The sequence below is a fragment of the Panthera leo genome, chromosome C1 (assembly GCF_018350215.1).
Source record: "Panthera leo isolate Ple1 chromosome C1, P.leo_Ple1_pat1.1, whole genome shotgun sequence".
NCBI classification, from domain to species: domain Eukaryota; kingdom Metazoa; phylum Chordata; class Mammalia; order Carnivora; family Felidae; genus Panthera; species Panthera leo.
The window spans coordinates 95,501,872-95,781,672 of record NC_056686.1 but is presented as its reverse complement, the minus strand read 5'-3'; the positions used below and the strand labels follow the sequence as shown (position 1 = coordinate 95,781,672).

General features: G+C 43.2%; 7 protein-coding genes and 1 long non-coding RNA gene across 25 annotated transcripts; 4 read left to right on the top strand and 4 right to left on the bottom strand.

The window, feature by feature from the left end:
• Nucleotides 1–55,859: 55,859 nt before the first annotated feature.
• TAFA3 (TAFA chemokine like family member 3) lies at nt 55,860–62,036 on the bottom strand. Its single transcript, XM_042953460.1, has 6 exons — nt 61,733–62,036; nt 60,426–60,484; nt 58,990–59,105; nt 58,159–58,308; nt 57,155–57,279; nt 55,860–56,047 (listed from the first exon to the last, which is right to left on the bottom strand). Exons 2-6 carry the CDS (start codon nt 60,458–60,460, stop codon nt 56,036–56,038), a joined length of 438 nt encoding a protein of 145 aa, XP_042809394.1. The 5' UTR covers nt 60,461–60,484; nt 61,733–62,036; the 3' UTR covers nt 55,860–56,035.
• A 1,269-nt stretch (nt 62,037–63,305) lies between these two features.
• LOC122228418 lies at nt 63,306–65,217 on the top strand. The gene is made up of 2 exons (XR_006206576.1): nt 63,306–63,399; nt 64,902–65,217. It is a non-coding gene; the product is annotated as an uncharacterized LOC122228418 (long non-coding RNA).
• Nucleotides 65,218–65,481: 264 nt separating this feature from the next.
• PPM1J (protein phosphatase, Mg2+/Mn2+ dependent 1J) lies at nt 65,482–71,302 on the top strand. Of its 2 annotated transcripts, XM_042953456.1 has the most exons (11): nt 65,483–66,371; nt 67,717–67,831; nt 68,333–68,443; nt 68,543–68,620; nt 68,904–69,016; nt 69,292–69,376; nt 69,925–70,043; nt 70,248–70,311; nt 70,464–70,571; nt 70,688–70,839; nt 70,984–71,302. In XM_042953456.1, the coding sequence occupies exons 1-11, from the start codon at nt 66,046–66,048 to the stop codon at nt 71,129–71,131; spliced, it is 1,419 nt and encodes a 472-aa protein (XP_042809390.1). In that variant the 5' UTR covers nt 65,483–66,045; the 3' UTR covers nt 71,132–71,302. The 2 variants fall into 2 exon arrangements, with proteins under 2 accessions (XP_042809389.1, XP_042809390.1); XM_042953455.1 differs by having other exon boundaries at nt 65,482–66,371; nt 68,333–68,620.
• Nucleotides 71,303–73,831: 2,529 nt separating this feature from the next.
• RHOC (ras homolog family member C) lies at nt 73,832–79,950 on the top strand. 3 transcript variants are annotated; one of them, XM_042953457.1, is made up of 5 exons: nt 73,832–73,938; nt 77,201–77,364; nt 77,900–78,020; nt 78,356–78,486; nt 79,255–79,950. In XM_042953457.1, the coding sequence occupies exons 2-5, from the start codon at nt 77,209–77,211 to the stop codon at nt 79,426–79,428; spliced, it is 582 nt and encodes a 193-aa protein (XP_042809391.1). In that variant the 5' UTR covers nt 73,832–73,938; nt 77,201–77,208; the 3' UTR covers nt 79,429–79,950. The 3 variants fall into 3 exon arrangements, with proteins under 3 accessions (XP_042809391.1, XP_042809393.1, XP_042809392.1); XM_042953459.1 differs by lacking the exon at nt 73,832–73,938 and adding an exon at nt 74,545–74,566; XM_042953458.1 differs by lacking the exon at nt 73,832–73,938 and adding an exon at nt 75,901–75,922.
• Nucleotides 79,951–80,377: 427 nt separating this feature from the next.
• Nucleotides 80,378–104,495, bottom strand: MOV10 (Mov10 RISC complex RNA helicase). Of its 7 annotated transcripts, none has more exons than XM_042953447.1 (21): nt 104,166–104,487; nt 103,741–103,964; nt 90,557–90,760; nt 90,048–90,283; nt 89,620–89,878; nt 87,889–88,023; nt 87,061–87,229; nt 86,212–86,366; nt 85,778–85,954; nt 85,517–85,664; nt 84,940–85,098; nt 84,578–84,681; nt 84,312–84,409; nt 84,001–84,217; nt 83,045–83,162; nt 82,656–82,847; nt 82,346–82,420; nt 81,336–81,461; nt 81,166–81,254; nt 80,774–80,895; nt 80,378–80,699 (listed from the first exon to the last, which is right to left on the bottom strand). In XM_042953447.1, exons 1-21 carry the CDS (start codon nt 104,370–104,372, stop codon nt 80,635–80,637), a joined length of 3,279 nt encoding a protein of 1,092 aa, XP_042809381.1. In that variant the 5' UTR covers nt 104,373–104,487; the 3' UTR covers nt 80,378–80,634. The 7 variants fall into 7 exon arrangements, with proteins under 7 accessions (XP_042809381.1, XP_042809385.1, XP_042809384.1 ...); XM_042953451.1 differs by having other exon boundaries at nt 103,741–103,929; nt 104,166–104,185; XM_042953450.1 differs by lacking the exon at nt 104,166–104,487 and adding an exon at nt 104,067–104,111.
• Nucleotides 104,496–108,297: 3,802 nt separating this feature from the next.
• CAPZA1 (capping actin protein of muscle Z-line subunit alpha 1) lies at nt 108,298–157,941 on the bottom strand. Of its 2 annotated transcripts, none has more exons than XM_042953445.1 (10): nt 157,758–157,941; nt 135,129–135,192; nt 132,572–132,623; nt 129,016–129,079; nt 123,442–123,648; nt 120,700–120,779; nt 120,004–120,082; nt 112,833–112,904; nt 110,309–110,371; nt 108,298–109,925 (listed from the first exon to the last, which is right to left on the bottom strand). In XM_042953445.1, the coding sequence occupies exons 1-10, from the start codon at nt 157,794–157,796 to the stop codon at nt 109,785–109,787; spliced, it is 861 nt and encodes a 286-aa protein (XP_042809379.1). In that variant the 5' UTR covers nt 157,797–157,941; the 3' UTR covers nt 108,298–109,784. The 2 variants fall into 2 exon arrangements, with proteins under 2 accessions (XP_042809379.1, XP_042809380.1); XM_042953446.1 differs by lacking the exon at nt 157,758–157,941 and adding an exon at nt 157,039–157,747.
• Nucleotides 157,942–157,949: 8 nt separating this feature from the next.
• ST7L (suppression of tumorigenicity 7 like) lies at nt 157,950–239,261 on the top strand. Of its 7 annotated transcripts, none has more exons than XM_042953435.1 (15): nt 157,950–158,721; nt 160,934–161,016; nt 164,635–164,797; nt 166,856–166,910; nt 170,263–170,378; nt 176,346–176,424; nt 185,833–185,987; nt 187,490–187,587; nt 187,857–187,971; nt 190,364–190,436; nt 191,510–191,612; nt 206,776–206,926; nt 211,110–211,202; nt 216,873–217,012; nt 238,546–239,261. In XM_042953435.1, exons 1-15 carry the CDS (start codon nt 158,253–158,255, stop codon nt 238,654–238,656), a joined length of 2,004 nt encoding a protein of 667 aa, XP_042809369.1. In that variant the 5' UTR covers nt 157,950–158,252; the 3' UTR covers nt 238,657–239,261. The 7 variants fall into 7 exon arrangements, with proteins under 7 accessions (XP_042809369.1, XP_042809370.1, XP_042809371.1 ...); XM_042953436.1 differs by having other exon boundaries at nt 157,951–158,721; nt 238,517–238,654; XM_042953437.1 differs by lacking the exon at nt 238,546–239,261 and adding an exon at nt 222,708–222,836 and having other exon boundaries at nt 157,951–158,721.
• WNT2B (Wnt family member 2B) lies at nt 235,871–248,530 on the bottom strand. 2 transcript variants are annotated; one of them, XM_042953444.1, is made up of 5 exons: nt 248,466–248,530; nt 241,859–242,079; nt 240,536–240,813; nt 239,619–239,883; nt 235,871–236,401 (listed from the first exon to the last, which is right to left on the bottom strand). In XM_042953444.1, exons 2-5 carry the CDS (start codon nt 241,983–241,985, stop codon nt 236,172–236,174), a joined length of 900 nt encoding a protein of 299 aa, XP_042809378.1. In that variant the 5' UTR covers nt 241,986–242,079; nt 248,466–248,530; the 3' UTR covers nt 235,871–236,171. The 2 variants fall into 2 exon arrangements, with proteins under 2 accessions (XP_042809378.1, XP_042809377.1); XM_042953443.1 differs by lacking the exon at nt 248,466–248,530 and adding an exon at nt 247,802–248,299.
• Between the last annotated feature and the right edge of the window lie 31,271 nt (nt 248,531–279,801).

The window sequence follows — 279,801 nt, the reverse complement described above, 5'->3', positions numbered from 1 at the left end:
GCATTGAAGATTCTTTAGGGAGTAAAGCATAACTCTCTTTCACAGTTCTTCCTTTCTAGTAGGGGAGACAGACAGTGAAAAGTTAAGTCATAAGGAAAACAGCAGTTTAAAGAATAGAACAACTGATATAAGATCAGCCTTCATTAGCTCGTTCATCAAAATAGCATTTTTTGGAGGGGTTCCTGGCTGGCTCAGTCATTTGAGCATATAACTCTTGATCTCAGGGTTGTGGGTTCAAGTCCCATGTTGGGTATGGGAACTACTTTAAAAAAAATAATAAAAACTTAAAAACCAGCATTTTTTGGAGTTTCTTCTATGTGCTTTTTGCTGAGCAGAGGAGATAGAACAGTGAACAAAATTTGGCTTCTGGCACCCACAACTTCTCATATAGTGTGGAGGACTGTGTAGGGAGTGCTGTGGTGGGGCAGATATAGAAAGGCAGCTATTGAGGTGCCTGGGTGGCTCAGTCGATTAAGTGTCTGACTCTTGACCTCGACTCCGGTCATGATCTCACAGTTCATGAGTTAAAGCCCCACATGGGGCTCTGCGCCGATGGTGGGGAGCCTGCTTGGGATTCCCTCTCTCCCTCTGTCTCTGACCCTCCCCAGCTTGTGCTTGCTCTCTCTCTCTCTATCTCTCAAAATAAATAAATAAACTTAAAATAAAAAAAAAAAAAAGGCAGCTATCTCCATCTTGGGAGGACCTAGAAAGTCTAAAAGTGTATGTATATATTTAAGGTTTATTTATTTATTTTTTTAGTAATCTCTACACCCTACATGGGGCTTGAGCTCACAATACTGAGATCAAGAGTCACATGCTCCACCAACTGAGCCAGGTGCCCCCGTTCATTGATTCTGTTTCTTAAATTCCAAATATGAGTGAAGTCTTTCCCTGACTTATCTCACGTAGCATTATACTCTCTAGATCCATGTGTCATTGCAAATGGCAAGATTTCATTCTTTTTATGGCCAAGTAATATTCCATTGTGTTCTTTATCCATTTATCTATCAATGGACACTTGGGTTGCTTCCAAATTTGGCTTTTGTAGATAATGCTACAATAAACGCAGGAATATATCTTTTTGAATTAGTGTTTTCATATTCTTTAAGTAAATACCCATTGGTGGAATTATTGGTTCATACAATAATTCTATTTTTAATTTTGTGAAGAAACTCCATACTGTTTTCCATAGTGGCTAAACCAGTTTGCATTCTCACCAACAGTGCACAAGTGTTCCCTTTTCTCCAAATCTTCACTAACACTTCTTTCTTGTGTTTTCGATTACAGCCATTCTGATAGATGTGAGGTGACATCTCATTGTGGTTTTGATTGGCATTTGCCTGATGATTACAGTTGTTGAACATCTTTTTATGTGTCTTTTGGCCACCTGTATGTCTTCTTCGGAGAAATATCTGTTCATATCTTCTGCTTTTTAAATTGGATTATTTGGGGTTTTTTTGGTGTTGAGTGGTCTAAGTTCTTTATATATTTTGGATACTAGTCCATTATCATAAATATCATTTGCGAATATCTTCTCCCATTCGATAAGTTTGTCTTTTTGTTTTTTTGACTGTTTCTTTTGCTGTGCAGCTTTTTATTTTGATGTAGTCCCAATAGTTTATTTTTGTTTTTGTTTCTCTTGCCTCAGGAGACATATCTAGATGTCAGAGAAATTACTGCCTGTGCAGTAGGATTTTTATGATTTCAGGATTTTTATGATTTCAGGTCTTGTATTTAGGTCTTTAATCCATTTTGAGTTTACGCTTGTGTATGGTGTAAGAAAGTGCAGTTTCATTCTTTGGCATGGAGCTATCCAGTTCTCCTAACACCATTTGTTGAAGAGATGGTCTTTTTCCCATTGTATATTCTTACCTCCTTTGTCAAAGATTAATTGACCATATGATCGTGGGTTTATTTCTGGGCTCTCTATTCTGTTCCTACAAAGCCCTTTTCATACAGTTTATCATCCAGTCCATGCCAAACCCCAGGGAAGTAGGTAAATTAGAAACAGTGACCCCTCAGGGTGCCTGGGTTCCTCAGTCAGTCAAGTGTCGGACTTTGGCTCAGACCATGATCTTGAGGTTCATGAGTTTGAGCCCGTGTCAGGTTCTGTGACGACACCTCAGAGCCTGGAGCCTGCTTCAGATTCTGTGTCTCCCTCTCTCTCTGCCCCTCCCCTGCTAGTGCTCTGTCTCTCAAAAATAAATAAACATTAAGAAAAAAAAGAAAAGAAAAAAAAAGAAACAATGACCCCTCTAAGCACACCTTGATATCCTGGATTGGGTCCTGGAACTAAAAAAGGGCATTAATGGAAAAAGCGGGTCTTTGGTTTAGTTAATAGGACTGTCCAATGTTAACTTCTAAGTTTTGACAAGTATACTAAGATAATGAAAGAGGTTAACATCAGAGGAAGCTGGGTGAAGAGTATCTAGGAATCCTGTACTAATTTTTCTGTAAATCTAAAATTCCAAAATAAAAAGTAGGAAAAAAAAAAGATCACAACACTGACTCCCTAGCCTTCATCCTAGCAGTTCATCTACTATCAGAAGAGGGCAAAGCAAGAGCATTACAGCTCAGAGGCTAGAGCTGAAGGCGGTGCTGGATGGAAGCTCTGAAAACAAGCAAGAATGGAAGGGGCTGAGCCTTGGGTAGTCCTGAAGGGTGCATGATGGCCAAACCAATCATTTGGGTCCTGCACCAAAAAAGAATAAGAAAATTCCTGGTCCCCAAAGAATTCACAATCTGATTTATAATCCTTTTCCTTGGCATTGGAATTCATAATGTGATTTCTTCACTTGCAGATTTCTTTTGCTAATATTCTTTGCTGTTTCGAGAATTAAAAGAGCTTGCATTTGCTGAGCTTAACTCCAGCTGTGTCCCGGGGGGAAGTGGCAGCAGCCATTAAGAAGCCAGGAGGGGAAGTGGGCTGGGATTACCCCACTCGGTGTGCTAACAATCTGTGGGTGTATAATTAGGAGAGTTCACCCTGGGGTGTTTCTCTTGTTGCTGTGTTTTGTTCTCTGTGCCCTCCCACCCTTCCTTCCTTCCTTCCTTCCTTCCTTCCTTCCTTCCTTCCATCCTTCCTTCCTTCCTTCCTCCTTTTTTTTTTAAGAAAAAAAATTACTGACTGTAATTCTGAATGCTTTTCACATTTGCAGCTGTAGAAACATTTAGTAATACCTGTTGCTCCGTCCTAGAACTGGATAAATTCCAAGTGTTATCTGCTTTCTCAGATGCTAAGGATAAGCATAAGCAAGGAAGATGTGGGCCTGCGGGTTGGGGATAGGGAACAGAAGGGGGAGGGGAGTTTTCTGAGCCTTCTACGGATGCCCAGCCTTGGATCTCACTTGTCACTTCCAACCCAACCTCAACATCGCCACTGTCAAAGAATAACCACTGAAGGGTCAAAACATGAGAGTCATATAAATACAGACTGAGAACTCATTCGTGAAGAAACTAGAGGAATGGTAAATTGAGTTCAAAGGAAAATTCAAGAAACTAAATACATTCACTAAAAACCAGAATGCTGGAATAAGGTTAAAACTTCTAGGTACAATAAAACTGTTGCTTTTCCACACATTTAGGTTCCTCACCCAGGGCCTTCATTCCTGGGTCTTTATCTGAGGCCTTGGGCAGAGGTCCTCCTCTTGGACACATCTTCCCAGGCATTCCTAGAGGGGAGGAGGGGAAACCATGAAGACACTTTTCCCCACTCCTCAGTCCCCAGGTCTTTCCACAACTAGCCCTTCCTTCTCAACCTTCCCAAGCCCCAAAGCCCACCAAACTGCTGGAGCCTTTTGTTTGGGACTCCCTCAACAGTGACAGGGCCCCTCACGTCTGCACTGATCTACTGACACCTCCGGAGAATGGAACAGGGAGAGTGGGCGCTTCCTCTGGTTTAGCCTCTTGATTGCAGTCAGTGGTTAAAGGCTTACCTCTTAAATTGATGGCTAGTTGCTTTAATCGGCTACTCTGACACCTGACAGCTCTACTCTCTCTTCTAGCTCAGCTGAGCTCCCAACAGAGTTACATTTTTTACTGGCCAAGAGATCATTTGCATCTCTGCAAGGCCAAAATGCACGTGTGGACACATCACATGCCAGAGCCTGGGGTCTAAACAATAGTAAAAAGACAGCAAAGGTTTATTCTTCTGGATTCTAGAACCTAGAGAATTAAATAATCTGTGGGTGGGTCCATTAGACAAGGCTCCATCCAGTAGGACTTTGAAAGGATGCATAATCATCCCTTGCCCTATGTCTAAGTTTTAGATAATTTTGTGTAACACTGCCAAAATGAGGTCCTATTGCAACACTGCCGCATAACTGGGGGCTGATCTTGTAGGCATGGCGACTCACAGTCACCAGCTTCCCCCGTATCTCCTTCAAGTCCTGGGCCAGCTGCATTTGCAGCTCCATGCCAAAGGGCGCCAGCTTCCCCTGCTGGCCATCTGGCCCATCAAGAATGGAGGCTGTAAGGGATAGACATGGGTTCTCCTTTGTCCTATGGGGTGGGTGGTGGTTCTTACCCACATCTCCACTTTTTCTTCCCAACTTCCCAACTCCTGCCCCTGCAGGACTGCCGCAATTCAGACCCACATCGTGCAGACAACCACCTTCCACAAAATTCTTCACCATTCCCACCATTACATAAGGTCTGATTCCTATTTCATATCATTGCTTATTTCATATCATTCTTAGAGATTCTGTTCTTTGCACAACCCTGACTGATACACTCCCCACCATTTTTCAACAGCCCCTTTGGGTTCTTCTGTCTCCTCGTGGGCTGGAGTGCAACAGTTATAAAGAGAATGAACCTTAATGTTAAGTTCCAGATCAGGCTCTTCCCAGCTTTGTGTCTCTAGACAAGTTATTTAGTTTCTGTAAGCCTCAGTTTCTACCTCTGTAAAATGGGAACAACAACAGAACTCCCTTAGAAGGTTGCTGTGGAGGGGCGCCTGGGTGGCTCAGTAGGTTAAGCATCTGACTTCAGATCAGGTCATGATCTCACAGCTCTTGAGTTCGAGCCCCACGTTGGGCTCTGTGCTCACAGCTCAGAGCCTGGAGCCTGTTTTGGATTCTGTGTCTCCCACTCTCTCTGCCCCTCCCCCCTCGCATTCTGTCTCTCTTTCAAAAATAAATAAACATTTAAAAAAATTTAAGAAGGTTGCTGTGGGGATTCAATAAGGTTAATGGCAGTAAAATCCTTAGCACAGTCCCTGACCTAGTGTAAGTACTCAATAAGTATTCACCGTTATCATTACTTCTATCATAAATGGCACTTATCATATCGACTTGCTTTTCTGAACCACCGTTCTCACACATACCAGATTGTGAACTTTCTGAGACAATGAACATTGTTTCAGAACGTTGAAGTGAGACATCCTTTATGCCTAGAGGAGTTGGGAGAGGCTCCCTGGAAGAGGTGACATTACAGTGGGGCTCTGAATTGCTGGATTGGGATGGGTAGATAAAAAGAAAAATGGGGGCGCCTGGGTGGCTCGGTTGGTTAAGCGTCCGACTTCAGCTCAGGTCACGACCTGACGGTCCGTGAGTTCGAGCCCCGCGTCAGGCTCTGTGCTGACAGCTCAGAGCCTGGAGCCTGTTTCAGATTCTGTGTCTCCCTCTCTCTCTGCCCCTCCCTGTTCACGCTCTGTCTCTCTCTGTCACAAAAATAAATAAACGTTAAAAAAAAAATTTTTTTTTAAAAAGAGAAAAATGGCATTGCTTCCATAAAATGAAAAACAAAGATGGGATATATAGAGACCATTGATAGAACCAACCAGCCTTTGAAATTGTACAGATTATCTTTATTTTTAAGTTTTATCTATCTATTTATTTATTTATCTATCTATTTATTTATTTATTTAGAGTGCAAGCAGGGGAGGGGCAGAGAAAGAGGGAGAGAAAGAATACCAAGCAGGCTCCATATCATCAGCAGAGAGCCCTACGCAGAGCTTTGAGCAGGATCTCATGAATGATGAGATCATGACCTGAGCAGAAATCAAGAGTCAGAGGCTTAACCACCCAGGCGTTTCTGAAATTGTACAGATTATCTTATCAGAGAAAGCATGCGTAAACAGACTGTGTATCTGGCCCTGGGCTAGGCTAGGAGACTAGAATGTTGAATAGGCTTTCTCTATATTGGGGGCAATAAAAGGAAATCAATGCATACAACACAGTGTATGAGGACCCTAAAAGTCCGGGAGCCAAACATCAGGGACTTGAAAGGCAATCAAGGACAGAGTATTTACAAGCTCAGGTCTGCTGAGAGCAGAAAACCGAGGACATCCCTGTGGGTTTATGGGCTGCCTTGGAGAAGTGAACGAAGCATCTGTGTTCCACTCCACTGGCCGACTCCCCACTCCCCCATTCCCTCCTTCCCTCTCTTTAGGGTGCATGTCGGCTAGTAATGAGCGTGGAGGAAATGTCCTGAGCCCAACTCCCCAGGAATTAAGGCCCTGATTAGAGAAAAGGTAAACAGAGGCTGAAGTAGCACATCTAAAGTGACTGAGAAGAAAATAATATTACATACCTAAAGAAATGGGTTCAAAGGAGGACTAGTCAACAAAGAAAATCCAGGAAAATGTGTTCTACGCTGGAATGTGAATTCCATGAGGCAGGGATTTTGAGTATCTGAAGATTCTATCTCTCATATGCAGTCAAAGGGTGAGGTATCTGGTAGCACTCACCGATATATGTTGAATATAAATACATAATATATATAAATATAAATATATGTTGAATATAAATGAGTGGAGACTCAAGAGATGGACCTCCTGGGGGCAGGTGGTGCTCAGATGTAGTCAGCCAAAGAAGAGTCATTTAAGCATTGCAAGCATCAATCAACAACTTTGATTTACTTTTCTCCCCACCCCACAGCACTTGCCTTACCTCCCCTACCCATAGTTCTCTCAGACAAGAAAGAGAGAATGCCCAGTATGCGAGGACATTCCAGCCCAGATGGTTGATACTCTCCTGCAAGAATTCACCTCTAGGAGACCTGGTGTATAGATGATCAGCGTCCATCAGGCTCCAGGCTCCATTCAACCCTGGGATACCGACAAGACCGAACCACTGTAAGTGCACCAAGGTGGTGCCACCCACGTTAGCCTCCTGACCCACAGGCCTGGTGGCACCTCCACCGTACCATCCGCCTCTTTTGATGTTGTACCCATCACTGAAGTGTTTCTCCCAGCACTGCTGATCTGCCCCAACCACGGGAGGTGACTGACGTGGTGCCCACACAGCCCGGCTCTCCTAGCAGCCTCTGCCCCACACATCCTAGATGAGTCAGCCCCAACCTCTGGGAGGGTCCCCTGGAACTGGCCCCACTTATGCTGCCTTCTCAGGACCTGCTCAGAACCTGCCAAGGCAGTGAGCCCAACCCCCTCCGGCCTACAACCCCACCCAGCCACCTCCAGGCACACCTCAATGCATTTCCACCCAGGCAAGGGGGTGTGGTGGCCCTGGGCTCAGAGACACCTGGCTTCAGACCCTGGCTCTCACTCTCTGGCTGTGGGGCTCTGGGAAGGTCACTTCACACCTCTGTGCCTCAGTTCCCTCATCTGTAAAACAAGGGTAATAAGAATGGTTGTATCAGCTGGACTTCAGGCAGGAAATTGGAACCCTTGAGGTATTTTGAGCAGAAAGTGACTAATACAGGGGGTTGGGTGCTCATGGGATGGTTGGAGTGGATGGATGGGGGAGGGGAGGAGGGGAGGCTGAGGCTTGAGAGGATCTGCTCCCCTGGCCTGAGCAGGAAAGGCAGGTGGGTGTCTGGAGCTTGCCTCGGGCCAGGGAGCAGGCAGGGCCTCCCCCACCAGGGGTGACCGCACCCTGGACACCAGTGCAGGAAAGGATGCGCGTCTGCACGAGCCTGCCTGTCAGAAGGGAGCGGCCAAGGCACAGGAAGGCGGCCGCTGGCTCCTTCCACCTTCAAGTCCCACGTGAGGGTCTCAGCGCTGGCTCACGATAGGCACCCACCACTCTGGAAGGAGGCAGTCTGGGAAATGGAGCTTTATTTAGCTTTCTACCTGAAAAGGACAGGAAATAGGCGGGAACAGGTCCCTCAGCCCCATGAAGGTCAAGCACCTTTAAGCCTGGAGAGCGCTCACCACTCCAGGCACACAGCACTTGCTGGCTGGAGGCGGCTCTGGTGAGGCTCCGTGGTGACTGCTACATGGCTGCTGGGTGGCAGCTCAGGGCTAGGCCCCAGGAGATACACCCGCAAACAAGACAGGGCCTGACCCTGAAGATGCGATGGCCCTCCAGGGGCAGCAGAGACTGGAATCATCGAGGAAAGTGATCGGTGTAACTGTGTGTGCAAAAAGCCTGGGGTCACAGGGAGCTGAGAGCACAGGGGGCCCACCTGGGCCAGTCTGGGGGTGAAGCAGCGCACAGGGTGGAGCAGGGACACTTGTAAGTCTGGGAACCCAGCCTGGGGTGGTGTTCACAGAACAGAAACAGAGTTCATAGAAAGCCCTTTGCCTCCCATCAGCTTAAGGCCGGCATGTAATTCAAGTCTCCAGTATTTATAAGTGTTAGAGTCAGGCGTTAAGGCAGGGTAAAGATAGGAGTCAGAGGCTAAAAAATTTTAGCAGTCAAAGGCTTTATTTGGGAACTAAGATCTCGGGCGAGGTTCTGTGACTCAGGGAGAGAACGAGGAGTCAAGGAAGTCTCCCCCAGGTGTGGTGGGGTGGGGTTTTTAAGCTGCAGCGGTTCCGGGTTTAGGTCCGGGTGGGCCTTTTTCGAGTCAGGTCGTGCTGTCGCTCGGTGATTGGTTGACCTCCAATTCGTTCTGGTGTGCCGCTAGGGGCTTTTCATTGGGTTGCGCGGGCAAGATGGCCGTCCCTCTACTGTGGTTCCAAGGACATCCTAACAATAAGCATTTACAGTGTACGAGAAACCAAGGAGACTTCTCCCAGTCACACCAATGGGAGAGATGTTTTCCTGATGGCCTTTGAAGGTCTACAGCTGGGGCAGAAGGTGAGTGGGCAGGGGAAGATGGGAAAAACTGCTGACAATTTAAATGGCACCCTGGCCCCCTCTCCTCCGCAGCGTGCAGCTCTGAGACTCCCCACCAGCTTAGCCCTTTACTGGCCACACACACACACACACACACTCACACCCTCACAGCACAAACCTCCCTCCGTGCTGGCAGCTCTGATACAAATGCACAGGAATTTCCTCCTCAGGCCTGAAGGCAGGCCATACGTCCAGTTGCCAGGGGAACCTCACACTGACCTTCCTCGAGGGTGACCACACGAAGAACCCGGAGAGGGGGGCGGTCGGGGGGCAAGCAGGTCCTCCCCTCTCTACTCATCCCCCTCTCCCCCCAGAAGGCTCCCTCCCCGGCTTTCCTCCAGTCCAGAACCCCAAGCTGGATGGGGCAGCGCGGGGCGCCCTCCTGTGGGCAGGCGCGGTGCTGCAGCTCCTCCGCGACCTCCCGCTCCTGCGCTGCGCCCGCGCCCCCCCCCCCCCCCCCAGCAGAGTCCTGTGCCCGGGGGGCCTTGCTCACTGCCCCCGTGGGCCTACCCCCAAGCGACCGTCTCTTACCTTTTCCTGTTTTGAAATTCAAGATTCATGCATATCAAATAGTGTGTATTCGTTATCTAACCCCGTATAACCAATTACCTCTAAAATGTAGCAGTTTAAAATGCCAAACACTCAGGGGGCCTGGGGGGCTCAGTCCATTAAGGGTCCCACCACTTAGGCTTAGGTCATGAACTCAGGATTCCTGAGTTCGAGCCCCACATCCCGCTTTTTGCCTCTGTCCCCCTCTCTCTTGCCCTCCCCCACTCGCTCGCTCGCTCGCGCTCTCTCTCTCTCTCTCTCAAACATCATAAACATAAACATAAAAAAGTAAATAAAATACCAAACACTCAGATCCCCTTACTGAAGGAAAGGAATCCAGGAGTAGCTTACCTGGGTGGCTCTGGCCTGGGGCTCTCACACAATTGTCATGGAGATGTTGGCTAAGACTGCAGTCATCTGAAAGCTGGGTGGACCTACTTCCAAGCTCATTTGGTGTGGCTGTCTGTCAGCTGTCAACTGTCAGCTGTCTGTCATGCTCAGGAGCCCTTCCTTTCTTGCCACTGGGGCCTCCCCATAAGGCTGCTAGGAACATATTTAGTGGCTTCCCACAGGGCAAATGCTCCCAGAGAAAGAGAGCAAGAGAAACCAAAATAGAAGACAGAGTGTCCATTAGAACCTAATCCTGGCAGTGACATTCCAGCAAGTCTGCCATATTCTATTGATCTCACAGGCCAATCCTGGGACAATGTGAAAGGAAATACGAATTCCAGGAGGCAGTGATCACTGGGGTATTTTTTAGAGGCCAGCTAAATATATTTTTTATTAAAAATTTTTTCAACAAATTTTTTTAAAATTTTTATTTATTTTTGAGACAGAGAGACAGAGACAGAGTGTGAGCAGGGAAGGGGCAGAGAGAGAGACACACACAGGATCCGAAGCAGGCTCCAGGATCCAAGGTGTCAGCACAGAGCCTGATGCAGGGCTCGAACTCACAAACTGAGATCATGACCTGAGCCAAAGTTGGACGCTGAACTGACTGAGACACCCAGGCACCCCAATTTTTTATTTTTTAAAAAATATTTATTCATTTTGAGAGAGAGAGAGAGAGAGATAACATGCATGAGCAGGGGGAGAGGCAGAGAAAGGAGACAGGGAATCCCAAGCAGGCTCTGCACTCACAGGGCAGAGCCCTACATGGGGCTCAATGTGGAGCTCAGCGTGGGGCTCGATCCCACAAACTGTGAGATCATGATCTGAGCTAAAATCAAAAGTTGGACGCTGAACCAACTGAGCCACCCAGGCGCCCACAAAACATAATTTTTAAATGTTAGTTATAAAACAACATATAGTCAACCCCATGAACCCACCACTTACAGAAGAACCAGGGCATCATCACATTCCCTTTCATCTACCCTCCTTCCTGTCTGTTGTAAGAGGCAATCATCTTAAATGTTGTGTTTATCCTTCTTTGCGTTTGAAAAAGTTTGTCACAAAGGTACATATGTCTAAGCAATATGTTTGTTTCATTTTGCCTTTTTGATCTTTATAGAAATGATTGGCTGTAGGTGGTCACCTCCTTCCTCCAAGCTCCAAGCTTCTATGACACTCTTCTTTTCCCCCTCTGTTCCCCCACTCGGGAGAGGGTAGCTGCTCCCTGTCTTTTTATTCCAGGTTACCTCCATGTTCTTTATTTACCCATTCTCCTGTGATGGACATTTGGGTTGTTTCCACTCCTTCACCATTTGACTGTGAGGCTAAGTCCCTTTGGGACAGGTCTCCTGGTACACATGCACAAGTTTTGCACACGCATACCTAAGCATAGGGGCACTGGGTCCCACTATATGCAAACCCTCCATTTCACAAGATAAGGTCAAACTGTTTTCCAAAGTGATTGTGATGAGGGGCCATAAGGCAAGGCACGCACAAGCTAGCAACACCACCCCAGGTGGGATATATGTGATATTCCTCAGGCTCTCCTGGCTGCCCAAGAACAAAAGAGAGAAAACAGATGGTTAACTGATAGAGATCACAGTCCTGCAGGACATGGGTCTCCACCAGTTTACAAATGTGCTTAGTAAATTACAAGAAAAAGGCAATCTTATCAATAGCCTAATCTCCAGAAAACTATGGACTCAGTTTCCTGGAGCCCCTAACATCACCCTCCCCTCCATAGTGATGTGGGAAACAAAGGCAAGAAAGAAATGGCAGGTAAAATTCAATTTCCTTGTAACCTGCAGCCCATTGGCAAATACTTAAGGCAAATACAGAGTAGAACATCACTCCAGGGACCCCTTACTGTCCTAATGTTAATGCCTGGCTAGAGGGAAAACAACCTTAGCTTGACAAGAGCAAGGCCTCGGGTATCTTAGGGAATCCTCTTTAGTATATGAAAATCCTTCTGGAGGCCTCCCTTATGCCTTTACCTTCCCCAACTGCATAGTATATATCTAGTCATTGTTCACAGCCCCAGGGCAGCTCTTTTTGCCCATTGGTCCTGTCCTCCTCCTTTAATCAAATCACCTTTTTGCACCAAAGACGTCTTCAAGAATTCTTTCTTGGTGGTCAGCTCTGAACCCTCCCACCACTCCAAAACCTCATCAATTGTAGCAATTCACCCTGGGGCCTGCAACTTCTGCACCGGCTCTGTTGGTGCTGAGGTGTGTGTGGTGGAAAGACAGACTCAGGGGCTGGGATTGGAGGGAGGCCAAGGGGCACAGAGGCTGGCAGTGGGGGAACCCGGAAGCCCACAGACCCCAGCCTAACTCAGCCAGAGAAGTTACAGCCCTGTAACATTGTGTTTCTTCATAACAAACATACATTGCTCTTTATTCCCGTTTCTGGCACAGAGCTCCTAAAAAGCCTTGGAATTTCCTAAGCAAGGACAACAAAGGGGTCTTTGGTTATGTTAATGAGGTGACTTTTGGCCTCCACCTAAGGCTGGGAGCTGTTTGCCAGAGGAGCCAGCAGGTGATTCGAGAACTGAAACTTTGAGTCCACCCCAAGCCACCAGGGAGGAGGGGAGGGGCAATCGCCAACGGGGATGATTTAATCAGGGGATGATTTAATCAGTCGTGGCTAGGCAATGAGGCCTCCATAAAAATCCAAAGGAACTGGGTTCTGAGAGCTTCAGGGTTGGGGAGCAGGTGAAAATTCCAGCAGAGTGCAATGCCCGAGGAGGGCATGGAAGCGCCACCCCCTTTCCGCCTAGCTTACCCCACACAGCCCCTCCACCTGGCAGTTCCTGAGTTCTAGCCTTTGACACTAAACTGGTGATCTAGTAAGTAAGAGGTTTCTCTGAGCTCTGTGAGCCCCTCTAGTAAATTAATGGAGCATCAGGAGGAGGTTGCAGAAACCTCTGATTTACAGCCAGTCAGCCAGAAATACAGGTGACAGCCTGGACTTTCAACTGGTACCTGAAGGGCAGGGGGAGGTCTTGTAGGACTTGTTAAAAAACAATCAATTGAATAAATCTGAAGATCAAATTGGCTTTATTCAACCCTTCACGAATCAGGAAGCATCCCATTAACAGGTAGAAGGGACCTCTGAAGAGCTGTACAAAAATGGGAGGGCTTTTCTAGGCAGAAGGAGGGGATACCAAGGAAGTTTAAAGTGGGTTACTTCGGGGAGTGTTACTTGGCCTTTGGGGAAGGCAGGGGGTCTTATGAACAGATGACCTCCCCAGTGCTAACCAGGAAATTCCAGACTGAGTGGCTTAAAATTCCACTCCTGGGGGAGGCTGAAACTGCAATTAGGTTAGGCATTAAGGCTTGTGGGGCTTAACAAAAGTGACTCCATTTTTGGACCTGTTGTTTCTTTTTAATAGACTGAGCCCTTACGCTGTGGAATCTGATGCTATCTCTGGGTAGATAGTGACAGAAGTGAGTCAAATTGTAGACGCCCAGCTTGAGTCGGAAATTGCTTGTCCTTGTGGGGAAACCTGTGTGTGCTCATGTGCGCGCGCGCGCGCACACACACACACACACACACACACACACACACACACACACACGTGGCATTTCTCTGGCCCCTCCTAAGGAAGTCTCCCTCAGCTGCTTCTGTTGACCCAGGGAAAACTATTTATGCCCTCCTGTTGTAAGGGTTTCATGCTCTAAGGATTTCATGAAAGTCCTAACAAAGTGGACACTCACTACAGCATTTTTCCTTTCTTCCCCTTGCCTCCCCCCCCAAACATGCATTTAGAACATGGAAGTAAATAAAAGAAACAAACTCCCAGGCAAATCACATTGGTCTGAACTCCATGATCATTAACAGCATTAATTAATTGCTTACCCACAGAAAGGAAAAGTTAATTACCTATCATGGAAATTTTAAAAACAAAAAAGGAAACATGTGTTTAAATTTTAATGAGGGCCTCTGCATGGTGGGAATGAAAATGAGCTGGTTTCTCTGGGATCTAATTGTTGGCAATTGAAGTGAGGGCCCTACAGATGCAGACTGAGGCTGGTGCCTGGCTGGACTCAGCAGCGCCCTTGCCTCCAGAGCAGTGATGCTGGGGTGACAGAGGAACAGGCAGGGCAAAGCCACGGATGTGCAGCTGGAGGGGCTTTGTTTCTCAAGGTAGCTTTGAAAGGCTCTCTCGCCTCGCTCCCTCTTCCCCAGGGCCTGTAGGAGACTCAGGAAGGCTCACAGGGGCATGAGGCTGGAACCCAGGACATCAGAAACCTGTTCTCCCTCTCCCCAACCCCCACTCCCAGACAGGATGCCTGGTGGGTCTCACTTTTCACACCATTCTCTTTTCTGTCTTCTACTTTCCAGTACTTGCGACAATCCTGCAGCTACATCAGGGATCACCAAGGCTGGAGCAACCAAAAGAGACCTGGATTCTGAGCATGGCTTTGGCACAGCTAAGCTCTGTGACCTCAGGCAAGTTCCATCATCTCTCTGGGCCCCCATAGCTGTATCTTCTCTGTAGGATAAAGGTATAGGCATTGATATACCTGAGGTCACTTCTAGCCCTCACATTCTCTGTTCTAAGCCCCACATAACAGGTAAGAAAATCGAGGCTGAGTTTGTGGGTGGCATGCTTGGGAGGAAGGCACCTTCCTGTTGCCCTATGGGGACCTGCCTCCTGCCTCCCCTACCCTTAGCTCAACCCAGGAGAGCAAGAGGGTAGCACACCCCCTTCCCTGTCTGCATCCCAGAGAGTATTTAAAGGAGAATCCAGTTTTTGGCTCATTTTCTCGTCTGGACCCAGAAGCAGGAAGCTTATCAGTGCTTAATGAAGCCAGGACCAACCCAATTATCAAAGGCACTTGTGTTAATGAGCACCTTTCAGTCCACGCCGGGAGCTAACACAGTCAGAACAAAAAGGGAAGAAAAGCCATTATTTTGATATGTCTGGGCTCCTACCTGGGCTGAGCCCCATGAAGTCATTACGGGCAATTATGGGCTGTGGCCTAGCACAGCACAGTCCCACTTGGTAATGAGGGGGATCGTGTGGTCCTTGCAAGGCAGAGAGGCTGAGGTCATCAAATGGGCCACTTCCCATTTTTACTTTGTTTCCATCCCACTTCTTATGAGGGTCCCCACGCTGCTCCTTCATTTCGTAGTTCTGGGTTCATCCTCAACAGATTTGTTATCCCGAGTGTCCCTTCATTTAGGGAGAAAAGTCACTGTGCTCTGAGAGTCTATAACCCAAGACTCCAGAAGCCTTACTGAAGAAACTTTCCTAATTTTCCCCCAAGCTCCCTCTGAGCTGATGGTTGCTGAAGCGAGAGCGAAGCCGCAAAGAGGGAGCACAGTGGTCAGGTTAGGTTTGCAGATGGCTTGGAGGGAAGAAGGAAGTGTATATTGTGGGGAGAAGGTGACAGGGGGGTGTTTGGGCTAAGCAGCTGGACAGACGGTGGTAGCATTTACTGAGATGAAGAAGACCCAAAGAAAAGCTTGGTCTGAAGAGGGGAAATAAGAAATGATGTTTGGCCATGTTAAATTGAGGATCCCTATTACAGACATCTCAAATTTGGGATCTAGGGGAAGGTCAGTACTAGAGATAGAGATTTGAGAGTCACCGAATACACATAAATCCATGAACTGGCTGAAATCTTTAGGGCGAATGTGTACACAGAGAAGTGATGGGCCTTCAGGACTGGACCCTGCATCCAACATTTAGAAGCTGAGCAGAGGGGCACCTGGGTGGCTCAGGTGGTCCAACTCTCCACCTCAGCTCAGGTCCTGATCTCAGGGTTGTGAGTTCAAGCCCCACACTGAGCTTTCACACTGGAGGTGAAGCCTACTTAAAAAAAGAAAAAAGCTGAGCAGAAGAGGAAAAATTGCAAATTGGAATCAACTTCTGAAGCTGGAACGAACTGCCTTTGCTGGTGTGAGGCAGGCAGGTGGTGCTGACAGGAACAGGAAGTAAAGAGGAAAAGTATACCCACCTTCCTCCACCTTCCAGTCTACTCCTAGTGTCCTCTGTTGGCAGAATCTAGCAGGGTGCTACATAGCCCCTCAGAAATGTTTTTCAAAGTTCTTGTCTCAGCAAGAGGTTTGCCGGTGAGAGACAAGACCTAAGTAACCAGGGCACACATTAGGGCTCTTGCCTGTCGCCTAAGGCCAGTCTGCACAGGGCTTCCTCCCAGACCTACCCTGTGGCCTCTGAGAGCTAAGAGGTGGCTGAGTACAGCAAAGATTAGCGGAAGCAGGCGGCAGCTGAGAGCCGTCATATTGGGGGAAGTAGATCGGTCTATTAGCGCTGAGAATGGAACGCCTAGGAACTGGCAGTGTAAGAAACCCACAGAAAAAGCACTCGAAGGAGCTAAGCTGGCGGAGAACGGGAGGAGAGGGTAGAGTAAGGGAGGTCAGCCTTCCCTAGGAGTAAGGATGAGAAACTATTTGGGCTTTCAGCCGTGACTCAGAGAGCTAATGACATCTCTGAAGCCAACCCCCCACCCCCATATCCATCTCTGGTCAGGGCAGAGAAGGGCGGGGAAGACTTGCTGCTTCCTTCCAGATCCCTTCGGAGTAGGTTCTTAATGGACTTCACCTGGGATGGGACCGGGTGGGAGACTTCCGAGATCTGAGAAGGGGTGGGGAGCCTAGGCAATTCAGTTGTCTGTCTGGAGGGCTCCCCCAATGCCAACAAGTCTTTAACGTAATTTAATGTCCTGAAACCTAACAAGAGAGGTGGGAAGTTTTGCTGTCCTACTAGGTGCGGACTGACTCACTTCTGTCAGCTCATCCTTCAGATTCTTCCCGTGCTCACCATCTGCCAGTCAGGACCACAGCGCCAGGGATTTAGACTATCAACCGTCTCCATATGGACAGGCTCTCTGAGGTTAGCCTTCTCAGAGCTCTTGCCACTCAAGGTTTCCTGTGGAGGTCCTAGTGCTTGGTAATTTGAATCCCACTCCTAGTCTGTATGGTCATATAGACTCCTCCACTCTCCCATTTTCCCTGTATGGCCTCAAAAGACTGAAAGCATTTTTTTTCTAATTTAATTTAATTTAATTTAATTTTTAGTTAAGTGCTACACCCAGTATGGGACTTGAACTCAGGACCCCAATATCAAGACTTGCATGCTCTACTGACTGAGCCAGCCAGGTGTCCCAAGACTGAAAGCATTTAAAATGCCTGATTTAGGGACACCTGGGTGGCTCAGTTGGTTGAGAGTGTCCGACTTTGGCTCAGGTCATGATCTCACAGTTTGTGGGTTCGAGCCCCACATCAGGCTCTGTGCTGACTGCTTGCTCAGAACCTGGAGCCTGCTTCAGATTCTGTGTCTCCTTCTCTATCTGCCCCTCTCCCGCTCCTGCTTTTCTCACTCTGTTTCTCAAAAAATAAATGAATGTAAAAAAATTTTTTTAATGCCTGATTTAACATGAAGGACCAGAGAAGACATCCTAACATGCTCCCATCTGGCTTCCCATGACCATGTGAGTCTCAAGTCCTTCAGCACAGCCAGTGCCAGGCTAAGGACAGGAGTTCTGGCCCCCAAGCAAGGACTCTGGCCACTACGCCATCACATCTTGCACCATATAGCTCCCTACCTTCTGCATACTTGATGCCTTTCCTGGAACTTTCGGCCTGCACTTTCCATCTGATTTGTACAAAAACAAACCCGATAGAACCTAGGCTCACCACTGTTTTGGAAGAAAGCCCCGGTGACTATTTAAACTGAAACGCATTAATAGCTCTGAATATTTCATGCCAGGTACATTAGAACAACCAGCATTATTTATTGAAGGCTCATCACTCATCATGGGTATTAATACATTTGCTTCAGAGTGTCAGCCAAGGAAAAATCACTTTAAGGAGCAAGGTAGGAGGCTTTTGGTCTTTTAGGTACTTTTGCCTAGGGACATAAATCTTGCATGGGTAGAAGGTGTGGCCTAGGGGTGCTTTCCAACCCTACTCAGGCTTCTGTCATAACTTCTGGAAGGCTCATCAGAAAAGCTTTAAACCGCCATGTGAGTAAGAGTCCTGCCATCATATCCTGGACCAAAACCAGGCGGGGCTGTGCCACAGCTTTCTCCAGCAGATATTAATTCCCCAGCGTCTGACGTGGAGCCCAATGTCTGGTTCTTCTGGTTTTCTACAGAGGATAATAAGGAAGTAAATGGGCTTAATTGATTAGAGAGGGATTTGGTTGGTATGAGAGAGGAACTCGCAGCAAAGAGCAGTTCTGTGTTCTGCTGCTGGACTTCTGTTTCTGTCACGTTGAGTCTCTGACACTGCTACCCTTAGCCCGTGCCCTCAAACTCACCAGTCAGAGTCTGCCCAAGAAACAAATCATTCTAGCTATTTTAAACACAAAAAATTTAATACAGAGAATTAGGCACTTTTAAACGTGTTGGAAGGGCCGAAGGGGTGGGCTCTAGGCTGAGCCTCTAGGGGTAGATCACGGAATTTCACCCAGCAGAATGACCAGCCTCCCCTTATCTTTCCCTTATTTTTTGGTCAAACTGATGTTAATTTACTGCTAAAGAAATTAAACTGTAAAGGAAATATATTTAGATACTAAATCAATATAAAAAATTTTAGTTGTATTTAAAATTGGGGGGGGTGAACCTTGGCGGCACAGTAGGTTGGGTGTCCGACTTTGGCTCAGGTCATGATCTCATGGTTTGTGAGTTTGAGCCCCACGTTGGGCTCTGTGCTGATGGCTCGGAGCCTGCTTTGGATTCTATGTCTCCCTTTCTTTCTGCCCCTCCCCTGCTCGTGCTCTGTGTCTCTCTGTCTCTCCAAAATGAATAAACGTTAAAAAAAAATTTTTTTAAAGAAAGGGGGCCTTGTTATTGTATGTAGAGGGGAGCTCGAGGTCACGTGTGCGCCTTAAGGAAACATGCCTAGACATACATTGTATGTTCTGTAAATGAGACTTGTGCTCCTCCTGGGATGGAGATTTTATTAAGACAATGAGGTAAAGGTGACTGTTAGTCACTCCTTGGGTCTCTCTGCAGTCCATCCTCGCAGGTGTGAGTTGGGGGTTAAGTTGAAACTGGTCTGGGTGGTCTGGGCCACTGGAGCTCTTTGTCTGGGCAGTCGATAATACTCAAGGGGCAGTTTCTGTTTGCATCGTGGAATGTGATGCCCCTGGGTCTTTTGCCTGAGTTCAGAGATGAGCTGGAAAGAGGAGCTTAAGGGAGAATGTGGGACAAAGGTTGGTGGCTACAAGCAGGTGGGTAGTGAAGGTCAGGTCTTGGGAGTCCAGCTGGTGACAGGTCCACTCACCCAACTTCCATCCACGAGGAGCGATTTTCCTCTTAGCCCCTCTGTGAATCCTTCAGTACCCAACGCACAAACTCTCTCTCTCTCTTTCACACACACACACACACACACACACACACACACACACACACACACCCCTGTCTCAAAAGCTCCCAGCTCCACTCTTCTCACTTCCACACCTCCCTCCAGGGGCTTCTCTCCTTTTTCCTTATATGCAATGGGGGCATTGGAGTTAGGAGGAAAAAGATATAAATGGCAAGGACCCAAAGCCAATTTGTTTTAATGCTAATGAAGCGTGTGCCAAAATGTATTCTTTTTGCATATATTACTTTGAAATGCAAATTTTTACAAGTACTGTCAGCCACCATCTCCCTAATCTCCTGGGGTTAAAGGGCAAAGGGGAGAAAATTACTTGAAAACTCATTTGCCAACTCTCTTCTGAAGCAGAGAAACATCTGCCACTCCCGGAGAGGGGGGTTGTCTTCTGCTCCCCAGAGTGAAGTCCCAGAGTTCACACTAAAGTGAACATGTTACCTTCACAGCCTACGGCCCTCAGATTGCTACCAGCCTGGGGGACAGGTCTAAGAGTCCAAAGGAAAACACAGTCACCTTGTTTCAGTTTTATTTTCCTCTCTATAACCCCAGCCGGGACCCCAAAAGAAGAGGGACCAGGGGCAGTCAGTGAGGGGTGTAGGTGAACTACCAAACTGTCCTCAGCAAAGCTGATTTGAACTCCTACATTCAGAGCCCAGGCTAACTCATTCACAGCCCAGCACTTCTGTTCCTAACCTTAGATTCATGGGCCCCGCCTTGTAGGCCACAGAAACGTTGCTGGTCTGCCATTCTTTTGTCATGTACCTTCTGAGCAGTCTGACTCCTCGTTAAAAACCTTGTGTGTCTTTTCAGGCCTGACCTGAGGCGATCACAAAGTCTTTACCTAGCAGCTCCCCAGAGAAACTGTCCTCCCCACGCCAGACCTGGCTACAGTCAGTGCATTTGAGTCCCTAAGGGGAACTGCAGTCAAGGGCATGGTTTGGGGGAGGAGAGGCCCTGGACATCATGTTCTCCCCCGTATTCACATTCCTCCCCCAGTGCCTTCATTCCTACGTCACTTTACCTAAGGCCCTGAGCTGGGGTTTCTGCCCAGAAGGTGGGAGGGGAATCTGGAAGACACTTTTCCCTACTCTGACTCCGTGCTCAAAGGTTTTCCACCCCAACACTTCCTTTTCACTCCCCTCCCCAACCTGTGTCCATAAAACTGCCAACTCTTGAGTTGTTTGTTGAGTGAGACCACCCCTCATCTGTGTTGATCCATTTGACCTTCAGCTCGTGGGAAAAATGGAACAAAGAGAGTTGGTGCTTCCTCGGTTTGAGCCTCTGGTTTATACCATTACACTAAGCAGTGAGAAGCTTAACTCATTTATGGCTGGTTGCTTTCATCCACTACTCAACACCTGACAGCTCATCTCTCTCTCCCCTCCAGCTCAGCTGAGCTCTTAACACCTTCTCTTGCTGTCGTCATTTCTATTAGACTAGGAGGTCCTAAAAGTCAAAACTACGTTTTTCCTGAGAATAACCGGTAACTTGTTTTTAGCATTTGCTGTATCCCAGACACAATGCTATCCACTTTGTATGCATTAGCTTGGCCAATTCTCACCACAGTCGCCTTTATGATTGATAATTGTGTGCCAAACACACTCTTTCTTTCTTAAGATGGAAAAATTGTGGCTTAAAGACATGAAGCGACTTGCCCAACATCCCATGGCTCATAAGTGGTGGAGTGGGAATCAGAACACAGGTCTGTGTGATCTAGGGTTTGAGCCCTTTCCTACTCTGCTCCCAGGCACCTCTACGCCTGGCACTTGCCTGAACTAGCATGCAGCAGGGCACCAATAAATGCTTCTTGTATGAATAATTCTCAAGTCTCCATTTCTGCCCTAATTGCTCATTCCTATGCTTTTTAGCATTAATGCAGGACATTTCAGTTAGCTGCCCCAAGGCCACTTCTGTTTAACACGCCCAACACTGAGTTAATCATCTCCTCCGTCTAAAAGTCCCTTCTTCCCAACAGCTCCATTTCTCCTCATATGCCTCCATTTTCCAGTCCCCAGGCTCACAACTCTACTATCGCGTTATACACATTACTCCCCAACCACCCCCTAGCCCCGCCCACCCCAGCCCATACCTAATCTGATCCCAAGTTTGATCGCTTCTCCTCTTTGAGGCAACTCTTAGAGCTCCATCTTCCCACTTCTCTGAAACCACTTTGGCCTCAGCTCTCCCCACCTGGGCTGGTGATCAGTACAACTTCCAGTCTCAGCATCATTCCCCGAGGCTACTTCTCCCTTTGGCTTCTTGGATCCTTAACCTCACACGTTCCGAAGTCATAAAGCCTGAAGATGGGCCACATGGAATTGCATTTTATGATAAAATAACAGGTTCGTTTAGGCCTTGGGTTTGAATGAAGTTGGGGTCTGTGTTTTGTTGAGGAAAGGAGATTGGTAGTTTCGTGTCATCAGAAATCGATATGAATTGATGCCCTCCAGAACGTCTCATGCTATGAGGGGCATGTGCCTCCCAGATGGCAGCTGTCAGTCTGTCACCATTTGCTCCAAGAATCCAGTTCCCATTGTTATAAACAAACAAATGAACAAAAATACCTGTTTCTGAGAACAATAACATGTTTATTAGGCTTACGACACTTATTATAGTTGTAATTCATGGCGAGTTTTCTAGGCACAAAAAACTGCCTACGATAAGTGTTACCATGGCTTTACACTATAAATAGAAATAATCCTATTAGTAATTGAAAATTATGAAAAATACTGGTAAGAATCGAGTTTGCTGCTACTGGGACAACAAAACAAAGAATTTAAAAGGCAATGCCTTTGGCTGATTGAATCAGGAATTACTGGGCAATTAGATTTGGGAAGTGGGGTGTAACCACCCTGTTATCGTTAAGATATCCCGACCTCCCAACCCCGGGCCACTATCAGTCCCATCCACCAGAGGGACCCCATCAGCGTTGGAGCCAGGCCACACGGAGGGGGTGGAGGGAAGGCCTGCAAGTGGGGTCCAGGGAGGAAAGCATACCTGTGCACCTCTCTGGGCCCTAAAACCAAGGTCTCCATTAGCCCCCGGTCTTGCCTTTCCTCTCCTAAGATCGGATCTGGTATAGGCATTTTAAAGACTGTATCTGTCAAGATATATGGAGCCTGTGCAGACTATTGTGAAAGTTTGCACAAATCTGATTATGCCCCCAGTGAGCCAAATTACAGTAAATTCTTCCAACAAGATTAGCATCAGATACATTTGCTGAATTTACTGCCAGCAGCCTTGGCCAGTGTTGGAGAAAATGCAGAAAAAAGAGAACTCTCCCTTTCTTAGTCTGTTCCTTCATTCTTTCCCCACCCTACCTCTGAAATTTCTAGATCTTCAGGGGTGAGAGCTTATAAATCACACATTCCATTCATTCAATGATGAATTTCATCTGTCCCCAACCATATCCTGCCCTGTCCCTCCCACCTGCCGGCAGGTAAACAGCCCTTCATTATTTCAACACTTTTGTCTCTCTTCCCTTGCAGTTCCTGCCTGCTGGGGAGTAATAACCCAACCAAGGTTTGGAGCTAAGATGAAAGTGATTTTCATCCCGGATTTGGTTTGGGTGTGAACGGACCAATAGTTGGGTGCAGCCTGGGGACGTCTTGCTCCATTATTACATAACTCAGAAATGTAACGAAGATCTAAATCTAAAGCCATTCCCTTTGGAGTCCCAGCTTTCTCCTTGGCATTCAATGTCTTAATCTCTCTTTAATCTGCCAGGAGAGCGGGACTTGTCATTAGCCATGACTCAGTCATCATCCTCTCCACCTTACCAAGTGGTGTCACCTAATTTTATCTCCTCTAACCTCACCACAGCCCAGCTGTAGAGGTGGGTTTTTCCTTTCTTTCATAGCCGGTCTCTGCCCTTGCGTGGCCACATGCCCTTGGCATTCACCTCCACACATCTGAGGTTACCACTTAGAACATCTATGTGCCCAGCAAACCAGAACTTCCAGACATTTGAAGGCCCCAGGGGCAGCCCTTAGCCAGTAACAGGGTAGGGCGTGAGCATCTGGCTTCCTCCCCCTCAGCTGAGATGACTCTACAGCATGTTCCATAGCACCCCCTAAAGGTCCTCGGCGGGGGGGGGGGGGGGGGGGGGGGGGGGGGGGGGGGGGGGGGGGGGGGGGGGCTCCAGCGGCCCACAGTGGTGACTGGCTTTAATAATATCCTTTTATAGGCATCCTTCCTTTCCCTATCTTGCTTTCCCACCCCTACAAGTGTTTCATGGGATCACCTCCCAAAATACTTTTTGTGCTCACATGCATGTCCCCAGGTCTTGTTTCAGAAGAACCCAAACCAAGGCAAGTCACTTCAATTTATGGTGCCCTAACTTCTGGCCCTGCAATGGCAGCAGTAACAACAGTGGTTGGCAGGCTTCTCTGGAGCCCCCAGTGGGGCGCAGGTGGGTCTACAAGATGGGTTCCAGGTAGAATGGCCTGCTCTCACCAGGAGGTGCAAATCCCACTACTGGACTTCGTGAGTGGGTGATGGGCACTCATGGGAAGGCAATGAAAAGTGTATGTCACTGGAAGTTGGGGCAACTTGGCCTGAGACACTGGAAAATACTTAGCAAAAACCTGAGTTCATTGTGCATTTATTCAACTTTTTAAAAACATTTGCATTTTCGAGGCATTTGGGTGGCTCAGTCGGTTAAGCTTCTGACTCTTGATTTCCGCTCAGGTCGTGATCTCACCGGTTCTTGAGTTTGAGCCCCTCACTGTCAGCGTGGAGCCTGCTTGGGATTCTCTCTTTCTCCCTTTCTCTCTGCCCCTCCCCTGCTATTATGCACTCATGTGCTCTGTCTCTCTCTTAAAATAAATAAATAAAGTTAAAAATTTCTTTTTAAATAAAAATATTTTCAGTTTATAATCCTAGCTAGGTGACCTCAGACAAACCACTTACCCACTCTGTGCGTTGTTCATCCATCCATTCATTCAGCAGACATTTCTAAAGCTCACAAATGTAGAGATGAGGCTGCCCTCTGGAGTCCCCAGTCTAGAGGGACAGACCTCCCCTGGACATGTGCTCTGGGAGAAGTAAACTCAAGATGTATGAGGAGTGCATGGAGAGGCTTCTCGTCCAGGTTTAGGAAGCCAAGGAAGGGTCCCTGGAGGAGCTGCCACCTGAGTTGAGTCTTCAGGTAGCAGTTAACAAAGGGAACAGCATCCACAATGTGGGGCCGGGGGGGGGGGTGGGCATAGTAAGGGACAGATATAGAGGGCAGAGAAACTGGAAGGAGGCAGGGGGCCCAAAGCTGCTCTTACCTGGTATATTCCTGAACAGGTCACTTCATCGGGTTGGGTGTCGGCTTGCTCACTTGCCCTGCTTTCTTCGATATTTGGTATAAGGTTGCATACAATAATGAATGTGAAAGTATAAAGTTCTTTAGAGATCTGAAAGATGGGAGAATGAGCCTGGCAGCACTTACCCCACCCCTGTTGCTGGGAAAGGAGATGGTGGTGGGAGAGGGCATGCACAGGGTCCTATGTCCCTTCCCCCCTCTTGTCTGAAGCAGGCAGCATGGTGGGAGGGGCCATGACTCAGACTGAGGGGCAGTAAACATAATCCCGTGTAATGGCTTTTGACAGCTCAGGAGACACTGTTACAACGATTTATTCTGCATTTTTTTTATTGAGCTCCCAGGCCAGAGACTTTTCCAGGGCGTGGGAACACAATGAAGAACAGGGGAGACATGCTTTCACCCTGAGGAGCCCAGAGTGGGAGGCTCAGACAAGGAAACAGGCAGTTTCCACAATGGCACCTCACCCCCACAACAGCTGAGCTTCCGCTTCCCGATTTATAAATTGGGAAACGGGCCCAGAAGCCAGCAATGAGGTGTCCAAAGTCACAACCAGATCACAGTGGTGCCAGCAGCCACGCCGAGGTCCCTCCCCAATTCTAAGCCATCCCCTTTCTGCAGACAAACGTTATGCCATCCCAGCGCCGACCAGAATTAGGGAATAGAGAAGACCTACTAGGCCCGAGATGACGTGAGGTGGATGAGAGGGGTGGTCCCTGATGGTGGCAGTGGCGGCAAGAGTAGACAAGTCAGCTTGGAAGTCTCCAGTCCTAAATCCAGGAGGGACTTTGTTCTTCCCATTAAATCTCTTCCACTGCCTGCAGCCCCTCCAGTAAAGCTTGACTCATGCTTCCTCACACTCAATTTGGTCTGAGAGGAAACAATGCACCCTTAGAGGCCCTTTGTCATCCTGGCTTCCTCCATGGCTCCCATCGGCTTCCTTCCTGCTGGAAATAAGAGACAGAAGGGGATAAAAACAAGCCTGCAGATAGGTTGCTCCTGATCTGAATGTCCCATATTGACATCGCCCCTCCACACATGGCTCTGGGGGCTGTGGAAAAAGGTTGCCAAAGCCTCTGATAAAATACAAACAGCTGTGGAGGTGGCTTTAAATTGAACGCGCTAAATGAGAGTCATTGATAATCCAGCGTCTCATCAGGCAGAACCAGATGTTGGGGCGGTGGAGGGGGGTGCGCAGGGGAGCAGGGATGGCAGGAGATTAGCAACCTCTCTTCCAGAAGTGAGAGCTGCAAGTTCCCAGGTGCAGGGGGAAGATTCCAGGCCAGGATCAGGATCAGGAGAGTGACTTTAGGTACCCTTTGTCCAGAGAGCCGAAGCCCTTGGCTAGAGAAGCTCAGTAGCCTATTCATCCATTGGCCAAATAGTTACCTCGCACCGACCAGGAACCAGGCAGTATACTCAGTGCTAGGAAACAAGGTCAATGAGACACAGTCTTGGTAATCGAGGGACTTCTAGTTTAGGAGGGGAGACAGGTTCACTAAGAAGTGAATGGAATGTTATAAATCTCTGCACAGGGGGACACACAGAGGTAATGGCCAATTCTCCTTGGGGATGTCTGAGAAGATTTTATGGTGGGAGTATGAGTCTTGAAAGGTGAGTGAGGTTTGCAAGGCAAAGAGGGAGGCGGGTATGCCAACATTAATAACATCAATATCTCCAACAGTTAATGGATGTGTGAACATCAATGGCAACATCAGGCTTCTGCCTTGACTGACTGACAGATAGATGGTAATGCCATTCACCAAGATGGAGGACATGGGAGGAATACAGCACCTCTGAGACGGGGAGATCATGAGCTTTGTTTCAAACAGAGGAGAGGGGTAGCGTTCGCTAAGATAAGAGCCCTGGGAATGGTCATGGTAGAGACTGGGTAGTTGAGGATGATTGAGGCTTTCAAGTGTTGGCAAAGTTGTCTATGTGAATGTTGGACTCGCTTATGTCAGACAGTCTGTATCTCTCACATAAGCCACTGCAATTTACTCCTAATTTTTTTTAATGTTTATTTGTTTTTGAGAGAGAGATAGAATGTGAGTGGGGAGGGGCAGAGAGAGAAGGAGACACAGAATCGGAAGCAGACTCCAGGCTCTGAGCTGTCAGCACAGAGCCTGGCATGGGGCTTGAACCCACGAACTGTGAGATCATAACCTGAGCCGGAGTTGGACGCTTAACCGACTGAGCCACCTAGGTGACCCTACAGTTTACTTCTAGTGGGCCTCCTTGCCTGCTCCCTCTAAACTGCTGCAAAGGTGACCCTGGAAGCCAGATTCATGTGGATCTTCGAGGCACTGAAGAGTGTGAATAGTATACTACGATTTTGTGTTCAAAGAGCAATTTTGTATTATGGGTTGAAATGTGTCCCCCAAAAAGATCTGATCAAGTCATAACCCCTGGCACCTGTGAATATGACCTTGTTTGGAAATAGGTCTTTGCAGATCTAATCAACTTAAGAGAAGGTCCTACTGGATAAGGGTGGGCCCTAATCCAATGACTAGTGTCCTAATAAGAAGAAAAGAATTTAGGAATGCCTGGGTGGCTCAGTTGGTTGAGCATCCAGTTCAGTTCAGGTCATGATCTCATGGTTTGTGAGTTTGAGCCCTGTGTCAGGGGCTGTGTTGACAGTCAGGCTCTGTGCTGACAGCTCAGGGCCTGGAGCCTGCTTCGGATTCTGTGTCTCCCTCTTTCTGCCCCTCCCCTCTCCTGCTCATGCGCGCTCTCTCTCTCTCTCTCTCTATCTCTCTATCTCTCTCTCTCTCTCTGAAAAATGAACATTAAAAGATTTTTTTTAAGAAGAGGGGAATTTATACACAGAGACACAGACAAAGACCATGTGATGACAGAGGCAGGGGTTGGAGTGATACAGCTGCAACCCAAGGAGCACCAGGATCCCTGCCAGCCACCAGAAGTAAAACAGAATCAAGGAAGGATTCTTTTCCCTAGAACGATCAGAGGGAGGATGGCCCTAGATTTCAGATTTCTGGTCTCCGGAATTGTGAAAGAACACATTTCTGTTGTTTCAAGCCACCAGTCGGTGGTACCATTTGTTACAGCAATCTTAGGAAAATAATACAGAGGGGGATATGAATACATATATACTTATATAATTGCTTACATTTTCAAAACTAAATAATGAAAGCTTGACTAGCTGTTGGCTGATCTAGGTTAGCCTGGCTGAAACGACTGCAGGGGGCAGGGGCTCAGCTCTGTACCACACGTCCCTGGCAGGCTTGTCTGGGCCTGTTCTGGGCCTTTGTAAAGGCACAGTGAGTAAACAGAATAGCCAAGGAGCCTTAATGCCTGGACTTGGAACAAACACAGGTCACTTCTGCTTCATTCTGTTGGCCAAAGAGAGACCCGAGGTCAGCCCAGATTCACGGGTGGGAGGGAGCGGAAAAACAGACTTCGCTTCTTTAGAGAGAGACTGAAAAAGACACATGGCAAAGAGTATGGATGCAGATTTGAGCCATTAATAATGCAATCAGTCTACCACACAAATATGTGTGTATGTGTGTGTGTGTGTGTGTGTGTGTGTGTGTGTGTGTGTATAGTGGGATAAAGCAAATGAGTCATATATTATGCTTTTAAGGTAAAAAATTGTCAGAATAAGAGCCAAGAGATACAAATCGAATGAGATTAAAAAACAAAAAACCAAGAAGTGAAAATTCTGTCATATGTGTTTTAAATTGGAAATAATAATATGAGCTCAGGATACATATTTTATTAGAAAAAGAAAAAAATATATATGTTTAAATATTTTTAGATGTAATTTTTAAGGAAAATTATATATTTGTTTCTAAGAAATATGTATTTCTCAGCTCTGTTCACCAGAAAGACCTAGAAATAGTGACAAGTTGGTAGCAATGGGCACTGCTAGTGATGAGGGAGCATAAGGCAAGCTGAGGGGCCAAGGACAAGCTAACCCCCCAGGTGGTATATGTGTGATATTCCTCAGGCACTTCTGGCTGCCCAAGAACAAAGGAAAGGGGAAAAAAACATGGTTAACTGATAGGGCATGGGTCTCCATCAGTTTACAAATGTCTTAGTAAACTACAAGAAAAAGGCAATCTTATCACCAGCCCAATCGCCAGAAACTTATGGACTCAGTTTCCTGGAGCACCAACATCACCCTCCCCTCCATAGTGATGTGAGGAATGAAGGCAAGAAGGAAATGGCAGGTAACATTCAATTTCCTTGTAACCTGCAGCCCATTGGTAAATACTTGAGGCAAACACAGAGTAGAACTTTTCTGCAGGAACCCCCTACCGTCCTAATGTTAATGCCTGGCTAGAGGGAAAACAACCTTAGCTTGACAATAGCAAGGTTCAGGTATCTTAGGAGTCCCCTTTAGCTTATAAAAGTCTGTCTGGAGGCTTCCCTTGTGCCTTCACCTCCCCCGACTCCATAGTGTAAAACCAGTCAATATCTTCACAGCCCCAGCACAGCTCTTTCTGCCCACGGGTCCTGTCCCTGTGCTTTAATAAAACCACCTTTTTGCACCAAAAATATCTCAAGAATTCTTTCTTGGCTGTCAGCTCTGAACCCCCACCACCTCAAAACCACATCACTACTGTTCCTTTTGTGTTCCCAAATACCATTTCCCACTAAAAAGAACTGGGGATATCTGGAGAAATGGTTCGTTCCAGCTGAATTTTCTTGGGAAATTTATCATAAATGGATCAGGCTGACATTACTTGAACCCACTGATCAGTCTTCACTTCAATAAAAGTGGGACAACCGAACATCATGTTCCCTGAGGTGTGATGCAATCAATAGGAAGGGTACAGGGGCGCGTGGGTGGCTCAGTCGGTTAAGCGTCCGACCTCAGCTCAGGTGATCTCACTGTTCATGGGTTCAAGCCCCGCGTCGGGCTCTGTGCTGACAGCTCAGAGCCTGGAGCCTGCTTCAGATTTTGTGTTCCCTCTCTCTCTGCCCTCCCCCACTCATGCTTGGTCACTATCGGTTCCTCAAAACCACATAAACATTTTTTTAAAAATGTATTATAGTAGAGTAGTAACACATTCAACCGTACGTGGAGAATACAATCAGCCAAATCCAGAATGTGAAAAATGACCCGTGAGAAATGACCCGTGTTTCTTTCACAAATGAATGGCTTTAGAAAAAGACGGGGCAAGATTAATAGAGACTTAGGAGATGTATCAACCAAAAGCAATATGTAAATTTGATTCTCATTTATATAAAAGAACTGCATGGAAACCAATTTGACAATAAATTATATTAAAAATAAATGAATAAATAAATGTTCTCACCAAAAAAATTAAAAAAAAAAGAACTGTAAAAAGATGCTTCTGATATAGTGAGAAAAAAAAGTGAACATGGACCAAGTATTAGAGAATATGAAGAAATTACTGTTTATTTAGTTGAGTGTCATTATAGTATTATGGCAATGTTATTTTTTTTTAAGTCCTTACCAGAGATTTTCAAAAAAATAAACAAAGCAAATATGGCAAAATGTTAACAGCTGTTAAATCCAGATAGATGATGGGTGTCTGGGAATTTATTATACTATTCTGCCTACTTTCCTGCGTGTTTCAAACTTGATAAGAGAGGAGAAGGGGAAAGAGGAGGGGAGAAGGAAGGGAGAGGAGAGGATGCCAGATGACCTGAGTTTGAATCCTAACTCTGATCCTTTTTCTAGCTGAGTAAACTTGAACGAGTGACTTAAATTCTGCCTGTTTCTTCATCTGCAAATTAGGCTAATGACAGTGCCTAATTCGTTTAACAGACCGAGCTGCCCAGGCGCCCCATAACAGTGCCTGATTCGAAAGCTCAGGGTAGAGATGAAGTGAGTTAATATCAGTGCTCAGTAAATATGAGCTTCTTATTCACTCACCAAGAGCCAAGTCCCACGTATGACGCGTGGGGAGTGCCAGCCCCTGCACAGTCCGACCTAGCTGGGGGGTGTGGTTCTATAAGAACACAGCAGCTCTCCAAAACATGTGGCTGGGGCGCGGAGGGGAAGCAGTGCTCAGCCATGATAATCCCAAGGGAAGGAAGTAGAGTCCTGCACAGACAAAACATTTGGAGAGAAGGTGTGACTTCCTAGGTGCATTTCACGCCTGGGAAAGAGGTAGCATTAAGCTCACTTGAATGCAGTATAAGAGGAGAGTGAGGCAAAGCCCCAAGAGCTCTGAGTGTCCCTGGGACAACACCAATGGGAGCCGGGGGGGGGGGGGGGGAGCGGTTGCTGATATGTCTTTCACTCTAACTGCCACAGGGGACCCTCAGGTCTGGAACAGGAAGCATCAGGTATTGCAAACCCCCATAAATGAGGCCCTGCCCATGACAGTTGGACAGTGTGAATAAGCGTGGCTCGCCATGCTTCTTCTAATGGCTCATTCTGGAAGATGAGCGGTGTGCAAACGTCAAAGAGCTTATAGGGCCAAAGTTATATCTTCCTGCCTCAGTACAAGCCTCTGAAACCAAAGGAAGCTTTAATGCCTCAGCCTGGAAAAGAAGCTCATGTTTCTGCACTTCTCCAGCTGCCTAAATACACTTAGCCAAAGTGGGAATGAGCAGCATCTACAGATACAGAATGGCTCTAGAGTGATCAGGCTCCTCTCCTTCCCTCAGAGCTTGCCTGAGCTCTGGACAGGTGGAAATCCCTAGGTGATCACTCCATTGACTGCTGGATGGAGCACGGGGGTTGCAGGGTTCAGGGGACAAAACTAGCTAATTCTCCCTAAACAGCCTGCTGGGCCCTTGGGGAGAATTCACAGGGCTGCTGCTTCCTCCCACTTTCCACCCAAAACTGATCATTTTCGGTCTGTCCTGGACTTGAGTGCCCTCTGGTGAGCACTAGCCTTGATATACACATTCCCAGGAGCTTAGGAAACAGTAGAGAGAGCAGTGTGGTACAGTGGGGGTACAGTGGAAAGAAGTTTGAATTTGCAGTTTGTAGAACTGGTTTCAAGTCCTAGCTCTGCCTAAAACTTGCCTATTTGTTCATTTGTTTATTTCCCTTGGGAAAGTCAGTTAACCTCTCTGAGCCTCTGCTTCTTTATTTATAAAATGAGAATAATAATAAAACTTGACTACCCAGGGGCTGTTCTGAGATGAAGCAAGATAATGGGAGAGCAGAGGAACTCTTTTCAAAATTCAATTTCATGCAGAGTCCCAATACAAAACAGATTAAATGGCATTTTCTATGAAGAAATGGATTTTATAAGGTAAGATTTACGGTATTAACTTATTAAAGGCAATGCTGTAGTAAGAGGTTGCTTTGAAACTGAGATATTGGATAACGGTTGCAATCTCATGTTTATTTCTCAACCTGTTTATTTCTCAACTTTATTTTCGTTACACAGAACAAGAATCCTCATTCACACAAATAAGTAGTTGTAAATTTTAGCGGTGTTTTTAAAAAATTTATTTTAGAGGGGAGCCTGGGTGGCTCAGTCAGTTGAACATCCGACTTGGGTTCAGGTCATGATCTCCCCATTTTTGAGTTTGAGCCCCACATCAGGAGCCTTTTTCTGACAGCTCAGAGCCTGGAGCCTGCTTCGGATTCTGTCTCCCTCTCTGTCTGCACTTCCCCCACTGGCACTCTGTCTCTCTGTCTCTCTCAAAAATAAATAAACATCAAAAAAAAATTTTTTTTAATTTATTTTAGAGAGAGGGAGAGCAGGGGAGAGGGGCAGAGGGAGAGAGAGAGTATCCTAAGCAGTTTCCATGCTCAGTGCAGAGCCCGCTCTGGGATCAGGACCTGAGCCGAAATCAAGAGTCAAACACTCAACCAACACTGCCACCCAGATGCCCCTTTAGCAGTTTTTAAACCTTGTAATCTTAGGATCCTCTTTAACTCTCTTAATTCCAGAAGCTTCAAAGAAGAGTAGTGGGGATTTCCCCTCAAACAGAATCAAAACAGTTTCTTTTCTTTATATAATGATTTTATAAAGTTTATTTATTTATTTTGAAAGAGAGAGAGCACAAGCAGGGGAGGGGCAGAGAGAGAAGAGAGAGAGAGAATCCCAAGCAGTCCCCACGTTCCCGGCGTGGAGCCTGACGTGGGGCTCGAACCCATGAACCATGAGATCGTGACCTGAGCGTGAAATCAAGAGTTGGACGTCCAACCGACTGAGCCACCGAGGCACCCCTCAAATTCTTTATTTTGATATTGAAGTTAAACACAAGGAAACCCACTCTGACAATAAATGCTGTCTAGAAAGATAATATCATCATAATGTGTCAGGTGTTAACTTACTGTACATGCAACAATTACACCATGAGAAAAAGTGTGCTCCAAACACCTGCGCCTCATCTTGCATTTTACTGGGTAGTTATTCTGGTATATCATCCAGCACAGTTGTGAATAGACACAGGCAGGTGTAGATTTTTTTTAAACAACAGAGTTGCCACCTTCCTAGCCAATCATACTTAAAAGAAGTTCTAATTGAACTTGCACAACAACGGGAAGAAAAGCTTTATTTGGAGATCTGTCTTTGCACCAAAGGGAAGTTGGGAAAATGTTGCCCTTACTCCCATTCCTAGACATCCCTCACCTGGGAACCAGAAGGACGATGGGGGCAGTTAAACCTCCAAGTCCCGTGGGTCTTTCTAATCCCTTCCTAGTAGCCTACATCCTACTCAGTTGTTGGGGCTGTGGATGGCAGGAAGTCCAGGAAGCCTGCCAAGATAAGGGGGCCACCCTGGCCAAGGGTTGTCAAAAACCTGAGCAGCCTGTGTCCCAGCCACCTGACAGACTTGTTTGCTCCAGAAAAGTAGGTTGGTTAAGGTCTGTTAGAGAATCTGGCTGGGAAAAAAAAAAAAAAAAAAGCCCCAGAAGCATGCAAGTCTTCCTGAATAACCACAGTGGAGACAGAGGATTGTTCCTTGAGGGGATTTGGGGCTTTTACTCCAAAAGTAGCTGTCACTTCATTTGCTTTTCTAGGGGTGAAAGGAAAGTATCCAGTAACTTCTGCAGGGACCTGACTTTATGGGGTTGGGTACAGTCTGTTCTGAGGAAGCTGGTAGACAGATGTGGTTCAGCAAGAGGAGAGCTATACTCAGAATAAGGAGGCCTTCAGTTCAGAATTACTAGCTGAGAGACCTGGAACAAGTCACTTGACCTCTCAGAGCCTCAGTTTCCTCACCGGTAAATGGATATAATATCTAACAGGGTTGTGGTGAGGATTTTACAAAACCATGTATGTGGAGCACCCAGCACTGAAACTCAAAAATTACTACTTACATCTGAATAGAATATACCTCAATTGGATACAAATCATTTTTTTAAGAGTTTTTAAATTTATTTATTTATTTTGAGAGAGAGAGAGAGAGAGAGAGAGAGAGAGAATCCCAAGCAGGCTGAGCACTGTCAGTACAGAGCCTGAGGCGGGGCTCGAACTCCCGAACCGTGAGATCATGACCTGAGCCAAAACCAAGAGTCTGACACTTAACGGATGGAACCACCCAGGCACCCCAGGATACAAATCATTTAAAGTCTGCTAACAGATAGCAGGGAAAGGAGGAAAGTGTGAGGAAATATGTATGTAGGTTAATGTCACTAAGAAATAGTAGGCACCTGGTCAATAGAAGTATTATTACTTCACTTTTGAGAGTTGAAAGGGACCTGAGAAATTGTCTAAATAGACCCAGAACAGATTGCTGAAATGATCCACAGAACTGCTAGGAATCACAGATGCTTGTTTTCAGCCACTAAGTTTGGGGGTGATTTGTTATGCAAGAAAAGTTAACTGATACAAAATGTAATGGACATTTCTCATTCTTGCCTCCCTAGCATCCATTTTCCTTTATGTTTATAGCACCCACTTTTCTTCTACCAGTTTCCGTTTCCGTGATTGTGGGAAAGCACCGTCTGTGGTGCACAGAGGTGGGCGTGTGAACCAGGCCTGGCCCGTAAGTTGTAAACAGAAGTCTGCCAGGAGCCTCTGGGAAAGCTTTTTCCTTTTCTAATAAAGGAACAGTTGATGCTAGTGCCTTCCCTTCTCTTCCTACTGCTTCAAACTTGGCTGTGAGTTTTGGAGCTGCAGCAGCCATTTTGTAAGCATGAGGTAAAGACTAAGGGCATTTTGAGGATGTTGATGCACTGGCTGAACAACTAAATTAACAGTGGCAACTGTCTACCTCCAGACTTTGTGATATACAAAAATAATTAATCTTTGTTTTTTTTAAACACAGCTTATCTTTGTGTTGGTAGTCAAGTTGTTTCTTACAGTTGAAAGTATTCCTAACAAAGCATTTCATGAGCTATAATAATTATCAAAGCCATAAAGAAATAGAGATCACTACAACTTACAAATTATTTTTACATTCCTCTTTCTTCTTTGTAACTTCTAGTATTTAAAAAGAAATTTTTTTAAGTTTATTTATTTATTTTGAGAGAGAAAGAGAGAGGGTGAGAGAGAGAACAAGCAGGGGAGGGGCAGAAAGAAGGAGAGACAGAATCCCAAGCAGGGTCCATATCATCAGTGCAAAGCCTGATGCAGGGCTCTAACTCTGACGAGATCAAGAGGCAGACTCTTAACTGACTGTGCCACCCCAGGAACCTCTCTAGTATTTTTTAAAATGCCTTTTAATAAGCATTTTCATGGTAATGAGAGGGGAGAGTGGAGATTGAAACAATTTGATAGCAACAAACTCAAAGGATAGAAACAGCCTGTTCTACTGTCAAGGGACAGACGTGACCTTGTGATGTTCAGTTTCCTTATCTATCAAGTGGAAATAATATTTCCTAAGTATCTGCTTCATATGGATATTGTTAGAATTAAATAAGATCATGTTTAAAAATGTACCTGGTGCTAAATATCCATTTTTAATGTACTTCCTATTAAAGTGGGGGTTCAGATGTAAGTGGCTGGAAGCTAGTGGGTGCAGGGAAGAGAGCCTGGTATGAGACCCTGGACAGGGGCCCTCAGGTCACACCCCACATCCCAGTGCCAAATGCACTCCTTTCTGGGTGGTCTCTGTCCCACTTGTGCAAGGGGCAGCGGGGCCCACTCCTTCTGCCTCTTTGAAAAGGGAGATTCCCACACAAGCTCCATTTCTCATCCTACTGACTCCTCCTTGGGATCAGATCCTTCTGTTGTTAATACGGAATCTCTTAAATCTCCGTGAGCCATAAATAAGTACCCTTGAGGTTGTTTTCTAGAACTGAGCAGTAACTCCCTTCCCCCTGCTGTACCTGCAGCATTTTTCTGGCCTTCTACAGTTCTGGGTCTGTCTGTGTGTCTCTTCTGCTCTCTCTCGCGCGCTCTCTCTCTCTCAGCTAATCAGCATTCACAGACGTGTTCTTTACGGTTACATCTTCAATGTTACAACATGTGAATGGCAAGTGAGTTTCTGGTGTGAAGTTCCTCCTTTGAAGTGTCTTAACAAGACACCAGGGACTGATGAAGGCATGGAAGTGATTCCCAGAATACTGAGACGGGACCTTCCTCTTCTGCAAGGAAAGGGGTGCTGCACCCCCCAAACCCCAGACAACCCCAGATGAGTCCCCTAGCAGTTTCCTCCCACGCTGGCCTACAGACCTCTACAGAAAGTAGGGCAGCTCCGACTTCTTCTGCTACAGAGAGATCTCAGCCACACGGCTGCCAGGGCTCCCCTGACACACAAGCGCATCCCACACACTCACCGCCCCCTGTGCGGCGCCCTCACCCGTGCTCACGCACGTTACGTGTCCGCTCCATCTGCTGGCACAGGCGCCGTGGGCACTCTCAGCCCGCAACGCGGAGGCACGTGACAGCAGTGGCTCTTTCTACCACGCAGGAAGACTTTACAGAGATTTTCTCTAATCACTACACTGATTCTATACAGTAGGAGTTATTAACTACCTTTTCATGGATGAGGGAACTGGCTCAGAAATGTGAAGGCACCTTCCTGAAGCCACAGAGCGGGTAAACGGTAGAACCAGATTCTGTTCCCAAATCAGGCTGGTGGTCCCCTGGTGCCATGCTGCCTCCCGGCCTGAAGCTAGGCCCTGCTGCCATTAGAGTATAGAACACCCAACCTGATGGGTCTCCAAGGGAAGAAATTGTTTTCTTCTGTTCGGCAGCGTGACTTTAGGCGGAAAGGGAGCTTGATACTTAAGTGTGCTTCATCAATGTTTTTCTTCCCTCTCCTTCCTCCCTTTACTTTGGCTGGAATGGAGTGTTGATCAAAAAATAAACATAAACCATTCACTTCATTCATCAGCAGAAATTGGTTTCAGCCAAAGGGCAGAGGAAACATCCAAAGAGAAACGCAGAGCTGAGCCACCTCCTTCAGCTCCTTGTCCAGCCCAGGAGCATTTCCTACAGCATCCCCAGAGCAGGGACCGTCAAGACCACAGAGGAGGCGTGGCTTCCACCAGTTAGCAGCAGCTACATTAAATTTGTCTAACTAGGGCCGCCTGCCTGGCTCCGTTGGTTAAGCATCTGACTTCAGCTCAGGTCATGAACTCACGGTGGTGAGTTCGATCCCCACGTTGGGCTCTGTGCTGACAGCTCAGAGCCTGGAGCCTGCTTCCGATTCTGTGTCTCCCTCTCCCTCTCTCTCTGCCCCTCTCTCGCTCATGCTCTGTCTCTCTCTCAAAAATAAATAAAAATTTAAAAAATAGTAAATAAGTAAATAAATAAATAAATTTGTCTAAATAAAGGTTGTTTCTTCCAACTCCATGCTTAGGGAAATTCATGTTTGAGAGGTTAAGAAGCAGACATTTTATATATATATATATATATATATATATATATATATACACACACACATATATATGTGTATATAATAATTAATATATTTTATATAATTATGTATATACTAATGTGTTCATATAATATGTAATTGTAATATATTATAATATGTTTTAGAATGTATTATATAATATATAATATAATATACAATATATAATATACCATATTATAATAATTATATATTATAATAATATAATATTTATATCATAATTATTAGTATATAATATATAATAATTACAATTACTATAATAATTACAATTATTAGATATAATATATAGTAATCATAATTATTATCTAATAATTATAATTATTAGATATAATATATATAGTAATTATAATTATTATATATTTTTTAATGAGATTTTTAAATGTTTATTTATTTTTAGTTAAGAGAGAGAGAGAGAGACAGAGTGTGAGTGGGGAAAGGGCAGAGAGAGAGTGAGACACAGAATCTGAGGCAGGCTCCAGGCTCCGAACTGTCAGCACAGAGCCTGAAGCGGGGATTGAACTCATGAGTTGTGAGATCATGACCTGAGCCAAAGTTGGACGCTTAACCTACTGAGCCACCAAGGTGCCCTGCAGACATGATATTTGATTCATTTTCTACTAAAATGAAGTTTATAACTGGAAGATAGAGAAAGGAGAAGCACATCCAACATATTATTAACACCTGGACATGTTATTAACACAGCTGCCTCTCTATAAATCCCAGGATGGAAAAAATGGAAAGGCCTCCATCAATGTTACACACGGAGGAGTCAAAAAGACAGAACCTTGGGCATATGCCTCAAAATGTCTTAGTGATTCAACAAGCACTTAGAGGACTAGACTGTTTATAAGGAAGATAATGTAGAATAAAAGCAAACAAAAATTCTTTTTTTGTTGTGGAAAAAACCAAATAAATGATCAAAGAAATAATTGTTCCTGTAACAAATACGTACTGATCAATTGTTATATGCCAGGCACAGTGTTTGGTATTGCGGCTGCAACGGTGAACAATAAATGATAAATGAAGCCCAGCCCCTGGTCTTATCAGATTGACAGCCTGTTGGGAGAGAAAAACAAGTCAACAGACAACTTCCACACCCTGTGATAAGTGCTACAAGAGCAACTGGTCAGGTTCTCATTCCTACCTTCCACCCTTTGTGCCCAAATTAATCTATAGATCAAAAACTGTCCCAGTCAAAATCCCAGCAGGCTTTTTTGGGGGTAGAAATTGACAAGCTGAGTTACAAAATTCATGCGGAAAGGTAAAGGACCTGGAATTGTCAAAACAACTTTAAAAAGAAGCACTAATTGAGAAAGTAACTCTGATTTCAATACTTACTATAAAGTTCAGGCCATCAGGACACTGTGGTCTTGGCATAAAACGTGCCTGGAGGGTAGAATGTGAGTGGTCTTGGAGAGAAAAACATTGAAACAGGCAAGCCGTGGCCTATTCTGAGACTTACTGCTATCTCCCGCTAGTTGTGGTCTCTGGGCTTCAAAACAGGGGTGAATTAGATGATATGTTGGCTTTCTCACAGCTCTGAGAGGCCAAGTGCACGAGAGCACAGCTACAGCCTGCACTTGAGTTGAGAAGTCTTGAATTTCACAAATAACTCGAGAATAACACTGGGCCTAGTGTCATAAGCAGGGGAGGAGGTCTACATACTTTGCCTAGCAGATTGACATGAGAGAAGGGAGAATGACATGGGATGGATTCACAGTGTTCACTTCACATCACACACACACACACACACACACACACACACACACACACACGGAGGGAGTAGACCCTCAGACCAATAAGGATTGGCCAATTCCCTCTTCCTCCCCTGCTGCTTCTGGCCAGAATATCCAGCTGTTCAACGAGGTGATCTCCCAGAATTCTTTCCGCCTGAACTTCCTCTCCCCCATCCCTTCCCCATCAAACCACAACTTTCCCTCCCTGAAATATTGAGGGCTGCTTTGACAAGAATTGGAGTCAGCCTGGCCCCAAACCTCTGCTTCTCCTCAGATGTCCTTGGTCAAGTCCCTGAACCTCTCTGTGCCACAGTGCCCTCTCCTGGGCAGTGGGGATAATAGTCGTACCTCTCAGGGTTAGAGTGGTGGGTTAGTTACTGTAACTGCTCAGGACAGTGCCTGACCAGTCACTCTTTAAGTGTTGCCATTGTTATTATTTGATTTATTCTATTCTTCCCCACAGGCCATAGTGGATACCACTTGACTCTAAGAGCCAAGGAATCTGCTGGGAGGGATGAAAATAAGAGACAGGAGAGAGGTGGTTGTGGCCATAGCATTCACTAACCTCACTCCCATCCCATCTGCCAAATCTATCTTTCCTCTTTTCCTCTCTGCCTCGGTGTCCTGCCCCCTCCACTTTGACTTGTCTTCACCCTCCTTCTGAATCAGCAATCAGGCCTGGGAGATGGGGTCAGAAAGGGGGAGGAGGAGGTAATAAAAGAAGGGGACAAAAAAGAGAAGTGGAGATTTCTCTCTCCCTTCCCCTCCCCTCCCCTCCCCTTCCCTCCCTCCCCTCCCCTCCCCTCCCCTCCCCTCCCCTCCCCTCCCTTTCCCTTCCCTTCCCTTCTCTTCCCTTCCCTTCCCTCCCCTCTTTTCACTCCTCTCCTTTCTTTTGGGTCAGACTTCTAGAAAAGGGCCTAGATCTATTCCAGCCCTGCACTTTTGTAGAAAGAACTGTTAGCTGTGTTATAATCATACTGTATTAAGTAGGTTCCTTGTCCCCAGGGTCACATCACCAGAGGCTATCCTGGGTCAGCCTCACTCTGAAGTCCAAGCTCTTTCTAGCTCCCCATACCTGGGAAGAGCACCCCACCCAGGCAGGGTGCCCTCCCCACTTACCTCTACCCTCTGCTGACCCCACACCCAGCAGTCTGACATACCTTCCCCTCTCAACTAAAGTAGCTGGCTTGCTTCACTCCCCCCACCCCCAATTTCTGTCAAATTTTCTGCACCCACTGTTTGACATTCTCTGATGTTTTCTGATCTTAAGACAAGGATTAAATTTTAATCAGCAAAGTACAATGTTCATTGAATTCAAGTATCTGGTAAATGTCATCAGTGGCGTCCAAACCTACTCTCCCACCCCCACTCCCACCTCTGGTCCCCACCCCACATTGGTGAAGCCCATGTGGGTGGGGAGCAGAAAGCCTGGGGTAGGGCTTCTCATTAGCTTGAGAGGTTGCTTGCATCAAGTGCCCTCCTCTGAGCCCAGGGTTGGGTGCAGCCTGGGAGTGAGCAGGGGCCCTAGAGCCCTGTGGGTCCCTGTTACCTATGGTGACACAGTGATATTTTGGAGGCTGAGCCCTCCTGTTTACCTGCTTCAGCTTTGATGGTTTCTACATGTTCCTACTGGGTCTCACTTTCTCTCCTGTCCTATTCTCCCCTCTCCTCTGCCTGGGTCAGATTGCCATAATGGTTCTCCCTCCCTTGTCTGCTTGTCTGTCTGTCCATCTCTCTCTCTCTCTCTCTCTCTCTCTCTCTCTCTCTCTCACACACACACACACACACACACACACACACACACACACACACACACTCCACAACCGCAGGAAGGACTAGCACAGAGAAGCCCAGAACAGGGAGTGGACTGATGAGCTGGGAAATAATGGAGATGATTGCAGTGCTCCCAAGAGTGCTCCCATCTGCGTAAGTGAGCTTGGAGAGGGAAGAAGAAGCTGTTCTTTCTCCCAGAGTCCTCATGGTCTGCCAGGGGACAAGTCCCCACCTCCAAGCACATATGTAATGACCCAGAGGCTACACAGGAGCATGTGTGGTAGATATTGGGCCAGTGTATGAGGGAGGGCAGCACCAACCATGGACACTGGCCTGAAGGTGGGGGTGGGGGGTAGGAGAAAGAGGGGGTTTGTCTCAGAGGAGCCACTCTGTAATGCAAGAGGGCTGGGGGAAGGGGGAGGACGCTGAGGTGGAATCAGATTGACATACAATGAAATATTTGCCAGAGACTAATTTCTCCTCAAAGGAAACCCATTCTTAGGCCCTTCATCTGTGTATTTATTTCAGAGCCATTTAGTTTTCCCTGATCCAGGGACAGGAGGAAATATTGCAGAACAGGAAGCTAAATGTGGTGTTTATTCTTTGTTGGGACAACCTTCCTTCAGCCCACATCCCCAAGCCTACCTTCTCCCATCCCAGAAGACAAGAACAATAAATACTTATTTTATGTCAGTTGCTCTCCATAGACTTACATCATCAATCCCAGACTTTAGCCTCTACTACAAGGCTGTAATCATCAAGACAGTATATTATTGGCACAAAAACAGACACATAAACCAATGGAATACAATAGAGAACTTAGAATTGGACCCACAAATGTAAGGCCAACTAATCTTTGACAAAGCAGGAAAGAGTATCCAATGGAAAAAAGACAGTGTCTTTAGCAAATGGTGCTGGGAGAACTGGACAGCAACATGCAGAAGAATGACACTGGACCACTTTCTTACCTTATACAAAAAACAATAAACTCAAAATGGATGAAAGACCTAAATGTGAGACAGGAAACCATCAAAACCCTAGAGGAGGAAACAAGCAACAACCTCTTTGACCTCAGCTGCAGTAATTTCTTGCTCGACATGTCTCCAAAGGCAAGGGAATTAAAAGCAAAAATGAACTATTGGGATCTCATCAACATAAAACGCTTCTGCACTGCAAAGGAGACAATCAACAAAACTAAAAGGCAATCAACAGAATGGGAAAAGATATTTGCAAATGACATATTGGACAAAGGGCTAGAATCCAAAATCTAGAAAACACTCACCAAACTCCACACCCAAAAAACAAATAAGCCAGTGAAGAAATGGGCAGAAGACATGAATAGACACTTTTCCAAAGAAGACATCCAGATGGCCAACAGACACATGAAAAGATGCTCAACATCACTCATCATCAGGGATATACAAATCAAAACCACACTGAAATACCACCTCACACCAGTTAGAGTGGCTAAAATTAACAACTCAGGAAACAACAGATGCTGGTGAGGATGTGGAGAAATGGGAACCCTCTTGCACTGTTGGTGGGAATGCAAACTGGTGCATCTGCTCTGGAAAACTGTGTGGAGGTTCCTCAATAAATTAAAAACAGAACTACCCTACGACCCAGCAATAGCACTGCTAGGAATTTATGCAAAGGATACAGGGGTGCTGATTCAAAGGGGCACAAGTACCCCAATGTTTATAGCGGCACTTTCAACAATAGCCAAATTCTGGAAAGAGTCCAAGTGTCCATCAACTGATGAATGGATAAAGAAGATGTGGTTTATACATCCAATGGAATACTACTTGGTAGTGAGAAAGAATGAAATCTTGCCATTTGCAGCAACGTGGATGGAACTGGAGGATATTATGCTGAGTGAAATAAAGTCAGTCAGAGAAGGACAGATACCATATGTTTTCACTCATATGTGGAACTTGAGAAGCTTAACAGAAGACCATGGGAGAAGGAAGAGGAAAAAATAGTTTCAAACAGAGTGAGAGGCAAACCATAAGAGACTCTTAAATACAGAGAACAAACTGAGGGTTGATGGGTGGGAGGGGGAGAAGGGAAAATGGGTGATAGGGGCATTGAGGAGGGCACTTGTTGGGAGGAGCACTGGGTGTTGTATGTAAGCAATGAATCATGGGAATCTATCCCCCAAACCAAGAGCACACTGTACACATTGTATGTTAGCCAATTTGACAATGAATTATATTATTAAAAAAAGGAAATGTTCTGTATCTTGATCGCGGTGGTGGTGTACAAATGTGTCAAACCTCACTGAAATGTCCGTTTGAAATGGGTGCATTTTATTGCATATAAACTATCCCTCGATAACTTAGATTTTTAAAAATAAGAAAGCACGACATTCATTGGGCTTCAGTTTGAACAGCCTGCACCTTTTGTACTCCTCCATTTGCCCTGGACCATTCTGCCTGGAGGCTTTTTCTTTTTTAATTTCTTTTTTATTTTTATGCTTAATTGTTTTTTACATTTATTTATTTTTGAGAGACAGGGTGAGACAAAGAGAGTGGGGGAGGGGCAGAGAGAGAGGGAGACACAGGATCGGAAGCAGGCTCCAGGCTCTGAGTTGTCAGCACAGAGCCCAACACGGGGCTCGAACTCACCAACCGTCAGGTCATGACCTGAGTCCAAGTCGGATGCTTCAGCGAATGAGCCACCCAAGCGCCCCATCTGCCTGGAGACTTTTTCCGAGTGCCACAGGGCCCGCCCTCGAGAACAATCCAAGAGTTAACCCGCCAGCAGCTCTGGTGGACCCCTGGGCCTCCAAGCGGGAGGAGGCGACACAAGTTCGGTCACAAAGGCCAGCTGAAGGAGGCGGTGGGTGGGGACCTTTCGTGTCGCCTCCTCGCCCGGTGTGGGGGTCGGATCAAGCCAACCGCCAGGGGGTGTCGCGCGTGCAAACCCAGCAAGGCCTGACCTCAGGGAAGCGCGCCTCCGCCCACTTGCTCAGGCCACCGCGGGGAGGCCGGATGGGCGAAGCGGGACTCGGAGCGCCTGTCCCCTCCTGGTCAAGGACCCCGCCCTCGCGTCCCAGAGGCCACGGAATGGCACGGTGGCGTCCTGAGACCTGGGTGAACCCGATTCGGCGGGGCGGGCGGGAGGACGCCGTCCACTGCAGACCCCTGGCCCTGAGGCAGGCAGGAGAGTAGCCTAAAAAGGGCGGAGCTGGAAAGGACAAGCCTCCCTCCTGGGAGCACCCTGCCGAGGAGGTGCCTCCCTCTGGCTGGTCGGAGGCCCGCTAATCAGGACTCACTCGGGACGCGACCACACGGGCTCGGAATCGCCAGGAGCTTTCAGGCACACTGCGCCCCACTCATCGCCCACTGAGGTGCGTCTTACGGACACAGCCCAAATCTGCGCGCTCATGGGCTCCCGCGACCGCCTAGACCCTCCTGTCACCGCCCCCATCCCTACTCCTGGTCCGCACTGCTCATCGACCAGACCAGCCTCCCTCCCCCAACCCAGCACACATCCTCCTTCTCCGGGGCCCAACCCAACACACACACACACACACACACACACACACACACACCCCTACACCATGACCCCCCACTTCACCTCCCGCTCCTTCTCCCTCTCAGATATCTTCTAATTGACTAATGTCTACAATTGCAACCGTTTCCATGTAAACGTAAAAGATTTTCTTTTTTTTTTAATTTAATTTTTTAATGTTTATTTTTGAGAGTGAGAGAGCACACGCAGGGGAGGGATAGAGGGAGAGGGAGAGGGAGACACAGAATCCAAAGCAGACTCCAGGCTCTGAGCTGTCAGCACAGAGCTTCACTCTGGACTCTGAACTCCCAAACCGTGAGATCATGACCTGAGCTGAAGGCAGAAGCTTAACCACTGAGCCACCCAGGCACCCCTTCAAAGATTTTCCTGTAAAGATTGTTGATGTTCAGTAGGCTTACTAGCAGCTTAATGTTTAAAAATCAACAGTTGAAAGCAAACAGCGTTTGCACATCTCGTCGGCTGGTGGCTGGCTTCCCAGCTCTCACTGGGAAGGAGGCAAGGCCTTGAAGATTGTGCCAGGTATTACTCCCAAGTGAATAGGGAGAGGGTTAACATTAAGCAGGGAGAGATAAGGGACCCTTGGGGAGGCAGAGTGCACCTGCAAGTGAGAGGCTGAAGAAGCAGTGAGGTTTGGAAGGGAAAAAAAGGATAAGCATATTCCAGACCTGCCTGGGCTTAGGGCCATGCGTGGAGTCTCACAAACTTTCTGATAAGGTCCCAAAACAGTCAGAGACAAAATTCCTCAGTGGCTACCCAGTCGGGACCCCTCTCCCCCTAGAGAGCTTTATACTTTCCCTCAATAAAGTCTATCGCTTTGCTCACTCTCTGTTGTCCGTGAGATTCATTCTTCAATTCTGTGAGATGAGGACCAGCATCTCTCCCACTCTCCTGTAACACAAGGAGGAAAATTCAGCGCTCCCATCCCCACGGGCCACCCACATAGCTCCATCACGAAGAGCTCTGAGGGGCCCCAACAGCCCTCACTTAATCAGCTACCAGCACCTCTGTGTGTCCACCTCCCAACCCTCGTCAAAATATGTCAGAGCACATGCTCCATCACGTGCCTTCCGGGGCTCAACTCAGACCCTGGCTGGAACAGACCATGCTGGGTCTGGGAGTCCGTGTGCATAGAAGTTACAGAGAAACATAACCATGTGCCAGAGTGAAAGGGAAGTCCAACGTTCCAAACCTGTGGCAAGCCAAAGGGCCCACCCTAGCCTGTCCCTCCTAGACAGTGTGGCCTCTCCTCTTTGCCCACAATTCCCAGGTATCTGGTTCCCTGCAATCGCCACAGTTCATCTCCAAAATCCTCTCCTAGCCTTTCCTTGCAATTAGCCAACTTTTGAATGGTGGCCCCTTAAAACATGAGTAACCCAAAGTACCGACGCACGCTTAGTAAATATTTGCTTTTGTATGAGTACTGCCCGGAAAGGGACTCCAGTGGAGGGGTTACAGGCCCTGGGGAGGGCACTGTGTTGGGACGCTGGGCTTTCAGGTTTTTCAAGCAGTGCAGAGGCAGTCACTGGTCTTGTGCATGGGGTGGGTGCAGGCACTCACACCTCTGACTGTGGGAGAGACAAAGGCAAGCATCCATTAGGGAATGGAGAGAGAATCACAGTTTGAAAATATGCCCCATCTCCCTCCCTCCTCTCTCTGCACCCCCAGGCAACCCCTGCTTTTGGCTCAAGGCCTCATTACTTCTTTTATGGAGTATTACCACAGCTGCTAACTGGTTTCCCTGTCTGTATAGTCACCCCGTCATCTAGCCTGACAGCCCTGTCTCTAATGTGGCAACCTGCCTCTGCGCTTGCCCGCAGGCCCTTGCAAGTTTCTTCATTGTCTTGAGGTAGAATTCAGACTGTACAGCATCCAGCTTCTTTCTGAGCCCAGCCTCAATCAATTCTCAGCCTTGTCTCTCTCACCATCGCCCCTTACTCCTTATATTCCAGCCACAGCTAGCTACTTACTTGAACTTGTCTCAAGACTTCCTCCTTTGCAAATGCTTTCCCCTTGGCCTGTGTTCTCTCTTTCCTTTACACACACACACACACACACACACACACACACACACACACACACACACACTTTTACCTGGCTGATTCCCACTCACCTGTAAAGACTTGGTTCCCAGGATGCCTTCCCCATGCTGGATTTAGTTTCTTTTCTAAACAGTTTCTACTGTAGCACAGAGGACACACCTCTATCATGACATTTATTACCTAGTTCATCCCTCAGCCTCTCTCATCTTTTCTAAGCATTAATTGTAAAGCATTTGGGCTCTGGGTAGCTCAGTCCTGGAGGAGATGCCCAGAACAGAGTCCATGTGTGCTGCAAGAATATGACCTTTAGAGCTAAGCAGACCTGGGTTCAAATCCTATTCTGCTTTATTTTTTCCTGTGTGATCTTTGGCAAATTATTCAACCTCTCTGAGTTTTAGATTTCTTGTCTGTAAAATCAGAATATACCTGACCTTATGGAATTGTGGCGAGGATGAGATGACAGTGCACATCAAAAATGTCTGTACGTCAATTCTCACTTTAGCATGCACTTTTTTCTGGTCCTGAACTCTCAGCCAGTGAGACAGTTACTGAAGGGAGAAACCTGCACTATATATTGGTCATTGACTGGGGGCATATACAGCATTCTGGAGAACATTGCCCTGCCCACTGTTGGCACTCAACTTGTGTTGACATAGAGGGTCCAAAAGATTGTTCTACCATTCCTTCAGGCCGTTTACTTTAAGGTGATCATGCACATGGTAAGACCCGTGAATTCTATGATCATGAGCCCATTACCATACTTCATTTGCTGTTAAATGAGCTCCTTGGTCAGAAGCTCTACTTAGTGGAACACCAGGACAATAAATAAAATATTCTATAAGACTGTAGATGGTGCTTTTGGCAGAAGCATGTGAACAGGGAAGAAAAATCCATGTCCAGAGTAGGTATCTACTTGTGAGAAGAAGCACTACTCCTTCCATTATGGAAGTGTTCCAAGATAATCAACCTAGCACCAAGTGGCTGGCTCCTCACCCTGGAAAATGGTGCCAACATCGAGGGTTCAGTGCTGGTCTCTGCTGTTGGCAGGTTGAGCGCTCAGTAACCATATCAGACTTGATGCATAGGAGCCCATATCATATAAATCATATATACAAATCATATAAACTGATTTATATCAGTTTAGAATAGTTCAAACACATACCTCTTCCCCCTTATCCTTATCACCAATTTCCCAAATACATTCCCTCCAATACTCTGAACCTAAAAGCCAAACCTTTAGCCCCCAGCACACACATTCCCTTTCTTTAGCATCTATCTGTACCTCTGACCATCTCTCTTTTCAGGCAAAATGAGCACCTATGCGTACTGCTGTAAGTTCTGCACACTGGGAAGACTTTAGTGTCCCCTCTGAGTGGGGTAGTAATGCTGCAGCTTTCTGCCTTCAGGTAGTACCTGGAATCATTCCAATCATACAGAAGAAACTCATAGCATGAGGAACCATCAGTGAAGCGGGTCAGACTTTTTTTTGTTTCTCAGTCAACTGGTCATAGAGAACTTCTTGTGAGACCATAGGTATGGGGTGAGAAAGAGGAGGCGGTTTATTTTTGTAAAATATGTATTCATTTTTGAGAGAGAGTGTGTGAGCAGGGGAGAGACAGAGAGGGGGACAGAGGATCTGAAGCAGGCTCTGTGCTGTCAGCAGTGAGCCTGATGCAGGGCTTGAACTCACAAAACGCGAACCTGCGAAGTCAGATGCTCAACCCACAGAGCGACACAGGCACCCAAGGAGGTGGATTAGTAGGAATCAGAGCCATGGGAATCTGAGGCACATGTTCACGCAACTTCCTTTTTTGCCTTTAAAACTTGCTCAAGTCCAATCGTGTATACATACCACTCCCACTGATAATGGAACACTGCTGTGAATGCCCATTTTTATGGCTTTGTGGCCAAAACACCCTGTTTATGATGGGCGGCTCAGGTCATAGGTAACATGGTGATTCACAATCAAACATTTAATCTCTAGTAGGGTCCAATAAATGCTGGAAGCTATCCTTCAAAAGGAAAATAGTTATCTGAAGAGAATGGCATAGTTTGATCCATTATCCTAAGAGTTTACTCTGACTCGTCTTCAGAGGCTGCCAAAGGCTCTCTACAGTGTCTGTGGCTCCATACAGTGCCAGACATTTTAAGCACCATTGGATGTGACAGTTAGTATGGCCCAAGGGGCAGATAAGTTTGCACAGCAGCCTGTAGTTTTTGCAGAGCCTTCCCTTGTTCTGGATCCTACTCAAAACTGGCAGACTTTTGACTTTTCTGACAAATTAGTCAGAGCAGCATACCCAAATGAAGAATATGTTATTTTCAAAATCCAAAAGAGGTCTATGAAGCATTGTACCTCTTCCTTCCTGGGAGGAGATACCAGGGGCAGTGGCTTGTCTTTTACCACGAGAATATTTTGATAGGCAAGAATACTTTGATAGGCCTCCAATCGCCAGGATCCTTGAAAATTTACCAGAGTGGCAAGCTCCCTAATCTCTGTAGGATTTATTTTACACCATCTGGCATGCATGTGTCTTACCAAAGCGTCTAGAGCACTTACTGCTTCCTACTCAACAGGTCCATCCAACATCATGGTATCCATGTGGTTGACAGAGCCCTGAGGAAAGAGAGTGAAAGTGTATTGCTGGCCTTGTCAATTGAAAGTAAACTGTTTCTGTTGATCTTTACGAACAGGTGCAAAGAAAAGACATTTTCCAGATCAATACCTGAATAACAGGTGCAAGGGATGTCTTTGCTCCAGTAGAGAAACCATGTCTGGAACAGAAGCTGACACTGGAGTCAGCCTAATTAAGTTTATGATCATGCACTGTTATTCTCCAAAACCCATTTATTTGTATTCTACACAGAGTAAACAGGCAAGCTGAGAGGATAATCGCCACCACCACATCCTTCAAGTCCTGCTGGTGACACTCATGTCTGCAATCTCTCCGGGAATGATACCACTTACCATTTTGGTAGGTACAGGCCATTCTAGAAGCTTCTGCTTGACATTTCCCACCATAATAGCCTCATTGTATGTGTTAGTGAACCAATATGGAGTCGACATAGAAGTGGTTCTTCTCATTCCTATCCCTAACAAGTCACTAGCAAAATGCTACTTCTCATTCCTAAAACTTAGGGCACTGCTGATTTAGAGGTATTAGTTTCCAAGAGAAAGATGTCTCCCCCGGGGGAGACAAAAAATGATCTTATTAACATAGGGACTAACATATGCCACCTGGCTATGTAGAGACTGCCACCTGGCTACTTTGAGTTTGGTTTTCAGAAATCTCAATCCTGCAGCTACAGGAAATAAAGGTTTATTTTACGGCAATCACAGAACAGTTCTGCTCCCTTACGTATGTCTTGAGTTGGGAACTTACAGCCCTTTGCTTATCGTTTTCTTTCTCCAAGTTCTTGAGTGCACTCAGAAGCAACTAACTAACCTTATTGTACTCCTTATTTCCATTACATTGTTCAGTGGTAGCAACTACTTGGTCACCCAGAGCCCTGCCTACTGTAGGTATCTAATTCTAGCTGAGTTCAGGTGGTAACTAATGTACCTGTCTTGCCACCACATGCCATGGTCTACCGGTGTCTCCTTTACCATGAGCAATAGGGTCATTAATGCCTTTAAATCTAATCATATTAACTCAAGATTCCCATCCTCAAGGTTCTATTCTCTGGAACTATTTCTACTACCTATAAGGCATTTGCTATCAATTTGATAATGATACTAATGGTGTTAGTCAGGGCTCCGTCAGGAAGGGAGAAATAGTAACAGTAATTGTGTAATCAGGGATTTAGTAGAGGAACAAAGCTTTAAACATTTTTGGAGAAACTAGGGGAATAAGCATATGAATGGAAAAGTTGGAAGATCAGAGAAAAGTCACTAATCAACCTTCTCAAATCAGGCATATCCAACTGTTAGAGGAGGATCTAAAGAGCTGGTGGAGAAGTTTATGTGGGACACTGTTTCTTCTCCATCTGGGGGTTGGCTCGGGGTTGCTGTGGGTCAGAAGGGCTAGATTTGCTGAGAAAAGCTTGATGTGGAATGAGGGAAAATGAGTACAGCCTGGAACCTGCTGGTACCTCTAATCATGACAGCCTTCAGAGAGTAATTGCTATTGCTGCACTTCTCTGCCTTCCAACTTCAGCAACTCTAATCTGGAACTATGCAGGGAAGAGAATTCTGGGAAATATTGTTTCAACCTACCCAAACCACCACAGTACAAAACCGCCACATGCCATGTATTAGCTGCCTGATGTTGAGCAAGTTGTTTCATGTCTGTGAGTTTCTCTAAGTCTCTTTTCCATCTCAGGATTTGGACACTGTCTTCTGGAACATTGTCTCGGGTTTTCTGGAATATGCCCTGTTGCTGCGTATGTCCCACTTACAGGTCTCTTGACAGGGGCACTACCTCCTCTCACTGGCCACCTATGACTCCCTCTCAGCCGTAGGATTTGTGGCGGCCTTTCCCTAGCTGGGGTTACCTCGTCCTTCCAGGCAGCCTTCTTAGGCAGTCCGCATAGGCCCTCGGAAAACATACAAACATCTGTGGTCTGCTGAGCTCTGGATGTGCAGCTTGCTCCCAAGAGAGTTCTCTGGGCTTACTGTCCAGGACCGCAAGCCGACCATAGCCACTGACCTTTAGAACATTTTCAGGCCTGAGTCCCTCTGTCCCCTGCTGTCCAATTGATTTAAGTCAAGCTCTTTTGAGTTCTTTTCTGCAATCCCCCTAAGTAGGGTATAGTAAGGATCAACAGCTAAATCTTCCCCTTGGCTAGGGAAGGGAGGAAGTGGCAATCCTCTCCAGATAGATCATCACTACCACCTGCCTTTCTACTTGAACTCTTAGCCCTCTCTTATATATTCTGGGGGTGGGTAATGGACTATTGATCACTCCTTTTACAAATCTGTAGAAATACTCTACCATCTTGATTAGAATGTGGGGGTAGTTAAGAATAGCTGATACCTAGCTTTCTTTTCCAAACTTTGGAGCCTCTGTCCACATTTTGAGATGGGGAAAGTCCCATTTAACATACTGTTACCTATATAAAGAGCCTAGCATGATGCTTAACACATGGTAGACATTCACTAATAGAGGCGATGATGGATTGCCAAACACGTGGATCGATCCAGACTTCTAAACGGCTGGAACCCTCTCCCCCTAAACCAGTCTAAAAAGGAGCTTGTAGCCTCACGTAAGGCTTAAGAGGTAGTTGCCTGGTCCTCCTTATGCCCAGTCTATGTGACTATTACAAATACAATGTCTAGAGCCACCTGAGTCCAGTAGCTCCTGTACCCGTGCACACACCCAGATCCACAACCCACACTCAGGGACGAATCGCAAGCCCAAGGAAGTCAGGAAGCAGCTTAGCTGCTCACACTGGGGGAAGAGAGAAATGAGCTTTCTCCTGTTCTGAAGTCACATCTCAGCCACAGAAGGTGGAGTGGGAACATGCAGTCGTGTGCTGAGCCATGTGTAGCCAGCATGCCCTGGTCTGACATGCAGGCTGGCATCTGCCTTCATTAGTCAGTCTCTGTGCTAATCTAGTTTTTATATATTTTTGAGTAGCAGCCTTGTTTGTGGGCATGGAGATACTCCAATCCACAGATGCACAGAAACACCAGCAGCATATGTATATACACAGCACATGCAGTTACTTTCCTTAAGTTTAAAAGCAGAAGCTACATGAATTTGGAAAATATAAACTGAGCTGACTGACCTGGGGTGTGATAACATGCTAAGGAAGCATTCTTCTATTTCAAAGTCTTTCTCTTGGCCTCTTAGCCTTTGTGACTTCATTTCTTCCGTTGTTAGGTCTCGCAAGTGGCACCGGAAAGGGTTAAAGGAGACACAAGCACAGCCTCCAAGAAATCCCAAACCCAGAAATACACAACCCAGAGTTGTCATTTTCCAGATTGCAGGCACGTACTGAGAAAGATTCAATTAAAACACTAGGGCTGGGATTGGCAAAAGTTTTCTATAAAGGGTCCGACAGTAAATATTTTAGGCCTTCTGGGACATATGGTCTCTTTGCAATGTCTCAGTTCTGCTGTCCTAGCAGGAAAGTAGTCATAGACAAAACAAACAAGTGAGAGCAGTGATGTTCCAATGAAATTTTATTTGCAAAAGGAGTCAGTGGGCCAAATTCAGCCCACGGGCCTTAGTTTTGCAGTCTCCCACACTAGAATCTAAAGAAGCCAGAAGTCATCAAGACTGGCTTCACAGGTATTCCAAAGGTTGATAGGGCCTTCACACTATGTCCTCCAAAAAGGACAAAAATCAACTATTTTGGGTGTGGCATCAGTTTTCTTCTATTACGTGCTGTGCCTTGATATTTTGATGTTCGTCTGAATGAGTTATCCCAGTCCCTCCTTTTTGTCTTTACTTCTCTCTTTCTGTGTATATTTCTCTAAAGGCTTCCCATTCTTCATTCTGTCCCCTTGCACTCACAGGGTTTGGAGACTTTAGAATAAGACCCCTTCACATCCATCCTTTCTACAATCCTGGCTTCTTTTCAGGTTCCTCATCTGTACTGGAGTACAGAGGCATGTAAAGAACACTTGTCTGGATCACTGGGTAGGACATACTGTGTGACTTTGAGCCAATCACCTAACCTCTCTGAGCCTCCCTTTCCAAATCTGTCAAATGGAAAAGTTGCCTCATTGATCTCTAAAATTCCTTCTAGCTCTAAGCTTATGATTTTAGGAAGCTTCAGCCTCAACCTGAGGCAACTGTCTGGGACCATTAATTATGATGTCACTCTCAGATCTTAATGAGACTGCCAGGAGGTCACAGAAATTAGCCACATGATCTCTGGTAGTCAGCAACTTTCCTAAGGCCTCACAGCTGAGGAGGTGAGGATACCAGATAATGTGAGAGAATCTGGAGAGTCCAGCCCACCGACAAATGACTCCAGGACCCCTATGCTCCAGGAAAATTAGTTTGCATTCCTAAACTGCCTTTGAAGTTGCTACAAAACGTGCACTAATATTGACTTAGTTGGAAACATGACCCTAGGGAGCTACTGTTGGAAGTGGGAGGCTTTCTTTTCTCCACCACACCCTCTTGTGTTGTGTGGAGCTCCCCTGGCTGTGTAAGGGACACCCCTCAAAGCCCACCAAATAAATATAGGAGTAGGTCTTGAGGAAATGGAGGCAAATTCCAGCATATGCCAAAGGAAAGAGGCTTTTTCTGTAAGCAGAGATGAGGGACATCAGGGAGGGTCAGGGAACCAGGACCTTGGGTGAGGCGGGAGCAGGTGGAAGTTGGCAGTGGAGGTGGGGGCAGTGGGGGAATTTAACACAAAATCACCCCCATTCTCTTGGTTCATAGTCCAGTCGTTTGTGGATGCAGCAGATGGGCAGGGGGCTGGCGCCCTCCCTCTGCCTCCTGGACACAGTCTCAAGGGATGGGGAGGGAGTGGAGAAGCCCTCCTGGTCTCCAGGAGAGCAGGCTCTTATTGTCTGACTCTGCTAAAGCTGCCTCATTTGTAGCCTAAATAATTCACTCACCAATCTCTCAAGGAACATTAGAAGAAAAACAAAACCCAACTCAGCCCTCATGCTCAGGTTCCCACTGCAGGCAAGGCAGGCCAGGAGGCTGGCAGGCAATCCCAAGCTGCAGAGATGGCCTGCCTTCAAAGTTTCATCGAATGGGCATCCTTCCAAAAATGGCCTGGGGTCTGGTTTTGGACAGCTTTTTGAGCTAAGAATGGTTTTTACATTTTTTAAAGGCTTTTTAAAAAGACAAAACAAAACAAAAAAAACAGCAGCAAAGAAAAATAGGTCAGAGACTTCCAGTGGCCTGCAAAGCCTAAAATAATTGCTATCTGGCCCTTTCCAGAAGACTTGCCAGTTCCTTAATCCATTCCCTGGTCTTGAAGGAAGTGATGACAACCTCTGACCTATTCCTTCACTTACCCCACTCCCTGACACCACTAGGTGCAGAGATTCAAAGTTGGCAGAGTTCTGATATTTACAGTCTAGTGAGAAGCTGGCATCATTTCCCACTCCATTACCAAAAGCAGAACTAAATACAAACACGAAGATAAACCCTCGAGTAGGGTGAACAGTCTTGGTTTGGCTGCTTGGGGAAGAAGGGAAAGAAGCAGGGAGAGGCTGAGATTCAGCCTCAACCCATCCTCTGGGGGGGAGAATTCAACATTGGTCTCTGCTGACACCCCTCCCCTCGAGCTCCACTCCCTTCCACACACGCCCTGTGATCCTGGTGATCCCAGCTGATCCCAGCTCATCTTCACAGTCACTGAGCCTGTAATTCTTTTACTGATGAGATATCCAACTAGCCCGTATCTCTGAGTCTCTGAAGCCTGCGTGTCATTCTGACTCTGACAAACCTCAATCCTGGACAGAGTCTCCATCCAGCCCTGCAAGGGCTCCTCTACTGCCCAGCAGGGCCTTTGAAGGGAGAGGACTGTGACCATCTCTGGACTCCACCCAGAGCCTCTCCTGAAGCCAGAGCCTCTGGGAGTTACATACAAGCCTAACCATTCAGGGAGGGATGCGTCAGCCTAGACAATAGGGCTGCCAGCTCAGAGTGTCTCAGGTGTAACTGGGCCAAGTGACCTCTGGACTGTCATGGGGGCTGTTAGTAATTTTGGAGGCTGAAGGCAGAGTGGAGATCCGGTGGTCCCACATCCTAGCATCTAGGTATTCTGGATTACTTCAAATAACAAGGACCTGTTCTGGCGTCTCCCAAGAAAAATGGTGCTGCTCTCCTGCCAGTCCTTTGCAGGCTCCTGTTCCTGCAAACATGGAAGGCCCAGGTTGGAATCCCACATCCGGGCTAAGTGAAAGGTCTGAGAGATTTGGGAGCCCAAATTGGGAGATCTTGACCAATTCATCTTAGTCTCGGGGACTCAGCTTCCTCATCTGTTGAAATAAGCAAACAAACAAAAACCTGAGGTGCTTGGATGGTGGTAATTTTAAGGTCCTGTCCGTCCCATACCCAATGAATAGCCCAAACCAGGCCACACCTCTGCAGAAGCTTTGCTGGAAAGTTGACTGGCTTCATCTCAGCTTTCCTTCCCCAAGTCAACCAGGTCCCATGCAAATGAGATACAGCTGGTCTCTCATCAAGGGGAGGGGGTTTCCCCTCAGCATGTTGGCAGCTTGCTGGGTGTTCAGACCCATGTGAGGGAGGGAAGTGGAGGGGGGTGGATGTGACCTCTTGTCTTCATGCCTTGTGGTGAGGAGGTGGCTGAAGGGCTGTGGGAGTCTCACCCTCGCACCCCCAACAGGCCCACAGCATGTGACCCGGAAGCCGCACACAGTGTCTTAACCTAAATTAGCTCAATTGTCTTTCACAACTCTCCAATTTGACTGGACATCCCTCAAGGGCAGGGACGGTATCTTGACCTTCTTCTGGGTCCCCCAGGAGAACCCAGCACAACACTAGGTATGTGGCCGGAGATCCGTCCTTATCGTCTGAGCAACTCAGTTGAAATGTCCCTGGAAAAAGTGATCTTGCACTTGGCACAGGGCGTGTGTCCAGGTAAGTGAATCTCCATGTTTGCTGGCTGATAACGATACCATTCTTCAGTCCAGGGCTCAGTCAAGCTGTCTTGTCCAGGCCGTGACCCCAGGAGCTATCTTGTGACCTAGAGAGCGGGTGATGGGGGAAGGTTAGAGAAGGGAATGCCCAAGACTCCCCAGGAGATGTAGGTCATATAAAGGTCGTTGCTGTTGATCCCTTCTCCCTAAAGCAGTGCAGGCTGGGAGAGCATGGCTGGCGTGGCCCACACAAACATAAATCAAGCACCCCTCACCACTGCTTGCTTCGGAGTAGCTAACCAAACTGCAAACACCGCAATCTATAGGCTATAAACCCAAACCTATAAAACAGTGACAAATGTCACGAGCTCTCTGGCGGGTCTCGCCGTCTTCCGGTCTTGACTATACTCAGGGTGGCGTCTCCCTTGCCTGCTTGCAGACAGGATGCTCTGCTTTACATCTAGTCACACTTTTTCTTGCCGTAACTCCTCCTGTTCTGTGTCCTACGAATATGTTGCTCTCTTCAGAACCCTGAAGGCCACCTTCTCCTCTCTGTTTACATGTCTGCTTGTCTGCTGTGTGTGGTGGTGGGAAGGGAAGGCAGAAGGCAGGCTTCTGGCTTGCCCCAAGTGTCACTGATCTGCACAAATGCTGATGGCAGAGCCATGCAACTGATTAGTTATGACACACATGGAATTGCTAATGAGTTTGATAACATTTTAATTACCCCTTGTTCTGCGGGGCAGGCAGCAAACCATGAAAGTAATAATCCTCTTGGGTGCTGTTGCAGTAAGATGAGAGGAGGACAGGTGTGAGCTGCAGGGAGTTAATCCCGGGGGTGGGGTGGGTCTGCAGCAGGGGTGGGTGGGCAGAGATTCCCCTCAGAATTATCTGAACAATTTCCTAATTCTCTACTTCGTTCTTAAGGACCTGACATTTTCTGGGAGTCAGACTCACTCTGGGAAGAAGAGGAAACGAAGGCATATGGAGCATTAGGGATTTGCCCAGGACACATAAGATTTCAAATCCAGAGGCCCTAACTCCAGTCCCTGGAGTCGAGACAGTCCAGGGGACTGACCAGGGATGTGCCCACATGTTTCACGGATCTCCCCTTGGGATGCCGACAGCCTAGACTCCCAGGCTCCTGTGCCCCCGGTTCCAGCCCACGTGAAAGGGGAAGCGTAGGGTGGGGTGAAGTGGCCGTCGCTGGGTACCTTGGTGGTTTTGACTTTGTGTCCGCTGCTGCAGCTCCATCCCGACAGGTCCGGGAGCACTTTACACTCCTCCCCCGGCAGGCAGGGCTCCATCTGACACCACCACTTCTGCAGGACGATGGAGGCTGTGGGAGCAGGAGGCAGTGAGGGCAGCTCTAAGCTGTCCTGGAGTACAGCGTGCAGTCAAGGGTGGGGAGTCTGTGCGGAATGAAGTGCAAGTTTGCACACCGCTGGCTGTGAGCCCTGCCTTCCCCTGTCTTTCCCCTACTCCGGGCTGCTCAGAAAGGCAGTACTCAGGCTGAGGCTGGGGCACACAACCGTATCAAAGTCAATCCCACTGACCCCTACGTGTCGCCAAGACAGCACGGGGCGAAGGCAGGGGAAGTTCTCCAAGGAACCCTTCAGTTGAGTCACCATGGCATTAGCAGAGAGGCACGGTCTTCAACATACCCACTTGGTGTATGTGAGCAAGTGTGAAAGGGCTCCACAGACCAGGAGTGCAAAGCAGGCGTGCATGTGAGCACAAGTGGGCACGTTTACAACATGGTCACGTGAGTGTGAGCATACGAGCATGGGTGCAATCATGGGGGGGAGGGGTGAGTGAAACATCTGTGTCCATGTGAGGGGAAGGTCAAGGCCACAGGAGAATGGGCAGGGGTGTGTGTGTGTGTGTGTGTGTGTGTGTGTGTGTAAGAGACCTCGGAGGCGCAGGAGGAGAGGTCAAGGTCTGGGGGAGTTAAGTGTGAGTCTGGCAGGATATGTGAGAGGATTCATGTGACAGAATGCGTCTGCGTAGCGCCTGGCAGTGAATGTGGATGAGAGGGAGGGACGATGTGGGGATGGTCCGTCTGCCCTCCTCCCCCCAGAGGTACCCAGCATTTGAGACTGATTGCCAAAGCCCTGGGATGGTATGAAACCATATCCCGAGCAGATGGTGTGGCCTAGACAGACCTCCTCATCTCTGTGATCGGGCCCTCCCTGCCGGGTCCCGGCCTCTCACTCACCGTCCACGCAGGAGGGCTTTGCCCGCGTGGTGCCGGCCACCTGGCCGGGAAAGCAAGAGCATTTGACAGTCTGGGAGCGCTCCTCAATGTGGTTCCGGTTGCAGCAGCGATGAGCGGCAATCACCTCGCAGGTGCCCTGCTTCACAAGGACTGAAGTGGCCAGACAAGATGAGGTGCCCAGCCCAGGCCTGCAACCCTGCTCCCCTCCCACCTGCCCTGCACATCCTCCAGGCCCTCCTCCCCGCCGAGGGGAGGGGTGTTCAGAGATTTCCAACTGCAGGGGAGGAGGAAACACAGGAAATCCTCCTGCTGCTTCAGTGTTCCTATCCTTCCTTCTTCCCCAGTCAGGCCACACTCAGCCCTCTTTGGCAGAGCCTGGCCCTTGGGTGGAAGAGAGGTAGGATTCCCCACCAGCCCCCACTTCCTCTGGTTTTGTCCGGTTGAGGGCAAGGGCCCCGGGGGCTTACAATGCGTGGAGAGGATCGTGGAGAGGATCATCCGCTTACACAGGCTTTAGCCATCCCAGAAGGAAAACCACAGAATTAGGCCAGGAGGCAAGACTTAAGCCTCCACCCCAGGGCCTCTCTCCCTGCAGAACACCTTCTGGCCTGGAAGGAAAGGTGAGCAAGGGGTTTGCCCACACCTTCTCTGGGCTGGGATAGCAGAGGGTGGGGTGGATATTCCTGGGCGAAAACCAGAGAAGGAGTCAGAGCCCCTAGAATCTGCACCCTCAGCCTCGGAGATCTGCCTGTGTGGAATAGGGTGGGGTGGTGTCCAGCTCTCCAGGCATCCTGAGAAACCCTGTCCCAGGCTCTGCCACCTCCCCCAAACCTGTGGGAGTTGGCGGCTGCAAGGAAGCTGAGGCAAGGAGGGTCCACAGCCAGGCCAGGTAAAGTGCCAGCAGCCAGGGGCCCGTGCTCCAGTTCTGAGAGGTCCTCTCACGCATCCTGCGGAGCGAAGCACACACCCTGCTCAACTCTGGGCAGGAGCTCCCCGCAGTCCAGCCCCAGCACCTCCGTGCCACGTGCTCTGGGAGGCACAGAGGTGGGCAGGACATGCACACCTTGTCCCCAGGCAACTCCCGGCCTGGCACAAACCATACAAAGTGGTGAGCTCTACAGTAGGGAAAGGGAGCAGGGAGACTGTCCTGCTGGGAAAAGCACGGACAGCTTTGTGGGGGAGATAACATTTAAGAGGGTGTTGAAGGATGAACCAGACATGGTCCCTTGGAGGGCTGTGACACAGAAGGAACCATACTGCTGACTCCCAGTTTTTGAGCCCTTGACCCAAGCACTTCACATACATGCTTTTGCAGCCTTCACAACTGTCCTACAAAGTAGGATTATTTGTACCTATTTGACAGATGAGCAAACTGATACTCGAAAGGCTGGACGCAACCTAAACAGCCATCAATAAAGCATGGGCTAAATACATTGTGGAGCATCTGTACAAATGCAGTTACATCCAGGCAGCTATAAAATAGACTGAGGAAATGCTTTAGGTACTGAGCCATGCAATGATCTCTAACGATAATCCACCATTAAGGGGAAAAAAGCAAAGTGCAGGATGGTGTGTATTAAATGCATAAAAGGGAAAGATTATATATGTTGCTTAAATATGCATAAGCTAGCCCTGGAAAATGTACCAACGAAACATAGTAACATTGATTGCCACCAAAAAGGAGAACTGGTTGGCTGAGAGATGGAGGTAGAAGGGAGACTTATCTATTGCTTTTTTATTTTTTCGGGTTTTGAACTGTGGGAATGTGGTAGCAATTCAATTTAAACAGATTCAAATTAAAAAAAAAAAAAAAAAGAAATGAAATGAAACTAGGGCTAATAGTTAATAGAAGTCAAATGACTGTCCAAGGCCAGGCAGCATGTTGGGTGGCAGAGGCCCAGAGCGCAGAAGCCTGCCCTATTCCTCCTGCACCACTTTGCTTCTCCTCTTCCGCCATCCTTGATGGGTCCCGCCTCCCATCTATCCCAGAGGAGGAACCGGAAATGGAGGGGATCCCAAGGAAGCAGAGGCATAGAGCAGCAGGGAGCTGCCCAGGCATGGAAGGAGCCTGGACCATCCTCTCTGCTGCACTGCTGGCCCCTTGGGACATTATTGGGGTCCCTCAGGTGTCAGCACCATCCTGGGAACACCAGAGGCCAAGCCAAATGCCAGAACTTTGGACAGAGTGCTTGATTTCTGTACCACCCCCCCCCCCAACCCCCATCCCCACTTCAACTCTCTCCCATGTCAACTGTCTTCTCACTCACCTTTTTGGGGATCTTTCAGCTTCTTGTCTGTTCATCCACTGGCCTCAGGCTCACTCTACCTGAACAAGTAAGAAAGACTCTTTGGGGTCTGCAAGGGTTAGAAGGAGCCCATGGTCCTGTAGGGGTGAGGGAGGGCCCGGGTAAGGACAAGGGGTGGCACTGAAGTAGAGGCCAATTCTGATGCTTCCCCAAGGTGCAGGCAGGACACAGAGTCTCTCCTCTGCCTTAGGAATTTGCAGGGATCCTTGCAGACTGTGGGAACAGGTAGGGCAGCTAGCCTGAGCAACCTAAGGGTTCTTCTGCCCCATGGGGGGGATGGGGGTGGGGGTAAAGCGGGGTGGATGGTAGGGAGGGGTCTAGGAATCAAAGTTATCTCCGCTCTGGCCTTGGGGTGGGGGGGTGGGGGGAGCTGAAGGCCAGTGAAGGATTCCTGAGCAGGCTCTGACAGAATTCTGCTCCAAGAGACACCTGGAAAAGACCCCAAGGTCTTGAATCCTTTTGTCTCTACCCCCGACCCTCACGGCACCCCTGTCCTGGACTCACACAGAACTGGCTCAGCTCTGCCACCCTCACCCCCATTTCCCTTCCAGAGGGCTAGAATGGGGTTCCTCTCAGTCTCTAGCCTCAGGGGCCCCAGCTCAACAGCTTCTCCATTTCTCCCTATGGCCTCTCATCCCTCAGCCTCTGAGGGGAGGTGGAGCGGAGGCAGGTGGGAAGGTGGGGCCCAGAGAGGACTATGGGGACGGATGGAGGAAGTGGTGCCAATACCCCAGGAGTGTGCTCCGCAGGCAAGAGCTTCCCAGAAGGTTTATCTCTTTTCTGAGTAGGTATCTCCTCTCCCCGTCGCCCTCAGGAACCTTCATTCCCATCATTACAAATCCAGCTTTGTCTTCTCTCAGGCAGTCCTCATCCCTTTTCTCTCTGAGCTGCCACACCCTCCAAGCCAACTCTCCCATGAGCCCTAAGACCCAAAAGATGGGCAGTGTGCATTTGGGCTGAGCTCTCTGGAATTCTATTCCCTCCTTCAGAGAGACGGTGCAGGGGGCGGGGGAGGGAAGCTTCTGAGATTTTCCTGGGCTTCCACTCTCCTGCCTCAGTTTGCCAGGCTGTTTTTCCCAAACCCAAGATGCAGGCTATGGGGAGGCTGAGTTAGCAGCCCGCATACCAGCGTGGAGTCGAGGATGTGGACCACAAGAGCCTTTAAGCTTGCACTGCCTTCTCCCGGCCTCCTCCAGCGCTCGCCCACTCCTCCAAATTCTGAGCCCCCACCCTCCGGATCTATCTGCCCCACGGCGGTGCCCACTTGCCTCTGAGTCCGGCACCAAGACTCCGAAAGGCGGACTTCGGGCCGGAGCGGCCGGCTTGGGTGCGTGTCGAGTCTGGAGCCCTGTGTCCCTCACCAAGTTGCGGCGTCCGGCAGGCGACGGGGCTCCGGCCAAACTGGCATCACGGTCGTGCCCGGCGCCGCTCCGCAAGGCTCAGGCGGGGTCCTTCCGAGGCTCCCGCCGGCAGGCCAGGGCGCGCGCAGCTGCCGCCGCCTCCCGGTCGCCGGGGGCCACCCCCGCTCCGCCAGCCCCTCTGCGGGCGCCACCGCCTCCTCTCGGACAGCTCCCGGCGGGCGAGCGGGCGGGCACAGGCGGGCGCAGCGGCCCCTGGCGGCCGACGGAAGAAGAGCGAGGAGGGCCCGGCAGGCCCCCGCCGCAGCAGTCCGGGTGAACATCTCCCCGGTGCAGGCCGGGTAAGCCAGAGAGGTCCCCGAAAGCTCTCCTTCTTGTGGCTTCTGGGGGGGGGGGGGGGGGGCTGAGTATAAGGAGGGATTGCCAAGATCTCCAGGGGGGTTGAGTCTTGAAGATTCTAGAAGTGCACTATCCAGAATGATGGCCACTAACCACAAGTAGTTATTGAAATTTACATATGGAAGTGCCTGGGTGGCTCAGTCGGTTAAACCTCCAACTCTTGATTTCCGCTTAGGTCACGATCTCACAGCTGAGTTCAAGCCCTGCATCTGGCTCTGTGCTGACAGCCTGAAGACTGCTTGGGATTCTCCCCCTCTGGTTCTGTCTGCCCTTTCCCTGCTCATGCTCTGTCTCTCTCACTCTCTCTCTCTCTCTCTCAAAATAAATAAACTTGAAAAACTAAAAAAAAAAATAATAAATTTACATATAAGTTGGGGCGCTTGGGTGGCTCAGGTGGTTAAGCATGGGACTTCTGCTCAGGTCATGACCTTACCGTTTGTGAGTTCCAGCCTGCATGGGGCTCTGTGCTGACAGTTCAGAGCCTGGAGCCTGCCTCGATCCTGTGTCTCCCTCTCTCTCTGCCCCTCCCCCACTGTCACTCTGTCTCTCTCTCAAAAATAAACATCAAAAAAATTTTTAATTTAAATTTACAGATAAACTAAATAAAATCTAAACATTGTTTCTTTTTTTTAATTTATTTATTTTGAGAGAGAGAGAGAGAGAGTGCGTGTGAATGGGTACCTGCGCATGAGTGGGGGAGGGGCAGAGAGAGAGGGAGAGAGAATCCCAAGTGGGCCCTGCACTGTAAGCCCAGAGCTCTATGCCGGTTAGAACTTACAAACCGTGAGATCTTGACCTGAGCACAAATCAAGAATCAGAGGCTTAACAGACTGAGCTACCCAGGTGCCCCTAAACACTTTATTTGCACTCACCACATTTCAAGTGCTCAATAGCTACATGAAACTAGGGACTAATGTACTGAAAAGATACAGAACATCCCCAGCATTGCACCAAATTCTATTAGACAATGCACTTCTAGATTGATATGTTAGCCCTCCACTGTGAAAATGTTAAAATCCAGCTGGGAAGAGCAAATGATCTTTGCTCCACCCACCCCGTCACAATGGGAAAGTTCTAGCTGATGTCTAATCTAGAGGGTGTCCTTCCCTCTGTCCCCTTCCCACAACAGCAGACCCTTCTTCCCCAAAGAAACTGAGGCAGAGTGGAGCTAGAACCAGGTGGGAAGAGGCCGCAAGCCAGCGGGGCAGTACCGGGGGGTGGGGGAGGGCAGCCCAGAGCAGGAGGAATGGTGTGGTCAGGGGCAGGAAGGACTAGTGAGGTATGAGGTAGAGGCTGAGCAGGCAGGAGGGCTGATAATTGGTCTCTATGGTTGATGGCTGTGAACCCCAACTTGATAGCCAAACTTGAGCCGGTATGTTCATTATATAGGCTACAATATAATTGCAATTTCTAATTCTTTACAGGGTAAGATTTTAGATGTGAAAGGCTTAGACAAATGGAAGAAGGAAGTGGTCTGTGAATTTTTCTCTTAACAGGAGGAACACTCTTCTACTTTAAGAGGGCTTTGGGATTGGAGTAATGGGGTGGGGAGAGGTAAGAGGGGAAAAGCCTAGTTCTGAACTCTGAGCCATTGCACATGGCTTAGGATAAAGGGGCCTGTCTTGAGGATGCCCAGTTGCCCTCACTGGCTAGGGCCACACACATTCCTGGCAGGGCCAGGCACTGAGCAGTCTCAGCTCTCAGCAGAGAAAAATATCTCCCAAGTCTGCCTTCCTACCCCACCCACTTTTCCCTCTCACTTTCTGCTGCCTCAGGGATGAGTAGAAGTGATGACCTTCTTACCAGGTTCTGGGGCAGTCTGAGGAGGGAGGAGGTGTGATGATGCCAGGGATCAGAGGTAAGATGTTCAGAGACAGGAGAGCCTTAGGATTTAGTCGGGGGGTGGGGGGTGCTGCTCTGGAGCCCAAGAGTGCTGCTGACATCCCTGATGACCATCTGGTGCTAGAGCTAGGGGTCTCTCTGTCCTGGCTCTGTGGCCTATTTGCAGCCACACCATGATGGGTGCTGTGAAGAGCAGGGATTAGGGAGCAGGGTGACACGGAGAAGTGGTAAGCAAACTGCCCCAGAAACACTGAATAATAAAAATAGACAGGATGTTATATTTTTCCATCAGTCTTTGCTTGTGCTGTTGTTTATGCCATTTATCTGACAGCTGGTTCCTGTTTTTCTCAAACAGGAGAGAAATACCCATAGCAGCACCATGCTGTTTACCCCCCTTTGCGTTTGCTACTCTATGTGCCTTTGGGTCTGATTTTTCTTTTTTGTGTGTGTGACTTCTACTTTTCTGGCTGCCTCTGCCCAGAGTGCAGGTATAATTACAGCAAATATAAAGACCTGAATGATCATTATGAGATTTTTATTTGGAAGCTGCCAGGAAAGCCACCCCTTCTGGGGACTCACTTCAGCTCAGGAAGAGAGAGCCTTACCTTCAGGAAGCATTCCGCCCACAGAGCACAGAGATGGCATCCCAACCACAGACTTGGTGCCAGTGATTCCTGAGGGCTACTCCTGTCTTGCATTAGGGCCACAAGGGCCTTGTCCTCATTTGGACAGTGCATGGTGTAGGAGGTTCTCTGGAGGTCTACTGATTAATTCCCTGAAACCAGGTTTGGGAACAGGGCTCTTTGAACATCAAGTTAGTGCCACCTTTTCCTTTCAGATAGGTGCTTAGCCTGGCCTCTGTCTCCCCCTGGCGGTACGTACAGAACTTGTTCGGCCTGCAGGTTCGGCCTCTGTCTTGAGTTGAAGGTGGAAGAGGAAGAAGCCCCACTCTTTGCCATTCACCTCCTCCTTAACCCTTCCTCCACCATCCCGACAAATTAGCTTGGTTCATCAGACAGAATCGAGTTTGGGCGTCTGGGGACTGGCACGGGTGTGAGTCTCTCACTGACTGCGTGACCTCTTGAGGCAAGTTCTGTAAAATGACAGGCGCGTCATCGGTAAAAAGAACGTAATAAAATCTACTTTGAAGTGTTGCTGTGCAGTATAGATGGCCTACTATATAGAAAGTGCTTTGTAGCGGGCTTACTATATAGAAAGTCCGCCATAAATAGCAGTTATTGTAGTTATCCTTACTAAATATTCCTCTAGCCCTGATGTGGTCAGGGGAGGTCTAAATGGGGCTGGGGGAAGGGGGGGAACAGGGAATTGGATCCTGAGAAAGAAAGTGAAGTCGGAGTGGTAACCGCTCTCCCAGATCTAGAGGTCATGGGGAGCAGGGCCCTCTCAGGAGCCCAAGAAGTTACCCCCAGCTCCCTAATTCAGGATGGTCGACTCCAGCCCGCCTCGTTCACACCCCCACAGCACACCCAGCACCAGCTGGCTCGCCTTCACTCTCACTCCGGCAGCCCCAGCCAGAGGTGTTGTCACACCAGGTGCCTCACACCCAGCGGGTCGCCGAAGCTGCTGGTTTCGCTCTGAGGTCATCAGCTCCATCATCCTCCGGGGTAGCTGCTAGGAACGGAAGGCGAGGAGACACCACCCACCCCGTCACAATGGGGAAGTTCTAGCTGATGTCTAAGCTGGAGGGTGTCCTTCCCTCCCCTTCCCACAACAGCAGACCCTTCTTCCCCAAAGGAACTGAGGCGGAGCGTAGCCGGAACTAGGAGGGAAGAGGCCGCGAACCAGCAGGGCGGTGCAGGGGCGGCCCAGAGCAGGAGGAAGTTTTCCCGGGACCCGCCCTGCCCTCGCGGAGCCAATGGCCGTGGAGAGCCCGCAGGAGCGAGCACCGCCCACCGCGCGCCCTAGGGGGGCGGGGCCTGACTCGGGGCGGGGCCACGCCGAGGGCGGGGCAGGGAGGCAGCATGCTAAACCGGGTGCGCTCGGCCGTGGCGCACCTGGTGAGCTCCGGGGGCGCCCCGCCTCCGCGCCCCAAGTCCCCAGACCTGTCCAACGCGCCCTCCGCGCAGCCTGCCGTCCCTCCAGAAGCGCCCAGGAGCCCTCCGGCGAGGGCTGGGAGCGGGAGCTCGGCGCCCGCGAAGACAGTAGAGGCTCGAGCGAGCTTCTCCCGACCGACCTTTCTGCAGCTGAGCCCAGGGGGGCTGCGACGCGCTGACGACCACGCTGGCCGGGCTGTGCAAAGCCCCCCGGACACCGGCCGTCGCCTGCCCTGGAGCACGGGCTACGCCGAGTGAGCGTCCCCGGGAACACCCTAGCCAGGATGGGACCCCCAGCCCTTACTTAGACCCTTCCCCAGCTGGGCATCCCCGGCGCTGGGATGCGTGCCCCTGGCGGCGCTCGGCGCTGGGAACTCCCTTCTCCCAGGACCTTTGCTATCCTCTGGGCTTCGGGCTGCACCCCCTCCCAGCCGCTTCTCAAGTCGGTGCAGTCTTCCTCAGGATCTTCCAGCTCGTTGACTTCCCTCACCCGCGCCGCCTCAGGACCTTGTTCCCTTCCAGAGCCCGGAGCCCGGAGAGCGGAGGGCCCCGTGAAGGATGAGTTGGCCAGTTCTCTGTTGGAGCCCGGCAGTTTAATGGCTAGGGGAGGCGGGGCTTCAAGGAGGCCCGGGGCGCTTTTCATAGAGGAGATGACAGCCAGAAAGATTCGCTCCCGGGCTTCCCGACCCCGGCGCCCCAGTTCCCTGTCCCTCTTACCGTTCCCCTCCCCCTCCACACCCAGAAATAGCCCGCGACACCAGGCGGCCTCCGGCTTCCCCAGGGGCGGGGGAGGGGGCCGCCCGGGAAGCAGGAGGGTCCCCTTTGAACGCCCCTTGGCGGGGGGCATTGCGCTGGCCAGGCAAAGACGCGGACCCCCGGTCGGAGTGGCGGGAGCAGCCGGCTTGCTCCCAGGCCGGGTGTATTTTAATGCATCTACTGGGAAAGCAGAGCTTTGAGGGAGACGGGGGCGCTGAGGTCGCTGAGGGTGGTGGCTGGTAGACCCGTGGCCCCACCGCCAGCTCCTTTAGCTTTCTATCTGAGAAGAGTTGGTGGCTTATGTGGCTTCTGCGCAGTCCAGGTGGGCTTCCACCCCTGCCCTATTTCAATTCCTCTTTCCCTATCTGGGCTGGAGCACTGCCTCACTGCCAAAGCAGCAGAAACTTTCACTGGAAGATTTTAAGATAAAGGTGGGTGTGCCCGTGAGGGTGGGGTGCTGTGGACCAGGCACTAGAAAAGTTGACTAGGCTTCAGGGCGGGATGTAGGGTCTTGGCAAGCAGGATAGTAAGACCTCCTGCTGCCCCTGTCCAACCCTTTCCCCAGCAGCCCACAGGGGTGCCCCCTTTGCAGGGGATGGGGGAACTGAGGCAGGCAGGTGCTGCTGCTGGCTTTTCTGTGAGGTGGTGGGGCCTGACACCCAGACAGTACTCCTCGTGCCTTGCCCTGCCTCCCTTCCCCTCCTCTTTCTGGCCTGGATCCCAGGTGGCTGTGACCTTTCTCAGTTTGGCCAGCAGGCTAGAGAGGGTGTGTGTGTCTAAGGTGGGGGTTATTCCAGGACCTGGTCTGGTGTCCAACCTGATGTGGTCACTCTGGCCTGGCAGGGTCATCAATGCTGGCAAAAGCCGGCACAATGAGGACCAGGCTTGCTGTGAAGTGGTGTATGTGGAAGGTCGGAGGAGTGTTTCAGGGGTACCTAGGGAGCCTAGCCGAGGCCAGGTAAGCCCCCACCCCAGCCCCTAGCCTCCAGAAACCTGGTCACATCTCTTCCGGGGGATTCTAGGCATCTGGTTTTAAATCCGAGACATGTGGAAGACCTAACTCCTAACTCACTAGCTTTCTACCTCTGACACAGAACCTTTATGTGGCATTTGAACAGTTAGAATGTCAGTATAAATGTTCAGTTTTCCACTTAGAATATAGGTACTACTGTATTTATGGATGGTAATTAATTAATTACCAATATTTATTTTTGCATATTTTATCCTTGGAGTTTGGCTTTTTTGATGCTTTTCTTTCTGACACATAATAGGCCCTTGGTAAATGAGTGAACAAATCTAATTTGCCTTTAATGCCAAACTCTGACCTCCTCTCGGATGTTTATATGGATGCCCCAGAGTCTTACATAATACAAGCCACACACACACACACACACACACACTCTCTCTCTCTCTCTCTCTCTCTCTCTCCCTCACTCACCTCCAACTTTTCCTCCACCAGGGACTCTGCTTCTACTACTGGGGCCTGTTTGATGGGCATGCAGGGGGCGGAGCTGCCGAAATGGCCTCCAGGCTCCTTCATCGCCACATCCGGGAGCAGCTAAAAGACCTGGTAGAGATACTCCAGGACCCCTCGCCACCTCCCCTCTGCCTCCCGTCTACCCCAGGGGCCGCAGGTTCCTCTGATCCTTCTCACTTGGTTGGTCCTCAGTCCTGCTGGTCTTCGCAGAAGGAAGTGACCCATGAGAGCCTGGTAGTGGGGGCGATTGAGAATGCCTTCCAGTTTATGGTGAGTGGGTGGTCCTGGCAAGAGCCTGCTAGGCAGTCACTCTGGTCAACTCTGGATGGGGATCAAGTGGCCTAAGTGGGTGACCCTGAGAACCCACAACACCTTTGAGGGCCTGAGCAGAGCTTGGTTCAGTAGGGAGGGAAGGAGTAGTTAGCTATACCCATGTCTTCCCTCCTCTCCTCCAGTGTGGCTTGGCTGGGCCAGTTTATTTCTGCAGATGGGGGCGGTGGTTGTGTGCCTGGAACCTCTTCATTCACCCCTTTGACCCTCCTTCACGTGGCAGGATGAGCAGATGGCCCGGGAGCGGCGCGGCCACCAAGTGGAGGGGGGCTGCTGTGCACTGGTTGTAGTCTACTTGCTAGGCAAGGTGTATGTGGCCAATGCAGGTGACAGCAGGTATGGTGGGGGGGTTGCAAATGCCTACAAGGGGTCCCACTCTCTGGGATGGGGGCATAGAAGACAGTGAGGTGGTGGGTTTTAAAAATCAAAAACTGGAGGGAGGGATGGGGTCAGGAGCAGTTACAGACATAAGGAAGGACCACAAGGGGAGGAAAGATGGGGGTCTGGGTGAGGAACCCTAAGGGTCATTATGGGGAAAGCCTGGTCTTTCTGGAATTCTCCACAAGGGGGCTGAGGAGAGCCAAGCCCAAACCTTTTCTTTCTCTGGGCAGAGCCATCATTGTCCGGAATGGTGAAATCATTCCAATGTCCCGGGAGTTCACCCCGGAGACTGAGCGCCAGCGTCTTCAGCTGCTTGTAAGTAGGAACTAAACGCTCTACTCCCATTCTTTGTGGACTCTGTGGCTCTCTGTAGCCTATGTCCCCATCCCTACTGCACAGACAGCTCCTCACCTGCTCACTGGGAAGGCTATTCTGCAGACTACGGCTGACCTGGTGGAACATGTAGGAGGAAGGAATGTGGGTTACTCCAGTGCTCCCACTGTGGCCCCAGCTGAGGAAGGAAGTGGAGTCAGAAGTGGGGAATGGAAATAGCAAAGGCCCATGAGAGGCAGTGTGGCTTAGTGCTTTAAAGTCCTAACTCTGGAGCTGGACTGCCTGGGTTTGAATCCCAGTTCGAGTACTTTGCTAACTGATCATCAGACGGTTCCCTTGCAACACTAGTTCCTGCCTTAAGGGTTGTTGTGAGGGTTAAAATGAGCTCCTATACATTAGTATTAGAACAGCGCGTGGTGCATGGTAAACTCCATTTAAGGCCCTACTGTAATTAACATCTATACACCAGGGTGTGCTGTAAGCCTAATGCTCCCTGGCCTCTGCTCTTGTCCGGCCACTCCCAACCTCAGGGCTTCCTGAAACCAGAGCTGCTAGGTGGTGAATTCACCCACCTTGAGTTCCCCCGCAGAATTCAGCCCAAGGAGCTGGGGCAGAGGATGCTGTACCGGGACCAGAACATGACCGGCTGGTAACACTTCCCTCAGAGCTGGGGCACGTTCCCATGGCAACACAACCAGTCCCTCACCAGCAGCAAGGTGGAAGCTGGAGGCTGGGCCAGGCTGGGGGTTGGGGGGATGTGGTCCTTCTTAGGGGTTTGTGTGAGGGGCATGGCTCCTAGGGGAGGGGGGGCTTTGATGCCTGGGTGATGCCTCCTGTACTCCCCCCTCCCCAGGGCCTACAAAAAGATCGAGCTGGAGGATCTCAGGTTTCCTCTGGTCTGTGGGGAGGGCAAAAAGGTAAACTCCATGGTAGAGGTGGGAGAGGGCAGGAGGACCCACCACAACTTGTCTAGGGAGGTGGAGGTTCTACCTGAGGGTAGGGGTGGGAGGGCCCACAGCTTTGGAGCCTGGGAGAGGGCTGTGGCAGCACCCATACTCATTCCCTTTAGGCTCGAGTGATGGCCACCATTGGGGTGACCCGGGGCTTGGGAGACCACAACCTCAAGGTCTGCAGCTCCACTCTGCCCATCAAGCCCTTCCTCTCCTGCTTCCCTGAGGTGAGCCGAATGGGGGCTACCTCAACCATTCCTTCCCTCCTCTGGGGGCCTCAGGCTGGCTTCTTACCAGGGTCATTTTGTCCCCAAGCTCCTTCTTCACTCTCTTCTCCCACCAGGTACGAGTGTATGACCTGACACAGTATGAACACTGCCCGGATGATGTGCTAGTCCTGGGAACAGATGGGCTGTGGGATGTCACCAGTGACTGTGAGGTAGCTGCCACTGTGGACAGGGTGCTGTCGGCCTATGAGCCCAATGACCCCAGCAGGTAGGAGTTGTAGGGCAGTGGGGGGATGACAGTGGGGAAGGTAGGGGCAAAGGGAAGCAATGCTTGGGGACCCACATGAGGGCCTGTGTATCGATCTTCCCATTTACATGTTGGTACATGAATGTGCACGTGTGCTCCTGGCAGGTACACGGCTCTGGCCCAAGCTCTGGTCCTGGGGGCCCGGGGCACCCCCCGGGACCGTGGCTGGCGTCTCCCCAACAACAAGCTGGGTTCCGGGGATGACATCTCGGTCTTCGTCATCCCCCTGGGAGGGCCAGGCAGTTACTCCTGAGGGGCTCAGCCCTGACCCTGCCCCCAACATCCTAGCCTCTCCCTGCTTACCCTCTGCCAACCCAAATCAGAAGTTGTCTCCCTGACCTTCTTTAGTGCCAACTTAACTGAAGAAGGGGTGTCAGTTAGATCCAGAATTACAGCTAATGGCAAATAAACCACATGGATAAAACGTGTGTCTTTATTTACTTTGATTAGAAACTGAAAGGCCCTTTCAGGTGGTGGAAAGAACCCCCCGAAGCCGTCCTAAATATGTAGTGCTCCCAGGCTCCTTCTTCCACCCTCTGCTCTTCCCACTCCACGTGCTCTTATCCATGTCCATGGCTTCATCCACCTCCTGGCGTTTTCCAAGTCAGTATTTCCAGCCCAGGTCTTTCCTGAACTTGATGTTCATATAGCTTGTCTCCTGAACATCTCCTCGACATCCCACAGGCACTTCAACTCAACGAATGTCAGAATCCACCATTTTCCTACAAACGCGTGCCTTCTGGTTCACCATGCCAGTGGGCACCAGCTCATCGGCTCAAGTTAGAAATCTTGGAGTTGGTCACCTTTGGCGTCTGTCTTTACTCAGCAAGTGAATCAATCACTACATACTGTTGATTATATGTTACAAAATATATTTCATATTTGTCCCCACCCCTACTGTTACTAGTACATTAGCCTCCTAACTCCATGCCCCTGTATGCCCCAATGTGACCTTTCCACAGTGTGGATCTGATTGGTTATTCCCTTGAGAGAACATTTCGGTGGCTTCCTAGTGCACCTAGACCAAAATCAACACTCAACTCTTGAGTATGGCATACAAGGACATTCATAATCTAGCCACTGCTTCCTTCTCCAGCCCCATCTTTCAGCCCCACCCCCACCCTCCTGGGGGTTCCATAATTCTTTGGGCCTGTTGTGGCTCCAACTCATTTAACGTCTACACATCACCTTATCTGGAACACTTCACCTGTCCTTCGGGGCTAGGTATCCCACAGCCCATGCATGCCCCCACTACAGCCACTGCCGGCTGTAATGTAACTGTCTACACTAGGAGTGGGTATGGGGGCGCCTGGGTGGCTCAGTTGGTTAAGCGACCTACTCTTGATTTTGGCTCAGGTCATGATCTCGTGGTTCATGAGATCGAGCCCCACGTGGGGCTCTGTGCTGACAGTGAGGAGCCTGCTTGGGATTCTCTCTCTCTCTCTCTCTCTCTCTCTCTCTCTCTCTCTGTCTCTATCTCTCTGCTCCTTCCCCACTCTTTCTCTCTCTCAAAATAAATAAATATACATTAAAAAAAAAAAGTAGTGGGTATGGAGTAGCAGTTAAGGGCAGAGGCTCTAGAGTCCAGCTGTTTGGGTTCTGGTGCCAGACCTACCACGAGCTCTGCAACCTCTCTGAGCCTCAGTTTGCTTCTCAGCAAAATGGAGATAGCAGTGCTACCTTCTAGAATTGTTGTAAGACTAAAGTAGTCCATGTGTTTATGTAGACCCAGGTGCATGTAATAAGGGCTCAATAACTTGCTATCTTTAAGTTGTATGTATTCCAAATTTAGACTGTAAGTTCTTTGAAGACAGAAATCAATTTGAACTGAGCACATAGGTCTCCATTCACACACAGCGTGTTTACTGAACCAGTTAAGAGGTCTGGGGACCAAACTTCTCTGGACCTCAGTTTACTCATTTATCAAATGTGTGGGTTGCACTTCAGATCTTTAAAATCTGCGTGATTGCTGACATTCATTCATTCAGCGATTATGTCTTGAAAACCTGTTGTGTGCCAGGCAGTGTGCTAGGCAGTGGTGAGGGATGGGGGGTGGGGAGAGCATAAAGGACAGCAGGGAGAGAGCACCAACTCGGGAGCCAGACAAGCCTGTCTGAATTCTCAGGTACATACTAATAGCAAAAATTTGGGCAAGCCACTTCTCTGAGCCTCAATATCCTTACAGGCAAACGGAGATGGGTATACTTAACCCAAAGATCCATGATGAGTATTAAAAGGGCCGAGCTATGTAGCGTATAGGTCACAAGCTAACGAAATATATTGGTAGGCTTCCTCACCTTCCAACCTTCTCAGCCACTTCAACAGGAAAAGAGATACCCGTGCAGGTAAATACCCAAGGCGACATAATGGACCGGGGCAGTGTCCCTAGCGGCACCGAAATAACGCATTGGGGATGGAAGCTGACTTCCCAGCTGGGGATCAGAAAAGGTTTCAAGGAGCGCCCTTTGAGGGGTCCACAGTAATTGGACTCATGGAAACTCCAGGCTGGGGGAAGGACGGGCATTGTGAAGTGGAAAGGTGACCTGGGTCTCAAAGGATGTGAAAGGTCCTCAAGGTTGGGGCGTGATGTTGAGCGGTACTTACTCCGCAGGATTTTACGAGAGGAGGGCGGGCGTCTTCCGCAGCCCCCCTCCCGCGAGGTCCCGGGGCGTGTAGGCGCCGGTGGCCGGTTGGCCACGGGAGGGCAGCAGCGGCCCTTTCCGACCCCACCCCGAGTGCCTCGCAACTTTCCCGACGCCGGTCCACCCCCGGGGGCTGGAAGGCGGAGCAGAGACTGAGTCCTCGAGGGGGCCCACCCGCCGCCCACTCCCCAACCCGCCCGGCATCCCACCCTCGACCCCCGGCCAGCGGCGGGGGCCAGCAGCTGTGGCCCCCGGCTGGGCGGTGGGCGGGCAGAGCCAAGGGCCGCCCCCGGCCGGTCCCTCCCCCAGCCGGGTCCGCCCCTCCCCGCCGCTGCGCTGAAGGAGGGCGGGGCGGGGCCCCCCGGGTCAGTCTCAGCCTCCCGCATTGGCCGCGCAGCTGGAGGCAGCGGAGCGGAAGGTACCCGGGCCGGGGGCTAGGGTGGCGGGGCGTCCCGGGAACTCGACCCCGGGAGAGCACTTTCGCTCCCCTCCTCTGGGCCGGAGCTCCGGGCGCCGGCCGGGGAGGGGGCTTTGGACAGAGCGCGGGCCGCCCTCCTTCCCTCGGGACGCGGCGTCTGGGCTGTGCGGGGGTCGGGCCCTCTCGGCCCCTCCCTGGGCTGCAGCGAGGGCTCCTCCCCACCCCCCCACCCCCCCCTGTTCCGGGAACTGCCCCTCAGGGCCTCTCGGCTCCTGTGTCCGAGCCTGGGTCCCTGCCTTTCCCCTCCCGGCTTCCCGGAACCTGCCCCGCCGGGCGAGAAGCCAGGAGGCAACTTGGGTCTCCGCGAGGGAGCCCAATTCCAGACGCTGTAGCTCCCAAGCTGGGCGGCCCGATGTGGACCTGGGGTGGGGTGTGGGTCCGGGCACAAATCCGGGTGGAGGTGGGAATTCCCCCAGGCCAGGCCGGTGGAATGGCGGGAATAGGGGCGTGGTGTGGCCAGTGGGGGCTGCCACTGCTCGGAGAGGTCTGGACACCTCCCCAGAAGCTTCCTGGAGTGTGCCTGGGGCGGGAGGTAGGGGAGATTGGGAAGCATCCAGCTCCTTTTTGTGTAAGTAAGAATCTCCTCCCTTCCAGACCCCTCCCTTATACTCCCCAACCCAGGATTATCCTGGGGCTTTGGGCTGGGAGGATGCAAGGCTGCGTCCTGTTCTTACTTCTGGTTTTAAAGTTGAGGTGGTATCTGATTCCTTTCCTAGACCTTAGAGCTGATCCGCTTTGTACAGCCTACCTCTGGTTCCTCTGGAAGTCTAGAGAATGATTGAGGAGAGGGCGGGTTGTCTGGTCTCAGGGAAGGCTCCAGGAGCTTCAGGCTCCATTACAGCCTCTGTGTGGTGTTTGGTTGCCCATCTTAGGGTCAGCGGGGCAGTTCTTCTGGGGCTGCCTCTAATAGGGAGCTGTTGTCCTTGCCATGCTGGCCTTGGGCCTGGTGTCCTGGCTTGGCCTAGGCCAGCTGCCCTTCTTGCCCAACTGAGAGCCTGAAGGGAAAGTCTTCTAATTGAGCTGGGGGCTTCAGGGTACTTAATGCATGCCCTTGCCCCTGAGTTCTGGCCTGTGGCTCCCACCATGGGGTGTCATCTAAACTGTCCTGCTGCAGGCAGGTAGTGGCATCCTCACACCTAAACAACTGGTACTCACCCTGGTGGTGACTGTCTTTCATCAACACTGCCCATCCCAGGCGGGGCTACCCCAGCCTGTTTTGTTTTGTTTTGTTTTGTTTTTCACACAGCTGGACCAATGGAACCAGTGGGAGTGGGTGGGGGGAGTTGATCACCTGGGCAGAATTTCCGGGGAACCCCCTTTTTGAAGGTGGTTTCCAGTTTTGGAGGAGATCGGCTGGCAGGGTGAATGCCTTCTTGCCTGTCTTGGGGTATCAGAGAGAGAGCCCCTTTTGTGGTGGGGAGAGTGTGGCTGTATCCTCTGAACTCCTATAAATTCTCTCTGACTCATATCCACTTCCTCTCATCCCAGTTTTGTACGTGTGTGTGTGTGTGTGTGTGTGTGTGTGTGTGTGTGTAGGAGCGGGAGGCCACCCAGGATCCTACTGTTGAAGAGAACTAGCTTTGGGCTTGGAGAATTCGCTTTCCTAAAAGGCAGACCAAAGCCAGGCTGTGAGGTGGTGGTATGTGGGGAGTACAAGAGTTCAGCCCAGTTTGACAGGATGTGGGACGGAGAGAAAAAGCCAGGTCTGGGGCAGAGATCAGGTTACCATCCCCTTCTCTCTTAACTACTCCTTGCCTGGCTGGTGCTGGGACTGGTCCTTGTTCAGCTCTTTTTTTTGGGAGCTCCTCCCAGCTCAGGCTCTAGCCCCCTCCCCCTTCCCTACAGCCTCGACCGCCTCTCAGCTCTCAGAGCCCGCCCTCTCTTCCTCCAAGGCTGGAGGCCTGGGAACCTCAGCCGGCTGGAGGTCAGCTCCTCTCCCCAGGGAGGGAGGAAGTGAGGCTCAGCTCAGGGGCAGGGAGGCTGGGTAGGTGTGATGAACTGTGCAGATGCTTGCTCTTGTGTGTTAGGGGCCGGGGACATATGGAAACCTCGGGAAGCTGACTCCTCGCCCTGAGTCACAGGGAGGGGTGGGCAGGGCCTTGGGGTGAGCTGGACAGAGGAGAGGAAGGGGCTGGTCCGCGGGGTGGGTGGAGGTGATTCCCTAGTGGATTATTCTCAGTCACTCTGCTGTGGTGGATGTGTGGCTCCCTACAGTGTGGTCATTGTCCCCTGCCTGGGGCTGAGTGACCCAGTGTTGCTGCCAGGCCCAGAAGGAAGGGGGGAGGAAGGCAGACTGCCCGAATGTGGGCTGTGGGCACTGCCGGGACTGAGCCTTCTTTGTGTGACTCGGGCTGGCTTTAGGGACTGGGATGGGGTGGGCCAGGGAAGCCGGTTGGCCGCTGCCACTGCCCTCTGGGTTTCCTTCTCTCTGCTCTCTTTCCCATCTCTGGAGTAATACGTAGAAAAGGCTCTAACAGAGTCTCGAGTCACACAGCCCTGCTTTGAGTGCCATCCCTGCCACAGCTCTGAACACACATTATAACCTCACAGAGCCTGTTTCCTAGTTTGGCAAAATGGGAAGCACACCATCGATCTTGCAGGCTTCTGGGAACTGAAGGAGATGATTTTTGTGGAAATGCTCAGCATAGTTTCCCTTATCCACCTGCCACCTCGTAGCTGGTTCTACTAGCCTGTGGACTTGGAGAGGATGCCTCATTTGTGACTGGGCAGGCAGGACTTGTCCTGAGTGAGGGACAATGTGTTCTTGATTGGACCCTAGCGATTATTAAACTTTAGAAGTATCAGAATCCTGGTAACAAAGTCTGACTTGAAGCCCTGATATGTATAGCAGATAAAAGTTGGCCCTTCCAGACATGTCCCTGATCCCCCCTCTTAAGTGTCTAGGGTCCTACAGTTGGTGGATTAGATCAGAACTCCTGTTTTCTGGCTCCCTGATTCTTCCACCTCCCACTTCTGTATTCTAATCCGTCTAGGGAGACCTGTCCCTGACCCTCAGATTAGGAATTTCAAGCTCAGTTGACTGAACGATTGGTTCTCGGCAAGAATGTGCCTGGGCAAGCCCCTATCCCTCCCTTCCCTCTCTTTGCTGGAAGCCTTGGTTTCCAGGTCTTGGGGGGCCCCAGCGAAGTGTTTTTGGATATATTGGCTTTTCCCTACATTCTCACTGCCTCTTCCCTGCCAGCCCCAGCCATGGCTGCAATCAGAAAGAAGCTGGTGATTGTCGGAGATGGGGCCTGTGGGAAGACCTGCCTCCTCATCGTCTTCAGCAAGGACCAGTTCCCAGAGGTCTACGTCCCCACTGTCTTTGAGAACTACATCGCAGACATAGAGGTGGACGGCAAGCAGGTGAAGGCCAAGAACCTTCCCCGTCTCCCCCTGGGAACCCCGCCCCCTCCCTTTGGACCTTGGATGTCCTGCCTCACCACCCATGTCCCTGCTCCACTCTCCCTGCTGGAGCCAGTACAAGTTTAAGTGAAACTTTAGTTTTAGGAAATCTAGATACACCTCCTTCTTCTCTACGCCCTGGCTCTATAACCCAGGCCCAGTCCTTTTGCCTCTGAGCTTAAGCTCCTTTGATGGCAAAGTGGGGATAGTGGTCAGGCCTCCTTCAAAGGCTTTTGTCACTTAAATCAGATAGCGGTGCTCACGAGGGAGCTCATAAACTACAAAGAGATCAAGCACCCGTGTCTCAGGATTTCTAAGACCTCACCTTATTTACATTGTGTGATGGTGATTAGCGCTGTCCCTGGCATGTAGCAAGTGCTCAGTAAATGTTGAGTGAGCCACAAGGACCAGTGGTTTCAGAAGAGGACCTCTGGGTGGCAGGGGAGGGGTGTAACTGGGGCCCTCAGGCCAGCTACTCACTGGGCCTATGCATCAGGTGGAGCTGGCTCTGTGGGACACGGCCGGGCAGGAAGACTACGATCGCCTGCGGCCTCTCTCCTACCCGGACACTGACGTCATCCTCATGTGCTTCTCCATCGACAGCCCCGACAGCCTGGGTGAGGTGGGGGTGAGGGCGTCGGAGAAAAGGTACTGAGAACCCCTTGGAGTCAGCCAACCGGAGGTAGCTCTCACCTCAGCTCCTGTCAGCCACCATCAGAGGCCGAGGCTGGGGGGGCTTGTGACAGGGCCCTGTCAGCCTCCTGCACTGTGGTGACTCTGGCCCTGGGGAGGGCTCCAAGGGTGTACTGTGGGGGCAGAGGGGCTTTGAGCTGTGAAAGGGACTGTTGTGCTGAAGAGCCTCTAACACTGCTGGGGGGAAAGAAGGGGACCCTGGGGGGAGCTTTCTAGCCTAAGTGGAGGCACCAACATCTGTCGGGACATGTCTGTGCAGAAAACATTCCTGAGAAGTGGACCCCGGAGGTGAAGCACTTCTGCCCCAACGTGCCCATCATCCTAGTGGGGAACAAGAAGGACCTGAGGCAAGATGAGCATACGAGGAGAGAGCTGGCCAAGATGAAGCAGGTGGGCGGGGCTGCCAGGCCTGGAGCCCCCGGGACAGATGACCTCCTTAGGGTCTTCTCTCCAGTGGACTTCCCAGTGAGGCAGTGGAGGCCCACCTCCTACTCCCTGGCGAGGAAGAACCAGAAGGGCTCTTGCTCTCCGCTACCATACCTGATGAAATTGTCAGAGAATGCAGTGACTTGTCCAGGGTCACTTGGCGTTTTATTTGCTTCCATTCTTTGGGGGTTGGGGCTATTAAGAAGAGGAACATCCCTGTCTTCAGAGGCAGCTTCTTATAATAGATCTTTTGCTTGAGGTATGGGCTGACTCCAATGCCAGTGGGCCCGCATGGCCGGAAGGCCCAGAGTGAGGGAGCTGGTTTACCTGGTAGGTGGCTCTCTAGCCAGAGGCCAGGATAAAGAATATGGACTCTCCTACAAGGATAGTTATGGCAAAACTTTCAACCGGGGGGGGGGCAGATATGGTCACGTCTGTGCGTTAGAAAAATTTTAGCAGCCGTAGGGCACTTATTGGAAAAAAGCGAGAATGGGCAGGAGACTGGTTAGGAGGTGCTGGATGCTGAGGCCAGAGAAGGGTGTGTCATGGGATATAGGGCTGATGGAGACATCTGATGTAAACATTAAGAGTCTTGGGTCCTGGCCCAGAAACTGCCCAGGGTGGCTGGGGCTGGAAGATGCATTTGTCCTAGTCACTACACTCATGGCTAAAGTGGGGAGAGGTGCACTTAGCCACCAGCTTCCTTTAACCTCTCGACTTCTGTCTTCCCAGGAGCCCGTGCGATCTGAGGAGGGCCGGGACATGGCAAACCGGATCAGTGCCTTTGGCTACCTCGAGTGCTCGGCCAAGACCAAGGAGGGGGTGAGGGAGGTATTTGAGATGGCCACTCGGGCTGGCCTCCAGGTTCGCAAGAATAAGCGCCGGAGGGGTTGTCCCATTCTCTGAGACCCCCAAGGCCTCCCCTGTTCCCCCCCCTCCCTTCATAGGGTTGCAGAGCTGCCCACCTCCTGGCCCCATCCTCTTAGGGCTCCTTGCCGAAGGCTCCCTTTTCAGTTCCTCCCAGCCCAGGACTGCATCTGAATTTCTGAATTTTGCCAGCCCCCCTCCAGCAACCCCGTGGTGGTGGTGGTGGCGGCGGTGGCGGCGGCGGCGGCGGCCTGGCCCGGCCCGGCCCTCCCTCCCTATACTCTGGAACCTAGGGCAATTCCCTGCCCTTCCAAGAGCAGAGTTCCTCCTCCTGCTGCCTTGGTCCAGGGGTGGGGCTCTTGATCCCTTCAGCCTTCCCCATAAGATCATCACACACCAGCACTTTATATACTTCTGGCTCACGGGAGTGTCTGGGGTAGGGGACTTGGAGGGTGTAACCCAGAGCCCCGGGCCCCTGACGGTTCTGCTTTGGACTGGGGCCTAGACTCTGGCTCTTCTTGGTGGGGGGACATGAATAAAGGCCACAGGCTCCAACATGTGTGTGGCAGCTTCCTGTCTTTCTCTCCTGGTCCCTGCCTTGGCTGTGAGCCGAGAGTCCCATCTCTCCCAAGTTGTTTGCCAGGCTGGCCCCCGGTCTGCAAAGGCAGGACTCCCGGGCAGGCAGGGCGGAGTCTTGGAGCAAAGGATGAGGTCATGCCTGGCTCTGGGCCTCGGAGGCGGGTGAGGGGAGTGGTCTGGAGCAGGGGCTAAACTTAGAAGCCTGTGGGTGGCTTCCTTGTGGCCTCCCACTGGGTTTCCTCCCCTGGACCTGGGGGCTGGGTTCCTCTCTGGCTGGGAGGAGTAGGGCCCTGGGCAGGGTGTGATGGTCCCACCCTCCCCTCTGGGGTCGCTTTGGAGAGCTTGGGAAGGCCACAAGGCCAGAGGGGGCCAGGCTGAGGAGACAAGGAGGCTTTTGCATAGAACAATATTTTGTTTTCAGTTTTTCTTCCTCCCCCTTCCCCCAATTGTTAGCAGCTTGATGTGTCATTCTCCCCAGCAGGGGAGGGGGTGAATGGCTTGGGTTGTAAACTCTCTCCCCCAGCCTTTCTGTCCTTCTGGAGGGGCAGCTCAGCTGGGCTCTGGTTCAAGCTGGGTTCCGGTTCAGGGTCAGGTGGGCGGTTAAGGCTTGGCTGGTGTGCGAAGGCTGTCTGCTGTGTCTTCAGAGCTCATTTCTCCACTCTGGCTCTACCTGCAGGGACAGGCCGTCTTCTCCCTCCCGTTCCTGGGGAGGTAGTCGTGACTTTGGGGCCCTAGAAAGAAAAGAGGTGAGCCTGTCTTCCTTACCTCATCCCCTAGCGCTGTCCCCTGCCTGGCCCAGCCATACCTGAGGTAGAGGGCCTGAGCTTGCTCAGACCTTGGAGTAAGTTCTGTCCCTGCTGCAGATCCAGTTTGGCAGGGAAGGGGCACCCGGTATACCCCCCGTTTTCTTTACAGAACTCCAGGAATCTGTAGGGTACAGGGACATTCACACACACAGCTGCACAGGCCTGGCTGAGGAGTGCCAGCAGAGGCTCGAGGCTAAGCCTTGGTCCTACCATGTGGGCCTGCGCCTTTGGGCGAGTTGCTTATCCTCTGTCGGGTAATTTAAGTGGGGAATTATGAGGAAGAACAGACCTGTGAATTAATTGAGCCACAAGAAGGTGCTCAATAGAGCTACACCTGCCCCAGGATGGGGGTTGTGGCCACCAAGAGGGATCATGGGGTAGGAATGCTCACACTTTCCAGTCAGGGTCATGGCCCAGGAGCAGCGGGTTGCCCACCACGATGAGCAAAGCCTTGGCCCGGGTCACAGCCACGTTGAACCTCTGAAAGGAAGGAGTGGTAGGGTCACGGGAGGGAAGGGCCTTAAGGAAGGAAGCATTCCTTCCACCCGCCAGGTCTCAAACCTTGGGGTTCTTAAGGAAACCCAGGTTGAAGTCCAGATCCAGCTGCACAAAGCTCTGGCTGCTCCGCACGGTGGAGATGAGAATGACGCTGCGCTCTTGGCCTTGGAACTCTTCTACGGAGCCCACCTGGAGGGCGAGACACAGGGCCTGCAGGGCTCGGGAAGCAGACACACACCCTGCCTTATGGAGCTCCCTATCCAGCGAGCTCCAAGGCAAGGCCGATGCCGGCACCGGGCATTTGTCACAGGGGAGGGAGTGAGCGTCCTGATAGGAGAGAACGGGAGATGCCCTGGAAGCTTAAGGGTGGATCCAGTTAAAGGGGTGTGGGCTAAAATTCTTCTAAGCAAAGAAAACGCGCTTGCAAGGACACAGGAACTCCGAGCAGTGGTTCTCAAACTTCCCTAAAGACAGTCACTAAACACTTGTTAAAGATATACAACCCAGACTTCCTAAATTGGAATCTCCAAGGGAGAAGCCTTTAAATCTTAGAGCACTGGTTTTCAACCGCGGCTGCACGTTAGATCACCTGAGGAGCCATAAAAAATACCGATGCCCTGGCTCTGCCCCCAGATAGCTGTGTTCACTGGCCGGGTGGGGCTCTGGCACCGGTGGTGCTAGAAGCTTTCCAGGTGATTCTTATCTGCAGCCAGTGTTGAGAACCACCACCTGAGTCAAAGCACTGACTGACTCAGAGGGTGGGAATGGTGAGCTGTGACACTATCACATGACAGGTCAGGCAAGCAGGGAGTTTGGACTTTATCCGTAGGGCATAGGCCTCAAACCAGCCTGATCAAAAGCATCAAGAATCCGGTGTGGTGTTTCCTGGTCCCGCCCCAGATAGACAAGCCAGGATCTGCAGGAGTGAGGCCTGGGGGGAGCCCCACTGGGTCTTAGGCAGTGAAGGCAGGGCGGGGCAGTAACACAGGCTGGAGTGCCAGAAGAGCTCTCTGGAAGCAGGGGAAGTGCAGGGGCACCGAAGGCAGGGAGCAAATGTGAAACGGTGGTGTCACCTTTAAGTCTTTGATGTCATCCAGTCCCCGAAGCTCCTTGTCAAGTTTGGTGATGCAATAACGGATTTTTTCCACCTGGAAGATGAGGACAGGTGCCTTTCTCTCATGCCATTACCCCAGTGTAAGAGGGAGCCAGGCAGAAGACCGGGGAGCTGGGGGGCAGAGAGGGAGGGACAGCTGACCTCTGAGCTCGTCTGACAGGGCTAGCAGAGACCTGAGCTTCTAGAACCTCCACCTAATCGTCTGGCTATGAAGGGGGTACCTTCGGGGGGGGGGGGGTCCCACCCTTGAGAGGAACTGAGGGCCTGACCTGCTTCCGGTAGGGAGAGATGACGCCCACGCTTCGGGGGCTCAGGCGGGCTTTGCCCTTCTTCGAGGAGGGGGCCAGGAGCAGCTTCAGGTAGGAGGTCACTGTGGCAGCCTCTTCAGGGTTGAAGAATGATGGGCTGTTACCCTCACGCTCGTCCTTGCCCATTACGCCGTGAAAGATGATGGGAAAGCCCTGGATACAGGTTCGGGGGAAACCTTCAGCCAGGCCTCCCTTCCCTCCCACCCCAAACCCACCCAGGGAATGCGGGATCCCAGGCCAAGGTGAAAGCCTGTGGCTTCCACTCAGAGGCTCCTCCTACCTTGCACCTTCGGTAGGAGGGAAGCTGGGGTACAGGGGTGGCAGCCTGACCCTGCCGGGTTCAGCCTCACCTGTCGAGGCAGACCCTCCCATCGGCAGAAGCGCTCTCGGTCCACGACGTCGGCACAGGCCTGCAATTCCCCATCATAATAGAGTCGGTTGGGAATGTCCAGTATGGTGGGGTGAGACCTGGGAGGCAAGAGGAGGAAGGAAGAGCAAGACCAGGGGCCAGGTTAGTTCTGCCCTGACCTTGGGGTCCCCTGCTCCACCTGCTCTGGGTCCACACATCCTCTTGCCACCCGCCCAAGTGGACGGTGGACTCATTGATCTACAGCGTGTTGCTAGGCACTGTTCACTGCACCAAATGTGCACAGAACCAAATGTGCTTCCTGAGCACATGTGGTCCGTAGGCCAGGCAGATTTAAAAGGAAAAAAAAAAAAAACACGCAAGAAATGGGGAGGTTCTCAAGTTTCAATTTTGCCAAGGAAGGATGATACAAAAACAACCATCACCTACTACTGCCATTATTTGATGAGATAATGTGTTAAATCTAAAAACAGAAGTAATAATAGATTGAACTCCCAGTGGACTTATCTAAGGAACTCCTAAGAACTTAGGAATTCATCATTAGGTACATGAATTCATTGAGTAAAGCAAGTATACTTTTTGATTTGAGTAACAATTAGCTTTTTGAAAAACTGTATCGTCTCTATTTTTCTCATTTCTCCTTGGACTGCCTCGACCCTTCATCTGGGACCCACACCAGACACATCCCAGTGTCTGGGAACCATGGACAATCCCCCGATACACAGATAAGCAAAATGCTCAAGAGCGAAGTCAGTTGCAAAGTCAGAGCCAATGAGTAGCGGTGATGGGGCTGGAATGGAGATCACCGACCTTCCAGATCATAGTCTTCCTGCATCACACAGCCTCTGAGCAACAGGACTGCAGGATGGAGCCTCCAGCGGGGGCTGCACAGAGTGGGTGAAGGCACAGATTGCAGGCGAGGTGAAGGTGCGGGAGTACCTGTAGTTGCGCAGCAGCTTGGTTATGAACTGGGGGTTATAGCCATTGGAGCCCTTCTTGTACAGGGCGTTGTAGGTCAGCAGCCGCTCCAGCAGGGAGTACCCCAGGCCATGCTTCTGGGTCAGCGGGGAGCGCAGCACGGGCCCCAGCTGCCTAGGGTCTCCTGCCAGCACCAGCTGCCCTCCTGGATTGTCTGTTTCCTTGACTTCCATCAGCCCTGAGAGGCAGGGTGCCGTGGGAGAAAGGTGAGCGGTGGGACCCCCCAACCCCATGCAGGGTGGCATGCACACAGCCCACCCTGAACCCCTCACCTGCTATGGCCACCAGGCTCTCAGGCTCCATGGAGTGGCCGGCCTCATCGATGAAGATGTGTGTGAAGTGATCGATGGGAAACTGAGCTGAGACCAACCTGGGAGGCGTCAGGCCAAGCAGGGGTCATATCTGGGTACCCAACTGGCAAACCTGAAAGCCCACCCAAACTGGCCCCTCACCCCACTGCCAGGCACCACTCTTCCCCATCTCTCCAGCCCGCTACTTCCTTACTTATACACATGATTAAGAGACACACACTTCCCACCTGCTGGCCGTGATGAGGGTGGTAATTAAGACACGATACTCCTGCAGCTTCTTCTTGGCGGGAAACACATAATCCCCTTTCTTCGCATCCCAGTTGCAGCAGGGCTGCGGGGTGTGAAGAGAGAGGAAGAAATCAGCTGGCTCTGTCCATCCTCACCCTCACTCTCGCTCTGGGCCCCCCAGGCAGTTTTCTTTCCCTCTCTCACTTCCCACACAGGGAAACAGACAACCAAACAGGGGTTCTGACCCATCCAAGCTCACACAGCGAGTATCCGAATCCAGGTCTAGTTTCCTGGCCCTGAGCATCTACCCTGAGCAGCCCAGCACCTGCCCTCCCCTGGCTCTCCACACTTCTCCAGGTACCTTGATGTCCTCGGGCACCATGCGAATGTCCCTGCTGGGGGCCAGGAGGCGGTAGATGGAGCTGGGCAGGTGGACCCGGAGCCGCTGGCAGAGAAGGTCAGCTCCTGAGTTGGACGGAGCGCAGGCCAGGATGTGGGCTTTGGGCAAGTGCTTCACCACCTGGGGTGGGGACAAGCACAGTGTGGGAAGCAGCTTCTCTGGCTCCAGGGGGAGGGATGGGGGAGAGACTCGGTTGTGACTCAGGTTGGCACAGGGTGGCATTTGTCTCCCGGACCTGAGGGAAGCAGGGACACAAAAGGCGAGTTTTGACCCCCCCCAACCCTCTGCTAGTCCAAGTAAGCACTTCACTGCTGGAAAACTGGCACAGTAAACATTCAGAATCTACGGTGGCTGAAACATGATTGGTGACTCCAAGAGTCACGTGGGACCCCACACCCTGCACAACGATGTTCAAATGCCACACAGACCATTGACGCCAGCCCAGGGGCGATCAGGAAGCTGGAGGCACCCAGAATCTGGGCACTGCTTGGTCCCTGGGGGAGTCAGCACCGGCCCCAGGTCTATGCTCAGGCCCCACCTGCTTAATGGCTTCCACCAGGGTGACAGTCTTGCCAGTGCCTGGAGGCCCAAAGATAATGTAGGGGGCTGGACGGGTGGTGCCCATAACGATGTTCTTCATGGCCTGCAGCTGCTCAGGGTTTGACTCCAGACTGCGGTCATACAGCCTGGCAGATGAACCAGAAACATGACGTCACCCGGTGTCCCGGAGGCCTCCCTGACTCCAGCGCCCACGCCCCACACCCCAAGTGGCCCCCCTTACACCCATGCCCAGTCTCACTTGAGCTTCACATCTGAGGGCAGCAGCGGGACCCCACGGGAGGCCACAGGAAAGAGCATGGGCCACAGCAGCCAGCGCCCCGTCAGCTCCAGGGCACGGTGTTGCACCCGCAGGGGCTGGCGGTTGAAGGTGAAGTTCACCTTGAAGGTCAGCCCATCCACAAAGCGGCTCAGGAGGCTTTAGGAAGGGAGGAGGAAGGAAAAGCTCCAGTAAGAGGGCATCTCTCTGCATCTACTCTGGCTCCACTCTCTTTTCAAGACAGTCATGCAATCCCTCCAGAAGAAGCTACTGAGACATCTCAGGGTCCCCCTGAAGAAAAGCTTCCTGCTCAATCCCTGGGGTCCCACTGGTCTCAGGGAGAAACAAATCAGCTCCTCTGGCCTAAGAAACATTTGTAGACCCTTCTAGCAGCTCATGGTTCCCCCAACACCCACCTCATGGAAAAGCTCAGCTTGACACGGTCCAATTCCACCTTGTGTACAAAGCCCTTGTAGGTGACGGGGTCCTCCTGATGTGTCTCAGAGGACAAAAGTGCAAACAGGTGGTCACCCCGCAGCACTGAGGGGCGGCTCTCGGTCACTCCGGGAACCTATGGGGGGTGGACATAAGCAAGCTTCTATCCCCAGGGATGGCTACTGGAGGACCCCTAGGTCTCCAGACCGCCTGTGAGGGACAAGGATTGAGCGTTGTCCTTCTATCCCAAGACCCAGGGAGCTTTGCTTCTTTCCTCTCCCGCCTGACAGGGCAAAAGTTGGGATGAGCAAGGAGACAGTCTGCCCGAGCTGCACAGAGAGTGCTGAGCCCAGCAGTCCTGGAAACTCTCCAGGACACGATTCTCAGCCCATCCGTGTGCCCTCTTGGCCAGCTCAGTTCCCGCTCTGCCCTTGAATCCTTGTTCAAAACTCAGTTCCTGCAGGAATCGTTCCTTGATTGCCCCCCACCCCCTTCTCTCTCACCAGCTGCCCTCCTCAGCACTTGCGTGCAGGAACTCTGGGCTTGTGCGTACAACACTCAGCATCTGACATCTGGAAAGGGATCTAGGCCAGCTCTGTGCTTTTCAGATAAGGCAACAAAGGCCCAGAGAGAGCAAGGGACTTGCCCAAGGCCACACAACTAGTGGTAGCAACGTCTAGACTAAAACCCAGGTCCTCCCCATCAGCCTGCTCTGACACCTGTTTTGGGCTCTCTGCTCCTTGCTGAGCCCCCTGGGGGCAGGAACAGCATTCTACTCTCAGGCTGGCTGACTCGAGCCCACCCTCCCCACCCAGGATCCGAGCCCTGACCTCCAGTGTGAGCAGTCTGGGGTTCTGGTCTACGGGGTCCCAGGTCATGGGCACCGACTCCAGGTCGTAGTGCCGGATGTCATGCTCCATCTGCAGCTCCTCCAGGTGCAGCAGCAGCCGGAGCTTCACCTCGTAATTTCTCCACTGCAGGGCTGTCTCGAGCTGGGCCCTGGCGGTGATGGTTGGGCAGGTAGGAGGGGGCAGGGACAGGATGGGTCAGGCAACCCCTGCACCCAGGAGCATCCACCCTCTCCCATCCGTGGCTCTGGGACTATGAAAGCACCAGGAATCAGGGAGGACCAGAAGGGCAGAGAAGTGGGTGGGGGGTCAGAGGCCTCAGAGAATGGAATCCTGGCTCTCCGTCCTTCCGACACCCCTGCCCCCACCTCAGATCTGACGTGGCATTTATACCATGGATTCTGGGGCCTGGAACATTCTCCTCGCTAAGATAACTCCTATGCTTACACCCTCACTTCATTCATGTGTCATTGTCTGCTCAAATGTCACCTTCTCAAAGAGGGCAGCACTAACTGCCCTCTGCAAGACAGCACAACCCTTCCCCTTCCCCGAAAGTTTAGCTTTGGTAGAGTTCTTCACAGCACTCGTCGCTACATGAAACTATAAGATAAATGCTCATTTCTCCCTACTGCAATGAGCAAGGCCCTCATGTGAAGAATTCACCTTGAATGGTGCGCAGCACGAGGTGCGTGCTCTGTACGGGAAGGAAGGGAGGGGGCATGGGAGGCTGAGGACAGAGGGATGGGGCGGGGGATGGGGGTGGAGAGACACAGAAAGCAGCATGAGGTGGGGCAGAAGGGGGTCTCTTACTTGATCTCAGCAATCTCCTTTGGGGCAGTGAAGATACTTGTCCCCTGAAGAAGGATGGGGAGCAGCTGCCGGAGGCGAGGGGGTGGGTAGTATGTCCCCAGCGCCATGCTCAGCTCCAGGTCATAGCCCTTAGCGCTGCAGGAGCCAGGGAAGAAGAGTGGTCACAAACTCAGAGATCCCTCCCCTTCAGAGAGGTGGAGAAGGCTCCTCCCTGGAAGATGCCCGAAGCCCTTCCACAAACTATTGCTGAAGGGGGTCGGCAGATTTTGTACAAGGAGGCAGAACTCACTACTCCATGAGGATGCTCACCCCAATTCTCATTTCTGGAAAGTACTATTCATGGAAACTTCCAAAAGTCACATATTTAACACCCATATGTGTAAATAATATGGATATAAAAAAATACATGCTCATTAGAGAAAAATAAGTGGGTAAATACATAACATTCTCCCCATCCGGGGATAATCAATAACTTTTTGATAGCTAAACTTCCAGGTTTCTGTCAATTTGTATTACATACATACAGTTTTAACAAAAAGAGCACAATTGCCTATCGTTCACTTTTCTACCTCAGTATTTCATAAACACCTAGCCATGCCACACAGAATATACGATTCTATTCATATGAGGGGCGCCTGGGTGGCTCAGTCGGTTAAGTGTCGGACTTCGGCTCAGGTCATGATCTCACAGTTCGTGGGATCGAGTCCCACATCAGGCTCTCTGCTATCAGTGCAAAGCCTGCTTTGGATCCTCTGTCCTCCTCTCTCTGCCCCTCCCCTGCTTGCACCCTCTCTCTCAAAAATAAATAAACATTAAAAAAAAATTCTATTCATATGAAATATCTGAATAGGGAAATCTATAGAGACAGAAAGCAGAGTGGTTAAGGCTGGGAGGGAGGGATGTCCAGGTGGCTCAGTAGGTTAAGCATCCGACTTGATTTCGGCTCAGGTCATGATCTCACGGTTTGTGAGATGGGGCCCCGAGTTGGGCTTTGTGCTGACAGCATGGAGCCTGCTTGGGATTTTCTCTCTCCCTTTCTCTCTGCCCCTCTTCTGCTTGCACACACTCTTATTCTCTCTCTCAAATAAACTTAAAAAAAAAAAAAAAAAAAAGGCTAGGGGTCACCTGGGTGGCTCAGTCGGTTGAGTGTCCAACTTTGGCCCAGGTCATGAACTCACTGCTTGTGAGTTTGAGCTCTGTGTCTGGCTCTGTGCTGACAGCTCAGAGCCTGGAGCCTGTTTCAGATTCTGTCTCTGTCTCTCTGCTCCTCCCCTGCTCACGCATTCACTCTCCCTCTCTCTGTCCCTCAAATACAAACAAACATTAAAAAAAAAAAGGCTGGGAGGAAATGAGGAGCAAAAGGGTATGGGCTCCTTTTTGGGTAATGAAGTGTTCTAACCGGATCGTGGTGGTGGTTGCCCATATCTGTGAATATACTGAGAACCTGAATAGTACGGTATGTGAATTATCTCAAAAAAAGCTGTAAAAAAGACAGAGAGAAAGGTCTACACAGGCTGCCTGACAATCTATCATACAATCAAAAATGTTTAACATTTTTTCAGGCTCACCTGCAACTTCCTTCCCGAACAGAAAAAAATCTCTGAGGCCCAGAGGAGTTACGAACTCAGTTAGGAAAGGGGGCCCTGGTTCTGGCTCTGTGCTCTTCCCCAAGGTGCCCACCCTCATGCGGGGCACCCCAAACTGGACCGGGTTGGAGAGGAAAGGAGTTACCGGTCAGGTCTCTCTCCTTCCTCTATCCGGCTGGTCACTACAGGGTTTCCAGTGATCCGGGTCCGCTTGAAGGGAGTCGTGGGCTTCAGCTGTGCAGCCAGGGGACTGTGGGCAACGGCAGCCAAGAAGCGGGCAATGTAGAAAGTGCCGGCTCCTTCCGAACCTGACTCCCCAGGTCCCAGCAGCTCCCAGAGCACCGTGGCCGGGAAGTAGCCCACAAAGCTAGTCTTGCAGTGGACCTGGAGCTCGTAGCACTCGCCTGCAGGAGGACGGATGAGTGAGAGAGGACAGGGAGGGACCTTCCCACCAGTACCCTGCCTGCACACTCCCCCAGCAGCCACACCCCGGGGCAGGAGCCCTGACACAGCAACCCTTACCAGGGCAAGCCCCCGTCCACTAAAGGCTCTTTCCCGTGGAAACCCGCTCACCAGGGCCCAGTGGGCAGGGCAGCTCCTGGTCTCCATTGTAGAAGGCAAACTGGGGGGTCCGGCAGAGTGGGAAGAGATGAGTGAGGGTGACAGGCTGGGTTCCTCCATTCCGAAGCCTCAGGGTCAGCACCTCCTTGCGGTTCAAATCCAGGCGGATAAGGAGCTGCCCATCTCGGGCTTCATGGGGCCCCTGGACTTCCACGTCCACCCCATGTTTCCCGTGAAGATACTCAGCCCTGGGGAGAGTGGGAGTCAAGGGGGGGCTGGGACAGGAAGGGCCTAGACAGGGGAAGCTGGCGAAGTGCCAGCGGAGCTCAGGAATCCCACCGCCTCTCCCCAGACCAACTAGCTCCTTCCCTACCCTTCCCCCACTCCTTGAAGGAGGGGGCCTTACCCCAACCTGAGGCAACCCCCTCTTCTCTCAGCCAGATGGCTTCCCCGACACCCTGACCCCTGTGTCCTTGCACCCTCTTTCACATGCACGTGCATGCACACATACAGACACACACCTGTCGTAAAAGATCTTGGCTAGCAGTGACTTGTGGTGTTTGCTGATGTCTGACCCCACCTTCACTCTCCTTTTTTCTGGGAACCACACGTCGGCCCAGCGGTCGAGTCTGAAGAACCTGACCCGAGTCTTGGTGACGTAGGCCAGATTTGCAATCTTCATTCCATACAGCATGGAGGAGAAGCCAGGGGCAGGGGTCCCAAAGCTGCCGGAAGCAGAGGAGACTGGGAAGTGAGGGAAGGCAGCTCAACGGGGAAGGCGGGAGGGCAGGGTGTCTGTGGGTCGCTCTATGTGGGACACACCAGCCCTGCTGCGCAACAGGACAGGACCCAGGGACAGAGACTCAGGCTGGGGGGGGGGGGGGGTCACAGGAATTGTTAATGTTTTAAGGGAATTCAATAGGACTTCCCAAGACAAAATACGACTGTTTTAAACAGCAAGTTGTGGACTGTGTGTTTCGGAGGAGAACAGCCCAGTCATGGGCTGGTGATTTGGAGGACTAAGGGAAGAGAGAGAAAGAAACGAAGATTTTTTGGGGGGAAAAACTATTTGGGACAGAAAAAGAGATACAAATGACGTGGCAGAAAGAGCTAAGGTTAAGGGGAAGCCAAATAAGTTGATTCAGAGGGGGTGGACCTGGGGTCCTGCCTGATGGTGAGGAAGGAGAGAGGGGTCAGAGAGAGCACAGGTGTCCAGGGTGTGTGGGCAATGTGGCTGATCAGACAGCAGTTTCCACCCGAAGTCAAAGGGTGCAGGTGGATGGAACCCAAGCAGGAAGGGAAAGGATCCTTCTCCAGAGATCAAATAGCTTGGTTTTGCGCCTAGAGAAGGTGAAGACAGGGAAAACTGGTCAGAAGGTCAATAACCTCAAAGTCCAGTGCTGGAATTCAGTTTAGTCAACTCAACACTTACAGAGACCTGTTATGTGCCACACACTGCGCTAGAAGCCAGGGGTTCAATGAGGTAAGAGCCCGGCACAGACTGAACGCGTCAATCCTGGCGTCCTGCCGGGGGCACGGCCAAGGAGGTTTCCAGGGCAGCCTGGGGCCAAGGAGGGGCACCGAGCCAGGCTGTCCCAGGACAGAACGGAGTCCTGGAGAGTGAACGGGTGTCTACCAGACACAACAGGGAGCCAAAGGGTAAGCCAAGGTGGAGGGGCGTGCAAGGACAAGAGCTGGGGGCACAGGGCAACCTCCCACTCGGCCACCAGCTGGGTCTCCACTTCTCGGAGCCTCACTTTCCTCCCCTACAAAATGGGGGCAATGAAAACTTACCTCGGGGGGGTTGTTATGAGGGTTACATGGAGACGGGCACTGCAGTGTCCACTTAGCCCAGTGCTTGGCACATAAGGAGATCTCCGTAAGGTGTGCTATGATTAGTATCACACACAGTCTGGTTGTGCTACAGTGAAGTGTGGGACGGGGGTGATGGGAGGCAGCAGAGATGGACAGGCACCAGGTCACGCAGTGTTGCATGCCAGGCCAGGAAGCCTAGACTTGACCCTGAAGGCTAGCGGTCTTCCTCTAGTGGCACCCAGGAGCCGGGGACACCCCCACACGTGACATACTCCAGATCTGGACGGCTGACCACCCTCCCTCAATGCGTCGTAGGGAATGAAAGCAAATCCTAGCTCATAAGAACCATGGTAATCCCTATTTAACTATTACGGCTGGATCAGCACGGTCACTCACTGGCGTGTAACAAGATCATTTATGGTCTGGACAATTCCCTGGTGCCCCCTGCCTGTCACTCTGCCCCTTTCCCTCCTCACCCCAAGCAAATGAGAGTGATACTATTCAGAAGACTGTGAATCAGCTCTGATTTGTTTTAAAAAGGTAATAAATCATTTGAGAACATAACAGAAAATGCTCAGTAAATGCCACCTACTATTATTAGTATTCGTATTAGTAGTAATAGTAGGACTAACAGTAGCAGTGGTAGTAGGAGTAGTAACAACTTACTTTCAGCCCACAGCAGAGGCTACACTGTGGTTACAGAAGCCCCGAGGCTGGTGGGTTTTAAGCAGGGGAGTGGCAAGATCATATTTGCATTTCAGATGACTCTGGCATCAGGATTGGAGGATGGATTTGCTGGAGGCAAGACTGTAGGCAGGGACACCAGTTAGAAAAAGGCCATTGTAACAGTCCAATTAAAAGATGACAAGGGCCTGAATGAGGTGGTGGAAAGGATGGAAGAGGGGGCCAGATCTGATAATACTTAGAATGTAAAATTAGCAGAATCTGGTGGCGGACAGGAGGGGGAATGGAAGCTGGGAAGAGGGAGGAGTCCAGGACAAAACTCAGATCAATGGCTTGGCTTCCAGAACCATTTCTGAGATAGGAGGTAAAGGCAGGAGGAGGAGGAGGAGGAGGTTGGAGGGAGGACCATGACATTTGTATTTGGTATGTTCAGTTCGAGATTCCTGTGGTCCAGAGGCAGCTGGCTCCATGAGTTGGAAACTGAGAACTCAGGCCAAAGTCAAGCCTGAGTCTAGCCTGATATTCTGGAGTCCTCAGGTGGTAGTTATAACCATGGAAGTGTCTGGAATCTCCCCAGGGAGTGTGACTAGTCTGAGAAGAGCTGAGACCAGGACAACCCAGGGAGGAGGACAAAACAGAGAAGGAAGCCCTGAGAGAGGGAGGAGAATCAGAAGAAGTCTCAAAACCAGGCATCAGGCTCAAACACTGCCGGGAGGTCCAGTCATAAAGGGACCGAAATCAGGAGGAGTCACTGTCATCCGCCAGGGCCCCTTGCTTGGTAGGTTCCACAGATCGAGCACTGACTCAAATGCCAACAGAAGCCAGGCTCCCCAGGCATCTTTGATACCCGAGCACCTGAATAGTACCGTTTTTGAGCCATCAGTGTTAAGGACTCACGTCCCTCATAACTCCACTTAAGAAGACAACAGTGGAGGGGCACCTGGGTGGCTCAGTCGTTAAAGCATCCGACTCTGGCTCAGGTCATGATCTCGCAGTTTGTGAGTTGGAGCCCCTCGTCGGGCTCTGTGCTGACAGCTCAGGGCCTGGAGCCTGCTTCAGATTCCTTGTCTCCCTCTCTCTCTGTCCCTCCCCTGCTCACTCTCTGTCTCTCTCTCTCTTAAAAATTAAAAACAAAAAAAATTAAAAAAAAATTAAAAAAAAAAAAAAAAAAAAAAAAAAAAAAGGAAGACAACAGTGGAGATGCCTTGAAATGCAGCCAGCTCTCAGGGTAGTGCTGGGGAGGAAACAGGGCTCTCAGAGAGCCGAACAAACCCAAGAGTGCATGCCCTGTCCAGAGGGGGTAACTGTTAATCTCCATCGTTTCCAGACAGATGTGGCCAGCAGGGGACAGAGGCCCAAGATGGCCAGCATCTGACCTTTAAAAGAAGCCAGATCAAAATTTTCACATGGAATCTATTTTTGGAAACTTCTGCCTGGGCACATTGGCAGAAGGAACTCAACTCTGCAAGTTTCACAACTTCTGCCATGGGTACTACCACCTAAGTGTTTTCTCACATTATGCCCCGTGACTATTACCACTACCCAAACTCACCTCTCCCTGGTCTAAGGTGACAGCCATAATGAAAATAATTTTTTTCCAACCAGAAACTTAGTACGTAGCTGTTGGAAAAAAGTCCTAGTTCTTATATTATGCATCTAAGTCACCTAGATTTCTAGGAAAAAAGATCAAGACTTCAGTAGAAAAACTGAATAGTCACCTTACAGAACACATCGAGATAACCAGATGAAAAGATGTTCCAAAAGCAGAGAAATTGCAGATTAAAGTCAAAACGAAGGACTGTTTTATTTCGATCAGACTGACAACAGTGGAAAACAGCCATAACATGGATCGCTGTTGTGTGTATGTGGAGAAGGGGACTCTCACACAGTGCTCCTGGAAAGGTGAAATATGACAACCTTTTGGAAAAACAATCTGGTGAGGACTCCTAACATCTCTGAAACACAGGTATTTAACTCAGCAACTGCAGTTCTGGGAAAGTATCCCATGGAAAGGAAAGTACCTGTGTTTAAAGACATGTGCAAGGATGCTTACTGCAGAGGTATTCACAGGGGCTGAGAACTGGAAACAAAAACATGCCCATCAATAGGGAGATGTTAACACATTGTCAACACCCACAGCATGGAAAATACTAGGCAGCAATGAAAAAGAACGCACCACACCCACACAGACGGCTACAATTTAAAAGGCTGACAACACCAAGTGTTGACAAGGATAAGGACAGACCAGAACACTCATGCATTGTCAGCTGGAGTATGAACTGGTACGATCACTTCAGAAAAAGGTCTGTTTTGCAAAAAACTAAACATATGCTGCAATATTCTGATTTCAAATGAAAAGAATATTATGTGTGCAAAAAAAATGCACTAAAAAAAATGCAACTATAGGGGCACCTGGCTGGCTCAGGTGGTTAAGCATGCGACTCTTGATTTTGGCTCAGGTCATGATCTCAAGGTTTGAGTTCAAGCCCTGCATCGGGCTCTGTGCTGACAGTGGGAAGCGTGCTTGCGATTTTCTCTTGTTTCTCTGTGCCACTCCCTCCACTCGCACACTCGCTTGCTTGCTCTCTCAAAATAAACAAACATTTAAAAAGATTAAACTTAATTTAAAAATGCAAGTATAGGGGCGCCTGGGTGGCTGGGTCGGTTAAGCATCTGACTCTCAGTTTCAGCTCAGATCACGGTCTTGCGGTTTCATGAGTTCGAGCCCGACATCGGGCTGTGTGCTGCTTGGGCTTCTCTCTCTGCCCCTCCCCTGCTCACGCTGTCTCTGGCTCTCTCAAAATAAATAAATAAACTTAAAAAAAAAAAAAAAAGGAACTATATAATATCTAGTATAGACCTAGCACTGGTATTTATTAAAAAATACTTGCTGGGAGAATGAGTGAAAGAAATATCAAATAATTCCAGACTATTCTTTTATTAAAAAACGAAGGAGGGGACATTGCACTAAACCGCTGGCTGGCACACAGCACTGCTGTGCAGGGGCCTGTAACGTTACATGTCAGGTTGCATACACGGTCCACACGTGGACATGTATAATTATATAATGATATATATTATTATAGGTCTAATATATATATAATTTATATAAACGTTTACATATTTTATACATACTGTCCAAACCTGGAGACACATGTAATAATATATAAATATACATATATATACATGTAATAAATACACATAGAAATAAACATATATAAAGGAAGGTAGATAGTGGCAAGGAAGTAAAATGCATGAAGACCTGGTCACACCACTTTTATTTATTCATTTAATCATCCATTCATTCACTAGTGTTTGTTTACTTTTGAGAGAGAGCACTAGAGTGGGAGAGGGGCAGAGGAAGAGAGAGAGAGAGAGAGAGAGAACCTCAAGCAGGCTCCGCACCTTCAGTGTGGCCCCACGAACTGTGAGATCATGATCTAAGCTGAAGTCAGATGGCTGTGTATATTTGGAGTTATTAGTTGTAAGCAAAAAGAATAAATTATGGCTGATTTAAGTGATAAAAGCTAGTTACCAATAAATTGCTGAGAAGGTGAGAAACGGGCTCAGGAAACAGACAGGAACTAGGGAAGGCGGAGCAGCCTAACCCCAGACAAGGTCACAACAGAGGACCAGTCCAGAAGACTTTGCTGCCAACCACCAAAAAAGGAAGTTAAGCAACTTGCCTAAGATTTAAAAATAACAATAAACGTGTATTTACCCTGTGTCCCAGCAATGCTCCTCCTAGGTATATCCCCAAGCCAAAGGTACAAGGATGTTCCCAGCAATTTTATTCAAAATAGCCCCAAACAGGGGCACCTGGCTGGCTCGGATGAAAGAGCATGTGACTGTTCTTGATCTCGGGGTCGTGAGTTTGTGCCCTGTGTTGGGGGCAGAGATTACTTAAATACAAAATTAAAAAAAAAAAGAAATAGCCCCAAACTGAAAACAACATCCATGAACAGGAGAATGGATAAACAAACTGATTTGTATTCAGATGAAGAATACTACTCAGGGGCGCCTGGGTGGCTCAGTCGGTTAGGCGTCTGACTTCTGCTTGGGTTTCGATCTCACGGTTTGTGGGTTTGAGCCCCGCGTTGGGCTCTGTGCTGACAGCGCGGAGCCTGAAGCCTGCTTTGGATTCTGTGTCTCATTCTCTCTCTGCCTCTCCCCCACTTGTGCTCTGTCTCTCAAAAATAAATAAATGTAAAAAAAATTTTTTTTAAAAATATCACTCAGTGATAAAAAGCTGCCATACACAAGGCATGGATGAATCTCAAAAACATTATGCTGAAGGGCGTCTGGCTGGCTCAGTTGGTAGAGCAGTAGACTATCTCGGGGTTGTGAGTTCGTGCGCCACATTTCGGGTACAGTTTACTTAAAACAAACAAACAAAACATTATGCTGAGTGAAACATGGCGTTCAGAAGAGTGCATACCTCCTGATTCCCTTAAATGAAGTTCCAGACAGGCACAGTCTCAAAAAACATCAGAGTGGTGGGTACCTCTGGGTGGGGTAAGGGTGAGGACGAACTAGGAAAGATGGAGGAAATTTGGGGTGATGTCATGTTCTGTGTCTCGATAGGGACTACACACAGTGTATGGAAAGGTAGAATTAAAATGTGTCTACTTAAAAAAAATTTTTTTAATGGTTATTTATTTTTGAGAGAGAGAGAGAGAGAGAGAGACAGAGAGAGAGAGAGAGACAGAGTGTGCATAGAGCAGGGGCAGAGAGAGAGGGAGACACAGAATCTGAAGCAGGATCCAGGCTCTGAGCTGTCAGAGAACTCACGAGTCATGAGGTCATGACCTGAGCCAAAGTCAGACGCTTAACCAACTGACCCACTCAGGTGCCCCCAATGCGTCCACTTCTATCTAGAAGTTACACTTAATTTTTGAACACCTACAGTTAGTAATAATCATGCAGACGTGTTTGGTGTAAGTTGCACTGAAGTCTGTAACTTACTTTGAAATGCATCGAAAACACTAAGACGGACCAATGGGCAGATGTACAAAATACTAACTAAGAAATCTAGGGGGTGCCTGGGTGGCTCAGTCAGTTGAGACTCTGACTCTTCATTTCGGCTCAAGTCATGATCCTATGGTTATGGGATCGAGTCCCGTGTCTGCTATGCACTGAGCACAGAGCCTGCTTAAGATTCTCTCTCACCCCCTCTGTCCCTCTCCCCTGCTCACACACTCTCTCTCTCTAAAAACAAAAAAACAAAAAACAAACAAACAAACAAAAAACTAGGTGAGGGTATATGGGTATTCACTGTACAATTATTTCAACTTTTGTGTTTGAAGTCTGTCTGTCATAATAAAATGTTGGGAACACCATGATCGGGAATGACTTCCGTGATGTTTTGTTGAGTAAGAAAGCAGGATGTTGAAAACGCATAAAACATGATCCTTTTAAAATAAAACAACCCAAAAAACACCCCAGTTGATAGCTGAGTGTCCTGAGTGTGGGGCAGAATGTGGAACGGAGTTGGGATGGTGATATGGAGAGGGACCCACAATAAACAAGGATATAGTGTAACGATCCCATGGGGGCCAACTGACATAGGTGGGATGGAAGTATGGGTGCATACAGAGGTAAGTGAAAGGGTGGTCATCCAAAGCATAAAAAAACTTTCAAACACAAATATCCAACATAGAACATTAAGGGCCCTCACTCCCCCCTATCAGCTTAACTGCTTGATGTGTATTTTTTCAGACTTTTTTCTATACATACGAAAACTTTTTAAGCACTCAAGTGTTTTGTTTGCTGCACATACTCTCCTGCAACAGACCTCTTCACCACCATGGACTTCCTTCCAGGACATTTTACCAAGTCACCTCCCTCTTTTGGATGGCTGCAAAGGATTGCATAGTAGGAATGCAGGGGGCGTGTTTAACTGTTTGTCCAGCGATAGTTCGGTGCCTATAATGCTTGGCTTTTTCAAAGGTTACATACAATAACCACCCATGCACAAAAATTCTTGTACTAGTCGGTGATTTATGGGACAAATGCCTTCAAATAAACTTCTGGGTCAAACAGAATGACTCTTCACAACTTTGGCAAGTTCTGCCAAATTGTCCTCTATTTTTTTTTTTTTAAGTTTATTTATTTGTTTTGAGAGAGAGAGAAAGTGCGCGCACACGCGAGTGGCAGGGGCGGGAGCGAGAGGGCAGGTAGAGGGGCAGAGAGAGAGGGAGAGAGAGAATCCCAAGCAGCTGTCAGTGCAAAGTCCAATGCGGGGCTTGATCTCACAACGATGAGATCGTGACCTGAGCCGAAATCAAAAGCCCGATGCTTAACCGACCGAGCCACCCAGGTGCCCCAAGTTGTCCTCTAAACAGGTTGTACAAACTTAATGTTAATCACTAAAAATTTGAGAATACCCTTTTTCCAGACCCTGACATCAGAAATCTTCAATCTTTTCGATCACTGACAATCTGATAAACAAAAAAATGATATCTTGCTTAAATAGCATTCCCCTCATCACTAACACAGTCAAGGATCTTTCCTTCTGTTTATTAGTCATTTGTGTTTCTTCCCCTAAACCAGCAGGAGTCATTACCAAACACAAGTCGGATCACAGCCCCCCTTTATGACTCCACAGTCTACAAGATGAAGTCTAATCTTTTAACAAGGCACACACGGATCTTCTGTATAACTGGGATAATGCAAACACAGTTAATTAACACCATCAACAACAGGAAAAGTTTACTGAGCACTTCCTGTGTGCTGTTTGAAGTACCCGTAAGCATTATCTCATTTAATCCTCACAACAACGTAGTAACTATCATCATCCCATTTTAGAGAAGAAACTGAGGCACAGGTTCTGACGTCAATCCCTCCTTAAGTGTACGTCAGCCCTTCCCACTGTATCACTGTCACTCCTCTCTAGACTTTCCTGCCACTGTGGACATCTTTGGTCTGTAACGCCCTGACCTTGGCCCCTGCTATTTGTTCAGTGAACAATAACTAATCTTTTCAGATGCAGTGCAGGAAAGTCTCATGGCTAGAAGAATGGTATTTCAGAACATACTATCAAATTTGGCAGCCATCTTAAAGGGACATCTAGTTCTGTGTTTTACAAACTGTGGGTTGCAACTCTCATTAGTGGGTCAAGACCAGGATTTTTAGAAAATTGGAGTGGAACAGAATAAAAACATCAGAGGGCAGGGAGTGAGGCTATATATGGTTTCTAGGGTATGCATTGTTCCATGAAAGCTGTGTCCCAGGCTTCCAACTAAAATGTATTCTTTACTGTGGATAGAAGTCTAAACACACAGCCTTTCTCCATGCCAGAGACAGAACGATCTTTCCAAAACCCCTAATCCATCAGTCTCCTACTTGGAAACGATCTGTGCTTTCCTATTTCTGTTAAGATTAAAAAGTAAACAAACAAACAAAAGACTCTCTGCAGCTGGCAAGGTCCTGCCCCATCTAGTCCCTGCCTCCCTCTGGCCTCCCATCAGGGCCACTGAGTTCACCCTAAGCCCTTAGGGTGCTACTCCCTCTGGGTCTGGAATGCTGTCCCCTTGCCCCTTAACATCTGTGAACTCCCGTTTATCTTTCAAGATTCTGTTTAAACATGACTTTCTCCCAGAAACCTCTGATTCCGAGGTTGGGTGTCCAAGTTACATACTCTCAGAGTACTGGACCTTTTGTTCTAAGCACTTATCACAAAAGTAATTAAATAATTATGTTTCATTGCCACCTCCTTCCTTAGGCTCCTTCTGCATCCACAGCGACTCACACTGTTTTGCTTTGCTCACAGGAAGCATTCGGCCGAAATTTGTTGAAGAATGAGTCTCCTGCCTAAGGCAAGAGCAGTCTTCTCTTGAAACTTTTCCTGACATCAGTCGTTCCTCCTAACCATCACTGTACTAATGACAGCTACCACTTCCAAAGCCCATGCAACATGCTACACATGGTAAGGGCTTTACCTGTGATAGCTCATTCTGGCCTCACACACAGCCCTGAGAGAAAGGCATTCTTTTACATGCGTTACAGGAAAATTTAGATAGTTGCTCAAAATTCAATGCAACTCCGGGCGCCTGGGTGGCTCAGTCAGTTAAGCGTCTGACATCAGCTCAGCCCATGATCTCACAGTCCATGGGTTCGAGCCCCGCGTCAGGCTCTGTGCTGAGAGTTCAGAGTATGGAGCCCTGTTTCCCCCCCCCCCCCCCTCTGCCCCTCTCCCACTCCCACTCTGTGTCTCTCTCTCTCTCAAAAATAAACATTAAAAAAAAAATGCAAACTCGTGAATGGCCAACCAGGATTTGAACTCCAGCTATCCAAACACTCTCCCAGCCCCTAAGGTACTGTATTACATGTTTGTCTACACATCTGCCACCCCCACTAGACTGTGATTACAGGCAGGAACCGAGGCACAGGCACAAGCAGAGCCTCGTTAAGTATGTTTTGCTAAATAACGAATGATGGGAAAAGGCCAAAGTTAGCAGTAGAGGATGCAACATCCTGAAATACCCTAGCTGGAAGGGATGCACCCCTCCCAGTGTAGGAAGGCTCCCTAGAATTCCGTGTGTGTGTGTGTGTGTGTGTGTGTGTGTGTGTGACTTGCAATAGCTCTCTGGTGGCCCATTCTCTTGTAGATCAACTGTACTTACTAATTCAATTCCATTCCGCCAGCACTTACAGAGCATCTGTTACATCCCTGGCTCTATGCTGGGGACTGAGGAAGGTGCAAACGTGAGGAAAAGCCTATCCCCGCCTTCAGATCAGGGAAGCTGGTCGCACACTAGCTCCAACGCAAGGCAGTGCAATGGGGCTATAACCTGGCTGTGAACAATGAGCTCTGAGAGCCCAAAGGAAGAAGCCATGAATTCCCACTGGGAAGATGAGGGCTGATGTCACAGCATTCCTGTCTGGGTTTAAAGGATGTGTAAGAAAGTTCTCTATAATCGTAATAGAAATCTCCACCTGGTATGGAGAGGGTGAGGGGAACATGTTGAATGAAGCTAGCCCAGCCTTCTGAAGTGACAGGGAAGCATAATCCTCTCCACCACGACAGACTTCAAAATATTCAAGGATTACTGCCTTGTTCTCTCCAATGTTTCTCTTTTCAAGGCAAACATTTCTCAGGTTTTTTGTTTTTGTCTTTTTTTTTTTTTTTAAGTAATCTCTACCCCCAATGTGGGGCTCGAACTCACGACCCTGAGATCAAGAGTGCCATCCTCCGCTGAATGAGCCAGCCAGGCCCCCCCTCAGTCTTTGACTGGGTTTCATGACAGAATACGAATCAGCACGTAAGCTGTTTCCCTCCCCCTCCTCACTGTCAATCCTTCAAGGCCAAGGTCAGTGTCCTTCTCCATTGAATTCCCTACTAACTACAGGAGTATTCTTATTTGCATAAGAAAACACCAAATTCCCTAATAATTCCAGGGGAATGGTATCTTATTTGCATAAAAAACAAGTGCACATAGTAAAATTACTTTTGAAATCCCTTAAATTCACCCATAATGTGCTTTATATGTGGTTTTCTGTATGCAGTCTGACAGAACATCTTCCCCAGTACTGGAACATACTGTGTAGCTTTCGTTGAGAGCTGACAGAGACCCTCTCCTTGACCAAACTTCAGTCGGGCTCCTCTGAACCCTATTCTCAATTAGGCCTCTACCTTGCCCCCCACCTCTTAATATGTCTTTAGTAGTTTTCCGTCCACTGACCCCCTCACTCGGCTGACAACTACCAATTCCCAGCTGTCTTTGCCGTGTTGGGAGTAGAGCACTCTCTCCTCTACTACAGTAACTCTACTGCAATAGTCCTCCATAAAGTCTTTCCTACCGGTCTAACAAGCATCCAAATACATTCCTTCAGAGCCCAAAGTAGCTGGCTTGTGTTCAAAGGCACCTGTACTTGTGTTGGGGAACACAGGTGAAAGCACGGATGTGGCTTGTTGATAATGCCTCTCAATAGTACCTGCTCTTTGCTTACTTCTCTTTGACATGTTTCCTAGTTCTATTATACTCCGCGCGTTATTTTACCATCTATGCTAGTATTCTGTATGATGCATACTGCAGGCCTATCAAAGCCTCTCGTTCCCTGGCATCTTGTACTGTTCACCTTTCCATTCCCCAAAGCCCAGCACGGGGTGAGGGCATAAAACGGGTCATAACCGCTGACCCTTCCTCAGATGTTGCTGGAGCCTGTTCATGTCCCTCTTAAAATGGGACATTTCATTATTGATTTAAACAAACAACCCAGATGTGATCTGGAGAGTCACTATTTCGTCCCCCCCCCCCCCCCCCAAAAACCACACTTCTCTTAACACAGTCTAACACTTCTTGGACTCTTTTGGCAGCCATACCGGCCTTTTGGTCTGTTGAAACCCACAGCCTTTTTCAGGAGGTGTGTTAGGAAGCCGAAATCCCCACCACCCCGCATGTATTTGTGTAAGTCTTCACATTTATCCCTGTTAAACTGTGTTCCGGCCCAAGGCTGCAGCCTGTTGATAGGTGTTTCTGAAGCACAATTCTGTGGTCTGCCAGAACGAAGCGTCTGGTTTTCACTTCGATAGCAACAGGGGGGCCCAAACAGCCTGCAGCTACAGGGTGAGAAAGGCCTCCAGGAGGCTGGCCCTGGGTCTCCATGGAGAAGCCACAGGTGCTAATGGAGGTTTGGTGCGTATATAGTTTGAGCCCTTTTCTTCTTTGCCGAGCTGCCGGAGATTCTCCCTCCCACACTGGGTCTCCTCGGCTCCCCGGGATAGCGGACCCCCTCGGCAAGCAGCCCCTCGGCGGCGGGGCGGGGGTCCCCGCAGAGCCCGCCAGGGCCGGCCGCCAGCCGCAAGCAGCTCCCTCCCGCGGTCCCGCGATGCCTGGGCCCCCTCTCGCGCTCCCCTCCCCCAGGCCGAGCGCCCCCCCTCCCCCGGCCCCGCGAGCGGCGCGTGGGCGCGGGACCCCGCTCCCCGCCAGGGCCCGGGCCGCGGGGGGCGCGGGCTGCGCGGGCGGTTCTGCGCCGGGACTGGGCGCAGGGGCCCGGCCGGGTAGAGCGGGCGGGCTCCGGGCGGCGCTGGCGGGGCGTGGGCACGGCGCGGGAGGGGAGGTCTGCGCCGCCCCGGGACCGGCTTGCGCCACTGGGGGAGCTGCGTCCCTCCGCGCCCCGGGGCGGGAAGGGTGGCCCCGCGGCGAGGGGTCGTGGCGGCGAGCTGGGCCCGCGAATCTGGGCCGGGGACTGGGCCGGCCCGTACCTGATCTTGAAATCCCAGTTATAAACGGTCCGCAGCCGCTCGCGATCTGTCTCCATGTCCAGTCCCCGAACGACCAGGAAACTCTCGAAGCACTGGCCCGTCTCCCGAAGCTGCCGGCAGCTGAACTTACTGGGCATCGCGGCGGCGGCTGCGGCTGCGGCCCAGGCAGGAGGGTCCGTGGAAATGAAACTGAAAGTCGCCGCCGCGGATGTAAGTTGGCGGCCCTAGGATGAGGGTGCAGCAGGGGGAAGCCCCCTAACTCTGACCCTCTGATCTTGCAGGCTCCCTTCTCCCCACCAGGCTTCCCTCCTCGGTTCTTTTCCTACCTGAGTCTTCCCTTCGGTCTCTCCGTCCAATCCCCTCCCCCTCCTCCCATTAACTCTTTCCTAAGGAGTCTGACCCCTCCCTCAGGGCCCTCCCCTTACCCCAAGCTCCCTCCCCTGGCTTCGAGCCAGAATCTGAACGTGGCTACCGCCTGGGGCCCCCTGAGCAGCCCAGGGAGACTTCCGAGCCTCAGCTAGGGCTACTCCCACGCCCACCCCCCCCAGAGCCTCGGGACTTATTGAAAAGCAGGAGAGCAAAGGGCAGGGACTGGGACCTGGGTTGGCTGCAGCTGGACTGGGGCAGCTCATCCAGCACCTCCCCCAGACTGCTAGGGACAGAAATCAGTACGGAAGCGAGCGGCACGCCCCCCTCCCCCATTCTCCCTCCTCGAGCTTTCAGACGCAGGGAGGAAGGCATAAGAGCCAAAGAAGTTCGGGGGGGTGGGGGGTGGTGGGGAAGAACCAAGTGTCTCTGAGATAAAGGTGTGTACGTGTGGGAGGGAGGGACAAGGGGCTCCGCCAGCACGGAACAGTCATTACTTTTCTCAGCCACACAGGTTTCGTTTTAGGGGAAAGGCTGGTGATCCCTGCCCTTGAGCCACACATATTTGGGCACTTAATTGCATTCCAGTCTGTATTGCTCTTTAATTGTTACTCGTATATAAGCAAGGGTTGCCCCACTCATCAAAATATCAGCCTGAGAGCAAGAGACTGGTCTCTTACGCAATAAATGGTTAATAGCTACAGCATCAGTACCAGGAAGAGAAGTAATAGACTAGCGTGCTTCTGAAGACAATTAAGACAAACTAAAGGGGGTGGGGCTCCCACAACAAACATAAAACAAGCCTCTGCATCTATTTATGCTCCCTAATAACAAAAACACACCAACTAGAATGGGGCAAAGAACATAAAAAGTTATGTAAAAAAAATTCTTCAAAAAAATATACCAGTTACAAAAATATTAAAGGTAGTGTTTTTCTGCAAAGTAATTCCCTGTAGGAGGCCACGCATTCAACATAACCTAGTGTGAGGAAAGTCCAGAACCCAGGTCATGCTCCAGCTGGGCTACTCTTGTACCTGCCCCCAGGCCAATAACCAACTATCGCCAGGAATAACAGATTTTAGCAACAGGAAATGCAAAGTTGGTGGGAACCAAAGCTAAGAGGAAGAGGAAAAACTGGGCAGGGGACATTGCCTAAGAATTTATGTCTTAGAAATTGTGCGAAGTAGAGGGAAACACTAGTAAAATCGCTGATTTCTCCACCTTTTCTCTCCACAATTACCTGGTGAGGTCTGACGGTAGCCAAGAGTGAACCTCTTAAAATCACCATGTTAACTTACCATTTCAAAAACCTCCCATCCACCACACCCACACTGATGTTTGGTTCCATGCTGATGAGTAAATCTAAGTCCCCATTATTCCTGGATTTCTAACACCACTGCCCCTCTCCACACACCACCCCCCCCTCAAACCTTAGACCAATCTCCTAGATGTTATCAAAACATGCAAACAGCTGTAGTATAGTACCAACCTGAGTAAAAATATGTTATGTGGCCTTGGTTACAATGGAACCTCTCTAAACCAGTTTCGTCTAGAAAAATACATTTCACATGGAGTTGTAATTGTTACCACATATGGCTGTCTAGATGTCTAGAATGGTCTTCCTTCCCAGTCTCACTTCCTTGAAACTTTCTCTAAAACCATCTGCACTTGTAAAGAATCTGACTTTAAAGTGGCTGATTTTAGTACGGGTCCAAATATCACTGAAGGCAATCTGAAAGTTAACTTTGGCCAATGACGTTACTAGAATAAACCTATAGCCTCCCCAAGGTAACTTTGGAGAAGCATATTAAAAGCTCTGTATTTTCTTCATTACTTCTCATGACTCCATAGTTACTTGGGCTTCACAATTAAACATCTGAATGTTAAGTTCATGTAGACCATAGTCCTGAATACAACTAGAAATAGCCCTTAAACTGAATGCTGAAATTGGTTAGAGGCTGTGGCAGGTACAGCTGATCCTCATTATTTGCAGATTGTGTTATTTGCAAATTCACCTACTCCCTTAAATTCACTTCTAACCCCCAAATCAATACTTGCGGTACCTTTGTAGTCATTCATGGAACTGTGCAGAGCAGCAAAAAAAACCTGAGTTGCCCAATATGTATGTTCCCAGCTGCAACGAGCAAGGTCATATTCTGCCTTCTTGTTTCAGCTCATATTATAAACAAGCATCCTTTTCGTGGTCCATATTATGGTCACGTTTTTTGTTGTTGGTGGTGACTTCACTGCTTAAAATGGCCCCCACACCTGTGTAGTGCTTAAGTTCTATCTGGTGTTCCTAAGCACAATGCTGTGATGTGCTTTATAGAGAATATTCCTATTAGATAAGCAGGAGTTATAGTGCTATTGGCTGGGAGTTCAAGATTAATGAATAAACAATATGTTAAATGAGGTGATTTAAATAGAAACACACGTATAAAATAAGATCATGTATTGACCTGTTGACAAAAATGTGGCCATTAGTTCCCAAGCACCTAACCCTGTATTCCCTGAGAAGCAGTATTTCCTATTTGCCAACTCAGTGTTTGCTGGCAATGAACTACTGTGAATAATGAGAATCAACAGTATATTCATATGTGTAACAGTGCTTTTCAATGTATTGGATTTGACAAGGTATGATATTGGTTACTGCTCTCGGTGGGCTAAGATCTACCGTGTCTTTTTTTTTTTTTTTTTTTTAATTTTTTTTTTTTTCAACGTTTTTTATTTATTTTTGGGACAGAGAGAGACAGAGCATGAAGGGGGGAGGGGCAGAGAGAGAGGGAGACACAGAATCGGAAACAGGCTCCAGGCTCCGAGCCATCAGCCCAGAGCCTGACGCGGGGCTCGAACTCACGGACCGCGAGATCGTGACCTGGCTGAAGTCGGACGCTTAACCGACTGCGCCACCCAGGCGCCCCTACCGTGTCTTTTTATACATTCTCTGTTCAAGGGAAAATTTTTGTTAGCTCAACTTATAGGACCATCCAGTTTTGTTCTGTATTTACCAACCCTCTTTTCTTTCTTTGATTTCCCAAGCAGTAGGTAGCTTCATTCTATATGAGATTATACATTTATAAATTGACATTCAGTAATGTATCAGTCTTTTGTGAGTCTGGAGAAAATGTGCCAAGGTTTGCCAAGTATCTCATGGACACAGATGGGTCCAGCATCAAAGTTCTACATTACAGAAGAGAACAGGCACTGGAACAAGGCAGCTTGTAACAGCAGCACAACTACCCAGGCTCAAATGAAACCAATAGTTTTCAGCAGTGTAATTTCAAATCCAAATATAGGAGTGAGGCCTCCCAGAAAACTCCTTTCCATCTGGCTGAGAAACCTTTACCCTAGGATACCACAGGCAGATTTCAGCAGCATGTGACAAAATAAGACACAATTCAAGCAAATATCCTGAAGGAGGTTAAGGAAGTAAAGGTCTCTGCAGGACTTGGCAAGGAGGGCTGACTTCCTCCCGATTATACAACTAACCAAGGGCTTTAGATAGCCAAAAGATTAGTAAGTTTTTACAAAAGTCTATATGGGCTAGGGAAGTGGATGGGATAGGCTAGGGGCAGGCTGACAGTTAATAAGTTAAAGGCAAAGACAAGAATGTTTGAATCTGTTTGTGCTACAAGCACAGAGTATAGTACAACAAATATTCCCTCAAAAGGTGGGACTTTAACTGGCCTTAGATGGGAGTGTGAACCACTGAAACTCCTCTGGTTCTTAGGAACCAGGATAAAAGCCTTTCCCTCATGTCTGTAGCTAAGTCCAATTTGCAAGGAAGTAAAGCCGCATTTAGAGTTAAGTCAATGTGAAATACCACCCAAGTTCAAGGTACAGGGATTCTTTCATTTCTACTTCTTGTCTAGTGACTAGAACCATACTTGGGCCTTGCTTTCTCAATGTCAGACAGAGAAGATAACTAGAAATGGAAAACCAAAGCAAAATCTTTGAACCACCTGCAGCCTCTGAGTGAGGAGCAATGTTATCCACAGGGACATTGCTCAAACTAAAAAAAAAAAAAAAAAAAAAAAAAAAAAGGCGCTGTCCTTTCCAAGTTTTTGGATAATCACTGAATCTGTAATAGTTCAGAAACCCTGAACATCTTCATCAATTAAGACCAAGCACAGTTCTCTTACTTGAGAACAAAAACTGAAGACATGGATCGAAAAGGAAAGACTCAGACAATTTAAGAACAAAACAGGTATATTTCTATTGGACTACCTGATACAGAGGATAGTGTGGTATGAATGGATAGTATGAATGACACATAATACAAATATATTTTATTTGAAATAAACAAAAATGCTTACACAGTTCAACTGGTCACTTGGAAACAAACTTGCTTGACTGTATTACTGAGCAAAAACAAAGCTGAAGCACAAACACCCTTCTTTTTTGACATGTATTTGGATAGGTAGGAAGACACTACTTGGTTTTTTAAAAACTGACCTTCCCTTAAGGCCTGGTCATAGAAGTGTAAACAATGTAAATGAATCCACCATTACCAGCTGTCATATCATATCTATGTCACCTGTGTATTCTGAGATCATACATATACCTGCCAATATACCTGGGAAGGGTTGCTGAATCACAGTTACATTTAAGTTCTTGGCAGGCAGGACTGAGGAAAAGTAATTTGGAACAAGTTTTACATCCTATTTAGAACAAATCACTAGTATTCCCTTAAATAACAGGTTACAATAGAAAGATACTGCCTGGAACGTATCCTTTTCACTTTGGTTCATTTTTTGTTTGTGTTTGTGATTTACATAGTTGCTTGAATCATCTGCTTATAGTATAATCCTGCCACAAAGTATTAAAGCACGAGATACTATTATTCCTTCAACATCTGCATTTTTCAAGTTTTATACTCTACTACATCCCTAGTACGTCAGCAGTTCTTGAATAATACAAAATAATAATAAATGGGTAAAACTCTTCTAAAAATGCAGATGTCTATAACTATAACGGTACTAGATGGGAAGGAGACAATGAGGGAAGAGAAAAAAAGCAAACACGTTCATGTGCAGGGAATGTGGTTCAAGTCTTTGGATTTAAAAACAACTTCCCCAGAGAAGCTGGCTATAATGGAATTTCCAGAAAACTTCCTTTGCCCCCACAAAAGGACCTGAAAAGCCCAATCCAAACTTTTGAACACTACAGTTATGAGATGTTATAAATGATAATCAAAGCAGTCAGAGGGAGAAGGATGAATGTGTCTTCCATTCAGCTAGTTTGTAGCATAGCCTCTTTACCTGTTGGTGGATCAGTAAAAACCACTAAAGTACCAGAAGTGCTTTGAAGGATAGGGGTAGAAAAGTACTGGGCATATTACCTGTCTGTATCAATAACAGGGCTTCATGGCTAGGAAAATTTTCTAAACAGTAAAATGACTCCAGGATAGATCTCTCTCCATCATTAAATGTGGCAGAATTAAAAAAAAAAAAAAAAAATTTACAAGTAGAGATAGTGAAAACAGAAAATTACAAGGCAGAGAACACAAAAGAATCAAGATGATGCTATAGGTTCAACAGTATTCCATGAGGCTAGAAAACCTGTTAACTTTGAAAGCCCTAGCAAAATATCACTCTTGTTTATAAATCACTTATTTATCATATGACCGCATGTTGAATCCTTTCTTTCCACATACTGAAGAATCCTACATTCAGCCTTTAAGCATTTTGCATTTCTTTGCCAATCTTGTAGCTGAGTATCTTGTTCCAGTCGATTTTGGTGCGGGTAACCGGAAGCTGCCGGCGCAAGGCCTTGAATGTGGTGTCTGACATTGTTTGATAGTTTTCACTAATTGCTGTCTGCAACAGATAATTGAAGATAAGTTGCTTGAACAGAAATGGATAGTTGTGATTAGGAAAGTAACTCTGTAGTCAAAGGACATGTTTGAGTCTTCTAAGAAGGACAACAGGATATAACATTCCTAGTAAGCTCCTCTCCCATCTCTGAAGTTAAGAAGCCCACTTATATTATTTCTACAACTAGAGCTATAATCCCTTCCAGTGTCAAAACCTTGACAGTAAGCACAATGCCAAGTTGCAAGGTCTGCAGCTTCCACACTTAGTTACACTGAACAACACATATATTTATGTTGAAAGGACAAAGAGAAGTTCTAACAAAATGTGTTAACAGCAAAATAATAATGTTCTAGAGATCTAGAGAAATTAGTTCCAAATCTTCTTACCTGATATTCATTTTCTGCATGCTCTATGATTTTAATAAACTCCTTGGCAGTTTGGACTTCATTCTAACAGAGGAAAAGGGGAAATAGGAATTTTTTAAAAAGTATAAACAATAAATAAAAACATACTGAAAAGATCATCTTGACTAACATTTGTATAACAACTTACAGTTTATCAAGTGTTTCCATGCACATCACCTTCTTTGATTCTCCCAACAGCCCTGTGAGGTTGATCTGTTATCATTACCTCCATTTTCCAGATGAGAAAACAGAATCCTCATAAGTGACTAGACCAAAATTACACACTTCTTGAAAGATGGGATCTGAATCCAAGTCTTCTGCCAAAAGACCCCACGCTCTTTTCAATCTACCACAGTATGCCCCAAAGACATCATCACGACATCTTGAAATGTTTATGCCTTGAAAATATCTCTGGTTTAAGATGATATAAACAATGCCCTCACCAATATCAGCCATATATGTTAAACTCATATACTCCTCTATCTGCCACTTGTGATGTTAAATCAACCAATACATTTTGCTTTACATGATTCAGGTACCATATTAACTAAACGTATCCTTTTCACTTTGGTTCATTTCTCATTCTCTCTTCCTTTCATCATTAGGTACAACAAAAATATAGGTAAAAGCTAAGATTTACTGCCTAGGGCAGCAGTTCCCAGACTCTTTCAAATGGTAAAAACTATCTTGTTTTCACAGCAATGCTAAGACAAGTCATTTGCTTTCCCACTCACACTCTTGAGTGTGCATAATGCAGGTCCACAGAAGCTACAAGATGTGTGATGGCTTCATCACTCTGAGAGCTAATGGAATGTGTGGGCACATATGGGAATCCAGTGGTCTTTTATTAAGCCAGACACTATACAATTTGTAAAACTGTAAGTGAATGCCATTCTTTGCACTATTTTTTTTTTGGTTTGGAAAATATAGTTCTTTTTTCATGAAAATGCTATTTAGGCCAACAAGTAATGGGTTTGTTACTGTTATTTTAAATTAACAAATATATTTAACATTTCTCAGTTTTAATTTCTTTTTTTTTTTTAATTTTTTTTCAACATTTTTTATTTATTTTTGGGACAGAGAGAGACAGAGCATGAACGGGGGAGGGGCAGAGAGAGAGGGAGACACAGAATCGGAAACAGGCTCCAGGCTCCGAGCCATCAGCCCAGAGCCTGACGCGGGGCTCGAACTCACAGACCGTGAGATCGTGACCTGGCTGAAGTCGGACGCTTAACCGACTGCGCCACCCAGGCTCCCCTCTCAGTTTTAATTTCTAATAAAGTAAATGTAGATACAACATACATAAACATAGCTAGCTAGTTTGTTTGTTTTTATGATTTTTTTTTTTTTTTATTAGAAGGTCCACACCCAATGTGGGGCTTGAACTCACAACCCCAAGATCAGGCATCGCATGCCATACTAAGCCAGCCAGGCACCTCAAACAAAAGCTATTTGAAGGTGCTCAATAATTTCTAGGAATAAAAAGAAGCACTGAGAATGCAAAAAAATTATGTCCCTTCTTTCCAGGTATAGAACACTATATATATATACATATAGTATTATTATCTGAACAAATTATACATATATGTGTGTGTGTGTATATATATAAATATACACAAATATATAATATAATATCTATGTTTTTAATGTTTATAATTTTGAGAGAGAGAGCAAAAGAGGTGGGGGGAAGGGGCAGAGAGATAGGGAGACACAAAATCCGAAGCAGGCTCCAGACTGCTGGAGCTGTCACCACAGAGCCTGACGTGGGGCTCGAACTCACGAACCTGGAGATCATGGCCTGAGCCAAAGTCGGATGCTTAACTGACTGAGCCAACCAGGCACTCCAGAACAACACGTTTTAGTTGAATATTCCTAAAAATGTTTGGCTTCTCTAGTGATATAAATGTAGCCCTATAAGATTTGTTGGCAAACTTTCCTTCCTCATAGTATTTACTGACTGAAGATATTGTTGTCCTTGAGTAAATCTCACAATTGAGAAACAGAGAAAGTGAAAGATGTTTGAATAAAGCCATTATCACTATTTGGCATTATATCATGTTATGTTACACTGTGTTTTATATTATGTAATTATTTACTCTATTACATTTAGTCAAAGACTGTGAACTAATATAGCTGGTTGATTACATGCTTTTATAAGCTGCCAAAATCAAAGCACTGAAAACAAACTGAATTTCTAGTGGCAGAATCAGTACTCAGGATCAAAATAAAAAAATTTTTTTTTAATGTTTGTTTATTTTTGAGAGAGGGAGACAGAGCATAAGTGGGGGAGAGCAGAGAGAGAGGGAGACACAGAATCTGAAGTAGGCTCCAGGCTCTGAGCTCTCAGCACAGAACCAGATATGGGGCTTGAACTCAGGAACCATGAGATCATGACCTGAGCTGAAGTCAGACACATAATCAACTGAGCCACCCAGGTATCTCAGGATCAAAATCAATTTTTTAAAGAAAAGACACAAGTGAGACATATTAAATACTCCACACTCACCGAAACAGTTACTGAATCCTGTACATCTTTATGACTAACCAACTGAACATTGCCATCTTCATAATAGTGAACCTGTGTGAGACAATGGTTGAGCAAGTTTATGTGTAGTTTATATAAAAACCCACTGCTAAGGTACATATCCATGCCTTAAGCCACTCCCAATCTTTTTTTTTTTTTTTTACGTCATCACCAATCTTTACCAACACCGAAAAAAATATTAGTATGATCAACTGTAACTTACAATGTTGCTTAAAATTCACAGAACACTAAATTTTAAGAATTCTCCCCCTTTTTTTTTTTTAAGCAGGGGAAACTGATTATTAAGTTCAACAAACATTTATTTTGTGCGTATTGCATTCCAGGCATTGTGCTAAGTATTGTAAATACAAAGATCTTAAATAAGATTCCACTCTTAGCAGTATTAAAAGATTAAAAGAATTCAAATAAAATCACTGGACATTAGTTTTTCTCTGTGAAAACCAAGGAATTTTAATGGATCCTAATTCCTTACACATCTCTCCATATATATAATCATCAATACTGACTGGTAAGCAGATCTGACCAAGTGCAGGAAAAACTTACTTGACAGTTAAAGACAAATTGAAAAAACAAATATCCTACTAGTAAATTAGCTTACAAAAAAGCAAGACAAAAGCAGTTCTGAGGATATAAGGTAAAGTGGGGTGCTACAATTATGAGACCAATTAGCAAGAAGGAGGGATACATAAGAGACAGACTAAGCAAAGATGTTAAGACTCAGGAAGTTTTGGCAACTTACAAGATAGCTCCAGTCACCTTAACAAGGCTACAAACTGGTCATATAAAATAGGATGAGGGTTTCCTTTTGTTAAGTGCATTTGAACAAGGTTTTGAAAATAGGAGTTGTCACCTAAATGGACAAGTAGAGAAGGGCATCTAGCAAGGGGATAAGAGAAGTACAAGAGAATGGTTTAGGAAAGAACAAAGAACTCACTGCAAATGAGTTAAGTGTGGAGGGGAATGTGGCAAGAGACAGTGCTATGAAGCCAGCTGGAGACAGACTGTGAAGCAAACTGCCTTATAAACCATGTTAAGAGTCCAGACTTTATCCTATTTAAAGGTGACTGGGACTCAGGGAAAAGGAAATGTTTTAAAAAGATTACCATTTGTGCTATGAAGAAAATAAAGCGGAGGGAGCCGAAACTGGGGGCATAATGCTAGAACAGTAGTCCAGGTACTGCCTGTTTCCTTCATCTAGTCCAGGCTACCAGGAGCTATTTTGGTTTTGCTTTGTTTTTGTTTTTAAAGATTTTATTTATTTTTTTCAGTAATCTCTACACCCAACATGGGACTTGAACCCATGTTCAAGAGTCCCCAAGATCAAGAATCGCATGTGCTACCTACTGAGCCAGCCAGGCACCCATAACAGGAGATAATGTGGATAAAAAGGAATGTTTTTAGAGATAAAGCAGACGTAAAGAAGAAAGGAACTATATACCCTGCACTACTATGACTATTATTTATTGAGTCCTTACTTCATGTTAAACACTATGCAAAATGTTTTAGTTATTACTTACATTATCTTATTCAATCTTTACAAAAACTCTGAAATAGGGACCATTGTTATTCCTATTTTACAGATGAGAAAACTGAAGCTTGAGGCAGTTTTGTTGTTTTTTTTTTTATACATACCAGAAACTTAATACTCATAGTTCTGGGGATGGAAAGTCTGATATCAAAGTGCCAGCATGATCAGGTGGTTCATTGCAGGCTTCTTTTCTCTGTATCTTTACATGATGGAAGGGGCTAGGGATCTTTCTGGAACTTCTTTTATAAGGCACCATTCCTACTGATGAGGTTTCCACCCTCATGACTTGAGCACCTCCCAAAGATCCCACCTACTAATATCATCATCTGTAGGGGTTATAATTTCAACATAATGAATTGTAGGGAAACACAAACATTCAGAACATAGCAGACTGGAAAGAAAAAAATAGATTATTATTTTAAAAAACTTTTTTTTTTTAACATTTATTTTTGAGACAGAGAGAGACAGAGCATGAACGGGGGAGGGTCAGAGAGAGGGAGACACAGAATCTGAAACAGGCTCCAGGCTCTGAGCTGTCAGCACAGAGCCCGACGCGGGGCTCGAACTCATGGACCGCGAGATCATGACCTGAGCCGAAGTCGGCTGCTTAACCGACTGAGCCACCCAGGTGCCCTGATTATTATTATTTTTAGAAGAAGATTTTTTTTTTTAAAGTCACAAAGGAATTTTATACAATTAAAATATTACATAGACTGATGGGATTTACTGAATAACTAACAGATCCATAAAGGAAAGCAAGTCTGAAAGATGAAATCCAGTAGCACCTAGAGTATCTCTAAAAGTAAAACTTTTAACTGTTTCCTTCTTTCCTAATATATATATTTTTTCAATCTGAAAGAATGTCTTTATTTTTTTTAATTAATTTTTTAAACTTGTTTTGTTATTTTTTTAATTTACATCCAAATTAGTTAGCATATAGTGCAACAATGATTTCAGGAGTAGATTCCTTAATGCCCCTTACCCATTTAGTCCATCCCCATTCCCACAAACCCTCCAGCAACCCTCAGTTTGTTCTCCATATTTATGAGTCTCTTCTGCTTTGTCCCCCTCCTTGTTTTTTTATTATTTTTGTTTCCCTTCCCTTATGTTCATCTGTTTTGTCTCTTAAAGTCTTCATATGAGTGAAGTCATACGATTTTTGTCTTTCTCTAATTTCACTTAGCATAATACCCTCCAGTTCCCTCCACGCAGTTGCAAATGGCAAGATTTCATTCATTTTGATTGCCGAGTAATACTCCATTGTATATATATACACCACATCTTTATCCATTCATCCATTGATGGGACATTTGGGCTCTTTCCATAATTTGGCTATTGTTGATAGTGCTGCTATAAACATGGGGATGCATGTGTCCCTTCGAAACAGCACACCTGTATCCCTTGGATAAATGCCTAGTAGTGCAATTGCTGCATCATAGGGTATTTTTAGTTTTTTGAGGAACCTCCATACTGTTTTTCAGAGTGGCTGCACCAGCTTGCATTCCCATTGAGGCAGTTTAATAACTTATCCATGTTCACATATCTAGTAAAAAAAGGAGCTAGAATATGAATTAGGTCGAATTCCAGAACTAAAACCATATCTAACATGCCTAATACCTCCCACTGTTAAGTTTTGTCAAAAAATTAGAAATTCCCTCATCCAGGGAGAAATAAAGTATCTCATTAGGGACTTAACTCTTCTAAAATATCATTAGAGGGGGATTAAAACAGCCAAGCCTTCATCGAGGCAGAAACCATGATCCTATTAGCAACAAAAGGACTTCCCTGGGCAACATGAATCGACTACAGAAACTTGTTTAAGGGAACAAAAATAGCTGGCTCTGTCCAGATGGGCAAGAGAAACCACAGACTTTCCATACCCTCTCCAAACTCTTAAATTTCATCTTTTGGCTTTCTAAAGGAGGTTGAAGAGAAAAAGACAATTTAAGAATACACTGGAGAAGCAGGGAGTTGATAAATGCCTATAATACCTACACACAAGAATCACAACAGCAAAGATCTGAGGAAAAAAAGACCTGGCTAATTAATAATGACATATAAAGGTTAAAGTTCCAATAGACAAGTGAGATAGGGAAACTGAAGGGATTCCACTCTTGAAAGGCTCCATTTCTGCTGTTTCTTTAAGTTCCACTCACTCATGTTCTGTATTTTGCATCTGAGTAAACCAAAGAAGCTTTGTTCCCACTCCGAGGGGGAAACAAGACAGTTAATCATTCTCTAAGTTCCATCGTAGGCCCCCAAACAGCTACTAACATCTAAGAAGAACCAGATTTGAAGCATGTTCCAGAACATTACCTTTGAACAAACTCTGGTCAACACTGGCATCAATACACTCTTACCTTCGGTGATTTATGGACTAACACCTCTTGTTCACCTGGCACTCACCTTTGATTGGACCCTACCCTGGATTCCTGATGGAACATGTACCCGGGAACGTGATCCCTTTCCAAGGTAAATCCCTAACCCCAAGTGATAGGGAGACTCACTTTTCCTTTTCTGAGTCTCCCAGACATTCCATCTGCTATACTGTATCACTTATGTCATTCAATAAACTCTGCTCTCACTTTCTCCTGGCTAGAGTTTGATTTTTGTCCTATGGGAAGCCAAGAACTCTCTTGGTCCTGTGGGACCCCCTCAGGGTCTCTAGTACTGGCCTGCCCACAATACCTGGACAAGGATGTTCAAAACACAAGTGGGTCACACCCAAACACTATTTTGTTTGATCATTTTAAACTAAGAAACTGAAAAGTCCAGAGGCTGAAAAGAACACTAGGAAGAGCAGTGAATATGAACAAGATGGGGGATATTTAAAAAACAGAGCTCTATGGGGAGGCACCTGGGTGGCTCAGTCAGTTAAGCGTCCAACTTTGGCTCAGGTCATGATCTCATGGTTTGTGAGTTTGAGCCTCGCATCAGGCTCTGTGCTGACAGCTCAGAGCCTGGAGCCTGCTTCAGATTCTGTGTCTCCCTCTCTCTCTGCCCCTCCCCTGCTTATGCTCTCTCTCTCAGAAATAAATAAACATTAAAAAAAATTTTTTTTTTAAACAAAACAAAGCTCTGTCCAGAAAAGAAACAAGGACTTATATATTTGAGACAGGCATCTCAGAACCCATTTGAAGGAAGGAATTATGCAGGGCACATCTTTTTTGTCCAAGAATAAAGACTATGCAATTGGTTTGAATTTCTATCATAGTTTTTTTGAAAATTTTTTAAAATGTTTATTTATTTTGAAAGAGAGAGCACGCGAGCAGAGGAGGGGCAGAAAGAGAGAGGGAAGGAGAGAATCTCAAGCAGGCTCCATGATGCCTACATAGAACCCAACTTGGGGCTTGAAATCACAAACCATCAGACAGTGACCTGAGCTGAAATCAAGAGTCGGAGGCTTAACCACTGAGCCACCAAGGCGCCCCCTATCATGTTTCTTAAGAACTAGGACATGAATAGGAATACCACTAAGTCTTGCTGTTTATAAACTCAATTGAAAATTCTAAAAATATTGATTTCATTATCTAATACATAAATGATAAACTTAAGCTCTGTTTTTTTAATTTAAAAAATTTTTTAAGATTTTATTTTTAAATAAATCTCTATACCTAATGCAGGGCTTCAATTACAACCCCAGGATCAAGAGTTGTGTGCTCCACTTGACTGGGCCAGCCAGGTGCCCCAAACTCTGTTTTAAAACAAAAACTCTTTTTGTGGTGGGGGAGGGGGCAGGCAAGGGAACAAACCATTTTACTGGGGTGCTTGGGGGAGAAGTCAAAGGGCTGGGAGGACAATGAGATCGGATTTCCTTGCCTTGGCCAGGATCTCCCCAGCTTCAAAGTTGCCAAAAGCAACAAAAACCTTTCTAGGTCTCAGCTGCTAATAAAAATTTCAACATGACTATCATCAACATAAATCCTCAGAAACTGTTAACTTCCCAGAACTACCCTTTTGCCTACAGAATAACCAAAGGTCTACATATCTTAGTGACTCTTCCAAGTAATTCTCACTCTGATTTTTAAAAGATCTGTAGAAGAAGCAAGCCCTTCTCCAAGGTGTGATCAGACAATCTGGTTAAAAGGTATACATGAGGTCCGGGTAGTGGCCCTTGTTTTAAGCCTTATCAGAAACTATTACCCTTTATGATATGTACTCTTAATTTAGGTTTGCATTGGCAAAGCTGAAACACAAGTAATTATCTCCTTCTGGAAGAAAAATCAAGTTACCTACATAAATTTATAGTAAGCTGCCAAGTTAATGCTGATGCCATAGTTACAGGAGATCTAAAGCATTAGGCTACTCATATATATATAGAGCAATATATGTTGTCTTAGCTTGGGCTCCCCCAGAAGCAGACCCCATGATTAAGATTTAAGAGGAGGTGGTTTACTTGGGAGGTAATCTCAAGAAAGGCTAGTAAGGGCTGAGGTAGTAAGACACAGAAGGGAGGAAAGTGTTATGGGTGCATTAATGAACCCAGAGATGACCATTAATGACCCACAGACAGCTGTGGGTCCTGGACTCTGGAAGACTAAGGAGAACATACTTCAGAGTTGTCCCACCTGATGGGTGAGGAAACTGACATATTTATCTACCAACTCTTGTATGGCACTAAGGGCTGCTCCAGAGCTGTGAACTTAACATTTTCAGCTTGCCTCATCTGAGTTGGGCATGCTCCTGTGGCTAGGAAAAGCTCCCAGGAAACAAGTTACTGTTACTTGTAGCAGGAAGCTATCCTGAAAAGAGTGGGTACAGATGACATGTACCATATATATTTTGATTAAATTATATCATTAAGAAAGGCAGCTCTTGCTAATTGTTTTGAAAGTAAGACTTAACACAATATAATAGAAGTATGATTAGGTACTGATCTCAGGTATCAGTAACTGTTTAATCCTACCTGAGAGTTGGCTGGGCTTAAGAATTCAATCACCCTGAATTTGAATTTCAAACCTCTGCTAGGATATCAGAAGACTCCGATCGAGACAGGCATCCACAAGCTCCTTATTCACCTGCCTATCTGTTCTGACACCAACACTAGAAATCTACTCTGCTTGGTTACTTATATTCCATACACGATGACACTTGGTCATTCACTCTAGTTCCTCTGTTTTATTTACTTGATAATACAACCTTCTGTCATTATTGTAAAAAAACAAAACAATCCCATTCATGTAGCTGTCTTCAAAGTTAAGAATTATGTTTTATATATACACGTACATACACACTTACATGGGCTAACATATACGAGAGACCCTAAGTAAGTCACAGCAGATGCTATTTAGTCACTTCTTAATAATCATTTATTTTCTTCTTTCCTAGAACTACTATTTGATAATTCCTGGAAAAATCTTGTTATCTTTGAAAGAGAAAAATAATAAGCAAGCAGTACATGCCATATGACTATCCTTTATCAACCCAGAATAGCTCTGCTTAACCATTTCCCCATGAAGGAGGCTTCTATTTCTATTTACTACCATCAGGTTGCATCTACATATAGTTGTTCCTTATTTCGAATACCAGAACAAATACCAACTTGCATGTTTGTTTTGAAGATGTGACATTTTAACATGGCCTATTAACACATGGGGATCTCACCTGAATCTTAAGTACTCCAACCACCTGGGCTGTAGGTGGTGTGATGGTGAACTTCCACTCTGATCTCCAACGACCATTCCTATTAAAACACACACAAGGCTGAAGAGTTAGCAATAAGCACAACAAAGAGGTGATTTGCTGCTGAGGGAGAGAATTTGGGAAAGAGAAAACAAAACAAAAACAAAACCAAAAAGAAACAAATCATTTCTAGTTCGACAAATCCAAGGCTCTGTCTACTCAAATACAAGTTTGTATCCAAGTGTCTAAACGTAAGTTTTTTAAAGTTATTCTGACTTTCATTTTTCAATCATGGAACAGAAAACCATGCTTATACTATTCATGGTAGGCTCTTCCACAAACAGCTAGATGGGCTGCTGAGTTTTGCAATTAACTCAAGTATTATTAACTAAACCCAAGTAAAACTCAGATTTTCCACTGGGCACTTTCTTAACCAATCACTTATTCTCACTCAATAGAAGAGCATTTTTTAAAAAGACAAGATTATAAAATCTTGGAATTGAAAGGAATCTAAATGTTCACGTCTAAACCCCTCATTTTGCAGATGGGGAACTGAAGCTTTTCGGTCAAATAACTTATTCTAAACTAGTTAGATTAAAAACCAAGTTTCAACTACTGGTTTGTTTTCTTCCCAACAGAAGTTAAGACACAAATAGAAGAGAACATCTACTTTCTTACCAGAAGTTTTTAGGCTGAAACTGGTGGCTTTCAATACACGCAATAATGGTCTGTTGCCCATCTATAGTTTTAGCATAAACCTATTGTTAAACAAAAAAAAAAAAAGTTAGCCTCTGAAAACACATTTAACCTAAATGCCAAACACCGTACAAAAACAGCATGCTAAATCCTCGGAGGAGACAAAGAATCAGGTAACTCACAAGACTTCATGGGATACAAACACAGAGCAGAACATGTTTAGTTCCACAGGAGACACTGGTACAATGACTGCAGAAGGCAGTACTGCTCCTGATTTGGGGTACAAGGGAGGTGACAGTTGGACTGGGCCTTACAAGACAGGTGAGATTCTCATAGGCAGAGACTGAGAGGAAAGATGAGTAAACTCTTCAGACAGGAAACTGGGGGCTTGTTCAGTGAATGGCAATTAGTGCTTTCAGGTTAGACAGTACATGTGAAGTGGACTAACTGAAGTGGGTGACAATACAGGACAGAAGATATAAATCCCACAGTAATAGATAGAAGGTAAGAAGTATGGACATTATTCTACAGGACAGACACCAAAACAACATACCAGGCACTATTGTTTTGGGAGAATAATTAATACTGGTATACAGGCTAAAGTAGAGGAAAAGCTAAAGTTGGTTAGGAGGCCAGAGCATTAATCTAGGCAATAAGTCAGGGTAGTATCAGTGGGTATCAGGGTGCAAAAGCATAATCAAGTCTAACAATACACTGCAAGTGAAGGACAGAAAAGGGGAAAGAGCCAAAGTGCTTGCATACTGGGATGACCAGATAGACAGTAGTATCATTAACAAATTGGGAAATTCAGATAGAGATGTGTAGCTAGTAGTCAGAAGCCCCAACTGTTCCTTAATGTAGGAGAGGTGAACAGAAATGCAATCCCAAGGAAAAGGAAAAAAAATAAATAGAAGAACTTTATAGTCCACAAAATATTTCCACATGTTTACTTTCCCTATATTAAATAAACCATGAGTTTTCAAGAAAGAGAAGTAGAGCAGTGGGGAATGCCTACATTTACAAAGGTAGGGGAGAAGAAAAGAAATAGAGACAAACTGAGAATGAGTAGAGGGTGCTGACAGAGCAGTCTAAGCAAAAGTAAGTAGTTGGATGGTCTCAGTGTGAAATGCCATAAAGAAGTCAAGGACGAAGAAAAAGATACTGAGGCAATTCAGGAACCATTAGTAAACTCAGAGAACAGTTTCTATAGACTAAAGACTGAAGCCAAAATTCACAGGGTTAAGAAGTAGATACATAATGAGGAAATGACACTAGTAGGAGCAGAATGCTCCCAGGTTTGGTTACATAGTAGAGAGAGATGAGGGAAGAAAGGAAGTGAAGAAGAGGGAGGAAGAGCAAGGTAGAAAGAGAAGAAGAAAAGTAACTGATAGAAATTATGACTGAGGAAAAGTTTGTTCTCCTTAAGAAGAGAAATAAAAATATTTAAAGAGATATGTATCAGATAGGATAGTATAAGATCAAGAATAAGGATCCCCCTTTCTAAGATTCAAGTACAGTGGAAGAGAGGGAACACTGCTGAGTGTGGAAAGCAGAGAAAGATTTCATGTCAGTCTTACTAATATGTGGGGGATCAGACAGATGCCTAAGGACAATGGGAATGAATTGGAACATACTATATTGAAAACATTATGGGAAATATTGAGATGAAATCAAGAATTACCACCAAGCAGGACAGCTCTGAGGATATAAGCCATTTGGGGTACAACAGACACTGTCAGAACAATTTGATGGCTTTCTGTAGCTCATTTATTGGCAGAGACAGTGAGAAAATGGCACGTGAGGTTACTTGGTGTGGAGGCTCTCCAAAATAAGAATGAGTAGTGTCAAACTTTAAATACATAACAAATGAGAAGTTGAAAGTATATTTAGGATTGCAAAGCCAATTTCTAAGAGTATGCCATGTCTTCCTTTGTAATATCAACTGTAATTATCCACCATAATGGGTTTTCTCCATCATTTAAAAAATAAAAAACATGTAATAATAATGATATTCAACACTTCTGCAGAACTTCCTTTGTGCCAGACATTTTCTAGGCATTTTATATGAGTAATTACTTCATTCAATCCTCACAACATCCTATGAGGTAAGAACTATTATTTCCATTTTATAGGTGAAAAGAATTGAGGCAGACATGTTAACAAAGTCACAGAACTAATTAAGTGGCAAGACTAGGATCAAACCAGTTAGTATGGCTTCAAAATAAGGGCTCTTACCCAATATTCTATTATCGCCATTTAACTCATCATCGTTAAATATTGAAAATATTCTAACAGACATTTTTCTTAATCGTATTCACAACCTTACAAAGGAAAAATCATGATAGAGCCAAATTTTAACATCAGTAAAAAAAAAAAAAAAGTCAAATTACTCTTGATTAAAAAAAATTCAAATAGTTTTGATGATCCAGTGAAAGCATCTAAACTATGTAAGTAGCTTTCTGTAAAAAGGCCTATACTAAAAAGTCATGAATGTGGCAATAGCTGTCTTGACAATCTAAATTTATTTACTTATGTCTAAACTAAAGATGTTAAAGATTTTTCCATATAAAATTGTCCATTTATACCCCTTCAAAAATGCAGAGGAGAATAAAATGCAGAGGAGACTCTAAGAAGAAGTGATGTTTGGCTAGCCAAAGTCCACAAAGGATAAGGTAAATGTAGAAAATAAAACATCTCTAATAATGAAGCAGGCAGATACTTAACAGTACAGAAGCCGTTGGAATAATGATCTTTCACATAGGCCCTTAAAGCACTGTCACAGGATTCTCTCCAAGACTTCAGACCTCCATCTACATCCTCTGGCTGGGGGTCACTTGCTTCTTTCCGTAGATGGTCAAACTTAAAGGAAATTTTGTTTCTTGGATCTAAAAATCTGCTATTACCCAGGTCACCATGTTCTGTAATTAAGACCTTCCAAAGAATAATTATAAATATGAGTAACTCTGTAAAAAAAAGTTCTTGTCAAATTTAACAAAACAAATAAAAATTCTGAAGACAGTTAACTTTTCATTTACTCAGATTTCTCTTTCATACTGATTTTTCAATCAAGTCACATTTTAAAAAAACTTAACTTTTTAAGTAAACTCCACCCCCAAGGTGGGGCTTGAATTCATGACTCTAAGGTTAAGAGCAGCATGCTCTACCAACTGAGCCAGCCAGCTACCCCTTAAGTCACATTTTTACTCTTATAAAAATATTATGTTTAGGGTTAAATCAGCTCTAAAACCACATTTCTCCAACCTATCCTTAATTTCTTGGTTTCTGTCTAATGTTTTGCCAATGTATATACTTTATACATAGCTGCAACAGTAACTTCTCTATACATTTTAATATCCTTTTTTTCACATATTTCATAAACCTTTTCTAGTCATTATACTTAGCATTTAAAATAGGTAATATTTGTAAAATAGAAACCCTGGAAGAATATATCAGGGATTGGCAAATTTTTTCTGTAAAGGGCCAGATAGTAAATATTTTCAGCTTTTCTGGACATAGAATCAGTTGTGCCTACTCAACTCTGTTAGCAGGAAAGCAGCCATAGACAATACAAAAAACAAACAAGCAGGGCTGTGTTCAATAAAACTTTATTTACAAAAATAAGTGGTACCTGCCATGCATAGCTTGCTGACCCTTGCTCTAAATTAATAAAAATCAGTTGCCTTATGAGGAAAGGGACATTTGTTAGGAATTTGGTGGATATGAGAAAAAGATGAGAAAAAGATCTCACTATATATATATATATATATATATATATATATATATATATATATATGTATTTTTTTCCATTTTTGAACCATGTGAATGTATTACTTATTCTATTTATTTACTTGTTTGTTTAAGTAGGCTTCACCCCCAGCACAGACCCAACAGATTCACGACCCTGAGATCAAGACCTGAGCTGAGATCAAGAGTCGCGCACACTCAACTAAGCCACCCAGGCACCCACCCACCCTTTTATTTTACACAAAAACTAGCATACTATACTGTGTTTCACTTTTTACTTTTTAAATTTAATATACCTAGAAAATCTTTCCATAGGAATACTCAGAGAACTTCCTTGTTTTTTGCTTTATAATTGTATACTGCTCCATTGTATGGCTATACAAAAATTTATTCAACCAGTCCTCTATTAATGGATAGTTGGGTTGTTTTCAATCTCTTACTATTATGAACAATATTGCAATAAATGTCCTTGTACATTCATTATGTATCAATTATGTACATGTGCCATGTACTCATGTGAGGTAAATTCTCTGAAAGGGGACAACTGGATCAAAGCGTAAACGTATTCATAATTTTGTTAGAGACTGACAAACTGCCCTATATCAGAGATAGGGTGTGGTACCAAGTTACAAACACACTATCAGTAGAAATTTTAACTGCAATTTCTTTTCACCTTTTAAAAAGTCATTTACTGTATTTCCCCTTCTGTGAACAGTCTATTCTTACCTTTTGCCCACTTTTCTATTGGGTATTTGGTCTTTTTCTAGTTGAAGTCTTTTTATTAATTAGGCAGATAAAACTCTGCATGTGTTGAGTTTCACAATTTTTTCCCTAATTTGCCATTTGTCTTTTGACACATTTACCATTTTTAATAATTACATATAATTTCACAATATTGACATACCATAATATATTTAATCACTCCTGAATTGAAGCAGGTTTAAGTTACTTACCATTTCCACTATCGAAAGCCACTATAAATTCTCCCACAAAAAGTCTTCTGCTTAAAAATAATTCTTTGGAAAGAATTCCTAGTTTTGAGATTTATGTCCTTATCATCAGACTACCCTTTAAAAGCTTGATTATTTCCTTAGTCTTACTCTCATAAAGCTTTCTCATCACAATCCTGCAACTTTTGTAATTAAAAAGTAAATATGTTCACATTAAAATTTTAATCTGCACTACCTTAATTATTATTTCTGGGCGATGTAACACTTTTCCAAGTTTGCTTTGTATTTTGCAGTTGGGTGCAAATGGTTCATTTCTGTTGCTCATTTATTCACTGAACTCTTGGCATCATCCTTAGGTATTTGAATAACATCTTTACTATGCTTGAGGCACATATTTTCTTCTTTTAAAATCTTATTTTAAGCCCATTATACAAAGGTCACTTTCTTTTATAAACTTTTCTAATGTTTCATCATTACTTAAAAGTTATGATTCTCTTTCCATTTCCTACTAAATTTTTATGTTTTAAAAAATATTTAACCTTTAATCTCCACCTGGAATTAATCTAAGTGTATAGTTGGCACTGGAAATCAAAGTTAGAGTAATCTCATAAATTTTATCAATTGTTTCCTTTTCCTTTCTGTTTTATGATACTTAGTTTAAGGGCTTTCTGATTCTTGCCTTGTGTCTTTGTTTGCTAGCATTGGTCTTTTTTCATTGTTGTTCCTGATCAGAATAATCCTGTATGGTCTATTTTTCATAGGAATTGTATGAAATCTATTTGAAAAACAAAATTTCCATACCATTTATATTTCCTTTTTTATTCTATTTTTTTTTACAGTTTATTCATTTTTCAGAGACAGAGACAGAGCGTAAGGTGGGGAGGGGCAGAGAGAGAGGGAGACACAGAAGCAGGCTCTGGGTTCTGAACTGTCAGTACAGAGCCTGAAGTGGGGCTTGAACCCACAGACTGTGAGATCATGACCTGAGCTGAAGTCGGATGCCTAGCCAACTGAGCCACCCAAGTGCCCCTCATTTATATTTCTTATTCAGATAAGCTTTCCATATTATTTATATTTCTTATTCAGAAACACTGTATTTAAATCTAATTTCCCATTTACTTCCCAGATTAAAGTGTGTGTATGAACTGTATAGCAGACTCCTGCTAGTTTCCAATCCAATATCCATTCTTTCCTTTTCCCTTACTAACAGAACCCCAAAAGTTTCCAAAAATACTGTGTATACAAATACAAAAATGATACTTCCCCAGTAGGAATGACAAAGTGATAGGAGTTCTGGCAATAACTTATCAGTGAAAGTTACTTCTGGAATGGCCAGCACCTTTTCCAACTTCCTCCTTCTTCCTTCCTACAACTATGGATTTAGTGCCCTGAAATAGAGCGGCTCTCTTAAGAGCATGATAATGAAAACAACACCTGGAAGGCAGAATAGAGAGCTGGAAGCAACGTGGGTCTCTGATGACATCATGGAGCTACCATGTAACAGCTCATAACAGCTCTAAATATTACCTCCGGATTTCTTACATGACAAAAATCTCTACGTAGTTAACCCACTGTAGTTGATTTTTATTATATGCAGGGGTGGCATCTACTTTGGTTTTGTCTTTTTAATTTTTTTCCTTTGTGTGTGTGACGTTTTATGGCATCTACTTTATTTATTTTTCAAAACATTTTATTTTTAAGTAATCTCTACACCCAATGTGGGGCTCACACTTCTAACCCTGAGATCAAGAGTCGCATGCTCTACCAACTGAGCCAGCCAGGCTCCCCTATGGCATCTTCTTTAATAACTCATGTATCTTTCCTTATTTTAATGTCCAGGTAATAGCTTTTTGTTGCTGTTGTTACGGCTAAGAACGCCACTGACTACATTTTTAAGCTGGCTACTACTGGTATATGGGAATGGTCTTATAACATGTATCTGGACACAGATCTTATTATTTCAATAACTTGTCTATATTACATTAAATTATACAATATCAATTGCAAGCAATATTTATCATTTTTTTCCAGTATTGTTTATACTTGTAATTAATCTATTTTCATTAAGAAAATTAAGCAAAAATATAAACCAAAACAAACAGAAAACAAGCAAAACAAATTCCAAAAAACCTGTAATTCCAAGACAGAGTTAACATTTTGGTGTATATTTTCCTACATTTCCTTTCCTATGCACATCTATATACTTTATACCTTTGACTCCTAAGATGTGTATGTCCCTCCAGGGGCACCTGGGTGGCTCAGTTAAGCATCTGACTTAGGCTTAGGTCATGATCTCACGGTTCGTGAATTCAAACCCCACATCAGGCTCTCTGCTGTCAGCACAGAGCCCTCTTCCGATCCTCTGTCCCCTCTCTCTCTGTCCCTTAGGTGCTCTCTCTCTCTCAAAAATAAACAAACATTAAAAAAAAAAAGATGCATATGTCCCCCCCATCACTTAACATTTCATAAAATGGGATACATCTTATACTTGATGGCATCTTAGGACTTTGCCAATTAAAATTGGCAGTGTTTTTTCTTAGTGGTACATAAAATGGTGCATCTTTTAAAGAATTTAAAATGCATTAATTCTAATACAGCTCATTTAAATATCTATTTGAAAAATAAACTAGTACAATTCTACATATGTTCTTTTATGTTTTAGCTTAATATATCACAAAAATCTTTCTAGATCAATACTTTAGCATATGTGTTACCAAAGGGAGTATATTCCCAGATCAGTTTTTATATCACTTTTCAATGTAGTCATAGTATTTTGGTCTATAGATAATTAATTTAATGTTGGTTGGGCATTTAGATTGTTCCCAATTTTTCACTATTATAAACCTTGTTTCACTGTCATAAACCTTGCTATAATCTTTTTAATACATTTATATACTTATTTTCCTAGGATAAATCTTACGGATTTGTGGGTTCAAAGAAGATTCAGACTTTTTTCTTTAAGTTTATTTTGAGAGACAGAGAGAGAGTGCAGACATTGAGAGTGGGGGAGGGACAGAGAGGAAAGGAGAGAGAATCCCAAGCAGGCTCCACACTACATGGGGCTTGATATCGCGACCATGAGATCATGACCTGAGCCAAAATCAAGAGTTGGATACTCAACCAACTGAACCACCCAGGTGTCCCTCAGACTTTTTTAACAAGGATTTGGTATTTAGTGACATACTGCTTTTGAAGTGCAATTAATGAATTTGCAAAGTCCTGCCAGACAATGTTTATAACTATGACAATAATGGAAATATTTGCTTTGTTCCTCTGTTTGAATAGAAATGTCTGTTTTTCTATAGAATATCAAATATAATGTCTCCTATTATTCTTACCAAGGAGAATTACATACAGCTATAAAATCTGTATAAAACTCAATTCTTTTATTTTCACTATTCTTGTTAGGGGCAGCTCTTTTTTCCTGTCCAAGAAACTCCTGGTATTATCAGAGAGGGGAAGAATTTTCTTATATAGAACATTTACAAAAGCTATGATAACTACAGCATGAATTTATTCAGCATCTTATCTTCAGACATTTGCTTTGGTTTATAGGATTTCTACTACCACCCAGGCACAGCCTACTAAAAAGAACAGTCATTACCTGATCTTCATATCCTTCTATCTTCACAGGCGTGAACTGATCCATGTTATACTGGGCAAATGCACTGTATTTTAACAAGTGGAAAAAAAGGGGGGGGGGGGTTGGGGGGGAGAGAATTATACATAAAGAAACACCAAAGGTAATTCACATAATAGTGAAAGAGAATGTGAAAACACTCCCCAGTGCTCTTCCCTTTCTCTCTCCAGGCAACTAGTGTTATCCTAATGCCTTCCCACTTTCTGAAGGAACTCTTCACAGTGATCTCAGATGTGCCCTAAACTCTGAAATTACCTTTTTGTCTCCACTTCTAAGCTCCAACAGAACTCCCCTTAGACAATTCCGAAGTTTTAAGTAATCTGATTTTTGTGAATTACCAACTTTTAGATAGAGGCTTTCAGTAGTTTAAAGAAAAAACAAAAAACCCTTCAGTTGATGCACTATTTTAGCAATGCTGCCTTCTTTATTCTGGACTTTCTGAGGCAGGGCAGGCAGGAGAGATCATAATTAAATGTACTGGAAGGCATTTGACATGGGGAGAGGGTGAGGCAAGAGCGGAGCATGAGTCAAGTCTCAGAGGAGAGCTTAAGGCAGAAGAGATTTTTTTTTTTTTTTAATGTTTATTTTGACAGACAGAGAGACAGAGAGACAGACAGATAGAGCATCAGCTGGTTAGGGTCAGAGAGAGGGAGACACAGAATCCAAAACAGTCTCTAGGCTCTGAGCTGTCAGCACAGAGCCCGATGTGGGGCTCAAACTCACAGACCACGAGATCATGACCTGAGCCGAAGTTGGCCGCCCAACTGAATGATCCACCCAGGCGCCCCAGAAGAGATTATTTTAAAAAGGAGATATGAATAATCAAAGTACATGCCTATTAACTACCATTTACTTGTCCAGTGCTAGATTTGTGAAACTGCATTTTCAATGGCTCCCTAGTACATCTAAGTAAGCAAAAAGGTAAAGGGAAAGAAGCCTGAGGTAAACTGCAGTGTAAGAAACGCGTAACACACAAAATATCAGTATTCTCACCCACTGGCCAAGGGAAGAGTTAAACACCTCTTCTGCCCAAGTTTAACCTGCTAAAACGCCTGCTAGACACTGTTTTTAAGCAAAGTATCAAACTTTTCTTCAAAAGAAACGAAAGTAACAGACATTTAAAGCTAATCCTCAGTCTTTTCATTTTAGGTTATTGTTATGTTTTTAGATAAATCATTTCTATGGTGTTATAAATCATTATACATCCCCATTAGCAAAATGAGTCTTAAACATGGTGGTTCTTCAGATAGGAAGATAAATTAAATGTTCATGCAAAGTGGATTAAATATTATTATTATTATTATTATTATTATTATTATTTTAGAAAAGCTTAAGGAGAGTAGTAAGTATTCCATTCTACGATACGTCCTAAGATTACAGATTACAAACACAAATACCAAAGATGGTTAATATTTAATCCCATCTCAAGAAAATGGTATTTTCATTCTACCAGCAGTGTGGACCAAAAACTTGAGATCCTTCTTGATTCTTCTTTCTCTCACATTTCACATCCAATCCATCAGTAAATCATATGGGTTCTACCTTGAATACATATTCAGAATCTGACTTCTCCCCACCACCCTTACACTAGTCCACACCACCGCCATTTATCTCTGAACTACTGCAATAAGCCTTCTAACTACTCCTCTTACTTCAATATTTGCCCCCCTGCATGGTAGCCAGTAATTATTCTAAAATATAATCTCATCGAGTCATTCTCTGCTCATAATACTAATAATTTCCCCTCTCTTTCAGAAATAAAATCCTCTCTTTAACATGGCCTACATCTCCCTACTTAGTCTGGAAGTACTGGGAATTAACAGAGAATGGTTACAGTGGTCAAGAAGCATAGGTGAAAATCCAGGAAATAGGGTTAAATTCTCGGTTGTTCAGTCCTCCTTCATTTTATATAGAAGGCAATAATGATGATTACTGAAACAACATTCACTGAGCCCTTACTATGAGATCTGCAGCCAAGGGACTGAAGCATCTTATTACAGGAAGAAAAACAGAATTTTTTATCCCTTTAGAAAAGCAAATATTTGGGCATAAGACAGCTGTCCTTTAGGAAGAATGTTCTCTGAAAAGCTACAGTCTATAAGAACCAGAATATTTATAAAAACAAAGCTTTATTGTCAGTGCAATTAAAGCATCTGAACTATTAAATACCAAATTCTACTGTTACTCCTAATTAAAAACGTGACAACAGGCTTAGGATGTAGTCACTCTTGGATCTTGGCATTCCACTCCCCATCTCCTCTTCAGCAGTACATTATCAAATGAAGTACTGACTAGATTTATTGTGAGTAGCTCTCAGGGATAAAACTAAGACCAATATATGTCAGGCAAGTTGAAGAACCTGCCTTGTTAGATGGTGAATTCCTTATTATTAGGAGCATTCAGACTGGATAATCATCTGTTGACAAAATATAGATGAAATTCTTTCAATGACAGGGCAGAGGATAGACAGGGGTTGAATTAGCAAATCATGAATGCCTTTTTCTATGGCATTTTATGCAACTAAGAGAAACCAGCATTAGAATGTATCTTCAGTGTGTGCCTAAATCAATGTATAATGAGAATATCAATCATGATGACAATTATAGGGTTTGTAGAATTTGGTCCCAGAATGAGTTCCAAAACAGCAGCATCGACAGGGCAGAAGAAGATGATTGCTTCTCAGGCAGCAACTCTTAAAAGTTTTCTATAGCTAAAATCTAAACCAACTGTATACCATACCAAATGCCTTTATGACAATTATTTGTTGCTCTATGTCAAAATCCTTGTTCCATCCTCTCTACCCCACCTTTACCCAGTCATTATCCTTTTCTGGTTTCCTCTTTACAAAGGAACTCTGGGTCAGTTAGACAGACAGTGATTGAAATAGAATTTTGTATGTAAAGGAGAGTAGTGATAAAGCCAGATAACAGAGGGCCTTGAAAGCTGACAGTATTTAGATTTGAAGAAAACAAAACACACATCACTCTCATGTTTTTGAGGACAAGGATAAAAGGAAAATGGTATTTTAGAAAGATTAATTAGCATGGTGGTGATAAGGAATCCATGACTGGGTTGAACAATGATGCTATTATTCTATGGTTAATTCTATTAGGGCACTTTTATGAATATCTACTATTTTGTGGCAGTTTAAGAAACACTCCTCAATAGCAGCCTTATCTTTCTATAGCTAGCAATTTAAAAAAATTCAATGTGAACTAAAAGGAGTATAGAAGAAACCCTAACCACTCGTATTAAACTCTGCTTTTACAGGGGAAATCTGGAAAAATAAAAAATAAAGTCATATATAATAAGCTTTATGGGAATAAACAACATTGGGGGGAACATGTTTTCTCCAAGAAAAAAAAAAAACAACTAAAACTGCTAAAACCAACTGCTTTATATTGAAGTATTTTAGACTTAGTTTCCAGGGCACAAATTTACTATCAATATAGTTCATCCAAAATTAAAATAATATAGAAGTGAAAAAAATATATGTAAGTGGATTTTGAAAGATACTTACTGTGCTGCCCCTTCCCTGAGGAGATTGTCATTGTTAAGTAGTAGCCGGACATCTGAAGAGGAAAAAAAATGTTAAAAGACGTTAAAAATAGAGCGCCTGGATGGCTCAGTCAGTTAAGCATCCGACTCTAGATTTCGGCTCAGGTCATGATCTCACAGTTTGTGGGGTCAAGTCTTACACTGGGCTCTGCCCTGACAGCGTGTGCAGCATGCTTGGGATTCTGTCTCCCTCTCTCTACCCCTCCACTGCTTGTGCACACACTTTCTCACCCCTCTCAAAATAAACATTTTAATAAACCACACCTTTAAAAGATGTTAAAATTCAAATGTTCAGTAAAGGATAAGCTTCAGAAATGTTTAACAAGTCAGGCTTTGCAAAGTTGATCTTCAGATATCCTATATGCAAATGAACAGATGCTCACGTTCATAGATTTTCATGTAATTATTTGCAGTACAATAATCAAACAACTTCTCAAGGAATTTCATAGCAAATAAAAAGCATGGTTTAAAGAAAGTTACAATTAGAACTGTTAATTTTGTATCTAAAGAATCCTTTAAAATAAGATTAAGAACTGGAGGCTTTTCTATAACATCAGACCAAGAAAGCTGGGCAAAATTCAGCCAGTGGCAGTGAAACTGCCAAACATATTTTTCCACGAAGGATCGAACGTGGGGCCTACGTGCTTTTAAAAAGCTGTATGTCAAGAGTCTAGTCACTCTTATTTTTTAAATTTTAATTATTATTTTTTAATGTTTACTTATTTATTTTGAAAGAGAGAGATAGAGAGTGAGCAGAGCAGGGGCAGAGAGGGAGACAGAATCCCAAGCAGGTTCTGCACTGTCAGCACGGAGTCCAGTGGGGGGCTCAAACTCACAAACCGTGAGATCATGACCTGAGCCGAAATCAAGAGTTGGACCCTTAACCTACTGAACTATCCAGGCACCCCTATAGTCATTCTTCTTTTATAAGAGGAGGGTCCTTGTTATAGAAGAAACTATTAAGCATTCATTAACTCCAAGAGGAAAGACTAATTTAATTATAAGCCAAAGGCCATTGACTCTTAGAGCTTCTGAAAGAGGCTGGCAGAGGCCAATGTGTAGCATGCCAATAAAAACTAGTCCTCATGCCACAAGTAGCTTGCCAATTCTTAATCTAATTCTTTCATATCAATTATTCTCATGATATTCCTGTAAAGTCCATTCAGTTGTCAGAAATCAAACAGGGACTTCTAACTACAAAGGCCATTAATTTTGTTAAGAATTTATCTGAGCTGGGGTGCCTGGGTGGCTCAGTCGGTTAGGCGTCCGACTTCGGCTCAGGTCATGTTCTCATGGTTCATGGTTTGAGCCCCACGTCGGGCTCTGTGCTGACAGCCCAGAGCCTGGAGCTTGCTTCCAATACTGTGTCTCCCTCTCTCTGGCCCTCCCCAGCTCATGCTCTGTCTCACTCTCTCTCTCAAAAATAAATAAACATTAAAAAAAATATATTAAAAAAAAAAGAATTTATTTGAGCTAATCACCTTGGTAAAGTTCAGGTCGAAGGAAAATTTCCTAAAAGCTCAGTTGTTGAAAATTTACATTTGGTCAAAATGCAAAAAAGACTAGGAAAATAAGGCTGCATTTGTTTATTTGTTTCTCTTGCTGTTAGTGCTCAAAATCCACAAACAAGTCTATAAGGATACATGTTCTGATTTATTTCTATTGTATTATTTACTCCTTAAATTATTATATGTTCTCCTGGTTACTCTTTCTCTGCATCATTAATTATTTTTATCACTGGAGATTAGTGATTGTTCTATGATGTGTGGGGCTCTGGGCCAACTGCAGATGAGTATCACATAGCTCCTCTCAAGTACATAGCCCTCTAATGTAAAACTCGAATTTCAAAATAAATGCTTGCTAAAATGAACCAAGATACACAAAGGACTTAAAGATGAATTTAACAACTTAAAATGGGATTATAATGATTGATTTTATCATAAAGCTTAAGATGCCTCATCTACATTTTTCATTCTATATGTTAAGCCAGTGAATAGAAATTTATAAATGTATTGGAATAGCGGTTCCCAAACTGGCTGTGACTCAGAATCACCTGGGAGAACTTGAGGATGGTAAGGCTGGAATCTGTGTATGTAATAAGCTTCCCAGATGCAGTTAGTTCAGCCCCAATGGCTCTTGAAAGTGTCCTGTATATACTACAAGCATGTGTTGAGTGAAAGCACAGAAGAAGCTGAAGCTATGATTTATAGTGATACAAAACTATGAAAATAATTTAATATTGTTTCCATATTCATATTAAGCTACTTTAAATCTTTTCTCACATAAGATAGGTATCCTAATTTATGGGTTAAGAGTATGCTTTTAACTCAGACCTGGGTTTGAATCCTTGTTCTGACACTTACTTGCTAGATGACATTAAATAAATTATTTTAACCTCTTTTAATCTTGATTTCCTTAGCTATAGCTATAATGTGCTGTAAGGATTAGAAGAGATAAGAAACACTCAATAAATACTTATACATAACTATGGAGGGCTTAAAATACTAATGTTTACTCACCATTGAACACTTCATTAAATTCCCCTGGGGGTGCATGAGTGATGAATTTAGCAGCTATGCGTACCTAAAGAGAAAGAAATAAAATAAGAGAAGAGTAACATATAAAGGAAGAAGCAATTAACAGATTACAAAATTTTCATCACATTCATGGAGACAAAACTTCCTATTCAAACCTTTACTATTTAGGAGATTTCAGATTTTTTTCACAAACTATCCCAAAGCTTTTATCATCAATAGAGGTTTGTCCTGATTTTGAGATCTACATGTGGCTTTAAGTTTTAATTCTTCTTTAAAAAGTTGAGGGGCGCCTGGGTGGCTCAGTCAGTTGAGCGTCTGACTTCAGCTCAGGTCACGATCTCGTGGTCCGTGATTTCGAGCCCCACATTGGGCTCTGGGCTGACGGCTCAGAGCCTGGAGCCTGCTTCCGATTCTGTGTCTCCCTCTCTCTCTAGCCCTCCCCCGTTCATGCTCTGTCTCTCTCTGTCTCAAAAATAAATAAACATTAAAAAAAATTAAAAAAAAAATTTGAATAATCAATTTTTGGTCAAAGTATACTACAGGCACAAACAGAGAAAGTTATGATCCTAATCACTTATGAACATTTAAGCAAAACTAAATGAAAGAGTAGTAAACTGGTAGGATACCAATTTGTGTTTATAGCGTTTATCCCAATGCAAAGGTGGTTCAGTATTAATAAATCAGTGTAATTTACAAATTAAAGGAGCAAACCCTTGTGATTCTCTTAACTCATGCTGGGAAAAAAAGATAAAATTCAACATTCAAGTATCATAAAACAACAAAACTACTAATTTTTGGTAGGAATAAACTTCTTTAACTTGATAAAGGATTATCTACCAAAATTCTACAGCATACTTAATAATGATGCAACATTGCAAGCAGTGTCCCTAATTTTAAAAACAAGACAAAGATGACTGCTATCACCTACTATTAAACACTGTACTAAAGGTTCTAAAGAATGCTATAGACAGTACTTCTTCTGTTCTTCCTTCTAACTCCCTCTCCTGCCCCCTACTGCCATTCTACTTTTCTGGATCTCCTTTTATAGACAGACACTGAAGTCTTAGATCTAACTTGCATATCCCTTTTTCTCCTGTATTTTTATCTTCTTTTTGTCATTTGGTAGTTTATTTGGGGAGAAGGCCTCAGAGCTCCATTTTTCAATTCACTTAAAATGCTCTTCATTTATGTCTATTTTGCTATTCAGATAGTTATTTTAAAACCTATTTTTCATTTCCAAGACTTTTATTTGTGTGTGTGTAAGAATTATTGAGTCTCCTTGAGGGTATTAACTATACTTACTTTAAAGTATTGCTCTATTGACTGTTCCCTAAGAATTTAGATCTACTTGTTTGTTGAGTTTGATGCTTTTCTTTCATAGTACCCATTTTCCACAAATATTTGGTATTCCTCCTTGAATTTAATTTAGCTTGCCTGTTCTGTTTACCAGCAGTTTGTCTCTAGTGATTGTAGGGGAGGGAGAGAGGAGACTTGCTGCTGTGAAGTGGATATGAGCCAATTAATTTCTGAGTAACCCTCATAAGGGCCAGAGGCTACCTGGGGCATCGCCCTGCCTCTCTGCTCTTAGTGCTCATTCTCAATGCTATATTCTGAGGACAAATGCATTTCTGTCTGCAGTTCAGCCCCAATGGAAGAGAAAAGAGGAGCCAATGGTACAGTTAGCTTACCGCAATTAGCTTACAGTTAGCTTAATTCTGCAATTAATCTACTCCAAGACTGTTCTGAGTCCTTTCCTTCTTGCTCCTTAAGTTGAGCTCCTCCAAGTGGCTCCTACTTCCACAACAGTTATCTTCTGATCTCACTTTTTTTCCCTCGTGTATTTACCATTCTGCTTTCTATCAAAAGAATTGCTACAAAACATTGGTCCAACAATGGCACTCTCACTTAAAAAAAAAAAAAAAAACTTATTTGAGAGAGAGAAAATAGAGCAGGGGGAGGGGCAAGGAGAGAGAAAATCCCAAGCAGGCTCTGTGCTGTCAGTGCAGAGCCTGACATGGGGCTTGATCACACATACCATGCAATCATGACCTGAGTCAAAACCATGGAGTCAGACATTCAACTGCCCTAGCCACCCAAGCACCCCTGTTACTACTAATTCAGTTCTCTTCTCAATGTGTTTTCCCTACTCTTTTCATTCTACTAAGGTTTGGCATAAAAGATGAGGTGAAACCATGTGCTCAGTCTGCCATATAATTTAATCTCTTCGCTTTTATCAAGTAAGATGTGAAATACAAAGAATGTAAAAATCTATGTAAAAGAAAAAATAATTTCGAGTATCATTTGGCAATATACATATATAATTATGATGCTAGCAACGATAATAGGACTGACCTCTGACAGTCTCACAGTACAATTCTTTTTTTTTATAAAGTTTATTTATTTTGAGAGAGAGTGTGAGCAGGGGAGGTGTGGAGAAAGAGGGAGAGAGAGAATCTCAAGCAGGCTCCGTGCTGTCAGTGCAGAGCTGGACATGGGGCTCGTTCTCACAAACCTGTGAGACCATGACCTGAACCAAAATCAAGAGTTGGACATTTAACCGACTGAGCCACCCAGGCGCCCCTCACAGTATAATTCTAACACTATGACAGAAAGAATGTTGAAAATTCCCTAATATTTGATGTGATAATGAGTACGAAGATGATTCAACTCACTGATGAGGGGCAAAGAGGAACACAGTAGATCTACCAATAAACTGAGCCCTGCTTTCCAAGTAGGCATCCTCCATTAACCTCTTCATTTCCTTCAAACAACGTTAAGTTCTTGTTGACCCACTCAAATCAAGGCTATCATCAAAGCCAAACCATTCTTAAGCAGAAAAAAGACTTTCAAGAGTCCTTTGAAAATACAACTGGGCACTGAGAAGAGAATTAGAAAGACAAAAAATACTTTACAACTTCAGGTTTATACAGAAGATCTTATATATGACTTCACTCATTCTAAAAAGAATAAAAGAAAAGCTCCATGGACAAATTTTACATCTTCAGTCAAGAAAGGCCTACTGATTGATGGAGCAAGGTAGATTGGAAAACCTGAATTCTAATTACTGGCTCTATTGGTCCATAAACTAACTAGGTTTGTAATTCTAGAAGCATGACTAACCTGTTTTGGTCCTGAGTTTCCTCATTATAAGCCAACTCCTAAAAGAGATGAGAAGTTCTGCAAAATTTCTTTGAGTTGTAAAGCTCTACCTGATTTTTTAACCTTAGAATACAAAACCTGTATGTGGATTACCTGGAAGCAGAGATGAGGAATCCATCTGTCATGACAGGATAATTATAGATAATACATTACTTTTCTGGAATAAAAGCTGCTGGAGACTAAGAGGAATACACCATAAAACTCTTATATTAACAAGCAACAACAATAAAAAGAAAATAATTAGGAAGTAAGAAATGCTGCTCAACTCATGAAAATTACACTACACAGGACTTAACAGTTCCCATATAGATTTACAACTCGGTATATTTATATTTGCCTTGGCATGTGCAGTTAATCATATTTCTTTCCTCATCAACTGTTGCTGTCAATCATTTATTTAAGAAATTAGTAAACCTACTTTGATAGTAAACCTATTTCTTAGTCTGTTCAAATCTGCTGAGGGGCTATGATCTATCCCACTTGTCAATGTGCATCTCCCATAATCCTTACATCATTGTGAAAGTCCCTTTAGTCAAACAAATTTAAGTGTGTGTGGTTCAAAAATATACAACCCAAAAAGCATATTCCCTAAAAAGAATAAAGCTATATATTTTACATACTACATATATAACATAATGTTTGAATATGCAATAGTAAAGGCTACCAAAATGAAAATTCAAGATACTAGTATTCCTGAAGTTATCCCTGAGGTTTTAAAAGTCATAAAATCTGATGGATCTGGCATAATTAAAACAAGTATTTGGATAATCAATGAACTGACAATGCATATTAAAAAAGTAATAGTTCATTCATTCAGCAAACATTTGCTGAGCACATACGAAAAGAAGAGTAAATAAAGATTAAACACTGAGTAAGATTTGGTCACTGTCTTCAAGGACCTGACACACAGATAGTAATACAGCAAGCAAGTATTAAAGGCCACGGTGAGGCACAAGGAAGATGCAGTCAACTTTATATATGTATATAAGGAGTGGTGGAGTGGCCTTTAGATACAGTGATGTTTGAGTTGGATTGAAGAATGAGTAAATACCAAGGAGCGCATCCAGTCAGAGGAAACAGTATGCACAAACTAAGACATTATAACACAACAAATTGAATGTAGATATTTAAAAGATTTGCAGAATGTAAAACAGTGCTATTTTTCCCACTAATTCTTTTATTTTAGAAAATAAAGTTTGGGTATTTTTTTTTTTTTTTTCTTTTTTTCCTCAAAACAAAATACCAGGGCGCCTGGGTGGCTCAGTCAGTTAAGCGTCCGAAGACACTTGATTTTGGCTCAGGTCATGATCTCAGAGTTCGTGAGATGGAGCCCTCCAACGGGCTGACAGCCTGGAGCCTGCTTGGGATTCTCTCTTCCTCTCTCTCTGCCCCTTCCCTGGCTCACTCGTGCCCTCTCTCTATTCCAAAATAAATAAACTACAAAACAACAAGAAACAAAATTCCAATTATTTCTGTTAACATATAAATGTTTTAAAGTATGTTTTTAAATGAATTAATACTTTAAGAACTCTTAAGTTTTAATATCTAGTACAATAGCTATAAACTACATAAAAAGTTGACTCCTAAGAGTATAAAGGGGTCCTGAAAACAAAAACGTCTGAGAAGTGCTCTGTTGATACAGGTTGATGTTTTATCATATGCCATTGAGTGCAAAAGTTCACACAATGATATATTCCTGTTTTATTAAAAGTAAATACACTTACATATATGTATAGCTACTAATTTTAATTAGGACTCTTCTGGTGGTAGTTATTAAAAAGTTTTTCTTTCCTTTTTTGGCTTATCTCTATGTTCAAAAAGTTGTATAAGGAATATAAATTACTTGTAATTTTTTTCTGGGAGTTAGTACCTCTTAATCCCCTTTATTCTACTTCATCCACTACTTTATTACTTGTATGTTAAAGATAATTTTTAAATTTTTAAAAATCAAAGAGGATCATGACAACATCTACCATCTAATAAATTAATTTTGTTAAAGATAAAAAAGGACATTAACAAGATAAAGGCTATGGAGTGACATCAAAACTGAAAGCGATGGATCAAGGAAACTACAGGTCAAGGAAGCTAAAGGACAGAGTAAAAAGGGAGGCTGGCAAAGGCAACAAGGAAGATTTTTTTAAAGTTTATTTTTATTTTTATTTATATTGAGAGAGATATAGAGAGCAAGTGAGGATGGGGCTGAGAGACAGAACATCAAGCAAGCTCTGCACTGTCAGTACAGAGCCCAATGCAGGGCTCTATCTCACAAACCATGAGATCATGACCTGAGTTAAAACCAAGATTTGGACGTTTAACTGACTGAGCCACCTGGGCACCCCAAGGAAACTTTTTAAAGTTACACTTTGCATATGCTTCTTGACCAGAAGCTTAGCCTTATTTACCTCCTGGCTGCATAGTGCCTTATGCTGGAATGTATGGGATAGTTAATTGGTTAAATGAAGGGATTATATAGGAAAAAAAATGAGCTAAACTAAAAGACTGCTTCCACTTCCTAAAGGGGGGAAAAAAAAACCACACAAAGTACACATAAGTCAGAGAGGGAGGAATAACAAGTAAGCAATATTTGAATTCAGGCTTAAGTGCAGAAGAATTCTAATTAAAGTGCTGGAAAAACAAATGAGTGATACCCGTAAATCTAAGAATATCAAGAACAGGAGAAATGTCCAATTAAAGAAACAAAAACATCTCCCAGTTTTTAAATGAAAGCTGGTAAGAGGTGAAGACATATATATGCAACAGCAAGGGTGAAATTCTAAATGAGTGATTAAAAAGAATGTAGTCATCATTAGATGCCAAAGGTAGATCCCAAAACATGGTCATTGTCAACAATCTCCATGTTATTTTCTGAGAGGTACTAAAAAAGTGGACCACTCAGTATTAAATATTTGGCAATCTTTGACAACAGATTTTGAAGTGATAAGTTGATTTGTCACTATAACAATACCATAAAAATTCCTTGAGACAGTAGTTGAAATCTTAATGCTACATTTACACATTCTCTATAAAAATCTAAAGTCTACTCTATGGACTCCAAGGTCCTTCAAAATTTGGTTCCCTCACCCTCACCTCCTACTGCCTAGCTGCTAGACTTCACGGCTAAATTCCTGCCTCAGGGCTATTGCATTTCTCATTCCTTTTTGCCAGAAACGCTTTCTATCAGAGCATCTCTCTTCATTCAAGTTCCTGATGTCACTTTCTGACTTCCTGACTCCTATCTACAAATTAGCCATGATACGGTCTGCATCCTTCACAATTCTAGCCCATTTACTCGCTTTTTCTTCAAGGAACTTGTCACCACTGAATGATATTTATGTTTCCTGCTCAACACTCCAAAAGAAGTCCAAGAGCATAGAGCTCGGGTGAGCAAATTGCTAATACAAAAGGCCAGACAGTGAACATTTTAGGGCTACATGGGCCACATGGTCTCGGTCCCAAATGAAAACAAATTAGCACAATTGTGTTCTAATAAGATTTTAATTGTTTATTTATTTTGAATGCTTATTTGAGAGAGACAGAGAGAGAGAGAGAGTGTGGGGGGGGGGGGAGGCAGAGAAAGAAGGAGAGAAAGAATCTCAAGCAGACTCCGTGCTATCAGTGCAGAGCCCAATGTGGGGCTTGATCTCATGAACCTGAGATCATGACCCGAGCTGAAATCAAGAGTCGGATGCTCAACTGACTGAGGCACCCAGGCACCCCTTATTTTTTTTTTTTACCATTAAGGTATTATTGGTAAATAAACTCGTAAGATATTAATGTGTACAACGTGATTTGATATACGTTGTAAAAGTATTAGCCCCACTAAGTTAATTAAAACATTATTTTGGATTCTCTAATTTGTATTTCATGTAATTTTCACATGTCACAAAATAATCTTCTTCTGATTTTTTCCCCCAACCATTCAAAAAACATTAGCTTGTAGGCTACATACAAACATGCGGTAGACCAGATTTGCCAAACCCTGGAATAGAACGTTTGTTCACTGCTGTACACCCAGAACTGAGACCTGGCACATGCTAGCAATGTAAATGAATGACGACTATTTTATTGTCCACAAAACTTTTTCATAACCTGTTTCTCTTCTGATCTTGAAACAGCTTAATAAGTAGGCGAGACTAGTATCCCCACTAAAAAAGGAATAGATTCAGAGAAAGTGCTTTGTCAAAGGTCACAAACTTATACAGAGGTGGGCCTAGAACTATTCAATCAACTATACTGTGCATTAGTAACAGGTATTTAAATTCAGGAGGATTATCTTTAGTGTGGTGTCACATAGATTTAGCTTAGTCCTTTTAGAATTTTTTTTTCTTTTATCCAGGAATTGAGTCAAAACCTTGCTTATGAAAGCTACAGTTGAAACAAAGTTGGAAGGAATAAATACAATGATAAATAGTAATGTTAAAAGTCAGTATTTTCTCATCTAGCTTCAAAACTGGGTCAAAACAAGATGAAATTTGGTAGAGGTAAGAATTGGTGGCAGAAGTAAAAGGGGAGAGAGATGGCTAAGTAGCGACAGCAAAAATATTTTTGCTGCAATACAAATGAGGGATGACGTTTTTAAAAACAGTGATTTAGTCATTCTTTAGAATGGGGTGGGGAAACAAAGTTGAAAGCAAGTATGTCCCATAGAGGAGAGGCATGCCATCTCCAGTGTAACTGAGAATCACTGATATGGAGGTTTTGGTGGAACAAAAACTTAATTGCTGCTTTAAAAACAAGAACAAAAAAGGCTTTTAAAAAACATCCCTATTCCATAAAGTAATAGTTTCACTGCACATAACATTCATCAGATAGTATCTGAAGGGTATAACTCCATGTATATTTTAAAGGGAGAATAACTCAGGCCTTATACACAATTCCAATCCTTCATAGATTTAAATATTCCAATAATGTTAATTTCATGGAACCCACTGTATTACGTTTCTGACCTAAAAAGGTGGAATTTAGGACCTTATAAGCATCAGTTAAAGATAATTTTCCTAGATTTCAATTTCTTCCCCTTCTCCGTATCTTCTCACCTCTTCAAGAGGGAAATAAAAAAAAAATACCTAATCCTTGAAAGACTCAAAATTTCATTATTAGTAATACCTGTACTGAAAGTTTAAACATCAAACTGAGAAAGTAATATACCTTATTGTTCCCCAGAAGCTGCTTAATTTTGTTAATTTTGATATACTGTATTTTAGTAAGAAACTTTAGAAAATGTATTAAAAGACACTTGGAAAATTTATAAAACTTAGGTTTTTATTTATTAAATAATCTTTTAATAACAGATGTCACACATTTCAACATTACATCTCTTCATAACTACCTTTTTAAATGATTTTCTTGACAATCACATACAACAGGATTCAAGTTGAGTATTTAACAACTGCAGCTCTGTTTGAATGTCAGTGGATAACTCTAAACAAGCAGGGAAGAAATTCTGGGCTAGATAATAGCCACATTCTACTTATCAGCAAGGCCCAGGTCAGTTTATACTGCCCAAACTTTGTATACTTCAGGAGTCAAATCTCCGCCAGCTTGTCTCCCTGGTGTCTACCGAAATCTTTACCTCCCTCATTAGACTACTGCCTGTATTAAAGACTTTGCTTCTGGGCTTGACTTACACTGTCCTTGAAAGTTTTGCCTCTCTCCTTATCTTTACCTGTCTAAACTCTGCCTGTCTTTTAAGGTTGGGTTCTTCTGTTTCTTTCCAAAAAGTATTCCCAGTACTTGTAATTGCAAGAATCCTTTACCACATTAAACCTTACTTTACCATACTTTGACCATTTATTATAGCACCTAAAATATAACTGCTATTGATAATTAGTTCTTATAGATACCATTTTGTCCCTAAAAACTAGTTTTCTTTGGGCAAACTGCCTTGCTTTCCTTTTCCTTATTATACAGGGTCTAGCAAAGTAAATGGCACATAGCTGGCAATTAGTTAAAGGTTTACAAAACCCCTTCTACATAAAATGACAATATGGAAGTGTTCTTAGTTTTTCAGATTATGAGATACTATGGCAAAATGGAAAGATATAGGCTCTGGAGTTGGGACAGATCTGGATTTGAATTTTAATCACTTAAGGTCTTTAAATCATATCCTCAGCCTAAAGTGGGGCAGTATCTACTTCTTAGAATTGTTGTGAAGATTAAATTGTTGTGAAGATTAAATTTCACAGTATATTTAAAATATAGGGGTGCCTGGCTGACTCCATTGGTAGAGCATGTGACTCTTGATCTCAGGGTTGTGGGTTTGAGCCTCATGCTGGGTGTAAATATTACTTGAAAATAAAATCTTAAAAATAAATACATAAATAAAATAAAATAGGTGCAATAAATGTCAGCTACTGTTAGCTGGTCCTAGCAAGACAACTGCTGCTTTAAATTATTAAACTAAACAACCCCCTCATATTATTAAGAAAATAATTTCCCTTTTCTAGAAATTCTTTGGGTCTTAGTAACCTTATATTCCCCATCATTACAGTCTTTATCGTGAACTATAAATAGTGGCAACTTTTGTGCTGACCAAAAGTTCTCCAAAATATCACTGCTTCACTTCCCTTTTTAAACACATCTTCCAAAGTTTACCTATGTTTTCAACTAGGCTATACTTAAAAAAAGCATAGTAACCAATTGTACTTTTGTATATGTTTATTTTCCTTACTTTTATCCTGCGTCATTACAGAAGTATTCAAGGATAAATAGCTACATTTTTCTTCCTAAAGAGATTTACCTTATTCTTACCCTGTTAAGACAGTAAGTTCTATTTGCATGGAATTCAATACTGTTTCCTAACAGGTTGTTTGCTGTTTGAAGACATTTAGATATTGTTATTTTTTTAAGACTTTACTTTTTTTTAAGAGCAGTTTTAAGTTCACAGCAAAACTGAGAAGGTACAGAAATTTCCCATAGGGTCTGTGCCCTCCAACATGCATACTTCCTCCATTAACACCCCCACCAGAGTGGTTCCTTGTTCATTTCATGAACGTACACTGACACATCATTATCATCCAAAGCTCATGGTTTACATTACGGTTCACTCTTTGTGTTGTACATTTGATGCATTTGGACATATGCACAATATGTATCCACCATTAATAGTATCATAGAGAGTATTTTCACCGCCCTAACAATTTACTGTTCTCTGCCTACTCTTTCTTCCCTCCCCCTAGTATGTTATTTTAAAAAGGAAGAATTTTTTTAAAAATGCATCTTGCCTCAGTGTGGTTCATTTTTTCATCTGGTTCTAAAGCTTTCAGTGAACTAACAATAAACTATCTGGGGCAATAATTTAATAGGTACAAGTTCCAAGCTGTTGACATGCATATATAATAGTATCAAAGCCCTGGAATTTCAGTTGCAGTGCCCTTATCAAATAAACAAAACCCCTCCTGGCTGAGGGTTCTCAGAGGCTAGTGAGAATTTAATTTGGGGCTGCAATTCTAAAAGAAAAATATATTCTTAGTGATGTCTAGGACCAAATGGAATATTGGTTTCATTAACTAAAACTTATTGTTAGCTGCTTTTTTACTTTTTAAATGTTTATTTACTTTTGAGGGAGAGAGAGAGGGAGAGAGAGAGAACGAGTGGAGGAGGAGCAGAGAGAAAGGGGGACAGAGGATCTGAAGAGGGCTCTGCAGTGCTGACAGCAGTGAGATCATGACCTGAGGCGCTTAACCAACTGATCCATCCAGGCACCCCAGTAGCTTTTTAAAATTCCAAATAAACTATTGTTTTCCCAGTTTCCCAGTTTTTGACCTAGAGACACTACAAAGACTCAGAATATACTTAAAAACTTAGCTGTATACAGTTTATATTCTATCATTTTCAGTAATAGCTAAGGCTTAAAAGCATAAAGATATGTTTTAAATTAGGATCAATATTATATAAAACAAAAGATGGCACTTCCGAATATTTTGCTTTGTTTACTCTTTTAAAAGTTATTTTAAAGTAGCTCTTAGAAACTGTTTTCTCTAGGGGCGCCTGGGTGGCTCAGTCAGTTAAGCATCTGACTTCTGCTCAGGTCATGATCTCGCGGTTCGTGAGTTCAAGCCCGCGTCAGGCTCTGTGCTGACAGCTCAGAGCCTGGAGCCTGTTTCAGATTCTGTGTCTGCCTCTCTCTCTGACCCTCCCCCGTTCATGCTTTGTCTCTCTCTGTCTCAAAAATAAATAAACATTAAAAAAAAAAAAAAAAAAAAGAAACTGTTTTCTGTATTAGTAACCAATTACAAATTTGGTCAGATATAGACAATAGGTGGGAAAAGCAGGCAAGTTTGCTTTTTTAAGTACAGCAATTTCATTCACTCACATTCATTCTCATGGAAGATCTAATTAGCTTTATTAAATGATTCATGAATTGGGCAGCATCCCATGCAAATAGAAAGGAGCTTCCAGCAATTACATTTTAAAAATTTTATCAACTCTAAGGAATAATTGCTCGAAAACTTATTAAAGTAATTATATAACATACATTTAATGTCAAAGTCTCTCCTTAACCAAACTTTAGTCAGGCTCCTCTGAGCCCTCTCTTCTCAGCTAGGCCTTGATCTTGGCTCCATCCTATGTCCTGTCTAACCTAATCCTAGCAAGAACCTGTTGTCATTTTAGTGAGAATACCCCCACTTTAGGTATCTGATCAAGTTCCTTATCCCCCACCTTTGATGCAGAAGTCCTCAATCTGTCTTTAGTAAGGATCCTGTTAAATCAGTTAAGTAAGAATCCCTCTACCCTTATGTGTCCTCTTAGTAATTTTCCATCCACTGACCCTCTCATTCTGCTTCCTGGCTATAGATCCCCAGTTGTCTTTGCTTCATCTGGAGCTGAGCTCTAGCTCTCTCCCCTAACACAAAACTATTGAATAAAATCGTCTTATTATTTTTTTTAATGTTTATTTATTTTTGAGAGAGAGGGAGACAGAGTTTGAGCAGGGGAGGAGCAGAAAGAGAGGGAAACACAGAATCCGAAGCAGGCTCCAGGCTCTGAGCTGTCAGCATAGAGCCCCACATCGGGCTCACAAACTGCGAGATCATGACTTGAGCCAAAGTTGGACGCTCAACCAACTGAGCCACTCAGACACCCCAAGTCATTTTAACAAGTATCAGAAGAATTTTTTCTTTAACAGGGTCATCATTATATTTTATGTCACCTAGTATAATGGTATATAAATATGACAAACTTAAGCATAAAATTTACAACAGACAAGAACCCAAAACCAGCTCTTATCTATTTTATAGTTAATCTTTCCCAACCATTCCCTCTATGCACCAAGTTACAAGGAAATCATCCATTAGTTCTTATTCTGGACTCTTCTAATATAAAACATCAGAATGCTGGTAAAAAGATTTCCAAGTATACATCTTAGTGTCCATTTAGAAGTTCAAAGTCAGTGGTAAGCCTTAAGACATTAACTACTGAACAGGAAAAAATTTTAAGTACTGACTCATTCTCAGTGAAGATTTAAAAATTTGAATTACCTTAAATCCAAAATTGCACTGATATTCATATGGAAGGAGGTAAAAGACAATACTTGTTTTTTGTTTTCATTTTTTTTTATTTGAAAGAGAGAGAGGGAGTGCAAGCTGGGGAGAGGAGCAGAGGAAGAGAGAGAGAACCTCAAGCAGTCTCCACATTCAGTGCGAGGCCGACGAGGGCTCGATTCCATGACCCTGGGATCATGACCTGAGCTTGAAATCAAGTCAGATGCTCAACCGACTGAGTAACCCAGGTGCCCCAAAAGGCCCTATTCATTTTAATTATAGGATCAAAATGTCTAGATCAAGAACTGAGGAAGTAGAAAAGTCTGAGATATAATGTTCTAATGAGTCAGAAAAAAAGATAAAAATGTGTGAAAAGATCACATAAGCAACTTGTTGTTTAGAAGCTTAAATGTGTTAAAACACACACACTCTCATCCCTTATTCTAGGTTACTGGGCAGACAGGTAAAGGGTTCCAAGTGCCAGATATACAATGGACATCATTTTGGAAACAAAAAGACCAATTTAAGAAACTCGGGAAAAATTCACACCATACACTTTGAGATTCAGATGCTTGAGAGCAATGACTGAAGTCCAAAAGGGTAGAGTTTGGTGGTGAGAACCTATGCCACATAGAAACAAAAGTACTGGGAAACAGGAAGCTTCAGCCTTCAAGATCCACTGCATATCTGGCATGTTATGGCATTCTAATTCAAAGGTATGTCTTTTTACCAATTTTATCTTCAAAAACTTTTGAAGTCAGACTTGGTTTCACAAGCCAGCTTTAATATTTCATTGCTTGGGTCTTAGTTTCTTCATTTGTGGATATAATACCTGCTCATATCAGACTGTTTTAAGGATCCAGTGAGGTAACAGGAGACGGACTTAATACATAGCAGATACTTAACTTTCTTTCCCTAAGCAAATGCCTACATGTTACTGAATTTTGAGTAACATGTTTTCTTTAAAGTTCAGATCTTTGTGTTTACCAATTTGTCCATTCACTCAAAACAAAACAACTTACTTAAGAGGAAGGATGGGATAGATGTGGGCTGGGTTGGGGAAAGACACTTTAAGGAAGGGGCAGGTGAGATCTAAACTGAGCTCTACAGAGTGCTTTAGATTAGGAGGCGGGGTTGGGGAGGGGGGAGAGAGGGAGGTGGGTGTTACAAATGAGGGAATAGTAAAATGAAAAGAGGTGGGGGGAAAACAGTCTTTTGCAGGCAGACCAGTTTGGTAGAAACAGAGGATTTATTTGGAGATAATAAAAGAGAAGGGTAGAATAAGATGAGTCAGATGGCAGTAGTTATGCTAATATCAAGTCTGGTTGTATCTGTAGGTAATGGAGAAGTGCTGAAGCTTTCTGAGTGGGAAGCTCCATTAATAAAATTAAACTGTTAGTAATACGGAAGTACTGGAATCCTTAATACGGCCTCACAAAACCTGGAAATCAGTCTGTCCTCTAAGAGTTAGCTATGAAATCAAGTCAGATGCTATTAAAGTGAGATTTATTCACTCATTCAACAAATATCTGATAGTGCACTACGTGTCAGGCACTGTTTTAGGCAATGGTGATGCACCAGTGTATGGTTCTTGTGGAGCTTACATTCTAATGGGTAGAGAGACAACATTAAATAACAGACAGAGATAACATTAAATAAACTACATTAAATAGCCAGTGATAAATGCTAAAAAATAAAGGAACTTAAGGGGATAATGAAATGTTAGGATTTGGCAATATATAGGGTAACCAGAGAAGACTTCACTGAGAAAATGACTTTTGATGAAATAGCTGGAGGAATTAAGGGAAGAAGGAAGAGAACTCCAGACAACAGAGCAAACACAAAGACCATTTAGGTGAGAATGTGTGGCTAGAACAGAGAGGACCAGGGGAGAATAGGAAGGAGATGAGGTGAGAGAGGTAAGCGGTAAAGACAGAGGGACTTGTTGTCAGAGTAAGAACTTTTATTCTGAAGAAGATGGGAAGCCAATGGAGGATTCTGAGCAAAGAAGTGACATGTTCCAACTTACATTCTCCAACCAGTGTATTCTGGGTGCTGCACTGCAGACAGCCTGCTGGGCAGGGAGGAGGAGGCAAGAGTACCAGCAGGGACACCAGAGAGAAGACTACTGCAATAACCTACGAGAAATCACAGTGGCTTCTTCCAGAGTGGTTGGAATAAGGGGGTGGTGAGAAACCGTCTTTTTCTGGGTATAGTTCAAAGGCAGAGCCTACAAGATTTGCTACAAGACTATATGTATTGTGAAAGAAACAGGAGTCAAAGATGACACTAAACTTTTTGGCCTGAACAACTAAAGGATGAGTATGTCATTAAGAGGGGAAAGACTGCAGGAGAAGTTGTAATACGCAAATTTTTGATACTTAAGGGTTTCCTTCCAGCTATGTAAAAACAATGTCTGCTGCTGTTAAAAGTTAGAGGGTGCTCTGCCCAAAGATCCTACATGGTCTTGTGTTGGCTATATATCCCTATTAAGGAGGAAAATGCCATTAAAATGTTCACCTATATAGTTAAAATATTAACCTGTATCGTTAACTTCCCTCGTTCCAACTCCACACTTCAAGTGTGAAAGAACTATAATTTGATCTCCCATGTCCCTGACCTACCTGAAAGAAAGTTTCTAGTCCTTTCTATATTTATTTTTTTAATGTTTATTTATTTTTTGAGAAAGACAGAGCATGAGTGGGCAAGGAGCAGAGAGGTAGACACAGAATTCGAAGCAGGCTCCAGGCTCTGAGCTATCAGCACAGAGCCCGACGTGGGGCTCAAACTCATGAGCAGTGAGATCATGACTTGAGCAGAAGTCGGACACTTAACTGAGCCACCCAGGCGTCCCCTTTCTATATTTGTTAAATTAGTTGTTCTGCTACTTTTATACATTAGTTTCATCGGCCTAGCTAATATAAGTTTGTTCCTGAGAGATTTAGTTTTAATATCCTGATGAATCAAGTTTCTGAGCTAAAAGGCAGAAGACTAAGATTTGGATAGTGGTTCCGGAGTTGCAGTGGAATTACTGGGAAACTTATTTAAAAATAGATACCTGGGGCGCCTGGGTGGCTCAGTCAGTTAAGCATCTGACTTCAGCTCAGGTCTGATCTCACCATTCCTGAGTTCGAGCCCCATGTTGGGCTGTGTGCTGACAGCTTGGAGCCTGGAGCCTGCTTCTGATTCTGTGTCTCCCTCGCTCTCTGCCCCTCCCCCACTCATGCTCTGTGCTTCTCTCTCAAAAATAAACATTTAGGGGAAAAAAAAAAGATCCTGAGCAGTGATCCTCCCAGATTCTGATTCAGTTGGTCTAGGATAGAACCTAGAAATCTGCTTTTGAAAGCAGCACACCACACCAGGGGCACCTTGCTGGCTCATGGCTCAGCTGGTTAAGCATCTGACTTCAGCTCTGGCCATGATCTCATGGCTCATGGGTTTGAGCCCTGTGTTGGGCTCTGTGCTGACAGCTCAAAGCCTGGAGTCTGCTTCGGATTCTGTGTGTGTGTGTCTCTCTCTCTGCCCTTCCCCCACTCACACGCTGTCTCTCTCTCTCTCTCTCCCTCTCAAAAATAAACATTAAAAAAAAAAAAAGAAAGAAAAAGAAAGCAGCACACCAGCAACTCTACTGTAGGCAATAATGTTCCAAGGTACTGCTATATGATAACATTCTTTTTTTTTTTTTTAAACAATTTATTTATTTTTGAGACAGAGAGAGAGAGAGAGAGCGCATGAACAGGGGAGAGTCAGAGAAAGAGGGAGACACAGAATCTGAAACAGGCTCCAGGTTCTGAGCTGTCAGCACAGAGCCTGACACGGGGCTCGAACCCACAGACCGCGAGATCATGACCTGAGCCGAAGTCGGACACTTAACCGACTGAGCCACCCAGGCGCCCCTATATGATAACATTCTTAAGAGGATGATGCTCTTCACCTTGTCATGAGGACTATTATGACCATTAAACTTCTAAAATCAAGTGTCTTAACACTCTGAGTTTATAAGACATTTCAAATACTACTGGTAGCACACTTGAAGAAACTCAAAAGAGCACCCAGCTAATTTAGCAGTAATTACAATGTAGTCACAACCAAAGAACATCAGTATTTTAGTATCTGTAGAACTATCCATGTCACTATACCATTAAACTTGATTGCTGTTTAGGGCTGTGTCATTATTTCAGAATTGTTTGCTACCTTAATTTACTACCTACTGTCTATTCAAAGGGATTAAAGTGGGTAAGACCACAGGTGTGGAAGCAGATTATCAACACCGAATCTGCTCGACTAATTGTGGACACTGGTTCATAGTTTTGTTTAATGTCAAATGTGCCTCAGTTTAGTCAACTGTAAAATGTGGATAATACAAATATCTATCCTGTTGGAATGTTTTGAGACAAATACACATTAATACGTGAAATACTTAACACATAATAAGCACTTAAATGTTACTTAGATGCAAAACAAAGAATTCACAAGACAAAGTTCTCATATGTTCCAATGAACCTACCACCTTTCTTTGGTGAAGTCTGGCATTATGCAGTCTTCTTGCTTATGTTATAATTGACCTACACTACATCATATGATCCATTCAAATGAATATTCCATCTCATAGACACTGCTTAACAATATGTAAGTGCAGTTATAGCAATAACAAATTTTACACATACTTCAAAACTTAATAGTGTGAAGAACTGTGGTAAATCAATGAAAAATGTAGAGAGTAAGAGGCAAAGAGAACAATTAAGAATGTTGTTAGAAATAATTCAAGCATCAGAAAAGGTCGTAAATGAAGATTAACAGAAGGAATGTGGACTGACTGGATGTAATGTTAAGTAAGAAGTATATTTGTATACGCATAGAATAGAAAATATACAAAAGAATACTGGCTGCCTCTCAGGAACTAGGTGGCTGGAAAACAGGGGTGGTGGGGCTTTTTACTCATGCTTTGTCCTACATTTTAATTTTAAGCATGTAATCTGATTATAGTTCCTATACACCAAAAAATAATTTTTCTCAAAAATACTAATGGAATTGGAGGAACAGAATCTAATGACAGGAAGAATTTACAGAACTGGAATACTAATTGAACACGAGAGAAGAGGCTAAGAAGGAAAAAAATGATGCTAATGTTCTGAGCCTGTGTGACTACAAGGGAACAATGATGAGATGAACTGAAATGCAAAGGATCTGCAGGAGGTTCTGATAAAGGGAAAAGGGAAAATAACAGTTAAGTGCATATTAAAATCATCACCTAGTTCAGAAATCCCCAAGTAGTTAAATTGTCTTCAGTATCATGACTGATTTTTCCTACCCAGGGTTTTTATTTTCAGGAGCTGATCCACATAAGAAGTTTTTTTCTTTTTTTGACATGCAAGAAAATGAGAGAAACTCATGCACCTGAGGAGAAAAGCACAAATGATACCTAACCTTATAGCGTGTGTTTTTCTGAGCTCTAAAGGAGAGAACTTAAAGCAGATGAAGGAAACACTTCTATTAGGGGTTCTGCAAGGCTAGATGTATATATTCATAGTCATTTTGGTATGCATAATGCTTTGTAGCTTTATGGGATTTACTACTAAAACGGCTCCAGAGGGATCTAATGTTCCCAGCAGTGGCATGGCAGATCATCAGTAATGGCAGCAGATACTTAGACACAATGAATGCCCAAAGAAAAACCCAGAGTGTGGACACGTTCCTGAACTTAAGAAATACCTAGAGATTACCAGAAATAATTGGGAGGTGGGATGAGGGAGCACGAGCTGGGGAAATATGAGAATGAAGAAAGGTGTGATTGGTCTCCTTTGTATCAAAACGTTGTCCCTACACTATGTACCTGGTCCTATCCTAGGTACTAGCATAGGAAGATATGCTTTCAGTTACCAAAGAATTCACAGTTCTGTTATCAGGGCAAATGTGCAAAAGCAGACAATGACAGAAAGTCCTGAAACATTTTAACGTTTCAATTTTTAAAACAAAGATTTTTTTTTATTACAGCTTGTAGAAGTTCATTAAACTTTGTTGGGTTACCTTGATCCATTTCTCCTTACCTATTTTACAAGAAAACTGAGGCCCACAGAGATAAGTGATGTTTCTAGAATCACACTGGTGGCTATAAGCTCAGCAAAGAGAGGCCAAATCTCCTAACATTCAGAATCATTCTTTCCCATTACATCACAATATTTCAGTTATAATTCATTAAATGGATACCTCTATTTTGTTTTTTTCACTCATGGTTAAATGGGAAAAACAGTAAAGTGAAAAAAGCACGGCTTCTGAATCAGACAAACCTGGGGCCTGATTTTTTGACAAATTACGCTACTTCGCTTAGTATTAAGGCTGGTCCTAATAAAAGAGCTAGATACTCTGGAAGAAATTATAAACCTACACCAAAGATTGGGCATCTGAGTTTGCACCTGTTTAGGCTTTATGCTCCTGTCCAAGGATTTTGTGACAGATTCTATAAATACTACTCAGCAAAGCTAACTGAAAAAAAGAGAACATAAAAGAACAGTAGTATTAATACTAATTAATGACTTTTAGAAAATACCTATAGCAAATAAGCTCTAGAGTTTATCCTGTAAGGATAATAACTCATCTAGTAAATTAAGGATGTAATAGATAATCAAAAAAATACAGTTTAGAAGTATATTTTTCATGCAGCAGCTAGGTAGCTCAGTTGGTTGAGTGCTGGACTCCTGATTTCGGCTCAGGTCAGGATCTCACGGTTCATGAGTTCCAGCCCTGCACTGGGCTCCTCTCTCTCCACCCCACCTCCTCAAAATTAATTAACTAATTAATTTTTTAAAAAGGTGTATTTTTCATAAGTTCTGAGCCCTCAAATCACCATTTTTTCACATCTTTCCTCAACAATTTTGATAAACCTGTTCCAAAAAGTGCCTTAAAGATGACATAGTTGCCTAAGCTTTAAGCATTCATTTCTCTCTTATGGCATTTTTGAGGTTGTTCACAAATATTCTAATAGTTAAGCTGAAGGGGAAAATATGCTAATTGCACTTTTTTCAGCCTTAAAATTCTCTCTGCAATTATTTTTTTTTAAATGCTGAATCATGAAATAAAGGAAACAGTCAGTGCAATGAGCCCAAACAAGTAATTCTTCTCATATTTCAAATTTCCTAATTATGGTATCTTGTCACTTTGGTCCTGTTAAGCGTTTGGAACTGAAGAGTCAGTGACTAGAAGAGTGTAGCTCATTCTCAGAAACTGAACTTGAGGACAAAACTAAAAGCATTTATTTCTGCAAGTTATTACACTTTCAGCTTCCTGTTTTATTTAGGCAGCTCATCATGACCATTTCAGGTAACAATGTAGAAGTTAAAAAACCCAACTTCCTCTTTGTAAAGTGATAAAAACCTAAGCAGTTACTTATGAGAATGGCTGATCTTACTAGCTTTTATAGAAATACTTGCAAGGAAATCAGAGACTATCAACACCAAATTCATCTCTGGGTTCACTGCTTTCAGGAAATGCAACAAAGATAAAAAGTGATATTAAAATATATTCCATGTGATGACATATACGCCTGAAAAAAAAACTCAAATAAAACGCAGTTGAGATCTTAGTTAAAAAGAGGAAAAAATGGAAACTTTAGAGTTCCTTCAAGGAAGAATCTATACAAATTATGGCTGAAAATATCTTGATTTTAAAAATTTGTAATAGTGCCTTGGTTGTGAAAATTTTATAGGACAAGATCTCACTTAAGGGTTACTTACTGTTTATGAATGCTAAGATATTCATAGCAACAAGCCTTGTTGAAAAAATACTTCAATTCCTGAATTCAGTTAAAAGGAATTAGAAGCCTGGAGGAAAAGGGCTCGGTGTAGGTACGAAGCTAAAGGAAAACTGAGGTAATCTTAGATATCAAGGCCCTTTCTTTTTACTTAGAGATTCACAACAGAGAAATAAAGATCAAGTTCTGTCTGGGAATAAGAACCTAACAAAATTTCAGTAATTTCAAATCGTATGGATTATATGAGACTTCTAAGTATCAGCTATTCTTAGTTGTTCACAATAATAAAGAGACGTGGCTAATCTAAAAACTGTTCATGAAATATGAAATTTATCAGCATTTTTGGGCAGATTTACAGTACTAATTTTGATTTGCTTGCTGTCTCATTATTAATATTAAGCAACAAAAGAAGTATGCTGGGAGATAAGATGACACTTCACAAATTTGCTGTTACAAAATTAAGACTATTGATGTTATTAAACATTGTCAACATCCAAAGGCATCTCGATTTGCACTTTAAAATACAGGTATATTTTCCCAAGTTTAATTAAAAGGGCATTCTAACTTAGCCTCAAAGACAAAAACCCACAATACTGGTAAATGTAGTATTGTTTGGACACCATAAACCTTGAAGTTTATTGTTATTTAAATTTTTAGTGAAATTTTGCTGTAACAATATTTTTCCTTAAAATAAGTGGGCCATCAGTTGGGCTAACAATGTTTCGTTATTCCCGATTTTTACTATAATTTCATCCGAATCGTAACTATTTACCTTAGCCAAGACATTTTATCATAGACTTCTCTTCAGCGTTAATTCATATGTAAGATGCTCTTTTCTTCTCTAAGTTTTACACGAGAATTTTCAAGAACGAGAAAATTTAATGCTAAAGTATTGTTCAATGGCTTGTGAACGTTTACCACATTCTCCAGTATTTCAAAATGACATGCTATACGTAGGTATGACATATCAAATTATTCTGTACGGAGTACTCCTGGATCATAAACAGTCACCCCTCTGTCATCCCCATCTCTCTTATTAAAAAAATAAAGAGCCCAGATATATTTACAGAGCATGCAAGAGTGCACATTTTGTAACAGCCAATGTGGGAAACAAAAGACATAATTCTTGTCCTATAACAAGTCACCTAGTGAAATCATTCTAATTTCTACAGACCCTAAAATCAAGTATTTACTGAAAAGCCTGAAAAGTGTTAAGAAATGTGTGCAGTTGTCAACAAAAAGTTATTCTACCTAACGCAGAATATGCTCTTATGTTTCAAATACTTTTTAAGAAGTAAATAAGCACTTAACACGCTGATAAATTTAACTATAATCAAAGACCACACAGTGGAGCATCGAAGAAGGCACGATGCTTTGTCCAAACTTGAATGTGTTAACATGAAGTTTATGTGCTATATTAAACCTTTACAGAGTTAAAAAAAAAAAAAATCCTCTGGCTATTCTCGATTTGTTAAGAAACAGAAAACTGTTTTTCAAAAATTACCGTTAATAGGATGTAAGGCGCAAGGGATGGAGTCATCGCGGGCTTACATACATGCACACGATCAATCAAGGGACTGTCTACAGAGAAGAGTGGTGTTCAAATTCTGAAGCAAATGTCCTGAGGCTTACACAATTATTAACTGAGAATTAGTTCAGAAGATCGTAAGCGAGAAAAGAGTGGAGGGACGGACAACACATGGGGACCTCTCCCTGTCGAAGAGTCGTGACAGCAAAATCACTTCCTGAGGAAGGAGGAGCAAAAGGGAAGTTAAGAGGCCACTCTGACCAGGAAGTGACTCGCCCTAAACTAGCCTCAATCATATCTAAAAATGGGGGGATGGGGAGAGCCCCGACAGCTAAAGGCGGTAAAATAACTGCTTCCTGACACGTCCAGACATCACCATCGCCCCCTCTCTTAATTACAGAAAAGAGTCCACAGTCATGATTCAATAAGGCAAAATCTCGTCTCTTGCAGGAAGGTCACTGGGCTGTGCCTCAGGCCCCGCAGGAGAAAAAGAGAGTTAAGGAATGGGGAACTGGGGCCACCGTGAGGCAGAGGAAAGCCCCTCAAGAGCGAAGCGTCCCAACTGCAGAGCGTATGCCAGCACGGGCCAAGAAGCTTCTTTTTCCTGAGGACACTGCCGGGGTTCCCACCACAGCCAGGTCGGGCCCCTGTTCCCTGTCGCGGAAGGAGGCAAGAGAGAGAGGCGGACCCCTTACCTTCTCCTCATCCGACACCCGATCCTCGAAGTCGGCCATCTTGGGCTGCTCTGGCCCAGCCCGGCCCGGGCGCGAGGCAAGCCGGGAAGGAAGCCGAATGATGGAATCACCGCGGGGGCCGTCGGAAGGACCCGCCCGGAAACGCCGACCGAGAGGGCGCCATGTCAGTTACGGGCGGGGGTGGTGGCTCCGAGCGCGGGTACTCCAGAAGTCTCCGGCTGCCTCAAGGCTTTGCTTTAAATGATTTTAAGTCTAATAACTTTCTCACGGAGTTACATTCATTTCCCCATTCATCTATGAGACGATGGGAGCGTGATTCGACTATTCCTGACGCCCAAGCTCCATCCGACCAAATAGCAATTGCTACTGTAGGTTTTCCCAGTACCAGTGATCTCCGTGGCAGCCGAGTCCAAAGGGCTAAGTGCTGCTCGGGCCCTGGAACGGTCGGTGGCTTTTCCAAACCCAAGAATAGGGTGAAAGGTGACCATCACTCGTATGGAAGCAAAAACATTTCACTCCGAGGTCACATTTCAGTCCAGTTCCTCCAGAAAACGTGCCGCTAACCACCCCTTCCCGCCTTTCGAAGGAAGAGGCAGCCCTGGGATGCTCCTCCACCTTCCAAATTTTCTTGGTCCGCGTTCCCTGAGACAGCCTTCACAGAGGCCAACTTCAGGTCCGCCACTATCCCAGGATTCCCGCCTCCCGGTTTCCTGCCCTTCTCCCCTCCCAGCTCCCAGAGCCTGCGGGTGCAGCAAGATGGCGGACGGTGACGGCTTAGGTGAAGCAGCGACTGCTGCAGCATCTCCTCCCGCACCTGCTCCCGGCCAAAGCCTGTCCCTGGGCTGGAGGGAGCGGCTACGGGCTGGGCTGGCTGGGACTGGGGCCTCGCTGTGGTTCGTGGCGGGGCTGGGACTGCTTTACGTTCTGAGGGTCCCGCTGAGGCTGTGTGAGAATTTGGCAGCGGGTGAGAGGCCCAGACCTCCCTGGGGATGGGCGGGGGAACCAGGAGAGGGGCCGGGGACAAGGGGCGAAGGGCAGAGATTCTCTGCAGTCACTGGAGGGCTTCGGAGATTGAGACGGTGGTGCGCGACCTAGTGGGTTCTTTTTCTCTTGGGCCGCAACTCCCCAGCTGATTGTCAAACCTGAGCTGCAGATACGGGCTCCTCCCTTGAGCTCTTAAGACCCGCCCTTTCTCTTCTGTCTTCGTTTACCGATGAAAAGCCACCTGACAAGCTGTAAGCTTCAGGTAGTGAAACAGATGAGAGCGTCTCCAGATTGGCTGCAGAATTTATATACACCCCACCATTGGTAGGATCCCTTGAAAACCATTCCTTTGAGTCTCGCCGATTAGCTGAGCGTTCCCACACCTAGACAACAAAGATGAGCGCTCTCTATTCAAAGGCCTAAAAGGGGGAAAATGCCATGATCTTAGCCGACCATTATCATGTTTTAAGATAGTTCTGTCAAGAAATACTTTTCGTGGTATTTTTGTCTGTTCTTTGCTTTAGGCTTGAGTAATAGAATAGTCCAGGAAGTAAAGGGAAAGGGAGCCACAAACAGTAGTGGGTTCTTAGTTCTTGCTTTAAACATTTGTAGAGAGCTTGCTATGTAGTCTGAGCTGAAGATACAGACATGGAAGAAGTGATGATCCCCGTGGATGCTGCAAATACTGTCCTTTACCTGTAGCCAGGACAAAGTGGATGGGAGCCAGGCCCTCTTACCATGTCATTACAATATTTTCACTCAAACTATGAGTAAGATGAAAGTATTTCTGTTGTGTGATGACTGTGGCTAGCAGCACTTGTGGTTTATTTTCTGTAGCAAAGCAAATGTCCCCTTTTCTATTTCACCAGATGACATGAAATACTGTGAGATAATGTTCTGAAATATTTTGGACTTTTCCGAACTTAGGTTTTATGTAAGTTCAGTCAGATATAACTAACACACTAAAACAAAACAAAAAAAAAAAAATGGCCTTCCTAGACTGTTTGAAAGAGCTAATTGAATTTGACTTTGTCAACATAGAAAAATTATTTTTCTACATATTAACGAGATACACCACGTAGGTGAGAGTAGTTAACTATGATAGATTTTTATTTATTTCTGAAACCCATTTATTTTTTATTTATTTATGAGACAGTTATTTGAAGTGAAGAGTCTGGTCCAGGCTTTCAGTGAGTCAGGTGCAAGGAGCTCTCAGTTTGCTGTTATTCTTTTTGGTTTATTTTGCCTCTCTAGCTGACATACCAAACACGTCTACATGCTGTTTCCTTCCCTCTAATTTGAAACACTGGTTTGTATCTCACCAAAATAATTAGGGAGTGGTTTTAAACCTCATTTGTAACAGAGTGTTTAGTTAATCCTTAAAGATTTGTAAAACTTCTTGTCGAAGTTATGATTTATAAGTTCTTAATTTTATTCTCAAAAGTAAACTAAATTATCTCATTTTGATTTGCTTATTTAACAAATCATCAGTTTAAAATGCTACCCTTACAGAGGTGCCTGGGTGGCTCAGTCGGTTAAGCGTCTGACTTCAGCTCAGGTCATGATCTCAGGGTTTGTGGGTTCAAGCCCCATGTTGAGCTCTGTACTGACAGCTCAGAGCCTGGAGCCTGCTTCGGGTTCTGTGTCTCCCTCTCTCTCTGCCCCATCCCCACTTGTGTGTGCTTTCTTTCTGTCTCTGCCTCTCAAAAATAAATAAATGTAAAAAAAAAATTTTTTACGCTACCCTGACATGTTCTAAGGCATTTTTTTAATGTTTATTTATTTTGAAAGAGTGTGTGTGTGTGTGCGCGCGCGCGCGTGTGTGTGCGCGCACACAAGTAGGGGAAGGGCAGGGAGAGAGAGAGAGAGAAAGAGAGAATCCCAAGCAGGTTCTGTACTGCAGACTCTGGGCTTTATCTCACAAACTGAACTGTGGGATCGGGATCTGAACCGAAATCAATAGTGATGCTTAATGAACTGAGCCACCTAAGCACCCAATAGAATTTTTAAGTTACGATAGAATGGGAATTTAAAGTAGCTTTTTAAAAACTACAACTTTCTCAAATGAATCTGATACTAGATATCAATACTATTTATATTCCTCCACTCATAAAGACACCTGCCTATTTGTAACTTGAATACTTTGAATTTACATTTTTTTAAACTTTGGTATTTTGTTTTCCTTTTGGCAGTGACAGTATTTTTAAATTCATTGACGCCCAAATTCTATGTGGCACTTACAGGAACATCTTCTTTGATATCAGGACTAATATTTGTAAGTAGTTTCCATTTCCTTCATGTTTTGGTATTTATCTAAAGATCAAATCTCTTTATATGGTTACAATAATTGTAAATACTTATAGAATCAGGATTCTCAACATGTGTTCAGCATTTGATAAAACACTGCATCTTCCTCTCCACTTTTAGAGATTGGCAGTATTCATAGTATTCATTTGCATATGAAACAGTATTGTATACTGTAAGGGGCAGTGGTTAGAGGTGGGTTGCCAACTAAATCCTTGCAGGGCTCAGTTTAGTAACAAAAATGAATGAAATGGGCAGAGTGTAAAAATTAAATTCCTTATTTATTTTAGGACTGGGTAATTTGGACAATGCATGCCCCTTCTAAAGGGGATAAAGCTAGTTGCTGCCATATAGGTTTGCAGACCACCATTAAGAGATCTTCCAATTTTTCATATGATTTCAAAAACATCTGGATGCAACAAGTGTATCTCCCAATACTTTAATCTTGGCAATGTTGGACAGACTAAAAATGTGTGTCTTGAATTCAGCCTATAGGTTGTCAATTATCTTCTCTGGAGTGTTTAAGGGCAGAGTATTGGAGCCAAGCTAACCATCACTTTTTTTATTTTTTAACTGAGAGGAGATTTTTTTTTTGAGGGGAGGAGGGGCAGAGAGAGAGAGAGAGAGAGAGAGAGAGAGAGAGAGAATGAATCCTAAGTAGGTTCCACACTCAGCATGGAGCTGGATGGCAGGCTCAATCTCACAAACCCTGAGATCGTGACCTGAGCTCAGATCAAGAGTTGGACACTTAACCAACCTAGCTACCCAGGAGCCCCAGGAGATTTTAATTGGAGTAAACAGCTGACATACAATATTATATTAGTTTTCATAACGATCTCTTTAGTTGTGTGACTTTGAGCAAGTTAATTAACTTTTCTAAGCTTTAATTTCCTCATCTAATAACTGGGAATGATAATATCAACTTCATAGGATCATGAAGACTAAATAAGATAAAGTGTGTAAAAGCTTGTAATAACATGGTATCTAGCTCACAGTAAGCACTTAATGAATTTTGACCATTATTATTCAGAAAAGTGTCATGATAAAGAAACCTATTTAATTTTAATTCAGCTTTCCCTTGTTTTATTTGACTGAGCTATCATTTTCAATTAAGAAATTAAAATCTGTGTGTATAATCTCTATTAAACATCCCTGGGAACTAGTGTTTCCTAGAATAAACTTTGGAAAAACACTGCTACAGATTAAAATCTTAGGAAGTATGGCATGCATAACCAATGAATTTTTCTATGCTTTTTTCTCATCTCTAGATGGTGCTCTTCTATTATAGTAGAAATAATGGCATGTGTATTGGAGTGTTTTCTGTTTTGTTTTAATACGAACTGATACTTGGCCATTTTGTTTAAGTGAAATGCTGGCCAAGAAAGGGACTTTTGTATCTTGACTTAAAAAAATTACTGAGGAATTTAAGGATGAAAACTATGTGTTAATATAGGTAAATTAGTTAAAATTTACTGATTATAAAGCTGACCCATTGTTAAGCATGTTTTAACATATTTAGTCAGTAGCATATAAAAGTCTAAATAAAGGAAATGAACGGTCTTTAAATAACTGATGAGTGGGAAAAGCATTAGTCTTGGAACTAGAAGATGTAATTTTAAGTCTCGGCTCTGCCACTTACTAGCTAATAACTTTGGACAAGGCACATAAATTCTCTAAGTCTTAATTTCCTCATGTATAAGAGGGGGGAAACTTATATATATATTACATAAGCATGAAACACATAACTTAACATGTATATTATATATATAGTAGTTCTTAAAATTTGTTATTTTGAAGAGTTTTAAATTTACAAAAATTAAGAAATTCATATCATAATAGCATTGTATGGTGACAGATGTACACTTGTGAGCATAGCATAGTATAGAGAAGTCAAATCACTAAGTTGTATACCTGAAACTAATAAAACATTGTATATCAACTATGCTCAAATAAAAAATTTTAAATAAATGAATTAGGTGCAGTAAGAGATTAACAACAGTAACTAATAGTAAAATAGAGTGGTTATAACAATATACTTTTAAAAAAATAGGAAATTCAAGTAACATTTTCAAGGTTAAACTTTGTCATTACCCTTATAATATTGATGAGTTTTTATCAGCAAAGATTATTAGGTTTATAATTTCTCTTACCCACTGAAATGAGGAAGCTAGCTATGCTGTTTGTGTTACTTCCACCTGAGGAGGTAGGAGGTCATGTGCTTGGGAACTTGAAGAATAGCAATGAAGCCGGTTGTTTAACAAATTCTTACAAGTGTAAAGATTACTCTTAAAGTAAAACACAAAACCCAGTAAGAGTGCATATAATACTGCTTTCTGTTCTGTGGAATCAAGGAAAGTTCCTTGAGGACCTGTCATTTAAGCTGAAACCCAGAAGAACCAGGCAAAGGTAGTTGAGAACGCTAGAGTGTCCAAATATGAAACATTCTGTTAATTCAGCACAGAGAGCTTTTTTTTTTTTTTTTTAAGTAATCTCTAGCCCAACGTGGGGCTTGAACTCACAACCCTGAGATGAGGAACCACATGCTCTACTGACTGAGTCAGCCAGGCACCCCTCCCCACAGAGAGCTTCTTTTGATTACTCTTTTTTTTTTTTAAGTTTATTTATTTATTTTGAGAGAGACAGAGACAGCACAGTGGAGGAGGAGCAGAGAGAGAGGGAGACAGAGAATCCCAAGCAGGCTCCACGCTGTCAGCAACGGAGCCCAATGCGGGCTCGAACTCACAAACCGTGAGATTATGACCTGAGCCGAGACCAAGAGTCAGACGCTTAACTGACTGACCCACCCAGGCACCCCTTGATTACTCTTTTTATAACAGTGATAAACCATGAAAACAGAAAGAAGTGAATATCCTGATTTTCAAATGGTTCAACAGGAGAATCAACCTCAACCTACATTAATTATACTGCCAAATACTGAGTAGTACTTCATTGTTTAAAAGGCACTTAAAATTCTTGTTAACCATATTTAATAGATAGGATATTGAGGTTCTGAGGGGCTAGAGGTTAAGTGACTTGCCCAAAGCACACAGGTTGACTGGGAGTCCAATGTGGTCTCTCTAACCTTAGTCCAATGCTTAATCCACCATGCTAATTGTTTCAAAATTGTTTTTCTTTTCATTATGCTACAGATAGAATAAAATGACAATGTGACATATCAGAATTAGATTACTTACAGATTAAATGCTTCTTGCTTGTGTGTGTGTGTGTGTGTGTGTGTGTGTGTGTGTGTTTTAAGTAATGTCTATAGCTAACATGGTCTTAAACTCATGACCTGGAGACCAAGAGTCATATGCTCTGCCAACTGAGCCAGCACCCTTGTTTCTTATTTTTTAATGTTTCATTTATAGATATATTTCTTATAGTTTTGCCTAAGCTTGTCTAAATTTCATGGCGAAGTTGTACTTTTACCTGACATATATTATTGGAGAATCTTGTGTTTGGCTTATTTTTTGGAGGGAGAGTGCATTTAGTGTGCTGAATTAAATGGGAACATCTTGAAAGATATTTTAATTTGAGCTCATATTTCTGGTGATCAGTTCTACTTTAAGGATTTTTTTGTTTGTTATAGATGTTTGAATGGTGGTACTTCCATAAGCATGGCACGTCTTTTATTGAGCAAGTATCTGTGAGCCATTTGCGACCTCTGATGGGAGGAACGGAGAGCAGCATTTCAGAGCCAGGTTCTCCTTCTAGCAACAGAGAAAGTGAAACCAGCAGACAGAATTTGTCAGGTAACTATTTAATATGTTTTCAGAACCGTATGGTTAAGATTGTGTTTGTCTATGGGAGACAGAAAACTCACAACAGAGAGAAATTTATCTTTCATGAAAATATAGGTCATCTGTGTCTGATATGGAGAACAATGATCAGATACTCAGTCTCCCATCTTGTTAGCCTGCCATCTCCAAATGAAGTTTTCCCTTGTGGTCCAAGACTGTTGCTCTGGTTTCTACCATCATATCCACATTCCAATCAGCAGAAAGGAGACTAGGCCAGTAGGCCACCTTTTCCCCCTATTCAACCCCACAGCAGCCAAGGATACTCTTCAGAGTGTTACATACTATTTCAACTTACTTCCTATTGGTCAGACCTTTGCCAAATGGCTGGCCACAAGTAGCTATATAAGGCAAGTGAGAAATTGTTAAACGTTTTCTCGGTGTACATATGCTCAACTAATAATTAGGAGATTTTATGACATAAAGGAAAGAACAATTAGCCATCTCTGCCAACATAGCAGAGTTAGAAAAATACTTTTTCTTCTTGATATATTTATAAAGACATCAGGGGCGCCTGGGTGGCTCTGTCGGTTAAGCGTCCGACTTTGGCTCAGGTCATGACCTCATGGTCCGTGAGTTCGAGCCCTGCGTCGGGCTCTGTGCTGACAGCTCAGAGCCTGGATGGAGTGTGTTTCAATTCTGTGTCTCCCTCTCTCTCTGACCCTCCCCCATTCATGTTCTGTCTCTCTCTGTGTCAAAAATAAATAAACGTTAAAAAAAAAAATTAAAGAAAAAAAGACATCAAAATCTCAGTTATTCACATATGGATACCCCATTGTCATACTTTAATTGTAGGCTGTTCTTTTATATGTAACCAGTAATACAAAGTAAATATCATTAATGATATACAATTATTAAAGTAAAAATTTGAGGGCCAGATAGAAATAATATTTTTTGGATTATTGTTCCTTTAATTTGGTATCAGTAAAATTCATATAGTGGGTGGGTGGGTGTTGACCCCTTTTTTCCTCTTTCATAAAATAATTACAGAACTCCTAAGAATGAGATATATTGAGATGAATATGACATAGATCTGTCCTCAAGAAGCTAAGTCTAGTATGTAAATAATTAGAACAATAATATATTATATAGTCTTACTCCCTGTTGTAGGATTGAGTATATCTTTACATATGGAGAGTGAAGACACTCCCTACCTTGCACTCTGTGTGGTTTTATGATATTTCCTCTTCTTAGAACGTTCTTCATCCAGCAGCCTTCTACTCATCTTTTACCATAATTCAATGTCAGTTCAAATGTCACCTCCTTTCTAAAGCCTTTTTTAATTTATTAGAAAAATTTAATTACTTTCTTTTTTTCTTCTCTTAGAACAAAACATATCTTTACTATAGCACTTATCACACAGTTTAGACGGTAGTTTACATGACTGGACTCTGATGTGACATTCAATTCATTTAAACAAGTTAGTTCCAAATGTTGCGCTAGGCTCCAAGAATACAAAAATGAATAAAGTTGTAAGAGTTCATATTTTATTTTATTTTTTTTCTTTATTTTTTTTAAGTGTTTTTATTTATTTTTGAGACAGAGAGAGACAGAGTATGAGCAGGGGAGGGGCAGAGAGAGAATGAGACACAGACTCTGAAGCAGGCTCCAGGCTCTGAGCTGTCAGCACAGAGACTGACGTGGGGCTCGAACTCATGGACTGTGAGATCATGACCTGAGCCGAAGTCGGACTCTTAACCGACTGAGCCAACCAGGCGCCCCAGAGTTCATATTTTAAAATGAAAAAAAACTGAAAACCAAATGGATAATCACATTGTAATATGGTAAATGCCATAATTGAATTATGAACTAATGTCATGTATGAACTATGAACTATGAACTATGTCATGTATGCTGCATGACAGCAGGGGTGATCCAGGCCGTGTTCATCTTTGTGCTAACTGGCTAGCACTGTGCATAGCACACAATGACTATACAATTAATATTGGTGAAAGTAAGATTTAACTGCATTTGATTAACCTAACTTCCCTTTTCTTTACCTTTGTTTTTTAGAATGCAAAGTATGGAGGAACCCTCTAAATCTTTTCAGAGGAGCAGAATATAGGAGGTATTACATTTTGCTTTCAGTAGAATTATGGCATTAGTCTTAGACTAAAAAGTATTATGGAAACATTTGTTTTATAAATATATCACAGCTCTTCTAGTTGGAGACATTGATACATAAAAAGGTAAAATGATGAGCCCAAGGTTTAGTTGGCAGCATCTTCACTGTATTTACATTTTTTTAGTTTATTTATTTATTTTGAGAGAGAATGTGAGCAGGGGAAGGACAGAGAGAGAGAGAGAGAGAGAGAGAGAGAGAGAGAGAGACTCAGACTCCCAAGCAGGCTCTGCACTGTCAGCACAGAGCCCAACACAAGGCTGGATCTCACCAACCATGAGATCATGACCTGAGCCGAAATCAAGAGTTAGACACTTAACCGACTGAGCCACCCAGGTGCCCCTAAAGATTTTTTTTATTAATTTAAGTAATTTTTACACCTAACATGGGGCTCGAACTCGTGACCCTGAGATCAAGAATCGCATGCTCATCCAACTGAGCCAGCAGTCACCCCAAGAAATTTCTTATCTTAGTATCAGGAACACTTATGCTTCCCTTTTTTTTTTTTTTTTTAGTGTTTGTTTATTTGTTTATTTATTTATTTGAGAGAGAGAGAGCACAAGCAGGGGAAGGGAGGAGAGAGAGGGGGACAGAATCCCAAGCAGGCTCCACACTATCAGCGCAGAGCATGATGCAGGGCTTGAACCCACGAACCATGAGACTATAACCTGAGCCAAAATCAAGAGTCAGGTGCTCAACTGACTGAGCCACCCAAGCACTCCATGCTGCTGCTTTTTTTTTTTTTTTAAAGTGTATTTATTTATTTTGAGAGGAAGAGAGCATGAGCAGAGGAGGGGCAGATAGAGAATCCCAAACAGGCTCTGCACCATCAGTGTAGAGCCCAATGTGGGGCTTGATCCTACAAACTGTGAGATCATGACCTGAGCCAAAATCAAGAGTTGGATGCTTAACTGACTGAGCCACCCAGGTGCCCCATTGTGCTTCTTTTTGAATGATTAGTTTCTCTTAAAGTCTAAACTGTATTGATGATCATTGTGTGAATTTAGAAAGCTTAAAGTCCTATTGTAGCCAACCGTTAGCAAAGGTACAAAAGTCTGGTATGTATTTCAATTAGCTTCATTCCAGAATCCACTGTATGGCCCAATTTTTGCTTTTACTGAGTCTTTTTTATGTGCTTCTAATTAGGGCTATTAATATTGTACATTATATTTTAACTGCTTTAAATCATTTTGGGAATAATGTAGATCATTAATAAATATTTTTTTATGATTTTACAATATGTAGCAAAACTTTGCTGGGGTGCCTGGGTGACTCAGTCAGTTAAAGTGTCTGACTCTTGATTTCAGCTCAGGTCATGATCTCATGGTGGTGAGATCGAGCCCTGCATTGGACGTTGTGCAGGTTGCAGAGCCTGCTTGAGATTCTTTTTCTCTCTCCCTTTGCCATTTCCTTGCTTGGGCACGTGCACTCTCTGAAAAACAAACAAACAAACAAAAACAACTTTGCTAAGTGAACAAGGATCTACTTTTTCTTTTTCCTTTATGATAATTTCTCAAAAAATAGCTAAAAACTTTAAATAGCAATGTAATTTATACTATTAAATTACTTAAAACCTTTGATCATCTACACATAAATAACACTTATAATGTACTTTTAAACTGTTTTTTTTTTACATTTTAAAATGTATGCATATTCACTGTAGAAAATTGGAAAATAAAGAGATGCATAAAAAAGAAAGTAAAAATCACCTTTTCCTATCACTAAATGATAAATGCAATTAGTATTTCCATTCATTCTCTCTTCTATATGCATGTATAGAAACAAAACTTGAACATCACAATGTGTATATAATTTTACATCCTTTTTTTCTAGCATATGAATTTCTCACAGAACCTTTTTATACAGGAATTTCTTCAAAAACATGATTTTATTCTATTTTGTTACATGGAGGTACCATACCTTACCTACTGCTCCCTATCTGGGTCACAGATTATGTTTCACTATCAACATTTACATTAGAAGGATATCTGTATATATAAATATTTAACCTATGATAATTAAACACCTATGATTATTTCCTTAGAGTTGATTTGTAGTACTGGGGTTCCTGAATCAAAGGGTGTGAACAGGTTGTCTTCCTGTCTCTTCTTTAGTATTTTCTTTTTTTAATTATGGAGATTTTCAAAAATCAAAAAAGTAAAGAATGGTATGATAGAATTCCATATACCCATTTCCTAGCTAGATGTGAATATTTTTAAGACTCTTAATAGATATTACCTAATTCATTTTTGGAAAGAGAAATGTATATGCCAATTTATATTTATACTAGCAGAATATGTGTGAGTCCATGTTCCATCTCATCCTTGACAATGTGTATTTTCCGATTTATTTTAACAGGTGAAAAATAAAAATTTGTAAATTTAATTCACTATTTGTTCATTACTAAGGAGATTGGACCCTTAAAAATATATTTATTAGCCAGTTTGGTAACTTGCTATTAATTATTGTGGGTTTCAGGGGGATAGGAAAGTTAAGTTTCTAATTTAGTAAAATCTGGAAAAAGTTTCTATTTATTTTATCCTTTTCAAGTCCTTTGCTGTTCTGATAATCTCGTAAAAATCCACCTATGTTTTCTTCTAGTTTCTTTGTAGTTTTACTTTTAATAATTCTAATTCACTGAAAATTTAAGTATATTTAGTAAGGTATGTATCTTAAGTCAAATTGTTTTATCCCTTCAAATCTAATTTAGAAGCACTAATAGTCTAGCCTTTTCCATTTTTTTTTTGTTTGTTTTGTTTTTAATCCACATCCAAATTAGCATATAGTGCAACAATGATTTCAGGAGTAGACCCCTTAATGCCCTTACCCACTTAGCCCATCCCCTCTCCCACAACCCCTCCAGTAACCCTCTGTTTGTTCTTCGTATTTAAGAGTCTCTTATGTTTTGTCCCCCTCCCTGTTTTTATATTATTTTTGCTTCCCTTCTCTTGTGTTCATCTGTTCTGTATCTTAAAGTTCTCGTATGAGTGAAGTCATATGATATTTGTCTTTCTCTGACTAATTTCACTTAGCATAATACCCTCTAGTTCCATCCACGTAGTTGCAGATGGCAAGATTTCATTCTTTTTGATTGCCCCCTCTTGGTTTTTGATGTTTTATTATCATAATCAAAGTAGTTTGTATAAGTTTTCTCTTATTTTTCTGATTATAATAAACTTTTAAAACATTCTGCAATAGAATTTGTAGCAATATATTTTTGCATTTTAAATAGTGTTTGTTGTAGCAGATAGAGGCTCTCTCATGTTCAATTTACATATTTTCTTGTATTTTGGTAAAGATACACTTGGGTGACTGGTAAAGAGCCACTTACCTACTATGACATGAATTTGTCAGCTCAGGACCATCAGACCTTTTTCACCTGTGACACGGACTTTTTACGTCCTTCAGACACAGGTATGTGTCATATCTGTTCATGGGGTAAACAGTGGTAATGAAAATTGTTTTAAAAGCCCTTTAGAGTTACTTATTAGAGTATACAAATTTATTTGGCTTGGGTTGTTTGCATCATTGATAAGAGACCCAGATTAAATTGAAACGAATTATGAGTGTACATTAACTTGTTACACTACCTATCCTTCTTATAAAGAATTTAAAATATTTTATAAAAATATGAAATTGCTTCTTTTGTTACCTAAAAAACATTTCAGATCAAATACAGCAACTGCTCATGGGAAATTAACACATGAAATTATATACATAAAGGAAGAGTAAGACAAAGTGCAAACACTGGGGCATGGCATGTGGGTTAGAATGGAGTATATTTTACCCTAGTCATTAGTTAGGGGTGCATATAAAGTAGTGGAAGATCATAGAAATGTCTATATTTAGGTGTCTCAGTCTTCTCTATAGAAGACAGTATTGAGATTCTTAAATGCATGGTTAAAGACAGGGACCTTTATCACAACTATTCTTTTACTTCAAATGCTCTCTCCCTTCTTATCTATCCTCCTACGTTTATGCTTCCTGCTTTTATCCTTCAAGATCCAGTTAAAAGTCACATTCTAGAAGAACCCTTCTCTGGCAACTCCAAAGTTAAACACTTTAATCTCTGTAGTTCTATAGTCCATGCCTCACTGAAACAATTCTAGTGAATTTATTCAACCACAAACATTTACTTGTTAATTTTGTCATGTTGCTTCAATGTTTATCTTCCCTAATAGGGTATGAAACTTTGGAAAGCAGGGACTATATTCTCATCATCTTTGAATCCTTATTATCTAGCACATTGCCTGGCATACTGTAAATATTAATATTTATTCTTTGATGAAAATATGAATGAATGACCTTGGTGTCACAGACGTCTTAAGCAATTTCACTAGTAATAGCTAACACTCGTACAGCACTTATTTTGCACCAAGCACTGTTCTAAGCAATTTGTATAAATGTTCTCACTTAATCTTCCCAATCATTTTATGAGTTAGGTACTTTTATCAGCCTCAGAAATAAAGGAATGGAGGCAAAGGGAATCAAGTAACATGCTCTAAGTAACCTAACTAATGAATGGTAAAGTTGGGTTTCAAATGCATATCTGACTCTTAACCACTATACTACTGCTGCTTCTATTCACCACAGTGATAGGCAGATGAAAATCAACAACAACAAGGGTCTGAAAAATAGCCAGTTTTCCAGCATTAAAGTGAGTTCTTTGTGATCTATATCTGCTGGGTTAAATATACTAAGGGTAGATAATAGCAGGAAAGCCAAGCATCTTTGGAATGGTTACATAAAGTGGTTTAATTGCAAATAGAAGAAAAAGAAATTGCTTTATGTTTATATGCTTAGTGTTTACACTAATGGCAAAAGTGTCATATTGGGGGAATAACAGAAATGGAAACTAGTATTTTATGTTAACTTTAAAGACTTCGAGAAATGAAGGCTTCACCTCCTTCTCACAAGAAGAATTATAGACATTGGTGGGCTTTGCAAATAGCAACCATGGCTATCCACTAAAGCTGTGCTCTTAGGACATTTTTGCTCACATACCTCCTAAAGGAATTTTGAGAAACTATGTATCCTTTCACACATTTTTAACTTGATATCATAAGATTAAATAATTGTAAAGAATATAATTTTTGACATGTTACAGACAGTTAAAAATAAAACGAGATTACCCTATATTTGGATATATCTCAAGTAATCTAATGACTTGATACCCACCATTATCCATTGAAAAAGACATGAATTAATACTCTTTAGCAGTAGAAAATTTTGTAAAGTCCATTTTCTTCTTGAACTCATCCATTTTACACCTCTAATATAATTTTCTTATAATTATTATATATTTGAGAATCTTTTATTTATCACACATGCTTTTCCACCATAAAAATTATTTGCATAAGTTTCTTAAAATTTAAATTTCCTTTGATCCTAAGTTCTAAATGATAGCATGTACTTTAATTATATTTTTTGTCAAATCCTTAGAGCTACATATTTGGCTTTTTTAACTTTGGAAAATGTCCTCCATATAACCTAATTGGCTGGGTGAGTTCTCATTATCAATTCTATCAACCAAACCAGACTGACTTTCTGACAGAGAAGTCTGACTTCATTTTTCAAGTCAAATAAACATGCTAACATGCATCCCTATGACAGCCATCTCTCTTCTGAATTTAGATTCTAAGATAGAAAGATAGATAAGTCTTGGAGCTTTGCCTAGAGCCTATCACTTGGCCAAAATAAGATTCCAGTGCCTTTAGTATCCTTTACTAGTGCCCCCTTTGCTTGCTGTGAGGAGACCTCCCCTTAGGAGCAGCACATTCTTTGATAGTAAGGGGAGAGCAGTGCTGATAAATGGAATTGATAAAAATTGTTTTCACTCTCTCCCCACTACAATATACTTGAATTCAGAGCATCCAGGGGCCAGACTACACTTAGTTCTTTTTTTTTTTTTTAATTGTTTTAATGTTTATTTATTTTTGAGGGGGAGAGGGACTGAGTGTGAGCAGGGGAGGGGCAGAGAGAGAGGGAGACACAGAATCTGAGGCAGGCTCCAGGCCCTGCACTGTCAGCACAGAGCCTGATGCGGGGCTCAAGCTCACGAATGGTGAGATCACGACCTGAGCTGAAGTGGGATGCTTAACTGACTGAGCCACCCAGGTGCCCCAGGGGTACACTTATTTCTAATGCCTAACTTCATTGTTAAGTAGAAGGAATCCCCTGACAAAAAATGGCTGCCCCTAAACCCAAGCTTTGAATTGTCCTTTTTGGCACTTGCAGATGTTTATACTCTAGAGAATGCACCTTAGAAAAATTCAGGATGGGTGAAAAAAGCCTTTCTTTTGTAAAAGAGAAGAGAATAAATACATCTTTTGGGGAGTGGGGAAGCAGATGTTGGGTAGGAAAGGAAAACCAGCATGATGTACAGACCACTCAGAAACATTCTTCAAGTAGATCAGTTCTAGAAAAGAGTCATATAAAGTTGAGACTTTATAAATTGATTCTCTTAAAACCATGCATCCTATTTTGGTCCTTGCAAAGTTTCATGTACTTCTAGAGGTATGCATACTCCCAGCTAAATGCTGAGCTCAAGGACAGACTTTTATCTGTGAATTGATCCATATTGATCTTTTCAGACATTCACATAAAGGTAATGATTTATATCTGTAGTTTTACATTAAAAAAACATGTACATATGTGATGTGACAAATTTCTCTTGACTATTGTCATCAGTTACTAAGTTAGTAGATTCTGTTCTCTTCCTATTGACTTGTTTACTTAAGGCAGAAAACAAATATATTCTCAGGGCCAGCCAGCACTGTTTTGGTTTTTGAAAAGATTTTATTTTTAAGTGATCTCTACACCCAGTATAGGCTTAAACTCACAATCCTGAGATCATGAGTTGCATGCTGCACTGACTGAGCCTGGCTAGCAGTGTTTTTTGAATAATTTGTTTTCATGGTATTTTCAACACTTAACAATCAGGAGATTTGATATTAAAACCCAGGTGTACACTTGTTACAAGTTGGAAAATATGGCAAAACTGGACCTGCATGTCCACTTGGCAATAATCAGTTAGACCTTTTAGTTTACATATTTTTTTCTGCCTGGTCTTTGTAGGCATCTACATTTATGACTCCTGATCTTGAGATTGGCTCTTCTCTTTTCTGCTTGATAGTATACTGGAATGTTATTTAACTTAAAAAAATAGATTAAATTGATTGAATTGCTAATTGCTTGTGTTATTTTTTTGAGCATGTCAAGATCTCTTAAAGAGAACAGTTGAATACTAAATCAATATTTTCCTTTAAATTATTCCTAAGCCTTTTTTAAAGAAAGAAATACACATTTTTCTTCTTATGCTTTATTTCCCCTTTCCCTTTTAGCTTGGAACTGCATTGGTTGTGAGGATTAATCTTGAAAGGCTGGGTAGAGCAGTTTAAAACATAATAAGAATAAGAACAAATGCTTAAAGGTGGATCATATGACCTTACTAGAAATAAAAGAAATGCAGGGGCGCCTGGGTGGCTCATTCGGGTAAGCAACTTCAGCTCAGGTCCTGATCTCACAGTTCATGAGTTTGAGCCCCGGGTTGTGCTTCCTGCTGTCGGCACCAGAGCCCACTTAAGATCTGCTGGCCCCCTGTCTCTCTGCCCCTCCCCCCGCAAAGAAATGCAAATGAAGATGAGATAGTTTCCACATATTAAATTAGCAAAATTGTTACTACTCAGTGTTGCTAAGCAGGGAAACTCTCTCTCTCTCTCTCTCTCTCTCTCTCTCTCTCTCTCTCATCCACTGCCTGAAAGAATGTAATTTAATACAATCTTATTGAGAAGAGTTTCGGAGTGTATATCCAACCATTTAACCAACCATTCCACTTCTAGAAAGGAAATATTTGGTCAGGTATGCAAAAGTAGATGTTGAAAGATGGTTATTACAACATTTCTATAATTATAATCAAAAGAATTGCTTAAATAGTTCCAGTATACTAGAATATCAAATAACCATTTAAAATGTTAATAAAGATTCAGCATCAAAATTTGACTTGTAAATATCATGTAACTTAAAGAAGAAAGCCCCATCATTAAAACTGGCAAGTCTAATATTAGTCTTTATTTTTATTTTTATGTAATATTTTAATGTTTCAACAAAATGCTATTCTCTCTTTTTTTAAATTTTTTTTTTCTTAATGTTTATTTCTGAGACAGAGAGAGACAGAGCATGAGTGGGGGAGGGGCAGAGAGAGAGGGAGACACAGAATCCGATGCAGGCTCCAGGCTCCAGGCTCCAGGCTCCAGGCTCCAGGCTCCAAGCTCTGAACTGACAGCACCGAGTCCGACATGGGTCTTGAACTCACGGACCATGAGATCATGACCTGAGACGAAGTCGGTCACTCAGCTGACTGAGCCACCCTGGCCCCCCAACAAAATGCTATTCTTTACCTGGTTATTATCAGATGGGTGCTGACTTGCATCAATTTGTCAAGTTCAGGAAACATTAGCTGTCAGCCAGATGGTGACATATTTGATATGAGAAATGTATTTTTGTTACACAAGTAGAATATATTGTCTTCTTTTCTAAGCCAAGACTAATATTTTGTTTCCAAAGGAAAACTCAAACATTTTCCACATTATTCTTTCTGGACAGTTGTAGGTTTTGTTCCAAAAGCAACATTCATAGATTCTCTATTTTTCTTATCAAACTTGAAATAGGCCAGATAGTTTCATGAATCTACTTTGTTTATTTGTTTATTTAATTTTTAGGAAACTTATTTTTTTAGCATGAAATCTTATTTGGTATTTATTACTATGAAATTTTCATTTTGGTACAGTAATTGGTAGCAAAACTAATATTGTTATTCTAGAAAGATCTTCATTTAGGCTTTGTTGAATCTTGGTAGAGACTGACATTTTCCACAAATGGACAATATTCTAAATTAATTACTTTTTCCACCTTTTTATACAAAATGCAAATTCAAACATTGTTCCTGCATTGAGTCATTGGTTAGACAAAGCCTTTTTTTAAGTGTTTTGTATATTTTAACAGTTCCATAGACTCTTTGCAAAGTGATTTAAAAAGTAGAATATTTCATATTGATTATAATTTGATGTCACTCAGACTCAATATGCATTTAGAAATATAAATGTTCATGTATAATAATGATGCAATCAAATGGATTAAACACTTTATATGTTGTTACTTAAATCAGAGAAAGAATATATTTTTATTGTATGTGAAGCTTCCAAATTTAATGCGAATTTCTCATAAGATTAATGTGAACTAACACCCCAATTTCTTGTTTCTTATGTTTAAGAACATGTTATTTAAAGTTCTGTTTACTTTCATAGCTCATTCTTCATATGTTTTGAGTAAGATTATTTATGTTTACCATCTCATCTACTTTTTGAAATATTTTTCCTACAGTTATGCAGAAGGCATGGAGGGAAAGAAATCCTCCAGCTCGAATCAAAGCAGCCTATCAAGCTTTAGAATTAAACAATGAGTAAGTTTGAAATATATGGAAAGTAAGTTTGTTTTGAAGGAAACCCAGGCAAATGATTTTATGTTATCTTTTGTCTGTTCCTAAAACACTTGGAGTCATTACCAGTCCCCTTATTTTGCATACTAGAGAGAAATTTTGCAGTGTTCACATCTGTACTTTGCTTCCTAAATTACAAGCTTATCTATGCTTTTGAATAGAAATTATCCTAGAAATACTTTTTAAATGGAGAATGCTGAACTAATTGGTTATAATACTTGATAGTTAAAGAGTACTAAAATACTTATGCCACCTGTATTAATTTTGTTTTTCATTTAAGTCATTCATTTAAAGCATTCATTCAGTCCTGAGAACTTTAGTTGCTAATGGGATTGGAGGCATGAGAAGAGGATTCAAAATAAATGATATGTAGCTCTAACTTTTTTTCATGTTAAGAACATTTATTTTTTATAGCTCTTTGTATCAACTCTACATTTTGAAAAGGCAAAATGTAAAATCATAATATTTAAGTGGGGCAGATCAGTAAGTGTTAATCTGATACTGAATAAATGCCAGGAATAAAAATACAGCCCTAGTCAGGGTTAATCAAGAAATGCTTCCTGAATAACGTGAATTTAACATTGTCCCCTGTATCCTGCAACAAGATATATTATCCTTATTAAGAAGACCTTTCCAAGGTGGAGCAAAATCACAGTGTGGGGAACTCCAAAAGCAGTGAATCAGCTTTATTGAAACCCTAGAAACTAATCAAAAGTTTATAACATCCTGGAGAATGCATAATCAATTTAAAAAAACAGCCGAATTTCTATAAGAGAGCATTGTGGTGTTTTAACTTACACTGACCCCATCCCCCACTCCGTAGCTCAGTGGGGCAGCCTTGAAGACAAAAAGTCTTCATTTTGGGTATAGGTTCCAACTACCAGAGGAAGTGGAATGGATTTTATTCTTAAAAAATTGTGGTTGTTTATTTTGACCTGTCTGGTGTTCCCTGAAGGACCAACTTAAAAGGCTTGTCTTTATTTGGGTTAATTCTGAACTCTCCCAGCATTGACACAGCTACACTGGGGGGCATTTGTTGAAAACGTTTAAAGGCAAATGCATTAGTCCCTGCTGCCCTGGGGGCAAGGGATAACAGCTGGGGCAAACAATAGACAAATCAGAAAGCTTGTGAGGAAAGGTTGGGGAATTAGATACTTTAGGAAGTAAAGGCTTTCAAAAGCTCTCACATATTCCTGGGAATCTCAAACGTCCCACATATACCTAAGGTTGGGCATATGCTCAGAAAAGACTTAAGAAGGCCCTAAGCTCTGTCTAAATTTCAGGTTCTGCACAAACAGAAAGTAAAGGCTAAGGCAGAATTGTATGCCTGACTGAATGTTGAAGGTGTGCCCCAACACACAGAACCAATCTGCAAAGACTTGGTTTTTTTGTTTTGTTTTTGGTTCCAGGTATTTAAGGCAGTCTCTATCACATCACTGGCTGATAAATCAGGCAACAGAGCAGAGGCTTCACTGGTCATATATGATAAAGAATACAAATTTCATAAAATTCAGAAAAGTCACTAAGCAAGTAAACAACTGCAACAGGCAACAACAGCAAGCCACGGGGAGGAGGGGGAAATCTGATTTCTAGAGTTGCTAGATTATGATATTCAAAATTTGTAGTTTTCAACAGAAAAATTACCAGACATAGAAAGAAACAAAATATATCCCATACAAAGAAAAGAAAGGAAAGGAATGGAGACTGTTCTTGAGGAAACCCAGACTTTGGACTTTCTAGATAAAAACTTTAAATCAAATATTTTCAATATGCTCAAAGAGGTAGAGAAAGCCATGTACAAAGAACAAAAGGAAATCATGAGAAGAATGTTTCACCATTAGAGAATATCAATAAAGATCCCGAAATCTAGAAAGAAATCTAGGGACAAAAGTAGAAATAAATCTAGAAACAAAGACCAAGAAACTCAGTGAACCCCAAGTAAGATATAATCAGAGACATTCACATTGAGACCATAGACAAGGGGAGATTACTGAAAGCAGCAAAAAAGAAGTGACTCATCATGTATGAGGGATCCTCAATAAGATTAACAGCTGATTTCTCATCAGAAACCATAGAAGCCAGAAGGCAGTGGGATGACAAAGTCAAAATTCTGAAAGAAAGAAAACTGCTAACTACAGACTCTATATCCAACAAACCTGTCCTTCAAAAATGAAGGGGAAATTAAGACAATCCCAGATGAACAGAAACTGAGAGTTCATTGCTAGTAGACCTGTAATTATGCAAAATGCTTAAAGGAGTTTTTCAGGCTGAACTTAAAGGACATTAGACAGTCTTGACTCTACACAAAGCAACAAAGAACACCAGTAAAAATAATTTCATAGGCAAATATAAAAGTTAATATATTTTGGGTTTGCAATTCTTTTTTTTTTTTCAATATGACTTAAAAGACAACAATGTAAATAATTATAAATTTATGTTAATGGACGTACAGTATATAAAAATGTAATTTGTGACAATAACAGCATAAGGTGGGGGGAAGGAGCAAAATTTTGTATACTATAGAAACTAGGTTAGTATTAATTGAAACTAGATTGCTGTAAATTAAGAAGTTAAATATAGGGGCGCCTGGGTAGCTCAGTCGGTTAAGCGTCCGACTTCAGCTCAGGTCACGATCTCGCGGTCCGCGGGTTCGAGCCCCGCGTCGGGCTCTGGGCTGACGGCTCAGAGCCTGGAGCCTGCTTCCGATTCTGTGTCTCCCTCTGTCTCTGCCCGTCCCCTGTTCATGCTCTGTCTCTCTCTGTCTCAAAAATAAATAAACGTTAAAAAAAAAAATTAAAAAAAAAAAAGTTAAATATAATTGTTAATTGTTAATCACCTAAAAGTAACTAAAAAACATAGTAAAAGAAGTGACAAGGAAATCAAAATGGTATGCTAGAAAATACCTAACACAATTACTTCAGGAAATAAGGACAAAAAAGGACATATAGAAAACAAATAGGAAAATAGTAGAAACAAGTCCTTCCTTTCCATTAACTACTTACATGTAAATAGATGAAACTCTCCAGTTAAAGGCATTTTTTGGCAGAATGGATTTAAAAAATACTTAAATCATATGCTGTCTATAAGAGACTCATTTTAGACAGACACAGAGAAGTAGAAAGTAAAATTATGGAAAAAGATTTTCATGCAAATAGTAACCAAAAGAGAGCTGCAATGGCTAAACCAATATCAGACAAAATAGAGTTTAAGACAAAAAATATTTTTTTTAATTTTTTAATGTTATTTTTGAGAGTGGAGGGGATGGGCAGAGAGGAAGGAGGCCAGAGGATCCAAAGCAGGCTCTGTGCTTACACGGAGAACCCGATGTGGGGCTTGAACTCATGAACCATGAGTGACCTGAGGCAAAGTCGGACAATTAACCAACTGAGATGCCCCAAGACAAAATTTTTATGAGACAATTACATTATCTAATGATAAAAGAGGTTCAGTTTATTAAGAATACACAACAATTTTAAACTTACATGCATCTAATAACAAAGCCCCAAAATATATGAAGCAAAAACTGACAGAATTGAAGGAAGGTAATAGACAGTTCAACAATGATAGTTGGAAACTTCAACATGCAATTTCAATAATGGATAGAATAATTAGACAAAAGATACACAATGAAATGAAAGACTTGAAGAACACTATAAACTAATTAGACCTAACAGACATCTGTATAGTAAGTACTCTACCCAACAGCAGTGGAATACATGTTCATCTCAAGTGTACATGGAACATTCTCCAAGATGCATCACATATTATGATATAAACAATTCTCAATAAATTTCAAAACATTGAAATTATATAAACTATTCACTGCAACCATATTTTCTAATAAAATTAGAAATCAATAACAAGGAAATCTGGAAATTCCACAATATTGGAATATGTGGAAGTTAGACAAGTTTTAACCAATGAGTCAAAGAATAAATCACAAGGAAAAAATCAGAAAATACTTTGTGATGAGTGAAAATGAAAGCACAACATACCAAAACTTATGAGACACAGAGAAAGCAGTGCTCAGAGAAAAATTTATAGCTGTAAACACTTGCATTAATAAAAAAAGATCTCAAATTAATAACTTAAACTTTATACCTTCCGTAACAAATGAGAAGATGGGGGCGCCTAGGTGGCTCAGTTGGTTCAGCAACCGACTTCGGCTCAGAGCATGATCTCACAGTTCGTGGGTTCAAGCCCTGTGTGGGGCCCTGTGCTGAAAGCTTAGAGCCTGGAACCTGCTTTGGATTCTGTGTCTCCCTCTCTCTCTGCCCCTTCCCCACTCCTCTGTCTCTCTGAAAATTAAATAAACATTAAAAAAAATTTTTTAAATGGGATGGGGGATGGGCTAAATGGGTAAGGGGCATTAAGGAATCTACTCCTGAAATCATTGTTGCACTGTATGCTAACTAACTTGGGTGTAAATTTAAAAAATAAATAAAAATTTAAAAAATGAAAAAAAGAAATGAGAAAATGAAGAGCTAACTAAACAACAAACAGAAGGCAGTAACAAAGATTAGAGTGAGATAAACAAAATAGAGTAGAAAAAAAGAATGAAGCCAGAGGTTGGTTTTTTAAAAGATCAACAAAATTGACAAACTTTTTAGCTAGACTAAAAAAGAGATAAGACTCAGATTACTAAAACTAAGAATGAAACTGAGAACATTACTACTGACCTTATAGAAATGAAAAACATAAGAGAATTCAGTGAACAATTATATGCATACAAATTAGGTAAATGGACACATTTCTAGCAACACAGTACCAAGACTGACCCAAGATGAAATGGAAAATCTGAATAGACCTGTAACAAGTGAAGAGATGGAATCGATAATTTAAAAACTTCCAAACAAAGGCAACCAGGACTAGATCCCTTCACTGGCAAATGCTACCAAGCACTTGAAGAAGAAATAACACCAGTTCTTAAACTCTTCAAAGAAATAGAAGGGAAGTAACTCTTCCTAACTCATTCTGTGTAGGCAGTATTGCCCTCATACCAAAATCAAACAAAGACATCACAAGAAACAAAAACTATAGGTTAATGTCCATTATGAATACAGATGCAGAAATCCTCACCAAAATACTAGCACGGAAAATCCAGCAGCATGTCAGAAGAATTATATACCGTGAACAAATGGGATTTATCCCAAGAAGGCAAGGGTGGTTTAAAATATGAAGATCAGGAGCTCCTGGCTGGCTCAGTCAGAAGTGCACGTGACTCTTGATCTCATGATGCATTTGAGCCCCTTGTGGGGTGTAGCGATTACCTAAGTAAATAAAACTTAAAAAAATATGGGGGCACATGGGTGGTTCAATTAGTTAAGCATCCAACTCTTGATTTCAGTTCAGGTCGTGATCTCACAGTTCCTGAGTTTGAGCCCATGTCAGTCTCCATGCTGATGGTGTACAGCCTGCTGGAGATTCTCTCTCCCTCTCTCTCTGCCCCTCCCCTGTTCTCCCTCTCTCTTTCTCTCAAAATAAATAAACTTTTTTAAAAAATATGAAAATCAGTCAATGTAAGATACCACATTAATAGAAAAAAGAATGAGAACCACGTGGTCATCTCTATTGATGCAGAAAAGGTATTTGACAAAATCCAACACCATTTTATGGTAAAAACACTAAAAAAAAAGGACAGGAATGGAAGGAAACTTCCTTAAACTGCCACTTCCTGCCACTTCTATTTAAGGTCTGGACTGGACTGGAAGGGTTAGCCAGTGCAATTTGGTAAGAATGGGGGAGAAATGGCTTCCAAATCATAAAGGAAAAAGTAAAACTTTATTCACAGATTACATGATCTTATGCATAGAAATCCCAAAGAATCCACACACAAAAAAACTGGTAGAGCTAACAAAAGAGTTCAACAAAGTTATTGTCTATAGGACATAAAGAAAACAAATAGGAAATGGCAGAAACAAGTCCTTCTTAATGTCTGTCATATATCTATACACTAATAGTAGATAGTCTGTAAAAGAAATTTGAAAAACAATTCCATTTATAATAGCATCAAAAATGGTAAAATATTTAAGGATTAAATTTAACCAAGGAGTGCAAGATTTGTACACTAAAAATGATGAAGTATTTTTGAAAAAGTTAAAGAAGACTTAAGTAAATGGAAAGACATCCCATGTTCATGAATTGGAATACTTAATATTGTTAAGATAACAGCACTCCTCAAGCTGATCTTCAAATTCAGTACAATTCCTGTCAGGATTTCAGTAGCCATGATTATGAAATGGACCAGCCAATCCTAAAATTCACATGGAATTGTAAGAGCCCTCAAAGAGCCAAAACAATCTTGAAAAAGAATAAAGTTGGAGAACTCACTTCCTGATTTCAAAACTTACTATGAAGCTGCAGTAATTAAATAAAGATAGACATCTAGGTTGATGGAATCAAATTGTGAGTCCAGAAATAAACCCATGCATTTATGGCCAATTGATTTTTGTGCCAGGACCATTTTTTAAAAATGTTTATTTATTTATTTTGAGAGAGAAAGAGAGAGAGTGAGCAGGGAAGGGCAGAGAGAAGGGAGAGAGAGAATCCCAAGCAGGCTCCATGCTGTCAGCCTAGAGCCCAATGTGGGGCTCACTCTCACAAACCATGAGATCATGACCTGAGCCAAAATCAAGAGTCTGACACTTAACCAGTTGAGTCACCCAGTGCCCCTGACAAGGTTGCCAAGACCATTGCGTGGGGGAAAGAATAGTCTTTTCATTAAGTGATACTGGGCAAATGGATAACTACGTAAAAAAGCAACCCTTACATCACATCGTAAACAATTAAAAATTAATCAAAAACCTAAATTTATGAGCTAAAACTATAAACTCCTAGAAGAAGACAGGGGCAAATTTTCAAGACTGGATTTGGCAATGGTTTCTTAGATATGACACCAAAAGCGCAAGCAACAAAAACAAAAACAAAAAAAAATTAGATAAATTAGACTTCATCAAAATTAAAAGCTTTTGTGCATTGAAGGATACTATCAAGAAAGTGAAAAGACAACCCACAGAATGAGAGAAAATGTTTGCAAGCCATATTTGATGAGTCTGGCATTCAGAATATATCAAGAGCTGTTAACAACTCAATAACAAAAAGATAACCCAATTAAAAATGAACAAAGGATTTGAATAGACATTCCTTCAAAGAAGATATATAAATGACCAATAAGCACATGTAAAGGTGGTTGACATCATTCATCGCTAGGGAAATTAAAATGAAAGCAACAATGAGATGTCCTTTCACAAGATGGGTATAACAAAAACCTCCAGAAAATACCAAATGTTTGCAAAAATGTGGAGAAATCAGAACCCTCATACATTGCAGGTAGGAATGTAAAATGGTATAGCCACTGTGGAAAACAGTTTGGCAGTTTGTCAAAAAGATAAAACTAGAACCATCATATGCCCAGCAGTTCCACAGCTAGGCATACGCTGAAGAGTACTGAAAGCAGGTGTTCAAACAGAAACTTTTAAACAGATGTTCCCAGCAGTATAATAGCCTCAAACTGGAACCAACCCAGATGGCCATCAGGTGATGATGAATGGATAAACAGAATGTGGTGTATCTATACAATGGAATATTATTCAGTCATAAAAAGTAGTGAAATACAGCCACATGCTACATGAATGAATCTTGTAAATATATTGAAAGTCTGTGGATGACATACTTTAAAATGGCTAATTTTGTGATGTGAATTTTACATTAATTTTAAAAAAAAGCAACACTCCTAATAATTCTTTCAATATTCATAAAGTTAATTTCTGTATTAACATGTCCATTAAAAATATTTTTGAACAAATACAAGAAAGCTCTGAGAGGAAAGAACTTCTTTTTATCATATAGCTATGCTATAATTTAAAATTATATTCATATTTTGATTCTACTCCATCAATTTATACCTATCTAGATCTTTTAAAAGTGCTTTTATTTTGTTATTTAAAAGCATTTGAATTATGTTTAGAATGGCAGTTTGGGAGCCTAGCGTTTAAAGCAGCAATATATCTAACGCTTCAGAGAAATCTAATATAATGTAATAGCAAAATGTCTGTTGATGAGTGAAATTATCATATAGTCAATTTAGTGTAGTATTTGAAGGATGCTGAAATAGTCCAATTTCCATTTGATACGTTCAAAAGATCCTTCTTGTCCCCAGTTGTTTGATAGTTACCTTGCCATCATTTTTGTTTTATGCCTGGTCTTGTAGTTTTACCAACAATTTCTCTTCTCTTCCTAAATACTGTTCAATAGAAACATAACATGATCCATATAAGTAACTTTAAATTTTCTGGTAGCCAGATTTAAAAAGTAAAAAGAAATAAGTGAAATTAACCTAAATAATATATCTTCTTAAGCTGTATTCAAAATATTAAAATATTATTTTAATGTATAATCAATATATTTTTTAAACTTTTAAAGTATTTTATATTCTTCCAAGTCTTCAAAAGCCATTGTGCACTTTGCACTGACCTCCCATCTCAGTTCAGATTAGACACACTTCAAGTGGTCAGTAACTACATGTGGTAATGACTACAGTACTTGACAGTGCAGGCTTAGATAACTAGCATATTGTCTCCAGGAGAGATGTACTTGCTGTTTCTGGAAATGGAAACTTTTTCTCTTTTTTTGCCCCCAAACAAGTTAATTTCTCTTTATTAGCCAGCTTTTGACTTAATTGATAGAGAAGTCTTTGTGTTTCAGTAGGGTGAAGAAACTTAGAGTGAGTGTGGGTGTGACAAGTATGAGCAACAGTGCAGGAGGAAAGACTAGAATTCAGACCAAGGGAGTTTTGCCACAACATGATTGTGGTTAAGTCTAAGAGAGGATGGGGTAGCATGCAGAAGGAAGGCTCAGGGTTGGGAAAAAGGGCTATTTCTGGAATGATCGGTTTCTAAGTCATATGTTAAAAGTGCCTAGTTGACTGTGGGACTTTCTTCTCAATCTTCACCATCTTCCATACCTGCCCTCATTAGATCGATATTAACAGTATAGAGTGGCTAAGAGTAGGCATGACCACTAGAATGCATAGTCCCTTGAACTGCTTTCTACATAATTCTTTATATATCTTACTTTCTTACCCCTTTCCCAAAAGAAAAATATGGGACAAACAGAGAATGGATATAGAAGTAAAATAGAAAATAAAGAGGAGAAAGGTAGGAAAGGAGAAAAATTGCAGAAACACACAAAAAATATACCAATATACCCCTAATAAATTATAAAGTACTGAGTGAAGTTTTCTTTTTTTCCTCCAAGAGATGGAAAGTCTAGGTAAAGGTAGGGAAATGTGATGCAGAACAAAGGGACATATCCAAGAGAAAATACTTGCCTTAACCATTTTACTTAAAATTGCCTTACTTGCTTTCTTCATAGCTGTGCCACTGCATATGTTCTACTGGCTGAGGAAGAAGCAACAACTATTGTGGATGCTGAAAGGTTATTTAAACAGGCACTCAAGGCAGGAGAGACAATTTACAGGCGGTCACAGCAGTGCCAGCACCAAAGTCCTCAGCACGAAGCTCAACTGAGTAAGCAAATCTGAACTGATTTTACCTTTTAGCTCCTGAAATTGGCTCATTTATGTTTAAGACACAAACAACAATAAGTAAAAAAACAAAAACAAAAACACACACAAAAAAATCCTTACTATTTCGAGGTTAGCTTCTTTTCAGAAGAGATAGCTAATGTATTCATAATGTCTACAAGCCAGCAAGACAAATATGCATTAGCTAGAGAATGCTTACAGAAGGGAACAGATGTGCTCTGGTTATTGAGAGATGTGCTGCTCTTAGACTTAACAGTAATTTATTTCATGTGAAAACTGGGTTGGTCATTGGAGAAATACAGCTCAAAAATATTCAAGATTCAGGAGACCATTCTAGTAACGATAAGCAGGTATTACCTTTATCCTCACCCTTACCCCAAGCAATGGTGAAAGTACATCATTTGGTTTGCTCTTCAGACTGTATGTATCTCCACAGAGTGCCAGGGAGTCACCCCTTTGGTATAAAAATTCAGCCTTACCCTTGGCATTGATTCTTTCTTTGACTTTTCTCTATGATGTGTTTGAGAGCATATGGGCCATAGCAACTGAAATTCTTTCCACTCTTAGGGATACTCTCTCAGCTGTGATTGAGATACTTCCACCAAAGATGTTAGAATCTGTAGTGCTGTTGCTTCCTGCTATTTTTTGTGGCCAGAGCATTTTAGTTTAATGATTTTGGCAGATTATGGGCAATAAATTGAAATATGTTTACATAATGTATTATCTGCTAGCAGTTAAGTTCTAAATCTTTTGTTTGTGGAAATTAAAATTTGGATAATGTTTTCTCTCCAAACTAAATATTGATGTATACAGTATGTTTCATTAATGTATGTTGTTATGGCACACAACTGTGGGAATATATAATTTTGCAGTCTGGAACTAATGAAACTACATCTGTGAAAAAGCCATGCCATTTGTCTTTGTATAATCTCAAATATGATTATGAGGTACTTACAGAAATATTTGTTAGCTCTTTCTAGAAATAGTTTTATAGTTTGTTAGTTACTAGCTGTTGAGCAAAAGTTCACTCTAGCCATGGAAATTTTGTTTTGAACATATTTTATCAGTTAAAACAATAGAGAATGTTAAAATAATAGGTTGTTTATGCAGAAACTCAATAGGTTAGATTTATTTTTTCTATTTAATGTATATATTTCTTCTATGTTAATATTAAAATATACTTGTCGAGTATACACAAATTAATTTATAATGTACTCAGATTCCTTACTGTTAGAGGCAAAAGTAATTCTGTATATATAGAAAGATTTTAAGCTTTTACCATAAAAAACTTCACACATACACAAAAATAGCATAATGAACTCTCATTCAATGTTCATCACCCAAATTCAATAATCATTCCATTCGGAAACAATTTAATTTTAATTGAAGCTTCCAGGGTAAGCCAATAAAATTAATGGATAATATGTTAATGAAATAGTAGGTCATAATACAAAGTGATAGTTGTGTCATTTTTTTTTTAAATAGGAAGAGATACGAATGTACTGGTATATATTAAAAGAAGATTAGCAATGTGTGCAAGAAAATTAGGAAGAATAAGAGAAGCAGTAAAAATAATGAGAGATGTAAGTAAATTTGATGATTGGATGTTTATAATTTTTCCTTGAAAAACTGAAAATGTGGTTTAAGTTGCCAGTTATTTTAATGCAAAATCATTATTTTTTAAATGGTAGTCTTTATAACAAGATATTTATTTAGTATACGTACATTTCTTAAGGCTTGAGTCTTCACAGTTTTGTTAAGACACTAAAGAATTTCTACTTTAATGAATCAGATTCAGCTCTGTTGAGTTCCTTTGCTATAAGTTTAATCTTTTTTTCCTTTTAATGTACAGCTGATGAAAGAATTTCCTCCTCTTACCATGTTGAACATCCATGAGAATCTCCTAGAATCACTTTTAGAATTACAGGCATATGCAGATGTTCAGGCTGTCCTAGCAAAATATGATGGTGAGTGATAATTGACTTAGTTGATAGCATGGTTAAAATATTTTTTCAATTATGTAATCATAAATATGATTCTGTTCTGGTATTTCTTTGATTTTCTCTTCCTATTCTAAACAGTCAGTATTTAGAATCCATGGATACAGTTATATTAAGTACTTTCTTTATCAGGACTTTTGGGAGCAAAAGCCTGCAGGGAGGAACTTTTCTTCTGTAAAGATTTAGTCATTTGTTTATTCAGCACCCAATAGGAGTGAGGCACTTGGAATACAGTGGTGAATGAGAAGACATGGACTTAGTCCTTGTAGGATTTACAGTTTAGCAAAGGAACATACAGACAAATGAATAGTAGTTGTATTGAAGCATAGTGTGTTAGGTGAGATAATTGGAAAAGTATGGGGTGCCATAGACATAGGATGGTGCCTTATTTGTTTTGGAGTATCAGAGACCGTTAACAAGTTGTATGAGTAATTCAGAATAACATTTTTAAAATGCTTTTTGATTACAAAGTGTAATTTATTTCATATCTGTATAATACTCTTGTGAGGTGGTAGGACAAGTTTTTTTTTTTTTTTTTTTTTTTACTCTTGTTAGTGAAACAAGGAAACTGGAGTTGAAGAAGGTAAGTAATTGGGTAAGGTCTCCCAGCCAGTAAGTGGTAAGCCTGCACTTAAATCCGGGTGTTCCATTTCTTTGTTTACTAGTCTTCCAACAGTAAAAAGTCAGTATGTATTGGCTATTTATTATTATACTAAACAGTGCCAGTTCACCACAAATGGAGTTGGGAGAATTTTTAAGAAGCATAGCATAATGTTTCTGGTCATATCTTTTACTGTAACAGAGCATGTACAAGTCACTTATTCATCCTTGTTCTGTTATAAGTTCCTATCCATTAGTTTGAGAATCCCCATGACTTGGAAAGTTTGAAATGTGTTACCCTTGGAAAGAGAAATTTATTTCTTTGAAACATCTGGAATTCTTAGGAAGTGCTTCACAATAGTGTAGGCTCATGAAGAAATTTGTGAGAAATTCTTTCCATATGTAATTTATCGGGTACATGGCCTGCTTTTGATACTTACATGACCAAGCTTAGGAACCAAATACTAAAAATCAGATAGGACCTGATTCATTCAAAATAAAACTAACAACTTAGATATGCTTCTGTGTTTTCAGTTGATTTTATGATTCCGGAGTTTTTACTGTTCTAGAATCTTGTAGAAGTTAAAGGCAAATTTCTTTCTTTCTTTCTTTTTTTAATGTTTATTCATTTTTGAGAGAGGGAGAGTGCAAGCAGGGGAGAGGCAGAGATTGAGGCGACAGAATCGGAAGTAGGCTCTAGGCTCTGAGCTGTCAAGCCTGATGCAGGGCTTGAATTCCCAAGCCATGAGATCATGACCTGAGCCAAAGTTGGACGCTCAACCAACTGAGCTACCCAGGCACTCTACAGATTTATTTCTTTAGTTCTCTATTTGCTGGTATAATTCTGGAATCTAAAACTCAAGGTCCTTGGGGCGCCTGGGTGGCTCAGTCGGCTAAGCGTCCGACTTCAGCTCAGGTCACCATCTCGCGGTCTGTGAGTTCAAGCCCCACGTTGCGCTCTGGGCTGATGGCTCAGAGCCTGGAGCCTGCTTCGGATTCTGTGTCTCCCTCTCTCTCTGCCCCTCCTCCGTTCATGCTCTGTCTCTCTCTCTCAAAAATAAATTTAAAAAAATGCTAAAAAAATTTTTAAAAAATTAAAATAAAATAAAATAAAACTCAAGGTCCTCAAGTCCTACTTCCCTGATAACATTATTGTGTGCATTCTTTAAGAAAGGATTTATATAACTAATTATATTATAATTCCTGATTAATTTTAAAATTTTTTTTTAAAAAGTCATTTAAGAAAATGTAGAAAATACAGAAATATTGTAAGGAGAAAGAATTAAAATCATCTGTTGTATTACCTGGATTTAACTACTATTAAGTATTTCTATTTTTTTAATCTTAGTTTTTCTCTGTGAAAGGTGGAATTTTCAGTATTTCCAGCTATAACTAAATCTTTTTCCCTGAATACTCCTATGTAAGCATAACATAAACATTTGTTGAGTGCTTTTCACCATTGTGTGAGGGCTTTCACAGACATAATTTAATTTACTCTCTGCCGGAAAAGTATTACTTCTCTATTCTGAGAAGAGAAAACTAAGGTTAAAGGTTAAAGAAGTTGCTACTAGTTCAAGGATGCATAGCTAGTAAATACTAGAATCAGGATTAAAACTCAGGTCTGCATGTCTAACTACATGTCCACATGCTCCTACTACTATGTTGCATCTGTTGATTTTGTATCATGAATTATTCTTATTAAAAATTGTCTTAAGATATGTTTTATAATTCTTACCTGAGTTGAAAATTACAATTACAGATATAAGCCTTCCAAAGTCAGCAGCAATCTGTTACACAGCAGCACTATTGAAGACAAGGACTGTTTCAGATAAGTAAGTAATGAAAACTACAGTAATTTAGAAAGACTGCTAAACTCAACATGGGTTCTCCTGCTGTCTGAAAGTTTACTTTATGCCACCTCCCTTTTACAAGAGACCTGCATTAATATATGTGTTCACTAACCGAAAGAAATCCAAACAGGATTCTCACTTTTATGAAAAGGTAATTGCTTCTTCACTTTATGCCATTCCAGCTTAAGGAAAGGTTTGATAGAAACACTCGCAGATAGCAGGGGAAACTGTGTTATGTTTTTCACCACCGACTTTAAACAATGCTTTTTCCTCTCTACTTCCTTTTGAATAACCCTTGATCTTATGAGGCTTCTTACTAGTGTAGTGGAAAAAGCAAGGTTTTTAGAGCTATACTAAACCTGGATTCCAATTCAAAGTCTACTGCATACCAGCTGTGGAACTTTGGGCATGTTAATCAGTTTGAGTCTCTTCCTCTCTGTAAAGTGAGAATAAAGCATGGGTATGTGAGGATTGTGTGTGTTAAATGCTTAAAGCAATGCTAGAAAGTACAGAGAGTAGTTATAATGGTACTGATAAGGTGTGTGGTGGGGAAATAGTTTCATACTATCTGTTCTGAGATTATAATTTCAAGTTATTCTGTTTATCTTTATCCTTTGGGCTGCCCTTCTTTATTCCACAGATAAAATTTTCAGAAACCAACCAAATGGCAACCATTTTTTTCACCTTAGATTACTATGCCTTGATATAAATTAGAATGGAATATTACTCTTTCCTCTCAGTGAAAATTTAATAACAATGTACTTCCATTTCATGAAACTCTCTGGATGTCCCTGTGTAGCATTTTATATTTACTGCCTTTCCCAGAGTGTGCCTTCAATGGACTTCGAAGGCTTTCCTTACCTAAATTTGAGGATTTCCATTGCTTATGCTGCTTTTCTTTATATGTTAAACTAAATAAAGGCTTTACTTTCACGTTTACTAGTTATTTGGCTTTGTCTTTGGCCATCACCAGAAACCCCTGATCCAGGAAGTTAGATTATGATCAAAATCATGGATTTTTACATTCATTTGTTCATTTCGTGGTTTTCTTATAGATTCTGTCCTGAAACAGCCTCCAGAAGAGGGCTAAGCATGGCAGAAATTAATGCTGTGGAAGCAATTCATAGAGCTGTGGAATTTAATCCTCATGTTCCAAAAGTGAGAAATTTTATGATGAAACTACTACTTTTATTTAAGTTTATCAAATTCATGAAAGTATGTAGACCAAATTTGGGTCTCCATAATTTGAGTCAGAATTGTTTTAGTCTGTTATATTTTGATAGTCACTATAAGGGGGATGTTAAAAGGCATTTAGCAAGGTGAATAGGAGCAGGAGTTCACTCTAGGCTTTGTAATTGCTTTCAAAATAAAATTTGAAATGTATTCACCTAGCTGTTCCTTTTACTTTAGTTATAGAGAAGAAATAAAATGGCATGGTCTTAATAAAAGATCATTCATTTTTCAGATCATTAAATCAAATTTCCTGTTACTGTAAAAGCTTTTTACTTCTAGACAGATGCCTGGGTTTTTGAACTAGGGATAGACAAAGACTGAAGACAAATAGATTAAAATAATCAATGATAGGAAACAGATGTGGAAGTTCCCAGAAAAACTGCTGAGTTGATGTTTATTTAGTCCCAGATGAAACTATACCCATCTCGTTTGTCTTTATATTATACACCTTGCAGACATACAGATTATTGGTTAATCTTTGTGTCTTATCACCCGAGATTAAATTTGGGGTTTTAAAAGCAATGCTCCATGTTAGGAACTATAGAATATTCAAGAATATATGCATCTGTTACCAAATGTAATTATAACTGTTGATTCCAGTATAATGTACGTTAATGGAATTTGGAAGCAAGTAAACATTAAAGAGATTAATCTCTAAAAGATAATCTCCAAGAAATTGAAGTTGTAAGTCTCTTAGAGTAAGTATAGAGTTAAGAAAATTACTGAAATTTAAGAATGACAGTCAACAAATATTCATACCATTCTCTTATTAAGTGACACTGGTCCCATAAATTTAAATTTTATTTTTAATTGTATTACATATATATCAAAGTGTAAAAAGCAGAAATGTGGATCTTAATGATTTATTATAAAGCAAATGAGTGAAAACTACCATTGAGGTCAAGAACCACCTTGCCATCCCCCAGAAACTATGCTTCCTTCCCTCCTGCTTAAAGGTAACCACTGTTGTGACATTAATTATGTTCACTTTCTTTTTTTCTTATGTTTTTGGCCTATACTTTTCATTGTTGGCTTTATAAAATAAGTTAGGAGTGGTCTCTGTGTTTTTAAATTCTCTGGAATAATTTGTGTAAAATTAGAATTATTTCTGTCTTAAATAATCGAGAGAATTTGTTGATAGAGCCATCTGATTCTGGAGTTTCCTTTGTGAGAAGGATTTTCATTACAAATTTCATTTCTTTAATAGGTGAATTATAAATTTAGTTTCTGTATTCCATAACTATTCAAATTTCTTCATTCTTCTTGTGTTGGTTTTTGTTAAGTTGTATTTTTCTAGGAATTTATTTCATTATAATTTATTGGCATAAAGATTTCATAAAATCCTTTTATTATCTTGTTAATGTTTGCAGGATCAGTTGTGATATCTACTATTTAGTTCTTAACACTGGCTACCATTTTTTTTTTCTTGACCAGATTCCCCAGGGATCTATGAATTTTATTAGTCTCTGCAAAGAACCAAGCTCTGGCTTTGACAATCTGCTCTACTGTTTATTTTCTGGTTCATTCATTTCTGCTCTTTATGGCCTTTCTTCAACTTACTTTGGCTCTATTTTATTATTTTTTATTTCCTGTATCTTTTTATATAGGTACTTAAGTTAACTCATTAGTTTCAGTCTTTCTTCCTTCTAATATATTTGTTCAAGTCTATAAACCTCTAAGTACAATTTTAACTGCATACTATAGTAATATTTTGTGTATAATTTAATTCAACGTATTTTCTAATTTCCATCTTGATTTCCTCTTTGATTTAGAGATACATTTATTCCATTTGGCTATTTCTTAATTTCCAAACATGCGAAGATTATCTTTTTATCAATGATTTCTAGCATGATTGCATTGTGTCCAGAGAATATACTCTGTATGATTTCACTCCTTTGAAACATTTTTCAGTTCTTGAATTTCTGTTTATTTTTCACATCTCCTTTGCTATTTATAGTTTCTAATTCTCTGCCAAAATTTAAAGTATAGTCTTTTATCTCTGTGAAAATAGTTTAAAGTAGTTATCTTAAAGTCTTTTTCTGATAATCCCCATATCTGGAACTTCTGTGTCTGTTTCTATAATGTGTTTTTTTTGTTCTGCTACATTATGTTCTTCTTGTCTTCTCTTATGCCTGATTTTCTTTGACTATGTATCTGATATTTTACCTGAAAAAATTGTAGAAATAACTTGAAACCTCAGATAATAATATTTTCCTTTGGAGAGGATTTTATTTGCTCTTAGATGCCTAGGAGAAGTAATTAGCAGGACAGAATCACCTTAATTCAGTTTCAGGGATTGATATTTTCTGGTCTACCTAGATGACTAGAAACTGGGCTGTAGCCCGTGAAAGTTTGGGTTTGTATCTGGTTCACCCCTATTCCTAGGATGCAGCCGTTCTGGATGCCAATCCAACCCTGAGAGTTTTACCAGGGCCTTCACTCTTGACATACCTTGAACTCCTGACTTTTGTTCCTTTAGCCTTATAAAACTGGCAGAAAGTTTGAACAGCCTCTTTGCCATCTTGTCCAAAATTGGCAAATGTCTCTATGGTAAAAGAAGCCCCAAATGTGGTTTACTTCTCCAATTTTTGCCTTCTTTAGACTGTGGGCTGCTAATTCCTTACCCTTTGTGAATTCTCTGATGCATTTGATTGGATTTTTAAAAATATTTTGTTCAGCTTTTCTAGTTGTCTGAGAGGGTTGATTTGAATTACCCAGTGTTCCATTACTGGAAGCAGAGGTCTGAAAATAACTCCAAATGAAATGCTCTGTTCTCTCATGCTGCAGAGTGGTTAAGAGCATGGATTCTGCAACTAAACTGCCTATGTTTGAATTCTGGCTCCACTACTTCCTAGCTGTATAACCTTGGACAAGTTACTCAGCTTCTCTCGAGTGACCTCATGTGTAAAATGGGAATAATATTTCTTATCCCTCAGAGTTATTAATTGAGATTAAATGAGTTCATATCCTTCAAGAGCTTAGAAGAAGGCCTGACACACAGTAAACATTTCAGAAGTGATTTGTATCGTTATTATCCAGGATGGGATGGAAATCTTCCTGTGTGAGAAGATAAGCAATTGTTATTAACCGAACTATTCAAATTAAATACATCACTAAGATGTATAAAAATTTTATTTAATTCTCACTAAGAATAACAAAATATGGACCATGTATACCCTGTAGTTGTGGACTTGGTTTCTGTTTCACAAATCCTCTCATACAAAGTGTATTCTCAGCAGTAACAATTCTGATGATGTGCATTGTGCATTGGTCTTCAAAACTACTGCTGGAGGCACTTGGGTACAAGGGAGGGTAGTAGAAATCCTAGGCATTGCCCTAATTAAATTAAATTGTTGGATAGATAATATACCCAGATTGAATCTGCTCTAGATAATCTATAATGCTTTTAGGGGATACTTTTTTTTTTATCTTGAACACACACACAAGAAGTTAAAGAAGACCTAAATAAATGGAGATATGTTCCATGTTTATGGATTAGAAGACTCAGTATTGTTAAGACCACAGTTGTCTCCAAATCGATCTATGGATTCAATCTAATTCCTATTAAAATCTTATCAGGCTTGTTTGTAGAAATTCACAAACTCATCCTAAAATTGATATGAAAATTCAAAAGACCTAAAATAGGCAAAACAGTTTTGAGAAAGGAGAAAAAAGTTGGAATTCACCCAAATTTATCCAATTTTAAGACATTAAAAAAATTTGTTTTAATGTTTATTTATTTCTGAGAGAGAGACAGAGCACAAGCAGGGGAGGGGCAGAGAGAGAGGGAGACACAGAATCTGAAGCAGGCTCCAGGCTCTGAGCTGTCAGCACAGAGCCAGAGGCAGGGCTTGAACTCATGAACTGTGAGATCATGACCTGAGCTGAAGTTGGATGCCCAACCCAGGTGCCCCAATTTTAAGACATTTTTAAAGCTACAGTAATTAAAATAGTATAATATTGGCATAAATATTGAAATGTAGGTCAATAGAAGACAATAGAGAATCCTGAAACAAACTCACATAATGATCAGTTGATTTTCAACGAGAGTTCCCAAGCAATTCAGTGGGAAAGGATAGTATTTTCTATGGTGCTGGAACAATCAATATGGAGGAAAAAAAGGACCCAGACCCTTCCTTCATACCAAATATAAAAAGGAACTCAATATGGATCATAGATCTAAATATAAGAGGTAAAATTATAAAACTTCGAGCTTTGTGACCTTAGGTTAGGCAAAGATTTCTTCAAAATCATGCTCCATAAAAGAAAAAATTGATAAATTGGACTTCTTAAAACATTTGCTCTTCAAAAGACATCATTAAGAAAATGGAAAGCCAAAGACTGGGGGAAAACATTTGCAAGTCATATACTGTTGAAGTTCTGTATCCAGAACTCAGAAAGAACTCTTACAACTCAATAAGAGGACAAAAAACTTATTTAAAACATGAGTAAAGGAAAAAAAAAATGGGTAAAGGATTGAATAGTCACTTCACCAAAGAAGATATATGTATAGCTAATAATCACATCAGAAGATAGCATCATGGGTCATTGGGGAAATGCAAATGAAAAGCACAATATGGTACTACTTTATACCCACTCAAATGGCTATACTCACAAAGACCAACAAAATCAACTGTTGGCAAGAATATGAAGAAACTGTGTACATTCCTGCTAGGTATATAAAATAGTATAGCTACTTTGGAAACAATTTTGCAGTTAAACATACACTTGCCATATGACCCATCCATTTCATTCCTAGGTATCTACCCAAGAGAAAGGAAAACCTAGGTCTACACAAAGACTTGTGTGCAAGTGTTAATCGTAGTATTATGCACAATAGCCAAAAACATGAAACAGTCAAACACAAGTAAATGAACAAGTAAATTGTAGTATCTCCATGTAATGGAACACTTCTTAGTACTAAAAAGGAGCAAACTATAAGTACATATAACAACATAGATGGACCTCAAGTGCTTCATGCTAAGTGAAAGAAACCAGACACAAAAGACAACATATATGATTTCATTAATATGAAATTTCTCAAGCAGGGAAGACTGTAGACAGAAAAGCATATCAGTGTTTCCCTGGAGCTGAAGTAGAAGTATGGATTGACTGCACACAGACATGAGGAAACTTTTGGTGGTGATGATTGCACAACCATACAAAGTTACTAAAAATCTTTGAACTGTATACTTACAATGATGAATTTTGTGTCTCAATAAAACTACAATGTATAATTTAAATATAACCATATTCAACTAGTATATATTGTGTATATACTTTAACCTTTAAAAAATTTTTTTTCAATGTTTATTTATTTTTGAGAGAGAGAAAGAGAGAAACAGAGTGCAAGTGGGGAAGGGATAGAGAGGGAGACACAGAACCTGAAGCAGGCTCCAGGCTCTGAGCTGTCAGCACAGACCCCGACATGGGGCTTGAACTTATGAATGACAAGATCCTGACCTGAGCTGAAGTCAGCTGCTTAACCGACTGAGCCACCCAGATGCCCCTATACTTTAACATTAAGTCATTTTTATCTGTAGGTAGAAATTTACATATGTCCCCTCAACTAAATGTCAAAGCCAACTCTATCAAAATATCCAACTATCTCACGGTTCAGGAGTTTGAGCCCCACATCAGGCTGTGTGCTGACATTGTGGAACCTCCTTGAGATTCTCTCTCTCTCTCTCTCTCTCTCTCTCTCTCTCTCTCTCTCACTCTCATACCCCTCCCCTGCTTGCACTGTCCTGTCTCTCTCAAAATAAATAAATAAATGGGGCGCCTGGGTGGCTCAGTCCGTTAGGTGCCCGACTTCAGCTCAGGTCATGATCTCATGGTTTGTGAGTTCGAGCCTGCTTCGGATTCTGTGTCTCCCTTTCTCTCTGCCCCTCCCCCACTCACGCTCTGTCTCCCTCCATCTCTCAAAATGAATAAACGTTAAAAATTTTTTAGAAATAAATAAACTTAAAAAAAATCCACCTAAGTAGAGTGGTGCTATAACCTTACATTACTGTTTGTGGATATACACTTTAACCTGGATATTTTCAAACAGGATAATTATTATTTTTTTTTTTAGAGAAATTTTAAGGTCCAACAACTTGGATAATATCCCACTTAAATAACATTAGTATTATATGAACTAGAAGAGCTCTGGTATTTAAGGCTGTTTTTGTGAGGGATTTACAAGTTATGAAGTATGTACAGATTCAGATTTTCTTCCACCCCCACTTATGCTCTCTATCCCTGCCTCTCAGCCTGAAGCCAAAAAAAAAAAATAAAGGCTTTAGAAATTTTCTTCCTCAGGGCACCTGGGTGGCTCCGTCGGTTAAGCGTCGGACTTCGGCTCAGGTCATGATCTTGCAGTCCGTGAGTTCGAGCCCCGCGTTGGGCTCTGTGCTGACAGCTCAGAGCCTGGAGCCTGTTTCAGATTCTGTGTCTCCCTCTCTCTGACCCTCCCCCGTTCATGCTCTCTCTCTGTCTCAAAAAAATAAATAAACATTAAAAAAAAATTTTTTTTTAAATTTTCTTCCTCAAACTTAAGCTGTGGGTTGTAATAACTTATTTACCCTAATGAACAATGACCTGTAAGTAACTAAGTAAATTAATTAATCTTTTATTCTTAAAAATTTGTTATGCAAATTTGCCAAATGTTATATGACTTTTACCAGTAAGATGACATAGGATGAAGCTGTTTTAGCAGGAAAGATTTTTGGGCAACTTTCCACAGAACTACAACAGAAATGACTGTAGGTCTCGGAGTGTGCAGTTTGTTAAAGCTGGAAACTATTAGAAACGCAGTAGAAAGAGATCACATAAATCTCTTCAGGCTATGCATTTGCTTTAGATATCTCATTAATATTGATTGTACAGATTTTTTTAATCTACTGAATGAATTTCTGTGTACAGTAACTATGATAGTAATAGCAAAAAATTAAAACAATGTGTTTTCATGGTTTTTGACTTGTTCTTTATTACTTAGCTATGGTTTTGGTTCAAAATTTTTTTTAGTTACCAAACAAGAAAAAGATTGTGTATCTTTCAGCTACTATAGAAATTATCAAGGGTGCTCGGGTGGCTCAGTTGGTGAAGTGTCTGACTTCAGCTCAGGTTATGATCTCATGGTGTGTGAGTTCAAGCCCTGTGTCGGGCTCTGTGCTAACAGCTCAGAGCCTGGAGTCTGCTTCGGTTTCTGTGTCTTCCTCTCTCTCTCTGCTCCTCCCTACCTTGCACTCTGTGTCTCTCTCTCTCTCTCAAAAAATAAATAAACATTAAAAAAAAGAAAAAAGAAAATGTCAGCCTTTTTTTTTTCTTTTTTTAAGGATGGAACACGTTTCATACCTTCTGATTATTCATGATAGCCCCAAACTGGAAACAACCCAGATGTGCATTAACAAGTAAATGGACAAATTGTGATATATTTATTCACTGGGATACTTTTCAGCAACAAAAAGAAAGAACTGATACAAGTAAACTATGGATAAATCTCAAGAATATAATGTGTACAAAAGAGTACATACTGAATGATTCTACTTATGTGGTGTCGAAATTAGAACAGTTGTTGCCTCAGGTAGTCAAGGTAGGGAATTAACTGGAAAGGAGAACTTTCTGGGGTGATGGAAATGTTCTGTGTCTTCATTGGTGTGTGGCTTGTCTACATTTGTCAAAACTCATCAAATTGCATGCTTAAGATACGTGCATTTTATGGTACATCAGTAAAGGTAAAAGAATCTGACTCAGCATGGAAAGCACTGTCAAAGTATCATGCCTTCTGATTAAATGCGTTGATATATATGAAGCACTTAACACAATGTCTGAGTGTCAGGCAACAGTACTGATCATGGTGATTATTGCTTTATTACACCTCCATTACCATTTTTGCTTCCTGTTTAAGCTGTTCCTCTATGAACTCTTTTTCTTAGGAGTATTACTTTAGTGCTCATGGCCTTAGCATGTGTCAGATTTGGGGATTCTTTTGTTGAGATGAGGTAAAAGTGAAGATATTGAGACAGCATTAACTAATTTGAATTAGTTAATACCCTGAAGATAATTTGCATCTTGTAGTAGAAGCTCTTGGGGGAAGAGAACATTTAAAAACAAAACAATAACAATTTGAGTACATGTTTCAGAATATGTTATCTGTAGCTTTGAAAAGTTATTAGTTCTTATTTTATAACAAAAGCTGTTTTGTGTTTTCAAGAAACCAGACCATGCCTGGAGGCTTCTTTAAGTGCAAGGGGAATTTTAAAAATAAATTGATACAGAAAAGGTAAAATTCATTTTGGTTGATCAGAAATTGAAGCATGTAGGATGTTCTGAGTCCCATCCACTAATAGAAGATACCAGCTCTTTAGCAGCAAGCTCACATTTCTTTTTTCTTTTTTCTTCTCCTCCTCCTCCTCTTTCTTCTCCTCCTCCTCCTTCTCCTCCTGCTTCTTCTTTTTAATTTGATAGAGCATGAACAGGGGAGAGGGACAGAGGGAGGGAGGGAGGGAGGGAGGGAGGGAGAGAGAGAGAGAGAGAGAGAGAGAGAGAGAGAGAGAGAGAAAGAGAGAGAATCTCAAGCAGGCTCCATGCTCAGGGTGAAGTGTGATGTGGGGCTCAATCCCATGAAGCTGGGATCAGGACCTGAGCTGAAATCAAGAGTCGGACGCTGAGCCAACTGAGCCACCCAGGCGCCCCTCAAGCTTACATTTCATTGGTCAGATTACCTATATTATAGCAGCATATACAAAAGATGAGAGGGAAACAGGCACTTGATTGAGACTGAGTGGCATAGCGGTAGTAAAGGGAGAAATGGGTAAGTGGTGTTGAAGTCCATGACCCAAAGTTAGGGCACAGTGAAGGCTTTGCCTTTCTGTTATGTTATGGTGTGGTCTAGGTGGAAGAGTTGATCTAGAAAACACTTCTCTCTAGAGGTACTGCTCTGTAGGATGATGTGGAAAGAAGTTTTCCCGTGGCAAATGCCCTCTCTAGTCTCCCTTCCCTCTCCTTTCAATAGAATATCACTTTGCCTTTGCTCCTGAGACTGCTAGGAGTGTTATATTTTCTTTCAGTTTATTCATACAGCTGTTCTGTTTACTTTCTATCTGGGAACTGTCTTTAGTCTTCCCCCGATACACATCAATGTGGACTCTTTGCATTCAGCCTGCCTGTCCAATCTCATAGAATGTGCACTGAGAAAACTAATTGCAGAGATAAATTGGTTCTTGATGTGCATGACTGATCAAGAGCAAAGTACCTTAATTTCAGATGCCTTCAGAGAGATTTTTCTTTAACCTCTGCTTTTAAGAAGAAGATTATAAAGCATTATCATTACTTCAGGTCAGAATTATATTGCTTTGGTCAAAAGCTGTTGTAAGATTTACAAAGTAATAGAAACAAAGTAATCTAAAGATAAATTATAAAGATCAAAGCAATTCAAAGTTAAAGTGAATTTGAGTGTAAGCATAGGTATGGTTTTAGATTTAAAAAAACCATACATTATTATGTCTTTTTTTAAACTATTTATAGCTATTTATAAGCTATTTTCCAAAGTAGCTTTAATTTTTTATTTTCATTTTTAGGAAAAAGCAAGAGACTTGAATAGTCATCTGAGTATATTGTCAATAGTTGAATACAAATTGTTCCTACAATTTCTGATTTGTTCCAGATAGAACAGTAAGGTGACTCCAAGGTAATATGGAAGGTCCTGCAGCATAGTATAGTAGGTACCGGCCTTGGTTTATGTCTTTTATTATATTTTATTTGCTGATAATTTCCAAACCTGTATCTTATAAATCTGGCTTCCTTCCTTGTCTATAAACTTGTGTTTCTATCTGGTTGTGGAAATTTTTACCTGGATATCTGGTTGGTACGTCAGCCTCTTCAATATGTCTCAAACTGAATTTTTAAAATTTTATTTATAAGTTTCTTCTCCAACTTGCCTGTCCTAACTTATTATTATAATTTGGTTTATGGCTTCATTATCATCTTCTCATCATTAATCTTTACTTCTGCCCTTTCCAAATTACTAACTCATATTATAACCTTTGAAATGTCTTTCAGATCTAGTCACCTACTCCATTCCCTTTGTCACTGACCAGTGTTTGTCTTCACTACCTGTTCTTTAAAACATTATCATTGTTGTTATAAAAGTAATGAGTGCTTTTTAAAAAAGAAATCAGACCCTTTAGGAGTTTATAGAATAAAAAGTCCTGTTCTTTCTCTCCCAATTCTACTTCTCTCACGCAACCACTGTTTCTGTTTGGTTCTGTGATGGCCAGACATATTATATGCATTTCTTTATTTTTGAGAGAGGGTGCAGGTAGGGGAGGGACAGAAAGAGAGGGGGGAACAGAGAATCTGAAGTGGGCTCTATACTGACCGTGTGCAAGCCTGATGCAGTGCTCGAACTCAGCCCGATGCAGGGCTTGAACTCAGGAACCATGAGATCATGACCTGAGCCCACGTTAGATGTTCAACCAACTGAGCCACGCAGGTGCCCTTTCTATGCATTTCTAAACATACAGATAAAGATATAGAAATTATTTCAAATACTTTCCATCTTTTACTTGGATGACTAAAACATACTTCTTACTGGTTTCCCTGCTATAAACCCATCTCCACTCTGGCCATTGCCATAGTTATCTACCTAAATAGCAAAACTTGCTCTGCTTGAAGAGCCCTTCTTATTCCCTATCATCTCTCAGATAAGGACCAATCCCTTAGTATTGCATATACAGAAGCCTTTCCCAGTCTGGGCCGGATATCTGTCTCCAACATTACTCCTTGCTACTTCTGCTTTGCTCCTTATCTTGTTATTCCTGAGATTGGTCTCATCATGTCTCCCTACCTTTGTATATATGCTCAGTCTCTTCTCTACATGGCAACTTTCCTACTCATTCTTCAGGATTCTGCTCATCTGTTGCCTCCTGTATAGAAGTATCTTTTATCATTTTTCCTAAGCAGAGATAATGACTCTCTTTTCTCTGTTCCTTCAATGCTTTAATCATGTCTTGGGTTTTGTTTTGCTTGTTTTTTGGTCTATTTGTATGTCTCTTCCTTAGTTCCCTATGAGCTTTTTAAACAGCAGAATTCTTGTTTTACTTACCATTTTATGTCTGAAATGCTGCTTAGAACATAACGGACATGCAGTAAATGTTTGGTAAGTAGACATGTCTGTGTTTTAGACCTACATTGCTATAAAGACCTGTCTAAGTTAAAGAAAGTGAAATTTTAGATCCCATCATTTTTTGGAATTTTTAAGCCATTTTACTTAATATTTTTATAAGCTTTGCTTAATGTTATTATTTTTGACCTTTTAAGAATGGTAGTACAATTTCAGCATGACCTTATTTCTTAACTTATAAAATAACTCAGTTTTTAATGGAATACTATACAACAATTAAAAATAATGAGTTAGATCTGTTAGAGACAGGATGAGATGTAAAGATGTATTGTGAAGTAAAAAGCGAGTTATATAAAAGTTTGATCCTGTTTTTAAGGATGTTACGCTTAAAGAAATCCAGACAAATATAACTTGGATTATCTTTTTTTCTTTACTCTTTTATCCTCTAATCTATTAATATATTATTTCTCCTATGTAACTCTGCAATGTTTGAACTTTAGAACACTAAGCATGTACTTTCAGAAGCATAAAAAAAGACCAACACCAAACCAAACCAACCACTCTTCAGTTTTCAACCTCTCCTATTTTTATTCATGGAAAAGTAAAGTCTAGGTAGAAGTTTGTTTTGTTTTGTTTTTAGTTTGCCTAGAGAGTTAAACAATATCTTTAAGTAAAAACTGAAATAGAAGTATGAGTGTGAAGACATTTTAACTATATATATGAGATCAAGTCAGTCAGTTAGTGTTTAAATGCCTACTTTGGTTAGTGTAGTGTGCTAGGTGCTATAGTAGAATACGAAAGATGTAATTTCCGTTGTGTAGTAACTTACAGCTTATACTGGGGGGCAGGAATTGCTGAGTAGCAGTTTGTGAAGGATATAAAATAAGTAATAATCCTTTAACATATTTTAAATATATTTTCCTTAAACTGAAAATTTTCCCTTATATTTTGAGGGTGCAGTTTTAATTCAGTAGTTTATTAGAAGCTGAAAAATAAAAATTGCTTTGCCTTAAAGTCAAATTGGAAAGGACCTTTGGTGGTAGGTAAGACATGATAATGAAAAATAAGATAGCAAAAGAGATTTTTTTCATGATTAAATAGCAAAGATTTTAAAATATAAACTTAAGTATCATTTCCTAATATATGTGCCATATGTGTTTGATTACTATCAGAATTGTCACTTAGATTATTAAACAGTGAAAATACAGATATATAGTTGCTGTTCAAGTATTTTCTTAACGTTTTAAATTGATATCTCCTGGATAATTGTCAACTGAATATCTTTTGCTTACCACTTGCTATGTGACTACCAAGATAGGGTTTAGTGTAAAGCTTTAAAACTTCAGGGTTCTAAAACTCATTGAAAATAATTTGGGATATTTTATCTCCTCTACCTGTGAAGTGAAGCGGAGTTTTAATAGAAAGGGCTTGGTTTATTTATTAAAACAGTTTTCTTCTGAAAATGAGATACTCTTTTTATGATGGAGATTCCACTGTGATTGTTGCATTTTTTTTGCTTCCTACTGAAGAAGCTCTTAGCGCACTTGCTAAGAACATAAGGAGTCATGTCAGAGGTCAGCTATTTGAGTCCATTTTCCCACAGCTGCCTGGTGCGAGTGATCTTTTACTGTGTTTTAAAAAAATGGGCAAGGATTAGAGGGGATTAGAAAGAATATTACCCTCCTGAATATAGGCCCAAGGCACTAAGGGGAGAGAACCCAACCAGGCAGCAAATGGGCTTTGCTTGACCAAGACACAACCTCTGCTGCATTCCTTTAAGAAACTGGAATGGGAAATGTTAAGTCCCCAAACTGGATTAGTAAATAATCTCATAGCTTGTGACATCTGCTAAAATAAATTGATGAGCAGACTGCATTCTTACACTTTTAGGAGAGAGCCAGAGACATCAAGATTAAGAGGAGCTTTTTTTCCCCCCAGCTTTATTGAGGTATAGGAGTAAGAGTAATTAAAGATGGGCATTAAACTTAGTATTGGAAAGGCACATTTCATAAACAAAAAAAAATTATTTTAGATATATTGATACAATGTATACATATATGTTGATTAATAGCCTAAGGCTTAAATTTTGAAGTCACTACACCTTTTTGTTGCTTCCTGCTTATAGCAGTTTTGAAACATGTTCCACAAATTCAGCTCTTTGTGTTGTTCGTCTCCTTAGTTTGTATAACAGCCCAAGTGTGAGAATGTATCATTTATGACACATCTCAGGAGTGTTTCTCTTTTTATAACAGAAGTTAATGTGGTTTAGACGTTATGACACATAATTTGCTATCAAATTATATAGAACCAAAGAGGTTGTTTCGAACTGTTTTCGTAGGGGAAGTATACTCTGGTCTTAGTCTTTGGAGGAAGTATTTAGCTAACTAAATATTTTTGAAGGTTTTGTTTTAAGTTGACCACTTTAATAGTAAAGATAATAAACAGGTGGTTAAATTTGCACCTTTATGTAATTAGTACATTTGATTATACTGCTTTTGTTGTGGATTGCAATATTAAGGCAAGTATTTTCTTTAAGAATTTAAGGTAGCATTTAATTTTCATGTGTGAATAAGAACTGGTAGGTTATAACTTCTTTAATAGGCACATCCACTAATTCCTTAAATGTGTCTTGCACTGTACTTTCTTGGCCTTGTTCAGGTTGGCCTGTACTCCAGCCCCTGTGTTTTCCCACCCCACTGCCCAATCTGTTCATCCATATTTTACCCATCTTTATCTATAAGCTCAAATCCCAAATGCCATCAAGTGGTTTATTTTCACCACCTAAATCATAACCAATACCTCCTAAACAGAGTTATCATATGATCCAGCACTTTCACTGCTAGGTATCTACCCAAGAGAGGTGAAAACTTCTGTTCACATAAAACCTTGTATGTGAATGTTTACTGCAGCATTATTCATAATAGCCAAAAGGTGAAAACAACCAAATGTCCATCAAATAATGAATGGATAAACAAGTGTGGTATATCCATGTAATGGAATATCATTCAGCTGCAAAAAGGAATGAGGTACTGGTATATGATACGACATGGATGTACCATGAAAACATTATACTAAGTGAAAGAAACCAATTACAATAGACCATATATTATGCAGTTCTTTTTGTATGAAATAACCAGAACAGGCAAATGTATAGAGATTCAAAGCAGATTAATGATTGCTTGATTAGAGGGTAATAACTAAAGAGGATGTAGGTTCTTTTTGAAGTGATGAAAATGTTCTAAAATTGTGGTAATGGTTATATATATCTGTGAATATACTAAAAACCATTGAGTTGTACACTTTAAATGGGTGAAGTGTAAAGTATGTAAATTATGTCTCAATAAAGCTGTTAAAGAAAAACTAAAAAACATGAATACCTTCAATCCAAATTCCTGTATACACTGTTTATATCTCTAATAAAGCATAGTCTTGTTATAGTTATTAACTTAAAAAAATCTGTCTTTCTCATTACATTAGGAAATTCCAGAGAATATAGTGTTTCCTAATAGATATAGTGCTTGCACTCAGTAAATATTAATTTAATTGAACTTATTCACAATTAAGTTCCTCACTTGTAAAATGGGAATAAGAGAAAAAAGAATTCAGTGTCACCACAAAATGTTTCCAAAATTGTATTTTATCATTTTTATACTTAATTTTCTTTTGGAAAAATAGATATTTGCTTTCACATTATTTCCTCAGCTTGAGTTTCTATTTTGTATTTAGCAAGGTCATACATAAGCCATTTATCTCCTTATTTATGCCTGTAGGGATATTCTGATTTTTGGAATTTGCATATACAAGCATTTTTTATACACATACTATCAGTATGACCTTCTTGTCATCTCAACTAGCTTAATGTGTGTTTTTTTTTAACCAAATGGACTTTATAAAATTTGAGTCTACATTTTTTGTTTGAATGTAACATAATTTAATTTTTCTCTTTTCTGTGGTGTGTTTCTCTGTGTGTCATTTTTCTAGTATTTACTAGAGATGAAGAGTCTAATTTTACCTCCAGAACACATTCTGAAACGAGGTGATAGTGAAGCAATTGCCTATGCTTTCTTCCATCTTCAGCATTGGAAGAGAATAGAAGGTGCTCTGAATCTGTTACAGTGTACGTGGGAAGGCAGTAAGTATTCTCCAAATGTCCCACTAATCTCTCAGACTATTCATTGCATCCACAGGCAGCCCTTTTAAATGAGATTTCTGCGTTTCCCTAAGGATTGGTTTCAAAGTGAACTCAGAGGTGTTTATTTGTAGGAGAAATGCATAATGTACTTATACTGTTGCCATATTTAGGAAAAGCAGAATGAGAAGTCGTTATGGTATTGTCATGTTCATTTAAATTACATATTTGTAAGGAAAGAAAATGAAAACTTACATCCCTTGGTTTATAAGCTTTTTTTTTGTTTTTTTGTTTTTTTTTTGTTTTTTTTTTTTTGTTTTTTTTTTTTTTTTGGTTTATAAGCTTTTTAATGTGGTTGAGTTATTGTTCTAATATTTTTTAAGTTAGACTTTTATTTTCAGATGTATACATCATGAAACTATTTTCCTCACAACTAATATCAAATCTATTCTTTTTTTCAATCTATTTTTTTTATTGTGGTAAAGTACACATAACATAGAAGTTACTGTTTTAACCATTTTATTTTTTTAATTTAAAAAAATTTTTAAAGATGTTATTTTATTTTTAAGCTCATTTATTTATTTTGAGAGAGAGAGAGTGAGTGGGATAGGGACAGAGAGAGGAGAGAGAATTCCAAGCAGGCTCCTCACTGTTAGTGCAGAGCCTGACGTGGGGCTCGAATTCACAAACTGTGAGATCATGACCTGAAACAAAATCAAGAGTCAGATGCTTAACCGACTGAGCCACCCAGATGCCCCAAGATTTTATTCTTTTTTTTTTTTTTTTAATGTTTATTTATTTTTGAGACAGAGAGAGACAGAGCATGAACGGGGTAGGGTCAGAGAGAGGGAGACACAGAATCCGAAGCAGGTTCCAGGCTGTCAGCACAGAGCCCGATGCAGGGCTCGAACTCATGGACTGTGAGATCATGACCTGAGCCGAAGTCGGACGCTCAACTGACTGAGCCACCCAGGCGCCCCCCCCCCCCCCCGGCAAGATTTTTCTTAATTAATCTCTACACCCAGCGTGGGGCTCAAACATACAACCCCGAAATCAAGAATCACATGCTCCACCCACTGAACCAGCCAGGTGCCCCCATTTTAGCCATTTTAAAATGTATAGTTCAGTGACATTATATACATTCACATTGTTGTGCAACCATTACCATCTTCTATTCCCAGAGCATTTTCATCATCCCAGACTGAAATTCTATACCCATTAGATAATGACTCCCCATTCTTCCTTCCTCTCCAGCCCTTGGTAACTATTCTGCTTTCTGTCTCTATAAGTTTGACTAGTCTAGGTATCTTCTGTAGTGAAATTGTACAATTTTTGTCTCATTAAATCAGGCTTACCTCACTGAGCATAATGTTGTAGCATGTGTCAAAAAATCATTATTTCTTAGGGCTGAGTAATCTTCCATTGTATATATACACCATACTTTGTTTATATAGTCATCTGTCAGTGGATATTTGGGTTGTTTCCACCTTTTGGCTATTATGAATGATGCTGCTATGAACATGGGTATACGAATATCTGTTTAAGTTCCTACTTTCAGTTTTTTGGGGTATATACCTAGAAGTGGAACTGGTAGATTATATAATTCTATGTTCAATGTTTTGAGGAACTGTCATACTATTTTCTATGGCAGCTACACCCATTTACGTTCCACCAGCAATGCATAGGTTTTCACTTTCCCTATATCCTTGTCAACACTTGCCTTTTTTTTTTTTTTTTAATAGCCACACTGATGGGTGTGAAGTGGTATATCATTGTGGTTTTGATTTGTATTTTCCTCATAATTAGCGCTGTTGAACATTTTTTAATGTGCTAATTGGCCATTTGTATATCTTCTTTGGAGAACTAGGTTGTTTTTCAGTGAACTACCAGATCTCTTATTTGTAACTTCTTAAAATCATTTAGAAAATGAAAAAGCTTGATCAAAATGTTTTATCAGTTGAATTTTTATAATAATTGTCTTGGAAAGTGCATTTCTGCTACCATTAAAAATTCAAAAATAAATTCAATACTCATTAACTAGAGTTGGTTGATCCCCCTCAGTTCCCAAACTTTGCACTGAGGCACCTTGGGGGCGTTGTGGCAAATTCATAAGAGTGCCATGGCGTAGTTAAAAATTTCAGGGGAAACAACAGTAATACTCAATATGTGTCAGGCATCATTGTTAGTTCCATGTAGTTCAAGGTTTCACCATTAGGTGGCTCTCCATTGTCTCTTTCTTTTAATGCTGTCATAGCTTTGCAAAGCTTGGTTTTTTATTAGCTGCTGTGATTAAAAGAAGTACCACACACACACACAAAAATCAGTGTGGAACAGGAAAGTACGATGGCAGTGTCCAATCTGATTCCAAGGTTTGAAAAGGTATGCAGCGCCCAACAGGTACATACATCCCACTAGTAAGAAAAGATGGTTGTTTAAAAATGAAATAATTGGGGGCACCTGGCTGGCCCAGTGAGTAGAACATGTGACTCTTGATCTTGGGGTTGTAGTTTCAAGCCCCACATGGGGGTAGAGATTACTTTAAAAAATTAAAATATTTTTTAAAAATGAATAATTATTTTTTCCTTTAATTAAAAAATTTTTTTTTTTTAAATTCACTGTTAAGTTGTTAGCACACAAACCTTTAAAGTTGTTTGGATCCACTACTTAAGTGGAATTGTTATGTTTCTTTCAGCCTAGGGGCATCATAAAAAATTACTGAGATATGAAGGGCACCATGTATCCTTGAGGCAAAGAGAATTTGGGAATCTATGCATTAACTACTTGCTAAGAGTCAGACACTATGCTTACCTCTGACAATATGCAGATTAATGAAATTGGGACTAATAAAACTGAGGAGCACAATGTCTTTGTGTCATTAGGCTTCTTTTTGCTGTCTCTCTAGTAGTCTATAAGCTCCTCAAAGCCTGGTACTCTATCTCATTGATCCTGTATGTGTCTTCAGTGCCTAATGGTCTGCCTGGCACATAAGAGGTTTTGAATAAGGATGTGACTTACACTGAATTTCATAAATAGTCTTCTTTATGAATGATTTTTCTAGTGTTACCACTGATTTGCTTTGTGACTTTGGACAAATCCCCACTTTTTATTGTGGCAGAACAAAATTCATATTTTGACAAAAGTTTTTTTAAATGTTTATTTATTTATTTTGAGAGAGAGAGACAGAGTGTGAGCAGGGGAGGGGCAGCGAGAGAGGGAGAGAGAATGCCAAGCAGGCTCCATGCTGTCAGCACAGAGCCCGATACCGGGTTTGATCCTGGTATCTCACGAACTGTGAGATTGTGACCTCAGCTGAAATTAAGAGTCGGACACTTAACCAGCTGAGCCACCTATGCACCCCTTGACAAAAGTTTATAGAGCTAAGCACTAAAGGAAAAACAAAACTTAATCACAGTTTTGATGAATACTTAGCTAGTTAAGTAGGTAAACAAAGATTCCCCCTTTAAGAAGTCTTCAAGAGTTGGTGATAATCTAGATCAGGGATAGGTAAATTTTTTCTGTAAAAAGGCAGATGGTAAATCTTTAGTCTTTGTGAGCCATAGTCTCTGTCACAGCTACCCAACTCTTGTAGCATGAAAGCAGCCTAACATAATATATAAATTAACAAGCAGTTTTAACATCTGTATTCTAACAAAATTTTATTTACAAACATAAATAGTGGTCCAGATCTGGCCAAAGGGCCATACTTTGGTGACCTCAGAACTAAATTAAATTCTGCTTGTAGAAAACTTTGGTGACATCTAACACATGAAGTTAGTAGCCATTGGGAACTCTTTCTGGGTTGCCAACAGTCATGGTAACAACAGTGATACATGTTGCAATTTTATGAAGGTTCCTGGAAGAAAAGGAAGTTATACCCACAGAGTTAAGTCTGTTGTGTTTGTAGTGAGAAGACAGAGGCAAGAGGGACTCAGCAACCTTGTTATCCACTACTCCCTTTAGTTTTATTTCAACCAGACCATTCACTATGCTCCGAATAAATCTTATTCTTCCCCTTATTCCTTCTTTTGCTTCCTTTGTGTCTTTCATCTAAAAGATATCTCTAAAGGAATTAATAAATGCTGTATGAAAACTTTATAAAAATATGTATCCACAGTAGCTTTGATCTGTAGTATGGGATGGAAGTGAGTCTGAATTAAATGTCAAACTATATATTTTTTTTCCTCAGCTTTTAGAATGATTCCATACCCTTTAGAGAAAGGCCATCTATTTTACCCTTATCCCAGCTGCACAGAGACTGCTGATAGAGAGCTATTACCTAGTAAGTAAATATTCTAGTTTTCCTAAACTTAAAAGTAGTTGTGAGATTGTTTTTCATAGTATTTTCTCATGATAAAAGTGCCTTTGGTTGAAATTCAGGATACTGTTTAAAATACTATTTTAGCCATTTCTTGGATGTAGTTGCAAAATTCAGTTCATTCCCATGTATTTTGGGGGTAAAATTCTGTGTTAGATGTGATAAAGAACACAAAAATTGAAGATATTTAAAAGAACAGTCAACTAATAAGCATTTAAAGAAGAAATAATACCATTCATTCACAAACTCTTTTCAGAAAATAAAGGAGGAGGGAACACTGCTCAGCTTATTCTGCGAGACCAGTATGACCCTGATACCAAAACCAAAGACATTACAAGAAAAGAAAACTCTAGAACAATATCCCTCATGAATACAGATACAAACATGTTCAACAAATATTAGCAAACTGAATCCAGCCACATATAAAAAAGATTATACTCCATGACCAAGTGGGATTTACCTCACAAATGCAAGTGGTTTAACATTTGAAAAGGCAATGCATCATGTTATTAGAATAAATGACAGTGGATACAGAGAAAGGGTCTGATAAAAATCCAATGCCCATTCATGATAAAAATTTTGAAAAAATTAGGAATAAAAGAAAATTTCCTCAACCTGATAAAGAACATCTACAAAAAACCCACAACTGACATCATACTTAAGTGGTGAAAGACTGAATGCTTTCTCCCTAAGTTAGGAATAAGGCAAGGATGTCTGCCCCTCCCACTTCTCTTCAGCATTGTACTAGGGGTCCTAGTCAGTGCAATCAAGCAAGAAAAATAAATAAAAGGCATTCATATTGGAAAGGAAGAAGAAAAACAATCTTTATTCATAGATGACATCATCGTCTATGTAGGAAATCCTAAGAAATTCATAAAAATACTATTAGAACTAATAAGTTCAGCAAAGTTGCAGGATATAATATCAGAATATAAAACTCAGTTGCATATTTAAATACTGGCAGTGAATAAGCAATCCAGAAATGAAATTTAGAAAACATTTCTAATCATAGTGGCATCAAAAAGAAGAAACAATTTAGGAATAATTTGATGAAAGAAGTGCAAAGCTTGTATACTAAAAAAAAAAACCTACATAATTTGCTGAGAGAAATTAAAGACAAATCTAAGTAAATGGAGAGGCGTTCCATGTTTATTGATTGGAAGACTCGATATTATTTATATGACAGTTCTCTCCAAATTGATCTATAGATTCAATACAATCCCTATCAAAATTCCAGGAGAGATTTTTGCAGAAATTGACAAGCTGATCCCAAAATTTATATGGGAAGGTAAAAGACTCAGAATTGTCAAAACAGTCTTTACAAAGAATGAAATTGGAGAGACTACACTTTGCAGTTTTAAGAAGAGCAGTCATAGACTTAGGAAGAGAACCAGAAATATGTAGGGTTATGATTGCTGAAAGTCCCACTGAGTCCCTGCTTTCAGGAAGCCAAACTTCTCAAAAGAATGGTCTATATTTATTTGTCTGAGTTGTACTTTTTTTCTGTGAACTGGTAAATTTCTGTTTAACTTTTCTTTTTATGATTTAACCAATAAATAAGCATGCTGAAGGGTGTAAACACTAGCACCATGTTTCCTTATGTGATATAAACCTGTGCCATAGTTTTTACAGTTCTGGGGCTGTTAGAGCTCAAGTCTAACAAGGAAAGTTGCAGTTTTACAAACGCCAAATTTAGGGAACTGAAAAGTTCAAACAAATAGATGAAAATTTAGGAGAGATTATGGAAGTTGAGTATGCTGATATTTTTCTCCCAGGGTCTTTTATTTTCTTCCGTCCTCTGAGATAATTTACCTGTCTTTTCTTTGAACTCTCAAAGTATTTTGTGAACTTCTTAACCTCCCCCTTCTAGATTGTAAACTTGAAGGCCAGGATTCTCTTTATCATCTCTTTGGGTATTTCTATAATGTTCATCGTGAAAATTGTGTAAATATTTTAATTAGTCAAATTTGTTAATGCATTCTTATAAACATGCTAAGTATATTGTAAGTACTCAACAAAAATATTAAATATTAGCACCTTTTCCTCTTTATCCTACTCCAAACTCCTGAACTGCTTACGAGTTAATACAAAGACTGATAAACAATGTGTTTAGTGCTGTGGGTATGGAATAGATTTTAAGGAAGCTGGAATGGGGAGTGCCTATCTCTCTAAGGTCAGGGATGATTCCTAAATCTGACTTGAATGACTTGAAGAATGGTAAATCCAACATACAGCACAAGGAGCAAGTTTGGGAACAAGAGTCGGGAAAGTAAATAAATTCAGGCTTTGAATATGTTGTATGTGTAACCTTTCACCCATGCCCACACACACGTGTGTGTGCATATGTGTATGCATGCTTAAATATCTTATTACATAATCTGTTTCACACATACATTATATATATACATATTTATATTTCTAAATATATGGTTCTAAGATATGTTTATAAGAAATATACATATAGTAAATATATATTATATAAATAGTAAATGTTGTAGGTATTCTTTAGATAAAAGTAATAGAGAGCTGTTTTAAACTTAAAGGGAATTTGTTAGAAGACTGGATTATCTCAAAGAATCCCAAGGCAGCAATTACAGTTGGACCTCAGAAGGGACTAGAACCAGAAACTAGAAGGCTATAAAGATTTCCAGGAGTCAGTAATCTGTATATCTTTATCTCAGGCTGCCTTTTTCAGGCTCTCCTATTCTCACTTTTCTTTTTTTTCCTTCCCCAATGCCATCTCCTTTTTGTATGAGCTCTCCTTTCTGCTTCTCTCAGTGTGTCTGCTTCATTTTTATATCTTTCTCTTTGTAGTTTGGCTTTCCCTTCTTAGACACTCATGTAGCCAAACTTGATGCCCCTACATCGCTCTAGTTTACATGTCATCAGTTCAGGCAAATAGTACAGTATGAATAATAACTCAATCCTGCCTGTAAAACTTCTGGGAGACAGAATCAGATGCTGACAGAATCAGAATCCATGTGTTTATTCCTGGTTCATTTAGCTGTGGGCTAGGGACAGGGTCAGGTTGTGTAAACAAAATTGCCAGGGGTTCTGATACCTTTCTCTTGACATCTCTCTACCTCACCAAACCAACTTGGTAGTCATCATTTCCTAGCTATGAATGAGATCACTAAGGGAAACTGTAGAGTGAGAAGTAAGCTAAGAGCAGAACCATGGGGGCACAAAAATGTTGAAGGAATGGGTGGCTGATAAGGAGTCTGGAAGATTCAGTGAAGTAGTGGTCAGGGACAGGACAAGAACCAGAACTAGATAGGCTAGGAACTAAAAAGAGGGGAAAAAATCCAAGTGAGGAGGAGTATCTGATACCAAGGAAGGTGATTACTGAGAAGAATCCATTGACTTCAGCAATTAGAATGTCATTAGTGAGAGAAATTTTATTTTCTTTCCTAGGATGGTGCTGGTAGTAGTTGTTCTTGTTGTTTTCCATTTTAACAGAAATAAGGCAAAAGAATAAATCTTTGATTATGGAACATCAATATGCAATAGTATATTATATTAGGTTAATACATTTAGCCTGAAATACCCCTCCCCAAAATTATAAAGGTTGCCTGATATAAGGCCAATTTTACATAGTAATATGAATAAAGTCAGGGTTTTTCGCACGTGTTGCCAGAGTCCCAGCTTATAAGAACAGAGAGTTTGCTTTTTGGCAGGCCTTGATTATTTCTAGGGTACTTAGACATTTGCAAATTCCAGGAGGTAGGAGAAGAGGGATATGCTGGGGTCTTTGTTTGATTATATTGTTTGTTCTGAGAATATTTGTCTGTGTCTGACTGTGGTAGAATGAACAAATTTTTAATAATGTGGAGTTCTAATACCCAGGAGTACTTAATGTTTTTTTGTTTTCAATTCTCCTTCAACCTTGATATGACTTACAACATTCTGGAATTTGCTTATGAACCTCATAAGCTCAGACTTGAACTATTCCCTTAGTTCACATAGCTATTTAGTTGTCTTTTATGCCTCCTGATAAATTCTTCTCTACAAGCCAGTGATGAAATTTGAACTTTACTTCCAAGGGAGTGTTTCTGTACTAGTCATCCATTATATTGATGTATTAGCCAAACATTGACTGACAAGTGAATCTACAGAAAGCCATCCAAAAAGAAAAACTTAAGTCTCTCCTATAGTATAAAAATTTCATATTTTAGGAGATTATCTTACTAAAGCTATATAGTTTTCTGCCTTATAAAGTGGAAATAATATCTATCTCTTAGGGAAATTGGGAAAAAATCAAACTAATGTAAATTAAAGCACTTTGTGAGCCATAAAATGCCATACAGTTTAATTAACTTTATTAATGTTGCCATCTGTCACATAATAAGAGTATTAGTGACCATTGGTATATTTAAGTGTTCCCTGTCTTTGCAAGTATGATGGTTTGCCTCTCTTGGTTTGCTGGAAGAAGTTGTCTTCTCATGGCTGAGGGACAGGGCAAAAGGGACTGCTGGTTTTTTGGGTGCTGAAAGTTCAATGTTGTCCGTAGCTTCTAATGTTTCTAACGTTTTTAAAAAGTTCAGATTTGGTGTGCTTCTACTTTAAAAGTGATTCAAGCCTCTGGAAATTTTCTGGATTTTTAATGAGTTTGGTTTTTGGCATATTCTTTCAGAGTATAGTATAAGACATAAAAAATATGGCTACCAAAGGAAACTTAGGTGTAATCTTCTCTGTGAATCATTATGTTTAAAAAAGTGAAATTTATAGCTGACCTTGATTCAGCACTGAATTAGTCATCCCTTACTTATGTAGGATATTACATCAGGAATTCCTGGGTTTGTGTCCAGCCCTGAGCAGTCAACTTACTGGACTAATGAAGTCCCAGAATAGCTCTCAGTTTAACAGACGTTTATTGAGCACCTACTATGTGCCAAGCATGGTAATAGGCTCATCAGCATTGGTATGCAGGTATTTTCAATCAAATTTCAAATAAGATATAAATGCTTGAATACTGTTAGTAATGAAATATCCAGTCTTTAGAAAAATAATCCCTGATTTAATCTGTGAATGTGGTAAAAGAAGACAGGGTACTTGGTTTATGATCAGAATCCTAGGGCTTTGGTGTTCTAGTTCAGGTTTTATAGTGCTCTATGAAATGCTACAGATAGAACATTTATTAATAACTGGGTAAAATTGTGGTTCTGGGAAATCTACAACCACACATCTGTCTCTCGATTCTGTACTTGTCTCTGAGCTCCTAAAGAACAAGAATTATAACAACTCACATTTAGTAAGGACTTACAGTGTTCATCATAACAACTCCATAGCAACTATGAGAGGGTTTAGCAACTTATTCAAGATCACACAGCTAATAAGTGACAAAGCTCTTTTTCAAAAGCACCTCAGCATGACTTTACAATTAATGTTCTTTCCCACGATGCCATCCTATTCTTAGTCCCCAGCACAGTCATCTGGCTCCGTAGATAGGCTGTTGATGCTGGAATAAATAATGAATAACTCTCTTCTATCTTGCTACCCCGAGATGCCTTGTTCTTTTAAAAAAAAAATGATTTTCCTTTTTAGTTTTAAAAAATAAACTTTGTTTGAAAACATTAAAACTGGCTTACACTGTATTCTTAAATAAAATCCATTTCAACCTTTTCTCCCTTGCAGCCTTTCATCATGTTTCTGTTTACCCAAAGAAGGAGCTTCCTTTTTTCATCCATTTCACAGCAGGACTGTGTTCTTCTACAGCAATGATAGCTCTTCTCACACACCAGTTTCCTGAAATCATGGGTGTTTTTGCTAAAGCTGTAAGTATGATCTCAAGGACTTGTGTAGAGTATTTGTAAAACACACAAGAAACCATCTCTGATCTGTTTGTGCTAAGCCAGTTGATCAGTGGAAGATGTTTGTTATAGTAAATTACAGGAACTGATTTGTAAAGTTGCTGCCATAAATATGTCAAACATAAGTTTCTTGGTGACTTGAGCTATATTTTTGTTGCTTAAAAATTTAAAGACTACAATGGTGTAACATTATACAGTTGGTCTTTGTAGATCACTTTTGGTGGTAGACACAGCACTTGTTACTAGCTGAGGAATAATCCAACTCTTTTAAATGCTTTCTTTTTGGCATTTAAAAAAATTCCCTATTTTGTAAACAAATTTTGATTTTTCCATTTAAATGAAATCATCAGTTGTAAGCTTTGCTGATGGAGAATAAGTAGGTAAGATGGTACAGATGCGACATTTGCCCTGAGTACAGAATACGCTTCTTTACTCAAAGCTTCTCCCTGTTGTATCTTCATGTTCTTATTGACTTTCCCCAATCTTGGGTGTAAAACCGTGTATAGACCTTTAGTTTCATTTTTGTCCTTCAATTTTGAACTACTTCCCCATTTCCTGACCCAGGTCCAGAAAGTACTTGATATTAGAGAGAGTATCCCATGATTATTTACTCTTCTACATAAAGTTAGTAATTAGTGGCACTGGCTTAAAGTAAAATTACCAAAGATAAGTCCCTTTGAGTCTCTGAGCCTTTAAAAAAATGTGTCTCTCTTGTACATCTTGGCATTTTTACCAGGTAATAATAGTTCAAACCCAAAAGGAAAATGCTAATTCATTCTAGTCCCAGATCAAAAAGCATTGAGAACTGTAGAAACACTGGCCCTTACTCGGTAATGTAATTTCTATATTTTTCTCTATATGCCTCCATTTTGACTCTCTGTTTCCTCACAATTTCTTTTTCTGCCTTAAGAACAGTTTATTTTGTGCCTTAAAGATCAGTTGGTTTTCTTTTGGCACCAGTAGTAAAAGCACTGGTTTCCCTTTTTCCCTGAAGGTCAACTGTATAATGTGTTAACTTGCCACTGGCTGTAGGCCTAGGAGTCTGCGACTGCACTTGATTCTGGGTCAGTCTTCAAGGGGAATGACTTCCCACTGTTGTTCAGGGAGTATAGATATTTGGGTTGGAAACGGACTATTTCCTTTTAGTGTAAAAGGGAAGTGTAGTGATCATACCATAACTGTTATTCGCAGTGGTGCTGCCTAGGGAGTGAGTGCATCTCAAACTGAAATGACCTTACTGTGTAATCTGGCATGGAAAAAGTTGACTAGAAAAGGAATCCTGTCCATTTAACAACTGGAAAAATATATGCAGCTGTGTATTTGAGATCACAGGCGAGCAGTGGAAAACTCCTTGGGTTTCTCTCAGGGCAGTGGGGAAAAGATAAAATTGAGTGAGGAGCAAGATCTAGAATCTGGAATCGATAGGTAGCAATTGTTAGTAGTATACTTCCAGCTAAAAATAATGTGGAGTGTACTCACTATCTGTTCTGTCCATTCATGTTAGTATATAGTGTCTGTCTTTACCTGAGACATTGCTGATGGCACTGGAAGAGCCTTTAAGATTACATAGCACAAGCTCCTTAGCACTCTTCTAGAAGAGTCTGAGAATGAATAATTATGTATTTTAAAGTGGACACTTTTTTTTAGACCAAAAGTTATTAATTTACTGTGATTCTAGTTAGTGAACAATAAACAGGCATTTATTTACTATCTTTTGATATTTGTATGGTTGGTGGTATATAGTGAAAAATGTGCCTCACAGCAAACTTTTATAGCCACATTTTATCCTCTGGCCTTTACATGCACATTTTAAGTTCCTAAAAGCTAACTATTTACTGAAAGTACCTGGAAATCAATATTTGGTATGCTGCAGTATCAAAGTCAGGTTTCATTGAAGACTTTATGGAAAATTATTACATAAGGGCCATCCCCATCTTATGAACACAACGTATAAATGCCGAACAGCCAATCAGCCAGCAACGGAGCTGGAGGCTCAAATTCTACTTCTTCACCTCTTAATATAGTGTGGTCTATGGAGTAGGAACGTCACCATCACCCAGAGTGGTCTATGTGGTAGGAACATCACCATCACCCAGGAGCTTGTTAGAAAGACATAGCCTCAGGCACCACTCCACACGTCCTGAATCTGCTTTTTAACATGACCCCCAGGTGATCCTATATGCACATTTAAAATCTAAGAAGCCCTGCTCTCCTCTACCCCCATAGGAGGAACGTAGATTGCTTGGATAGTGCCACTTTTTTGAGGTAGAGAAGGGGGGCAGCATTGCAGAATGGTGATGAGCATAGGTTCTGGAGCCAAACTGCTTTGCTTTGAGTTCCAGCCTGACATTTACTGTCTGTGCAACTTCAGATAAGTTACTTAACCATTTCTCCCCCTCATCGTGAAATGAGAGTAGTACTACCTCATGGGTTTTTGTGAGGGTTAAAGGGGAGTGTTACTGTTGTTGTCACCCGTCATGGTCATCATTATCACCAAAGTGCAGCTGTAGTGAAGAATACTACCCCCTTCACGCTGTGGGAGCCATGTCCCAATAGTACATTCAAAATGTGTTTCCCACAGAAATTGTAGTATAAATGGTGGTTATATGTCATTTAAACAAGACTGTCAGTACCATACTGCTGGTACACTATGTGTATTTGTACCACCAAAAGGGGAGAAATGTTTCAGATTCTAGGAGCTCGCAAACTGCCTCGTAGAACAGAAACTATTGGTCAATTGCAAACTGCCTATGTTAGGGTTTTCAATTAAGTCACATATTTGATAGCCAAATATAGTGGAACTCAATCTATTTAGGATGGCAAAACAATTTAAGAAAATTTCCTAAATTTCTTCTATTGTTGTCATGGTCCCCTCCTCATCTAATATATATTTTTGTTTTAGCTCACATGCTAGAGTAATTTACTTTGAATTTGTTAAAATACATTTGTTACAAAAATTGCTTTTTTTGTGAAGCAAGGCACTACGGATTAATGATTTTTAATAACCCCACTGTACATCAGATTGAGATAAATGGAAGGGAATGAACTAGAATGGTTAGTGGTTTTAGTGCCTGGTTGTTGTTTTGTTTTTTGTTTTTTGTTTTTGTTTTTTTTTTTTTGCATGGTATAAAGCTATATGGAATAAGACTTCAGTGTCAGCAAGTTAGGACTTTTTTCTTGTTTTTTTTTCCTGGCTGAGATGAAAACCAAGCCTGACATTCGACATAGAGCAATAATAATAATAAAAAAATGCATAAGTCCCTGGAGATGTGGAATGTGCTGATATCAGAGCTGATATTCTCCAAGGCCAGAATTCCTGAAAAAGGAAAAATTGCTTTTAAGTGGTAGGTCATTTTCTCACCTGCTTTGAAGCCTGCTGGGTTAAATATGAGAGTTCAAAGTAAGGGTAGCCAGCAAACCAAATGAACTGGAATCTGATTCTGCTTATCTGAAAGGAGCTTCTTTATTTAAGAGCAGCACTGCCCTCTCCTTAGAGAACCAATCTTCATCTACTCTGGCCCCTTTCATTTCTCTCTTGCAAGAAAAGCTTTCTTCTTAGTAAGCCTTGGGAGGGCGTTATCACAGCAGTGAAGACTAAAGATGGTCTTTGGGGATTTCACTAACTTGCTGATGAATTCAGGCTTGTGGCATGTGACTTTAGTACTTTGAATTCAGAAGTGTGTTTGAATATAAAAATCCCTAGTTGGGTTTTAACTAAATAGGATAGCCTTTGCAACTTGGCAGAAAAAGGTGTTAGTGGGTAAAGACAGGAATAAAAAAGATTCCCAAATAAATTGTTTGTTTCACTAAAGCAAACCTCTGTTGAAATCTGTTTCACTGAACACATATTGTAGCTGTGCTGAGGTGGGAATGGGCCCTGTTTCCACATATTTTTACTAATCTTTATGTGGGAAAATGTGGTTGGACATGCCAGTGATGAATTTCTGAGCAACTCATAATTGGCTGGCTCCACTGTAACTAGGGCCTAACAATCTGCTTGATTAATTCTTTAAGGACTACATTAGCCAAGTTGCATGATTTCCAAAGATATAGAAGGTCAGATGTTATACTAACAAAAGACCTTTCTACAGAATGTCTCACTGGGATTTCTTCAGCCCCTTCCCACAAATAATTAATATTTTTCTCCCCAAATTACATTTTTAAGAATAATAAGCAGAAATAAATGGCCAAGTGTGTTTTACTGAATAGTGATCAAAACTTTGGAGGTTTGTACACTATTCTCATGTTTTTTTCCAGGGCAAAGATCATCTTCGTAACTAGGGAAGTTGGTAGATAATTATAACTTTATATTGAGAAACATACTGGTAGAAAAAAATATATTATTTTTAAAGGTTCCTAATTCTCCATTGTCATAACAAGGGACATGAAATCTGTTCATAGGTGAAAGTAATTTTTTATATTCTCCATCTGACTTCATTCATAATGAAAACCTATGATAGTTACATCCCTCTTTCTTAAGTAGGGTCACATTCAGAAATTCAACCGACAAGGAAAATAAGTCTCTTTACTTTGTTTGAAAATGGATTATTTTTCAAAGCTTTGAGACTTCTTTCGTTCCTAAGAACTGACATAGCTTTTAAAACATTTTTGAATTGTAACCAAGCTTATATTCGCATAAAATATTGTTCTGTAACCATGCTATTTCTACAGTAATATATCTGAGGTATTTCCCAGAGATTATACTGATAATAAAGGAGCCCATTGTGTGACAGGTCAAAAAATGTTAAATGTTTATATTTTTGTTTCTTTGCTAGTGCCACTGAAGTCTTTATTTGGGCAATCTAGCATGTTCCAATTTTGATTTTCTTAATAAATAGGGGTATTTCTAGCAAGGGAAAAGATGTTCTCTACTTCCACTAACGGCATTTCTCATGCTTCATTCTCATTGCTCCCCTTCAAAAAGAACCAGACTGAGAAGTTTGTGAAATCACTGATGTTCTTCTTTATCCATATTTTCTGAGTACTAAATTCTTCTTTTCAAAGGCAGGAAAAAAAAGAATAAAAGTTAATGTACTTTTTTTTTTAAATGCTTATTTATTTTTAAGAGAGAGAGAGAGAGAGACAGAGCGTGAGTGGGGGAGGGACAGAGAGGGAGACACAGAATCTGAAGCAGGCTTCAGGCTCTGAGCTGTCATCACAGAGCCCAACGCGGGGCTTGAACTCACAAACTGCAAGATCATTACCTGAGCCAAAGTTGGATGCCCAACCAACTGAGCTACCCAGGTGCCCTGGCAATGTGCTTTTTAATGCATGTCTGTATTCCTTTCTCCAGGGTTTAATTCAGTTTTGAAGTTTATGGAAAGCACTCTCTTTCCCAATTAACATGTGCCTGTCAAGTATGAAGTTCACAAAAGCTCACCCTGAATTTATTTGGCAGTATATTTAATCATCCTTTCCCCCTGAAAGTGAACATCTCAATGCCAAAGTTTAGAACATCCTGTCACTAACTGCTGCTGATCTATTGATTGCTTAATCATTAGCACTTGGGGCAAAGTGGACTGCATAACAGTTTTTGGAAGAGCTGCGCCTAAATATTGATGTAAATTGCTCACTCCAAACCCATTACATGAGTGATATTAAAATTCATGTTAGGAAACCTACTGATTTTTCTTTCAGAAAACATCTTTGTTTTTTGCAGACCCAGCATAGTCCTCTAAATGGAGAGAATAATGGTAATGCAGAATAAAATTATAATCTTGAGGAATAGTTTTTATTGGCTTGTTTCTTGAGTCGAACTTTGCTCCTTCTCCCACCAATCAAATTACTAATACTCAAAGGAAATAAATTTGTACTACTACATAATATATTATGATTTTAAACCAGGAGTAATTTAGATTTCTGTTAGTTGTTATCTCTTCTCTCAATAGTGTGTACACATATTCTCATTTATTCTTACCTGAGCCATTGCAAGACAGACTGTGGTTTTCTAGCTTTATAGATGGGGAAGTTTGAGTCATTCAAGTTAAGCAATTTGCTTGAAGTCATACAGTAGATAGCCCTTTAGTCATGATATATATGCTTGGTTTCAATAATATGTCAGTTCACAACTCACACCAAAGCAAGTACAAAAGAATAAATTTCAAACTAAATATAGTAATGGTAATGGGATATAGAATGATAGAATGGTGATAGTAATGTGGTTTTGCTAGAGAAGTCTTCCTATAGGAGATGAATTTGGAGGTGTGTTTTTTTTTTATTGCAGCATTTTTTTAATTTTATTTTTTATTTTTTAAAATTTACATCCAAATTAGCATATAGTGAAACAGAGTTTTAAATGAAAAGGCTGATACTGATTTTCAGAAAATAGAAAGGACACTTAGGTTGCAAAAATGCTTCCTGCAAAAATAAAAATATAAGTATACAAACTGCCTGGGGAACTCTTCACTCATCACAGTATTAGTCTATTTGATGAACTCTGATGCTTTAAAATAAAGAATGCCCATTTGCTTTTCTGTCTTCAAACTGGTTCATTTTCATTTCATTCCTTTTCTTGCTAGTAAGTCACTTAAGAAAGAAGAACACTGGTTATTTACATCACATACTCAGACAACCCTATAAAGAACTTAAGTCTTTCTAACTTTTGGAAATGTGCAGTAATACTAAAGAAACAGTAGATGCTGGTTTGTAATGATTCAGAGGGAATTTGACTCTCTGAAATGGTAAAAAAAAAAAAAAAAGTTTTAATACAAAGTACAAATATATACGCTATGTTTCAATATCACTGTTCTTTCAAAATCAAATAAGTTTGTGAAGGATTAGGGAGGGAAGTTTAACTGAGCAGAATAAACTTTTGGTCTAAAATTTAACTTGTGGGTATTTTTTGGCTAACATGGGGATTTTAGATAGTAAAGGTACTTCTAGGAGCTGTTATCAATAGGTAGGGAACTTGGGAGGTGTCTGGGTGGCTCAGTTGGTTAAGCATGAAACTATGGCTCAGAAACTATGTGCTGACAGCTCAGAGCCTGGAGCCTGCTTCGGATTCTGTGCCTCCCTCTGTCTCTGTTTCTCCCCTGCTTGCACTCTGTCTGTATGTCTCTCTCTCTCTCTCAAGAATAAATAAAGATTAAAAAAACATTTAAAAATAAATAGGGAACTTGGGTGTGTTCTTTAATGCTGATAAGGCCTCAATACAAGATTGGGTGTTAATGGTGCTCTTTCCAAATTAGAGGAAAAAATAAAATTATCTGCCTTAGTTCTATAGTGGCATTAGATTGAAGCCAGCCTCAAGAAAAGAAATTATTTTGGCTTTAGGTGATGCTCAACAAAATTAAGAGAACTGATATTCAGAGAGTTCAGACCACATAATTACCCTCTCAATCTCATCCTGTAATTTCAGGCATTCTGAAAATGAAATGTAAATGTGTTATTCAAAGTGTCGAAAAGGCTATATTCTTATTGAGTACTTGTATATTACCAATAGGATATACAGAGAGAGAAGCAGTTTGGGGAAGAATTTAAAAGGGAGCATATTCTCACACCCTTTGTTAGGAACACGCCAGCTCTTGTTTTCATGTGTTCAATATGCCAGAGTCCCAGTTTCTTTCTGAAGCCAGAGTTCAAGCTTTTATGCCCAGGTAGCAGGAGCTTTACAATTAAATTTTAATCCCTTAGTGTTTGTTAGACTCTTATCTAGAGTATAGCGACGACTATTCTTGGCAAGCAAAGACATTGCTGTTTTTCCTTCAGTCACAATGAGATAGAAAAATGTTCTCTGGCTGGGGTGTAGATGAAGGCACTTTACTAATCTTATGCATAATTCATCTTTGGTTGCTGAGGTACTCAGAGTTGAAACTTTGCCCTCTGATAAAATTCAGCTGGATTTTTTATTTACTTGACTCTGATCCCTTTGGATTTAGCCCTTTATGGGAGCCTAGGGATTGTAATTCAGCTAAGTCCTAGCTGTGTAGACTTTTCTTATTAATTTGCTCTTGCTGTATTTTAGCTATTGTTAAGACCGCCTTTAACAACAACAGCAACAACAGCTGTACTAAGAACATGCAGTTCAGAGTCCTGGATACTCTGAGAAGATTCTTCTTTCAGTATTGGCTTATTGACTGGAAGGACTCCAATAGGGCTCATCTTAGTTTGTTTTCAAAGTTTAGTTTTTAAAGAGCCTCAGCATTTAAAAACATGCTAACTGTTGTCCTATAACATGCTATAGTATGGTAGTGATTATTCTGTACTATACTCCCAAGTTTTCCACATTCAATTTCATTATTTTAAGATGTTACTACTAATGAACTTGTTTCTTCATTCAGTCAACAAATGTGTTATCAGGTACCTTTATGAAATATAAAACACAACTTGTTCACAAGTAACTCGTAGTCTAGCCGTAGGGGGTTTGAGACCGGCAAGGGATGCATTCGTGTAAGACAGAGGCTGCTGCCACGGCGATAGATTAGCTCACCCTTGCATGTTTATTCATCTGACTGGAAGTGGCTGAGGAATTATTTTCACGTGCCTCACATAAGATGTAGTGACCTAAAAAGTCATTTGAGACTCAGAGAGGAGTTTTCCCTTTAGATCTAGGCTTTGTTTAGTCAGGGGTCCTTTCAGTCAAACAAGGCAGATAAGGGAGTCTCTATTTTATTTTCTTTCAAACAGGAGACACATAGGACTTTCATCTTTACACCTAACTGATGAAGTTCATGTCTTTATAAACTGTGGTACTCATTATGTCTATCTGAATAGTTTAAACTTCATCAAAAAGTGAAGTGCTCCACAATTCAAAATTGAAATAAGAAAGGTCTTGCCTCAAGAGTCACATAGTAGTCGCCATAGTAGCATAAGACAGAGGCCTCTCTCATACTTACACTTCCATCATCCTCTTTTATAACCTCTTATTGCTAATAATGACAGACTGATAAGGGTTAAAGGCCATTCTGGTTTAGAATATGAAACAGTATGATGTCATTGTGAAGCAAAATGGGAGAACAAGAGTTAGGACTAAAATTAGTTGGGTCTGTGGCCATGTGGGAAAGATGGGAAAGAGCCACTCCAAATTTCCCAGAGCCTACCATTAATGTTAAAGCTGCATCCTGCAGTGACTGATTCTGAACATAGGCACATGTTAATTTTAAAAAATCATAAAAGGATATTGGGGTAGGCACTGAAATAAGGTTCCAAAATTCCCCAAGCTGAATTTTGCCAATCAATTCTGCATCCTGAAAATTCTGTCTTTTTATAAGGAGAGCCACCAAGATTTTCCAAGTAACTAAAAAATATTTCCAATCTTCATTGGGCTCAATCAAATATATGTGCTGGCTAGGTCATTAGGGATGACCTTGGAATACATATTTCAGAATAGGCACAGGGGAGCTATGCCTTGGGGAGCTTATACTAATTAGGCGTGTAATCAATAAATATGATAATATGATGGAAGTATATGGAGTGGAAGAGTAGGCCTAAGGTTGTACTAGGGGTCAAAGAATATACTGATTTAACTCAGTGTGGCAGCAGAAGAAAGGAAGTGGGATGATTTGAACAATGACTTTAGAGGCAGAAGACTGCAGATCAGGCTTCAGAATTTACTGGTGACTGTTCTCTAAGAGTCCATCTGAGCTTGCTCTATCTGATGGAATAAGTAGAAATTATTAGTGTTTGGGTAGGTTAACAGAAAATGTATCTCTGGATAGTGAGTTAGATGCATGACAGGATCTTCCAGTTCAGAAGTCTGATTTGTAACCTGCTAATAAGGAGTCACATTCATATTTCTGGGTTGTAAGGAGCCCACTCTCATCCATTCACCTGTGTTCTCGTTTATCCTAGACCGTGTCTGCTAATGCTAGGTCTCTAGAGAAAGAGTTAAGTCGATTCCAGGCCCCCTGAGTTCCCACCGCCACCAATTCCCTTAGGACTTGGACAAAGATAATGAATAGAGTTACTTAAAAAAATTTTTTTAACTTTGATCTTTCAGATGGCATTGAGAGTAACCGTATCTTTTGTTTGGTGTCAAGCTCCCTATTAAATTATTTTTTTTAACGTTTATTTTTATTTTTGAGAGAGAGAGAGAGACAGAGTGGGAGTGGGGGAGGGGCAGAGAGAGAGGGAGATACAGAATCCAAAGGAGGCTCCAGGCTCCGAGCTGTCAGCACAGAGCCCGAAACAGGGCTCAAACTCACAGACCATGAGATCATGACCTGAGCTGAAGTTGGACTCTTAACTGACTGAGCCACCCAGGTGCCTTGAATTATTATTTTTTTAATTGCTTTTGAGCAATAACTTTTTCTTTGGTTGCTTAACCGGTCGTACAAGTTAAGACTTCTATCTCTATGTCTATTTTATAATAGCTGCCCTGAGAGAGCAGATGAAAAATAATAAGTCAGTTAGATATTTTATGAGTACTGAAATCCCTTCCATTCAGAAATGTAAATAAAATAAGCAGCATGAGCAATCAGCTTATGGCAGATTCCGTGGGTTTATGTTACATAGGGAAATTATAGTGCAACCTGAAACACACTTCTTAATGAATTCATAGTGGTGTCACAGTTGAATGAAACCCTTGAGCTTTTTTCTGTCGTGAAGGGTTTCAGAAATCACTTTTTATAAATTGCCTAGGGTAGGAGGAAAAAACTAAGATGATACCAAAAAATGCCGACACTGTTAAGTGGCTGCCTCCCAGCACCAAATTGTGCCAGTTAAGTAAAGCAAAAACATAGGATACTGCTCGCCTGTGGGCTTATTCAGTGTATGTGTATGTGTACATACATGTGTGTGTGTATTCTAATGCAGCTGACCCTTGAACAACACAGGAGTTATGGGCACTGACCTGCTGTGCAGTCGAAAATCCATCTTTTGACTCTCCAAAAACTTACTGCTTACCGGAACCCACATCAATAACATAAATGGGGGTACCTTGGGTGGCTCAGTTGGTTGAGCATCCGACTTTGGCTCAGGTCGTGATCTCACAGTTCGTGAGTTTGAGCCCCATATCAGACTCTCTGCTGTCAGCACGGAGCCCACTTTGGCTCCTCTGTCCCCCCTCTCTCTCTGCCCCTCCCCCTCTTGTGCTCTCTCTCTCTCTCAAAAATAAATAAACATTTAAAAAATATATATATTAAGAAATAACAGTTAACACATATATTGTATATATATTCTGTATTCTTATAATTAAGAAAATCATAAGGTAGAAAAAAATACATTTACAGTACTGGACTGTATTTATTTTAAAAATCTGCATATAACTGCACCCATGCAATTCAAACCAGTGTTGTTCAAGGGTCAGCTTATTCTTTTTCTGAAAAAAGCACAAGGAAAATGCTGTGGAAGAACAGGTTGCCCTTGTGATTTTTGTCCCCAGAAGTTGAGAAAGCTCAGTTAGGAAGTATGACAGGAGCTTGGTAAATAGCTCTGTTTTTACCTTCACAAATGCAAGAAGCCAGAGACCTAACTGAAAGTCAGGAAATTGGAATTTGTCTCTTGTCTGGCAGCCTCTTTATCTGGCAGCTTGTAGCACACAAGAACTATCTTCTCACTTATCAGTTAGCTGGTTTTGTAGTTCCTAAAGTTCTTTCTTCGCTCTCCTTCTATTCGCTGTGGCCTTGGAGGTGATGAATCCGCTAGCCACAAAAAGTCCAGTATGTCAAATGGTACATAGGGGCCAGTCAAGCTCTAAGGTTGGGAATGAGGGAAAGAAACACATATTTTAAATTTCATATTATTTCTTTTTTAAATTTTAATTTCTTAAGCATTTGGCTTGATTTATGTCAGATTCTGGGCTTGGAAGCCTACATGAATGCATCACAGTTCTGGATAGAATACTTCATGTCTCTTATTTAGCCTAGAATCTCAAATGGTAGTGAGTTGTAGTTAACACTTAGCATTTGTGAGGCTTTACAGCGGAGCTCTCTTTTTGTCCCTGTATGTGTAACAAATGGCCTCATCCTTGTGCTTTCCCATAGGTACGCCCGTGTTTACTGACCTAGAGCAAGATGCTGTGTGGCCCTAAGGGGCTCTGCACCATCTGACAGTCTAGGCATATGCCGCTAGCTCACATTATTTAAGCCCTTATCTCAGCGTTCTGATTTCTCTGTAGTCCCCAGTGTATATAATATGTACTTGCTTGAAATTCCTTATATATTGCTTGCACATTCTTGCTTCTAAGTTTCAGCACATACCAGGGCCTTTGCTTTAGAACGCCTTCTCTGACTGCCCTCCACCAGTCCATACCTTATCTTTTAAGACTCCAACTCAAAAGTGAGTCCTGGAGAAAGTCTGATTAATCTCTTCCACCTGATTGCTTTATTCGGAGACTTCTGTTTCTCGGTCTATTCCTCAGACTGGTTTTCCTTTGTGATTGTTGCTTGTGTACATTGTCACCCAACGAGCATGATGATACTAGGAATGACGATTTTCCTCTGTCCTCTTGTCTTTGTTTAATACACACAAACATTTTGGAGGCCTGCTAACAGCCTGCTCAGTTTTCCCTGAGTTCTAGTCCACCTTCCATACCTTTTCCCTTGACATCAGAGCTAAATTCCTGGAGAAACAGGACACATTCAGGACTTGGCCTCCACCTCAGCATGTGTGTGGCAGCCTGCTGAATAGGTCCCTACAAATAGGAAGGATCTAACCCTTTGGTTTCAACGTCTCTGCATTCTACTCAGACACCTTCACGAAGTAGATGTGGGATCAGAAATAGGTCTGGGGATGGGAGTAGGGAAATTTTTAATGAATGCTTTTTCCTTCCTTTTTACATAAGACCCATGAAGCTGCTGTCGTCAGCAGCTCACCCGACACTCTCCTGCTCTGCCTCTTTTCCAGAAGTCAGGGTTAGTTTAAGAAAAAGCCTCTTGCTAGAAGCCATGACCTCGTACTTTTATCCCCTCCATCTGGTGTGCGGCCTCATGGGGCTGTGCTGCTATGCAGGAGGTGAGCAGTGGAATTCTTTAGATGATGACTTCTGAGCCCACATGCGGAGGCAGTGGGGGTGGGGAGCAGGGAGAGCAGTGAGAGCCAAGATCGATGGACCAAAAAGTAAGGTTTGCTCTGGGACAGATCCTGACTATAGGTAGGCTGTTTTCATGAGGTGTCCTTCCCCTAATTCAAGTGGGGGCCCGGGTCTATGATGGATGAACATTGTGTTCCTGCAGTTTTCCCTTCTGCCTTCACAGTTGGGGTGCGGGAGTGGGATAGGTAGGGTATGTGCAGGCTTATGCTGTTTCTGAAGGAATGCATTCCACGGTTGAACAGGGAAGGGTTCCCCTTGCACACATCCTCTCTTAGAGCTGCTTTGTCTCACTGTCTTGGACCCACACAGAAGTCCAGATTTTGAATGAGGGTGGGAGGAGGGGTTGAAAGGAGCAAAAGTTTTTGATCAAGTAAAAATCTGTTGTCTGCCTCATCTTGTAGGGGTTTCTCTGCAGGGTGGATTCTCCTTGCCTTGGTGTAGATAAATTACCTGTCTCAGCTAGAGGTCCCAGGACTTTTACCAGGCCATGAGTAGGCATCTGGCCTGGGGTAAGACATTTTTTTTTTTTAGCACTCTCATTCCCTGTTCTTACTTTCCTAGCCCAGGGGTTGACAGCCATTTAAAAACAGAGTGAAATCTCAAAGGAAATTCTAATACATACATTAGAAGCCCAAAGCCTTAATAATTTCTTCTCATGGATTCTCAGGACTACTTGTATTCCATGCACTTAGCATCACTTTAAAAGAAATAGATAAAATTAAAGCAAATGTTAAAAGTGTTAATCTGATGAAGAAAAAAAGGCATAGAAAGCTCTAGGAGCCAGAGTTGATTGAAGGTGGACTACTTGGCATAGTGATCATTTTGTGGTGGTGGAAATAGTGGCAGAAATGACCAAAAGGGGATGTGCTGATGTAGTTAGGGAAGGCCTAGGCTTTTCCTTTTGAAAATTCTGCTCAGATATACTCTCCTAGAATATTTTGTATCAATTTCTGTCCTAAAGGGGCTGGGACTCTGGCCTCTGCAGGCTTGTGTATTGTCAGTCTTTGAGGAGAGCACACAGGGTTTGAAGTGAGAAGCCCTGGATTTGAGTTCTGTCTGAACCACTCAGTATCACATGACCTGGGACAAATCACTGAGCCTTTCTGAATAGCACCTGTGCAGTGAGAGTGTCTCCTGCCTCACAGGGAAAATTGGTGTGAAAATTAGTCTGCGTTAAAGCATTTTGTACCTGAAAAAGCTTCTTATGACATTATAATTATTCTCAGGGAAGCCCTACCTTGAGTTGTCAAAAAGGACAGCTGTGGATTAAATGGTCTTCCCATTTTCTTCACTCAGCTTAACGTTTCTGTTTGCTCAGGCCTGCTTAGAGGGGCTGGTAGTAGTGAAGTAAAGTCACCAGATTTCAGCTCCTTTTGGTCAAAGAAAGAGAACTTCCATGTCCAGCTGCTCCATGCATAGACTCATAGGCAGAATGGAAGTGAGCAAAGGGTAGTTCAGAGTCAGGGGGCCAAGGGGAGAATGCTTTCCTTGCTGTCTCTACTCCAGGATGACTGATACGTCTTAAGTAAGTGGAAGAGCCACTAAGATGCTCAGGGATAATTTAAACCATGAATGGGAAGTGGAAAAATGTACTTGTAAACTCCCCCTCTCTTCAATCCCTTTGACCTTTGGGGTCAGGGGAAGGCATTTACTGATACCCCACTGACTATTACCTGAAACCTGCCAGTCACCCAACGAGAAGAGCAGCTTCTGGGAAAGCTCAGTTCACTGTAGCAACTGTGACATATTTACCTTAGTAAAGTCACTGCTTGCTCCCCTCCAGTGCCTCTCTCTTGTGGAGATTATCCCTGGAACCCAAAGCTATCCTGTTTTCTAACTTAATAGAAATTAAGAACGACAGGTCGTGGGCCGCAGGCTTGGTGATTATACCTGGTGCAGTCCTGGAGGCTGTGTGCCATATCCGTAGCACACAGGGCACAAATTGCACTGTCTCCAGCATGGTCTTAGCCATTGAGCGTGGGTGGTAGTATCTCCCCTCTCCATGCACTCTCTGCATCCTTTCCCTGCCACCTCGTGGGGGAATACCAGTCACCAAACCACACAGCTGCTTGCATATTGAGAATGGAAATGTTTAATGTTACTTGGTTACGGCTGAACCCCTGATAATGGCAGGAATTTTGAAGGATGTGATTGAAATCCAGTTGTTTGTTTTATTGTTAGGGACCGGGGACGACTAGAACTCTGCTGCAGCCTGAGAGAAGCTTGCGTGCGTGTCCACGCAAACACATATCACGCGTGCACGCACGCGTATCCTCATGGCTGTGCGCAGGCTCTCAGGGAGAGCAAGGAGTGGAAAGGAAGCATCTCTTTCTTGTTTTCCAACATTGCTTCAAAGGTGCCCAACCCCCGTAGTAGCAGGCAGTTCCCAAGTGGAGGGAGGGGGCAGAGGCTTCCACCAAGGCCATCAATAACCAGGTGTGAGCTACAGGTCTCCGTGTAATATGAAGCTCTCCCGTATTTCATTTCTGCACCCAGGGGGCGGCTCTGCAGGATTGCTTACGGAGAGCTCTGTGTCTGGCACCTCTCTCCACAAGGCCCAGGCGCCCAGGGTCCCACCGACCTGCCCAGGAATGCATCACATTATTCTCTGGTGCTGTAATTTGGCTGCAGGAGCTAGGCTGACGGCCTCCCAGGGATGAGAAACATACTCTCCCTGGCGTCCTCCCTTGGGTTTCTGCCCTGTGACCACTGAGGGTGTTTAAAAACCTCAGGCTGAGGGGGAAAAAAAATCCCGATTAACTCTCATATATTAAACTGTGTAGAAACCAGTGTCCTGAGTGGGTCTGAGAATTTGGCAGAAGACTTAGTGGTTGGTGTTCTTGCTAAGGGAGGTGAGAAAAAGGAGAAGAGATTACCCTCTGCAACAGGGAGGAAAAGAAATGAGGCCGTAAGTGGTCATGAGTCAGACCTACAAGACTTTTTGCAAACAGACGTTCAGGGCCAGGCAGTGTTTAATTTTTTAAAAAATAATCTGAAGTCCCTGATTTCATTTTCCAGCATCATTCTAAGAAAGCATAAGGGCGAGCACTACTATTCAAGGCTAGCAATAATAGCAGTTGGCTCTTATCTGCAGGACTAGATTAAGGCTGGCATTCTTACTTCTACATGAGAAAAACTGGCCACGGGCTGTGCAGCTGAGGTACTTCAGTCACCTGCCTTCTCTAAAACAGTCTAAGATCTTTAAAGGATAGAGATTGTGTCTTTGAAGTTAACTTTGTACCCAAATAGCACTTTCTGCAACGCATTCTACCTAAATGTTAAAAGTTAGAAGAAATGAGGACTGACAGGAAGGAGTGTCAGAGAGGGGCTAAGAGACCGCTGCTGGAGGCACAGAACTCTCCTGACCAGAGGAGGGTCTGGAGAGGGGTTAGACGCTGTGAGTGGGTGGCAGCAGGACTAAATGGAGCCCTGACTGCACCAAATAAAGTTCTCCTTTTGCTGCTTGTTCCAAATAAATTAGTTTCTGTTTGTTTTATTGCAGAATAGACGCCAGTTGTCCAAAGCCAGTCACAATGCAGAGGCAAGCTAAGAAATACGAGGAAAAATTAATTGCTTGGCCATCATCCATCCCTTCTTGGGACCACATTGCCTCTGTAGTGGGGCTCACATGGACCTCTTTTCTTTCGCTATCCACCCCACTATTCAAACTTTTCACTCTCTGGACAGCTTGCTTTTCTCTTAACCATTTATAGTAAATTACAAAACTTGGGTCTTTATGAACTAGAATTTGGAGCCCAGGGGAAGTCCAGAGCAGTACGAGATGCCAGAAGAGGCTCAATTTCCTTCATAGGGTAAGAACTGAAAAGGAATAGGTGACAGCACAGGCAGATTGAACTTGGGTTGAAGTCCCAGGAAGGCCTAGCTATCATTTATGTGGTTACCTGGGCATTCTTGTGAGAGCAGGGGCTGACTGGGACCTGAGGCTCTACCCAAACGCCCTGATGTAAATTCCTTCAGCTGTATTCTTGATTCAGACTGACTTTGACCCCCTTACCTTCCCACTATGCTAAGGCTCTCCTCCTCCTAATCCCAGCTCAAGATGTCAGAAGCTCTTCTCTTTCCCTCCCATTTCCCCCTCCCTAATCCCACCATTGGCTCATCAGTTATCCAGTTGACTCCACTCTGCAAGGAAGACATTCCCCTGGCCTGACTCACTCAGTCCCATTTCTCCACAGGAATCCCCTCACCGCAGACCACAAGGGCCCTGACTAGCTCATGTTTTGTGTTAATGGATGTGAAACCGGAGCAAACCCCTCACCAAAAGAAAAACCACCCTAAACTCTCCCACACAGGTCTCAGCAGGTTACACAAATATTAGTCCTATCATCCAAATAAATCTGCCCCCATGGCCCAGAGCTCTGGCTCCCCTATCCTTCTGCTGCCTGTGCAGAGTGAAGCTGTTCTACAAACACATGAGGACCCCAAGGGATGTTGGAGAGGAACTTGGAGGGGGGGGTGGGCGCCTATGTTCAGAATTCCTTGTGTAGGCCCTTTAATCAACAGCCTGCTGTCAATACTTTGCAATTGTAAACGGAAGGTTTCAAGAGAAGTCATGATGGGCTAGACCAGTTAGGAACTTTGGTAAGAGTGTCTGTTGGCTGGAATTAGGGGGCACAATTAAAACTCAGTATCTGAGATAGGTTTATAACCTCATTTTACAGACGAGATGATAGAGGCTTGTAGAATTTGGGTATCTTGCTCAAAATATCAAAAACTGTAAATGGCACAACTGTGATTTCAACCCAGGTGTGTCATAACTGCAAATTTCTATACCACTTTGCTCTCTTAAATTATCAAAAGATAGCCATTGTCTAAGTCACCTAAAAATAGGACATCACAGTTTTTGGGACTCCATATCCTAGCTTGTAGCTTACAAAGCCTGCTATCTCTGGAGACTCCACTACTGCAAGCTTAGTTAGGCAGCAGGTAGTAGCATAGAAGGAACTCCCCTGTTTAAGCCAAACATGGAGTGAACAGTAATAATCCCCAGAACTTAGAGAGCCACTAAATAAAAATTTGTTCAATAAATGGGGAAAGGCTGTTTTTTAAGTTGTTTACCACTTTGGCCCCAAAGCCCCAGCTCTCTTTTCCTCTGTAGCCACTGGCTTCCATGCCCAACTTCAAAGACTAGGATTCTCTCCTAAAAATTGCCAAAGCCAGAGATCCCTACCTGACTAGTATACACTGATGCCTCATGTGGGGCCCTTGAGATCAGGCCTGCTACCCTTTCCTACCCTCCATGAGTCACATATCTTTTACTAAGTGTTTCCCAAACCTAGTTGACCTCCAGAAGAATGCATAGAAACTTTAAAAAAATAAAATAAAACCCCAAAGGCCTAGGCAGGCTTACTAAATTATTCTTTCTCAGGAGTGTTCCAGGGTATTCTAGTGATCTATTAGGCATAAGAACCACTACATGCCACTTGGTTTGAACAGGCAGCAAGTGAGCAAGGGGCAGTGCTATCTGATATAGGTTGAAAAGAAGAGGGAGGTTGGAAGAGAATGTATGTTTGTATAGTTATATAATTTTTTCCCCTACAAAATACAGCAGTTTATAAACCTATGAGCATGTGAATGGAACCTTGTCCACTACGGCTAACTCTTACCTAGGAATCCCAGGCTCTGGGATAATTGAAGAAGGTTGTAGCCTGAGAGTTTCTTTTGGGGTACCAGGCAGTCTGCTCAAACTGACCCAGGGAAGAGATGTGGTTCCATCTCTGTCCCATCTACCCTTAGTCAGGTAGGAACACAAAGAAGCTCTCTCCAGGTACCTTTCCTCTTGCACACACAAGAAATGTCAGGAAGCCAGTGCAAAGGAAAGGAAAAATGAGCCTTGACCATGTGCTTTAGTGCAACTTATATCACTCTGAAGACCCCACCTCTTCCCCTCTCCCTTCTAACCTCCAGAGGGGGCAGTCAGGGAGCTGTTCAGTTTCTTACATCCCCTGTCAACTCCTTCCCAGGGCTAAGGAACCAGTCAGGACACCAGAGTCCTTCTGGATTGCTTTCCAAGTCCTTAAATAGAAACTGTAGCAGCCCAGAGCTGAGGGTAGAGGAAGGCGTGCATGCAAAGATCTTGTGCTTTTGAGCCAGGAGTTTTGAAGTAGAGGGATGAGTGAGGTATTTCTACATTCAGGTCTGGTCCAGCCACTCTGCCTTCTTGGGGGCCTTGCAAGTGTGGACGTCCACAGTGTTTCTGCACTCCTTGCACCGCACTGCACAGCACCAGTGGAATTTGCACTCACACTGGGTGACACGGGTGACTCGAGTTGTGTCGTACCCTCGGCCACAGCACATGATTTCGCAACCATCCGTCCCTTTGGATGTCTTGCTACAGACACGGCCCGCAGTGCCTAGGGAACCTGGGTTGGGGAAGAGAATGAGAACCAAGTTACCTCTTACTTCAGCTGCTCTGGGTTCCCTTACCCACATCCTCATGAGGAAACCATAAAGAATCCCTTTTCCTGAAAATATGCCCAACTGGCCAAAATGACCATCTCCTTACTTCCCTTTGCACCACTCTGGCTTCTTCCCACCATAAAGGCTCCCCAAAGACCATTGACTTCACCTTCTATGCCGTCCCTGCCAATACACATCTCTGTGTCTCCTTCAAAACCTAGCCTTAAAATGCTGCTAGCTGTTAAAGCTGGGTAAGGGCTCTCTGTGTTAGAAATTTTCCATACTAAACAGTTAAAAAAAAAACAAAAAAAACAACTTAGCCTATAATTTATCTTTTCCAAGAAGTCATGCCACAACTCTGATCCAGCTACCATTTGTTAGTATTTTGGGCCTTAGTTTACATTTTAAGTTGTACCATACAGGGAAGTAATATAGGATGGCCATTAAAAGCATGGGCCTTATTGTCATATTGTTCAAGTTTCAGTTCCAGGCCTGCCGCATCTTAGCTATGTGATTTCACAAGGTAGTTAATCTCTCTAGGCTTTAATCTTCTCATATGAAAATAGGCATAATAATAGCATGTAACTCAGTGGATTGTTACATCTATCATCTCTGTTCAGATGAGGAGGTGAACTGGTTAGTGTGACTGCCCAGAGGCATATCCCTGTGGAATTGCTACAGAATATCCCTTGCCTTACCCTTTACAGTAGGAACTCTTGAAGGGTAGGGATGATATTATCCCCCTGCACAGAGAATGCTTAGGACTTCATCCTGACCAACTTTAGCAAGAGAGATCCTGCCGACAGATATAAAAACACAGAATTTGGGATGGGATGGGCCCTAGAAAGTATCTGTCTATTCTAATCCTTCCCCAGAGATGGGACAGGGACTGACCTGGAGGTTGAGGAAGGGGAACAGATTGACTGATTCTCTTGCAGTAGTCTGTACACCCTACTGCGATATGGAAAGAAAATGCTAGGGGCACCTGGATGGTTCAGTCGGTTAAGAGACTGACTTCAGCTCACGTCATGATCTCATGGTTAGTGGGTTCGAGCCCTGCATTGGGTTCTGTGCTGACAGCTCAGAGCCTGGGGCCTGCTTCAGATTCTGTGTCTCCCTCTTCCTCTGCCCTTCCCCCATTCACGTTCTGCCTCTCTCTCTCTCTTTCAAAAATAAACATTCAAAAAAAAAATTTTAAAAAAAATGCTAGATCTTAGAACTTCTACATTTGTTTTTCATCTCATAAATTTAAAATCCCTACTTTGTATGTTTTATAAAGTACATATCAATACAGTGGAACATAGGTATCTTTTTAAGGTAAATATCCATATATTAGAAGTACATGCTCAAATAATTTTTTAATGAAAGAGTACGCAATCCAAAATTATTAGAGGCCACTCTTCCAGAGTGTGGGCTAACTAGTTCTACTATCTGTGTTACTCTCCTCTAACTCCAAGGGCTGGATCTTAAGTCCTTTTGTGCACCGAAAGCCTCTTCTATACTCTAGAGCTGAGCTGTCCAGGTTTAGCCACCAGCCACACGTGGTCATTTAGTTATAAATTAACTAAAATTTAAGACTTAATTTCTCAGGCACAATACCTATATTTCAAATGCTCAGTAATCCCATGTGGCTAAGTGGCTATCTATTGGAAAACACAGATGTAGAACAGTTCTGTCATCACAGAGAGCTCCACCGGACAGGACTGCTTTGGTGGAAATTTGTGGCTCCATACTCGATTCTGAGATGACTTACACCCTTTGAATTCCAGGCCCCACTTTGGGTTTTATGAGACTTAATTTTATGCCTCCAAGAAAAACCAACACATCTGACTCACCCTTCCTTCTGACTCCAAAGATCCTTCCCCAAAGGTGCATTTTAGGTATAACAGCATAGGCTTACACCTCGGCTGCTATGGAATTATTTCAAGACATTCAGAGAGTAGTCCTCTGAATTATACCACGTGGGAAGAAAACATACCTAGTGGCAGGAAATCACTGAGAGAATCAGAAAGGGCTCTTTTAACTGCTTTTCTCCTAGCACCCTCCAAAGGGCACAAACTACTTTCTGTGTTACTTAGGTGGAGCCCCACCCTGTTTCTATGCCCAGATTTGCTCCGAGCCACTTGACTCTCCAGGAATGACAGTGATGGCTGAAAACAAACAGAACCAAAGACAGCTGTGGTTCCTGGCTCTATCTCACCCAAGTCCTGAGTGCTGAGTCTGCAGAGAAGAGCCTGCAAGCCCATGATAGTAACCAGAGGAAGAGCAGTTCTTTTGCACTAAAGGTTGTTCCTAGTCTAACCTGTCTGAACCTGAAATATGAGCCAAGCCAAGATGGTGACTTCTACTCTTTGGGGGCAATAACATATCACTTTCCAGCATCCCCAAGAATTCCACCACAAATATCTGGACCAGATTGAAAAACAATTTGCTGCTTTCTGCTAGTGGTTAGCCCTACTGAGATCTCTTTCCTTGCTTTCCCAACTCCACTGTAGAATCTCCAGTGGTAGACTGGATATAGTCTTTCAAGGCCACTCATGGTCTGATCCTCACCTTTCTTTCTACCTCTAGTCTCCTCATCCCAAACCTTCACTCAGTCAGATTCATCATACCTCTCGGTTCCTAGAACAATCATGTACTTTCCCACCTACCACTCTGCTTATTGCCCTTCTCTTTTCTCTAGGTTGTCCAGGTGATCCCTACACTTTGAGAAATTGCTTAAATTCCACATTTTCCAATAAGCTTTTCTTGGTTTCTCCAGCTTTGTGTCTTCTGCAATTGCTTATGTCCACCGATTGATTACACCTTATTTCTTTAGCCAGATCATAAAGAGTCCGAGACTTAGGGTTCCTCCACCTCATGCTTGTGTACAGCCCATACATTGCTTGGTATTGAAAACGGGTAACTCATTTAAACAATCCCTGAATAATACCTACTGTACCCCAGATGCTGGGGATATAAAAGAGTGAGAAATGACCTCTCCTCTGCTTGGGTAGCACTGGGACTGGTGGCTTGAGGCATTCATTATCAATCTTATTATAAGACGCTCATGTCGAGAGGAGACTGATGCCTCGCAAAGTACCACTTCCCTAACTCCTGTGGCTGAACAGACTATGATTGACCAGGGGTGCGTGCACCAAGAACTGGGGCTCCTTGTCCTTACCTGCTTTCCTTACTCACCTGCAGCCTTGTCTAAGACACAGTAGTCTGGGGAGTTGTCAAAGTAGACAAGGTCAGTCCGGGTGGCACGGCGATAACCTTGGCGGGCTGCTGTGAAGTTGGCGCCATCCTGGGTTGCTGTCACCTGCACAGCCCCATCATAGCGCCGCCGCAGGTAATCACCTGTGCGGCGGAAGTCTGAGAGTGCACGCCAGCAGGTGCGCAGAGTACAGGAGCCACTAACGCCATGGCACTTACACTCGAGCTTCAGAAACCGCCGCACAGCCTGGGAGGTGAGGGAGAGGCAGCCAGTCAGGGCACTTTTCAGTCATCCTTAGGGCTACAAGCATGAGTGCTCTGACATCTGGCCTAGGCTGGACAGTGGGTTCTCTCCCCGTCAGAACCCACCCATTCAAGAACCTCTTCCTCCATGAATCCTCCCTAGACCACCAGTGCTTTCTTTCCACGATAGTGTGTTCAAACACAGAGCCACAGGATCCTGTTCATGATTACAGTTTGCCATCACATGCCCTACTTTTACATGTTCTTAGAGTTTAAGGTGCCATGCCTTCTGCTTCTCTAGCATGTCATTTCCCAGCACAGTACTAGGCACATTGGCAGTGCTCAGAAACCAGTGAACTGCCCAGAGCAGGTTCTTATCCTCCTCAGTCTTTATGGAAGTGGTCCTTCCCCTTCTTAAAAAGTTACTTCCCTTTTCTTTCCCTACTTTCCACCTCTGTGAAGACACTTTATGCGCCTGGTTGAATCTAGGCATTCCCAAGCTCCCTTGCATTCACTACTCCTATCCCGTGGGGGTTGGGGCTGCTGGAAGTGATCCAGGAGCCTTCAGCACTTCCACCTTCATATTCACTCCGTGATCACATGTACTGGTCACCCCCAGCAGATATGGACGTACATGCACAGACATGAGTACTGACCGTGCGACCACAGCGGTTGTTATGTAAGTTCATGAGGGCCCGGGCATCCTTAAGCCTCTTTTCCTTGGCATCCACAAAGGCCTTGGCAAAGCGAACACCATAATGGATGTTGTCACTGCAGCCACCCCAGTCAAAATCCCCACGTTGGTCATGGTGTCGGCCACGGGTGTAGGGGTCACAGCTGCACACACTCAGTTCTCCCTGGCTGCAGGCACGAGTGATAGCATGGACCACCCCTGCAGACGAGATGGCATATACAAATGCTGCCTCCCGGCTACCTGGAGAGAGAAAGGTAGAAGTACATTTCTGCAAAGAGGCCTATGTCTGTCCCTGTCTTCTGTCCACACAACCCCCCACTCTGAAACCTCCTCTCTTCTTGTCTTTCCCAGAGCAACTCCTGCACCTGCTTTTTTCAAGGTGGCCTTCTCTTCCAAAAGCATTCCCCAGAGTATCTGACCTCTTCCCCTTGGCCCTCAGTACTCTCTATCCGCTTCTTTGTACCTCTGACCTCTTGGGCTGACCTGTACTCTTGCTTCCTTCCAAACTCCCTGGATCCATCCATTGAAAAGTTTCACAGTGAGTCATCCCCTCCCACCGAGTGCCAATCCTAGCTCAGCTAAGCCTGCTTCAGTCCACATTCCAGGCCTTTTCAGACCTACTCTGCTGGACAGTTCCCCTACAATAGAGACCCCAGCCCAGGGGTTAGCCTGTTTGGGGAGACCTGCTACTTTCCAGGGCCTGCTTCCTTCTTACCCTGCTCTCAGGGATTGATGACTCATCACCCCTGTCCCCCAGACACCTCCCGATTCCCATCTCCTTCCCTTTCTCCTAGTTTATTGTCTCACTTCTGCTTAGCTTTTTTGCTGAGCTGGGGCCAAGCCACCAACTCTCCAAATATTTACATATCACCTTTCTGTTTATCCCTTGCTGCCATTACTGTGATGTTGGGAGTGTTGGGGTGAGGGTAGTGATGGTGGCAGTGAGTACAGAGCAGCCGTTCTAGTCCTCAGCCTTACAGTGCGTGGAAACCCTCACGCTGGGGCTGGGGAGGAAAGGGGGAGGGAAGACGAGACATGGAGGTGGCAGGGGACACTGTACCTTTGTGTATCATCCCAGCAACACTGGCATTTAGAGGGGTCCCTGCTTACATATCTCAGGTACTGAGGGTCTGTTCCCAACTGTATCCTGGGCACTGCCCTCAACTGTCTATCTGATTATGAGGCAGTGTGTCCGAGAGGGGAGGAGGATCATGCCTACCCTACCCACTTGCCACCCCAGGCACAGACAGGGAAGCAGTTGGAGCAGGGTGGAAGAGCTCCCTACTTCTGAGCATGACACGGCCAAAGACAGTGTGGTCCCGGTCCAGCGTGGTGCAGTTCCAGCGGTGGTGGCGGAACTGGTGCTGACACTCTCGGATCCATTCTCGGGCACCCTCGCCCACCGAGCGCATGATGTCTGGGTAACGCTGGCACAGCTGCCGCTGCCGGCTCACCAGACCAGGGATATTGTCACAGATCACTCGGGCCCCCAGTGCCCCGATGTACCTGCAAGGTGGAGATGGCCCTGTCAGAGCATCCTGGCCCTTTTCCTGCCTCAGGAGGGGGAGAAGGAGGGGGAAGGGGAGGGGAGAGATTTGGCCTTCAGAACTTGAAGAGGTTCCTTCCCCTCCTCCAACCCACATTCCCTGAGGCCAACGGGTACAGCTTTCCCCACAAGCCTGGAGAAATGGTTACACAGTTGCAGAGAGTAATTGAGTGGTCTCTCACCATCACCCGCTCCCCAGCCAAAGGTCCAAGTGACACACACTCCCAGAACACGGGCCAGGCATGTGTCACATACGTAGAAGCCCTGGGCATGTCACACAAACCCATTCCCTGTTTATTTAATAAACATTAAGAGCCTCAGAGAAAAATAAACTAACAAAACAAGAGTCTGAGACAACACTCTTACACCCACATGTAAGAGGCACGTCCTTTGTAGCTGGTCCATGAAGACATAGTTTGGGGGAGGAAGGATGGAGACAGGGAGGGACCAGTGGGAAGAGACTCAGTGGGCAATTTGGAGTCATGTTTACAGGTCTAGTCAGACCCATGTAGCTAAAATTCCTCACTCCCAAACCTGAGGTCTTGGGGAGGAAGACCCCACCCCCAAATCTCCTCCCTATACCCTTCATTTCCAGGCTCCACAGCCTTTCTTAACAAATGAGTCTTGGAGTCATGATGTCCTGGATGAACCTGCTTGGGCAGAGGGCTGTTAGCAGTGGGAAGCCAAAGCCAAGATAAATCGAGGGGGGTGACACTCCCCATATTCCAGTCCCCACTCTGCCCAATTCAAACAATTTTAAGAAGATCAGTTGGGGTGGGCTACTAAAAGTTAGGTGGGTTGCTAGAGTCACTCTCAAATTTCTCAGTATTTTCTCTTCACTCGAACATTCTTAGCTTCTTCTCTCCATGAGGTCACTAAATGAGATCTGACCCATTCATCCACTTTGCACTCCCTCGCTGTCTCTCCAACACCTAGCACCTTCCTTGGCCCTCTGGGAGCTCTCTGTTCTCCTATCCTAACACATCAAATGGATACCTCTCTCTCTTTCTCTGAACAGGTGGGGGTCAAAGGGGGCAGTTGCTGCTACGGGCTGAAAAGATTTGGTTTGGGCTGTGAATGAGCCTGTGGTTTGGGAGAGATCCCAAAACGGGCCTAGAAGTGGGTGAGGGGAACAGAAGGCAGCCAGTGGGGAGAGAGGAAAAGCTGGACCGCCCTGGGCTCTATGTCCCCTCACCGTGCCCTGCCCACATCCTTGTGCCTGGCCCTCACCCACAAACTAGATCACCGCTGGTGACACCAAGTCAGACAGACTCAAGGAGGGCTGATGCTTGCCTCTTTTGGAGCTCAGCGGGGCTGATGGGGCCCATCTGTCCCCGGGGGAGGGGTGAGAGGGCTGGCCCACCACTGACAAATCCCATGGAATCAGCGTCCCCAGCAGCACCGTCCATCAGGGCAATAGCTTCCAGGAACAAACAAAATAAACACCCCGGGCTGGGCCAGGCCGGAAAAGGCCGCCTGACGCACAGCCTGGAGTTACACCCACTGCCGCGGTGCTTTGTTTGGAGAATCAAGACCATTGCAGTTGGAGCTCGTCCCTGTCTCACCACCGTTTTGCTTCCCCAGTTCGGCCCAAGTACTACTCTAAGCAATGGGTGTTTGTTTTTTTTACTGGGGCTTGGAAAGAGGGGGGTTGGATGGGAATGGGAGACCAGTAATCCAGCCCTCATGAGACAGTCTGGAGTGAGGCAGGCCAAACTCTGGCAATAAGTCCTTCCTGTGGTATGACTTAAATCCATTCTGCTGCAGCCCACATTGGTCCTTCTTGTTACATCCTCACTGAGCGTGGGAACATTTAGTACCTAAGACAGGAAGATAATTACGTTCCTCTACTACCACCCAGACCCCATTAAGTAGCTGCACTAAGTGCCCCAACTGGTGTGATTCTGAAGAGCAGGGCACTTGCCTGCTGGCTAGTGGTCAGCCCCTTGTAGTTGGTGGGGGAGGCGGGCTCCAATACAACTGAGCCTTAGCCCCCTCTCAATTCAACACACACCTGCAAAATGCCTACATGTGCCAAGCACTGAGCTCAGCTGTTAGGGCACAGAGATGTTTAAGGCACCTTGCATCTCATTGGCTGGTAAGAGGGGGAGAGATGCCCCTGACTCCAGCTCTGTTTTCCCTTTCAGAAGTTTTCCTTTCCTTCCCAGCCTCCTGCCCCAGAATGCTCCCTTCACCTGCTTTTGACCAATTCACATCCCTTCCTTTGACAAAGTGACCCATACCTTACTCTAGCCCTTTGCTCCTCAAAGTGTGGTCCCCAGAACAGCCATATGGGCATCATCTAGGGATCTGTTAGAAATGCAGAGCCTTGGGCCCCACCCCAGGCGTACTGAATCAGATTCTGCATTTTCACCAACATCACGAGGTGATTCAGACACCCTGTTCCATGAAGGCAGAGATTTTTGTCTGTTTTGTTCACTTGGTTACCCCCAGAACCTAGAACAGTGTCTGGCACATAGTAGATACTTAATAACTGTTTGTTGAATAAACACCTAACCGCTCTGATTTACCGCCAACTCTCTTTTCCCCCTAGCCAGCCATAAACTTCATTTCAATTACAGCTTTACTCCTGCTGACATTGCCAGCCTATTTGCAGATGTTTTATATTTGTGTCTTTTTAATGAGGCCAGGGATGCTCTTTTCATTTCCCCTCTTGCAGTCCCTAGTGTACACAATTCAGCCCAGCCCACACAGGGCTTTGAACACAGGAATAAAAGTATTTACCTTCCCTGAATCTCTTAATACAACATCATTTATATGGTACTTTACAGTTCACTTTAAATGTTTGTTTAGAAACATTTTTCTAAACAAAAATCCTATAGACAGGTCTCCATTTTACAGATGAAGAGACTGAGGTTCAGGGAGATTAAGTGGTAATACCCACTCTGTCTATCAGGACTAGTCAGAGGAGAGCCAGGGTGAACCAAGGATATCTGACTCCAAAGTCCAAGCTCATTTTCACTCCGAGAACAAGAGAGGCATACAATGCTTAACCAGGAATAGAGCAATCTAGCTCCAAAATTGGTGTGAACTTGGGCAAGTTTCATACCACTCCCCTCCCAGCCCTCACTGTCTTCATGTGTGAAATGGAGAAAATAATAGTATCTACCTCACCAGATTACTTTGGGCATTGAAGAAGATGATGATCATAAAGTACTTAGTTATAGTGTCCAAAGCTTAGTAAAAATTCATTGAATGACACTTGGTGGTGGTGACAATAATGCTATTATTATGATATCAACTCTGTTCCTCTCCCTTCGTGAATCCATGCACGATGTCCTGCTCACAGGATTCCCTACATCCAGCCCCCTGCAGAATGCAAAATGGAACAGGGAAGCACATGCGAGGAGCCCCCTATTTCTTGCTCTGTTTGTCACAGATTAAGAAGAGACCATCTGTTTCCTCCTCCAGTTAGAAGTGGGGAGAGGGAAGGAGTGACTGGAGAGTAAGGGAAGGGCTGGGGGGACGATCAGACTGTTAGCTGGTGATAGTGATGACCTTCTGCTCCAGAGTGGAACACGGACACACACAGGGTCAACAGGCATCTCTTCCAGGGTTTGGACAGAATATCAATCTTGCTGGGTTTTTTCCCTAAAGGAAAGAGAGATACCTTGGGGGCCTGACCTGCCTTTAGAAAGCAGCTTTCCACTGTATCTCAGAAGTGATGACCACTGAGGCAGGCATCTGGGGACTACAGCTGTGACAGGTGTGAGGCAAAGAGATTGAACTAACCTCTGCACCCACTCCCCATCCTGGCTCCACTGCCACCTTTCACAGCGACTGCCGAGTCCCTCCCTATCACTGTATCACCGGCTTGCCCCCTCTCTGGCTCTTCTACCCAGAGTTTTTCCAAAATGTGAACCACGTGGGGGTGAGAGCAGTAGAAGGGAGAAAGGAAAAGAAGAGGGAGTAGCCAAGGGACAAATTGGGGACCAGGAAACACCCTAGTTGGGTCTTTAGGAAGCACTACCAGGATGCTGCAATTATCAGAGTGACACTTCTTCACCTAAACACCAAGTGGTCCCCAAAACTACCTCCCAAACTGGTAAGAAGCAATCAAGAGTCCCTAAAAGCAAATTGCTATCTGGGGTGGGTAAAGATCCACTGTGGTCACTTCATCGTCTTTCCATCCGGCCACTGAACACACAAGTCCCCAGCCAAACTGAGTCCCTGATGGCTTTGATCTCCCTCTGAACTTTGAAAGGCTTTTCTCCTCTGTCCCCTCTTCTCTTTCCCTTTCTAAAAGAATGTTTCAAGCCAGATGTAAGATACGGGCCTCCCTTTTCCCCCATCCAGAACAAACCACCCCCCCTTGCCTTCCCCAACACTGCAGAGATTAAAAAGATCCAAAAGAGAGATTTTTCTGAAACAGGAAAATGGGGGGTGGGGGGGGTGGGGATTGGGGATGGAGAGCGACGCATCTTGAAATGATAGGAATCTGCAGCCCAAGCTTGCTGGCCCCTCAGCCAGCTACCCCTCACCCTTCCTAGCCAAGATTCCAAGTCTAGAGGAGAAAAGCCACAGGGTGCAAGGGGAGGAGAGACCACTCTGTGTGGTGGGAAGGGGGAGGGAGGAAGGAGCAAAGTAAGGAAAGGAAGGGGGCACTGCTTGGGTAGGGAGGGGCAAGAGTGCAGTCTGAAGCCAGTTTGATCGGGGGGCGCAGTGAAGAGGAAAGATGAGAAGACTGTCTTTTCTCAGTTCAGTTCCCCCCTTTGCCCCCCAGAGGGTGGGGGAGGAGGGAGAGCAGCTTTCTCCTGAGAGAAAAGGATGAATGCCATCCAGGGCTTGGGGGTGGTGCAGGGGGGGATTCAGAAAAGAGCAGATATCCAGTGGGTTTTTAATGCCTTTTGCCTCATCTGCCCTCTTGTGAGGTGTCTGGAGTCTAAGGCCTGCAAGAAACCTGAGGGGAGGGTCTCAATGCTTTGCACCTCCAGAAGCCTCTAGTTCTTGGACGGGAAAGAGATGGGAGACACAGGGTCATCTGGGAAGAAAAAGGAAGGAGAGAGGGATGTCTGGGTTCGAAGTGACATCTTCAAAGCTGAAGTTGAAGACAAACGCCTAAATTATGCAATTATGCAAAATTGTTTTAATTGTGAGAGTTAATGGAGTATTTTTGCTTTGATTCCATTTCTAAACCTTGCGCTGGGTGCTATAGCGTGAACACCAAAGTCTTACTGCCTACCCGGTGGGGTAGACTAGCGCGAGCCTCGTCCGCCCTCGCCAAATGCCCTTTTCTCCACCTCCCGGGGTGGGGGTGGGGGGTCGACGTTAGGCGATCAGGGGGCTCTGTTGGAGGGCCACTGAAGGCCCCAGATGGACGATTGGTTTCTTGAATCCACCCTGAGAAAAACTTGGAAGGTAGCATTCCCCCTAAGTCAGAGCTGAAATGGGGCACAGCACAAGGGAATCTGGAAAGCCTCGACCACCAGGCGTCCTTGCTCCAAACACCCAGGGCCCACCTCACTGGGTGAGCAGCACACCTATCCACCCCCACCCCTACTCCGAGACTTAAGTGACAGTCCGGCTCGGATCGTCTCTAACTCCGTCGAAGCAAAAGCCTGGTCTCCTGTGCAGCCGGTGCCAGGAGCTGCGTAATTCCTCTGGGCTCCTTCGGCCTCTGACCCCGCGCCTCACCCTCCCCACCCCGAGAGCCATGCTCACCACCAGGACGTGTCTACGCGGGCCGGCAGCGTCAGCAGCAGCAGCAGCAGCAGGCAGGCAAGACCGAGGCGGGCCGAAGCCCGAGAGCCGTCGGGGGCCGCGGGTCCTGGCGGGAGCACGGGGACAGGGGCGCGGGCGCGCCGAGGGGGTAGCTGTGCGGCTTCCTCCGCACCACCCGGCTTCAGCATAGCTCCCCGATGACTCCCGCCGCGCGACCCGGAGGGGCGTGGACGGGGCACCGGCTCGGGGTACTCAGGCTGCTCCTACCTCACCCCCTTGGGGGGCCATAGGGCCCGGCGGCGGGGGACCCAGGGGCACCTGGAGTCCGGGAGCCGGGGCGCAGGGCCCCGGAGAGGGGCTCAGGGAACGGGTTCCGGAAGCCGACGGCGGCGCGCGGAGCCCCGGGTCTGGGACGCGCTGCCCCGGCGCTGGGCGCGGTGTCAGGGGGTCGGTGGCGCGGAGTAGGGCTGCGGGCAGAGTGTGTGCGGACAGCCCCTCGGCCGCGGGCTCTCATTGGACGGCGCGGGGCGGGGCCGAGGCCGGGGACACGCGCGGCCCTCTGGGCGGCTCCGCCCGCGCCAGCCCCGGGCGCTTCGCAGCGCCCTAGGTGTGGCGGCCCCCTCCGCCCCTCGGCTCTCCGCGGAGCACCGCACCGCGCCCTCACCTGCTTCGGCGGGCCGCGACGGGGTGCGGGGGAGCCCTTCAGAACCCGTAGCGCCCAATCCTGGCCGACGCAGCGCCACCGGGTCCTAGCGCCCTTCAATTGGCAACCCTAACTTCTGTGGGTGATGGCCAGGAGCGCAGAGTGAGGGGGCCGCAGACACTTCCCCTCTGTTCTCTAACCTACAGTGACACCGGAGCTGAGCCACTGAGCATGCACTCATTTCCTCGGTCCTCTCTCGGTTCTTGCGCTTCTGGGAAATGGGTAGAACCTCTGTCACGGGGAGTTGCGGGAGGATCTTAACTCCCGTTCAACGTTGTCAACTGGGGCTCTTTGGACAGTCGGCTTCAGGTAGAGGCTTCTCTCATCTAGGGCTTGTCGCTCCTCGTTCCTCCGACCCACCCCCTGCACGCAAACAATGTTTAGACCTGGTTCACGCCCGCCTGCCAGCCCCGATGCTCCCCTCTGGCCTGTGGACCGGGAATCGATGGCAGAAGCAGAGGGGGCACACCTGCGGACCGGACAAGGACTCCCCGCCCTTTACCGCCCCGGCTGAGCAGAACTTAGTCTCTCCCGGCTACCCCAGTGCTTCGGTCCCCCACCCCCTCGGGCGGGGCTGCAAGCAGGAAAGAATCAGAAACAGCTGGGCGGCTTTCCCGAACCAGAGGCCAGGGTGGGGGTCCTGCTGAGAGTGGAAGACCCGGAGCCATTTCTCTCCGTCGCCTTTCCTCCTCCCTACTGCTCCCTCACCCCCTCCGTCACCCATCCCACCCCTGCACACCGCCCCGGGGCGTGGTAAATCAGGAAGGGGTGGGGAGGGGCTGACTGCTGACGGTGACACCCCTCTTCTCTCCCCGCACTTACCAGGCAGGCTGGTAGAACCTTTGGGATCAGAGTGGCCCCGGCCTTCCAACTTGGAGAGTTGGGAAGTGGCCTGACCTCTTCTCCAGCCTCAGTTTCTCCTGTCTAACCCCTCATTCCCAAGTGTCTTTATGCCTGTCCCCATGATTTATCTAAACTGTAAAGCCCTGGTGTAAACAATGCTCTGGAAACTGCCCATCCTCCTCAACCCCAAACTCACTGTCAGTTCTTGGTTGGGGGGCCTGCCGGTGGGGTGGGGTTGGGGGTGGGGTGTTAGAGCCGCCTGAGTGTGAGTGGACACCGCGCAGCTGCAGACATCCCAGGGGCAGATATGGGGGGGGGGGGCGGGAAGGGCTCAGAAGGACCTTTATCCCCTCTCCCTACCTCTCTACCTTACTTTCTGTGGCAGGGGCCAAAGTGCCTTCATTAATTCAACAAATATTTATCTACTCCTTACCAGTGCCAGACTGTGCTAGAACAGTCTGCTAGTGAACAAGGCAAAACAAAACACTTTCTGCCCTCATGGAGTTTACCTTCTACTGGGATAACATGGACAATACACAGTATACATCATAAGTAAAACATATAGTATGTTAGAAAGGAGTAAGAGCAGTGGGAAGGACAGAGTTGTAACTAGGATGATGAAGGTAGTCTCACTAAGGCAACATTCAAGCAAAGACTTGAGGAGGCCAGGGAACAAGCCGGGCAGATTTTTGGTGGAGAGCATTCGCAGCAGAGGGTACAGCCAACACAGAGACACTATGGTTGGTATGCGCTGGTGTGCAAAGGGTGGCATGGGGGCAGCAAGGAGCTGGGGGAAGGAGAGGAGTTCAGCTAGGTAGCCAGGGTGGGGGCTGGAATTGAAATTGGGGGCTGGACTGGAGTTGCATAGGAGTGGGAGAGGGTTGACTGCAGAGACCAAGCAGGGCCAGCATGTAGCCACATCCCTCCCTACCAACCAGCTGACCCTTCCCTCCCCTTCTCTCCTTTCCCTGAGTCTGAAAGTATCCAGCAGCCCTTGTGTTTCATCAAAAAGACTCTCAAAAAGCAGACTCTCTGCCGAGCTTCCCTGAGAGGGACAGGTGAGAAAGGAGTGGGCCCAGGCTCCTTCCTGGCCGGGCCCCTCTCCTTGGACCACTCTTTCACCTCCCAGCCCAGCCCCACCCTGGTGCTGGGCAGCAGTCTATAAGGTCTGCAAGCTGGGACAGCCTCTCCCAGACTCCCCTGTGTGCTTAGGCCTGGGTGTGACTCTGGCCCTGTGTTTGTTTCTACATATGGGCCCGAGGTTGTGGGGTGGGCTGGAGATGATCACATCAGCCCTAACCGTGCGGACTCACCCACTTGGGCCCCAGACTCACTTCTGAGGCCACTTCTTTGGCTTCAGCTGTCTTCACAGTCAAGTGGGACCGTGTCTTGGCACAACATAGATGCTCAACTATTAAAGCATGTTGCTGAGCTAAGGAGGCCCCCAGAAACATCAGCAGCTCGAAGAGGGAGGGCAGTGGATGAGGGGACAAGACTTCTCCCTAGTGCTTACAGGCTACCTTTGCTGTAGAGTGGACAACCCAAGATGAGGCTCTGCTCCTTCCTCTTCTTCCTCCCCTCCCCTCCGAGCCCCCTGGCTCCCCAGGAGGAACCCCAGGCTGCAGGAGCCAGCTGCCTGCAAGAGCTGCACTCAACCACTTAACTAGAGAACAAATACGGAGCCAGAGAAGAGGTTTTCTGGGATCTGCCACTTTGGACTTCATATCTCAAAATAAACTTTCAGTCTCAAGGTCCTAGACGCTACTGGAGAGCTCAGCTCCTCACGCGAGGGCCTGTTGTGGGGCTTCCAGGCCGAGGGTCAAGGCCAGAGGCTCAGGCTAGTGCCTGACCTGCTCCTCCCTCCCACCCCTACCCTCACTCCACCCTAATGGGAGGCAGGGGAGGAGTCACTAATTTGGGAGTCAAGTTCTCGTCTGGAGGGCACTGCATAGAGTCAGGTTGGCACTTATTGAACACCTGCTGTATGCCCAGCACTGGCCAGAGCATCCTAAATGACACAGAAGGAGACAAAGGGTCTTACTCCAAGGTGTTTTCTTGCAAATACAATAAAGCCACCCGAGGAGTGGTTCACTAGGCTTTGCTGTTCGAGGCTGCATACCGCAGATTTAGTGGGCAGTGACAACAGAGGCCTTGGGGAAGAATCCCGGCTCCCCGAGAATCCTGGATTCCCTGGGGCAACCAGCAGAGCCAGTCTCCCTTCTTCCTCAGGGTGGCACCGTAGCCCCCTGCCTTCTCAAAAGTGGCTGCCCAAAGGAGAAGGGTCTCCCCCCTCACCCTTGATATCTAACCTCACGCTCTGCTCCCCCATGGGGACTTCCTTCACTCTCTTCTCAGCTGCGTGAGGCTGAATGATTTTGAGTTTTTACTGGCCCTTGGATGAGAGTGGAGATGAGCTAAGGGGAGTTCGAGTGGTGTGGGTAAACAGCTCTTACTCTACCCTGGTTGACCCCCGAGGAGGAGGCTCCCCCTTCCCTGGACCCCTTTGGTGATGACCTTCTCTCTTTCCTGGTGGGTGGGAGGTGGTGTGGATGGTAATGAGCAGAGAGAAAGGCCGAGAAGGGGCTGGGGGGAGGTTTGGATGGGAGTCAAGGAATTCCTGAGCCTGCTGCTTGCACAAGGAGCCCTGAGACGCTTTTCCTGAGCTTTCTTTGCAGACCGAGGCAAGTCTTATTTGAAATGGGGCCAGGTTCACACAGGCCTCCGTGCCCCCACCTCGTCTCTCCCTCCCCAGCCACCCCATGCAGGTGTCTAGGGAAGAGGAGGGAGCTTGGGAAGAACACAGGGGCTTTTAAGGGGGGTGGAGTGGGGGAATCTACACTTTGCACACCGCCTGACTGGCCTCTCCTTGGTATTTATGAGCTCCCAGGCGAGGCATGGAACGTGTCTCAAAGAGGCCAGGCCAAGAGGGCTTTGGAGGGAAGGAGCATCCAGCCCAAACCAGTGAAGGGGGCTTGGTGGGGCAGGCCAGAGACAGGGACCCTCTTCCTCCCAGCCAGTGGCCAAACAGGAGAGTAGATTCCTCCCCCAAGGGGCCTGGGAGAAACAGGGAGCTAGGGGAGAAGGGGAAGGAAGGGCAGAGGCTTGGGGAGGCGGGACCATGGGGGCGGGGCAAGGGGGTCTGGAGACTTTTAGTGTTTTGGCTGTAATCAGACTGGAGCCAGGCGGTAGGCGGGCTCACAGCCATCCTGGGCGGGTGGCCCAGGTTCTGTGTGAGGCCAGTGGGTGTGCTGCTGGGATTCTGGGTGGTCACTGACCAGCCTAACCCCAAGGGAGAGTGGTTCCCACTTTGCCCCCAGCCACCCTCTCCCAATCTGCCTGTATCAAATAACACTGAGCTCTCTTTCTCTCCCCACCACCTGTTCTGGGTCCTAGAATGATCTGGAAGCGAGGTTTGCTTCCAGCGGACCCAAATCTGCGGAACCCACTATCTTCCTCCCTCCCACTCTGCCTTCCTCACTTTGCTCTGCTTCTTGCTCTCCCCATGTCCTCTCTGTGTTTCTCTAGGTCTGTCTCCATCTGGCTCCTATTTCTATCATGCTGTGTCCATTCCTGTCTTTCTATGTTTGTCTCTCTGTCTGTCTTCGTTTGTCTTCTCTGTGTGTCTGTGTCTGCTGGCCTTTTGCCCGCTGTCTGAACTTCTCTCCATCTTTCTCTTTATGAATCTCTCTTTCTCTTTATGTCTCTCTCTTGTCTTTCACTCTCCATGTCTTTTCTGACTCCCTCTGTGTGTCTGTGTTCCCCTCTGTAATTTTCTGTGTGTATCTTTGTTTCTCTTTGTCTCTGTTCTTCTCTTTCTCACACCTTCCCCCCCATAGGCCCTGCAACACGGTGCAAAGCACACTGGACTGAAAGAAATCAGAAAAACCGTTTTCCCTCAACCCAGCCATGCATGATTCCGAGCCTGCTGCGTGCACAAGGAGCCCTGAGACGCTTTTCCTGAGCTTTCTTGATTTCCATGATTCTGAAGGTCACTTTTGCACTCCTGGCCTCAGTTTCCTCACTGGCAAGACAAGTGGGGTGGACATCTAGTTCCCTCTGTGGGGGCCAATTTCTGTCTCTCTCTTTCTCTCTTGTTTCTTGTAGGACAGCCCACCCTGTTCTCCAAGGCCTCTGCTGCTTTGCTCCCTAGATTTGACCCTGAAGTTAGGACTCCAGCATCCTTTGGACCCCCAGTGGGAAGGAGTCTTTGATACTGTCAGCCAGCAGGCCCCAAAAGGAGGAGGACTCCTCACTCCTTCACCCCCTCAAACATCAGGGTAGACAAGGGCCCTTTCTGGGGCCATGTCTGGCACACAAACCAGATTAGCTCATCTCTCTAATCCTCTTTGTGCTGGGGCCCCTGCCAGACAGGGACACCCACAGTGCAGAGCAAGGGTGTGTGTGTGTGTGTGTGTGTGTGTGTGTGTGTGTGTGTGTGTGAGTGTGTGTGCAGATTCTTGGAGAAAGCAAGACTAAGGTTCTTCTCCCTCTGGGTACCCCCTCCTGCCTGAAAAGCTCAAAATCAGCAGCCCTCACTCTATAAGAAACCTCATCAGGCTTGAGCCAAATCAGGGTTCTCATAATCCCAGTCTGCCCCACCTACCCAATCCTTTTTACAGCGTCCCTAGGGCTGGAAGCCACCCCTTCCTTCTCCATATGTAACCCCTGGCATATGTGCGAATGTTATATTTTAGTCTAGGAAAAGTCTGCTTCTTCCATTCCTTCTTGAAAAGCCTGGAAAGCCTGGAGTGTAAGGCAGGGCACAGGGGACATAGGGGCAAGGGCGGGTTGGGGGTGGGGAGTAGACGGTCCCTGGGTTTCACACTCCAAGTTGGAGGCCTCCAGTCCCTCTGAAGTTTCATTTGGAGAGGTCTTTCTTGGCTGATAAGATCAAAGCATTCCCTCTGCCAAATCATTACCTTATTTTCGAGGCAATTACAGAACTTATTGTATCAATTAGCCGGGTCTCCAGCTGCAGCCGGTTATCTCTGTCTGCCTGGCGCTCGCTGAAGAAAGGGTCGGCCGGGCCCAGCCAGCCGGGCCCCAGAGGAAAGGGCAGAAGCGGGGCCACGGCCCGGGAGCTGTCCGGCTGCTTTCAGCAGGGACCGGCAGGTGGAGGGCACTGGGGAGCCCTTGCGAGGACGAGGAACCCGGCGGCTTCTCCTCACGCGCCCCGCCACTGCCGCAGGAGCGCTCTTGTCCGCGGCCGTCACACCTGCACGCCTTAGGTGGCCCGGGAGCGCAAACCGGCTGAGCCTGGAGGGGAGTGAGACCGATGGGCCGGCCGGGCCAGGGCCCCGGCTCCGCGGAGGAAAGCGCTGAGTCCTCCAACATGCCTGTCCCTTCCCGACTTGCTGGTGCGTGACTCACTGTGGGCCGCGCGCCCCGCAGTGGCCTTTTCTAGAAAGGCACGGCAGGATGAGCTTCGTCAGAGTGGGCGCTCGTGCGTTTGCAGACTGGGAGAAAACCTTTGGACGGAGTGCGTGGCACGGGGAAGTCGATGTCCCCGTGGGTGCGCGAGTGTGGCCTCTGCTCCTACCCTTCCTGCAGAGCCACGCCCACACGTGGTGTTGGGGTCAAGTGGAGGGTCCCTTAGAGCTCCAGTTCTCAAACTTTGTTCTCAGATCCCTTTTACGTTCAAAAATTATTAAGGACCCCACAGACCTTTTATTTATGGAGGTTATAGCCATCCGTGTGAAAAATGACAAGGAACACAGGAGCCAGCAGAGAGTGCTCCCAGTGGCCAAAGCTGGACAATTGGAGCAACAAAATCGTTTTGGATTATAACCTAAAGTATAAATAAACATGCACGGATCCCTACTGATATAAATAAATGAATAAATAAATACAAGGGGAGGAGAGACAAATAACCGCATGCAGAAGAATTCCAAATAATCTATGTAGCTACTCCTCCAGTGTGGCCTCCAGGTTGTGACCTCCCTCCAAGAGTACAGAACAGAAAAGGGCAGGAGTGGTGGGGAGTAACTTCACAGGGCAGAAAGCTGACAAACCTCAGTTGGGTGATCACAGTCAACATCAACAGCGAAAAGTCCTGTTGATAATATGTACCCTGGATATGATGTGATGAGAATGACACTACTCCTCTGTGATTTCCCTCCCCTTAATGCCAGTGTAATCATGAGATTACACTGATTCACACCTGTTGAACCATTCTTGCCACGAAGGGATACATCCCACTTGACCATGAGATATGATTCTTTAATTGTGCCGTTGAATGCAGATTGCTGAGATTTTGTTGACGATTTTTGCATTTATATTCATCAGGAATATTGGCCTGTAATTTCCATGCAGTGTCCTTGTCTGGCTTTAGTATCAGGGTAATCATAACCTTGTAAAATGAATTTGGAAGTGTTTCTTCCTCATCAGTTTTTTGGAAGAGTTGAGAAGGCCTTAGTTCTTTAAATGTTTCGTTCAATTCACCAGTAAAGCCATCTGGTCCTGGACTTTTCTTTGTTGGGAGATTTTTGATTCCTGATTTCACTTCCTTATTAGTTATAGATCTATTCATATTTTCTGTTTCTTCATGATTCAGTCTTGGTAGATTGTATGTTTCTAAGCATTTATGCATTATTTATAGGTTATCCAATTTCTTGGTATATAATTGTTCACAGTTGTCCCTTCTGATCCTTTGTGTTTCTATGGTATCCCCTGTAATGTCTCCTCTTTAGTTTCTAGTTTTATTTATTTGAATCTTTTCTCCTTTTTCCATTAGTCTAGCTAAAGATTTGTCAACTTTGTTTATCTTAAATAAAAACTTTTAGTTTTGCTGACCTTTTCTGTTGTGTTTGTAATCTCTATTTCATTTATTTCTGCTAACCTGGGGCTTAGTTCTTTTCCTCTTCTTCTTCTCCTCCTCCCCTCCCTCCCCCTCCTCCTCGTCCTCATCTTCCTTCTTCTCCCTCTTCTTCCTCTGGTTTCTTAAGGTGTCAAGTCAGGTTGTTTATTTCAGGTCTTTCTTTTTTTCTTAATGTAGGCATTTATTGTGACAAACTTTCCTCTCAGAACTGCTTTTGCTGCATCCCATATTGGTATATTGTGTTTCAATGTTCTTTTGTCTTTTAATATTTTTTGATTTCCCTGTTGATTTCTTCTTTGATCCATTGACTGATCAGGAGCATGTTATTTCGACATATCTGTGACTTTTTCAGTTTTCTTCTTGTGCTATACCACTGTGATCAAAGTTCCTTGTTAAGATTTCAACTTTAAGTTTGTTAAGACTTTTTTTGTGACCTGACACATGATTTATCTTGGAGAATGTTCTATGTGCACTTGAGAGGAATGAGCATTCTGCTGCTGTTGGATGGAATGTTATATATATATATGTCTGTTAGATCCATTTGGTCTAAACCATACTTCAAGTCTTATATTTCCTTATCAATTTTTTGTCTGGATGATATATCCACTAACATAAGTGGAGCATTGAAGTCACCTTCCATTCTTGCATTGCTGTCTATTTCTGCTTTCAGATCTGTTGATATTTGTTTAATATATTTATGCACTTTGATGTTGGGTGCATATATATTTATAGTTGTTATAGCCTCTTGATGAGTCGATCCCTTTATCATTATATAATGACCTTCTTTGTGCCTTGTTAGTTTTTTACTTAATGTCTATCTTGTCTGATAAAAGTATAACCACCTTTACTCTCTCTTGGTTTCCAGTTGCAAAAATATCTTATTCTATCCCTTTACTTGCTGCCAATATAAAGATTTAAAGCTGAAATCTTTTGAAGGCAGCATATAGTTGGGTCTTTTTTGTTTTTTAAAAATCCATTCAGCCACTCTGTCTTTTGATTTGAGTATTTGTCCATTTACATTTAAAGTAATTTTTAAAAAATTTTTTTAATGTATATTTATTTTTGAGAGAGACAGACAGACAGACACAGAGTGAGCAGGGGAGGGGCAGAGAGAGAGGGAGACAGAATCTGAAGCAGGCTCCAGGCTCTGAGCTGCCAGCACAGAGCCTGATGTGGGGCTCGAACTCATAGACTATGAGATCATGACCTGAGCCGAAGTCAGATGCTTAACCAACTGAGCCACCCAGGCGCCCCTACACTTGAAGTAATTATTGATAGGTAAGGGCTTATTATTGACTTCTTGCTCATTGTTTTCTGGCTATTTATCATTCCTTTATTTTATCCTCTCTTGATGTCTTCCTCTGTGATTTTATAGTTATACTGGTATGCTTTGTTTTCTGTATCTTGATCTTCTATGTATCTGCTGTAGGTTTTGCTTCATTATTACTAGGATTACATGAAACATCTTATAGTTGTAACAGTCTATTTTAAACTAATAACTTTGATCACAGAGAAAAATTCTACCCTTTCATAGCCCCCTTATTTTATGCTTTTTTCTTTTAATATTTATTTATTTTTGAGACAGAGAGAGAGAGAGAGAGAGACAGAGGGAGATAGAGAATGCGAGTGGGGGAGGGGCATAAGAGAGGGAGACAAAGAATCTGAAGCAGGCTCCAGGCTCTGAGCTGTCAGCACAGACATGGGGCTCAAACTCATGAACTAAGACATCATGACCTGAGCCAAAGTCAGATGCCCAACTGACTGAGCCACCCAGGTGCCCCTCATTTTATGTTTTTGATGTCACAATTTACATGTATCCATTAAAAAATTATTTTAGCTACAGTTATTAATAATATACCTTTTAACCTTTATACTAGAGTTAATTGCTTTACATACCACCATTGCAATAGACAATAGAGTATTGTGAACTTGACTCTATACTTACTTTTACCAGTGAGGTTTTTTTAATGTTTATTTATTTATTTTGAGAGAGAGAGAGAGAGAGAGAGCGAGAGCGAGAGCACATGCACATATGTGGGGTAGGGGCAGAGATAGAGGGAGACAGAGAATCTTAAGCAGGCTCTGTGTTCAAAGCAGGGCTCAGACTCATGAACCCATGAGATCATGATGTGAGCGCAAATCAAGAGTCAGACACTTAACTGACTGAGCCACCCAGGTGCCCCTGCCAGTGAGTTTTACACTTCGATGTTTTTCATGTTACTAATTAGCATTCTTTCATTTCAGCTTAAGAGCTTCTATTATCATTTCTTATAAGGCAAGTCTAGAGGTGATAAATTCCCCCGGATTTTGTTTGTCTAGGAAAGTCTTATCTCCTTCATTTCTGAAGGACAGCTTTGCTGGGTAGAGCACTCTTGGTTGGCAGTTTTTTTTTTTTTCTTTTAGTACTTTGAACATATCATCCCACTCTTTTTTAGTCTGCAAGATTTCTGTTGAGAAATCCACTGATAGCCTTATTGGGGTACACTTGTATGAGTCAAGTTGTTTTTTTTCTTGCTTCTGTTAAAAGTTTTTCATTGTCTTTGGTTTTTGACCATTTTATGATAATATGTCTTGGTGAAGTCTTCATTTTCTGAAAGTATTGTTTATCATGAATGGGTATTAGATTTTGACAAGTGTTTTTTCTGCATCTATCAATATGATCATGTGCTCGTTCTTCTTTAGCTTGTTGATGTGATATATTATACTCATTGATTTATCAATGTTAAACCAACCTTACATACTTGGGATAAATCTCGCTTGGTCATGGTGTGTAATTCTTTTTCTACATTGTTGATTTGATAAAGTTTCATTACGGTTTTTTGCATCCATGTTCGTGATAGATAATGGTCTGTAGTTTTCTTGTACTGTCTTTCTCTGGTTTTGGTATTAGGGTAATACTGGCCTCATAGAATGATTTAGGAAGTATTCCCTCTGTTTCTTTCTTCTGGAAGAGATTATAGAGAGCTGATATAATTTTGTCCTGAAGTGTTTGGTATAATTCACCAGTGAACCCATCAAAGCCTGGTATTTACTATGTTGGATGGTTATTAATCATTGACTAAATTTCTTTAATAGATATAGGCCATTCAGAACATCTATTTTTTGAATGTAAATTTGGCAGATTGTATCTTTTAAGGAGTTGGTCCATTTCATCCAGGCTATTGGATTTGTGGGCATAGGGTTGTGCTTTTTCTGTTGTTTGTTTTTGTTTTTGTTTTGCATCTACACTTAGGTTTATTTTTAAATTTTTTTTCAAGTTTTTATTTAAATTCCAGTCTGTTAATATACAGTATAATATTAGTTTCAGGTGTAGCGCTTAGTGATTCATCACTTATATACAACACCCAGTGCTCATCACTAGTGCCCTCCTTAATATCCATCATCTATTTAACGCATTCCCCCCCCCCCCACCTCCCCACCAGTAACCATAGTTTGTTCTGTATAGTTAAGTCTGTTTCTTGGTTTGCCTCTCTTTTCTTTCTTTCTTTCTTTCTTTCTTTCTTTCTTTCTTTCTTTCTTTCTTTCCCTATGTTAATTTGTTTTGTTTCCTAAATTCTACATATGATTGAAATCATATGGTATTTGTCTTTCTCTGACTGACAGATTTGGCTAGCCTTATTCTCTCTAGTTCTTTCCACATCATTGCAAATGGCAAGATTTCATTCCTTTTTATGGCTGAATAATATTCCATTGTATATATACCACATCTTCTTTATCCATTCATCAATCACTGGACACTTGGGCTGCTTCCGTATCTTGGCCATTGTAAATAAAATTGCTTATAAACATAGGGGTGCAGGTATCTCTTTGAATTAGTGTTTTTGTATTCTTTGGGTAAATACCCTGTAGTGTGATTGCTGGGTCATAGAGTAGTCCTATTTTTAACTTTTTGAGGAACCGCCACTGTTTTCTACAGTGGTTGCACCTGTTTGCATTCCCACCAACAGTGCACGAGGGTTCCTATTTCTCCGAGTCCTTGCCAACACTTGCTATCTCTTGTCTTTTTGATAAGAGCCATTCTAACAGGTGTGAGATGATATTTTGGCTTCAACTTACATTTCCCTGATGATAAGTGATGATGAACATCTTTTTATATGTCTATTGGCCATCTGGATGTCTTATTTGGAGAAATGTCTATTTATATCTTCTGTCCATTTTTAATTGGATCATTCATTTTTTAGGAACCGAGTTTTATAAGTTCTTTGTGTATTTTCGATACTAACCCTTTATTGGATATATCATTTGCAAATATCTTCTCCCATTAAGTAGGTTGCCTTTTAGTTTTGTTGATTGTTTCCTTTACTATGCAGCTTTTTATTTTGATGTAGTCCAAATAGTTTATTTTTGATTTTGTTTCCCTTGCCTCAGGAGACATATCTAGAAAAAAAAACTGCTTCAGGCATGATTTATATTTAAAAAATTTATTTTGGGCACCTGGGTGGCTCAGTTGGTTAAGTGTCCGACCTAGCTCATGTCACAATCTTGTAGTCATGAGTTCAGGCCCCGTGTTGGGCTCTGTGCTGACAGTGCAGAGCCTGGAGCCTGCTTCAGATTCTGTGTCTCACTCGCTGCCCCTTCCTTGCCCACGCTCTCTCTCTCTCTCTCTCAAAAATAAATAAATTTTTTTAAAGTTTATTTATTTATTTTGAGAGAAAGAGAGGGATTGGTGAGGGGCAGAGAGAGAGAGGAGAGAGAGAATCCCAAGCAGGCTCTGCACTGTCAGTGTAGAGCCCATGTGCAGTTCGATTTCACGAACCGTAAGATCATGACCTGAGCCAAGATCAAGAGTTGGATTCTTAACCTACTGAGCCACCCAGGTGCCCCTAAAAAATTTTTTTGATGTGTGTTTTATGGCCCAAGAATGTAGTCTGTCTTGGTGAATGTTCCATGTGAACTTGAGAAGAATGTATATTCTGCTGTTGTTGGATGAAGTGGTCAATAGATGTCAATTATAACCAATTGATTGATATTGCTGTTGAATTAAACTATGTCCATACTGATTTTCTGCTTGCTGTATCAGTCTATTTCTGATAGTCTGGTGTTGAAATGTCCAACTGTGATTTGAGATCTATTTCTCTTTGCAGTTCTATCAATTTTTTCTGATGTAGTTTGATGCCGTGTTGTTAGGCACACACATATTAAGGATTTCTAAGTCTTCTTGGAAAGTTGGCTCCTTTATTATTATGTAATACCTCTCTTTATCCCTGGTAATTTTTCTTACTTTGATGTCTGCTCTGTTTGAAATCAATGTAGCAACTTCTGCTTTTTAAAATTAGTGTCAGCATGATATAGCTTTCTTTATCCATTTACTTTTTTTTTTTTTAATGTTTATTTGTTTTTAGGATAGAGAGAGACAGAGCACGAGCAGGTGAAGGGCAGAGAGAGAGACACACACACACAGAATCTGAAGCAGGCTCCAGACACCAAGCTGTCAGCACATAGCCTGATGCGGGAACCCATGAACCGTGAGATCATAACCTGGGCCAAGGGCGGATGCTTAACCGACTGAGCCACCCAGGTACACCCTTTATCCATTTACTTTTCATCTATGTCTTTATAATTAAAATGGATTTCATGTAGACAACATACAGATGGTCTTCTTTTTTTATCCATTCTGGCAATCTTTGTCTTTTAATTGGTATATTTAGACCACTGACATTTAAAGTGACTATTGATATAATTGGATATTTGCTTCTGTATTCTATTTGTTGCCTTGTTCTTTGTTCTTATTTTTGTCTTCTGCTCTTTTTATGCCTTTTGTGGTTTTATTTTTATTTATTTATTTAAAAATATTTTTTTAAGTTATTTATTTTGAGATACAGAGAGAGCGGAGGAGGGGCAGAGAGAGAGGGAGAGAGAGAATACCAGAGAGGCTCGTGCTGTCAGTGTGGAGCCCGATGTGGGGCTCAAACTCACGAACCATGAGATCACGACCTGAGCCGAAATCAAGAGTCGGACACTCAACCAACTGAGCCACCCAGGCACCCCTTGCCTTTTGTGGTTTTAATTGAGCATTTTATATGATTCCATTCTCTGTCCTTTCTTAGCATATCAATTATACTTTTTTTATGGTTGCCCTAGAGTTTGCAGTATACACTTACAACTAATCCAGGCCCACTTGCAAATAACACAATTTGGCTGCACAGGTAATATGAGTATCTTTTAATAACACAATCATCCTCATTCTTCCCTCCTGTCCTTTGCATCATTGTGTCATTCATTTCACTTATATTTAAGCGTACATAAGCATATGTATGTACTTAAGCAGACATACTCAAATACATTAATGCTATTATTTTGAGCAAACTTTTGTTAGATCAATTAAGTATAAGAAAAATAAAAATTTTTGACTTTCACCTATTTTCTTTTCTGATACTCTTCTTTATGTAGATCTGAGTTTCTGACTCATATCATTTCCCTTTTCTGAAGAATTTCTTTTAGAAGAACTTCTTTTATTTATTTTTAAAATTTTTAAAGTTTATTTTATTTTTTATATATATAGAGAGAGAGCAGGGAGGGCCAGAAAGAGGGGTGGACAGAGGATCTGAAGTGGGCTCTGAGCTGTCAGCACAGAGCCCGACGTGGGGCTTGAATCCACGAATCATGAGATCATGACCTGAGCCAAAGTTGGACGCTTAACCAACTGAGCCACCCAGGTGGCTTAAGAAGAACTTCTTTTAGAAGGCAAGTCTACTGGCAACAAATTCTCTCAATTTTTGTTTATGTGAGACAGTCTTCATTTCTCCTTCATTTTTGAAGGATAATTTCACAGGGTAGAGAATTCTGTGTTGGTGGGTTGTTTACTTTCAACACTTTAAATATTTCACTGTGTTCTCTTCTTGCTTGAATAGTTTCTGAAAAAAAAGTCAGATGTAATTTTTATCTTTGCTCCTCAATTGGTAAGGTGGTTTCTTCCTCTGACTTCTCTCAAGATGTTTTCTGTATGGTTGATTTTATGCAGTTGGAAGATTATATACCTAGGTACTTACATTGCCCATCTATTATTGCCTACTGTTTATCCATTAGAGCCTTTAGGATATTTTTTGAGGGTGGAAGAGGGCCAGAGGGGAGAGAAAGAGAATGTTAAGCAGGCTCCATGCCTAGCACGGAGCCAGATGTGGAGCTCCATCTCAGAACTGTGAGATCATGACCTGAGCCGGAGTCAAGAGTTGGATGCTTCACAAACTCAGGTGCCCCTCAGCCCATGGCATATTAATCCTAGTTGTTTTAAATTCCCCGCCAACATCTCTGCCATGCTTGAGTCTGTCTTGGATGAATCTTTGAATCTCTGTCTCTTCAAAATGTATTTCTTACCCTTTTATTATGTTGTAATTTTTTTCTTAATAGCTGGACATGAGGTAAAAGGAACTTCTGTAAATAAGCCTTCAGTAAGGTTGTGGTGAGTTGTGGGGTATGGAGAAACATTTGAGAGTCCTCTGATCAGGTTGCAGTCTTTTAATGAGCCTTTTCCTCTAGACTGTGAACTTTACAAGTGTTTCTCATGGTTTTCTTCCTCTGCTTAGGTGGGAAAGAATGGATAGAGTGGGTTGGAATGGGGTATTTCCCTTCTTCCACATGGAAAAGTAGAGTGGGCTAGAATTTTTCATTTCCTCAGTTTCTTTTCCCCAGTTTTGTTAGGGTCTGAAAACACCAGCAGTTTAGGCTCTGGTAAAATAGTTTCTCCTTAGGGAAGGCTTTCTTAAGAACAAAATGCTCTGGTGTATTTCAAAGTGATTACTTTCTCATTCTCCCTGCTGGAAACTGGAGGGGATCTTTCTCTAATATTCACTCTGAGAATCAGGTCAAGCTCCTGAAGGTAAAACTCACAAAAGTGTGGGGGGTGGGGGAGGGTTCCCCTATCACTGGATTCTCCTGGAGTTTTTAAGTCTCAGACTTGTCATACTGACAACCTCTAGCAATTTGTCAATTGTAGTCTAAGCTTACCTATTTAGGTTTCCCTGGCACTGTTTCCTGTGGAGGTCTGATTATCTATATTATCTGTATTATCTGATTATCTGTATTCACCTGCCTGTCCAATTTCATGGGCACTGGTCTGCCCTGTGACCTCACTTTTCTGATGGATTTAAGATTTGTGGATTTTTCCATGTGTTCAACTTTTTACTTGTTAGGACCAAGAGACAGCTTCCAAGCTTCTTGCATGCCAGACCAGAAACCAGAAGTCTTGAGTTCCTTTTCATATTGATTTATAAAAGTTTCTTTACATGTTATGGAATACAAATCTTTGTCATATATGTTGCAAATTTCTCCCCTACTCTTTTCTTTTTATCTCAATTTTGCTCATGGTGACTTGTCATAAAACTATGTTGTGACTTCAAGGTTACTATCTTACACAGGAAGGTATTGTCTACTCCTATAATTATGAAACTAATCTCCTAATTTTTTCCCCAATACTCTTATGTTCTTTCACTTAAATCTCTAATAATATGGAATTTATTTTTGGTATGCTATGTGAGTTAGGAGTCTAACTTAAATATCTTCCCATATCTTCCTAACTCTTCACCCTTGCTTACACTTTTCCCTTAGCCTGGAATACTCTTCCTGTGTTTACCTAGTTAGCAGAATCTTATTCATCTTTCAAGGCCCTGCTCCATGTAGCATTTCCTTTATTTATTTTTTTTTTTTGAAGATTTTTTTAAATGGTTATTTGTTTTTGAGAGAGACAGAGACAGACAGAGAGAGAGAGAGACAGAGAGACAGAGAGACAGAGAGAGACAGAGCACAAGCAAGGGAGGGTCAGAGAGAGGGAGGCACAGAATCTGAAGCAGGCTCCAGGCTCTGAGCTGTCAGCACAGAGCCTGACACGGGGCTCAAACTCACAAACCGTGAGACCATGACTTGAGCTGAAGTCGGACACCCAACCGACTGAGCCACCTAGGTGCCCCTCCATGTAGCCTTTCTTGATATGCTCAAAATGTTTTGGCCTCTTCTGAAATTCTGTCACATTGGTTAATTGGCTCATTGATTTATCACTTATATAATTTGCTGTCTGACATTTTAACTACTATTTACACTTACTCTACAGACAGTTTTTGAATACCCTTTGTGTGTAAGGCAGTTTACCTGCTAGATAATACTGGTCTTAAGGATCCTTCAGTCTACTGGGAGGAAGAAAAACAAATGCAACTTAACATGTGTGCTATGGATATTCAGCATATGGAAGAGTGATTTCTAGGTTTATTTAGGGGAGGGGTATTAGAGATCAGAAGGTCTTTCTGAAAGAGGTAGATTTTGACCTTGGCCTTAAGAAATGGGTAGGATTGGATATACAAAAATGGGGAAATGAACATATCAGGCCTGGAGAATGTCAATATTGTCTTTTCACTAGAATATAAATTCTTTGAGAACAAAGGAATTTATTATTCTCTTATTTCTCTCTTGAAGCCCCCTTCCTCACTCACACTTGGCAGAACACCTTTGCTACAGGTACCTTGAGAACAGAATCCCTTAGAAAGCCTTCTTTCCAGCATCTCTCTCAGAATAAGCTGGTGATCCCAAGGCTGATCTTCTCTACTTGCATTCTAGATTCCCTTCTCTCCCAACCCCCCTGGGACCTTCCTCCAACAGTTACTCCCAGGACCAGAGCCTCTTATTGTCTCTTGGGCCTCAGATGCACAGAGTTGGGTTGATACTACCCCTCAGTTCTTAATACATCACAATACCATCATCAAACTGTGTAAAGGTTCTTTTTTGTTTGTTTATCCCATTCCCCACTCCTGTTCCCTTCCCCTGTTTTATAGGCATCCACTCTAGTGTGATTGGAATATGCCCTTGCACATATGAGTATCCTTATGTGTTGTTTGTGTATGTGTTCCTTGTTTTTAATTTTTGTAGATTGTAACACAATAAAGACCTTGTATTAGTCAGTTAGGAGACGTAACAAACAATCTTAAAAATCTCAGTGGCTTATGACAACATTTATTCCTTGCTCACATTACATGTTAGTAATTGTGGGTTGGAGATTGAAGTTCTCCACCTCCATATTCTCACTCTAGGATTGGGCTGAAAGAACGAACCCTTTTGACGGACATGCTATTCTCTTGCAAAAGAAAAAGGCAAAAGAATTGGAAGAAATTGTGATGCTTCTTAAAACTTCAGCTTGGACTTGGCATCTGTCAAGTCATAGCCAATCCTAACAATGAGATGAAGAAGTATTCCTGTTGGGAACATCAGCACTGCAAGTTTCATCCAATAAGTGGGATGTATAATCCTGTTACTGTGAAGCAAGTGAATTACTGAGAACAGCTAATCTTAGACCTCTTTGGTTTTTATTTATTTCTATCCTATTATGTTAAAAAAATCATTCGTGTTGCTGTATAGACATATGTAGTTCATTGCTTTTAAGCATTGCATTATATTCCATAATGAATAGTCATCATGTTTTACTTAGCCATTCTCCCAGTGATGAACATCTAAGTACCTTGAGCCCATGCTATCACAATGACGGCCTTCTAAAACATCTTCATACATGACTTTTAAGTGTGCAGATTTAGGGGATCCTGGGTGGCTCAGTCGGGTAAGCATCCGATTCTTGGTTTTGGCTCAGGTCACGATCTCATGGTTTTGTGAGTTTGAGCCCCGCACTGGGCTTTGTGCTCACAGTGCAGAACCTGCTTGTGATTCTCTGTCTCCTTAGCTCTTTGCCTCTCCCCCACTCGCATTGTCTCTGTCTCTCTCAAGATAAATAAATAAACTTAAAAAAAACAAGTGTGCAGATCTATCTAGGATTGCTGGGTTTCAGGATGCTTAATTTCACTACAGCTGTACATTGTAGCTTATACAACTTACACTCTCCCAGTGGTGAATGAGAATTCCCATTTTCTTTTGTTCTTGACAACAGGTGATATTTTTCATCTGCTTGATATTAGTTACTTCATAAAGTTGCATCTCATTATAGTTTTAATGGGCATACATCTTATCAGTGAATGTGACTGTATACATAATTGGGGTTTCTTTTCTGTGAATTTCCCATTTGTCCATTTTTGTATTTGGCTTCCAGCTGTCTTCTTATTGATTTGCAGAAGCTTTTTGTATATTTTAATATCTCCATGACAGTTTTAGATGTTGCATTTATCTCCTTTGAGTGCAACTGTCTGCTAATTTTATCTCTTGTGTTCTTTCTCAAACAGAAATCCTTAATTCTGATGTAGTCAGACCTATCATTTTTTACCTCATAGTTTTGTACTTCTTGGGTTTTACTTTTTTTTTTAATTTTTAATGTTTATTTATTTTTCGAGAGAGAGAAAGACTGATTGTGAGTGGGGAAAGGGCAGAGAGAGAGGGAGACACAGAATCCGAAGCAGGCTCCAGGCTCTGAGCTGTCAGCACAGAGCTCAATGCACTGCTGGAACTCAACAGACTCGAGATCATGACCTGAGCTGAAGTCAGATGCTCAACTGTCTGAGCCACCCAGGAGCCCCTTTTTAAATTTTTATTTATTTATTTATTTTTATTTTTATTTTTATTTTATGTTATTATTATTATTGTTATTATTATTATTATTATTATTATTATTATTATTATTATTTATCTTGGGTTTTACTTGAGCAGTCTTCATTATCCAAGGATCATGAAAGTATTTTCTTCCATTTTCTTCAGATAGCATTATAGTTTAATGTTATACTTCAGTTTTTTATTCCATCTAGATTGGAATGTAATGGTTCAAGATCTTTTACTTTATTCCGTATCATGAGTCAACCTGTCTCTATCCCTTATCCAAGTACTCCTGGTCTATAAGTAAAATCTATTAAAAAAATTTTTTTTTTAATGTTTATTTATTGTTGAGAGAGAGAGAGAGAGACAGAGTGTGAGTGGGGAAGGGGCAGAGAGAGAGAGACACAGTATCCAAAGCAGGCTCCAGGCTCTGAGCTGTCAGCACAGAGCCCGATGCGGGGCTCAAACTCACAAATGTGAGATCATGACCTGAGCCGAAGTCAGATGCTTAACCGACTGAGCCACCCAGGTGGCCCAGTAAACTCTATTTTTTAAAACTTTCTTTCAAAGCTAATTCTCCTTGTCCTTCCTTCACCTCCAAAATTCATGAAAACACAGTCTACACTCTCCATTAAGAACTCCATACTTTTTCTATCTTATTTTTTGTAACTCCTGTTTATTTCTTAATCTGCTACAATCTGGTTTCGGGACCCTAAAGTATATTTGGAATTGTTCCCAGTATCATCACAAAATGCCTCCTAATTGCCAGGTTTTATGGCCTATTTTCATTCCATATCTGCCTTGATTGACCTTCCTATAGTTTATTACACCACTGAAGCAAGCCCCATACTTCCTCACAAGCTCTGCCTTCTCTGCCTCTCAGGACCTTATTTCCACTTCGTTCCTCTCTCTGTCTCTACCCCACCCCCCTTTTATTACCTGTCTTCTTTTGTTCAACATAATTATTTTGAAATTCATCCCTGTTGTTGCATTTATTGATTCTTCATTCTTTGTAATTGCTGAGAAGTAGTTCATTTTTGGGATATACCACAGTTTCTTCATTCACTTGTTGATAGATATTTGGGTAATTTGTAGTTTTTGGTTACTACACATAAAATTGCCATGAACATTAGTTTACTATCTCTGTACAGGCATATACTTTCATTTCTTTTGTGTAAATATGTAGGAGTGGATGGCTGAATCATATGACAGGCACATGTAAGTTCAAGTCTTAAAGAAACTACCAAACTATTTTCTAAAGTAGTTGTACTATTTATATTCCTATGAGCGGTTCCAGTTGCCCAGTGGAGACTCACTTTAATTTTAGCCATTGTAATAGGTGTGTAGGGGACCTCACTGTGGTTGTCATTTGCATCTCCCTAATGACTACTGGTTTTGTGAGTTTGAGCCCCGAACTGGGCTTTGTGCTCACAGTGCAGAACCTGCTTGTGATTCTCTGTCTCCTTAGCTCTTTGCCCCTCCTCCACTCGCATTGTCTCTGTCTCTCTCAAAATAAATAAATAAACTTAAAAAAAATAAGTGTGCAGATTTTTTCATTTATTTATTAGCCTCTTGTATATCTCCTTTTTTGAAGTATCTAGTCAAATCTTTTCCACACTTTTATTGGGTTGTGTTTTTTTACTACTGGGTTTTGAGAATTCTTTATAGATTTTGGATATAAGTCCTTTAATAGACATGTAGACTTGAAAACATATTTTCCTAGTCAATGACTTATTGTTCCAATCTCTCTCTCTTTTTTTTTAACGTTTATTTATTTTTGAGAGAAAAAATTATTTTTTTAACGTTTATTTATTTTTAACGTTTTATTTATTTTTTAACGTTTATTTATTTATGCTTGAGAGCATGAGTGGGAGAGGGGCAGAGAAAGAGGGAGACACAGAATTGGAAGAAGGCTCCAGGCTCTGAGCTGTCAGCACGGAGCCAATGCGGGGCTCAAACCCATGAACCATGAGATCATGACCTGAGCTGAAGTTGGACGCTTAACCAACTGAGCCACCCAGGTGCCCCTCTTCCATTCTCTTAAAAATATCATTCAAAAAGCAGAAGCTTTTAATTGTTCTGAACAATTTGTTCTGTATGGGTAGTGATTTTGGCATCACATTAAGAAATCTTGGGGCGCCTGAGTGGCTCAGACTCTTGATTTCCACTCAGGTCATGATCTCAAGGTTCATGAGTTTGAGCCCCACATTAATCCCTGTTGGGAGTCTCTCTCTCTCCCTCTCCCTCTGCCCCTCCCTCATTCTCGGGCTCTCTCTTAAAATAAATTAATTAATTAATTAAAAAAAATTAAGAAATCTTAGCCTAACCCAAGGGCATAAAGAATTTCTCTTATGTTTTCTTCTACTTTTTTTTTAAAGTTTTTTTTTTTTTAATTTTTTTTAACGTTTATTTATTTTTGAGACAGAGAGAGACAGAGCATGAACAGGGGAGGGGCAGAGAGAGAGGGAGACACAGAACGGGAAGCAGGCTCCAGGCTCTGAGCCATCAGCCTAGAGCCTGACGCGGAGCTTGAACTCACGGACCGTGGGGTCGTGACCTGAGCTGAAGTTGGACGCTTAACCGACTGAGCCACCCAGGCGCCCCTTTTTAAAGTTTATTTTGAGAGAGAGTATACATGCATGCACATGAGCAGGGGAGGGGCAGAGAGACAGGGAGAGGGAAGCAGCATGGGAGCAGGCTCCATGCTGTCAGCAGGGAGCCTGACGTGGGGCTCAATCCCACAAACCTGTGAGATCATGACCTGAGCCAAAATCAAGAGTCGGATGCTTAACTGACTGAGCCACCCAAGTGCCCCTCTCTTGTGTTTTCTTCTAGACAATTTATAGTTTTAGGCTTTACATTTAGGTATTCAGTATATCGAGCTAATTTTTGTATATGATGTGAAGTATGGATCAAAGTTTGGTTTTTGCATACAGATATCCAATTTTCCAGCACCATTTGTTGAAAAGACTGTCCTTACTTCACTGAATTGCTTTTACATCTTTGTAAAAAAAAAATCACCTGATTACATATTTGAGGGTCTATTTCTAGACTTTATTTTCTGCTCCATTGATTTGTTTATTTCATGCCAGTACCACACTATCTGAATTACTGCAGCTTTATAAGAAGTCTCAAAATCAAGTAGTGACATTCTCCAATTTTGCTCTTATTGTTCAAAGTTATTTTGACTATAAAGCTCTTCACATTTAAAAAAAGTTAGAATTATCTATTTCTACAAAAGAAGGCTGTTGAGATTTTGATTGGGATTGCATTGTGAATCGACTGAGCAATTTGGGGAGAATTAACATCTTAGCAATATTGTCTTCTGATCCATGAATATACTATATCTCTCCATTTATTTAAGTCTTCTTCAGATTCAGCAATGTTTTGTAGTTCTCAGAATACAAGTCTTGCACATATTTTGTTGAATTTATCTTTAAGTATTTTAAAATTTTGATGCTATTATAAGTGGTATTGATTATTAACTTCTATTCCCATTACTAGTATAAAGAATATCTTCTGTTCTGCAACCTTGCTAAACTCACTTATTAGTTCTAGTATTTTTTTTTTTTCTAGAAAGAGAGACAATGTGAGCAGGCAAGAGGGAGAGAGAGAGAGAGAGAGAGAGAGAGAGAGAGAGAATCCTAAGCAGGCTCAATGCTCAGGACAGAGCCCCATGTGGGGCTTGATCCCATGACTCTGGGATCATGACCTGAGCCCAAATCAAGACTTGGATGCCCAACCAATTGAGCCCCCAAGGTGCCCCTCTTTTTCTTTTTTTAAAAAATAGAATCCATTAGGAGTGCCTAGCTGCCTCAGTTGGTAGAGCATGTGATCCTTGGTCTTGGGGTTGTGAGTTTGAGCCCCATGTTACGCATAGAGATTACTTAAAATAAAAAAAAAAAAAAGTGAATAAAAAAATAGAATCCATTAGATTTTATACTTAGAAAATTATGTCTGCAAATAAAGCCAGTTTTATATCTCCCTTTCCAATCTGGATAGCTTTTGTTTCTTTTTCTTATTTTACTGCACTGGCTAGTACCTCCAATGTAATGTTTGAATAGAACATTATAGAACAAGAGTATTATTGCCTTATTCCTAATCTTAGGGGAAAGCATTAGTCTTTCATAATTAAATTTGATGTAAGGTGTAGGTTTCTTCTTGATGTCCATTATCAGGTTTAGGAAATTCCTTTCTATTCCTGGTTTATTGAGTTTTTACCTGAAATGGATGTTGAATTTTGTCAGATGTTTTTTTCTGAATCTTTTTTTTTTCCACTCAAAAATTCTGAATTTATTTTTTTCAAAACCAAATGCTGGGACATGATTATACACAACCAGTGGCATCAGACATTGAATCTGATGGGTAATTACAATAGCCACATTCCAAAAAAATTATTTTCACTGAGAGTAAACTTTATGCTCTTTTTCCTTCAGGAACTCTAATTAAACTTATATTAGGTACTTGAATTTGTCTTAAATGGTATTCTGTTCATTGTTAAAAAACTTGTTTTTATGTTTCACTATGGATGGTTTTTATTGCTAATTTTTTCAAGTTTACCAATTGCTTCTGCTATAATGTATAATCTGCTATTAATACCATCCAACTTTTTTTTTCATCTCAGATAGTGTGGCTTTAATTTCTAGAAGCTTGATTTGGATCTTTTCTATATCTTTAATATCTTTAACAAACTTAATGCAGCTAACATAGTTGTTTTAATATAATTGTCTAATAATTCTAGTATTGTGTCATTTTTGGCTAATTTTCAGTTGATTGATTTTTCTACTAATTATGGGCCATATTTTTCTGCTGCTTTGCATGCCTCTCAATTTTTTACTGGATGCTACACATTGCAAATTTTAACTTTTGGGTATACAAATTTTTATTTTTCTATACAAATTCTTTTTTTTTTTTTTGAAATGTATTTATTTATTTTGGCGGGGGAGGGGAAGAGAGAGAGGGAGAAAATGAGAATACGAAGCAGGCTCTGCACTGTCAGTGCAGAGCACTGATGTGGGGCTCAAACTCACAAACTGTGAGATCATGACATGAGCCAAAGTCAAGAGTTGGCTGCTTAACTGAGCCACTTAGGCACTCCTGATTTTCTATACAAATTCTTAAGCTTTGTTCTGGGATGCAATTTTTTTTTAAGTTTATTTATTTATTTTGAGAGAGAGAGAGTGTTAGAGTGCACGTGCACAAGTGTACCAGGAGGGGGAGGGGCAGAGAGAGGGAGAGAGAGAGAATCTAAAGCGGGCTGTGCACTGCCAGCACAGAGCCCAATGTAGGGTTCCAACTCATGAACCCCGAGATCATGATCTGAGCCAAAATCGAGAGTCGGACACCAACTGAGCGACCCAGGCCCCAGGGAAATAGTCTGATTCTTTTGAGTCTTGCTTTTAGTACATGTGCTGCACTGGAGTCCTGGCTATTAAAGTTTTTTTTTTTTTTTTTTTTTTTTTTTTTTAGATGGGAGCAGAGCCGCACTTAAGTCTAGGGTTAATTATGGCCCACATAGAGACAAAAACCTTCTGGGCACTCTATTCAATGTTCTGTGAATTATGAGCTTTGTCAGTCTGGCTGCGGAGGACAGAAACTACTAGTGTCATGTGAGCTCTGAGTACTGTTCTATCTTCTCCTTTGGGGTGGTTTCCTCACATGCATGTGCTGATTAGTATTCAGTTGAAGATTCTGGGTGGGGGCCAGCTCTGAAGATCTCTGGAGATGTCTGTCATTATAGCTTTCTTATCTCCAATACTCTTCCCTCCCAACTCCCAGCTTTACCTCAACTGAGGGAGATTGCCCGGCCATGCCTTGATTACCCCTCACTGCTGGGACAATCATAGGATTCACTTTGTTTCCTGTTTCAGTCCTTTTTTGCCTAAAGTCCAGTGTCTTGAAAATTGTTGTTCAATATGTTTTGCTCAGTGTTTAGTTGGTTTAGGTTAGAGACTAAATCCACTCCCCATTTTTCCATCTTGGTCAGAAGCAGAACTTTTAGAGCACCCACCTGGCTGGCTCAGTCAGAATATCACATGACTCTTGATCTTGGGGTCATGAGTTTGAGCCCCACATTGGGTACAGAGATTACTAAATAAATAAATAAATAAATAAACTTAAAACAAAAAGAAGCAGAACTCTTTAACATTTAAAAACACCCAAACATATCTTTTGACTCCATACTCTTTGATTACATCTTCATATTTATGGTGCATTTATAATTGTGTGCATTGCATTATTAAATATTTCCCTGGCAAGAGAAAACTTTTCTTTTGACTAGAGATTGATGAGAAATTAATTACCCATTATGATTTTACACACAGAATAACTGGATGAATTTCTAGAGACCAGCTTCTAGCTCCATTCATTTAAAACCTTGTTTCCACCCCACTTCTCACTTTACTTTTAGTGCCAGGTGCTATAGAATATGTCAATAGCAATACAACCTTTGGTGCTACTTCTTCATGTCGTTATGCAAAGCAAGGCAGCATGGTGACTAACGGGAGCATTTCTGGAAGTCGTTCCGACACTGGGATGGCAAAAACTCAACCATACATGCAAGCGATTGCAAACCACATAAATGTATTTCACTCAAAAATAGTCCCCTTTAGCTGAATTCCAAAAATGCTTGTGGCCACCATTCCAAGGTTACCCAGTATAGGGGAAAGTATGATATAGGAGAAGTCAGAATGAAGAGAGACAGCAGTCTTAACCGATTGCAGTGAAGATATCTTACTTTTGCAAATTTTATAAAAACGTATGACCATACGAACACATTCCTTGTGCCCTTCAGGGTTGGAAAGGTGCCATGCCAGCGATGGTCCTTGAAGCTTAAACCATTAGCTCCATGGTCAATCTACTTCTGCTCATGATGCCTCAATTCAGGCTCCCAGTGGCTCACCAACGAGAGTCTAAATTCTTCCTGTTTTTATCATAGTCCACATAACACGTTACTTTACGTTTGTCTCTCTCGCCAGCATTCGACCCCCCTAAAGTCCTGTAACTCACTGGTTTCTTCATCCCAGTGCCTATCCGAGTGTGGTACCTAGCAGGATGTCTGAATGAATGAAACGTCTTTGTTTTCCTTCCATCGATCGCTGGCTCTTGCTTACTTACTGGGCTCCTTATTAAGGACTTGTTTTTTATAGCATCGACCGTATAGGAGGAGTAAACATTTTGGAAGCATAATTAAATGGATGAATGGATGAATAAGTAAATGTTGATAGAGTCATCCTGACCCCTGTTTAACAAATAGTTATGCAGCACCTATTATGTGCCAGTCACTGTTCTAGGATTTACATAATCCTAACAGCTATCTCTTGCTGAGGGTTTGCTTCTGCTCCGACTAGTGTGTGAAGTCTTGGATTTGCTCATTTAAGGCTCACAACCGTCGTGCAGGGTGGCTTCCATTATTCTCTCCCATTTTACTACTTCGGGCTTCCACGCGTGCCCCGCGAGGGGGACTGCCGCTGTGTGCCGCGCACGTCCCCCCAGAGAGGCGGCTGAGCGCCAGCACCGGGAGGGGACGTATCCCTGTTCCCGCAGCGTCTCCCAGGCGGGTCCCTTTCTGACCGTAGACCCTGCCTTTGCCCCGAGAATCACAGCGACTGAAACGCCAGGGGGCGCCAGCGATTCAGCTTTCGGACCGAGGGCGGGGCTGCCCGTCGCCCGGAGCCGCCTTGCGTGGGAGCCACCCAGCTTCCCTTCCAGACACGCAGTCCGCGCGGGCCGCCCTTCCACCCGCTGCCTCTCGCCATAAAGGCAGCGAGTCTTCCGCCGGGCACTCACTGTGTGCCGGGCACTTGCCTGCTTCATCGCACCGAATTCTCACAAAACTCTAAGAGGGAGGTGCTCAGATCTTCATTGTATTGATGCTGACCCGGAGGCTAGCAGAGGTTGATCGACTTGCCCAAGGCTACCCCAGAATGGCAAAGCTCTCGTTCTAAGCTGCTTTCTTGCTCCGTCAAGCCTTTGCCTCCCTTTATCTTAGGCACACAATGTACGCACACCCCTGTCGTTACAAACCGGGATCCTTCTCCCTTCTGTGTGCCTCTGGACCCACAAATTTCCCTGCTGTGCTGAACTTCTCTGGCGGGTTGGGACCCATCTCCCGCTCTCTCGGGGACACCTGCTGCATGCTTCCGAGCCCTGCCCTGAGATGTCCCATCTGCTAGATTCGTTCCCCCATCGGAGTGTAAATTCCAGCCCTTAGCATGAGGCTTGACACGGAGTTGGTTCTTAATAAACATACGGTGAATAAATGGCTGACACACACAGCAAGTGTGTGTGTGTGTGTGTGTGTGTGTGTGTGTGTGTGTGTGTGATCAGCATAGCTCAGAGCCTGCACAGAGCCAGCAGCAACAAACACCGGTTGAAAATATGTGATTGAGGACTTAACAGTTTGACATTTACATTTTGTTCTCCCTTCTTTATGTTTGTATCCAGCAGGGACTGCAAACTCCCAGAAGGTGGGGATAAGGAATGCGGGCGTGTGTGTTGGGGGGGTGGGCAGTGCACCCGGTGTTGGGGTGGAGAGGAGAAGGCACAGGGCAGGGAGCAGAGCTTTCCCATGGTGAGAATAAGGCCCACATAGAGAATGAGAGAGAGAGGAAGGGAGTGAGAGCAGAAGGAACATGAGGCCTGAATGGGAGCCTTGTGTGTGGCCCGGTGCTGCTGACTCACCAAGACTCAGGAGAGGGAAAACACGCTAGGGATGAAGAAGGGGCCTGTATGCTGTGGTCGCCACTCTAAACCACCCTGCCACCCTGAGGACACCCTGTCTGCTCTGAGGCCCCAACGGTCCTGGAAGGCTCTGCTCTGGGCTGGCTGCACTGGGGGAGCGGGAGAGTGGGCCTGGCTGAGAAGGGAGATGGGCAAGTCTTCTGAGCCCGCAAAAGGCCCTTCCCAGGAGAGCCAGCCGTGGGTTTTGAGTTCAGGTGGGGAAGGAGGCCTAGAGGAAGAGGCGTCTCTCTCCCTTAGCAGTCGGCTGCCCTCCTTTGCCAGCGGGCATGGCAGGAGGTACAAGGAGATAGATGCTTGTGGCTTCAGTGGCTTCTTGTCCATACCTGAGAGCACATGCCTTGTGAGCAAGTGCTTCTCAGAACTGATGCTGGACAGATGGAAGCACAGCCTGGGAACAGAAGCTCTACCATCCTCCCCACTCCCGGCCTCACCTCAGCTGTCAAACCGGTTCAGGGGCAGGAGGACGGGATTTCTGTGGCAACAGGTATGGCAGGCAGCCCTAGGCCAGTGGGCAGAGGATGAAGCTTGGAATATGGGGCAGCCCAGGTGAACAAGATCAAAGCCCAGACACTGTGGAGAAGCAGGTGAGAGGAAGGAGGGAGTGCCGGAGGGAGCAGCCAGGGCTGGGCCAGGGATTCCTGCTTCCAGGTCAGCTCAGGGAGGAGCAGTCAGTGCAGGCTCAGAGTGGGGGGCCTGACTACAGACAGTCTGGGCTCTGCCATCAACTAGACCTGGAAACCTGAGCAACTCACCTGACCTTTCTGGGCCTCGTTCTCCTCTGTAATATGACAGAGCTAGCTAGCATCAAGGGTCTCTAAGCTTCCTGCCAGCTCTAACATTTGAGGACTTCATGTGTGTAGGCAAATCATCCCTCTGCTTTCTCTTCACCAAAACGCTCATTCCTTCAGGATCTCGTTCCTACTGAAAGTCTCAAAAGCTGGCTAAGCAGGGGATTCATACTTAGGTGGGTGACTGACAATAGGCTAGTATTCTTAACTCCCCAAATGTATTATTGTTTTGTTTTGTTTTTTTAAGTTTACTTATTTATTTTGAGTGAGACAGAGACAGTGCAAGAGGGGGAAGAGCAGAGACAGAGGGAGACAGAAAATCCCAAGCAGGCTCCACGCCATCAGCGCGGAGCCTGGTTCTGGGCTGGAACTCATGAATCTTGTGAGATCGTGACTTGAGCAGAAACCAAGAGTCAGATGCTTAACTGACTAAAGCACCCAGGAGCCCCTATTATTACTGTTTTGACTGTTGTGTGGCCAGTGGAAGGAGAGTGGACTCGAAGGCCAAACAGGCGAAGGTTTGAATCCCACCTGTGTCGTTGAATCTCAGCCCTGCTCTGCTGCAGGGCCGGAGGCAATTTACTGGGCCTCAGTCAGCCTTAATTACCTTGTGGGTCAAGAAGGAATCCCTGCTTCGATTAAATCAGGTAACATAGGAGATGCCCTGGCACCAAATAAAATACTCAGAAAATGTGCCTGCCCTCCTTTGGAGGACTTGATCGTGACCTAAAGGGACAGAGGAGAGTCTGAGATGGAGGCTGGGTGGGGGGTGGTTACACACCTTTGGGATGCACAGGAAGGGAAGAGAGGGAGAGGGGGGAGGAAGAAGGGAGGAAAGGCTGAGCTGCGTTAGTCTCAATAAAGGGCTCAGCCAACCCTACAGGGGTTTTGAACTAGGGAACGACCCGGCAGAGTGGTCTAGATTTGGGATGGGGGGGCCAGGTCTTTATACTCCATGCCAATCAGTCTTTGGACAGCAGCTGCCCCTTACAGGAGAGGTGACCCTGGTCAAGCCGATTCCTTTCAGTTCAGGCAATTCCTGAGGGGCTTATACCCGAGGGCTCTTTTCTGACATTTCCTGCAGCTCAGGCAATAAATCCTTCATTTCTGAAGGGGACCTGAGTGGCTACCATGTTGAGTTAGTCAGTTGGACTCTTGGCAAATTAAGTAGGGGACTGATTCCCCGGGGAGAAGGCCAACCTTCTCAGTAATTTCTCAGAGGCAACCATTTCACAGCGGCGCGGAGAGAGCCACATGATACTCCACGTGCTCTCTGGTGTGATGGCAGCATGAACATTCACGCTATGGGGAGAAGAGGAGAAGTTGCTTTTATATCCCTCCAAGGCAAGAAGTCACTTGCAAGGTGTCCCAGAAGGATTCATTTGACTTAAAAAAAATTTTTTTTTCAAATGTTTATTTAAAAAAAAAATTTTTTTTAACGTTTATTTATTTTTGAGATAGAGACAGAGCATGAACGGGGGAGGGGCAGAGAGAGAGGGAGACACAGAATTAGAAGCAAGCTCCAGGCTCTGAGCCATCAACCCAGAGCCCGACGCGGGGCATGAACTCACGGACCGCGAGATCGTGACCTGAGCTGAAGTCGGACGCCCAACCGAATGAGCCACCCAGGCGCCCCTATTTATTTTTGAGAGAGAGAGAGAGAGAGAGAGAGAGAGCATGAGCTGCGAGGGGGCAGAGACATAGAGGGAGAGATACAGAATAAGAAGCAGGCTCCAGGCTCTGAGCTCTCAGCACAGAGCCAGACGCAGGGCTTGAACCCTCGAACCGTGAGATCATGACCTGAGCCGAAGTCGGGACGTTTAACCGACTGAGCCACCCAGGCACAGGTCATTTGGCTCTTTTCAAAGTTTGGTTTTCATTTCTCTCTTTTGCTTATGGAGATTTTGAGGGTAAGAGGGAACACTTGTGGGTAATGCAGGATTTTTGCAAGGAGGTCCTTTCTCTATTTGCCTTTTCCTAGGTTTTCCCTACAAGTTACTTGGGAATGTTTTGCAGATGCTGTGCCCTGGGGGCTCCTTCTTACACCAGCCCCAAGTCCTTGCAGAAAGCACACCACACTGGTGTCTGTCAGTCTCCCTGAAACAGGACTCAGTTCTTGGGGACTTCCAGTGCCTCTGTCTGTGACCACGTCCTAAGACTAAGACAAGCCAACTGAAGCATCATGCAAACACAGGGAGATACTGCAGAACCCTAGGTAAACCAGGGCTTTGGAGAGAGGAGAAAAGACATTTGCTCCTTTTCTAGTTAACTTTTTATCTGCCCACAAAGAGCTCTGTGTGCAACCATAACGCTTTTGCCAGAATTACCTTCAATAACCCTGTATGGCATTTAAACCCCACTTACATAATTCAGTTGTCTCTGTTAACATTTCATGTGTTAATGTTTTGCTTTGCCCAACTAGAAGATGAGTACCCTGAGGGCAGGAAACACAGTTCAACGTGTGTTTTCCATAATAGCTACCTTTCTGGCTCATCTTAAATATTTAAGAAACATTGGTTGCTTGAGGGGAATTAACAAGAAAGATGCTTTTTGTTCAGCATATCTGACCTGAGAAAGGTCTCCTGGCGTTGGTTAGGTCTGAGAATCCACTCCTGGGGGTGGGGGTTGTTAGGGCCAGTGGGAAGAGCTGTGTGGT

Coding starts and splice junctions, on each gene's coding strand:
- TAFA3 (XM_042953460.1), bottom strand. CDS start 60,460: ATGAACAGACAAGAAGCTGAAAGATCCCCAAAAAG. Junction 59,106..60,425: donor GCTGAAAGATCCCCAAAAAG/GTGAGTGAGAAG, acceptor TTCGCTCCGCAG/GATGCGTGAGAGGACCTCTC. Junction 57,280..58,158: donor AAAGCCCTCCTGCGTGGACG/GTGAGTGAGAGG, acceptor CTGCTCCCACAG/CCTCCATCGTCCTGCAGAAG.
- PPM1J (XM_042953455.1), top strand. CDS start 66,046: ATGCTAAACCGGGTGCGCTCGGCCGTGGCGCACCTGGTGAGCTCCGGG. Junction 67,832..68,332: donor GGGAGCCTAGCCGAGGCCAG/GTAAGCCCCCAC, acceptor TTCCTCCACCAG/GGACTCTGCTTCTACTACTG. Junction 70,840..70,983: donor GAGCCCAATGACCCCAGCAG/GTAGGAGTTGTA, acceptor TGCTCCTGGCAG/GTACACGGCTCTGGCCCAAG.
- RHOC (XM_042953457.1), top strand. CDS start 77,209: ATGGCTGCAATCAGAAAGAAGCTGGTGATTGTCGGAGATGGGGCCTGT. Junction 78,021..78,355: donor CGACAGCCCCGACAGCCTGG/GTGAGGTGGGGG, acceptor ATGTCTGTGCAG/AAAACATTCCTGAGAAGTGG. Junction 78,487..79,254: donor AGCTGGCCAAGATGAAGCAG/GTGGGCGGGGCT, acceptor CTGTCTTCCCAG/GAGCCCGTGCGATCTGAGGA.
- MOV10 (XM_042953447.1), bottom strand. CDS start 104,372: ATGAGCTGCCCCAGTCCAGCTGCAGCCAACCCAGGTCCCAGTCCCTGC. Junction 103,965..104,165: donor GCCAGGGGAGGGAGCTTGGG/GTAAGGGGAGGG, acceptor CCCTCATCCTAG/GGCCGCCAACTTACATCCGC. Junction 80,896..81,165: donor CATGACCCTGACTGGAAAGT/GTGAGCATTCCT, acceptor TGTACCCTACAG/ATTCCTGGAGTTCTGTAAAG.
- CAPZA1 (XM_042953445.1), bottom strand. CDS start 157,796: ATGGCCGACTTCGAGGATCGGGTGTCGGATGAGGAGAAG. Junction 129,080..132,571: donor CTCAGGGAAGGGGCAGCACA/GTAAGTATCTTT, acceptor GTTAAAATACAG/TGCATTTGCCCAGTATAACA. Junction 120,083..120,699: donor TTTCAGCCTAAAAACTTCTG/GTAAGAAAGTAG, acceptor GTGTTTTAATAG/GAATGGTCGTTGGAGATCAG.
- ST7L (XM_042953435.1), top strand. CDS start 158,253: ATGGAAGCAAAAACATTTCACTCCGAGGTCACATTTCAGTCCAGTTCC. Junction 187,972..190,363: donor TGTCCTAGCAAAATATGATG/GTGAGTGATAAT, acceptor TTACAATTACAG/ATATAAGCCTTCCAAAGTCA. Junction 217,013..238,545: donor TGGGTGTTTTTGCTAAAGCT/GTAAGTATGATC, acceptor TTCTATGCCCAG/ATTTGCTCCGAGCCACTTGA.
- WNT2B (XM_042953443.1), bottom strand. CDS start 247,989: ATGCTGAAGCCGGGTGGTGCGGAGGAAGCCGCACAGCTACCCCCTCGG. Junction 240,814..241,858: donor TGGCCGTGTCATGCTCAGAA/GTAGGGAGCTCT, acceptor TTCTCTCTCCAG/GTAGCCGGGAGGCAGCATTT. Junction 239,884..240,535: donor ACAACCGCTGTGGTCGCACG/GTCAGTACTCAT, acceptor CTCACCTCCCAG/GCTGTGCGGCGGTTTCTGAA.